This window comes from Pelophylax lessonae (genome assembly GCF_965119305.1).
Source record: "Pelophylax lessonae genome assembly, chromosome: 5".
Lineage (NCBI taxonomy): Eukaryota > Metazoa > Chordata > Amphibia > Anura > Ranidae > Pelophylax > Pelophylax lessonae.
Genome location: NC_138772.1, coordinates 523,907,200 through 524,195,557, shown reverse-complemented (window position 1 = coordinate 524,195,557; position 288,358 = coordinate 523,907,200). Strand labels below are relative to the sequence as shown.

Genomic DNA, 288,358 nt, shown 5'->3' with positions numbered 1-288,358 from the left:
CCAGTCTTAGTCTGTAGGGTTCAATATTGGCCGATCCTCTGCAGCAATAACAGCTTCAACTCTTCTGGGAAGGCTGTCCGCAAGGTTAAGGCTGGGTTCACACTTATGCGAATTGGATGCGACTTTCCCTGCATCCAATTCACTTGACAGGATAGTGTGACCAGCTCCCAATGAAGACGGTTCACACATCTCCGGGGCAGCCACAGTCCTCACTGTAAAAGGATCCTGTGTGTCTTTGGCTCAGTTTTAGGTCCGAATTCAGGCAAAAATATGGACCTGAGTCACACGTGAAACGTAGAACTGGGACGCACCCCACCCCCTGCTGTGAGCTGCAGCCACAGCCAGTGTAAACCCAGCCGTAGGAGTGTGTCTATGGGAATGTTTGATCATTCTTCCAGGAGTGCATTTGTGAGGTCAGGCACTGATGTTGGATGAGAAGTCCTGGCTCGCAGTCGCCACTGTGATTTATCCCAAAGGTTTTCAATCAGGATGAGATCAGGTCATTCAAGTTCCTCCACCCCAAACTCGCTCATCCATGTCTTTATGGACCTTGCTTTGTGCACTGGTGCGCAGTCATGTTGGAACAGGAAGGGGCCATCCCCAAACTGTTCCCACAAAGTTGGGAGCATGAAATTGTCCAAAATGTCTTGGTATGCTGACGCCTAAAGAGTTCCCTTCACTGGAACGAAGGGGCCAAACCCAACCCCTGAAAAACAACCCCACACCATAATCCCCCCTCCACCACATGATTTGGACCAGTGCACAAAGCAAGGTCCATAAAGACATGGATGAGCGAGTTTGGGGTGGAGGAACTTGACTGGCCTGCACAGAGTCCTGAACTCAACCCGATGGAACACCTTTGGAATGGTGGCTTCACCCATCCTGTATCCATAGGGGTTGGGTTCCTTTTGGTTACGTTTGTGTGTATACTGTCCTGTATGTGCTTTTATTGCCACAACCATTTTGTTTTTATTATGTATTCATATTACATGTATAATTATAATTGTGTATAATAAAATTGTTCATTTACAAAACTGATATATGGATTATTACAGTAGAGCCCCATAAAGTCCCATAGAGGGTCATCTCTTTTCTTTTTCTTCAATCATTATTGGGATGTAGGCTCAGAAGTTTTAGGTTCACACCTCTGGCTCCTTTCCATTATTTGGAATGAATAAGAGCGCAGACTGCGATCCAGGCCTTCTCGTCCAGCAGCAGTGCCTGAACTCACAAATGCGCTTCTGGAAGAATGGTCAAACATTCCCATAGACACACTCCTAAACCTTGTGGACATCGTTCCCAGAAGAGCTGAAGCTGTTATAGCTGCAAAGGGTGGGCCAACTTAATATTGAACCATATGAACTAAGACTAGGATGGCATTAAAGTTCATGTGCGTGTAAAGGCAGGCGTCCCAATACTTTTGGTAACATAGTGTATTAGCCATAACCCCGGTATAGTTTTTTGTCATGAAACCAGTCCGAGCGTATTATGAGCCGTTGGAATGCTTTCAGAAGCGGCAGCTCATGGGTATTTCTCGGGCTTGCGATTTTCACCAGTTCGCCCGAGAAACTATCTGACGGTGCAGCCGGCTAGTCCCAGAGGCGTTTAAAGAGTAGATCCTCTTTGATTGCCTATATGGCCTTGGAGGAGAGGAGCGACGTCATGACGTCACTTCCCGTCCAGGCTGAAAGTAAATCATGTTTTTTAAATTAAAAAGTAAAATCAATAAGAAAAAAAAAAAAAAAGTAAAGTGCCCCCATCCCTCCGTGAAGAAGTGAATGCAAATGTAAGTCACGCACGCATATGCAAACAGTATTTACACCACACACATGAGTTATTGCCATGAATGTTAGAGCGAGACCAATAGCACTAGACCTCCTCTGTAACTCTAAACAGATAACCTGTAAAGGCTTTTAAAGCATTGACATTTTTTCAGTATCTAACAAAAGTGAGTACACCCTCACATTTTTGTAAATATTTTATTATATCTTTTCAACACTGAAGAAATTACACTTTGCTACAATGAAAAGTAGAGAGTGTACAGCTTGTATAACAGTGTAAATTTGCTGTCCCCTCAAAATAACTCAACACACAGCCATTCATGTCTAAACTGCTGGCAGCAAAAGTGAGTATACCCCTAAGGGGAGCAGGTGTGTTACATTTGGTGTTATCGCTCTCACTCTCTCATACTAGTCGCTGGAAGTATAACATGGCACCTCATGGCAAAGAACTCTCCGAAGATCTGAAAAAAAGAATTGTTGCTCTACATAGAGATGGCCTAGGCTATAAGAAGATTGTCAAGACCCTGAAACTGAGCTGCAGCACAGTGGCCAAGACCATACAGTTTAACAGGACAGGTTCCACTCAGAACAGGCCTCGCCATGGTCAACCAAAGAAGTTGAGTAAACGTGCCCAGCATCATATCTAGAGGTTGTCTTTGGGAAATAGAGGTATAAATGTTGCCAGCATTGCTGCAGAGGTTGAAGGGGTGGGGGGTCAGCCTGTCAGTCCTCAGACCGCACACTGCATTAAATTGGTCTGCATGGCTGTTGTCCCAGAAGGAAGCCTCTTCTGAAGATGATGCACAAGAAAGCCCACAAACAGTTTTCTGGAGACAAGCAGACTAAGGACATGGATTACTGGAACCATGTCCTGTAGTCTGATGAGACCAAGATAAACTTATTTGATTCAGATGGTGTCAAGCGTGTGTGGCGGCAACCAGGTGAGGAGTACAAAGACAAGTGTGTCTTGCCTACAGTCAAGCACGGTGGTGAAAGTGTCATGGTCTGGGGCTGCATGAGACCTGAGGGAACCATGAATGCCAACATGTGCTGTGACATATTGAAGCAGAGCATAATCCCCTCCCTTCGGTGACTGCGCCGCAGGGCAGTATTTCAACATGATAACGACCCCAAACACACCTCCAAGACGACCACTGTCTTGCTAAAGAAGCTGAGGGTAAAGGTGATGGACTGGCCAAGCATGTCTCCAGACCTAGACCCTATTGAGCATCTGTGGGGCATCCTCAAATAGAAGGTGGAGGAGCGCAAGGTCTCTATCATCCACCAGCCCTGTGATGTCATCATGGAGGAGTGGAAGAGGACTCCAGTGGCAACCTGTGAAGCTCTGGGGAACTCTATGCCCAAGAGGGTTAAGGGGCAGAGCTGGAAAATAATGGTGGCCACACAAAATATTGACAATTTTGGCCCAATTTAGACATTTGCACTTAGGGGTGTACTCACTTTTGTTGCCAGCGGTTTAGACATTAATGGGTGTGTGTTGAGTTATTTTGAGGGGACAGCAAATTTACACTGTTATACAAGCTGTACACTCACTACTTTACATTGTAGCAAAGTGTCATTTCTTCAGTGTTGTCACATGAAAAGATATAATTAAATATTTACAAAAATGTGAGGGGTGCACTCACTTTTGTGAAATACTGTAAGTGCAGTATTTTTTTTCGCCATTCCATGAGCGTGAACACATTTTAGGTATCTATTAACTCGGCGTAACATCATCTTTCACATCGTACAAAAAATTTGGGTCTTGAAGTGGTAAAGCTTAACTTTAATTTGCTTATATGTTGCTCCTCTGCTCATCCCTCCCCCTTCTTTCATCAACTTGCTAATAATGTTTCTTTTAAATAAAACTAATTAAAACATTTTTTTTTTTTTTTTAATAAAACCAGTGATGTCCCTGCTGAATCTCTGTGTTTCTCTATGCAATGAAGGCAGATTATGACAGGTGGGAGGGGCTATACATAGCTTCCTGAAAACAGCGGACTTCCCTGGGTAACGCCCACATGTGATGGTGAGCCTTCATGATTGAAAGAACTGATATCCAATAAATTAAAGGGCAAGGTCAGGGACAGTCAGGCTGGAAAGGAAACTGCTAAAAGAGGCTGGATATCCTCCAATCAGAAAACTAGGTGGGTTCTTTCTGATTTAATACACATTGTGGGAAGCTTACAGTGTGCACTGAAACCAGGGTTAATAAATCTACCTTTAGTGAAAACTGCATGTCTAATCGGCTGATCCTGAGTTATAGGCAGCTGAGGTTATATAACCTTGTACTGTAAAATGGCCTAGCTATAATTCGCAGTGCCGCTCTAAGCTGAGACAAAGATCTCCCTGCCAGGTGCAGGGAAGAGAACAGGCGCCTATGTACCATTCAGGGGTGCAGAAGCATCAACAGAGAAAGGAAGGAACACCGCTCACCCACCCTTTGCATGAATTTGTGAATGAGTGTGGCCTTAGCTAAAATTGTATGTCAGGCTTGCGGTGCCATTAATTGTTAATGGCACCCAAAACGCAGCCAGCAGACACTTTTTTTAGTGCTTGGCAAAATGCACCAAATGTGTGGTTAAAAAAAATGTGCAACGTTCATCACCAAAAAGGCGCAGGAGCTTCTTTGGCCCATTTTTCACGTGTAGGGCATCCTATACAAATGAATAGGCTGAATGAAGAAAAAACCCAAAGTAGTTGGGATTATTATAGCGCTTGCTGTTGGGGACCCGAGTAAACAATTACCTGGATAAAATATGTGAGGTCAAATAAATATATAAAAACGTTGAATAAAATAAAATTGGGGACTAATGACTGAATAAATACCATATACTGGATGGTGGTGTATCACACAATAATACAGTGTAAAATCAATAGATAATCATACAATATCAAGTATCAAATCACATAAGTGCCATTAAAGTGCAAATAAGTGCCAAAATAAGTCCAATCAAAGTTCATATGTGACTTAAGTGCATAAGATAAACTTACGTGCCAAAAAGGGAGGAAAATGCAAGTGCTTGTGCTGGGTCCTCCAGTGGTCCAAATGCCGATACTTATGGAGTGACTTTAGGGAATAGTGGGGGTGTGAACTCACCAGATGTTGTGGGTCTTAATTACCTTGACGACTGCTGGGCTTTGTAGTTCCCTACGATCCGGGGTCCCCTTCCTGATTACACTGGATCCTCAGGGTCCTGCTTTGTACCACTGTGTAAAATAACGGTCCACAACAGAAGGAAAATCTTGAGATCCTTCAGCCATGTAAAGGCAAAAGACAATTCAGCAACAGTTCCTTTTCCCAAGTGTAAGCTTGCCTGTACTGGGAGTCACAGTGCACTCTTCCGTCCATACCACACGCAAAAGTAATCAGGAAGGGGACCCCGGATCGTAGGGGACTACAAAGCCCAGCAGTCGCCATTTCTTCCGGCCGAGGAGGCCACCAGGCTCTATAGGTCTTTTTACCATAAGATAATTAAGACCCACAACATCTGGTGAGTTCACACCCCCACTATTCCCTAAAGTCACTCCATAATTATTGGCAGTTGGACCACTGGAGGACCCAGGACAAGCACTTGCATTTTTCTCCCTTTTTGGCACGTAAGTTTATCTTATGCACTTAAGACACATATGAACTTTGATTGGACTTATTTTGGCACTTATTTGCACTTTAATGGCACTTATGTGATTTGATACTTGATATTGTATTATTATCTATTGATTTAACACTGTATTATTGTGTGATACACCACCATCCAGTATATGGTATTTATTCAGTCATTAATCACCAATTTTATTTTATTCAACGTTTTTATATATTTATTTGACCTTACATATTTTATCCAGGTAATTGTTTACTCTGGTCCCCAACAGCAAGCGCTATAATAATCCCAACTACTTTGGGGTTTTTCTTCATTCATTCTATACTTATTCTATAGCAGCTGCTATCACTACCCCCTCCATTATTTATTTATTTAATCACATCTACCACTCAACACCCCCCTCCTAGTAGGCCATCCATAGGCACGAAGAATATACACCTATTGGAGTATATATTTTCTAAAATGAATAGGCTGCCCGAAGCTTGGAATGCAAAAAATGGAAAAAAATGCGTGTTCACGTGTGAATGGGACCTTAGTGATAGTGAGTTGTTGCCAATGACTGAAACATTTATCTGAAATTGCAAACTTACCAACATCTTCATCCCAGTCCCGACACGGTCATCATAATCCATGGCCAACACTTCATACACCCATCTTCCAGGCAGTCCCACCCTGATCACGCTCACCTTCTAAGCAGTCTCACCATAATTATGTGGGAACTACCTAATCATGTCTACAATCCTCCGAGCTAATACATTTTTTTTGTTACTATGAAGGCTCAGTAACACACATAAGGTTGATATTGTGATCTCTGGACAAAACCGTAAACATTGTCACCCTAAGCCATGATCGAAAATTTCATACTAAAATCAGCGCTTGCAACCACTGACAAATGAATAAATAATGCAAAACAAAAAACAAGTCCAAATTAAAGCCCCATAAAAGTATCAGATATAAATCTGTGTGAGTGCTTCCTTAATATAATGCAATTGTGCTCCAAATCACTGTGCAAACACCAAAGAGAGATATTCCGCACTCACCAGTAAGATTTTGACCCCTTGTTAACACAAGAATGTCATAGCTTGTAGATACATTGTCACTTGTATCCAATCTGGATGGAAGCCTAAAGCCTTCTTGCGACCCCGAATGGTGTTTCCCTGGTGTTTCAAGCACTACTCCAAATAGCCCCCTCTTACCCTTTAATCTAGTCCTCTCCAAAAGCTTGAACCACTTGTGGCACTATTAAAATGAGAAGGAGAAGCCTTCCATAGTGTAAAATCGCTTTATTATATTTAAAACTTCCTAAAATTGCACTTACATTTACCAGTTGAAAATGTCATATACAATAATAGAACCCGGGAATGCTGCAGGCTCTCTAGCGTGCATTCCAGCTAACCGGAAAGTGATGCAACGGATGTCCTTCTCTACGCATTTCGTCATCAGTGTGCAACGTCCTCAAGAGCAGTTTTAAATATAATAAAACAGTTTAACACTCTCCTTTTCATTGTAACTGCCACAAGTGGTTCAAGCTTTTCAAGAGGACCCCATTAAAGGTGAAGAGGAGGCTACTTGGAGTAGAGTTTTATTCAAAATGTCATACTTCCCACCTTCCAGGTCTCACCCAGATCACACTCACTTTCTGGGCAGTTTTACCGTAATTAGGTGGAAACTGCCCAATCATGATCGCTCAACTAATACATTTTTTTAATTAATAAACATGCTCATTAGCTCAAATAAGGGTAATGCTGTGATCCTGGACACAACCCTGAAAGCAATATCATCAGTACAGAAGACAACAAATTTCCTCCTGGCAAATCCAAGAGAGTTGGCATCTATTAAATGGCCCTAACTTGTAATAGACGTCTCTTCCTCTTAGCCAGTTTTGTTCTTGATTTAAATTATTTTTTTTTTTCTGTTTGGTTTCTCCTTAGCTGGCCTGTAAATTGCTACATAATGAATTCACAATAAACTTGTGTCAGCAAAAAATGGTGAGACATGAAGTTGAGGACCAAATTAAAGTCACTCCTGTTTGGCAAATTGCTACTAGCTTACGAACCGTGATTGGTGGAGTCCTTTACTTCTAAGCATCAGTGTTCTTCTAGAAAAAAAAAAAAAACGTTTTGCTCCAGCTCATTGTACTGACTTTGGCTGAACTTTCCAAATTTTAACGGAGGGGGAACCCTTCCCCACAATTTATGTTGAAACTAATCCCTTTGATGTCACAGCTGTCTTAAGTAAAATCATTTCCTCTATCCACAATGAATGCCTGATGCAATTCTGGCAAAATTCCATTTTTTTTTTTTTTTAACATTGAGTGCAATGTTTAATGTGAAGGTTTGACTTGGCTCAGATCTGGTCAAGTCATCTGTAGGTTGTTCTGTTTAACAAACCATTTTTTTTGGACTAGTTCATTCCATGTGCATTTCTCTTTGTGCCTTTGTGTTCTACTCCACCCAATTCCTAAGTTACTAAGTCTTCCTCACTGCTTTGTCATGAACTCCGAGATCTTTCAGCATAATGAGGAGGTCTCTGTCTTTTCATTGTCCTGCCAAATTATGAAAAACCAAGGCAAATTATGCCTGTTCTAACTGAAGTCCACAATAATGCAGCATAGGCCAAATGGGAAGTGTGCCATTTGTGGGTGTTGCTTGGTTTCCAGTTTAGGACACAGAGGTCTTTTATTTTTAGGCAGAATAAGAAGGATGATTTTGGGGGTGCGAGAGGGATCTGTGATGAGGGAAGAGACATTTATGCTCAAAGGCACTTTTGATCAATTTTGTCACAGACCATGCTATGTGGGTAGTAACACAAAACCTTTAAAGTAATGTTCTGTTGCTTTGCCCATTGAGCCATCCTTGGCCCAACCAGCCTATCAAGGGATATCCTGTAGATTAGGGGTGTCCAAGCTTTTGACCTTCCTGGGTTTACATTGGAAGAAGAGGAATTGTCTTGGGCCACACATAAAATACACCTAATAATAAGTATAGCTGATGTGCAGAAAAGGTAAGGACAGATCACAAGGTAACCATCACTGATATAGATAATGTACCTATCTGAGTAATAAAACCTAATTTTTATGTACTATTTTTTATTATAAAAGTTAAAACGGGCAACATTACTCTAGGGAGATATTTTACACTATTTTTGATAAACTTAGGCATCAATATCTGGTTTGATGGATGGAGCAGCATTCTCCATTCTCAAAGGAAAAAATTCTTAATGAATTCTCAAGTTGCTCATCAGGTATTTTAGTTATAATTTTGCCCTTGGTGCAGTTCATCCCTGAAAATAGTTGCTCACAAATATAGGTGCTGCCGAAGACTGATGACATGACAGTCATGATTGTAAGAGCCCATTCACACAGGGGCGACATGACTTGCTGGGGCGACCTGTGAAGTCGCGTTGAACAGCGTGCACCGCGACCTCGGCGCGACATTCACGGACTTCATATAATTGAAGTCAATGCAAGTCGCCTCCAGGTTGCCCCAAAGTAGTACAGGACCCTTTTTCTAAGTCGGAGCGACTTGTGTCGCTCCTATTAGAACGGGTCCTGTGCTAATCAATGGCAGGTGACCGACCGCGACTTGTCAGGCGACCAAGTCGCCTGACAAGTCGCTCTAGTGTGAATGGGGTCTAAAGAGTTGGATATTTTTCTTTGGGAAGAAAAAACTTATAAAAGTCCAGTAAAGAGACACTGTCAAGTTTTTCTTTTGTCACATGTGTTTGCTAACTGTAAACGCATTTACAGAAAAGAAATTTCCAAAAAAAAAAAAAAAATTTTTAGATAAGTTTACGATTTTGAGTTGGGCCGCATTCATAGCTGTCTTGGGCCACATGCTGCCCGTGGGCCACAGGTTGGACACCTGTGCTGTAGGAGATGGCTGTCTGTAACTAAGGCTGGAGATAGCCTTGTGCCCTCATGCTGGTGCCTTGACAAGCACTTCTACTTTTGGTTTTTATATGCTAGATTTACTCATGGTTGTCCAGAGGTGGGCAAGTAATAAAATAATAGTTTTTTAACACTTCATGTCTAAAACAACCTATTGATCTTCAGGTATTGCTTTAGTTTATAACTCAAACACCCAAAAAACAACAACGTTTTCTTGATCAACACCTCATGAAGATCATCTTTCAAATAATACATCACTCTCGGCAAGATATCACTGACCATTTCTGATCTCAGAGTTTCTTCTATGTTTCCTATATGTCATGAAAACAGGCTCATCCAAGAACAGACAAAAATTAGGTACAAGGTCATTGTCGTCCTCCATGTAACCAATATAAGCATAAATTCAAAGAGAGCGCTGGATTCCCATAACAGTCTTTCACAGTACTTTATTTGGTAAAAGACAAGCAATCTGGGACATCCAAACAAACCAAGCAGAACGCTAATGCATTTCAGCTGAAGCCTTTGTCATAGCTATGCCTAAATCCATATAGGGCCAAGTGCAGCTAGAGACAGAAAGGATTAAACATAAAAGGACTGGCGCAACCGGACTGAAAAGTAACCTCAATGGGCTCCTAATAATCAAAGGAAAACTAAACGGACCTGAAAGATGTTATAAAAGAGTCCATGGAGTCCATACATGAAACCGGTCTGTGCTCTCCTGAAGGCAGCTTAATCTCAAGTGTAGAAGAAAAACTTGCAGGATGCTGGAAGAAAAAGAAAAGCGCCACTCTGAGTGCAGTAAACTCGGTACTTTATTAGCCATATACCATCATGGGTACTCACAAGATAAAAAATGTAAAAGCATGATGAATTCCTCAAATGATCGGTAGGTCCAAGGCCTCAGCGAGGGGGGGCTGTTGTGCTCCAGACAAATCCGTGACTGACTGCAAGAGTCAGCGATATGCGGACCTAGGGGACACCAGCAGCGCCTTCGGCGGCGGACTTCCGGGTTGGGCGTGGAACGTGGGGCGTGATGACGTAGGCGACGCGTTGTCGGAGCATGCGCTCCTTCCTCAGGCCTCTGAAGCCGCCATCTTAGAAAGGGGCATTATATAGGGAAGGGACAGTCTGCTGCCGCAGGGTCCTAAGAAGAGTCTATTACAACCAATACCTAGCTAAAGACACCTGAACGACACTGAGACCTAATAACTAATCATAGATGATGTTAAGTATCCCGCTAGTGGGTATGTTTCAGTGTCGGAAAAAACTTTGTCTGACATGTAAACATGTGACGCACGGGCAAAAAGAGTATAACATCAAAGGGCAAATTTATCCTATTAAAAAATTCTTTAACTGCTCCACAGAGTTCGTGGTGTACTGCTTAACATGCCCCTGTGGCTTGTTTTACGTAGGGAGGACTATTCGTACACTCAGGAAGAGGTTTGGGGAACACCGTAGGTTTGTCGAAGGAGGAGATGACAAGCACAGTGTCCCCCGCCACTTCCTGACTCACCACAATCACTCTTCTCTAGGGTTACGTGTCTGGATTCTGGAATCCATACCCGCTATGCCTTCAGTAGCCCAACGTTTCAAACAGCTGTGCCAAAGAGAAGCTTTTTGGATATATACATTAGATACTTTAGTACCTGGGGGCCTTAATGAGGAAGTAGAGACTAGATCCTTGGTGTAGGGCCTCTGTCCCATGGGGTTTAGATCAGCCATTTGTCTTGATAGGGTTACTCCCCGAGGGGAGAGAGAGAGAGGGATGTTTTTTCCGAATTAATATGTCATTGTATGTTTAATTGGGCCCTGAATTGGACACCACCTATTTATGATTTAAATTATCTTTTAAATTTAGGTCTTATGTCCATTCAACTATCACACTTATATATGTTTTTAGGTTAACCTGATAGTTTCTATCAATACTTCTATTATTATTTTTATTTATGTATTTTTAACATGCGTCAGTGTGGTTTTATTGTGTACTTTTAAACCAGGTTGCGAATGAAGGTTGCGAGACCATGTGCACAGAAGTGGATACGCACACAGCTCCCCTTCTTCATTTTTAGATAAGGTTGCGAGAGTGTACGGTATATGTACACTACTCCCCTTTTCTTCCTTTATTTAAATTTGCCACTCGTTCGATCCACTCCCATCAATTCCATCTAATTTTATATATATATGTATATTTATCAATCATATATATATATATTTATATATTTTTATTTTCATTTTTATATTTTATTTTATATTTTATTTTTTATTATTATTTTTATTTTTATCTATATTTATTTTTTATTTTTATTTTTAATTTTTAATTTATATATTTTCATTATTTCATTTCATTTCATATTCATTTTTATTTTTATTCTTATTTTTCCCAGGGTAACTTGTATTGTTTTTACTTTTATTCTTTGCTATCATTAGGATCGGTTCCAGATATTTTTCTTGATATATTTTTTCTGACATTTTCCTTTTTAGTAGTATCTCTTCAGTAGTAGGTCTCCATCAAACTTGTATGTAATTGAAATTGTATTATAATATATGACCACATCGATGTACATTCCCTTATATACTTAACATCATCTATGATTAGTTATTAGGTCTCAGTGTCGTTCAGGTGTCTTTAGATAGGTATTGGTTGTAATAGACTCTTCTTAGGACCCTGCGGCAGCAGACTGTCCCTTCCCTATATAATGCCCCTTTCTAAGATGGCGGCTTCAGAGGCCTGAGGAAGGAGCGCATGCTCCGACAACGCGCCGCCTACGTCATCACGCCCCACGTTCCACGCCCAACCCGGAAGTCCGCCGCCGAAGGCGCTGCTGGTGTCCCCTAGGTCCACATATCGCTGACTCTTGCAGTCAGTCACGGATTTGTCTGGAGCACAACAGCCCCCCCTCGCTGAGGCCTTGGACCTACCGATCATTTGAGGAATTCATCATGCTTTTACATTTTTTATCTTGTGAGTACCCATGATGGTATATGGCTAATAAAGTACCGAGTTTACTGCACTCAGAGTGGCGCTTTTCTTTTTCTTCCAGACAGAAAGGATTGTGTGTCCTTCTCCTGATCAATCTGGTGGCTTGTTTTTTAGACCTGTTTGTGGGGTTATTTGGAGGCACTGATTCAGAAAATTGGTTGAAATTATATAATTTTTTAGTCAGTATTTGAAAAGATCTTGCTGATCAACTTGTTCTTCTGTTACCTAGTTTATGTTTTTGCGTACAAGTTAAAAGATATAAAACAGGAAAAAAATCTGCCCTATGTTAAGTTAAAAGAACGAAAAGGTAAGCAGACACTAAACCAACTATGATACCAGCTGACTGTAAATGATCAATATAAATAATATTGATTGTTTAATATTGAAAAGGAATTTATTAGTGAAAGGACTTTTTTATGTTCACATAACACTGGATTTTGCACATTTTTCATTATATCACTTTCATATGTTTGATTTTTCTTCTACATATTTTTTTCAATTATATATTTTTGGCTCATAATTTATTCACTGCATGTTTAGTTATTTTCATGCCCCATTATTTACCATATGATTATCCATGATTGCACTATTAGGATTTAGTGCCGCTTTCTATTTACATTGAAGTTAGCAGATATAGTGAGAGTGTATACATACTTCCAACTGTCATTTTATATCAGAAACATTGGATTCTAAAGTGTAAGGTATTAAATGGGCAGCACAGTGGCTAAGTGGTTAGCACCTTCCCCCTAGCAGCACTAGGGTTGTTGGTTTTAATCCCAACCATGGCACTACCTGCTAGGAGTTTGCATGTTCTCCCTGTGCCTGCCTGGGTTTCCTTCCACACTACAAAGACATTCTGGTGGGTAAAATGGCCCTAGTATGTGTATGTATGAATGTGAGTTAGAAATCTTAGATTGTATGCCCCTTGATGGCAGTGACTAATGTGAATGTACAACATACATTATATGTAAATTGACAGGGCTATAGAAGTATGTGTGTAATAAGTGACTTAATTATAGTTATAATCGTATAGGAGGTGTGTGTATATTGCCACTCCTATTGTTTTATTTTTGCAGATGGAACACCATAGAGGTTATGGCAACTTCACAATGGTAAATCATCCTGACATATTTTGCTATATTCATATCCTAATTGCTGACGGACCACCGAGTGAAGAGTGTTATAAGGCATTTATGCTGTATCTCAAGAACTTCAGTTGATAGGGAAAAATTGGTGTTGGACTATTGCAACTATGCCCTAAATTGGTGTCTTTAAAGTGGAGTTCCACCCTAATTTTATACTTACCTCCATCTTCTCGCTCTGGGTCACCTGAAAAACAAATGGATAATCGCAATTTTTTTTTCTTTTTTTTTACTTACCTTGTAGAGAAAATATACTTACCTTACTTCCTTCTTCCTCCCCTCGGCGGCCGCGGCCCCTCGTCACTTCCTGGCATTTGCAATGATTCCTGGGAGCTGAACGTCATCGCTCCCAGGAATCATTGCGCCTGCACCGGCCCCGACGTCAGTTCCTGGCGCGCGCGCGTCATTCCCTTCTAAACAGCTTCTGGGCATGCCCAGAAGCTGTGGAGGGATGACGCGCGCGCACCGGAAGTGACGTCGGGGCCGGTGCAGTGCATCGTGGGACCGAAGAAGAAGGAAGAGGACGCCAAAGAGGATCGCGCTGGCTTCAAGCTGCCCACACCTGAGATGGCAGCGCTGGAGAATACTTTTTCAAGGTAAGTATTTCTTCTAAAAGGTAAGTGCAACCCGGGACAGATCAGAGGCTAGCCATTGTGGAATGTACTAGCCCTGACTGTCCCGGGGGTATTTTTAAAAAAAAAAATGTGCACTGGGTGGAACTCCGCTTTAAAGAAGAACTGTCACTATTTTTTACATTATTGTGTCCCCATGTGACAAAGTACATGTAGTATTTTGTCCTATCTCCTTAGGTGCTCTAAAATACTGCTGTGGTGTTGGACAGGGTGCCCCCGCTCTTGATAAACAGCTAGAAAAGAGTGATTATTCTTCTTTAACCTCCCTGGCGGTATTCCCGATTGTGGCTCAGGGTTAACTTTCAGTACCAAAAGCGGTAACCCCAAGCCACACTCGGGATTGCCCGAGAATGTTACTCACCTTCCCTGCGATCCCCCGTCGTCCTCCCTGACGTCCTCACAGTCTCTCCCCGCTCTGTGCATGGCCCATTGCCGGCACTTGCCTTCCGGTTCCCTTCCCTGTGAGCGTTGCAACGCATCTCATTTAGTGTATTTATATTTTTGAATTTGCCGCCGGTTCCACCCCCCTGCATTGCAACGCCGTCCTCCCCCGCCGTCCTCTCCCGATGTCCTCCCCCGCTGTCTTCCCCCGCTGTCCTCCCGCTGTGTGCTCAGCCGATGCTGGCTTCCGGTTCCCTTCCCTGTGAGCGTTGCAACGCAGGGGGGTGGAACCGGCGGCAAATTCAAAAATATAAATACACTAAATGAGATGATACAAAGCTGTGATCCTAACGGATTACACCGTATCATGCCATTTCACCACAGGATTTCACCTGGTGACTTTTCCAGTGCCCTACCTGTGCTTTTCCAGTGCTTTGTCCCTGGAAAATAGAGAATGACCATGGTGTCCAAAAAGCATTCTTTTTGCGCAAAAGCGCTTTTAGACGAGCTGGAAAACAGCGACAGCGAAACTGAGTTACTTGTAGAACTGATCGATAGCGATCCGTGGGAAAATTCATCATTAGGTACGGAAAGTGACGACAGCGACGATTCTGATGTCTCTTTCTGGCACATCGCTTGTGAAATTTGGGAAGTATATCAAATGATTTTTCAGAATTTCCAACGGAGCTATGTGCCAGAAAGAGACATCAGAATCGTCGCTGTCGTCACTTTCCGTACCTGATGACGAATTTTCCCACTAATCGCTATCTCTCAGTTCTTCAAGTAACTCCGTTTCGCTGTCGCTGTTTTCCAGTTCGTCTAAAAGCGCTTTTGCGCAAAAAGAACGCTTTTTGGACGCCATGGTCGTTCTCCATTTTTCAGGCACAAAGAACTGGAAAAGCACAGGCAGGGCAATGGAAAAGTCACCAGGTGAAATACTGTGGTGAAATGGGATGATACAGTGTAATCAGTTAGGATCACAGCTTTGTATCATCTCATTTGGTGTATTTACATTTTTGAAATTGCCGCCGGTTCCACCCCCCTGCGTCGCAACGCTCACAGGGAAGGGAACCGGAAGCCAGCATCGGCTGAGCATACAGCGGGAGGACAGTGGGAGGACAGCGGGGGAGGACAACGGGGGAGGACAGCGGGGGAGGACATAGGGAGAGGACGGCGGGGGAGGACGGCAGGGGAGGACGGCGGGGGATCGCAGGAGAAGGTGATTTTAAAAATGTAAAACAACAGATTTCCATGCAAAACAATGTACCACTTTTAGCAAAGAAATCTGGACATAATCAGACCGCCAGGGAGGTTAAACTGATAAAAGTTATACTTGTTAAACCAAACCTTCCTGCTAGAGTGTTATTTATCCGTTGATTGAGTATCTAAATCCTCCTTATGTAGCAGACTGATTGCCTTCATGTTTTATATCATACAGAAAGGGCGTTGTGTATTCTGTGTTTTATTAGTACAATATGTTGTTTAGTAACATTTGGTTACTAGATGTAACAGGGGGTCATGAACCGTAGTGTCAGCCTCTGCCAATGTCTTCCAGACCACAGCTATGCTTCAGCTACTGCTCTACCATTTGCTTTGAGTTTCTTTTTAAGTCAGAGGAGCACTTCAATCAAAACAAAAATTATCATTAAACGCATATAATATCGGGTCACGTCTATTTTATGTAAGTTTACTTTAGTAAAGTCACCTTTTTGACAGGGTGGCTTTAAGGTAAACCTGGTAAAAACCCAAGCTATTCAAATCAAAACATATGGCAAAACCAAGAACATTTATCAATGTGATCAATAAGTCAAATATAGGCCGCTGAAGTTATGTACTAATTTGAAAGTATCCAGTGGTCAGGGGAGGACTGGGCCAGGGGGCAGTGGGGCAATTGCCCCCTGGGCCACTCTGATGCCCCGTAAAAAGGCTGCCCTGCTTCTGCTACAGACATGCAAAAGGAAAGAAAAGGATTCCTGGTGAAGAGAAGTAAAAAGTCCCCACTGCTGACCTACTGAGTGCGGGATGAAGACAAGGACAGAGCGCAGCCCCCTAAGCATGGATGGTGTAAACTGTCTGAGCAGAGGCCGGTTCCATGTCCCACTGGAGACTCTCCTCCCCCAGCCAGCCCCAACAGAGCTTTTCCGATCTCCCCCCAACCGTCCCCTGCTGGCCAGGTTGGGAACCCGGATTCGGCCGGCGGGTAGAGAGTACCTGGAGCAGGACTTCAGCTTGGAATGGGGGTCAGGAGGAGGCAGGGAAGAGGGGGGAGTGGGAGGGGGTGCCGAGTCGCTGCACCATGCGCCTCTGGTTTGTACTTGCCCCCTGGGCCGAAAGTTGCCAGTCTGCCCCTGCCAGTGGTATCCAGAAATACAGGCAGCTGAAGTTTTTTTTTTTTAGTTTTGGATGCAGTAGGGAAGGGTTAATACCCTTGTCATTAAGTTTTTTTTCTCAAAGTTTCTACGGTAAGTTTGCCTTTTCAGGAAAAATGAAAAAATCCAATTATCCTGGTCACACCTCCAGGCCCCCTGATGAACATAACAGCTGTGATGCCCCATGTAGCCAATTCGTAGACCATAAACTGCTATGCACAGCCCCAGAGTGAGTATCCATCATATGAACGTGAATATACTCTTTAAACCAACAGAAGAAGTGCAAGACAAAAATGAGAAGAGTCCAAATAGCTTTAATAGTTAACAATAAAACAGCCAATGTATTTCAGGGGCCAAAGCTCTTCACCAGGGCTTAGAGTCTAGAAAAACTTAGGCTTAATGGAAGGAAAGATATTGTATTGCTCTGCATAGGTAAAATATCTACCTGAGTTATTGGCAGTGGCAAACGTTACCTTCGATCACTGGTGGCAATGTTAATGGCAACTTGGAACCATGGTTCTTACTAGTTCCTAAGCCCAGATGAAGGGGGGAGGGGGAGGTTTTCAGCCCCGGAAACATGATAGTTGTTTTATTGTGAACTATTGAAGCTTTTTGGACTCTTACTATTTTGGTCTGATATCAATGGAAAATAAATCTAATGGTAAAAAATACAGTGGATGACAGCAGCGACTAACCATGTGATATAACCACAGTAAATATAAAAAACAAAAAAAAGTCACGCTAATCTATATATAAACCATCAAAAAGTGAAATTACAAAAATAGATATGTTTAAAACAATAAATCAATATAGTGATCTATATATAATAATGAACCATATCAACATAAAAATGTCCTTGAATGGTTATTAGTTCTGAAAAAATGTGGTGAGAGAAAGTCAACGTGAATACTGAGTGCGTAGAAGACAAAGAGATGCTTCAAAAAATTCCATCACCAAGAACATAGGAATCCTCCTGTGACACCCACCACCTAGTAATGGGGACACTTACCAGATGTAGTGGACTATCTATTTCTAGAATGGTCGAGCACGCTTGTTAACGAACCTCTGCAGGGTGATGTAATAGGGTCTTCAGTCCACGCTGGACATGAGGGACCTCTTCCAATGAAGTCAAACTCCCGTTATGATGGATCCAGTCAGTCATAACCATGTGAGGTGGATATATATAAAGAAAGCTCCGCTAGTGTAATAACATATGCACTAGTTTATTAAAAAGCCTAAAAAACTACTTACAATACATAAAAAGTTTGTTTGCTGGCAAACAAATATGGGAACACCCGCATTTCCAACGCGCTGAGCCATCGCTATATATAGTGTAACAATAAAACCAAGCCTCGTCATCAATATATATAGCGATGGCTCAGCGCGTTGCCTGTGCCCTAGAAGAAGTCATGTATGACGAAACATTTCGGGCAGAGCTACACACTGACGTCATCACGTCCCACCTGACCACGGAAGTGCTGGTGTTCCCATATCTGTTTGCCGAAAACCAAACTTTTTTTTATCAAGGCTCACTTGTTTTTATGTATTGTAAGTAGTTTTTTGGCTTTTTAATAAACTAGTGCATATGTTATTACATTGTCTGAGCTTTCTTTATATATATATCCAGCTCACATGGTTATGGCTGACTGGATCATCATAACGGGAGTTTGACTTCATTGGAAGAGGTCCCTCATGTTCAGCGTGTTCTAGCCTGGATTGAAGACCCTATTACATCACCCTGCAGAGGTCTGTTAGCAAGCGTGCTTGACCATTCTAGAAATAGATGGTCCACTACATCTGGTAAGCGTCCCCATTACCAGGTGGTGGGTGTCACAGAAGGATTTCTATGTTCTTTGATGACAGAAATTTTTGAAGCATCTCTTTCTCTTCTACACACTCAATATTTACGTGGACTTTCTCTCACATTTTTTCAGAACTAATCACCATTCAAGGACATTTTCATGTTGATACGCTTCATTATTATAATCAGATCACTATATTGATGTATTGTTTTTAACATATCTATTTTTGTAATTTCACTTTTTGATGGTTTATATATAGATTAGTGTGACTTGTTTTATCAATGGGAATCCTAAACTTAGGATGATGCATACAACATCCTTGAATAAATTAATTTCACATCAGAGGTTCCCTCATCACATTAGAGATTCCCCCATCACATTCAAGGTCCCAAATCATATCGAAGGTCCCCCTTCATGTCAGAGACCCCACATCACATCAAAGGCTCTCTTTTTTTTTTTACTTGCAAAAAATTTTATTTTGTATGACATAAGTAGAATAATAACATACATTCTCAGGAAATGTTGCATAAGAAAGGTATACAATGTGGTATCTACGGAGCCCACTCGGTAAGGTAATTCGGGGCGATAACAATGGCAACAATGCAAAATGAGAAAGGCATGGTTACTAAAACAGTATTACTCAAACGTCCGCGGATCAGAACAGAGTCCCAGCCTGTAGGCAAAGCATAAAAAGACATAACCACTGATCCCCACGTAAGTTTCAAGCGCCCTCTGCAAACCAGGAAGGGGAGCCCCTCCCCCTCCTGAATCTTATGAACTGGGGTTGCATATAGTCACCTTCTGAAGATATAGGTCCTGAGAGAGGAAGATATCTGGTATGCCACAAGAAAGGAGGAAGTAGCTAAAATCCGAAGGGAAGAAAGGAAAGGAAAGAAGGAGGAGAGAAATAAGAAGAGATAGGGGATAGGAGAAAGGGTGGAGATGCTGGAGTGGATGCAGGAAGGGATCGGGTGGAGGAAAGCAAAACACAGACAATTAGGACGAGGGGGGTGCGATGTATAGATGCCAGGGTTCCCATACCGCTTCAAATTCCGCTTGCTTGTCACAGAAGATGCTGACCATCTTCTCCTGGGTCATGATCCATGAGATTTTGCGTTTGGTCGCCCCCATTGAGACCGAGGGGGATTTCCATGCCCGCGCCAGGGTAAGTTTCCCCCCCAACAACATGAAGTGCATGAGCTTCAAACTGGTTCTGGGTCCTTTTACAGCAGAGCCCAGAAGCAGCACTACCTCCGGGGTCTTGGGAGCCTGAAGCACAGTAACTTTGTGGATCAGACTAAACAATTTATTCCAAAAAGTAAGGAATACGCGGGCATTCCCACCAAATGTGAAGCAAGGAACCCTGATGTCCGCACTCGCGAAAGCATAAAGGATCAGTCCCCGGGTACATTCTGGCTAGACGGGTGGGAACAAGGTACCAACGAGTAATAATCTTAACATTAGCTTCTACTAGAGACATATTTAAGATACCTTTAAAAGCAAAGGCTCTCTTTTATGTGAGAGGCCTGTTATACATGAACGCCCGCCTTCACAGCCGAGTCTCGCCATCACATTTGAGTCTCCTCATCAAATCAGGGTCCCCTCATCACCAAACAGTCCCCTCCATCACAGAAATAATTCAAATCTGTAAAGAAAAGCGCACGCAACCTCGGGCAATAACGCTTTAATAAAGGACAATAACACAGTACATTGGAATTGCACTCACACTTTTTCTTTAAGACAATCGCTTTACAGCATTCCAATAGGAGCTACTCGCTCCTCCCGTCCCTCCAGATGGTGACTCTGCGGTCTCCTCATCCGCGGCTGCCGCCGCTGTATCCCCGCTCTCCTTCACTTCCTGTGTTGCCTGGTCACCGGATGCCGGTTCTAGTGCGCCTGCACACTATACCGACGATGGAAGTACACTTCCTCCAGACCAGGCCCACCTCCTGCCCTCTGCCGTGCTGCTGGAGCCAAAAGGTAGGGCTCTGATGTGAAGAGGGGACTGTGTGATGGGGGGCTCTGTGACTAGGGGGCTTTGTGATGAAGAAGATTCTGATGTGAAGAGGGGATTCTGTGATGGAGGGACAATCAAAAAGGACAAATCCTGCACATGCTGATATACAACAAGTGCAAAGAGGAGTACTTCACCAGCCCATGGCGCTGTCCATGTGTTCACCTCCTTTGTTTGTATGTTTTTTAGCTGAAATGTCCTGGTTGCTGCTGCTCCTCTTCCACTCCACTGGGGGGGGGGGGGGGGGATCAAAACAATTCAAACCTGTAAAGAAAAGCGCACGCAACCTCGGGCAATAACGCTTTAATAAAGGACAATAACACAGTACATTGGAATTGCACTCACACTTTTTCTTTAAGACAATCGCTTTACAGCATTCCAATAGGAGCTACTCGCTCCTCCCGTCCCTCCAGATGGTGACTCTGCGGTCTCCTCATTCGCGGCTGCCGCCGCTGTATCCCCACTCTCCTTTACTTCCTGTGTTGCCTGGTCACCGGATGCCGGTTCTAGTGCGCCTGCACACTATACCGACGTGATCTACGGCGCCTCAGGAGAGCCTCAGCCAAAGCCGGAGCCACAAGTTGTACGGAGCTGCGAGGTGGGGGATTCAAGGCACGGGTGCACTGCCTCTGCTGTTACTACGGACAACGCGTTTCGGAGGCTGAGCCTCCTTCCTCAGGTCCCACCTTGCTTCCTGCTAACGCCCATCCCTATATACCCGGGATACCATCGGCCCTAATTATTTCATTGTGTATTCTTAAAGGGGCCAGTAACCAATAATCCTTATCCACCTTGGCTGGGACGGGAGAAGCAAGGGGCTATCCACTTTTAAAAAACATATATTAAAAATACAATTTAAGATACAATATAAAATACAATTTAAAAACAGTACAATACCAGCGCAGATATTAACCAGAGCTATTATAGATACATGTTTGGATATCACATTCCCTACATAGCAATGGTTGTCTCCTGCTAAAAATACATAAACGTATCCTAAAAGTATATATGTATATAGGACTCTAAGCTACATCAGCATTTCCTAATACCAATAATCGACAGATCATATTAATTCCACATTATCTCTCATCGCACTTTAAGGAAACAGCAGGTAACTCTTATTTACATTGGAAGAGCTGCCATTTGCCCAAATGGAAAGAAAACATACCCTACAGTCAATTCTGTAGGCTGCGTAGAAATTGCACAGATACTGAGCAATATCTGTTGCAAGCTAAAATTTTAGAGAAAAAATTTATGGAGAAAGGGTATGCTGTGCAGCATATACAAAAAGCCAGAGATCGCTATATAGAAGGCTGTAGTAGCAAGGCAGCTGTGGAGAACGGCGCTCCCCGAGAGGTTATGTTTATTACAAAATTCAATGACCAACATTGGGCCATTAAGAGAGCTTTGCAGAAACATTGACCTATTCTGCAGCAGGATGCAGCCCTAGGTAAAGTGCTCCCTAAAAAACCCAAAGTGGTGTTTAGGCGGGCTAGCAATGTAAAGAGTCTGGTTGCTCCAAGCAAAATAAAAAGTATGAAATGCCATAATAGAGCATCCACTATCCCAGTTCTCTTTAATATGGTAGGCTCCTACAAATGCAAGCAGAGCAGATGTAAGGCTTGTGCATTTATGCAACATGGCAAAAGTAGCTTTACATCAGTTGCAGGGCGCTCCTATAATATCAAACAATTCATTAGCTGTGGTACACAGTTTGTGGTCTATGGCTTGAGGTGCCCATGTGGCTTAACTTATGTTGGCAGGACAGTTAGAGCAATGCGCACCAGGTTTGGCGAACATCGCCGATTTATTGAGCAGAAAAAAGACAAGCACAGCGTGCCAAGACACTTCTGTAAAGCGCATGGTGGGGATACTGCAGGCCTGGAACTATTTGGGATTGAAGCCATATCTATGACTCTCCCAGAAGGTGAAAGGTTTTCGATCCTGTGCAGGCAAGAAACATTCTGGATCTTTACGCTTGGGTCCATGTCGCCGGGTGGGCTCAATGAGGAGCTGGAAGTCAACACGATCATTTGACATATCAGCATGGGGGTGTGGGCATGGTAGAGTGGGTTCTAGCACATGCACATACACATGGTTACTAAGGGTAGGGAACATAGTCCCTGCCCGGCCATGTGTCTGTGAAGTGTGCACGGAGGTATATGCACATTCGTGTCCACACAACAATATCTGAGCAGCTGGGTATGAGAGTAGGTGTATATGTACAGATATATATTTGGGGATACTCAGGGTGTTACCACTGATGGGTATGTGTAGGTATATGTATATGTATTTCTCATGTGTGTACATATATATATATATATATATATATGAGAAATATAAACAACTGCCATTTGGTTGGCCTATATGGAGTAGTATCCTCATATACTTATTGATATTTGCACATGTGCCATATGGTATTGAATCTTATCTTATTGAATTTTAATGAGACTAGTATATAATTATTATGTGTAATATCCTGACTTATGTAATTATTCTGGTAAATGGATGAGAGATAATGTGGAATTAATATGATCTGTCGATTATTGGTATTAGGAAATGCTGATGTAGCTTAGAGTCCTATATACATATATACTTTTAGGATACGTTTATGTATTTTTAGCAGGAGACAACCATTGCTATGTAGGGAATGTGATATCCAAACATGTATCTATAATAGCTCTGGTTAATATCTGCGCTGGTATTGTACTGTTTTTAAATTGTATTTTATATTGTATCTTAAATTGTATTTTAATATATGTTTTTTAAAAGTGGATAGCCCTTTGCTTCTCCCGTCCCAGCCAAGGTGGATAAGGATTATTGGTTACTGGCCCCTTTAAGAATACACAATGAAATAATTAGGGCCGATGGTATCCCGGGTATATAGGGAGGGGCGTTAGCAGGAAGCAAGGTGGGACCTGAGGAAGGAGGCTCAGCCTCCGAAACGCGTTGTCCGTAGTAACAGCAGAGGCAGTGCACCCGTGCCTTGAATACCCCACCTCGCAGCTCCGTACAACTTGTGGCTCCGGCTTTGGCTAAGGCTCTCCTGAGGCGCCGTAGATCACGTCGGTATAGTGTGCAGGCGCACTAGAACCAGCATCCGGTAACCAGGCAACACAGGAAGTGAAGGAGAGCGGGGATACAGCGGCGGCAGCCGCGAATGAGGAGACCGCAGAGTCACCATCTGGAGGGACGGGAGGAGCGAGTAGCTCCTATTGGAATGCTGTAAAGCGATTGTCTTAAAGAAAAAGTGTGAGTGCAATTCCAATGTACTGTGTTATTGTCCTTTATTAAAGCGTTATTGCCCGAGGTTGCGTGCGCTTTTCTTTACAGATTTGAATTGTTTTGATCCGCCCCCATCCCCCCCCCCCCCCCCAGTGGAGTGGAAGAGGAGCAGCAGCAACCAGGACATTTCAGCTAAAAAACATACAAACAAAGGAGGTGAACACATGGACAGCGCCATGGGCTGGTGAAGTACTCCTCTTTGCACTTGTTGTATATCAGCATGTGCAGGATTTGTCCTTTTTGATTGTCCCTCCATCACAGAATCCCCTCTTCACATCAGAATCTTCTTCATCACAAAGCCCCCTAGTCACAGAGCCCCCCATCACACAGTCCCCTCTTCACATCAGAGCCCTACCTTTTGGCTCCAGCAGCACGGCAGAGGGCAGGAGGTGGGCCTGGTCTGGAGGAAGTGTACTTCCATCCTCTCCTGAATGCTGGAGATAGCTTTGCATGCCACCTGCTTTGGATGAGTGTCATGTCGCTGTGTGTCCAGGCCCTAGATCGTCATTGGTTGTTATGTCAATTCATGAAGTTGATCCAGCACAAATTGGGTCCTCTACTCGTGGCATCCCAAAGGAGCCTAAACAGCACCCCAGTAAAGAAATACTGCACTTCTCTATCCAAAAACAAAACACACAAAAAAGAACTTTGGACTTTCGTAGACGCAATGCTGTATCTTGGCCTAGGCCAACAAGGCCCAGGCCTAGGGCAGCACTTTGCAGGGGGGCAGCAAAAAAGCTGCACCCCGCACAAAAAAAAAACAGCCTTCTCCCGGCTCCCACATAAAAACGGTACCCACCAGCTTGTGCTATACTTTTAGTATAGGGCCAGTCAAATTAGGCTGGAGGGCAGGATCCAGGAGGAAAATCACTCTGGCACCCCCGTAAAACGGTCACACTGCTGCCTCCCAGTATGATAATACCGGCCGGTGAGGACATTCGGACAGACCACAGGCCACCAACCACACTTAATACAACTAGCCCGACGTCCGCCAATGCTAATAAGTGTGGCTGATGGTCAGTAATGAGACTGCACTGATGGGCACTGATAAGGCGGTACTGATGAGGCTACACTGGTGGTCACTGATAGACTGTGGTTGTGGTCTGTGGATTACAGATGACAGGATGGGTCATAAACAGGAAGGGGTGTGTCCTTTACAGGAAGAGGTGGGTCATATTTAAATTAGGGGGTGCACACGTTTACTCAGGCCTAGGGCAGCACAAAATCTAAATACACCACTGCGTAGACGTAGATATATCCTAATATAATAATAATTAATAATAAAATAATCAAATTATTTTATATCATATTATTAACAATAATTATTATTATACAGGATTTATATAGCGCCAACAGTTTGCGCAGCACTTTACAATAATAATAATAATGATAATAATAAAAAATAAATAATAATAATAATTATTATTATTATTATTTTAATGTTTAATAACATCTGCCTATGCATTGCATCTTCATATGCTAAATCTGATTTGCCCAATTTCCTTTAAATGTAAATATAGAATGTACTAAAAAAAAACATTACCATACACTTTAATCAGCAATTATATAAGAGAGTTGTGAAAGAGTTACTGGATATGTTGCCCTGTGGTTCAACCACCACATCAACCGCCCACACACGCTCACTCCTACAGTAAGAGGCCACAGCGGTTTAATAACCACAACATCTACTCCTCATATTGTACATACATTAACCAGACTTTATTCTGAACACTGAGATCCTAATGGTTTCCAGGCCGGTGTCAATGCAAACACCCAGCTGTAGTGGGTCAGTGGAGTTGGCATTTCATCAGTGGGCTGGCATGGAGCCAGAGGAAATGACACATTCATTCAATTTCTGCCGACGAGGGATCGTAATTCTTTGCAGAGGTGAGACTAACTGCTGGTTAGAGCCATAGCTCTGTTAAATAAAACTTTTTAAAAAATTTTACAAATGAATAAATAATATTACAATTAATATTAAATAATAATAACAATAACAACACAATAATAATAATAGTAATAACAGTGTGCAATTATTCTTAACATTTATTAAAATATACTTGTACTTTGACAATGATGCGACATATAGAAAAATAAATAATCATCTAAATTTCCACTGTATTTTTAGAGCAGTGCGGTAACACGTGTAAAAACTTTAAATGACACCCTAATGCACCTCCAAAATACAGCTGTATTACATTGCACGATGTGCGTTGTGATATACTGCACAAAATGTATCAAGGCCTAAATTTTCAGGTGTTGAGATGCATTGCAGCCAGTGTTGGGGTAGTTACTCAAAAAATGTAACTAGTTACTAGTTACTTCTGTAAATTGTAACGAGATTACTTTACTAGTTACTGCATTTGAAAAGTAACTTCACTACTTATTACTTTACCTTCCTCTTTCTTAATTCACCGTGTAGAAGACGATACATGACACTCTTTCTGCATAGAGTTTATTGCATAAACACAGGCTTTGGGAAACATGAGAACAAAACCTGAAAAAACAGAATAAAACATAAAGTGCAACAAAAAATCATAAACTTCATTCCTCTCTATTCTTCGAAATAACGATTGTATCGCACAGCTTGGGTAACACAGGAAAGCGCGTTCCTATAGCCTAGTAAAGTAGTGTAGTTACCTCCTATAGCCTAGTAAAGTAGTGTAGTTACCTCCTATAGCCTAGTAAAGTAGTGTAGTTACCAATATTAGTATTGTAACTAGTTACTTTACTTTGTTACCAAAAAAAGTAATGTAGTTACTCTAATCAGTTACTTTGTAACTAGTTACCCCTAACACTGATTGGTCCATTAGAGGGGAAAAAAATTAAAGAGAAATTCCAGTGGTTATTTTTTTAGTGAACATGTTTTTAACCACTTTACCACCGGAGGATTTTGCTGTCTTACGTCTGGGCCACTTTTTGCGATTCGGCACTGTGCGACTTTAACTGACAATTGCGCGGTCATGCAACGCCGTACCCAAAAGAAATTTACGTCCTTTTTTTCCCACAAACAGAGCTTTCTTTTGGTGGTATTTGATCACCTGTGCGATTTTTACTTTTTACGTTATAAACAAAAAAAGAGCGTAAATTTTGAAAAAATAATATTTTTCACATTTTTTTATATGAAATTCCCCCCAAAAAAATGTAAAAATCTAATTTTTTAAAAATTTTTGGCCAATTTGTTTTCTGCTACCTATGTCATGCCTAAAATAAATATTTATCTTTTGTAGTCTCATTCTCATTAAAATTCCACATAATCCATGTGTGTGTGTGTCTGTGTGTGTGTGTGTGTGTGTGGGGGGGGGGGGGGGGGGGTTGATTCTGTGACATTGAGTTGGGGCTTGAGCTATTGGGATCTGTAAATAACAAGCTGTTTTCCATAGCACAGCTACGAATAGACATGTGAAACCTGTAAATACTGTACATGAAAAGGTGTCTGCACCTCTGCCTGCTTGCTGTAAATGAAAGTGTGTATAATTCATAGGCTATATTTTGTTTACCATAAAATGGTACATTTTTCTGTAGTGCATTTTTTTTTTTTTTTTTAGCCCACAAAATAATGAATAAGAAAAAAAATATAGAACTATCCATTCCTTTTACTTTTGAAATGAAATATATTTTGTCTACAATGTACACATTTAATTTATGCTGATCCTTTTGCCAAAGTAAAACAGGCCCTGGACCAGGTATTATACAATGTATTTTCCCCGGATATAATGGAAAAAGGTGAAGAGAAACATCATAAGACTAATGGAAATGTATGATATTTTAGTGCAGGTCTGGGAGTTTTGCTGAAATGGCTTTTTATGAAATTAGGGCCAAAATCATGTTGGATTAATAATGTGGAATTCATACCCAGCTAGATTGTTGGTGATTCATACCTAGCAAGAGATGGTTTGAAACTTACACCAAGCTAGATTGCTAATGGTTTAAAAGAGAACATTGTTTTTTTTTTTTTAAAGAATCATACTTACCTAGATGGATGCAGCATCAGTCCGGCTCTAAGACTGAGAACCGAGTGATCAAACACCACTGATCGCTCAGTTCTCAGTGCTCCATAAGCAGAGACCAGCCTTCTTCTATACCCCACCCCATTCTCCCCCCTGCTCACTGAAGTATGGTCGCGATCTAGCCGAACCTGGATCGGCAAACAAGAAAGAGCTGGGGGGGGGGGGGGGGCACACCCTGCACACCCTGCACACCCTGCACACCCTGCACACCCTGCACACCCTGAACATGCATTTCTAAAGCTGGTGCAGCTATGAACCAAGCAACATGCATTTTTATAGAAAATAGCGCACACATGCAAAAGAAATGACTATCAAATATAAAGGCAATCAATAAATAAAAATGGGGATTTAGTCCCGCCATAAGCCTGGACCGGCTCTGTGATGTCAGCCGACAGCGGGCTTCAGCCCAGTGTCTGCTAAAAATAGATCACAGGAGTGCAGAACAAACTGTACTTCTGTGATCCACAGGAGATGTACAGCCAAATGAGCTTTGGCTTTACTTCTCCTTTAACCACTTTACCACTAGAGCATTTTGCTGTCTTACGTCTGGGCCACTTTTTGCGATTCGGCGCTGTGCGACTTTAACTGACAATTGCGCGGTCATGCGACGCCGTACCCAAACGAAATTTACGTCCTTTTTTTCCCACAAACAGAGCTTTCTTTTGGTGGTATTTGATCACCTGTGCGATTTTTACTTTTTGCGCTATAAACAAAAAAATAGCGTTTATTTTGAAAAAATAACAATATTTTTAACATTTTTTTATATGAAATTCCCCCCAAAAAAGATGTAAAAACCAATTTTTTTTTAAATTTTTGGCCAATTTGTTTTCTGCTACCTATGTTTGGTAAAGAAAATCGCAATAAGCGTATTTTGATTGGTTTGCGCAAAAGTTATTGCGTTTACTAACTAAGGGAAAGATTTATGTCATTTTTGGTGTTTTTTTTTTTTTAACGAGTAATGGCGGCGATCTGCGATTTTTTTTGCGGGACTGCGACATTGCGGCGGACAGATCGGACCCTTGACTGACATTTTTGACACTTTTGGGGGTACCAGTGACATTACTGCAGTAATCAGTGCTATATATATGCACTGTTACTGTAAAAATGACACTGGCAGGGAAGGGGTTAATTTTATTGGAGAGGGAGGGGTTAATGTATGCCTGGTGCTTACTGACGTGTGGGGGGGGGAGGTGACTGTGTGAGCCAGGGACAGATCGGATGTTCAGCTATGCTGAACACTCCGATCTGTCACTCCCTGTCACTTAGGAGATCCGCCCGCTCTGTTTACACAAGCAGGCGGATCTCCAAACTGGATTCCCCGACGTTCGGGGCAGAGCAGCGGCGATCGCCGCCGCTCCTCCCCTGGCCCGACTCCCGCTGTGAATGAAAACAGCGGGAGCGCGCCTCCGGCGGCGCGCGAGCGCCGCCTACAGGGGAGGAGTCTAGGTCTACGTCGCTAGACGATAACGAGCCACTGTGCCGCAGTAGCAGCACAGTGGCTAGTGGGGAAGTGGTTAAAATTCATACCCACCCTGTGATGGTTGATGGGTATTTGTGATGGTTATGAATAATATCTAGCAAGAGATGGTTTGAAACTTACACCCAGCTAGATCAGCAATGGTTTAAAATTCATACCCAGCCGGTGATGGTTCCTAACTCAGTTCCTATGTAGCCCAGAGATCATTCAATATTCATGCCCAGGAAGGCTGATAAGGACTCAAAACTCCTACTCAGCTACACTGGCAATGGTTCAAAATCCATACCAAGCTAGACCTGTAATGGCTCAGAATTTATACTCAGTTAGACTTGTGATGGTTCAGAACTAATATCTATTCAGACCGGAGATGGTTCAAAACTTCTACTAAGCTAGACCGTCGATGGCTCAAAACGTATACCCATTCAGGCTGGAGATGGTCCAGAACTCCTACCAACCTAGGCCATTGATGGTTCGGAACTCATACCCAACTAGACAGGTCATGGTTTGGAAATCATTTCTATCTAGACCAGGGATGAATGAAAAGTATATATTCGTGTAAATGGATAAGAACTTAGAACTCCTACTCAGCTAGACTGACAATGCTTTGAAATTCATACCCAGCTAGACCAGTGATGGTTCAGAATTCATACCCATTAGACTGGAGATTGTTCAGAACTCTTACCAAGCTAGGCTGTTGATGGTTATGAACTCCTACCTAGCTAGACTGCTGAGGGTTCATAATAGGCTACACTGGACATGCTGCAGATCTCCTACTTAGCTAGATCAGCGAGGGTTCATAACAAATATACAGTTGGAACTGTGATCACTTAGAAATCCTACCCAACTAGACTGCCAACAATGCAAGATTTTATACCCAGCTAGGCCAGTGATGGTATGGTGCTCATACCCAGCTCAACCAGGGATAAGTTGGAACTTACATCCAGCTAGACCAGTGATAGTTTGGAATTCATACCACTCATACCCAGTTTGGCTCCATGCACACTGGCTTAAAAATCGCTGCTACTACAGGAGTTTTGTGTTTTGCTTGTAGAAGCAGCTCAATGTTATCCATATGTGTCCATGAACATAAGGGCGATTACAGGAACATTTTGAGCTCAGCGTTTATAGGAAGGAAAAAACCCTTCTGGATTGCATTTTTGATTGGAGCTTTCTGGCAGAAAAAAAACGCAACTCTCCTAAGCTCGTCTAAACTGTGTACAAAAACACTCTATATTAACTTTTTTTTTTGCTAGGGGAGCCATCATTTTTTTTAAGCCCAGGATGGAGCCTAAAGCCTCGTACACACGCAACGATTATCGGCCGACCGATCGGCTGACTTTTGTCCAGTGTTGTTGAGTTGGTTGAAATGTGCTCTAGACTGCACACGAATTTTCTCGGCCAACAAAAACCAACTTCAGAAGTGATGTCATGTTCTGGTTTACTTTCCGTGTGTTTTTTCTTCACTGAGCATGCCCAGTCTTGCTCATCAGATCTTTGTCTGCCAAAATCTGTACTGACTGACGGAAAATCGGCCGTTGTGTTGACGGCCAACAAAAATTTTATAGCATGCACACCAGATTTTATTCGGCCGAAAAGTCGGAGTCGGTTGTCGAAAGCATCATACTAACAAGCCAAAAATCGGCCGATCGGACGTTGGCCGAAAATTCACGGCCAACTATCGATGCGTGTGTACGAGGCATTAGAATGATGATGATTTTTTAACTCATACCCAGCTGGACTAGGAACAGTTTGGAATTCCTGCCCAGCTTGTTCTGCACAGGGCTAGGTGCAAGTTGTTTGATAAATTTCTTCTAAATGTTTTATCTTTGTGAATTATGCCTTTAATTTCTTAGTGTGACACTGGGTAAATTTATGAGTATCAATGTAATAAATGAGTAGGACATTCATTCCATATGAGCTTGAAATTGCAAATGAAATGGAAGAAACGTCTTTTTTTTTTTTGCTAATGCTCATTGATTTGCTATGCCAATTGAACATGTGTCACTGACAGAAAGTGATGAAACATTTATCTAGTAATTGCGGTGGAAGATAATGGATTAAGTATCATTTTCATGTTCATAATTTTAGGATTACCTTAGTAATCCCATTTGCTCAGCTGTCTTCTCTTTTGTAGCAGCAATAAATTATTAGGGTTTAACTACACAAAACAAGCAAAAGGTTAGCAATGTGTGCCCATTTCTTTTCCAAAGTTATATCTTTTTCAATGAAGGGTTCTTATTCTTGAGGTGTATCTCCAGTCAATTATGTTTTTTTCTAAATTTGATAGAGTGGGAGAGAATTCCTGTTTAAAGTTTATCTAAAGCCAACATTTTCATGTTTTTTTTTAAATTACATTTTCTTTAACCACTTTTCCTGCTGTACGTCCAGGCCACTTTTTGCAACTTGGCACTGCGCGACTTTACCTGACAGTTGCGCGGTCATGCAACGCCGTACCCATAGAAATTTACGTCCTTTTTTTCCCACAAACAGAGCTTTCTTTTGGTGGTATTTGATCACCTCTGCGCTTTTCATTTTTTGCGATATTAATAAAAAAAGAGTGAAAATTTTGTGAAAAAATTTACATTTCTACTTTGACAGTTAAAAAATATCCAATATATTACATTTTTGTCATATATTTAGGCCAAAATGTATTTACCGTATTTTTCGCCGTATAAGACGCACCGTCATATAAGACGCACCCAATTTTAAAGGAGGAAAATCTAGAAAAAAAAGATTCTGAACCAAATACTGCAGTAAAATATTTTATATCAACAGGTGATGGTATAGGCATGGCATAGGCATGGTACAGGCATGGCACAGGTGTGGGTACAGGCATGGCACAGGTGAGGGTACAGGCATGGCACAGGTGAGGCTACAGGCATGGCACAGGTGAGGGTATAGGCATGGCACAGGTGAGGGTATAGGCATGGCACAGGTGGTGGTTTAGGCATGGCACAGGTGGTGGTTTAGGCATGGCACAGGTGGTGATTTAGGCATGGCACAGGTGGTGGTTTAGGCATTGCACAGGTGGTGGTTTAGGCATGGCACAGGTGGTGGTTTAAGCATGGCACAGGTGGTGGTTTAGGCATGGCACAGGTTATGGTTTAAGCATGGCACAGGTGGTGGTTTAGGCATGGCACAGGTGGTGGTTTAAGCATGGCACAGGTGGTGGTTTAAGCATGGCACAGGTGGTGGTACAGGCATGGCACAGGTCGGCTCACTTACCTGCTCTCCTGGGCTGCCTGCGCTGCTCCTCTCGTCCTCTTCTTCTGACGGCGGCGGGATTCCTGGAACCGTCCACGGCGCTGCTCCTCTCGTCCTCTTCTGTCTCGGCGTCCTCTCTTGGCGGCTCTTTCGGCGGCTCTCTCTGTCCGGCGGGAAGGAGATCGGGCGGTGACGGTGCGTGACTGACGCACGCACCGGCACCGCCCCCACAGGACTCAGCACAGGCAGCAGGAAAAATGTTCATTTGCCGTATAAGACGCACCAACTTTCCCCCCCCCCCCGTTTTGGGGAAGAAAAAGTGCGTCTTATACGGCGAAAAATACAGTAGCTACATGTCTTTGACAAAAAAATTATCAATTAGCGTATTTTTAAGCTCTTTAAGACCTGAAGATTTTACCCCATTCCTGACCAGGCTATATTTTGCGATTCGGCACTGCGCTACTTTAACGCACAATTGCGCGGCCGTGTGACGCTGTGCCCAAATTAAATTGATGTCCTTTTTTTCCTCACAAATAGAGCTTTCTTTTGGTGGTATTTGATCACCTCTGCTTTTTAATTTTTGAAAAAAAGAGTGACAATTTTGAAAAAAAAAACAATATTTTTTACATTCTGCTATATAACATTCCCCAAAAAAATTTAAAAATCAAAATTTTTTAACATTTTAGGCCAATTTGTTTTCTGCTACATGTTTTTGGTAAAAAAAAAATCACAATAAGCGTATTTTGATTGGTTTGCGCAAAAGTTATCGCGTTTACTAACTACGGGAAAGATTTGTCATTTTTATTGTTTATTTTTTTTTACTAGTAATGGCAGCGATCTGCGATTTTTTTTGTGGGTCTGCCACATTGCGGCGGACAGATCGGACCCCTAACTGACATTTTTGACACTTTTGGGGGTACCAGTGACATTACTACAGTAATCAGTGCTATAAATATGCACTGTTACTGTAATAATGACACTGGCAGGGAAGGGGTTAACTTTATTGGTGATCAAGGGGTTAAATGTATGCCTCATGCTTACTGACGTGTGTGGGGGGAGGGGATTGTGTGACACAGGCACAGATTGCAGGTTCAGCTATGCTGAATCCTGTAATCTGACCCTGTCTGTCACATAGGGGATCCGCCCGCTTTGTTTACACAAGCGGGCGGATCTCCTCACTTGATCCCCGACGATCAGGGAAGAGCGGCAGTGATCACCGCCTCTCCTCCCCTGGCCCGACTCCCGCTGTGTCTGAATACAGCAGGAGCGAGCTTACGGCGGCGCGCGCGCGCCGCCAAGATAGGGAGGGGTCCAGCGACGTAGGTCTACGTCACTGGACGATAACGAGCCACTTTGCCGCAATACCAGCTCAGTGAGCGGTCGGCAAGTGGTTAATTTTTTGATATTGTGAGGGGTTAGAAACCTTGCTAGATTGTTATGGATTTTTGTGTCCCTGATAGGGATTTTCACCCCCTTTTTCCTGATGGCCATGGCCACTGGAACTAAAAGTTAAAATATACAGTTGGTACTAGATCTGGAAAATAAGAAGAATTCTTCCAATGGGGACACTTTTTCCGGTGACAACTGACAGGAGAACACAATGAGACACAGATGGAAAAGAAAAAAAAAAAAAAACGTAATAGGGCTTTAAAAATGTCCTACTGCATTCAAAATTGAATTTCACTTTAAATAGACTCTGTCGCCAAATACAAAAAAAAAAAAAAAAAATCAGGTAAGAGCATGAAAAATTCAAGTGCTTTGAATGCTTACTTGCAGCATTTTTTCTTTTCATATATATATATTTTTTTTCACTTGCAATGTGCCCTTGAACTTGCCAGAAAATGTGACTACTCCAGTAAGAGTCAATTTCCTAGCTCCAGCCATCCTTGTACTTCATAGTCCTTTCCTCTTCTGGGAGTCTAAATATTGTCTGTGTTGGCCCAGCTCCTCCACCCCACCTACATACCCTTTTATACAGTTGTTAGGGAGGAGTGAAGGGGATTACCATAGAGTGTCACTTGAGTGACAGTTCTGAATCTCATGGAGCTGCTGAAATCACATCCAAGATGCCGGCCCCCAGCAGCCTCGGGGCTATTGGATGTCTACACAAAGGAGGTTTTTACTGATAAATAACATGCATAAATTACATTAAACGAACGTACTATAATTTTATGGCAAGGTTTTTTTAAATAAATGTCCAGAAAGCAATTCTCAGATTTTGAGGGCTTTTTATACCATGAGTTTTTTTAACATAATACACAAAGGTACAGCTCTACATCCAGGGCTGCTGTTAGAAATCACGGGGCCCCCTACAGCCTACCTAGCAGGGCCCCTCCCTAATATATCAAGACAATATTTTCACAAAAAATTACACTAAAATCATTATTAGCGAACACAAACATAACAGAGAACCTGTGTGAATTAGCCCTTTTTAATTGTTTTGAACATTTAATTTTACATTAAACAAAAATCATAATTTTTTTTTTTTAAATGTTGACATTTTTTTTACAATTTTAGTTTGCAATTTATTAAAATGATTCATTACAATGTTTAATTATAATTAAACATGAATTAAATTAATTATAATTTTTTTTTTAAATTTCAGATTTTTCTACAGGACAAGGAAGCCTGCAGCACTGTAGGGGAGGAGGGGGCCTTACAGTGAAAGGGGGGCACACTTTGGGGGGATCAGAAGCAGGCAAAACAGGGACAGGGATCGGTGTCAGAGAAGCAATTACAGGAATGATGCCCTGTGTCTGTGTCTCTCCCGGGAGCAGCTGAAAGCTGACAGGAGGGGGAGAAACCGTCTTTCAGCTGCTGCAGAGAGCCGCATAGGGCATCCTTCTGTAATTGCCCCTCTGCCTGACCGCACTGATTGCTGTTGGGGCCCCCCTGTGTGCCCGGGCCCCCTACAGGAGGACTGGTGGCCCCTCCCTACAGTGAAAGGGGGGGATTAGAAGCAGACAGAACAGGGGGGTGATCAGTGTCGGAGAAGCAATTAGAGGAACGATGACCGTTGTCTCTCCCTGCAGCAGCTGAAATCTGACAGGAAGGGGAGAAACTGTCTTTCAGCTGCTGCAGAGAGCTGAATAGGGCATCCTTCTGTTATTGCCCCTCCGCCTGATCGCACTGATCCCCTGTGTTGTTTGGGCCCCCCTGTGTGCCTGGGCCCCCTACAGGAGGACTGGTTGTCCCCCCCCTATCAGCGGCCCTGTCTACAGCCATATATCGTATTTACACTAGCCCTATAGTTACCTGGTAGTCCATGGCAAGTACGACACATGGGAGGTGAATAGATTTATGCTATTTTATTGTATTGTATTGTTTGAAGCTTCGTATAAATAAAGGGACTCTGTCACACTCAAGAAAGACTGTGGAACAGAATACCCCAATATATGAAACTTATTTCTTCAGTTCATCCAAAAAAAAATCACTTTTTTGACCATTTTTCCAAAGCAGAACTTGAACACTTTAGCGTTGCCATCCTTGTATCCAAAAGCAAAATTTGCTTGCTAATGGTTTTCTCAATCTTCACAATATCCTGGGAAACATAAGCAAAATTCCCTTGCAGATCTAATGATATCTGCACTTGAATGCTTGTAATGCCTTGTAACGGCACCTGTTCAGCCTCTTGTACATTACAACTCCCTAGAGGCAAGCAAACTTAGAAAGACTTGTTAAGAAGAATGTCAGCGCCGTATTTACGCCAGATGTGATGATATCTTATGACAACTGCTTCCCTCTGCTTTATGGTAGAAATCCATATTTTTCTGGGTTGATAAAGGTCCTCTACCTTGATGTTCAGATGTATGTTTTGCCCTACAACCATAGGAGCCGTTTAAGTTAACCAGTTCTGGCAAAGCAGCCAGGCATTCAACATTTTCTCTCTCTCTGGCTCACAGAGAAGTCTAGGGGGATGTCTTTTATGCTTTTTATTGCTGTAGAAGATTCAATGGGGCGAGGAGAAGGATGGGATACCCTAGGTGCTCTGAATAACAAGAGGATATTGCTCCTTCTCTAACACAGTCTCTGAACAACTATGGCAGGAAAAGTAACTGAAGTTAAGTTCCCACAGAGACCCCTCTTGACTGAACTATTTTATGGGGCCTTCTAAAGTAAGCAGAGATGTATAGTAACTAAGTAGAACTACTTCACTACTGTACTTAAGTACCGAAAGGCGGTATCTGTACTTTTCTAGAGTAGAATTTTTTTCTCCTACTTCCACTTTTACTTCACTACATTTTTTCAATGATTTCGATACTTCTACTCCGATATTTTTTTTTTGTGCTGCATAGTTACTCGTTACAATTATAAAAATTACCACTGCCAGAACAGTAGATGGCAGGTTTCATGAAGCTCAAAACATGTGTATTATCAGCGCATACGATAATAAAAGCTACTGTATGCTAGAGCTGCACGATTAATCGTATGAAAATCGCGATCTCGATTCACCCCTCCTGACGATCTAAACCTGACATTTGCTCGATTCTTTGCATAGCTGCATAGCAGAGAGAACAGCTGTGGAAAAAAAAAAAAAAAACGGCAAATGGCTATCAGCAAAGTCTCCCAGTAACTATAAACAAAAATGATTACATTGTATCTTTTCCTTCCCTCTGCCAGGGAGAAAGGAAGTTTAACCTCTTAAAGACTGGATCTTTTTCTGACATTTGTTGCTTGCAAGTTAAAATCAGTTTTTTTTGCTAGAAAAGTACTTAGAACCCCCAAACATTTTATATATTTTTTTTAGCAGAGACCCTACAGAATAAAATGGCGATTGTTGTAATATTTTATGTCACACTGTATTTGCGCAGCAGTCTTTCAAACGCAATTAATAGACTTTAATGAATAAAAAAAAAAACGTAACAGTAAAGTTATCCCAATTTTTTTTTGTTACACAGAGAATCGTGAGAGAATCGTGATCTTTATTCCAAGCTAAAAAATCGTGATTCTCATTTTGGCCTGAATCGTGCAGCTCTACTGTATGCATAAATAAAAGCTGCATTTGAAATAATAAAAAACAATATGATGTTCAAACTTTTGACTTCTTTCTTTAATAACTACATAACACAGTACTTGTTTTGGAAAACCAAAATAGCAAGTTCTACCAGGAGTACACATATTCTAAATTCCCTACTAGGGTTGTCTCTGCAACAAGTGGTTGAGGAGCCAACCCGGAGGGAGGCCATTTTGGATTTGGTATTCACAAATGGGGATTCGGTATATGATGTCATTGTAGGCGAAACCTTGGGATCTAGTGATCACCAGTCAGTGTGGTTTAATATAAGAACTGTGAAAGAGTCACACCACACAAAAACAAAAGTTTTAGATTTTAGAAAAACAGACTTTTCAAAAATGAAATTAGTCATAAATGAGTCCTTATCAGACTGGAACGGATTACATGAAGTCCAGGAGAAATGGGACTACTTAAAAGGTGCATTATTGAAGGCAACAGAAAATTGCATTAGACTTGTCAGTAAAAGCAAAAAAAGGAAGAGACCACTGTAGTACTCAGCAGAAGTGGCCCAAATCATTAAAAATAAAAAGCGAGCATTTTGTAATTATAAAAAAACCCAGAGCAATGAAGATAAGGAAATCTACAAGATTAGGCAGAAAGAGGCCAAGCAAGTTATAAGAACTTCTAAAGCGCAGGCAGAAGAAAAACTAGCTCAGTCTATGAAAAAGGGGGATAAGACATTCTTCAGATATATAAATGAAAATAGGAAATTAAAACAAGGAATAACTAAATTAAAAACAAAGGACGGAAGGTATGTAGAAGAGAATAAAGGGCTAGCCGACTGCCTTAATGAATACTTCTGTTCAGTTTTTACAGAAGAAAAAGAAGGAGAAGGACCTCCACTTGAAAGGATGACTAATGAATTGTTTGATGCATGTGTCTTTACAGAGGAAGACGTTCTAAGATTGCTGTCTAAAGTGAAGACAAATAAGTCATAGGGTCCTGATGAGATACACCCAAAATTATTAAAAGAGCTTAGTGGTGAGCTGGCAAAACCATTAACAGATTTATTTAACCAATCATTAGTAACAGGAGTCGTCCCTGAAGATTGGAAATTGGCAAATGTCGTGCCCATTCACAAGAAAGGTAGTAGGGAGGAATCGAGCAACTATAGACCAGTGAGTCTGACATCAATAGTAGGCAAATTAATGGAAACCCTATTAAAGGATAGGATTGTGGAACATCTTAAATCCCATGGATTGCAAGATGAAAATCAACATGGGTTTACTTCAGGGAGATCATGTCAAACAAATCTTATAGATTTTTTTGACTGGGTGTCTAAAATAATAGACGGTGGAGGTGCAGTAGACATTGCATATCTAGATTTTAGTAAGGCTTTTGACACTGTCCCACATAGAAGACTTATCAATAAACTGCAGTCATTGAACATGGACTCCCATATTGTTGAGTGGATTAGGCAGTGGCTGAGTGACAGACAACAGAGGGTTGTAGTCAATGGAGAACATTCAGAACAAGGTCATGTTACCAGTGGGGTACCTCAAGGATCTGTACTGGGACCAATTTTGTTTAATATCTTCATAAGTGATATTGCAAAAGGCCTCGATGGTAAGATTTGTCTTTTTGCTGGTGACACAAAGATATGTAACAGGGTTGATGTTCCTGGAGGGAAACGCCAAATGGAAAAGGATTTAGGAAAACTAGAAGAATGGTCAGAACTCTGGCAACTGAAAATCAATGTGGATAAGTGCAAGATAATGCACCTGGGGCGTAAAAATCCAAGGGCAGAATATAGAATATTTGACACAGTCCTGACCTCAGTATCTGAGGAAAGGGATTTAGGAGTAATTATTTCAGAAGACCTAAAGGTGGGAAGACAATGTAATAGAGCAGCACGAAATGCCAGCAGAATGCTTGGATGTATAGGGAGAGGTATAAGCAGTAGAAAGAGAGAAGTGCTTATGCCGCTGTACAGAACACTGGTGAGACCTCACTTGGAGTATTGTGCGCAGTACTGGAGGCCATATCTCCAGAAGGATATAGATACTCTAGAGAGAGTTCAGAGAAGAGCTACTAAACTAGTATATGGATTGCAGGAAAAAACTTACCAGGAAAGGTTAAAGGTTATAGCTTAGAAGAAAGAAGAGACAGAGGGGATATGATAGAAACTTTTAAATACATAAAGGGAATCAACTCGGTAAAGGAGGAGAGCATATTTAAAAGAAGAAAAACTACCACAAGAGGACACAGTTTTAAATTAGAGGGGCAAAGGTTTAAAAGTAATATGAGGAAGTATTACTTTACTGAGAGAGTAGTGGATGCATGGAATAACCTTCCTGCAGAAGTGGTAGCTGCAAATACAGTGAAGGAGTTTAAGCATGCATGGGATAGGCATAAGGCTATCCTTCATATAAGATAGGGCCAGGGACTATATATTGGGCAGACTAGATGGGCCAAATGGTTCTTATCTGCCGACACATTCTATGTTTCTATGTTTGTACTTTTACTTTCAGTACTTGAGTAGCAATTTTCTTTTCAAAACTACTGGTACTTTTACTTTCAGTACTTGAGTAGCAACATTTTTAAAAAAAACTACTTGCAATACTTAAGTACAAAAAATGTTGAATACTTCAGTACTTCTACTCAAGTCACTTTTTGATCGAGCACTTGTACTTTTACTCAAGTATGGGTTTCGAGTACTTTTTACAACTCTGAAAGTAAGGAGAAACTACACACAATCACTGGAGCTCTGCATTCAGGTTGGTACTCACAATGCCACATGATCACTAGCTGCCTCTTTCTGATAGCCAACAAGGCTTACAATACTATAGGAAAGCTGATTACCTCCCTCCAACTTCCACTGTGTATCCACCAGCGAGCTCCTCAAACAAGTACCGTGAACAAAACCCTTGAAATAGGCACCCAGCTGTGCCTCAGCTGGGACCTCCTTGAACATACAGCAGTGCTTCAGCAAACAGCCCTTAGAGGCAGAGCCTCCTCAGGCAGGGGACACCTCCTGCAGAACTGCACCCAGGACCAGCTCAACTGCTGCTCCAGGCGTCCAACCTACTGGGGACACTTCCCCAGGGATTTGCTGTTTCCTCAAAAATATTCAGTCTGCCCATCTGTCTTTCCTCTGACTGTGATTCCAGAACCCTCTAGAATGCAGAGGTAAATAATTAGACCCGCCTAATTGGACTGCCTGGGAAAGACTGAGTGGATATTCTGATCCCTTTCCTGATTGCAGATCCCCACCAGACTTACTATGACTTGACCCCAGAGTCAGCACGGGACTATAAACTGCTAAAGGTGGAAACACTAGCCATACTGGGAGTGACTGTTGCTTTTAAGGGGAGCCAAGTTCATGTCTGGTGCTTTGACAGGACTAAGCCTGCCCATGCGCAGCTGTACCATCTAATGCATCTGTTCCAGGATTGGCTGAAACCTGAGGAGAAGAACCCCACTCAGATAGCGGAGTGAGTTTCCCTGGTCCAGTTTCTGCATGGTCATCCCAGGTAGCTGCACCGGTGGGTGGTTCAGTCGGAGCCCCAGTCCCGGGATGAGATGCCTGCTGCCGCCTAAAGATACAGCTGTGCAGAAAGTCTCCATGCGGGTCCTTCTGCATCCAGACAGCTGGATCAGATCAAGGAGGTGTGTTCCAGTGGCAAGACGCCACCTGCTGACTGCATGGTGTCTGTTTGGGTGCATAACAACCCTGCCATGAGCACTCCAGCACCAAAACCCTCCTGGGAGCTGTCAGGGGGAAAGAGAACCCTGTGAGGTTCGCTGTTGGTCCTGCCACCAGCTGGGTCATATGGTGGCCCAGTGTCCAAAGCGGAAGGAGCCAATGGAATGTGACATGGGTGGATGTTTCTCTATGTATGATAATGCAGTATGTGCTGCAAACAAAGGCAAACAAGGTGGACACCGCTCCAAACAATCAATGGCTGCATGCACATCCACATATGCTGAGGATCCCCTGCATGCAAGCCCAGTACACAGCCGTGTTCAATGTACAGAAGCTGAGAGATGAAAATGGCAGCACTTCAAGATAGATGGGAATAAAAATGTCTATTACACACACACTCCCTGGACAGCCAGTAAATGCATTTCACACGTCAGTGCTTATTCATTACTGCAAACAGCCTGAATCGGCATGAGTGTGTGGTGCGGGTCAATGGACAGAAAGTTGTAGCGCTTCTTGACTCTGGGAGTGGGGTCACCCTGCTCAGTTTGGACAGGTTGTGGGGAAAGCTGATAGCAGAAGAAAAGGTTGGGATGGTCTCTCTGCATGGAGATGTCAAAGACTATTTAGTGGCCTATATAACCCTGTCCACATCAGCAGGAACTGCTACCTTAAAAGTTGGAGTGATCTCTGGGTTGCCTCCTGACTTGCTAATTGGGTGAAACTTCCCCATATTTTGGGACTTGTATGAACAAAAGCTCAAAGGTTCAGGGGTCTCCCCTAAAAAGGAGGAACCCTCAGATTAAGTATTTAATACTGGGCTTCAGTTTGTAAAAAATAATGATGTGTGTCAGGAGATATGTCAAGCTGCAGAATTGACCCAAGTGGCCTGGAGGTGTTTGCAGGATTGGAAGTTGAGTTTTTACTTTGAGCCAGACTTATTAGATCTCAGGGGTTGCTGGAATGGTTTTCTTAGTGCTCAGATGAGGGACTCCACTTTGATCCCTGACAGGGAACAGCTCACAGTGCTAATTGGAGAGCAACAGCAACCTGGGGCAGATAGGCAATTCCTCCAATCTGGTGCAGCTGTGCATGGTAGCCAATCAGCTTCTAACTTCAGATTGTTCAATTAGGCTTTGACAAAAAAAAACCTGGAAGCTGGTTGGTTTATATGCCGAGCTGTGTCAGATTTTGCACTCTCCAGTTTTAGTAAATCAACCCCAAAGTATTGTGTTTTCCCTCACCTGCAGTCTCAGTGACGATGGTCACTAGAACAGATGGTAAATCTCCCATATGGAGACAAAGAATAAAATAAAAACCCGACAAAGGTTGTAACCTCCAACACTCTATTCAAAATAAATAAAAAAAAGTTTTTGCTTTAGATACACTTTAAGCAGAAGTGATGACCGTTAAAGGGTGAACGTTCTCTGTTGCTCCATCTCTGTTTGTTCTGTAGGATCATATAAGGTTTTAAGTTAAACCAAACCCTTTTTACTTTGACATGTGGGACAAACTGATGAAATGCTTGGACTGTAACTGTACACATTAATCAGGAACCAATTCCCTATGCAACACCAGAGAACATACTTTCCTCTTTTCCTCCCAACGTTTGATTGCCACTTATTATGGGTCTATAGATGAGAGTCTGTTTAGTGGAAGCAAGCTGACCTATATTCCTGAGGTTATGCATAAAAAAAACCCATGTCTGTTATAATTCAGGCATGAACAGCATATATATCCCTGCGGGGCCGGAGACTGATCCATTTTCCAGTAAATTAACTTTAAATTTGGCCAGTAAACAAAGAATTCAGAAGCTTCTGTGCAGCAATCAACCAATCATTTCGGTTAACTCCAGGGATTGATGCTGTCAAAGAGTACTGTTAGATTACCTAAAATAACAATTAGTAAGATATGTGCCCGCAAAAGTATGTGCGCGGCCGATGAATAATATGCATTTAAAGTGCTATAATATAAACATTTAGAGACCTCAGTAAATTTCCCAATTCAGCTAAACAGTAATGACAAGCAATAAGGAATTGTTGTAGTTGCGCCGAGGCCAAAAAGTTAATTCATTTCACCACAATCTGATTCTTATGAAGTCAAGCGTGGTCTTATTTAGGTGGCTTATGGGTGGAACTTCAGTTTCTTGTCATATGTTTTTATAATGTGCCAACTGACTCATGCTTCTGTGTGTCCGTGCAAAGCTGAAGTGGGTTGAGGGAGCAGAAAACATACAAGAGAAGATCCAGATCAAAGGTCGAAGGAGTCCAAATTGTTTTAATTGTTCAGCATATGATCACATAAAGTAAGCAGTTTTATGTGGGCATATGATGAACCATTAAAACAATATGGACTTCATCACCATTAAGTTGGGTGCTTCTGTTATGCTTTGAACTTTTTGAGTTTCCAAAGAGGAACCTTGTTTTACATGAGCAATTCATTATTTGGTCTCTCCACCCTTCTTAACCATTATGTGTGAAAAAACAATCGCCTCTTGATGATACCTTTGTCGGTTGAGAAAGGGCCATGATGGATGCAAAGCATTCATCTACATACCTGAAGAAAAATGCACCAAACTCCAAAACAGAGCATTTGAAGGTATCTTCGTTGGATACAGTGACATAATCAAAGGTTACAGAATCCTTGATCCCAAAACAGACAAGGTTACCATTAGCAACAGCATAACTTTTGTTGAAGATTTCAGAGACAATATAATGACAACAGTAGAAGAAAGAATAGAAGAGAAAACTGACATTGACCAGCCTATCTCTGTAACTTCTGAACAAACAGTTGAAGTGAGTGCAGACTCTACCAGTACTGAAGAGCAGACACAAGAAGGCTCAGACACAAAACCGAGACGTTCAACAAGAGAAAATAAAGGTAAACCACCTGTACGTCTCTCATACAAAGCAAGTACTGCCAGTATCAAAGAACCTGCAACCTGGGAAGACATATCTCAGCTTATAGAACAAGAAGCAAGTAAATGGATAAAGGCTGCTGATGAAGAGATAAAATCCATGCATGACGCTAAAACATGGACACTTACAGGACTACCACCCGAAAGGAAAGCCATAGGCTGTAAATGGACTTTTAAAGTGAAATACAAAGAAGATGGGTTTAATAGACTAAGCCTTAGCTGTTGAGAAGGGGTGTTGGAGATACAACAGCTTTCAGCTTAGCAGATTAACTGCAGTTCACAAATAGGACACTAGATGTCGCTAATGCTCAGTGATATGCTATGCATTTCTATGATGTGTTGTAATTTCCTGTACACTCTACTGAACTTGTTGGTTATCTCTTCCTTTTCTGTTGTTCTTATTACAATGAGGTGACATCTTTGATTTCTGTGTTATGTTCCAATAAAGAAGCCAGTTCCTGTTACTCCACAATGTCTGATCTGAATAGACTCCGCTGCACCCAGTGATCACACTCTGCAACACCCGGTACTCATGGACACTGTTTTTCCCAAGGTTTCTCTGCCTCCAACTCCACTTGTCAGCTTCCTGGACCTCCTGGCTCAGCACCACACTCCTGGTCCACTAGGCCGACCTCCTGTGACCACCTTCCCCAACAGACAGGAGGGGAGACAGCCATCACCCTCCTCCTGGGACCTGGCTTCCTGCCCAAAGACACCCTGGCACATGTGCTCTTGGCTTTTATAATATATCCCAGGATGCACCACCGCTTGTGCCAACCCACTGGGATAGTTACAAAAGCCTGTGTGTAACTGGCTGGGTTTCCTCCACTGTCCAACATGCTCCCCTATTGGATACAGTGGGGACACTCCCTCAGACCAGGGGAATCATACCTGGACACATGTAACAGGCCTAACTATCGATCAGGCTCTCCTGATAAGCAGGCAGAGCAAAAACTATACTTTCCCTAGTACTTATCTAGGAGGGTGCTACACAAGCAAAATACAGCTCGTTAACGCTTTATTGATTGAGCTAGTTTGCCTTGTGTCTTTTTTTTAAACCAGACTAACTATGTAACTATGTAATGCTCTGCAATAATCCTCAAAGGTCTGAAGAGGGCCGTAAAGAGAACCTGTACTTAATTTTAAACTTTTAAAAGCAAAAAACCTGCCGAAAAACATACATCACAAACTGCAAGTTTAAAAAAGTAAAAACAACCAATATTTAGACATAGAATATGGCCTTTAGCATTTCAGCACAGATTGCTCATGTAAGAGGTTCATTATATGCTGAAAAGAGAAAGAATCGTTTTGTTGGAAAAAAACATATTTTGTTAATATTTACTGTAGCAATTAGAGCAACTTGAAAGGGTACAGCAATTGCTCATCTAAACTGGATACATTTTAAATGTTAAAGAAATTATTCAAGAACTAGTCAGCTAAATCTTTTGGCATGTGCAAATATAGAGCAGCCTTTCTTAATCAGGGTTCCTCCAGAGCAGCATTTCTCAACACTTTTCTCTTGCCAATCTTTAAAAGTATGCAAAATCCCAAGGCACCCCAGTGTGTATGAAAACATAAAGTTTACTTATCAATGGAAAACTTTAGCCTGGGATAATAATTGCAAGTGCCTTTAACCACTTCCCGACCACCCGCCGCCTTTTTACTGCGGCAGGGTGGCTCTCCTGCGCAAACCGACGTAGGTCTACATCGGTCGCGCCCAGGAAGCTAGGGGGCGAGCGCGCGCTGCCGGCGGTGCGCTCCCGCCCCAACTTGGCAGTGGGGAAGCCATAGGTGTGCGCAGCCTATTGCATTAGGGTGTGCACCCCAAAGATCAAAACACACATGCCTTTCTCTGCAGCCGAGCCACTTCTTGTTCATTCACTAACTGAAGCATAATAAAGACAGTTTTCTATGCTTCATTTATGAATGAACACAGTGAGTGAGCGGGATCACTGTGCTCAGAAAAGGAAGGCCCCACTCTCCATCTCCGTCCTGAAACATCCCCTGCAGCAGCTGGGTGGGGAGGGGGGGGGGGAGAGGAAAGGAGGGAAGCCAGACGCACTGCAGGGCTGGAGGGCCAAGGTGGGGGAAGCCCAGGCAGTAGGGGGAATCAGCACTGCACCTAGTCATTAGGGTGTGCCTAGGCCCACCTGGCACACCCCCTGCTTCGATTGCCGCCTGACACCCGCGATCGCTCCCAGCTAAGAGAGAAGGATGGTCGGCTGTTGCAAACACAGCTGACCGTTCTCCCTGAAATGATCATAGAGCTCATGTGAGCTACCACTCCTGCAGAAGTGGTAGCTGCAAATACAGTGAAGGAGTTTAAGCATGCATGGGATAGGCATAAGGCTATCCTTCATATAAGATAGGGCCAGGGACTATTCATAGGATTCAGATATATTGGGCAGACTAGATGGGCCAAATGGTTCTTATCTGCCGACACATTCTATGTTTCTATGTTTTTATGTGAGCCTTCTATATAGGATCACATGTCTCATGGTCATTTCAGAAGCCACGCCCCCTCACAGTTAGAGTCACTCCCCCAGGGTCACATTTAACCCCTTGATCACCTATACTGTTAACCCCTTCCCTGCCAGTGTCATTATTACAGTAACAGTGCATATGTTTAGGACTGATTACTGTAGTAATGTCACTGGTCCCCCCAAAAGTGTCAAAAATGTCAGTTAGGGGTCCGATCTGTCCGCCGCAATGTCGCAGTCCCGCTAAAAATCCCAAATCGCCGCTATTACTAGTAAAAAAAAACAAAAAAAACAATAAAAATATATAAATCGTTCCGGTAGTTAATACCTGGGTGTACTGGTGGACAACAGGCTTAGCTGTGGCATGCAATGCCAAGCCACTGCAAGCAAAGCCAACAGAATACTGGGATGTATAAAAAAGGGGATTCACTCCAGAAATAAAGAGATTATTCTCCCGCTCTACAAGACTCTGGTCCGGCCACATCTGGAGTATGCTGTCCAGTTCTGGGCACCGGTCCTCAGGAAGGATGTGCTGGAACTGGAGAAAGTCCAGAGAAGGGCAACAAAAATAATTAGGGGAATGGAGGACATCAGCTATGAAGAAAGACTACAAGCACTGAACCTATTCTCTCTGGAGAAGAGACGATTGAGAGGGGATATGATATCAATGTACAAATATTGTACTGGTGACCCGAGCATAAGAAACAAACTTTTCAAAGAAAGAGAATACAATAAGACACGTGGCCACTCACTAAAACTAGAGGAAAGGCGGTTTAACCTTAAAACACGTAGGGGGTTCTTTACTGTCAGAGCAGTGGGGATGTAGAATTCTCTTCCACAAGCAGTGGTATCAGCAGGGAGCATTGATAGTTTCAAAAAACTATTAGATGGGCACCTTAAAGACCACAACATACAGGGGTATACAATGTAAGGTTAACATCAAACACACACACACATCATAGGTTGAACTGGATGGACTGATGTCTTTTTTTGACCTCACAAACTATGTAACTATGTAACTGTAACGGGATGTATCTGAAAAAGCTCTTCTTTCAAAGTGCTGCTGCTGTTTGCGAGTCAATTTACATTCGACAAACCTTTGGCGAATTGAGCCATGGTAGATTTAATCATCCCTATTAAGGAGCACTACAAATTTTACTGTCTGCATTTTTTTCTTACCACTATTTTTATTTGTTTTGCTTTATTATAATTACTAAAAATAATATTGGCTAATAAGCTAAGTACAGCACATTCCTTATTATTTTATTTTTCTTAGATCTACAACTTACTGTTAATACTGTTTATGCCAAATTTCCCAAAGCTGTAGATACATTAAAAATATGAGCAGAGGTTTCCTGAGACCTTAAATTTATTTCAAATGTCCTTCCATGTTAAAAAGTGAAATTTTTTTGGCAAATTGTTTTTGTAAATAACGAGCTTCTGAAAAAACAGAAACCCTATTTGACGTAGAGAAAGGAAAAATCCCTTTTACAAGAATTGGTGCAATTTGCTTTAGCTGAATGGACTGCCAACTCACTGCAATGGAACAAAAACTGGACTTTTTTTCTGTTAACTCAGTGTTGCAAGGGCGGGTCAATTGGCACCCATTGTACTGCAAGTTTGGCTGCCATTCTAAATGAGCAGCAATACAATGCAAACGTGGGAAGGGGGCACATCTGTAGAATACATTTTGCATTGCCAATCCTCATTAAAGTTTCCATATTATCCAATCCACTGTATGTTCAGTTCTACAGTGGTCTCTGTCTATTCAGTTGCTCAGGAGGTCCCCATACTGATGCAGGCAGAGGCCTTAGATGGTGGCAGTCTCCTAGAAGACTGCATGGTTGGGAGCCACTGCAGCGTCAATAACACTATTCTAGAAGTTTTAGGTAGCAAATAGGGGCTGTTGTGGAGTTCCCCATTTATCGAATCCCCGTCCATAGCAGAACACATTTAATTTTATAATATTATCAGTTGAACACAGGGCTGGACTGGGAATAAAACCAGCCCTGGAAATAATTTCATACAAGCCCAATAGCATTATTATACCAGCCCAACAGCATAACGTCAATATTTTCTTGTTCATAAAAGGGAAAACCATGCATTTTAGAGCAAATTTGAAGAGTGTATTATATATAGATACGACAGATATGAAAGCACATAGGGCTTTATATATATAAGAGCAAACTCCTCTTCAGACTCCCCCTCATAGACTGCAGACATGATAAAAAGGCAAAAGATGATCAGAGGTTGCGGACATGTTACAAGAGATGGTTAGAGGCCACAGACATGGTACAGGAGATGGTCATAGGCTGTGCAAACATGGTACAGGATGTCAAAGGCTGCAGACATGGTACAGGAGATGTCAGAGGCTTTGCGGACATGGTACAGGAGATGTCAGAGGCTGTGCGGACATTGTACAGGAGGTGGTCATAGACTTTACGGACATGGTACAGGAGATGGTCATAGGCTATGCTGACATGGTACAGGAGATGGTCATAGGCTATGCCGACATGGTACAGGAAGTGGTCATAAACTGTGCAGACATGTTACAGGAGATGTCAGAGGCTGCGGACATGGTACAGGAGATGTCAGAGGCTGTGGACATGGTACAGGAGATGTCAAAGGCTGCGGACATTATACATGAGATGTCAGAGGCTTTGCGGACATGGTACAGGAGATGTTAGAGGCTGTGCGGACATGGTACAGGAGGTGGTCATAGGCTGTGCAGACATGGTACAGGAGGTGGTCATAGGCTATGCAGACATGGTATAGGAAGTGGTCATAGGCTGTGCAGACGTGGTACAGGAGATGTCAGAGGCTGTGCGGACATTGTATAGGAGGTGGTCATAGGCTGTGTGGACATGGTACAGGAGATGTCAGAGAGTGCGGACATGGTATAGGAGATATTAGAGGCTGTGCGGACATTGTATAGGAGATGGTCATAGGCTGTGTGGACATGGTACAGGAGATGTCAGAGGCTGTGTGGACATGGAACAGGAGGTGGTCATAGGCTTTGTGGACATGGTACAGGAGATGTCAGAGAGTGCGGACATGGTATAGGAGATATTAGAGGCTGTGCGGACATGGTACAGGAGGTGGTCATAGGCTGTGCAGACATGGTATAAGAGGTGGCCATAGGCAGTGCAGACATGGTACAGGAGGAGGTCACAGGCTGTGCGGACATGTTACAAGAGGTGATCATAGGCTGTGCGGACATGTTACAAGAGGTGATCATAGGCTGTGTGGACATGGTATAGAAGGTGATCATAGCAGAGCTGAAGAACTGAACACGATGTGTCCACCTGCTTAGGGTGGTCAGTTTTTGAAAGGAAAGCAGAGGGACTGGTAGGAACACCAGAGATTTCACACAAAGGAAGCAATACAAAGAGAACAGGATACTTTCTCCTACAAGTACATGGTACAGCAGGCACATATCAGCAATATGAAGTTTTGGGCAACAAATGCTTTAAAAAACTCACTGGTACATACTCATTAAAAAAATAACTTTGGCCTCCAAACCCAGTTAAAGGACTCCAGCTTGAGAAAAAATGATAAAATCCATTGTCCATCGTAGGTTAAAGATGAAAATGCAGCTCTCCTGCAGACTCACTCACTTACTCCAGCCCTGTTTATCTTCCTGTGAGTCCATGACATTAAGAGCTTGTCCCCCATCCTGGGATCACAGGAGATTTCTGCAGAAGGCAGCACTGCATCATGGTGCTGCTATCTTCAGTATTGAGGAGTAGGACCCCTTAGATTGGTTATTAGCAGAAGAAAGACCCCTTATACTAATGATCAATAAGGAAGGCACACCAAAAATTGGTACTTATTATGAGAAACATCACCCTGCATTGATGGTCAGTGGGTGAAGGGGGAGTCAGCTGGAAAAGGACCTTCTTAATTTTGTGGTCAATAGAGAAGGGTGCCAATAGATTGGTAGTCAGTGGGAAGAGCACCTCCTTATATTGGTGATCAGTAGAGAATGCTCCCCTAACATATTCAATGCGATAAGGACCCTTTTACACTGGTGGTCAGTAGAAGTGGGACTCTCTTAGTCTGGTAGTCAATGGGAGGAACCCATTACTTTGATGCTCAGTGAAGAAGGACCACCTTAAATCAGTGGTATGTGGGATAAGAATCCCTTTAAACTAATGTCCAGTAGACAAGATCCCATTACATTGGAGGTCAATAAAGAAGGGCCCCCTTACATCCAAAGTCAGTGAAGAAGGGCTCCTTACATAAGAGGTCAATGAAGAAGAACCCCTTACATTGGTGGTCATTGGAGAAGAACCCCTCTTACATTGGCAGTCAGTGGAGAAGGACCCTATTATATTGGCAGTCAAAAAAGAAGGGGTCCTCTACATTGGTGGTGTTATGGACCAAACTTACATTGGTACTGTGTGGTGGAAGGACCACCTTAGACTGGTAGAGAAGGAACTCCTTAGGTTGGTAGTCGGTGAGACAAGGACTTCCTTACACGGGTATTCAGTGGTGCATATTGTGGAACTATGTAGGCACCATCAGGTGGACGATCAATTCGCTAATGCAAATTGCTTAAAGAATCCCTAACAACCACTGGAAGAATCTGATGGTTCCACTTTACCCTAGTTGAGAAAAGTTGCACTAGATAGTGAAGCCAGCATAACGATGACAGCCCAAACCTTGCAGTTTGAAATGGCAACTTCAAGATTTATTTCTTTTAAACAGTTTTATTGAGGGTAGTAGGGTAGGTACGAATTGTGATACCATTGCAGACTAGAACAAATTTGCTGTGTAAGCAAAGACTCACTGACGTACATAGTGAAAAAAAGAGTCAACACAGCTGTCATAGACACGGTGTGTGGATACTGAAAAGTAGGGATGAGCGAACAGTTCAGCCCGAGCATGAGTTCGGGCCGAACATCGGGGCGTTCGACCGTTAGTTTGGCCTGCCGAATGACCACAATGCACTGCGCCACCACTGCATTGGAAGCTCTGATCGGCTAAAGCAATGAAAGCTTTGCCCAATCAGGGCACAGAGCACTGTCAGCACTGTCAGAGCCATGATTGCAGAAAGTAATGATGACTCTATCCAATCATGGCTCATTGCTCATTGCTCTTAGTCCCTCCCCACACTATAAAAGTATTCTTTTAATATTGGCCATTTGTAGTGTGATAGAGATGAAGACCTGGAGAGAGATAGAACAGGGCTCTGTTCAGTGCTACTAGAGAGTTAGAGTGCTATAGTGTTCTATTCTGATTCTATTGTCATTAGAATATCACTTTAGTGTGAATCTAGTGATAGTTCAGTCAGTGTGAGTATAGTGACCCGACCTTTCATTTTTACATTAGTGTCAGTTTGTTTTGCCAGGGCAGGTTTACTGCATTATAGTTCAGTGTGTTAGTGCACATTTAGCAAAGTATAATTCTGTGTGTTACTGCACATTTAACGCAGTTAATTTCTGTGCGTTATGTGCCATTTAACGCAGTATATTTCAGTGTGTTACGTGCTGTTTAATGGAGTATATTTCAGTGTGTTATGTGCTGTTTAACGCAGTATATTTCAGTGCATCACTGCATGTTTAGTGCAGCATATTTTTGTGCGTTAGTTCACATTTAACGCAGTATATTTTAGTCTGTTACATGCTGTTTAACACACTATTTCTGTGCACTAGTGAACATTTAACGCAGTATATTTCAGTGCATTACTGAATGTTTAACGCAGTACATTTCTGCACGTTTGACGCAGTATATCTCTGTGAGTTATTGCATATTTAACGTAGTATATTTCAGTGCGTTAGTGCACATTTAATGCAGTATATTTCAGTGCATTATGTGCCGTTTAATGCAGTATATTTCAGTGCGTTACGTGCCGTTTAACGCAGTATATTTCTGTGCGTTACTGCTTATTTAACGCAGTATATTTCTGTGTGTTAGTGCACATTTAACGCAGCATATTTCTGTGTGTTAGTGCAGTTTTACTGCAGTATATTGTAGTGTGTCAGTGGAGTGTGTCTGTGTAGTGAGTACTTAAAGTGCACCAAACACCACTTTTCATTGATTAAAGTGCATCCACGTACACATTTCCACATCTTTCTTACATTTTGTTAATAAGCACCTTCCGATCATGTCTGGGAGGACAACAAGGAGAGGCAGACATTCCCATGGCACAGTGAGGGGGCCAGCAGTGTATGTGTCCACAGGAAAAGGTGGATGTGGTCTGTCCTCAGGCAGGGCACCATTCCTTCTGTTTAGTGATGTTGCCAGTGCTATCCAGCCACAGCATGAAGCGGAGGTGGTGGACTGGCTTACTAAACCATTCTCATCCTCCTCATCCTCCGTCACCAAAGCAGAGACTAGTGCGCAGTCCACCGCAGCTGCCAGAGTGGCTAAATCTGCCTCCCTGTCCACAGGTATTCCAACCCCCGGCATCAGGCATGGAGGAGTCAACTGAGTTATTTGAATTTGCTCCTTGACGATGTTCAGGTATTACTTGATTCAGATGTTGGGTCTGAGATTGAGGAAGGTAGGAACATGAGCCTATAGAGAGGGGGAGAACACTGGTACACAAATTGGCAGTCATGTTCCCCCAGCTACAGCGTATTGCCAAGTTGTCTTATAGTACAGTTTTACACTCGTTACTTGTATCCACAGTTTGTAGAAGAAACACAAGAATTTATCTAAAAAATCTCCAGTCCTGTTCCCAGTGCTTTACATTGTGGCCTCATCATACAGACTGGCTCCCCAAGCCTTTGTTTACAAAATAAAGAAAGCTTGCAGGGAAAATGCAGTTGTTTTTGGCGCTTTATAAATGCAATTATTTCTGCAGCAGGTTCTATACACAGTACAGATGTGCCACTTTACAGGTAGACTAAGGGGACCCCCAGGCACTATATTGAAAGGAGTTTTTCATTTTGAGTTATTTCTCATTTTGATGCTTTTAATTTAAGCATCATAAAATCACTGCTCGTTTAAAAATGAATTTTTTTTACAAACTTTTTTTTCATTGATACATGTCCCCCAGAGCAGTGCCTGGACCCCCATAACCATTGTATGCCCAATTACTTGTATATAAACCTTCAAAATTGGCTCTTTTGATTTTTTCAGTTAAGGTCCCATAGACTTCACTTGGGTTGGTTATTCGGTTCAGAACTTTCAAAATGTTCGAAAGTTCTGGTGCGAACAAAACAGGGGGTCAATCGGCCCATCACTACTGAAAAGTATAAAATTATAAGGTCCCCTAAGCAGAGACATCTGAATGTCTGTTTAAAGTGACTATATACCGAATCCCCCCTTGTCTCCACCTCCTACCCACCTTCAAACACCGCCCCTTGGTTTCACCCCCTACCCACCTCTCAGTACCACCGCTTTTAAGAAATACAGAACCAAGTAATTTGTATGGAAGTAATTTGTATAGAATTTGACATTGATAACAAGAAAAGCAATAAAATAGATCCACTGCAGCCAACAACAATAGACCCCGACATCAACCATAAACCCCACCAGCATCAAAAGATCCACCCAACAACAATAGACTCCCCCCAGCAACAATAGAGCCGCCACAAAAAAACTACCCCCCACCCCAGCAGCAATATACCCTTCACTAGCAACAATAGATTGCACAGCAGCCAGCAACAATAGAGCCCCTCCCGCAACAGCAGATTCCTCCCAGCAACAATTGGATCCCCCTCCAGCAACAGTAGATCCTCCACTAGCAACAATAAACCTCCCAGGGAACACTAGAGCTTATAAAGAGTTAATTTGCCCCCCCCCACTCAGATGACGGCATTTGCACCAGCATTTACTAAGTCTTTCATTGGAGCAAAGAGCACTGTGGAAGTAAGTACTGGAGGTTGGGGGGGGGGGGGGAGGGAGGGAGGGAGGGAGGGGTGCTCTTTTAACCACTTGCCGACCAGTCACGTTGACTGTACTGCGGCAAAGTGGCTTGATTCCGTCCATCGACGTAGTACTACGTCGCTGGACTCCTCCCCTTCTGGGCGGCGCTCGTGCGCCGCCGGAGGCTCGCTCCCGCTGTTTTCAGTCACAGCGGGAGTCGGGCCAGGGGAGGAGCGGCGGTGATCACCGCCGCTCTTCCCCGTTCGTCGGGGAATCGAGTCTGGAGATTCGCCCGCTTGTGTAAACAAAGCGGGCAGATCTCCTAAGTGACAGGCAGGGTCAGATTGCAGGGTTCATCATAGCTGAACATGTGATCTGTCCCTGTGTCACTCAGTCACCTCCCCCCCACACACGTTAGTAAGCACCAGGCATACATTAACCCCTCCCTCTCCAATAAAATTAACCCCTTCCCTGCCTGTGTCATTTTTACAGTAACAGTGCATATTTATAGCACTAATTACTATAGAAATGTCACTAGTACCCCCAAAAGTGTCAAAAATGTCAGTCAAGGGTCCAATCTGTCCGCCGCAATGTCGCAGTACCGCAAAAAAAATCGCAGATCACGGCATTACTCGTTAAAAAAAAACTCCAAAAATGACATAAATCTTTCCCTTAGTTAGTAAACGCAATAACTTTTGCGCAAACCAATTAAAATACGCTTATTGTGATTTTTTTTTTTACCAAACATAGGTAGCAGAAAACAAATTGGCCAAAAATTTTTAAAAAATTAGATTTTTACATTTTTTTGGGGGGGAAATTCATATAAAAAAATGTAAAAAATATTGTTATTTTTTAAAAATTTACGCTCTTTTTTTGTTTATAGCCCAAAAAGTAAAAATTGCACAGGTGATCAAATACCACCAAAAGAAAGCTCTGTTTGTGGGGAAAAAAGGACGTAACTTTAGTTTGGGTACTGCGTCGCACGACCGCGCAATTGTCAGTTAAATTCGCACAGTGCTGAATCGCAAAAAGTGGCCTGGACGTAAGACAGCAAAATCCTCCGGTGGTAAAGTGGTTAAGAGAACCTGTCACCTCGCCCATAACTTCTTTTACTGACTTCTTTTATTGAGCCAGCAGACATCACAGAGCTACCAGCTGCCTTGTGAAAATACATGAAAAATTGCTGTTACAAATTGAGGCCTCTTCTCAGCGTGGTTATCTACATTTTTGAAGTGCTTATTGTAGTTAGCTATTTGTCTAAAGCTGGAATATTTTAAGGAAGAAAGTATGTGGGAGGCTGCTGTGCTTTTCTGCTAAATTTACAGTGAGCCAAAATCCTACAAAACCACTTCAAAACACTCTATAATGGGGCATAAGCAGAATCGCATGGGCTGCTTGCTGAGTCACTTGTGACTGCTTCACATTATTTCCCACTCTGAAACCATTCGCTATAAAAAAAACTCTGTTATCAAGGCAAGGTGTCAGAGCTTATGGTAATGGTTTTTAAGGCATGGTCTGTATTGCCTAGATTTTAAAGAAAACTGACTGCTTTGCCATTATAAAATAAATAAAAATAACTTGGATATAATAAAACAGAGCAAACCACTCAACTAAAGGTGATCCATTTCCCAGGGGCAGATTATCCTCTGTGGATCACCGCTATTGCATTTGTAACCCTTACCAGTTCATTTGCCCAAATTTGGCAAATGTGGGGAGTCATGACTCCCCACTACTCTATTTTCTGGTCATATTGGTATTGAGGGAGAGGTCTTTTGTTGCTGGCTGCTGGAGGGTCTACTGATGTAGGCTGCAGGGAGATTTGTTGTTGCCGCTGGAGGATCTTCTGTTGCAGGGGGTGGTATTTTGTTGTGGGTGGTCCATTGCTGCTGCTGTGTGTGTGTGTGGGGGGGGGGGTCTATTGTTATGTAGGGGAACTATTGTTGCTGGGGTGGGGTCTATTGTTGCTGGGGATACCTATGGATGCTGGGGGAGTCTATTGTTGTGTGGGGGATCTATTGTTGCTGGGGTGGGCAGTTCCATCTTAAGAGCATTAAAGGGCCTCGGGCAATGCAGTGCACTGGGGCCCCGCATACACAATCACCCACGAGAATAAAAATGCAAATTATCGATAAGGCTATACAGTATTTATTGGTACCGCAGTGCCAGGCTAATGACAGCTTCCATGTTCGGGGGCTGGGTCCGGTGAACACACACACACATGGATGGGAGTCAGACTCGACTGTCCTGTGTGTGCCTGTTCCCGTGGAGGCAGACAGGCATTCCTGCAGTTGTGGGCTCCCACTTCACGGCCCAAGTGGTCTGACAGCAGCGCAGGGCCGACAGGCGCTTGCCACCTGCTAAGTTTGGCAGCGGGATGCACACGGGAATCAGAACTAATGCTTGGTTGGGGCTGGGTCGCTGGGCAGGTGGGGCTGGTACCACGAGGCTGGTGCCAGGTCCATATCAAGTCTTTACACTGTTTGCATAAAAAAAAGATAATTTAATGATCCATTGAAGCAGAATCAAAGTGTTTCTAAATCTAGGAACTTGCACTATATTTGGTCTCCCACAGTACACAGAACATGGAAATGCCATTTTTTTTAGTAAATATAAACTGCTAAATACCTTTTCTCATCAGCAGTATATAGCAGTCTTGTGACTTCTATCAGTGACTGGTTAAAACTTGTAGGAGGAGTTTTCTCAGTTTTGTGACTTCTATCAGTGTATAGTTAAAGCTTGTAGGAGGAGTTTTCATTCTCCCCTGACTGGCTTATGAGGTTGCATGACCCCTGACCCTCTATCTGGACAGTTCTGATTGGCCCTGTGCTGATCACATGCACCCCCCGCAGAAAAAAAAGAAAACTCTCTTGCAATACACACCAAACTGAGCATGTGCAGAGTGCCCCCAAGGCTCTTTTCTATCAGTAGATGGATTGGGGACAGTAAAAGCAGAAGAGGATCAGAGAAGACAGGATCAAACACCCTTTTTACACAATGCAGAGGATTAACCCCTTAGGTTCCACAGCGAGTATCACAAGCATGCTTTACTGCATATACACACTGATTTTACTGTTGTGGGTTTAGTCGCACTTTAAATTTCAAGATACTTACCTCTGCTCCAGCGTTCTGACCCCTGGGAGGTCAGTCTTCAGCCATTTTGATTGGCTGGCATGGGCTAACGTAATTCCCGTGCAGGAGTTCAATCATGCTGGCATACAGGGACAGTGCTGGAATGTGTTCTCCCTGCACATTTCAAGAACATTCCTCCCAACTTTGTGAGATGGGAATGAGAGACCCCTATTAGCAAAAGCATGTAGGCATAAGACACACCCCCTGCCACGCCCCCTTAAAGGAGAATTGTACAATGATTACTTAAACCCACAAGTGCTTTTTTACCACTAATATTCCTTTATACTGGCTTTTGAAATTTACAAATGCAGTCATTTAGAATTTGTATGAAAGCAAGGCCCGAAGCGAAAGAAAAAAAAAAAAAAAAAATAGCGCAGGGCAGACATGACCATGTGAAGAGGGGAGACAGGGCAGGTGTGAGTTAAATTAAATTGTTTTGAGTTGGGGGGTATTCAGGGATTGGTGTATCAGGTTTGGGAGGGGTTGAGGTACAGTTAGGAGGGGTGGCCCCTCAGATTGGAGGTCAGTGGAAGTTCAACGGACGAAGGAAGAAGAAGCTTGGTCACCCACCTTTTTCACTGCAGAGCATCTCACCTCAGCTTCCCTGGTCTGTGATGGCGGATTTGGACGTTTTGCTGGAGCAAATTAAGGCCGCTGCCGCGGTGAAGGGGACTGAGTGGCTCCGGTCCCAGGTCTCCACGTTGATGGGGGTTCAGGACTCTGCACAGGATTCGGAGGGGCTTGCGGTCCCGCGGGCTCGGCGGTCACGGCCGCCGAAGCGTTTTTCACCGGACCCTTCCCCTCGAGCTCAGCGTCATCCTAGGAGCCCCGACAGGGACCCTTCAGGGCCGCCGGCTAAGCGTACTCCTGCTGCGGCCGTGCGCGCCTCTGGGAGGAATCCTCTGCATGGACGGAGCTCTGGGGGTAGTGGGGGGAGGCGGCCTTCGGTCTCTCCCCGTCCCTCTCGCCGGGGTGCTACTGGACTGGCGGGCTCCCCTACTGGCGATGCTCCGGTCGGAGGGGTGCCTCGGCGTGGGAGCGGCTTCATGGCGGCCGGTGGCAGCAGTGATCGGCGGGACTCGGAGTCGGCCTCGGCTGGGCGCAGAGAGATGACGCGGCGGGGCAAGTCACGTGGCCGGGTCATCGGAAGTTCGGCTGGTTCACAGAGGTCTCCGTCGGGCGGAGCTGGAGTACGGGGGCGTGGACGCCTGTCGCTCGGCTCTGCAGATGGCGGGAGTGCGACACCTGGTGGACGGATGTCGGCGGTGCCCGGGGACGATCGTTCGGAAGGCGAAGTGTCCGGATCGGATGTGGAAGAGGATGTCGGTGGTCGGTCGGCGACGAGGGAGGCTGGATCGGCGGCTGGGGGCGCCCCCCCTGGGCAGACAGGTGAGGTCACAATTCCTTCTCTGGCTTTGTCTGATTTGCGGGGCTTGTTTGATGTGGGGGGTGGGAGTGCTGGAGGGGCTCGGGGGGTGGGGGTGTCCCGGCCAGTGGGGGCGGGGACCCCGGAAGGGGGTGATAATGGGGGTTTGAGGGGCTTCCTCCTGGGTCTACGGGACCTCTTGGGGCGTTTGCCCCCGGGGGACGGGGGCCGCTTGTCTCCAGCGGCGGCTTGGGTGCCTCCGGCGGGGGGCTCGGGCACGGAGCCGGGGGGGGCCCCGGGGCTGGCGGGGCCGTCTTCCACGGGGCTAGTTGCGGGGGGGGCTGGGGCCCCTCCCCAGGTTGTTGGTGCTCCGGCAGTGGTGGCGGTGACGGCCGGGGCGACGGGGGACAAGACCGGGACGGCGAAGGAGGGGAAGGCGGACGCTGTTCGCCTGGACGATTCAGCGAAAGGTGAGGTATATGTTTGTTTTGAGGGCCCGTTGGGGGCACATTTGAAGCAGGAAGTCCGGGAGAAGATCTGGAAGGGTGAGTACGTGGAAATCTTCACGCTGTTGCCCCTCGAGAAGTTTCACCTGGACAGGGTTAAACCGGAGGAGCGCAAGAAGGAGGACGAGGAGGCGCGACGCTATCGGCTTATCCCTCGGACCTTCGCCAATTGGCTGCAGGCCTTTGCCATTCTGGCGGGCGTCATAGGGGAAAAGGCGCCGGAAAACTGCTCGGCCCTGTTCTGCTACATGGACGCTGTAGGGGAAGCCTATCGGGTTTACGGGGGGTCGGCCTGGCTGCGGTACGACGAACAGTTCCGGCAGCGGAAGGCGGTTAGGCCGTCCTTGCGGTGGGACCACAAGGACATCAGCCTGTGGATGCGGCTCATGTCGTCTGCGAAGGCTCCGAATCAGTTTTTTCCAGGGGGGGCCGGTGGTTCTGCGACCCCGGGACAGCCGGCCGCAAAGAGGAGGGGTTTCTGCTGGCAATTTAATGAGGGTTCCTGTAAGTTCGGTGGCACATGTCGCTTCAAACATGAATGCTCCGGTTGCGGAGGTTCCCATTCCTTGGCTCGGTGTTTTAAGTCCGGAAAAGGGCGGTCCGGAGAGCCTTCGCACAAAGGGGACGACGCCGGTGAGGGTGGAAAGGCTGCGGCCTTTTCTAGATAGGTACCCCGATAGGGCGGCTGCTCGACTTCTGTGGGAGGGTTTTGCGGTGGGTTTTCGTATCCCTTGCTCTTTGGCCTCGGTGCCGCCGGTGGCGAGGAATTTGCGTTCGGCATTGCGCCACCCTTTGGTGGTGTCGGATAAGTTGCACAAGGAAGTGGCTCTCGGTCGCATGGCGGGCCCGTTCTCGGAGGTGCCGGTGCGTGACTTGGTGGTTTCGCCGTTGGGGGTGGTTCCCAAGAAGGAACCCAACAAGTTTCGCCTCATTCACCACCTCTCCTTCCCGAAGGGTGGGTCTGTGAATGACGCCATCGACCCGGAGGCCTGTACGGTGTCTTACATTTCCTTTGACGCCGCGGTGGCCTGGGTGCGACATTATGGGCGGGGGGCCTTGATGGCCAAATCGGACATTGAGGCGGCGTTCAGGTTGCTCCCGGTTCACCCGGACAGTTTTCGATTGCTGGGCTGCCGGTGGCAGGGGGCGTATTATGTGGATCGCTGCCTTCCTATGGGCTGCTCCATATCATGCGCGCTGTTTGAGACCTTCAGTTCCTTTGTGGAGTGGGTGGTTCGGGAGGTTTCCGGTGTGAATTCGGTGATCCACTATTTGGACGACTTTCTGTGTGTGGGCCCGCCCGCTTCCAACGGGTGCGCGATCCTGCTTGCCACGTTGCAGCATGTGGCCGGGAGCTTCGGCATTCCGTTGGCCCCCGACAAGACGGAAGGCCCGACCGCGGTGCTCAGCTTCCTGGGCATTGTCGTGGATTCGGAGGCCATGGAGTGTCGCCTACCGGAGGATAAATTGGGGGCTTTGAGAGCTGAAATTGAAGGGGTGCTGGGTTTGCGCAAGATTCAGTTGCGCAGCTTGCAGTCGTTGCTGGGTAAATTGAATTTTGCCTGCCGCATTATGCCCATGGGCCGGGTCTTCTGCCGACGGCTGTCGGCGGCGACTTCGGGGGTGAAGTTGCCCACTCACTTCGTCAGGCTCAACAGGGAACACAGGGATGACTTGCGTCTGTGGCACGGTTTTTTGGCCACATACAATGGTAGATCCTTGTGGATGGCCGGGCCGATCAGCAACTTTGATTTGGAACTGTTTACCGATGCTGCTGGTTCGGCGGGGTACGGGGCTTTTCACCGGGGGGCGTGGAGCGCCGCCCCTTGGCCGGGGGCATGGCAGGTAGCGGGGCTGGTCAGCAACTTGGTGTTGCTGGAACTGTTCCCGGTGGTGGTGGCCCTGGAGATTTGGGGGGCGGAGTTCAGGAACCTGAAGGTTCGCCTCCATTGCGACAATCTCGGGGTGGTTCAGGTGATCAACCGCGCGTCGGCTTCGTCTCAGCCGGTGGTGCGCCTCCTCAGGTATTTGGTTTTGCGGTGTCTACGGTTGAATGTTTTCCTGTACGCTGTGCACATTCCGGGGGTTAAGAATGATATTGCTGACGCGCTGTCTCGTTTTCAGTGGGACAGGTTCCGGGAGTTGGCACCGGCAGCGGAGCAACGCGGAGTCACGTGTCCGGAGTGGCTATGGGGGATTGCCTTGGGGTCCTCGCTGGATGGATCAGGAAGTCGGTGAGCGAGTCCACGTGGTCGGCTTATTGCAAGGTATGGTTGGAGTGGCTCGAGGTGTTGCGGGTGGCATCGGTGGATCCTCTGGGTCCGGAGGTCAGGTGGGTGTTACTTTCTTTTGTCTCTGATCATTTTGAGAGGGGCGCGTCGGCTTCCGCTGTGGCTCGCAAGTTGTCCGGCCTGGCCTTTCTGTTTAAATTTCTGGGTTGTCAGGATTACACGAAGGACTTTGTGGTGAGACAAGCGTTACGGGGCTATTCCAGGGCTTATCGGAGGAGGGACACTAGGCGCCCGGTGTCCTTCGCTCTTTTGCAGGACGTCTGCCGGCAATTGGGGGAGCACTGCGCCTCGAGTTACGAGGTGGTGTTGTTTAAGGCGGCCTTTTCTCTCGCTTTCTTCGGGGCTTTCCGGATTGGGGAATTGGTCAGCTCCTCCCGGACGGTGCCGGGGGGCCTATTGGGTCAGGATGTCTCTGTCGGTCGGGAGGGGGTTACTATCCTCCTTCGACGGTCCAAAACGGACCAGAGTGGCAAGGGGGTCCGTGTCCGGTTGTTCGCGGTGCCGTCTTCACCGCTGTGCCCGGTAGGGGCGGTTCGGGATTACTGGGCACTCCGCCCTTCGCGGCCCGGTTCATTTTTAATGCATGCGGACGGGTCGTCGTTATCTCGTTTTCAATTTGTATCGGTGTTCAGAAGGTGTGTGGGCTCTTTGGGTTTGGATGCCAGTAGGTTTGCATCTCATTCCTTTCGGATCGGGGCGGCCACTGAGGCTGCACGCTGGGGATTGAATGACGATGCGGTCAAACGCATTGGGCGCTGGGAGTCTAGGAGGTTCTTGTTGTACGTTCGTCCACAGCTGTTGGTGTAGGGTATGTACGGGGGGTGGTTTTGTCGCTGGGGGGGTGTGGGCCCGGCTGGTTATCTGATTATTGGTTGGTTTTCTTTTCCTTTTGTCCCCTTTTCTTGTAGGTTTGGAACCCTGCCTTGTTTGGATCGTGGGACACTCGTATGTTTTCTGGGGGGCCCGGAGAGCTGATGTGCGTCCTAATGGTAGACAACTTGGTTTTTCTCGGCACGAGGCTTGTGTCAGGTGGCTGGGGGTGCCGGGGCTTACTTGGGGCAGGGTCCTTCCCGAAGTGCATCGTTTCGCCCGGTTGGACAGGCAGCCAGATGTTTTGGTGCTGCATGCCGGGGGCAACGATTTGGGGGCCAGGTCCGCGCGGGCCTTGATCAGGGACATAAAGTTGGATTTCCTTCGGCTGCGCACGGCTTTTCCGGCGCTGCTTGTAGTTTGGTCGGATATGGTGGCCCGCACGTCCTGGCGCATGGCCAGGTCGGTCGCGCGCCTTAATAAGGCTCGGATTAAGTTGAACAAGGAAGTGGGGCGCTTTGTGTGTCGGAATGGGGGGTTGGTGGTTCGCCACCTGGAGTTGGAAGTGGACACATGGCGGTATCTGCGGGATGATGGAGTCCACCTCAATGCGGTGGGTATAGATTTATGGGCCCTGGGATTACAGGATGGGATCCAGCGAGCCTTGAGGGTTTGGAGGGGCACGCAAGGGTAAGGTGTCACCCTTGGGTGCTGGTGGCGTTTTGTTGGTCTTTGCTGGCGGGGGAGGTGAACAGTTTAGGATAAGGGTATGGTTGGGACTCATCGTTGGTATGGGTCCCTATGGTGCATTCCATTTAATGTCAGTTTAAATGGAATTCAAAATGGTGGCACTGCGGGGAGTGGTTTGTCTCCGAGCCGGTGACGCGGCTGGAGGCCTATCAGGGCACAGGTCCCGCAGTGCAGGATTTGGAATTATTTGGAGGAGCCTCAAAGACCAACAGGCCTAATGACTGATTGTTTTATGTTTGTAAGGAATGTTTTTTCTCCTTATGTTAATTTTAAGGTAAAAGGGTTAATAAAATGGCTGCTGTGGCCAATTAACTCCAAGCACGGTGTGGTCTCAATTATTTAGGTAAAGGGAAAGGTTTATGGCATGGGGGTGGAGCCTTTGGCTTTAAGCAGCCTAAGAGTTTGGGGGTGACATCTATTCTACATTGGTCAAGGTTTAGCACAGGGAAATACTTCTTAATAGATAAAAAGTGCATTTTCTATACAACTATATAGATCAGAACAAAATGAGAGACAAATGAAGGGGGAAGACATTGGAGGAGATTTACTAAAGCTGGTGCGCTCAGAATCTGGTGCAGCTGTGCATGGTAGCCAATCAGCTTTTAACTTCAACTTGTTCAGTTAAGCCCCGTACACACGTACCGATTGTCGGCCGTAAATGTTCGGCCCACGTCCAATCGGCCGATTGTCGGCTTGTTAGTATGATGCATCCAGTGCCAGATTAACGTAGGGGCTATTGGAGCTGCAGCTCCAGGCCCCTACCTTTATATAGGCCCCGGGTTGGCCATATTCACTGTTACCGCTCTTCTGTCACTTGTAAACACAGAAGTCTGGCTTCTATGCTCGCTTCCCCAGGCAGCTCCCTCAGAACCTCCCCACACAGCGCGAAGGCCGGACAAGGAGGGACAGTTGCCGATGCATGGATGTGTTTATGGGCTTCAGAGACAGCATCCCATGTTGAATCAGGCATGCATGGCTGCACCCTTCCTCCTCTGGGTGCATGCCAAGGCACGGCCCTTAAGGCCCTTCAAAATCCTCAGCACCAAGCCCATGATGCTCTTAATCCGGCCCTGGATGCATCCGACAACCGACTGCGACTTTTCGGCCAAACAAAATCTGGTGTGCATGCTATAAAATTTTTGTTGGCCAACAACAGAACGGCCGCTTGTTCGTCAGTCAGTACAGATTTCGGCCGACAAACATCAGATGAGCAAGACTGGGCATGCTCAGAGAAGAAAAAACACACGAAAAGTAGACCAGCACATGACATCACTTCTGCAGTTGGTTGTTGTTGGCCGACAAAATTTGTGTGCAGTCTAGAGCACATTTCAACCAACACAACAACACTGGACAAAAGACGGACGATCGTTCGGCTGACAATCGGTGCGTGTGTATGGGGCTTTAAGCCCCGTACACACGCACAGATTGTTGGCCGTAAATTGTCGGCCAACGTCCGATCTGCCGATTGTAGGCTTGTTAGTATGATGCTTCCGACAACCAACTGCGAATTTTCGGCCGAAAAAAATCTGGTGTGCATGCTATAAAATTTTTGTTGGCCAACAAAGAACGGCCGATTGTTCCTCAGTCAGTACAGATTTCGGCAGACAAAAATCAGATGAGCAAGACTGGGCATGCTCAGAGAAGAAAACATACACGGAAAGTCAACCAGAACATGACATCACTTCTGAAGTTGGTTTTTGTTGGCCAACAAAAGTCCAGTGCAAGTCTAGAGCACATTTCAACCAACAAACAACACTGGACAAAAGACGGCCGATCGGTTGGCCAACAATCTGTGCATGTGTACGGGGCTTTAGGCTTTGACAATAAAATCTGGAAGCTGATTGGTTTCTCTGCAGAGCTGCACCAGATTTTGCACGCTCCAGTTTTAGTAAATACCCCCCCCCCCCCCCCCATTGTCTATTTCTTCTGCAATAAACAGCCTGCCTGCTTGCAAAAAAACAAACAAAAGAACTTCAGTTTGGTTTTATTGATTACAGAGCTGCATTCATTTGTGTCTTTTGTTTTTTTTTTATTTGTCTTAATGAAACCCTAACATGTAATTGGCTGATTCTTTGAAATCTTTACCAATCAGGTTGCAACCTCATAAAACTCATCATCGTATAGGAGTTTTTTTTTTAAATATTATCAGCCGAATTACTGAAAGTTAAAACAGAAAAAGACGTGAGATTGTCCTTTCATCTACTTCAAAAAATGAATCTCAGATTGGATTTCTTTTGATTTTTATTCTGGCACGTTCTCAAACATGTAACACGTCTTTGTGTTTAAATTTCAGCACTACAGACGCACACATTTCAAACAATGCATCCGGCACTTATGTGCTGAAAGCAACTTTTGGATCACACTAACCAACCTTTTAATATCCCTCGCAATTCAACGGTTTGGAGGCTTCTTTCTTTTCTGCACACTTTTCCTTCACTGTACAATTAGCTTTCATTCTAGGATGGGTGGGTGGGGGCTACCACTGCTTTCCTTTGACTTATTAAAGGAGTTGTAAAGTCAGAAAGTTTTTTTATCTTAATGCATTAAGATAAAAAGCCTTCTAGGTGTAGCCAGGGGAGGACTGGGCCAGGGGGCAGGGGGGCAATTGCCCCCTGGGCCGCTCTGATGCCCCATAAAAAGGCTGCACCGCTTCTGCTACAGACATGTCTAAATGATTCCTAGTGAAGAGAAGTAAAAAGTCCCCACTGCTGACCTACTAAGTGCGAGTTGAAGACAAGGACAGAGCGCAGGCCTCCCCTCCCCAGCATGGATGGTGTAAACTGTGTCCAAGCAGAGGCCAGTTCCATGCCCCACTGGAGACTCCTCACTTGGCCAGCCCCAACCGACCTGTCTCACCTCCCCCCAACTGCCCCCTGCTGGCCAGGTTGGGAACCTGAATTCAGCCGGGGAGTAGAGAGTACCTGGAGCAGGGCTTCAGCCTGCAATGGGGGTCAAGAGGAGGACGAGAAGAGGGAGAGTGGAAGGGGGGCCGAGTCGCTTCATCATGGGTTTCTGGTTTGTACTTGCCCCCTGGGCCGAAAGTTGCCAGTCTGCCCCTGTGTGTAGCAGCCTCCCCAGCACCCCCTAATACTTACCTGAGCAGTGCAGCATTGTTGCCACACCATCACAGGAGGCTTCATTAGGTGGACTTCTCTGACAGACTCGACTGGGATTTGAGGACCAAGAGAAAACTAAGAGAAAACTGTGCAGGCCAGTCAAGTTTCTCAACTCGCTCATCTATGTCTTTATGGACCTTGCTTTGTGCACTGGTCCAAATCATCAAGTGGAGGGGGGATTATGGTGTGGGGTTGTTTTTCAGGGGTTGGGCTTGGCCCCTTAGTTCCAGTGAAGGAAACTCTTAAGGCGTCAGCATACTAAGACATTTTGGACAATTTCATGCTCCCAACATTGTGAGAACAGTTTGGGGATGGCCCCTTCCTGTTTCAACATGACTGCACACCAGTGCACAAAAAAGGTCCATTAAGACATGGATGAGTGAGTTTGGGGTGGAGGAACTTGCCTGGCCTGCACAGAATCCTGACCTCAACCTGATAGAACACCTTTAGGATGATTTAGAGTGCAGACTGCGAGCCAGGCCTTCTCATCCATATCAGTGCCTAACCTCACAAATGTGCTTCTGGAAGAATGGTCAAACATTCCCATAGACACACTCCTAAACCTTGTGGACAGCCTTCCCGGAAGAGTTGAAGCTGTTATAGCTGCAAAGGGTGGGCCAACTCAATATTGAACCCTACGGACGAAGACTGGGATTCCATATTAATTATCTGCTTGTAAATGCAGGTGTCCAAATACTTTTGGTAATATAGTTTAGTTCTATTTTAAGTGGGATTATATGGGGGTGGAGAAAGAACTGTGGAATGCATTACATTGCACTTAATCAGTACCCTGAAAATTGTGTCTAAAATTCCTCCAGAAAAATAGCAGTGCACTTCCTGTGCCCAGGCACTCCTGTTCTGTAGTGTCATAGCTTTATATCTCTATTTTCAGATCAGGGCTTTTTTCAGCAGGAACATGGGGGAACGCAGTTCCGGCACCTCCAGCACTGAACATATGTAATAGCAAAGGGTGCTAGGGTGTGCTGGAGGGTCTATCGATGCTAGCATCTGGGAGATCTCTTGTCACTGACGGGGATCTGTTTTTGTGTGAGGGTCTATTGTTGCTGGTGGGGGATATATGGATCTTCTATTGAGGAAGAGGTCAATTGATGTGGGCTGGTGGAGGGTCTATTGATGCTGGCTGCAGTGGGGTATAATGTTGCTAGAGGAATCTTTTTTTTACCGGGGGTTGATATTTTGTTGTGGGTGGTCCATTGTTGCTGTGTGTGGAGTCTATTGTTGTGTAGGGGAACTATTGTTGCTGGGGGTGAATCTATTGTTGCTTAGGGGGACCTATTAATGTTGAGGTGGGGTCCATTGTTGCTGGGGGAGTCTATTGTTGTGTGGGGGATCTATTGTTTTCTTGGGAAATGTATTGTTACTGCTTTTTTTGTTACTAGACAAGTACAAATTCCATACAAAGGGCCGTCTTTAATATTGATTGGACCCTGGGCAAAAATTTTCTTGGGCCCTCTTGAATCCATTTATCAACTATTTGGGGGCTCAAGGGGAAGCTGCTTTGGCCCCATAACAATGACTGGACCCGGGGCAGCTGCCCCTTTTGCCCTGTGTTAAAGACAGCCCTGCATACAAATTATTTAGCACCCCAAAATGATACTTGGTGCAGTACTGGGAGGTGGGTAGGGGGTGGAACCAAGGAACGGTGCTCGGAGGTGGGTTAAGGTGGAAAGGGGGGGGGGGTATCAGAAGGGGGGAGTTCCTGCACCTATTCTCTAAGAAAAAAAGTCCTGTTTTAGATTATGGCAATTCTGCCTCTAAATGCTAGTCTCACCCAATTTTTAGTGAGATCTGGTTATGTCACTACTGTGCTACTCATTGTTCTCCCTGCTGGGGAAAAAGCTGCACCTGAGGACTTGCAGTGCAAGGATCTCCCTGTTTCTTCTTCATTCATTCTACAGCTCCGTGCTTCCTTCACTCCGTGCTTCCAGCTGCTTCTTGAGTATTCCTCCATCAAATCTCCACTCATCAGGGTGCTAGCTCTGACATGAGGAAGCAGAGCCCTGCTCCTCCACCAAGGTGGTCATCCCCACACAGAGACACAATGCAGAACAAGCCATGGTAAGATCAACTAGGGGGGAGCCTACACTCTACACCAGTGCTGTATTTTGGCCTAGGCCAACAAGGCCCAGGCCTAGGGCGGCACTTTGCAGGGGGGCAGCAAAATAGCCCCCACGCCTCCACCCGAGACTCTATTGGCCACTGGTTGCTAGAGCCGCCTGGCATCTAGCAACTAGTGACGTTACGTCACTTACCCACCCCCTTCTCTTACCCACCCCCTCTCACCCACCCCCTTCTCTCGCCCATCCCCTTCTCTCGCCCACTCCCTTCTCTCGCCCACCCCCTCCTCTCGCCCACCCCCTCTCATGAGATCTCAGGGGTTCTTGCTGGGACTCGTAGTCTTTTAATTGTGAAGGGGAGTCACATCCATTAAACAGGAAAGGGTGAGCAAATTTACATAGGAGGGGAATGGGGGCGCCAAATTTTAGTCTTGCCTGGGGCAGCACAAAACCAAAATACACCACTGCTCTACACTGGTCCTTTGCCCTTTGCTTGGCTTTTTTGGGACAGCTTCCACAGTTATGGACCTCTTTAACCACTTAAGCCCCGGAAGATTTTACCCCCTTCCTGACCAGGGTGATTTGGCACTGCGTGACTTTAACGGACAATTGCGCGGTCATGCGGTCATGCGACGCTGTACGTCCTTTTTTTCTTACAAACAGAGCTTTCTTTTGGTGGTATTTGATCACCAGTGCGATTTTTTGATCATGCGCATCATAAACAATAAAAGAGCGACAATTTTGCAAAAATAACAATATTTTTCACATTTTTTTATATGAAATTCCCCCCTCCCCCCAAAAAAATGTAAAAATCTAAATTTTTTTAACATTTTAGGCCAATTTTTTTTTTTTTTTACCATATGTTTGGTAAAAAATATCGCAAAAAGCGTATTTTGATTGGTTTGCGCAGAAGTTATTGCGTTTACTATCTAAGGGAAAGATTTTTGTCATTTTGATTGTTTTTTTTTTTACGAGTAATGGCGGCGATCTGCAATTTTTTTTGCGGGACTGCGACATTGCGGCGGACAGATCGGACTCTTGACTGACATTTTTGACACTTTTGGGGGGTACCAGTGACATTACTGCAGTAATCAGTGCTATACATATGCACTGTTACTGTAAAAATGACACTGGCAGTGAAGGGGTTAACTTTATTTGAGAGGGAGGGGTTAACTGTGTCCCTAGGGGCGCGATTCTTACTGTGATTGGATGTGGCTATGTGTGTAACAGCAGAGATCAACGGTCCTACATAGCAGGACCGTATGATCTGTGCTGTTACACGGGGGAGAATGACAGGCGGCTTTGTTTACATTAGCCGCCTGCCTTTCCCCCGCTGTACCGGAGGATCGCAAGTGAGCGGCGGACATCGGGTGTCACTCGCGCGGGGGGGTCCGAGTGCGCCTCCGGCGGTGCGCGCTCGCTCCCTAGAGCCTTACAGGCTAGTGACGTACCCATACCTGTGAGGGGCTGACTGCCGACGTATATAGTCGGGCGGCAGTCGGCAAGTGGTTAACTAAGTGAACATACTGTAATAGTATAATTCTCATGCTTGGATAGATGTGATAAACTTTCTTTTAGACTATTTTTGACTTTTAAATAATAGTTCTGATCAAAGTCAAATAGATTTTTTTTTTTTTTTTAAATCAAAGGCTCTCCTCTGCGGTACTTTGGATGGGGATCATAGTATGATTCAGCACAATTCATGTGGCAATGATTAATGGTTCTCCTGAAATTAAATTGAGCTTGTAAATATTTCATAGTTGTACAGTCTGTGCCTGAAGAAGTAAAATACATTAGAATGGCTTATAAGAACTATTGATGAATTTGTCACATTTTACCACTTGTTAAAATGAGTGGCTAAATAGTTGGTCCATCCAAAAGTGATGCTTTATTTATAGGTTGAACCTGGAGAACTGAGTCCACTTCTAGCTTCTTATTCCTCTTTGGTAATTGTGAGGCGGGATCATCTGTCTTTGCAACAGAGCTGCTCGGAGACTTCCTCACTATTATTCACAGTGCTTCTTGCCCCCATACAGCATCATCATCTTCTGTACATCAGACGTTCTCCTCATTAAAAATTAAAGCAGAGTGGTGAAACCACTGTCAGGTTTTTTATTGCTGAGGAAGAATGGAAAGCTAGCTAGTCAGACCCATAGGGTTATCTCACTAGTATTGCTATTTTTAAGTATTGATATTGATGTAAATGATCTGGTTCCTTCTACACCCCAGAGGATCTCCTTTTAACCACTTAAGCCCCGGAGGATTTGGCTGCTAAAAGACCAGGGGGTTTTTTGCAATTTTTTACTGCGTGATTTTAACGGACAATTGCGCGGTCGTGCGATGCCGTACCTAAACGAATTTGACGTCCTTTTTTTCCCCACAAACAGAGCTTTCTTTTGGTGGTATTTGATCACCTGTGCGATTTTTTGATCATGCGCTATAAACAAAAAAAGAGCGTCAATTTTGCAAAAATAACAATATTTTTCACATTTTTTTATATGAAATTCCCCCCAAAAAAATGTAAAAATCAAAATTTTTTAACATTTTCGGCCACATATGTTTGGTAAAAAAAAAATCGCAAAAAGCATATTTTGATTGGTTTGCGCAAAAGTTATCGCGTTTACTAACAAAGGGAAAGATTTTTGTCATTTTTGGTGTTTTTTTTTTTAACGCGTAATGGCGGCGATCTGCATTTTTTTTTCGGTACTGCGACATTGCGGCGGACAGATCGGACCCTTGACTGACATTTTTGACACTTTTGGGGGTACCAGTGACATTACTGCAGTAATCAGTGCTATATATATGCACTGTTACTGCAAAAATGACACTGGCAGGGAAGGGGTTAACTTTATTGGACAGGGAGGGGTTAAGTGTGTCCTAGGGGCGTGCTTCTAACTGTGCAGGGACATTGCTATTGGTGTAAAAACAAAGATCAACGGTTCTACATAGTAAAACCGTCTGATCTTAATTTTTACACAGGGAGAATGACGGGCGGCTTGTTTACATAAGCCGCTCCGCCTTTCTCCCTTCACAGGAGCGATCGTAGTGTGACCGGCGGACATCGAGTCCGCCGGTTACACGCACTGACTTGTCTGTGAACGAGCCGTGGCGGGCGCGCGCCGCGGCGGGCGTGCGCCCGCCCGCAATTGGCTCGCAAGTCAGTGACAGGCGAGTGACGTATCCATACGTCACTCTGCCTGGCCGGGGCTGACCGCCGCAGTATATAGTCGTGCGGCGGTCGGCAACCGGTTAATGTAGTGTAATGTAACAAACATGGAAATGGAAGCGCTACACCACTGATAAGAGGTCAAGAACTTTATTCTAATACAAGTCAGGAAGGACAATCCAAAAAGCACCAAATGCATTTCGGGGGTCCAAGAGCACCCCCCTCATCAGGGCTAGAAGAAAAACCATAAGGACATCTCCATATCAATACAATATCAATACAGTATCCCCTCCTCAGGATCATATTTAAAAACAAATACTCAATAGTTTATAGTATTGAAAGTCTAAAAATTTATGTCAGGTAACATCACTAGATAATCATATTTTATATATAAATAAACAACACTATATTGTCAAAAGTATTGGGACACCTGCCTTTACACGCACATGAACTTTAATGGCATCACAGTCTTGGTCCATGGGGCTATAACAGCTTCAACTCTTCTGGGAAGGCTGTCCACAAGGTTTAGGAGTATGTCCACCTGCCCAGGAACCAGAAGCGAATTTGTGAGGTCAGGCACTGACGCTGGATGAGAAGGTCTGTCTCACAGTCACCGCGCTAATTCATCCCAAAGGTGTTCTATCAGGTTAAAATCAGGGCTCTGTGTAGGCCAGTCAAGTTCCTCCACCCCAAATTCGCTCATTCATGTCTTTATAGACCTTGCTTTGTGCACTGGTTCAAATCATTTGGTGGAGGGGGGATTATGGTGTGGAGTTGTTTTTCATGGGTTGGACTTGGCCCCTTGGTTCCAGTGAAAAGAAACTCCTAAGGTATCAGCATACCAAGACAATTTGGACAATTTCATGCTCCCAACTTCGTGGGAACAGTTTGGTGATGGCCCCTGCCTGTTCCAACATGACTGTGCACCAGTGCACAAAGCAAGGTCCATAAAGACATAGATGAGCGAGTTTGGAGTGGAGGAACTTGACTGGCCTGCACAGAGTCCTGACCTCAACCCGATAGAACACCTTGGGGATGAATGAGAGCAGGGACTGTGAGCCTTCTTACCCAACATCAGTGCCTGACCTTACAGATGCGCTTCTGGAAGAATGGTCAAACATTCCCATAGACACACTCCTAAACCTTGTGGACAGCCTTCCCAGAAGAGTTGAAGCTGTTATAGCTGCAAAGGGTGGGCCAACTCAATATTGAACCCTACGGACTAAGACTGGGATGCCTTTAAAGTTAATGCGCATAAAGTACGTGTAAAGGCAAGTTTCCCAATACTTTTGAGAATATAGTGTGTGTGTATGTATATGTATGTACAGTATATATATATATATATATATATATATATATATATATATATATACACAGTATTTCATAAAAGTGAGTACACCCCTCACATTTTGTAAATATTTTATTATATCTTTTCATGTGACAACACTGAAGAAATGACACTTTGCTACAATGTAAAGTAGTGAGTGTACAGCTTGTATAACAGTGTAAAATTGCTGTTCTCTCAAAATAACTCAACACAGAGCCATAAATGTCTAAACTGCTGGCAACAAAAGTGAGTACACCCTTAAGTGGAAATGTCCAAATAGGGCCCAATTAGCCATTTTCCCTCCCCGGTGTCATTTGACTCGTTAGTGTTACAAGGTCTCAGGTGTGAATGGGGAGCAAGTGTTGTCAATTTGGTGCGATTGCTCTCACTCTCTCATACTGGTCACTAGAAATTCAACATGGCACCTCATGGCAAAAAACTCTCTGAGGATCTGAAAAAAATAATTATTGCTCTACATATAGATGGCCTAGGCTATAAGAAGATTGCCAAGATCATGAAACTGAGCTGCAGCATGGTGGCCAAGACCATACAGCGGTTTAACAGGACGGGTTCCATTCAGAACAGACCTCACCATGGTCGACCAAAGAAGATGAGTGCGCATGCTCAGCGTCATATCCAGAGGTTGTCTTTGGGAAATAGAGGTATGAGTGCTGCCAGCATTGCTGCAGAGGTTGAAGGGGTGGGGGGTCGGCCTGTCAGTGCTCAGACCATACGCCTCACACTGCTTTAAATTAGTCTGCATGGCTGTCGTCCCAGAAGGAAGCCTCTTCTAAAGTTAATGCACAAGAAAGCTTGCAAACAGTATGCTGAAGACAAGCAGACTAAGGGCATTGATTACTGGAACCATGTCCTGTGGTCTGGGGAGGCCAAGATAAACTTTTTTGGTTCAGATGGTGTCAAGTGTGTGTGACCGCCACCAGGTAAGGAGTACAAAGACAATTGTGTCTTGCCTACAGTCCAGCATGATGGTGGGAGTGTCATGGTCTGGGACAAAATGAGTCCTGCCAGCACTGGGGAGATACAGTTCATTGAGGGAGCCATGAATGCCAACATGTACTGTGACATACTGAAGCAGAGCATGATCCTCTCCCTTTGGAGACTGGGCCGCAGGGCAGTATTCCAACATGATGACGACCCCCAAACACATCTCCAAGATGACCACTGCCTTGCTAAAGAAGCTGAGGGTAAAGGTGATGGATTGGCCAAGCATGTCTCCAGACCTAAACCCTACTGAGCATTTGTGGGGCATCCTCAAATGGAAGGTGGAGGAGCGCAAGGTCTCTAACATCCACCAACTCTGTGATGTTGTCGTGGAGGAGTGGAAGAGGATTCCAATGGCAACCTGTGAAGCTCTGGTGAACTCCATGCCCAAGAGGGTTAAGGCAGTGCTGGAAAATAATGGTGGCCACACAAAATATTGACACTTTGAGCCCAATTTGGACATTTTGACTTAGGGGTGTACTCACTTTTGTTTCCAGCGGTTCAGACATTAATGGCTGTGTGTTGAGTTATTTTGAGGGGACAGTAAATTTACACTGTTATACATGCTGTACACTCACTACTTTACATTGTAGCAAAGTGTCATTTCTTCAGTGTTGTCACATGAAAAGATATAATAAAATATTAACAAAAATGTGAGGGGTGTACTCACTTTTGTGAGATACTGTGTGTATATATATATATATATATATATATATATATTTATTTATTTTTATTTTTTTTTATTGCTGTCTGTGGCTCCACAATGAAGAAATCACCTTTTTTTTTTTGTTTTTGTGATTGCTTTTACTGGGACAGAAAATGATGGGAAATACCAAGTTTTACTATCTTTACCAAAACCAGAGGTAAAGGAGGATCTTCCCGTGGGACCTCTTTTCTGTAACAGATTTTCAAAAGAGATTTCCTCTCACTTCCCTTTGTGCCTACAGAACAGGAAGTGAAAGGAAATCTCCCCAACCTGACACATATCAGAACGAATAAAAGTGAGTAGAATTGAATTTAATGAAAAATAACATCATTCTATATACCTATTTTTCAACTTTTAAAATGATTTTTTTTTGCCTACTTCCCACTGAGCTGATGTAGACCACCTTCCCCTCCAATGCACCATATTTACTTCTGGTACTCCATCCAGCTTCACCTTGCTTGTTTTACACCGCCTAGCTAGTCCTCTTCTTTCAGCCGGCTGCACACCTCCCAAATGATAGAAGAAATGATCTTGGAAGTCTATAGGATTTTGTTGTGCATGCATCAGGATGAAGGCTACATGATTGGACAGGATACAAGAACTAGCTAAATCTGGCCATACAATTGTAAATTTGTTTTCTTTAGCCGACAGATTTCTCAATCCACTATAAAAGCTTGGATAGACAAAGCTCTGTACTACTGTATTCTGACATTGGGTGCTGCTGGCTTGCAGAATATCCAAACGGTGCCTGCAACTGATAGGAAGCAGGAGTTGTTGGGCTGGCAATTTTCCATCTGGAAGCTTTGAAAAAGTCAATTGTTAAAATCAACTTTTGTTGAGCCGGATGATGCAGGCAGCAGCACCCATGACCCGAATTTTGGACAATTCAGCATGCAGCGGTCACAATTCAACCTGTGTATGGCAGGCTTAAAGTGAAGCTTCAGTCTGTAATAAAAAATAAAAGTCAGCAGCTACAAATACTGTTGCTGTTGACTTTTAATATAAGGACACTTACCTGTCCAGGAATCCCGCAATGTCGGCCCCCTGAGCCGATTTGTCAATCACCTTCGGATGCCGGCGCCGGCATTGTAATGGCGCTTTTCCACTGCATAGAACCGTACCGGCTCGGCACGCTTTTGTGCTTTTCCACTGCGGTACCGCATGGTATAGGGTCGGAACGGTTCGGTACGGTACGGTATAGGTTTGATTTTCCACTGCATGGAACCGAACGGTACGGTACGGTACGGCTCTGAAAAAACAGTACCTACTCGATTGTGGTTCCAACAGGTACCAAACTGGTACCATATCCCACAATCCTTTGCATGCAGTCACTACTAGCCACTGATTGGTCAGAGAATCACACCCACCCCATTGTTATCCCACCCACTTAACTTTAGTACTACTTTAGTGGAAAAGCAAACCTATACCGTACCGTACCGAACCGTTCCGACACTATACCATGCGGTACCACAGTGGAAAAGCAAACCGGGCCAAGCAGGGCCAAGTAGAGCCGAGCCGGTACTAGCCGGTACTTGCAGTGGAAAAGTGCCATAAGTAAGGGAAACCGGCAGTGAAGCCTTCAGGCTTCCCAGTCAGTTTCCTACTGCAGATGCACGAGTTATGATGGGCATTCTGATGGTCCTGCCATCTTCTGGGACCTGTGTGTGTCCCAGAAGGCAGCGGGGGGAAGGGAGAAGGGGTCAGAAATGTCATAAAATGCCCATCGGTGATCAAGTGGATACCTGTAAAAACCAGGTACCCACTCCCCCCCCCAAAAGGGACAAATGGACTGTATGGGGGGGGGGGGGGGTGCGAACAAGCGGAGCTCCCCCTTTTGGGTGGAGCTCCGCTTTAAGTTTGGCACTTTGGAACAGGAAAGTAGAGGGTGCTTTGGATTAGTTCCGTGGGATGGGGCAAAAAAATGTTTTCAAAAGTTTTATTGGTTGAGCCAGATGGACTTGTGTCTTTTTTCAACCTGACTAAAGCCTCGTACACACGCAACGAATTTCCGCCGACCGGTCGTCCATCTTTTGTCCAGAGTGGTGTCTGTTGGTTGGAATGTGCTCTAAACTGCACACAAATTTTCCTGCACTACAGAATTCTACTTCAGAAGTGATGTCATGTGTTGGATTGCTTTCTTTGTGTTCTTTCATCTCTGAGCATGTCTAGTCTTGCTCATAAGATTTTTCCCTTTCGAAATCTGTACTAATGAGACGAAAATCGGACGTGTTTTGATGGAGGACAAAAATTTTACACCAGGATTTTTTCAGCCGAAAAGTCGGAGTCGGTTGTCGGAAGCATCATACTAACAAGCCGAAAATCGGCAGATCGGTCGTCGGACGAAATTTCCCGGCCGAATTTCCACTCGTGTGTACGGGCCTTAACTATGTAACTATGTACTCTTCAGTGCAATCTTTTTATTTAATGGAATGTTGGATTCTCTGAAAAGAAAAGGGTCCATCAAGTATTGCTTAAAATAGAACTATGGCTTCCTAGAAAATAAATTGCTGAAGCACATATACTGTAAGTGCATCAAAACTTGAAGTTTTCTATTAGTTTCAATGAAAGTCCCACAAATACCAGTTGATTCTGCCAGCAAAGTCCACCTAAGGCTCCATGTACACGGGACGTTGTTAAAAGTCCCTTGGAATGCTGGAATTTTTAGGACGTTTGAAACGTCCGTTCGGTCGCGTTTGTACCCGCGTTTAGCGGGCGTTTGCGGGCGTTTGCGTTTAGAAGCGTTCCTAGAGGTCAAAAAAATGATTCCCCTTTAAAATGGAAAAATGCGAACGCTAAACGCGGGTCATCGCGTTTGGATGCGTTCGGACGCGTTCAGACGCGTTCGGACACGTTTGTGTGTTTGAAACGCCGGGAAACACACGTTCGAACGCAAATAATTGCGTTCTAAAAACAGTCCCTGAACGCAACTGCCTGCAAATGACTGTAAACGACCCTGTGTACATGGACAGATAAGATAAAATGTAGATGGGTTCAGGGGCTTCTGAAAAAAACGCCCAACTGCTCCTAAACGGCCATTTCCAGCGTCCCGTGTACATGGAGCCTAATGCAGCATCCTGTAATGGGGTGGCAACAATACTGCACTGCTCCAGAATTTAGAGCAGAATTACATAGTTAGTCAGGTTGAAAAAGGACACAAGTCCATCTGGCTCAACCAATACATCTGGCTCAACCAATAAAAATAATTGCCACTCTGATGTAGGATATGGCTGCTGCACTATACTGGGCTGATCGTATTTAGGCAATTGCCTAAAGTAGGTGAGCAATTGCTAAAGCATGAAACCTTTGGACCACTGTTGCTTAAAATATTTCCATTTCCATTGCACTTATTCCTGAGAGAAGACTGGACAAAGGGGGTGCTGTAACAATTGCTAGGCTGGTAAACCAAGATTTTTGGACTACTGTCTCCCCCAGGCAGGAATCCGCGGAATCTAAAGGTAAATCTAGCCGACAAGTAGAGAAAATTGATAAAGAAAGAAATGTGAGGCACCATGATGAGCCATCTTTCAAACAAGTGATATCTCTTGTCTCTGTCCCTTCAGTAACCTTGGTATAATGTATTTGGTCTCTTTTAAAGAACGGTGATCATTTTTTCATAGCCAGGTTTGGATCGTTATCAACATCCAGTCCAAGCCTTTGATTCAGGGCAGGTAAATTGTGCTCCATACCAGGGGTGTGGAAATACATTAATAAATTTGTTTCAGTGGCCTTTTGAGAACTTCTATTGTCTTCTCTCCAGGAGGTCCTGCATGTGTTTTTCATTTCCACTTTTCCACCAATAATTGGACACATTTCCTCTAAATTAGTGTTGTCTCTTGTAAGGAATAGATCTTAATTTCAAGAGATTGATTACCTTAGTTAAATTCAGTGTAAACACACAAATCTGAACTGGTCATTGATGGAGGTCATAGCATGGCTACCCATGGCCCATGAACAACCCATGGCTGTCATCTAAAAGAGATCAAATACATTTGGACCCCCTTGAAAGGATTCATAAAAGTTTAAAAGAAATTTCCGCTTTTATAAAAACAACTTGGTGATGTATTGGGAGGATATACCTGAGGGAGTAGATATGTGGAGCAGTGCCAGATCTTTCTGGATAAATATTATGGATTTCATGTTTGTCCTAATGCACGGTTTGTAGGAAAAGTTCTCTGTGACTACTTGACTTATAGAGAGGCCACCCCCAATAGTTACCTGAGCCTGATCTCAATCCAGCGATTTGCAGGAGAGCTGAGCCTCTACCAGCTCCCTCCCTTCTCATTGACTCAGAGACAGTAGTGGGAGCCATTGGACATATCACATCAACCAGTAAGGAGAGAGCAGGGCTGAGCTGTGCTCTGTGTGTCAATGGACGCACAGAACGGGACTCAGGAGCGAGCTTGCACGAGTGCCCCCATAGCAAGCAGCTTGTTATGGGGGAACTGTATCACCGGCAGGGACCCGAGAAGAGGAGGATCGGGCTGCTCTGTGCAAAACCATTGCGCAGAGCAGGTAAGTATAATAGTAATCGACTGGTATCGTTTTTTTATTGCTTATACCGATACCAATATTTTGGTAATCGCATATCAGTATCGGCTGATATTGGCCGATATTTTCGTACATTAAAAAAAAAAGTTTTTATTTACCGTATTTTCCGGCGTATAAGACGACTGGGCATATAAGATGACCCCACTATTGCATGATCTACCGGTAATACTTATACTTAGGTTACCTTGGAGATATTATACTCGGCGTATAAGACGACCTCCCATTTTTGGGGGATTTTTTTGAGTTTCAAAAGTAGTCTTATACGCCAGAAAATACAGTATTTATTTTTTTACAGGTACTCTTGTGGAGGGATCTGGGGATCTAAAAGAGCCCAGACCCCTCCTCTGTACTTAAAAGCATTAAAAACGCCAAGTTTGGCTGTCATTTTTTTGAATTTGGCGCCGAGTACCCGGAAGTGATGTTATGACATCACTTCCGGGTTTTTACATGCAGAATTGATCAGAGCCGAATGTGACTTTGATCGGGTCTTCTCTTCGGCGGCCGTGCAGGCTGGTTGCCCGGGTCTCCCGGTGGGACAGGAGACCCGGGCGAGCCGCGGAAGGCGGCGGGAGGGCGTCCCCTCCCGCTCCTTGTAATGACAGCCGAGCGGCTTCTCAGCCACATTGGTTGTCATTACAAGGACAGCCGACCGTCGGCTATGGACACCGGTACCGGGGTGATGCCTCTAGCTGCAGGCATCACTCTGGTATAAGCACTTTCCCCGAAATATCGGCAATATCGCTAACCTCAGGGGCCGATTCCGATATATCGGGGAAAGTGCAGATCGGCCCTTGATATATCAGCTTTGCCGATAATCGGTCAATCCCTAAAGTATAACATGTTTTTTATTAAAAAAAAAATATATATATATATATATTGTGTCTTAAGAGATTTCAACTTTTTTAAAGACCTCTTGGTGATGTATTGGGAGGATATACCTGAGGGAGTAGATATGTGGAGCAGTGCTGGATCTTTGTAGATAAAGATTATGGATTTCGTGCTTATCCTAATTCAAGGTTTGTAGGAAATGTTCCCAGTGACTACTTGACTTATGGAGAGCCTTTGGAGCGGTTCATTTCTCAATGGCTTTGCAAATGTGGTGATTAATGAGGAGCACTGCGGAATAATTGTCTGAAACTTTGTTTTGAAGACATCGTGGTTTTATTAGTAAAAGTGTCTGAATATAAAGCCAACGCGTTTCAGAATTGTCCCACTTCTTCAGGGCTTTATTAGCTTTATCAGATGTATGATTAAAGGGTCTGCCAAGAATTGGATGCCATTGGAGGTCTGTGCTGAGTGCAGCGGTGATACCCTTGTTCTTGTGGCTGCATACCTTTTGGCTGGTTTGGAAACCAAACATTTGCAAAAATAATGATGACCTTCATAATTCAACATGTTACAACTGAAAGTGGTTCTAAAAGCTGAAGATTTTTTACTTTTATGCATTATACAGGTGCATCTCAAAAATTCAATAAATGAAACTTATATATTATATAGATTCATTACATACAGAGTGATATATTTCAAGCTTTTTTTTTCTTTTAATTTTGATGATTTTGGCTTACGGCTAGTGAACACTCAAAATTCAGTATTTCAGAAAATTAGAATATTGTAAAAAAAAAGTTCAATATTGTAGACTGCAGTGGTGTCAAACTCTAATCAGCTAATTTACTCAAAGCACCTGTAAAGGTTTCCTGAGCCTCGGCTGGGTTCACATATGTGTGGTGCGAATTGAAGCTCCGTTTTCACAGCTAATTGACAATGTAGTTGTTCAGTGTTTCAGGTCGGTTTCTGATCAAGATCAGCTCAGGATTGCTTCAGTATCAGTTTAGGTTTACATCACAATCAGATCAGGATTTTATCCTGTTCACAACTGAATGACATTTGCGATTCAGTGTTCCCATAAAAGTCATTGGGCCTGAATTCCCACCTGACCTGGAACACACTGCTCAGAAAACTGACAGACTCTTTTTCAATTTGCCCTGAATGAATCCGAACACCGGCTGCACCAGACATATGTGAACAGGCACAATAGAAAGCAATATTCTTTCACATGTCGTGCAAATTGGATGTGGTGCAAAACGCATCAAATTCGCATATGTGTGAACCTAGCCTAAATGGTCTCTCAGTCTGGTTCAGTAGGTTACACAATCATGGGGAAGACTGCTGACTTGACAGTTGTCCAGAAGACAGTCATTGACACCCTCCACAAAGAGGGTAAGTCACAAAAGGTCATTGCTAACTAAGCTGGCAATTCACAGAGTGCTGTATCCAAGCATAATAATGAAAAGTTAAGTGAAAGGAAAATGTGTGGTAGAAAAAGGTGCACAAGCAACAGGGATAACCGCAGCCTTGAGAGGATTGTGAAGCAAAAGCAATTTAATTAAGAGGAGGGGAGATTCACAAGGAGTGGACTACGGCTGGTGTCAGTGCCTGAAGAGCCACCACACAGACGTATCCATGACATGGGCTACAACCATAGGTGTGCGCAGCCTAATGCATTAGGGTGTGCACACCAAAGCTCAAACACACACAACCGATCACTCACGCTGTTCATTCAGAAAGGGAGGGGGACGGAAAATTATATATTTACCGGCTCCTTTCCCTACTCATCCTAAAACATTCCCACAGCAACAGCCGGCTGGAGAGGAGAGGAGGGAAGCCGGAAAAGCTGTGGGGGTAAGAGAGAGGGGAGCCAGGGCAGTAGGGGGGGAATCTATGCTGCACAGGGCAATTAGGGTGTGCCTGGGCACACCTGGCACACCCTGTGTGCACACCTATGGCTACAACTGTCGCATTTCTTGTGTCAAGCCACTCCTGAACCAGTGACAACGTCAGAAGCATCTTACCTGGGCTAAGGAGAAAAAGGACTGGACTGTTGCTCAGTGGTCCAATGTTCTCTTTTTGGAATTTAAAGTAAATTTTACATTTCATTTGGAAATCAAGATCCCAGAGTCTGTGTTGTGTTGATGCCAAAGAGCTTAATTTTGGTCTCATCTGACCATAACACTTTCACCCAGTTCTCCTCTAAATCATTCAGATGTTCATTAGCAAACTTCAGACGGGCCTGTACATGAGCTTTCTTGAGCAGGGGGACCTTGTGGGTGCCGCAGGATTTCAGTCCTTCACGGTGTAGTGTGCTACCAATTGTTTTCTTGGTGACTTTGCTCCCAGCTGCCTTGAGATCATTGACAAGATTCTCCCGTGTAGTTCTGGGCTAATTCCTCACCATTTTTATGATCATTGAAACTCCAAGAGGTGAGATCTTGCATGGAGCCCCAGACCGACGGGAATTTACAGTTATTTTGTGTTTCTTCCATTTGCGAATAATCGCACCAAGTGTTGTCACCCTCTCACCAAGCTGCTTGGCGATGGTCTTGTAGCCCATTCCAGCCTTGTGTAGCTCTACAATCTTGTCCCTGATATTCTTGGGCAGCTCTTTGGTCTTGGCCCTGGTGGAAAGTTTGGAATTTGATTGATTGATTGATTGCTTCTGTGGACAGGTGTCTTTTAAACAGGTAACAATCTGAGATTAAGAGCACCCCCTCCTAATCTGAGCTCGTTACCTGTATAGAAGACACCTGGGAGCAGAAATCTATCTAAATGATAGTGGATCCAATACTTTTTCACTTATTAAAATGCAAATCAATTTATAACCTTTTTGGAATGCGTTTTTCTGGATTTTTTAGTTGTTATTCTGTCTTTCACTGTTAAAATAAACCTAACATTAAAATTATGGATTGATCATTTCTTTGTCATTGGGCAATTGTTCAAAATCAGCAGGGGAACAAATACTTTTTTCCCTCAGTGTAGGCCAACTGCAGCCTTGCCTGTACGGAAGGAAAACACAGGCGCCACTCTAAGTGCAGAATCTTGAGACTTATTGATAGAACCAAAGGAAAAGGTACTCACAAAGGTAATAATGTACAAAAAATCATAGACAATCACTCCGGTATTTGGATCAGGATGGCTTGAGCGGTTGCGGTGTACAGGCAGTAAACGGTGGCAGTACGCACTTCCTGGTCGCGGGGACACTCTGATGCCGATCCGTCGTCACTTCCGGGATGCGTGATTACGTCATGGCGTCGGCGACGCGTTCTCCCTGTGAAGTGACGTGACGTGATGTGAAGTCCCTGGTAATACTTCTTTCTCCCCGTTGTGCGCCAGTTGTTTTTTAGCCTTGCCTGTACACATAGGAATGTGAGAGGGAGGGTGCACCCTTGTCTGAAGTGGGTGCCACTGCCACCAAACGTGCTTGGGACTTGTTATCTCTCCCTCCACACATCACCAACAGGTATGTAAACCTCTATATGTTTAGATCCTCTATATGTATAGATTCTTCATATCACCAATATATCATCCAACACCATGCCACTTCTCCCTAGGGTCACCCCATCATGTGGGACCCCAATCTATTTGTTTCACTTTTTTGCTTAGTTTTCCTCCCTTTCACATGTTCACTTTTTTCCCGATATATGGTGGCATTGGTCAACTAACACTTTATTTACTCTTTCACCTTTTCAGCACTTATCACTTAGCAGAGGGTCAGACCTCCATTTATCACCACTTCAATCCCCCCATTTTTTCTGGGGGTCTATCACACCTTTTCTCTTGTCCATTGGTCATTGTTTTCTCATGGGTTGTTGTTGTCTTTCCCCAGTATTTTGGCAACTCTGCCCCCCCCCTCTTTTTCAATGAGATTTTCCAGTCATTGACCCCCCCCCCCCTTCTTACAACTCTTGGACAGGACGGGGTGGACTGGTTTGCATTTTCCCCACCATTTTTTATCTTTGTTGGGGTTGAGCCATCATTTTTACTGTTGGGATTATTATCCAGCATGTGCTGTTTTTGGATACCTTATAAGTACATCTATGAACCCCCCCCCCCTTTTTTTTCTCTCCATTTCTAATGACGTAGTTTCTCCTTGCAGAGATACTAATTCTCCTGAACAAGGGAGTGTTGTATCACGAAACGTGTCAAGAGATACTGTACAAGAATTCTATCCCTATGGATTATATGTTGTGGTGTAATTTATGTAACTATTTGTATTCCTAATTTGCATCCTTGCTGAGATGCTCAACATTTTAGATTTGTAATCTATTAGGATATGTATTTTGAAAAAACTGTAATTTTTGTTTTTGTCTTTCTCAACGTGTCTCCTAAAGTTCCTTGGACATTGATGTTTTGTATAGGAGGTTGCACAAAAGACTGCAATCACAGCTCTAATTAAAGCAGAGTTCCATTCAAAAGTGGAACTTCTGCTTTAAAATGTAACTCCACTTTTGTTGAGAAAAAAACATTCCCCTCTGGGTGATCTCTGTACATTGCAGGGATTTTAACAATCTTTGTTGCAGATTCCTACCTTTTGTTATTCTAGAGATATCCCTGTTTGTGCCTCTGTGCTAATTGGATCAAATGGGAGTGGTTTCATAATTATCTATCAGCTGTGGCAGCTGCAGGGCTCTAATGAGGAAAGCTGCTGGGCCTGCATCCCTTTAGACGTGTTCCTATTGGGAGTATCTCACCAAAAAGGACATTTTTGTTGCAGGGGATGCCAGAAATCTGACTTGTATCTTAGTGCAGATTTCTGGGAAAATTGGTGAGCCAATCACACAAGCAGGAAATGATGTTTCTGGGGGTGTGGTCAGTATACATTCTGTGTACAGAACCGCTCCTGGCGGCCATATTGCATTTTCAGAAAATGACAACAGCTGCAGATTGAAAAGTAAAGGTAATTTTTAATAACATTCAATTACAATATGATTTGTTGTCGCAGATGTATACACTATATTTTTTTTTTCTTTATTTGCTAATTTTTTTCCCCACGAAAGTGGAGTTACCCTTTAATTACTCCTGACCCCCTGATATGCCACATTTGGCATGTTATTTTTTTTTGTTGGGGGGAGGGGGAGCGGGTACCTAGTTTTGACAAGTACCCACTCCGACTTCCACTCCGGCCGCCTAGGCGGCTCGAGCGGAAGTTCTCCTCTCCCCCTCCCTCCCTGCAATCTTCTGGGACACGTCGCAGGTCCCAGAAGATTGCCTGGCCATTCAGGACGTGCAGTGCGACTCGTGCATGCGCAGTGTGCACCCAGCTGTGAAGCTGCAAGCTGTCACAGCCTGGTGCCCCTACCTCGTGAAAATTCCGTAACCTCGTCACTTCCTGTTGACATACGTACATGGAACAGCTGAGCAGCTTACCAGTACGCAAGCTCAGAGCTCCGGAGGGTAGGGAATTTTCACGGGTAGTGTTTTGTAACATTACACCGCATCAGCTGTTGCTGCGGGTACATTAAATCATCTCCGCTCCTACCCCTGTGACGTCCCTGATCTCGGCTACTAAATGTAAAAGCGGCGGCGGGTGTATGAAAATATAAATCACGGAGATGTCGGCTCTGTGATTTATATTTTCATAGACCCACCGCCGCTTTTACATTTATGAGCCGAGATCAGGGACGTCACAGGGGTAGGAGCGGACATGAGTTAATGTACCCCTGGCAACAGCTGATGCGGTGTAACATTACAAAACACTACCCGTGAAAATTCCCTACCCTCCGGAGCTCTGAGCATGCGCACTGGTAAGCTGCTCAGCTGTTCCATGACGTAGGTGCACCGAAAGTGACGAGGGTAGGGAATTTTCACGGGTAGGGTTTTTTCACGGAACACCGGCGCCGCCGAGAGGAGAGGGAGAGATGCGAGGCTTCAGGCGTCCGCATCGCTGGATCCTGGGACAGGTGACTGCGTGTTTATTAAAAGTCAGCAGCTACACTTTTTGTAGCTAATGATGTTAATAAACACAGAAACGGCTGAAACTCCACTTTGAAGGGTAAACAATATAGCGTATACAATTGTGGAACAAATCATATTATAATTGAATGTTATTAAAAACGACCTTTCCTTTTCAATCTGCAGCTGTTGTGATTTTCTGAAAATGCAATACAATATGGCCGCCTGGAGCGGTTCTGTACACAGAATGTATACTGACCACACCCCCAGAAACCTCATTTCCTGCTTGTGCGATTGGCTCACCAATTTTCCCAGAAGTCTGCACTAAGATACAAGTCAGATTTCTGGCATCCCCTGCAACAAAATTGTCATTTTTGGTGAGATACTCCTAATAGGAACACGTCTAAAGGGATGCAGGCCCAGCAGCTTTCCTCATTAGAGCCCTGCAGCTGCCACAGTTGATAGATAATTATGAAACCGCTACCATTAGACCCACTCAGCACAGAGGAGCAAACAATGATTTCTCAGAATAAGAAAAGGAAGGAATCTGCAACAAAGTTTGTTATAATCCCTGCAATGTACAGAGATCACCCAGAGGGGAATGTTCTTTTCTCAACAAAAGTGGAGTTACGCTTTAAGCCTGCTGACATATGGGGATTTCATAAAATTTAGATTGAGGTAAAACAAGTGGACTTTCTTTGCTGCAAAGTTTTCTCAATGGAGCTAGGAATTCATTGATTTATTTTCTGTGCCGAGATTTAATTTAGGCAGACGGGAACCTAATATTATCGCAGTATCTGACACTTCCGACCACATTGATCTCATCACTATTTATAAAAACGTGACTCATGTTATAGATCACTGCGATGCTTTGTAAAGATGTAAAAGACATCCCAAACACAAAATAATTTCCTGTGAAATTAGAAGGTTCCTTCATTAGTTTATGTTTCCTGTATGGGGTCATGTGCCCAAGCGACATCCACTTCCTCCTGCCTAGAGGATATTTGCCATGCGATTTGTCACGACCCTCCATGCGCTGTGCTGTTCACACACAGGCAATTAAAACAGTTTAAAAATACGACTTGGAACTAAAATAAATAGGACGGGTCGTTGTTTGCTGGAGAAGTATGAAGTCATCTGACACAGATCCCGTTCTCAAAAAGAATTCTCTTTGAAACAGCAAAGTATCTGGTAACATATGTTTGCCATCAGAATTGGAAGGGAAATGTAGACTTCAACAGTTTAAGATGAGCGAGAGAAGTTTAAAGTCGAACTCCAAGTGGATACAAGAGACACAGATTAACACAGCTCTGTATTCATTAAAAAAAAAAAAACCCTGCAGGACAATGGCATAATGTGCTAGTATGAATCGCATACTAGCACATTATGAAATACTTACCTTAGAACAAAGCCCCCATACGGTCGCCCGGACACCGCTGAGGGAGCTGACATTTTCCCTTGACGCGTCTTCTGGGTTTGGCGGATCCGGCGCTGTGAGTGGCCGGAGCCGCCATAACGTCACTCCTGCGTATGCGCGCGGGAATTCACTTTTCGGCAAGGAGCTCTGAAGGTCTGGCAAGATACGCCGGACTTTCAGAGCGCATGCGCCACTGATGTCAGCTACTGCATGCAGGGTGAATATCTCCTAAACTGTGCAGGTTTAGGAGATAATAATTTTACCTGCAAATAGGCCTTATTATAGGCTAAAATTAAAAAGCGGAGTATACTACCACTTTAATAAATTAATAAAGGGTAACTCCACTTTTGTGGGGGAAAAAAAATAGCAAATAAAGAAAAAAAAATATAGTGTATACAATTGTGACACAAATCATATTGTAATTGAATCTTATTAAAAATGACCTTTCCTTTTCAATCTGCAGCCGTTGTAATTTTCCCCTGAGTGTTTTTTTTTTTTTTTTTGCGCTATAAACAAAAAAAAAGCGACAATTCTGAAAATAAAAACAATATTTTTCACTTCCTGCTTTATAACATTCCCAATAAAAAAAAGAAATTAAAAATCAAATTTTGTTCATCATTTTAAGCCAAATTGTCTATTTAGTGAAAAAAAAAAAATCCCAATAAGTGTCTATTGATTGGTTTGCGCAAAAGTTATCACGTCTACAAACTAGGGGAAAGATTTATGTGATTTTTCTTTATATATATTTTTTTTACTAGTAATGGCAGCGATATGTGATTTTTAGCGGGAATGCATAGTTACATAGTTACATAGTAGGTGAGGTTGAATAAAGACAACAGTCCATCCAGTTCAACCTGTGTAGGTGTGTGTGGCTGTACTCATCTCACATACCCCTGAATGTTCTGATCCTTGAGATGTAAGTCTAAGAGTCTTTTGAAAGCCACCATACTTCCCGCAGAAACCACCTCTTGTGGTAGAGAATTCCACAATCTTGTAGCCCTAACAGTAAAGAACCCCCCACGTTGCCTGTGGTTAAAACGCTTCTCCTCTAATCGCATTGTATGCCCTCGAGTCCTCATGCAATCCCTTCGACTGAACAGCTTTTTTTCTAAGCTGGGATCCCCATTAAGATATTTATAAATTGCTATCATGTCCCCCCTCAGACGTCTCTTCTCCAGGGAGAATAAATCGAGCGATTGTAGACGCTCTTCATAGTCAAGGTCCTCCAATCCCCTAATTAGTTTAGTTGCCCTTCTCTGGACTCTCTCCAGCTCCAACACATCCCTCCTGAGGACCGGCGACCAGAACTGGACAGAATACTCCAGATGCGGTCGGACCAGAGTTTTATAAAGTGGAAGGATTATAGTCTTATCTCTGGAATACATCCCTTTCTTTATGCATGCTAATATTCTGCTGGCTTTGGCAGCTGCCGCTTGGCATTGCATGCTGTTGCCTAATCTATCATCAACTAAGACTCCCAGATCCTTCTCCATTTTTGATTCCCCCAAGGGTTCCCCTCCTAACGTGTATTGTGTTTTTATGTTTTTAGTCCCCAAGTGCAAAACCTTACACTTCTCCACGTTAAACCTCATTTGCCATGTCGTTGCCCACTCTGTAATTTTGTCCAGGTCATTCTGTAGGATATCTGCTTCATGCTGTGCAGTTATTGCCCTGGCCAATTTTGTGTCATCTGCAAAAACTGATAACGCACTACTGATCCCGTCCTCAATGCTGTTTATGAATAAATTGAACAAGGTTGGTCCCAGGACTGAGCCCTGGGGCACCCCGCTTACAACCTCAGACCAGTCTGAGTATGCGCTGTTTATTACCACCCTTTGGACACGCCCTTTTAGCCAGTTCCGTATCCAAGAGCAAACCCTGCGGTCGATGCCTGCAGACCTTATTTTATAAATTAAGCGCTTGTGGGGAACTGTATCAAACGCCTTAGCGAAATCCAAGTACACCACATCCACTGGTCTCCCCCTATCTAGCTCACAGCTCACCTCCTCGTAGAATGCTAAGAGATTGGTTTGACAAGAACGCCCATTTGTAAACCCGTGCTGATTACTGCTGATGATGTTGTTGTCTTTAGCAAATTCTACGATATAGTCCCTTATCATCCCCTCCAGAAGTTTACATACTACTGATGTCAAACTGACAGGCCTATAATTTCCCGGGATATGCCCCTGGCCCTTTTTGAATATCGGAATCACGTTAGCAACATTGCGAAGGACAGATGGGACCCCTAACTGACATTTTTGACACTTTTGGGGGTACAAGTGACATTACTACAGTAATCAGTGCTAAAAATATGCACTGTTACTGTAATAATGACACTGGCAGGAAAGGGTTAACCCAGGGGCGATGAAAGGGTTAAATGTGAGCCTAGGGGGTGTTTTCTAACTGTGTGGGGGATGGGCTTATGGAATCAACACAGAGACCTGTGATCCTAAATAGAAGAATCACAGGAGCTGGCAGAACAACAGTCTGCTGTGTTTACAACAGCAGACTGCCGTTCTCTCCCCACGGGGAGTGATCGCAGGTGTCTAGCGGTAATAGTGGCCCCTACTGGCGAATGGGTACGCGCGCGCTCCCCCAGGATCGCTCCCTCGTACTGCTGTACAGGTACGGCGAATTGCGGTAACCTGCCGACCCGCTGCTGTATATTTGCAGTGGCTGGTCGCCAAGAGTTTAAAGGCATTATAAACCTTCCTACCTGTACCTTGTGTTTTTAACCTGCAAATGATGTCCATTGATCTTGTAGTCTCATTGTGTCATTTGTTTCCCTCTATGCACAGCCTATAGTGCAGATAAAATATGCACTGTTACTGTACTAATGACACTGGCTGAGAAGGGGTTAACATCAGGGGTGATCAAAGGGTTACTGTGGGCCAAGCATGTGTTTTTGTACAGTGTGGGAGGTGCTTTTGCTAGGGGAAGACATTGATCCTTGCTCCTGCTTTGCAGAGACACAGGATCCATGCCTTCCCTCCTGTCAGAACGACAATCTGCCTTGTTCACACATGCAGCGAACGATCAGCAGGTGTCGGCAGACACCGAGTATATGGTACCCGCTGATCAGCTCCCGCTGTGTATATATTTGTGTATACCCCACGCTTGGTACTTGGAAGTGCAGAATCATGTATAAATACGTGATCCTGCGCACAGTGGCCGCCCTGTAGCAGCAAGTGGTTAAAAAACATAAATGATTAATAACATCCTCTTATGCGCATATGTATACAATGTAACAGCCTGGCACAGGCGCAAACCACTTCCGGGAATCGGGTTCATTTTGACTTCACATACGTCAGCTCCGTATGTGACGTCATCATGTTTTGTGTATTTGGATTAGGAATCGACCGATTATCGGCAAAGCCGATATATCGGGGGCCGATATGCACTTTCCCCGATATATCGGAATCGGCTCCTGAGGTTACCGATATTGCCGATATTTCGGGAAAGTGCTTTTACCGGAGTGATGCCTGCAGCTGGAGGCATCACCCCGATACCGGCATCCATAGCCGACGGTCGGCTGTCTTGTAATGACAACCGATGCGGCTGAGAAGCCGCTGGGCTGTCATTTCAAGGAGCGGGAAGGGACGTCTCTCCCCTCCCGCCACCTTCCGCGGCTCGCCCGGGTCTCCCATCCCACCGGGAGACCTGGGCATCCTACCTGCACGGCCGCTGAAGAGAAGACCCGTTTAAAGCCGCATTCGCCTCTTATCGGGTCTCCATGTAAAAAACCTGGAAGTGATGTCATGACATCAGTTCCGGGTACTCGGCGGCAATTTTAAAAAATGCGAGCATTCAAAACAGCCAAACTTGGCGTTTTGAATGCTTTTAAGTGCAGAGGAGGGGTTTGGGGTCTTTTAGACCCCCAGATTCCTCCACCAGAGTACCTGTGAAAAATAAAAATAAATTTTTTTTAAATGTCAGAAAATATCGGCCAATATCGGCTGATACCAATATCCGATGACCAAAATATCGGTATCAGCAATAAAAAAAACGATATCGGTCGATCACTAATTTTGGATAGTTAGCGCTGCACTGTAATATATATATACAAATTTCCTGCAATTGTATTTTTCTATTTTTTTTTGGCCTTGTGTGGGTGAGAGTTTTTTTTTTTTTTTTTTTTTAATTTAAGAAAAAAAAAAAAAAAAAAATTTGCAGTTCATTTCTGATGGATAGATGGGTGTTTTCATTGATTTTGGTTTTCTTGCTGTTAAAAAAAAACAAAAAAACGCACACACTCAAACTATGAATCAATGAAAAAGGCAATCTCACGAATGTACGAAATACAAAATTACAAAATGTGTTTCGAATACGAAAAAAGCAATCTCACGAACGTACAAATTACAAAATTACGAAATGTGTTCCGAATGAACAAAAAAAAAGGCAATCTCAGGAAAGTACAAATTCGGAGTCAAAGAAAAATTTGCCTTACGGAATTAGGAATCATTCCAATTCAACGAAAAATGACCCTTACGAATGAATGAATTATTCCGAATAGAAAAACTCACATCTTGCGAAATTACGAATCATTACGAATAGTGTTGAGCGAACACGGACTGTATTATTCGTGTTCGTACCGAATAATTGGATTTTTTTTACCCGAACACGGACACGGACACTTTACTGTATGTTCGGGTAAAAATCCGTGTTCGGTCGTTTTATTTCCGGGTTTTGCATGCTTTGGCGCTCTTTTCATGGCGGGCTTTCAACAGCCAATCAACAATCGTTTAACTGGTGTGCCTTAAGCCATCCCAGCCATGCCTGCAAATGTCTTAGTAGCTGTGATTGGCCGTCTGAAGCATGTGACCAAGTCTTTATAAGTTCGAGGCAGCCGCCGCAGCAGCGTCATTCTGCTGCTTAGCTAAGGGACAGAGCACACATCAATGTGCTGGCTGCTGATTAGGGAAAGATAGGCAGGAAAAAACCATTTGTGTCCGGATAGAATTGAGGGACAGGTCGGAGTGTTTAGGCAGGGCGAGTTGTAGGCATTTTAGGGATAGAGTCTGCTGAATTATAGGGTCAGTGTCTTCTACAAACTACAATCGATATTGCTGTGTGGGGGGTGCGGTGAATCTGCACTCAATCCTGATCTACGATCTCTTCTCAATCCTGTTAGGGACAGAGTCTGCTGAATTTTAGGGAAACTGTGTTCTACAAACTACAATCGATATTGCTGTGTGGTGTGGGATTGGAGATAGGCAGGTGTCAGTGATCCACATCCATTTTTCTGTGTGTGAGCTGCAGTGAACACAATCTTTTTGGGCTGCAGTGAACACAATCTTTTTGGGCTGCAGTGAACACAATCTTTTTGGGCTGCAGTGAACACAATCTTTTTGGGCTGCAGTGAACACAATCTTTTTGGGCTGCAGTGAACACAATCTTTTTGGGGTGCAGTGAACAAAATCTTTTTGGGGTGCAGTGAACACAATCCTTTTTGGTGTGCAGTGAACACAATCTTTGTGGGGTGCAGTGAACAAAATCCTTTGTGGGGTGCAGTGAACACAATCTTTTTGGGGTGCAGTGAACAAAATCCTTTTTGGGGTGCAGTGAACAACATCCTTTTTGGGGTGTAGTGAACACAATCTTTTTGGGGTGCAGTGAACAAAATCCTTTGTGGGGTGCAGTGAACACAATCTTTTTGGGGTGCAGTGAACACAATCTTTTTGGGGTGGAGTGAACAACATCCTTTTTGGGGTGCAGTGAACAAAATCCTTTTTGGGGTGCAGTGAACACAATCTTTTTGGGGTGCAGTGAACAAAATCATTTTTGGGGTGCAGTGAACACAATCTTTTTGGGGTGCAGTGAACACAATCTTTGTGGGGTGCAGTGAACACAATCTTTTTGGGGTGGAGTGAACAACATCCTTTTTGGGGTGCAGTGAACAACATCCTTTTTTGGGGTGCAGTGAACACAATCTTTTTGGGGTGCAGTGAACACAATCTTTGTGGGGTACAGTGAACAGAATCTTTGTGGGGTGCAGTGAACACAATCTTTGGGGGGTACAGTGAACACAATCTTTTTGGGGTGCAGTGAACACAATCTTTGTGGGGTGCAGTGAACACAATCTTTTTGGGGTGCAGTGAACACAATCTTTATGGGGTGCAGTGAACACAATCTTTGGGGGGGTACAGTGAACACAATCTTTTTGGGGTGGAGTGAACAAAATCATTTTTGGGGTGCAGTGAACAACATCCTTTTTGGGGTGCAGTGATCAAAATCCTTTTTGGGGTGCAGTGAACACAATCTTTTTGGGGTGCAGTGAACAAAATCCTTTGTGGGGTGCAGTGAACAGAATCTTTGTGGGGTGCAGTGAACACAATCTTTGGGGGGGTACAGTGAACACAATCTTTTTGGGGTGCAGTGAACACAATCTTTGTGGGGTACAGTGAACAGAATCTTTGTGGGGTGCAGTGAACACAATCTTTGGGGGGTACAGTGAACACAATCTTTTTGGGGTGCAGTGAACACAATCTTTGGGGGGTACAGTGAACACAATCTTTTTGGGGTGCAGTGAACACAATCTTTGTGGGGTGCAGTGAACACAATCTTTGGGGGGGGTACAGTGAACACAATCTTTTTGGGGTGCAGTGAACAACATCCTTTTAGGGTGCAGTGAACACAATCTTTGTGGGGTGCAGTGAACAACATCCTTTTAGGGTGCAGTGAACACAATCTTTGTGGGGTACAGTGAACAGAATCTTTGTGGGGTGCAGTGAACACAATCTTTGGGGGGTACAGTGAACACAATCTTTGTGAGGTGCAGTGAACACAATCTTTGTGGGGTGCAGTGAACACAATCATTGTGGGGTGCAGTGAACTCAATCTTTGTGGGGTACAGTGAACACAATCTCATACTTCTGAAGATTTGAGGGTGCTGCCTGTTCCATACTCCCCCTACTCCTCATCTAGCCTTTTAGGGGTACAAACAATAGTAATTGGGGCCTAGTGTGGTTGTGTACGTGTGATATACATACACTTTTTTTGGATCATATTTTCTATTCCGCTATTTAATCAAAAACCTTTGGGGATCAGTTAAATTGGGGGATAGTCTGTGTTGGTACGTGTGAGAGAGATCCACCTTTCCAAGTTGTTGGGGTTCATCTCATACTTCTGAAGGTTTGAGGGTGCTGCCTGTTCCATACCCCCCCTACTCCTCATCTAGCCTTTTAGGGGTACAAACAATAGTAATTGGGGCCTAGTGTGGTTGTGTACGTGTGATATACATACACTTTTTTTGGATCATATTTTCTATTCCGCTATTTAATCAAAAACCTTTGGGGATCAGTTAAATTGGGGGATAGTCTGTGTTGGTACGTGTGAGAGAGATCCACCTTTCCAAGTTGTTGGGGTTCATCTCATACTTCTGAAGGTTTGAGGGTGCTGCCTGTTCCATACTCCCCCTACTCCTCATCTAGCCTTTTAGGGGTACAAACAATAGTAATTGGGGCCTAGTGTGGTTGTGTACGTGTGATATACATACACTTTTTTTGGATCATATTTTCTATTCCGCTATTTAATCAAAAACCTTTGGGGATCAGTTAAATTGGGGGATAGTCTGTGTTGGTACGTGTGAGAGAGATCCACCTTTCCAAGTTGTTGGGGTTCATCTCATACTTCTGAAGGTTTGAGGGTGCTGCCTGTTCCATACTCCCCCTACTCCTCATCTAGCCTTTTAGGGGTACAAACAATAGTAATTGGGGCCCAGTGTGGTTGTGTACGTGTGATATACATACACTTTTTTTGGATCATATTTTCTATTCCGCTATTTAATCAAAAACCTTTGGGGATCAGTTAAATTGGGGGATAGTCTGTGTTGGTACGTGTGAGAGAGATCCACCTTTCCAAGTTGTTGGGGTTCATCTCATACTTCTGAAGGTTTGAGGGTGCTGCCTGTTCCATACCCCCCCTACTCCTCATCTAGCCTTTTAGGGGTACAAACAATAGTAATTGGGGCCTAGTGTGGTTGTGTACGTGTGATATACATACACTTTTTTTGGATCATATTTTCTATTCCGCTATTTAATCAAAAACCTTTGGGGATCAGTTAAATTGGGGGATAGTCTGTGTTGGTACGTGTGAGAGAGATCCACCTTTCCAAGTTGTTGGGGTTCATCTCATACTTCTGAAGGTTTGAGGGTGCTGTGCTGCCTGTTCCATACTCCCCCTACTCCTAGCCTTTTAGGGGTACAAACAATAGTAATTGGGGCCTAGTGTGGTTGTGTACGTGTGATATACATACACTTTTTTTGGATCATATTTTCTATTCCGCTATTTAATCAAAAACCTTTGGGGATCAGTTAAATTGGGGGATAGTCTGTGTTGGTACGTGTGAGAGAGATCCACCTTTCCAAGTTGTTGGGGTTCATCTCATACTTCTGAAGGTTTGAGGGTGCTGCCTGTTCCATACCCCCCCTACTCCTCATCTAGACTTTTAGGGGTACAAACAATAGTAATTGGGGCCTAGTGTGGTTGTGTACGTGTGATATACATACACTTTTTTTGGATCATATTTTCTATTCCGCTATTTAATCAAAAACCTTTGGGGATCAGTTAAATTGGGGGATAGTCTGTGTTGGTACGTGTGAGAGAGATCCACCTTTCCAAGTTGTTGGGGTTCATCTCATACTTCTGAAGGTTTGAGGGTGCTGCCTGTTCCATACTCCCCCTACTCCTCATCTAGCCTTTTAGGGGTACAAACAATAGTAATTGGGGCCCAGTGTGGTTGTGTACGTGTGATATACATACACTTTTTTTGGATCATATTTTCTATTCCGCTATTTAATCAAAAACCTTTGGGGATCAGTTAAATTGGGGGATAGTCTGTGTTGGTACGTGTGAGAGAGATCCACCTTTCCAAGTTGTTGGGGTTCATGTCATACTTCTGAAGGTTTGAGGGTGCTGCCTGTTCCATACCCCCCCCTACTCCTCATCTAGCCTTTTAGGGGTACAAACAATAGTAATTGGGGCCTAGTGTGGTTGTGTACGTGTGATATACATACACTTTTTTTGGATCATATTTTCTATTCCGCTATTTAATCAAAAACCTTTGGGGATCAGTTAAATTGGGGGATAGTCTGTGTTGGTACGTGTGAGAGAGATCCACCTTTCCAAGTTGTTGGGGTTCATCTCATACTTCTGAAGGTTTGAGGGTGCTGCCTGTTCCATACCCCCCCTACTCCTCATCTAGCCTTTTAGGGGTACAAACAATAGTAATTGGGGCCTAGTGTGGTTGTGTACGTGTGATATACATACACTTTTTTTGGATCATATTTTCTATTCCGCTATTTAATCAAAAACCTTTGGGGATCAGTTAAATTGGGGGATAGTCTGTGTTGGTACGTGTGAGAGAGATCCACCTTTCCAAGTTGTTGGGGTTCATCTCATACTTCTGAAGGTTTGAGGGTGCTGCCTGTTCCATACCCCCCCTACTCCTCATCTAGCCTTTTAGGGGTACAAACAATAGTAATTGGGGCCTAGTGTGGTTGTGTACGTGTGATATACATACACTTTTTTTGGATCATATTTTCTATTCCGCTATTTAATCAAAAACCTTTGGGGATCAGTTAAATTGGGGGATAGTCTGTGTTGGTACGTGTGAGAGAGATCCACCTTTCCAAGTTGTTGGGGTTCATCTCATACTTCTGAAGGTTTGAGGGTGCTGCCTGTTCCATACCCCCCCTACTCCTCATCTAGCCTTTTAGGGGTACAAACAATAGTAATTGGGGCCTAGTGTGGTTGTGTACGTGTGATATACATACACTTTTTTTGGATCATATTTTCTATTCCGCTATTTAATCAAAAACCTTTGGGGATCAGTTAAATTGGGGGATAGTCTGTGTTGGTACGTGTGAGAGAGATCCACCTTTCCAAGTTGTTGGGGTTCATCTCATACTTCTGAAGGTTTGAGGGTGCTGCCTGTTCCATACCCCCCCTACTCCTCATCTAGCCTTTTAGGGGTACAAACAATAGTAATTGGGGCCTAGTGTGGTTGTGTACGTGTGATATACATACACTTTTTTTGGATCATATTTTCTATTCCGCTATTTAATCAAAAACCTTTGGGGATCAGTTAAATTGGGGGATAGTCTGTGTTGGTACGTGTGAGAGAGATCCACCTTTCCAAGTTTTTGGGGTTCATCTCATACTTCTGAAGATTTGAGGGTGCTGCCTGTTCCATACCCCCCCTACTCCTCATCTAGCCTTTTAGGGGTACAAACAATAGTAATTGGGGCCTAGTGTGGTTGTGTACGTGTGATATACATACACTTTTTTTGGATCATATTTTCTATTCCGCTATTTAATCAAAAACCTTTGGGGATCAGTTAAATTGGGGGATAGTCTGTGTTGGTACGTGTGAGAGAGATCCACCTTTCCAAGTTGTTGGGGTTCATCTCATACTTCTGAAGGTTTGAGGGTGCTGCCTGTTCCATACCCCCCCTACTCCTCATCTAGCCTTTTAGGGGTACAAACAATAGTAATTGGGGCCTAGTGTGGTTGTGTACGTGTGATATACATACACTTTTTTTGGATCATATTTTCTATTCCGCTATTTAATCAAAAACCTTTGGGGATCAGTTAAATTGGGGGATAGTCTGTGTTGGTACGTGTGAGAGAGATCCACCTTTCCAAGTTGTTGGGGTTCATCTCATACTTCTGAAGGTTTGAGGGTGCTGCCTGTTCCATACCCCCCCCTACTCCTCATCTAGCCTTTTAGGGGTACAAACAATAGTAATTGGGGCCTAGTGTGGTTGTGTACGTGTGATATACATACACTTTTTTTGGATCATATTTTCTATTCCGCTATTTAATCAAAAACCTTTGGGGATCAGTTAAATTGGGGGATAGTCTGTGTTGGTACGTGTGAGAGAGATCCACCTTTCCAAGTTGTTGGGGTTCATCTCATACTTCTGAAGGTTTGAGGGTGCTGCCTGTTCCATACCCCCCCTACTCCTCATCTAGCCTTTTAGGGGTACAAACAATAGTAATTGGGGCCTAGTGTGGTTGTGTACGTGTGATATACATACACTTTTTTTGGATCATATTTTCTATTCCGCTATTTAATCAAAAACCTTTGGGGATCAGTTAAATTGGGGGATAGTCTGTGTTGGTACGTGTGAGAGAGATCCACCTTTCCAAGTTTTTGGGGTTCATCTCATACTTCTGAAGGTTTGAGGGTGCTGCCTGTTCCATACCCCCCCTACTCCTCATCTAGCCTTTTAGGGGTACAAACAATAGTAATTGGGGCCTAGTGTGGTTGTGTACGTGTGATATACATACACTTTTTTTGGATCATATTTTCTATTCCGCTATTTAATCAAAAACCTTTGGGGATCAGTTAAATTGGGGGATAGTCTGTGTTGGTACGTGTGAGAGAGATCCACCTTTCCAAGTTGTTGGGGTTCATCTCATACTTCTGAAGGTTTGAGGGTGCTGCCTGTTCCATACCCCCCCTACTCCTCATCTAGCCTTTTAGGGGTACAAACAATAGTAATTGGGGCCTAGTGTGGTTGTGTACGTGTGATATACATACACTTTTTTTGGATCATATTTTCTATTCCGCTATTTAATCAAAAACCTTTGGGGATCAGTTAAATTGGGGGATAGTCTGTGTTGGTACGTGTGAGAGAGATCCACCTTTCCAAGTTGTTGGGGTTCATCTCATACTTCTGAAGGTTTGAGGGTGCTGCCTGTTCCATACCCCCCCTACTCCTCATCTAGCCTTTTAGGGGTACAAACAATAGTAATTGGGGCCTAGTGTGGTTGTGTACGTGTGATATACATACACTTTTTTTGGATCATATTTTCTATTCCGCTATTTAATCAAAAACCTTTGGGGATCAGTTAAATTGGGGGATAGTCTGTGTTGGTACGTGTGAGAGAGATCCACCTTTCCAAGTTTTTGGGGTTCATCTCATACTTCTGAAGGTTTGAGGGTGCTGCCTGTTCCATACCCCCCCTACTCCTCATCTAGCCTTTTAGGGGTACAAACAATAGTAATTGGGGCCTAGTGTGGTTGTGTACGTGTGATATACATACACTTTTTTTGGATCATATTTTCTATTCCGCTATTTAATCAAAAACCTTTGGGGATCAGTTAAATTGGGGGATAGTCTGTGTTGGTACGTGTGAGAGAGATCCACCTTTCCAAGTTGTTGGGGTTCATCTCATACTTCTGAAGGTTTGAGGGTGCTGCCTGTTCCACACCCCCCCTACTCCTCATCTAGCCTTTTATGGGTACAAACAATAGTAATTGGGGCCTAGTGTGGTTGTGTACGTGTGATATACATACACTTTTTTTGGATCATATTTTCTATTCCGCTATTTAATCAAAAACCTTTGGGGATCAGTTAAATTGGGGGATAGTCTGTGTTGGTACGTGTGAGAGAGATCCACCTTTCCAAGTTTTTGGGGTTCATCTCATACTTCTGAAGATTTGAGGGTGCTGCCTGTTCCATACCCCCCCTACTCCTCATCTAGCCTTTTAGGGGTACAAACAATAGTAATTGGGGCCTAGTGTGGTTGTGTACGTGTGATATACATACACTTTTTTTGGATCATATTTTCTATTCCGCTATTTAATCAAAAACCTTTGGGGATCAGTTAAATTGGGGGATAGTCTGTGTTGGTACGTGTGAGAGAGATCCACCTTTCCAAGTTGTTGGGGTTCATCTCATACTTCTGAAGGTTTGAGGGTGCTGCCTGTTCCATACCCCCCCTACTCCTCATCTAGCCTTTTAGGGGTACAAACAATAGTAATTGGGGCCTAGTGTGGTTGTGTACGTGTGATATACATACACTTTTTTTGGATCATATTTTCTATTCCGCTATTTAATCAAAAACCTTTGGGGATCAGTTAAATTGGGGGATAGTCTGTGTTGGTACGTGTGAGAGAGATCCACCTTTCCAAGTTGTTGGGGTTCATCTCATACTTCTGAAGGTTTGAGGGTGCTGCCTGTTCCATACTCCCCCTACTCCTCATCTAGCCTTTTAGGGGTACAAACAATAGTAATTGGGGCCTAGTGTGGTTGTGTACGTGTGATATACATACACTTTTTTTGGATCATATTTTCTATTCCGCTATTTAATCAAAAACCTTTGGGGATCAGTTAAATTGGGGGATAGTCTGTGTTGGTACGTGTGAGAGAGATCCACCTTTCCAAGTTGTTGGGGTTCATCTCATACTTCTGAAGGTTTGAGGGTGCTGCCTGTTCCATACTCCCCCTACTCCTAGCCTTTTAGGGGTACAAACAATAGTAATTGGGGCCTAGTGTGGTTGTGTACGTGTGATATACATACACTTTTTTTGGATCATATTTTCTATTCCGCTATTTAATCAAAAACCTTTGGGGATCAGTTAAATTGGGGGATAGTCTGTGTTGGTACGTGTGAGAGAGATCCACCTTTCCAAGTTGTTGGGGTTCATCTCATACTTCTGAAGGTTTGAGGGTGCTGCCTGTTCCATACCCCCCCTACTCCTCATCTAGCCTTTTAGGGGTACAAACAATAGTAATTGGGGCCTAGTGTGGTTGTGTACGTGTGATATACATACACTTTTTTTGGATCATATTTTCTATTCCGCTATTTAATCAAAAACCTTTGGGGATCAGTTAAATTGGGGGATAGTCTGTGTTGGTACGTGTGAGAGAGATCCACCTTTCCAAGTTGTTGGGGTTCATCTCATACTTCTGAAGGTTTGAGGGTGCTGCCTGTTCCATACTCCCCCTACTCCTCATCTAGCCTTTTAGGGGTACAAACAATAGTAATTGGGGCCTAGTGTGGTTGTGTACGTGTGATATACATACACTTTTTTTGGATCATATTTTCTATTCCGCTATTTAATCAAAAACCTTTGGGGATCAGTTAAATTGGGGGATAGTCTGTGTTGGTACGTGTGAGAGAGATCCACCTTTCCAAGTTTTTGGGGTTCATCTCATACTTCTGAAGATTTGAGGGTGCTGCCTGTTCCATACCCCCCCTACTCCTCATCTAGCCTTTTAGGGGTACAAACAATAGTAATTGGGGCCTAGTGTGGTTGTGTACGTGTGATATACATACACTTTTTTTGGATCATATTTTCTATTCCGCTATTTAATCAAAAACCTTTGGGGATCAGTTAAATTGGGGGATAGTCTGTGTTGGTACGTGTGAGAGAGATCCACCTTTCCAAGTTGTTGGGGTTCATCTCATACTTCTGAAGGTTTGAGGGTGCTGCCTGTTCCATACTCCCCCTACTCCTCATCTAGCCTTTTAGGGGTACAAACAATAGTAATTGGGGCCCAGTGTGGTTGTGTACGTGTGATATACATACACTTTTTTTGGATCATATTTTCTATTCCGCTATTTAATCAAAAACCTTTGGGGATCAGTTAAATTGGGGGATAGTCTGTGTTGGTACGTGTGAGAGAGATCCACCTTTCCAAGTTGTTGGGGTTCATCTCATACTTCTGAAGGTTTGAGGGTGCTGCCTGTTCCATACCCCCCCTACTCCTCATCTAGCCTTTTAGGGGTACAAACAATAGTAATTGGGGCCTAGTGTGGTTGTGTACGTGTGATATACATACACTTTTTTTGGATCATATTTTCTATTCCGCTATTTAATCAAAAACCTTTGGGGATCAGTTAAATTGGGGGATAGTCTGTGTTGGTACGTGTGAGAGAGATCCACCTTTCCAAGTTTTTGGGGTTCATCTCATACTTCTGAAGATTTGAGGGTGCTGCCTGTTCCATACTCCTCCTCCTACTGCTCAACCATCCTTTTAGGGGTACAAACAATAGTAGTTGGGGCCTAGTGTGGTGGTGTACGTGCGAGATACATACACTTTCTTTTTGATCATATTTTCTATTCCGCTATTCAATTAAAACCTTTGGGGATCAATTCAATTGCGAGATAGTCTGTGTCGGTACGTGTGAGATCCACCTTTCCAAGTTGTTGGGGTTCATCTCATACTTCTGAAGATTTGAGGGTGCTGCCTGTTCCATACTCCTGCTCCTACTGCTCAACCATCCTTTTAGGGGTACAAACAATAGTAATTGGGGCCTAGTGTGGTTGTGTACGTGCGAGATACATACACTTTTTTTGATCATATTTCCTATTCCGCTATTCAATAAAAACCTTTGAGGATCAATTGAATTGCGGGATAGTCTGTGTCGGTACGTGTGAGATCCACCTTTCCAAGTTTTTGGGGTTCATCTCATACTTCTGAAGATTTGAGGGTGCTGCCTGTTCCATACTCCTCCTCCTACTCCTCATCCATCCTTTTAGGGGTACAAACAATAGTAATTGGGGCCTAGTGTGGTTGTGTACGTGCGAGATACATACACTTTTTTTGATCATATTTCCTATTCCGCTATTCAATAAAAACCTTTGAGGATCAATTGAATTGCGGGATAGTCTGTGTCGGTACGTGTGAGATCCACCTTTCCAAGTTTTTGGGGTTCATCTCATACTTCTGAAGATTTGAGGGTGCTGTCTGTTCCATACTCCTCCTACTCCTCATCCATCCTTTTAGGGGTAGAAACAATAGTAATTGGGGCCTAGTGTGGTTTTGTACGTGCGAGATACATACACTTTTTTGGATCATATTTCCTATTCCGCTATTCAATAAAAACCTTTCTAGGGCAAGATCTTAAATTACAGAAATATGAGGAGACCGTCAAATAAGGGCCGTGGCCTGGGTCGTGGTGCTGCTGGTAGAGCTCCTGTTGCAAGGAGAGGACGTGGTCGATCTGTGCCAGCTACACGCACAAGTGAAACACCTTCCTCAAGTGTGAGTAGGCGACAGAACCTGCATCAGTATTTGGTAGGGCATCAAACGCCCCTAGAAGTGATGAGGCCAGAACAAGTTGAGGCGATAGTAGATTGGTTTGCTGCTGACAGTGCCTCCAGTTCCTTCACATTGTCTCCCACCCAGTCTACTGCAGAAAGGTCAGAGTTGGCACCTGCAGCCAATGTCCAACCGTCTTTCACCTCACCCCCTTGCAAATCAGGCCAGCAGTCTGAGCCCCAAGCCATACAGCAGTCTCTTATTCTTTTTGAGGACTCTGTCAGCAGGGTTTCCCAGGGCCATCCACCTAGCCCTGCCCCAGAAGTGGAAGAGATTGAGTGCAGCGATGCCCAACCACTTATTTCTCAAGATGAGTACATGCAAGGATCATCGCAGCACGTCTCCGATGATGACGAAACGCAGGTGCCAACTGCTGCGGCGTTCAGCATTGTGGAGACCGACAAGGAGGGCAGGGGTGAAGACTGGGTGGAAGATGATGTGGAGGACGATGAGGTCCTCGACCCCACATGGAATGAACGTCATGCAGGTGACCTGAGTAGTTTGGAGGAAGAGGCGGTGGTCGCACAGAGCCACCAGCACAGCAGAAGAGGGAGCAGGGTGCAGAAGCGGAGCGGCCGTGCCCTAGACACTACGCCCGCTACTGCCCAACGCAGCAAGGGAACGAGCGCACCAAAGTCAGCTCAAAGGAGTTCTCTAGCGTGGAAGTTCTTTAGAAAATGTGCTGATGACAGGACACGAGTGGTTTGCACCCTGTGCAATCAGAGCTTGAAGCGAGGCATAAACCTTCTCAACCTGAGCACAACCTGCATGATCAGGCATCTAAGTGCAAAGCACGAGCTGCAGTGGAGTACACACCTTCAAAACCAAGAAACGTCTCTGGCTCATCCTGCTTCCTCTTCTGCTGCAGTCTCGGCCGCTCCAGCCACATCTGTAGTGATACCGGCACCTGCCACCCCGCAAACAGACGATCTGTCAGCAACACCACCACCTGGGTCACCAACAACCATCTCCACAATGTCCCGTGGAAGCGTTCAGCTTTCCATCTCCCAAACACTTGAGAGGAAGAGGAAGTACCCCCCTACCCACCCGCGATCCCTGGCCCTGAATGCCAGCATTTCAAAATTATTGGCCTTTGAAATGCTGTCATTCCGTCTGGTGGAGACGCACAGTTTTAAAAACCTTATGTCGGTGGCTGTCCCACAGTACGTCGTGCCCAGCCGCCACTACTTTTCCAGGCAAGCCATCCCTTCCCTGCACAACCAAGTGGGGGAAAATATCAGGTGTGCACTGCGCAACGCCATCTGTGCCAAGGTCCACCTAACTACGGATACGTGGACCAGTAAGCACGGTCAGGGGCGTTATATCTCCCTAACGGCACACTGGGTAAATGCAGTGGCGGATGGGCCTGAGGCGGATAGCAATTTGGCGCATGTCCTTCCACCACCGAGGATTGCAGGGCGCTTCAGTTTGCCTCCTGTTCCTAACTCCTCCTACTCCGCTTCCTCATCCTCTACCGCCTCCTCATCCGGACAGCGTAACACCTTCACCACCAACTTCAGCACGGCCAGGGGTAAACGACAGCAGGCAGTTTTACAACTTGCCTGTTTGGGGGACAAACCACACACCGCGCAGGAGTTGTGGAGGAGCATGGAACAGCAGACAAATGAGTGGTTGCTGCCAGCGAGCCTCAAGCCCGGCCTGGTGGTGTGCGATAACGGGCGAAATCTCATAGCAGCTCTGGGCCTAGCCGGTTTGACGCACATCCCTTGCCTGGCGCATGTGCTGAATTTGGTGGTGCAGAGGTTCCTTAAAAACTACCCCGATATGTCAGAGCTGCTGCAGAAAGTGCGGGCCGTTTGTGCGCACTTTCGGCGTTCTCACCCTGCTGCTGCTCGCCTGGCAGCGCTGCAGCGTAACTTCGGCCTTCCCGCTCACCGCCTCATATGTGACGTGCCCACAAGGTGGAACTCCACCTTGCACATGCTGGAAAGACTGTGCGAGCAGCAGCAGGCCATAGTGGAGTTTCAGCTGCAGCACGCACGCGTGAGTCGCTCTGCGGAACAGCACCACTTCACCACCAATAACTGGGCCTCCATGCGAGACCTGTGTGCCTTGTTGCGCTGTTTTGAGTACTCCACCAACATGGCCAGTGGCAATGACGCCGTTCTCAGCTTAACTATCCCACTTCTATGCCTCCTTGAAAAAACAATTCGGGCGATGATGGAAGAGGATGTGGCACAGGATGAGGAGGAGGAGGAGGATGAAGAGGTAACATTTCCAAGGCTTTCAGGGCAGTCATTCGCAAGGGGCTCCGAGGGTGGGTTCCTGCACACGCAAACGCCAGGGACGCAATTGTCCAGCAGGGGCACAGTTCTGGAGGATGAGGAGGATGAGGAGGAGGAGGAGCTGGAGGAGGAGATGGAACCATGTTCACAGCAGGGTGGCACCCAGGCCAGCTCATGGCCATCACTGGTGCGTGGCTGGGGGGATACAGAGGACACGGACGATACACCTCCCACAGAGGACAGCCTTTCGTTGCCTCTGGGCAGCCTGGCACACATGAGCGATTACATGCTGCAGTGTCTCCACAACGACCGCCGAGTTGCCCACATTCTAACTTGTGCTGATTACTGGGTGGCCACGCTGCTGGATCCCCGTTACAAGGACAACGTACCGTCCTTAATTCACTCACTGGAGTGCGATCGCAAGATGCGCGAGTACAAGCGCACGCTGGTAGACGCCATGCTGCTGGCATTCCCATCTGACAGCGGGGCCACAGTGGAAGCACAAGGCAGAGGAGGAGGAGGTCGCCAACGCAACCAGGGCACCGCCAGCACCTCAGAAGGCAGGGTTAGCATGGCCGAAATGTGGAAAAGCTTTGTCAGCACGCCACAACAAACAGCAGCACCAGCAGCTCAGATGGAACGTCTTAGCAGGAGGCAGCATTTTACCAACATGGTGGAGCAGTATGTGTGCACACGCCTACATGTAGTGAATGACGGGTCTGCCCCCTTCAACTTCTGGGTCTCCAAATTGGGCACATGGCCTGAGCTTGCCCTTTACGCCTTGGAGGTGCTGGCGTGCCCTGCAGCCAGTGTATTATCTGAACGGGTATTTAGCACGGCTGGGGGCGTTATAACAGACAAGCGCAGCCGCCTGTCCAGAGACAATGTGGACAAGCTCACGTTCATTAAAATGAACCAGGCATGGATCCCACGGGACTTTTCCGTACCTTATGCAGAATAGCAATGGATACCGACCTTACCCACCCATTGTTCCATTTTTGCTCTTTCTCACTCTTTTGGGGTGTACCCTCATTTAAAATTTTTGAAAAGAAGCAGTGTTGGCTACCTCGTCCTCCTCCTCAGGGCCAGATTAATGTAGGGGCTATTGGAGCTGCAGCTCCAGGCCCCTACCTTTTATATAGGCCCCGGGTTGGCCATATTCACTGTTACCGCTCTTCTGTCACTTGTAAACACAGAAGTCTGGCTTCTATGCTCGCTTCCCCAGGCAGCACCCTCAGAACCTCCCCACACAGCGTGAAGGCCGGACAAGGAGGGACAGTTGGCGATGCATGGATGTGTTTATGGGCTTCAGAGACAGCATCCCATGTTGAATTAGGCATGCATGGCTGCACCCTTCCTCCTCTGGGTGCATGGCAAGGCACGGCCCTTAAGGCCCTTCAAAATCCTCAGCAGTGTGAGTAGGCGACAGAACCTGCATCAGTATTTGGTAGGGCATCAAACGCCCCTAGAAGTGATGAGGCCAGAACAAGTTGAGGCGATAGTAGATTGGTTTGCTGCTGACAGTGCCTCCAGTTCCTTCACATTGTCTCCCACCCAGTCTACTGCAGAAAGGTCAGAGTTGGCACCTGCAGCCAATGTCCAACCGTCTTTCACCTCACCCCCTTGCAAATCAGGCCAGCAGTCTGAGCCCCAAGCCATACAGCAGTCTCTTATTCTTTTTGAGGACTCTGTCAGCAGGGTTTCCCAGGGCCATCCACCTAGCCCTGCCCCAGAAGTGGAAGAGATTGAGTGCAGCGATGCCCAACCACTTATTTCTCAAGATGAGTACATGCAAGGATCATCGCAGCACGTCTCCGATGATGACGAAACGCAGGTGCCAACTGCTGCGGCGTTCAGCATTGTGGAGACCGACAAGGAGGGCAGGGGTGAAGACTGGGTGGAAGATGATGTGGAGGACGATGAGGTCCTCGACCCCACATGGAATGAACGTCATGCAGGTGACCTGAGTAGTTTGGAGGAAGAGGCGGTGGTCGCACAGAGCCACCAGCACAGCAGAAGAGGGAGCAGGGTGCAGAAGCGGAGCGGCCGTGCCCTAGACACTACGCCCGCTACTGCCCAACGCAGCAAGGGAACGAGCGCACCAAAGTCAGCTCAAAGGAGTTCTCTAGCGTGGAAGTTCTTTAGAAAATGTGCTGATGACAGGACACGAGTGGTTTGCACCCTGTGCAATCAGAGCTTGAAGCGAGGCATAAACCTTCTCAACCTGAGCACAACCTGCATGATCAGGCATCTAAGTGCAAAGCACGAGCTGCAGTGGAGTACACACCTTCAAAACCAAGAAACGTCTCTGGCTCATCCTGCTTCCTCTTCTGCTGCAGTCTCGGCCGCTCCAGCCACATCTGTAGTGATACCGGCACCTGCCACCCCGCAAACAGACGATCTGTCAGCAACACCACCACCTGGGTCACCAACAACCATCTCCACAATGTCCCGTGGAAGCGTTCAGCTTTCCATCTCCCAAACACTTGAGAGGAAGAGGAAGTACCCCCCTACCCACCCGCGATCCCTGGCCCTGAATGCCAGCATTTCAAAATTATTGGCCTTTGAAATGCTGTCATTCCGTCTGGTGGAGACGCACAGTTTTAAAAACCTTATGTCGGTGGCTGTCCCACAGTACGTCGTGCCCAGCCGCCACTACTTTTCCAGGCAAGCCATCCCTTCCCTGCACAACCAAGTGGGGGAAAATATCAGGTGTGCACTGCGCAACGCCATCTGTGCCAAGGTCCACCTAACTACGGATACGTGGACCAGTAAGCACGGTCAGGGGCGTTATATCTCCCTAACGGCACACTGGGTAAATGCAGTGGCGGATGGGCCTGAGGCGGATAGCAATTTGGCGCATGTCCTTCCACCACCGAGGATTGCAGGGCGCTTCAGTTTGCCTCCAAGGCACGGCCCTTAAGGCCCTTCAAAATCCTCAGCACCAAGCCCATGATGCTGTTAATCCGGCCCTGGTCCTCCTCCACCGCCGCTTCCACCTACACCGCCCATAGGTGTGCGCAGCCTATTGCATTAAGGTGTGCACCCCAAAGTTGAAATACACATGCATGTGTTTGCCAGCAGGGAGAGTAATGTATCGGGGCCATGTACCTGTAGGCAAGGAGAAATAGAGCAGAGCAGGTCCCAGGGAGATCTTTCCCATCTCCTCACTGGCAATGCTATGTGCCCTAGGTGATTAGGGTGTGCCCAGGCACACCCAGCACACCCTGTGCGCACGCCTATGTCACCGCCACATCCACCACCACCTCAACCTCCCTCCTACTCCATATGGGCCTCGTCCTTCAGAGATGAAGAAGAACATTGTTTTATTTTTCTGTTTTTTTTTGTTGTTTTAAGTTATTTCCCTATCCACATTTGTTTGCAGAGCACTTGCCATGCTCTTAATTACGTTTTGCTGCCATTTGCAGCACTCTAGCCCTTTCCTTTGGTGTTTTAGAGCCATTTTAGTGCCTTAAAGTTCGGGTCCCCATTGACTTCAATGGGGTTCGGTGTCCGGGAAAAGTTCGGTAAAAGTCCGGGACACGGACCCGGACTTTTTTTTAAAGTTCGGCCGAACCCGTCGAACACGGACATCTAGGTGTCCGCTCAACCCTAATTACGAATCAATGGAAATTAAACGAAACAAATTTTCCCGCTGTGCACATGTCCAGTTCTCTCATCTCCTTCTGGATTATTTTCATGTTTCCGGTCATGCGTGGTCTTTGTCTATCGATTTTTAGCAGACTCATACTGTACTGATTAAATGATTGTCGTTAGCTAGGCAATCAGCAGAGAAAAGTTTTTGTGTTTGTCCCTTCGGATATTGTTGGACAAACTGTCATGATCGGTAGCTGAAAGCTGTGTACTAACGATCAGATTATCGTGTGATTATTTCTAAAGCGATTTTTATCATCCGATTATCTGATCGTGTGTGAATGCGGCGTAAGTCCCTGAATCTGTCTTGGTATCAGAGAACTGGCAGAGACCTGCACCCTGTTTGCGCATGTGCAAGGGATCTCAAATGATTTTGGCCCAGGCAAGATTTAGGCAGTACAAAAAATATTCTTATAAAAAAATTTACTTTTTAAAAAATGTTTATGCTAATTCGCAGGACCTTAAAAAAAAAAATGGGTTCCACTCTAAATATACTCCATACAAAAAACACCCTCTAAGGGAAAAAAAAAGCAGTTCAGGGAAAGATATTTAGTGTTTCCAGTATTTAGTTGATGACATTGGTAATTTCATGGAAAAACAAATGATAGCCTATTCACTTTGCACCAAAAAAAAAAAAAAAGAAATGATCAAAATCTCTAAATTTCAAGGCTGGGTGCTGCCCCTTTAACCCTGCTGCCCTAGGCACTGGCCCACAAATTCCATGATAGTAAATACAGTCATATATAGAAGTTAGATGTCCGATTCAGCGTAACAGGAATTGCGGAATATTATCCTGAATATGATCATGTGTTTACTATTCTCAAAAGAGCTCTTGTTTGGTGGGAAATCACTTATTTTCCCAGGAAAACTGGAAAAAAAAATCAGGCAGAAAAAAAAAAAGTAATTTTTGTTGCAGAGTCTGTGTGAATCTGTTGGGGAACACTGGGGATTTATGCAAATGAACTTCTGAATATTCTACAAATTAGTCAATCAAATGCTATGAAATTAACCGAGGAGATAAAAGGTAATGAGTCCTCATTAGGTAATTGTACTGAACGGGAGTGAAAAGCTTTTGGGTAATTGTCTGATGATTGCGGCACAAAGGAAAGGATAAAGGGGAATATTTAGTGAATTAATATGGATAACATTAAAATGCTATTATGTGCTTATAAAAGCTTCTTCTATCATGACTGCTAATTACGTCATATAAGCCTATAAGGAGGAGCAAAACGGAATAAGAGGTAGGGGCCATTGTGTGAAAACATACCAGCCTTGACCTTTGTCCTACTATACTTTTGTAATGTTTGGATTATACTCTGTTTTACATCCAGTTATCACCATTAGCAGGGAGTCAAAATAATTTTCATTGCGGGCCTCATCAGCAGTATGTTTGCCCTCAAAGGGCCAGTTGTGCTCTAGGAGTGCGCTATGTACACAGTGCAGGGTTTAGGGGTGTGCTACACCCAGAGTGCAAAGTTTAGGAGTGCATTACGTATAGAGTGCAGGGTTCAGGAGTGTGTCATATACAAAGTGCAAAGTTCAGGAGTGCGTTATATACAAAGTGCACGGTTCAGGAGTGTGTTATATACAAAGTGCAAAGTTCAGGAGTGCGTTATATACTCTAGGAGTGCGCTATGTACACAGTGCAGGGTTTAGGGGTGTGCTACACCCAGAGTGCAAAGTTTAGGAGTGCATTACGTATAGAGTGCAGGGTTCAGGAGTGTGTCATATACAAAGTGCAAAGTTCAGGAGTGTGTTATATACAAAGTGCACGGTTCAGGAGTGCGTTATATACTACAAACTGCAGAGTTCAGGAGTGTGTTATATACAAAGTGCAAAGTTCAGGAGTGCGTTATATACAAAGTGCACGGTTCAGTAGTGCGTTGTATACAAAGTGCAGAGTTCAGGAGGGCGTTATATACAAAGTGCAGAGTTCAGGAGTGCGTTATATATATAAAGTGCATAGTTCAGGAGTGCGTTATATACAAATTGCAGAGTTCAGAATTGCGTTATATACAAAGTGCAGACTTCAGGGGTGTGAAATGTACAGAGTGCAGAGTTCAGGGGTGCGCTAGTACAGAGTAGGGATAGACTGATATGGTTTTTTCAGGGCCGATACGATACCGATATTTTGATCACTAAGTATCGGTATCGGCCAATATTTTGTACATTTAAAGTTTTGAAAATTTAAAACTATTTTTGACACAAATCTGGTACTGCACATGTGGGGTAGGTCATTTAGCTGTAATGTGCGGTCTTCCTTTCCCTCCCTGCCTGCCAGGAATCCCGTGTGAACCTAGTTTAGTGTCATTGAAATCCTAGAATCCACTTTATTAGTGTTTTATATAATGTCCAGTGTGTGTTTTTGTAATAGAATAGTGGGGAATGCCTTCATTACATCGCTGCTCCGAGCTCTCCTCGCTAATCTCCCACTCTGCTGTTTTCTCCTCTCATAGCAGTCAGAGGAGGATCTCAGCCCCTCCCCTCTGCAGTGTACACAGAAGGGCCGGATATCAGATTACAATAATGTGAAATACCTTCGTTACATCTCCCGCTCTGCTGTCCTTCTCTCCTCCCCCACTGACAGCTGGGGGTCATGGAAGGGCCAAGCAGCGATGTAATAAAGGTATTTCACACTATTAAATTACAAAAACACACACTGGACATTATATAAAACACTAATAAGGTGGATGCTAAGATTTTACATACACTAATATTACATACAGTAATATCGGCAATATCGGTAACCTCCGGGGCTGATACCGATATATCGAGGAAAGTGCATATCAGCCTTGCCGATAATCGGTCAATCCCTAGTACAGAGTTCAGGGGTGCGCTACATACAGAGTGTAGAGTTCAGGGGTCTGCTACATACAATGTGCAGGGTTGAGGAGTGCTTCATGTACAGAATGCAGAGTTTAGGAGTGCATTACGTGCAAAGTGCAGAGTTCAGGAATGTGATACATACAGAGTGCAAAGTTCAGGGGTGTGCTACATACAGAGTACAGAGTTCAGGGATGCCATGTGTACAAAATGCAGGGTCAAGGAGTGCACTACATGCAGAGTGCAGGGTCTTCCTCAACACCTCCACAGCTCTCACCCTCCCCCTCCCCTTCCCCCCAAGCTTCCTCTCTACTCTCTCCTACCTGGCCAAGCTCTGTGTAGGTTGCTCTAGTACCAGTGTAGGCAGCTCCACCTTGCCTTGGAGGAAGTTCATGCTGTTTGTCAGATTCTGGAGATCTGTCCCTGCCATGAGTACCTGCAGGGATCTGTTAGTGCCACAAACCACCCAGGGCAAAGTTGTCCTTGTAAACACAGAAGGCTCCTGCCCCCAACCCTGTCTCCAAATATCACTCAAACCCTCCTCTCTGCTCATCCCAAGACCTCCTGCTCTCAAGCTCTCTTGTCTCCTCCTCCAATGCTAATTTCCAGGACTCCTCTTCCATCGTCTGGAACTCTCAACCTTAATCTGTCCAGCTATCACATCTCCAAGTAACTGAACTTTTATCACTTCCTTTAGTTTCAACCATTTCCTTTAGTAACAACCTTTTTACCACCTTCCCCACCCTATTAGATAGTAAGCTCTTATGAGAAGGGCCTTCTTAATTATCTTGTATTGTATTGTAACTGTACTGTCTCCCTTTAGATTGTAAAGTGCTGTGCAAACTGTTGGCACTATATAAATCCTGTATAATAATAATAACATATCAGCGTGGATGTCACCCCACTTTCTTAAACAAAATCTCTCTAAAACCCAGCTGATAATATTCCCACCCGTGCCCCCCCTCCATGACTTATCCATCAAGATCATAAATACATCCCTCCCCTCACACCAGGGTACTAGGTGTATTCCTAAACTCCTTTCAGCCCCAAGTCTTCCCTACACAAGTATGGTCTGCTGTTGTCACTATTAGGACATTCCCCTGAAAAGTTTCATGCAACCATTGCTGGAGTTCATGTAGACAAGATGAGGCAACAAGGAGGCTATTTGAGATGAGCAGCAATAAATTGAAACAACAGATGATTACAAAAAAAGGTAAAAAGAGCCATTAATTTAAAGAAGAATTCCAAATATGGATATTTTTACATAAAGTAGTTTAATTGAACCAGCTTTTACCAATGTGTGACGGGACCATCCAGCACCCAGCTTGGGTGCTTCCATCATGATATTGTTTCCTCCAGTCTGGACCCAGGAATCGGGTATTATTGATGAGCACCCAAGACTAGCCGACAATAGCTTAAATTCAAACTGGAACTGACTTTATTGTAAATTCACACAGTATATATATAGCACACCAGATCAGCTGAGCCTAATCACATTATTGTATGCAAAGGAAAATGTATAGAGGAATATTATTAACATAGCTAAGGAACAGCCTGCCTAAACAGTATGTTAATTTTCCTCTAGCAACTAATAGCTGATAGTGATCTAATTAACATGAACTAATTAACAACTAGCTACTTAAACCAGCCTAGGTGACCAGACCATCGGGCACCCAATCTACAACCCTGGATACACAGTACATTACACATTATTTTAAGCATAAACACATAACATCTCACAATGATCCTTTAACAAGTCGTCACAATATTAATTACATCTATAAGTACCGGGTCACACTTGTGCGATGCGGGAAGGCTGCGAATTCGCAGCCTTTTCCCGCATCGCAAACGCACATCTGGCAGTTCACACTGTCATATGCGATACGCTGAGGGTGTCAATGAAATGTTAACGACACCCCCAGTTTGATCGCATATCGCAGTGCGATCTGACAGTTCGCACAGGATCGGATCGCACAAGTGTGAACCACTGTGCGATCCGATCCTGATGCGGCTGAAAAAATGCCTCATGTGCGACTTTTGTGTGGGTGCAGTGCAAATTTAGCCATACATGTAATGAAGGAGCAGTGCGCTCCGATATTACATGTGATTGCCGCACACGCGGAAGTGTGAACCGGCACTAAGACATGATCAGACAGACAGAAACAATAGAAAAGTATAAGGACACGAGCCTGGCTGGAAATATCAGTACCACATCCCTATATAGACTGCAAAAAAAACAAGTATAAAGGTGGGACTTTATAAGTGCTGAAAACCCCCTCTCATAATTAATACCAATACATATGTAAAGATAAAAATAAAGATAAAAATCCTTCCTGATCTGATATGTGTTGTATTAAAACAATTGTTATAGATATGATATAAATATATGCTTGTATGGTATACACATAGGAAAGGCCCTCATTATTCAGAGGTGTACTGGTTGGAGTATAATGTGTGGATATAATTTCTTGATTTTAATATGATTACATCCCCCAATTAGCCTTTTTTAATATTCCATTTGTAATAAAATAAAATTATCTTTACACATGTATTGCTAATAATTCTGAGAAGGGATTTTCAGCACTTACAAAGTCCCACCTTAATGGGCCATACATACTATAAGATTTTCTGAAGACTTTTTCCTTTAGATTTACCAAAACCTTATAATATGAGGTCAAACCTAAACACTTTTAATTTGTATGCAATCTGGCAGGCCCTTGCACTACATAGAAAAGGTAAATCTGAAGGAAAAAGTCTTCAGAAAATCTTATAGTGTGTATGGCCCTTTAGACTTGTTTTTTATTGCAGACAGAAACAATAGGTAACTCAATTAACAATGGGAATCCACACCTAGGAGGCACACAATGAGAGAGACGTATTTTACAGAAAGACACATAACATCTTAATAAACAGACTATAGCAGGAGAACCAATATCAGGTTACTTTAGGATTATTATATTAGCATCTGCTCTGAGTATCAAAGTCTAAAGCAGTCATTGCTGGTATGGGCATAGAGACCCCAAATATGTATATGGGTCCTCCAGTTCCCAGACTCTGTGTGTTTTTGGGAAAAGTGGACTTCAATCTGAAGCAAGACCATTCCAAGGGTCCCCCGGGCACACACTTCCCAAAGAGTAGTGTTCCCTTAAAAGCCAGGGCCCATATTCAGTAGGCAAGAGGCCACTCTGCAGTCCCCTCCAAAAGCCCCTGTCCTGGTTGGGTCTGTCAAACTAAGTATGTATTTGGCAATCCTGTGGAACCCCGTGAAAGGTTGAAATCACTGTAGCAGGCTCCACTGCTCCACTGATCTTCACTGGCTTTCCATGCTGTGTGGCTGCCCAAGCAGCCGCTCGGCTTGCATGACATTCAAAGAATGTTTTGTATTTTCTTGTTAAATGAAAAGCATTCTCTAATTGGATAACGTGGAGATGCAGGCTGCTGACATCACACTTTAAAAAAACACAAGAAAAAAGGGGCAAATACTACAGTTCCCACAATCCTATAGATCAGTGATTGTGAACCTTTGGAACCCCAGATGTTTTGGAACTACATTTCCCATGATGCTCATGCACTCTGCAGTGTAGTTGAGCAACATGGAAAATGTAGTTCTAAAACATCTGGGGTGCCAAGGTTCACCATCTCTGCTATAGATGAAATCCATAAAAGTCCATGTAATATACAGTTTTAACTAAAGAGTCCAATCACTGAGGGCTGCCACCAACATTGGAATAGAAACCAGATTCCAGCGAGGCTGCAAGTAAACAAGAAGGAGAGGCACCTCTAAGTGTATGGATTGGATGACGTGGATTAAAAACAATTTAATAAGAACCATATGACTGGCAACTCACAGGTGGTCAGATAAAAACAGGCACATCTATAATGTGGATATCCCAAAAGGTAATCAGTAGGCGTGGAGTCGGTCCGCTTGTTGCACCATGGAGAGAGCTGGTTACCGTTAGTAGGAAGCTGGCCGTATGGTGGTTGAATTCTCAGACTGAGGCTTGAAGCACAGATAGTTGAGCGACGTAGGGAAATGATGTCTGAACATTAAATATTCCCCTTAGATTATAACTCCCCTCTCTTACAATAAATCATTTTTGTTCAATAACTTATTTTATTTTGTATTGTAAGGAATATAAACATCTACAAATGCAGGGACATAAAAGAAAAGGGATAATTACAAATGCTGCCTCCCAGGGCAAAAGGTATCCACATATATTGCAGTTGATACAAATTCTTGGACCACAGGAACATCAACAAATTATTTTCGATACCAAGCTAACCATAGTTGCCAAGCTCTTTCAAAGGTCTGCAGTGAGCCCAGTCTACTAGCTAGTAGTCTTTCAAATGCGTAGTGGGTCTAGATCATGGGTGTCCAACCTTTTGGCTTCTCTGGGCCACATTGAGTGTAGAGAAATTTTCTCGGGCCGCATATAAAATATATACAACAGTTAAGGTATTTTAGTAATAAAATGCCGCCGCGCCCTTCCTGCATGCCCATCCAATGCAGCTTCACCAGTGCGTGCCCATCCAATGCAGCCTCACAAGTGCATGCTCATCCAATGCAGCCTGATCAGTGCCCATCCAATGTAGCCTCACCAGTGCATGCCCATCCAATGCAGTCTGCAATGAAGAGAGAGGAGAGCTGCTGGATTACACAGAGCAGGGATCTCCCGCTTACCCAGTGACCTCTGTCATACGAAGTCCTGCCTCCTGGACCGGCTCCTATGATAGACATCACCAATGTGCTGTCTATCATTGACAGAGGCTCCGAGGCAGCCTCTGCCTACAGTTAGTTGGAAGCCGCTGTGGCCGTGCCGCCGGCTTGACTTCCTTCCTCCTCAGCAAAAAAAAAAGAATTGTCAGGGGGCAGTGGGCCGCATTGCCTGTGATTCTGGGCCACATGCGGCCCTCGGGCCGCAGGTTGGACATGCCTGGTCTAGATGGTTAGATGGTGGTTACGACCTCGGATAGGTTAGGCACCAAATCTCCTCTCCAGTGTCTCGTGATGGTTAGTCTGGCCCCTAAAAAAAAAAAAAAAAAAAGCTGGAGATTATCCTACGATAAAGAGGAACAATAAATCATTTTTGTATATTTTTCTAGTAGTAAATTGTTTTTTGCTTGAAATATTATTTATGCAGTCTGTAATTGCACCATGTACTTGAATTTTAGGAGTTTTAACTGTAAGAATAATGAGTTTGTGGGATGCCTATATCCTGCCCCATCAATAATCCGTATTAATAAATAGAAAAGAAGGTATAATATATTTATAATAAGTTATATTTATTTTTCTTGTTCTTAAAGAGAAACTGCAGTCTGCTCACATAATTTGTGATAAAAACATATTTGCCATTCTGAAGCTTCCCTCCAACCACTTTGCATATTATTTTATATGTACTGTGATTCTGTATAAGAATGGGATAAAGGATAAGTGGGACCTCAAACTCCCCAAATATAGAGGTTCTCACTGGATTTAGGGGAATGGAAATTGGGAAGAATTCTGGATTTTTGGGTACCAATACCTTAGCAATTTACATGAAAGAAAATATATTCCCATTCCTCTAACCCCAGTGAGAACCTCTATATTTGGGGAGTTTGAGGTCCCACTTATCCTTTATCCCATTCTTATACTCATATTTCTCTGGAAGTTGGTACCTATTTTTTTGTATATTATATCAGGCATTAACTACTTTACTGTGATTCTGTACTTGCCAAATACGCTGCAGAAATTTCCCTCCACTAGGTCTGGCTGAAGCCATTTTAACTGTGGGCAGCTGAAGCTGCTGCCTGCTCACTTCCTGGATTTAAACAGATACACAGAGGCACACAGACACAAACACACATACACATATATACAGACCCACACATGTACACATATATACAGACATACACATATATACAGACAGACACACACACCCACACCACTGCTTGCCTGCACATTTCTCCTCTCTTGATGAATACCCATGGATCATCAGCAGTCTCCTGTTATCTCCGCCCTCATCCAGCCCCCTCCAACTCTGCAGCTTTCATTGGCTCTCCTATGTCTCACCCCTCCTCCCTCTGGCCAACTCTCTCAAGAGTGAGTGAGAGAGCTGTGCATGATGTCATTAGCCTAGGCTTTTTACCAGACAAAAAAGAGGAAGTGGGCTGTAGAAGGTATTTACTGGAAGAAAAAAAAATGTTTTACTATTCAAAGTTAAGACAAGGGCAGAGGATTTAATAGATGGAAAGATGAAAAAATGACTGAAGGTCCGCTTTAACTTTTTTTTTTTTTTTTTTTTAAATTTCAACAGTTTTTTTTTTATTATTATACAGGATTTATATAGCGCCAACAGTTTGCGCAGCGCTTAACAAAATGAGGGCAGACATTACAGTTACACTACAATTTGGAACAAAAGGAATCAGAGGGCCCTGCTCGTTAGAGCTTACAATCTAAAAGGGAGGGTCAATTGATACAAAAGGCAATAGCTGTGGGGGATGCGCTGATGGAGCAAGAGAAACAGCGTTATTAGTTAGTAGCCGGGTAGGCTTCTTTAAAGAGAAGGGTTTTCAGGGATCGTCTAAAGATGGATAGATTAGGGGACAGTCGGACAGATTGGGGTAGAGAGTTCCAAAGAATGGGAGAAGCTCTGGAGAAATCCTGGAGGCGAGCATGGGAAGAGGTGACAAGGGAGCTAGAGAGCAGGAGGTCTTGGGAGGACCGAAGAGAGCGGCTAGGTTGATATTTTGAGATCAGGTTAGTGATGTAGCTGGGGGCAGAGTTGTGGATGGCTTTGTAAACTGTTGTTAGCACTTTGAATTTTATTCGTTGGGTGAGTGGAAGCCAATGAAGGGATTGGCAGAGAGGGTTGGAGGACACTGAACGGTTGGTAAGGTGGATAAGTCTTGCAGCTGCATTCATTATGGATTGAAGGGGGGATAATCTATGTAAGGGTAATCCAATGAGGAGGGAGTTGCAATAGTCGAGGCGAGAGATAACCAGGGCGTGAATTAAGAGCTTGGTGGTGTCATTGGTTAAAAAGGGCCGTATTCTAGCGATGTTGCGGAGGTTAAGGCGGCATGATTTGGACAGGGATTGGATGTGAGCCTGAAAGGACAGTGCAGAGTCCAGGGTTACCCCTAGCACCCTGGCATGTGTGGAAGGACTAATAGTTATTCCATTGATCTTGACAGAGAATTCTGGGGAAGAGGCACGTAGAGGAGGAAATATTATGAGCTCGGTTTTAGATAGATTCAGTTTGAGGAAGTGGTGAGACATCCAGGCTGATATGTCTGTTAGTAGATCAGTGATGCGGGAGGAGACTGATGGGGTGAGCTGAGGGGTAGAGAGGTAGATTTGGGTGTCATCAGCATAGAAATGGTAGTGGAAACCATGGGAGGCTATTAGCTGACCCAGGGAGGAGGTATAGATTGAGAATAGTAGTGGTCCAAGGACAGAACCTTGGGGGACCCCAACAGTAAGAGGAGTTGCAGAGGAGTAAGTGGAATTGTAAGTGACACTGAAGGTGCGGTGAGATAGGTAAGATTCGAACCAGTGGAGAGCACAGTCACGGAGACCGAGCAAACTGAGTTTTTTGAGAAGGAGGGGGTGGTCAACAGTATCAAAGGCAGCCGAGAGGTCCAAGAGTAAGAGTATCGAGTAGTGACCATTGGTTTTTGCTGTTAGTAAGTCATTTGTAAGTTTTAGGAGAGAAGTTTCTGTGGAGTGTTGCCGGCGAAATCCAGACTGAAGGGGATCAAGGAGGTTATTCTCAATGAGGTGCTTGCTCAGGCGGTTGTAGACTAAACGTTCAAGGAGCTTGGAAGCAAAAGGGAGTAAGGAGATGGGTCTTAAGTTATTAAGATTGGAGGGGTCTAGCGAGGCTTTCTTTGGTATGGGAGTTACTAGCGCATGTTTTAGAGAGCTGGGGAAGATCCCAGTGGAGAGGGAGAGGTTGAAGATATGAGTTAAAGAGTGTAGGATAGAGTCAGAGGGTGACCGTAGTATTTGAGAAGGAACAGGGTCCAGAGGGCAGGAAGTTAGGTGGGCATTAGAAAAAATTTTAGTAACTTCCTCTACAGTAGTTGGGTTAAACAAGGGAAGTATTGATTGTGCAGGAGGACAAGGTGTGTAAGGTGAGGGAGATATCTTTAGTGTAAAAATTTCTTCACGAATTGTATCGATCTTATTTTTGAAGTGATTGGCAATCTCTTGGGCAGTGAGTAAGTTAGTGGGTGGAGGCAATGGAGGACGAAGTAGAGCGTTGAAGGTAGAAAAGAGTTGACGGGGACTGTGTGAGAGGGTGTTAATGAGAGTGATAAAGTAGGTCTGTTTGGCAGTGTGTAGGCAGGAACTGTATTTTTGGAGGGCAGATTTATATTGACTGAAATCTTGCTGTGACTTAGTCTTACGCCACAGACGCTCAAGAGCACGACTACGTTTTTTGAGGCTTCTGGTATTGTCTGTCTGCCAGGGTTGAAGCGGTCGGGGCCTGATTCTGTGTGTAGTGAGGGGGGCCAAAGCATCCAGGGTAGATGACAGTGAACTGTTGTAGACAGAAGTGGCCATGTTGGGGCAGGAGAGGGATGAGATTGTGTTGAAGAGACCATCTGTAGCAGAAAAAAGAAGTGAAGGGTTCAGATGGCGAAGGTTTCTACGTGTAATTGTTCGGTAGTTGGAAGGTAAGGAGGAGGACAAGGAGAGACTGAAACTAATGAGGTGGTGATCAGAGAGAGGGAATGGAATGTTGGAGAGGTTGTGAGGGGTGCATAGGTAGGAGAACATGAGGTCAAGGCTGTTGCCATTAGAGTGAGTAGAAGCATGTGTCCATTGTTTTAGGTCAAAAGAGGAGGTTAAGCTCCAAAGTTTAGAAGTAGCAGGAGTGTTAAGATTAACAGGGATGTTGAAGTCTCCAAGAATGATTGTGGGAATTTCAGAAGAGAGAAAGTAGGGTAGCCAGGCAGAGAAGTCATCAAGGAAGCCTGATACCGGTCCAGGAGGCCGATAGATCACAGCAATTCTCAACGAAACTGGAGAAAATAGACGAATACAGTGAGCTTCAAATGAGGAGAGAGACAGAGAAGGCGGTGGATGAAGAACCTGAAAAGTGCTTTGAGGGGAAAGCAGAATTCCAACCCCACCTCCTTTACGTCCACTAGGCCTGGGAGAGTGAGTCCACAGGAGGCCACCATGGGAGAGGGCAGCAGGAGAAGGAGAGTCAGAGTCTTGAAGCCAGGTCTCAGTAATTGCAAGCAGGTTGAAGGAGTTTGTGATAAATAGGTCATGGACAGAGGTGAGTTTGTTGCAAACAGAGCGGGCATTCCAGAGGGCGCAGGAGAAGGGGAGGTTGGCTTGAGGCAGAAGAGGAATAGAAACCAGATTGTGTGGATTTCGGCTGGTGTCAGAGGATAGGGGGTGATGGGTATGTCTGCCAAAGGTAAATGATGGGGGTCCAGGATTTGGGGAAATATCTCCAGAGGTTAGGAGAAGCAAAAGGGTGAGGGAGGTGATATGGGAGTATGATTTATGAGGGGGGACACATCTCAGTGTCCTGTAGATATTATTGGTGTGTGGGTTCAGAATCAGCAGGAGTTGATGAGTGCAGTATAAAGGTGAAGATAGGAGTGAGGGTGATATATACAAGCTGTGGGGCGGAGATGAGGGGTGAAGGAGAGAAAGTTTTAGGAGAGAGGGTGCAAACATGAGAAGGAGAATTAGGGATTGCATAATACAGGGTGGTGAGATTGAGATGTAAACTGAATGTGAGATGGAAAAGCAGTATAGAGTCTCAGCTCACCTGTAGTCTGTCTGTTGGCTTGCAGTTGTATGCTTTGTGCATTCGCTGAAGTGCTGAGCAGAAGTGTAATACTTAATCCAATATTAATACTTTATCCAAGATAATAGTTGCCAATGCAATCCCAGCCTGTGTTGATTTCTCATTTCTGGCCTAGATTAACATGATGTCTTTTATCTGGAGGAGGGTCTTTCTCAGCTAAGCACACCCTCCCGTCTGCATGCCTGAGCTAAGGACAAATGGATTCTAGGAAGTAGATTTTACATGAGTCATCTGCCCTTACTCAAATGGTTGTGGCTAGAAAGTGATTTCTCAACAAAATAAAGCATGGAGACGTGGATGGATGGGGGAGCTTGCTTTGAATAATAAAAATGAATTGAATGTTGTTTTCAGTTTGTGGTGCTCAGATACAGTTTAGTTCCACTTTAAGATTGACCTTTTCTTTACTGACAGTCAGGGAAATGATACATAGGGACACTACAAGAGATAGAAAAATGGAATCTTTACATATTAAATCCAAGAGATTATGTTTTTATGTGGGGATAAGAATAAGGATTTGCTTTCATGGTAATAAAAGAAAACAATATATAAGTATTAACCACCCAGAGGAGTTAATATATTAGGATAATAAATAAAACACATAGATTTATATATGATCTACAAAAATTCCAAATGGATTAAAACTGACATTTATTCAGTATGTGAGTAATCACTTTACCCCACAAAAAAATGTATAGCGTCCTGGAGTATATGGTTTCTGCTTTCATATTATTGATGAATCTCCTGCTTCTTTTAAATTACTGCTAATGAAAGGATAACTTTCTATATGATTAATTAAGTTCAGAATGGTAAACGTACCCCAGACCAACTGATCTATACATAGGTATCATAAAATACATATTCCTCCGTTAAAATACAATGCAAGCATAAAATGGTTTCCAGTTGCAGTATACATGTATAAGCTATAAAGTTTATTCATAATTTTTTACAGTTTAAATACAGCAAACGCACCTTGCCTGTTTATTGAGCAAGTCGTGATTGGAAAGTAAGATAAACCCCAAAATTCAGACTTTTTAGGCAACTTGGACCACAACAAATTAAAAAAAAATCTATAATTTATTATACATAGAAAACATAAAAAAACTTTTCACATAGGTAGACAATTTAAAACATATATTCACGTCTGAACAGAGTTCAGCCCAACATGGCCAGTTACAGTGAATTTGCATATCATAGTGGTGAATTTCTTGTCTGGATGTGAGCATGTATGCATGCTCACATCCAGACAAGAAAGTGAGGCCTGTTTTATCCTGTGTTATATTTCTGTGTGTCCTGAGGAAGCAAATCTGTGAAACCCGTTAACGCACAGGGGCTCACTTTTTCACCAATATGATATGAAAATTCACAGTAACTGGCCATCTTGGACCGAACTCTGTTCTGTTTTTAATTGTCTCTAGTGACATTTTTTTTAATGTTTTCTATGTATATTAAAATATAGATTTTTTTTATATTTGTTGTAGTCCAAGTTGCCTATAAAATTCAAATTTTGGGGTATGTCTTGCTTTCTAATTGGAATATATGGATGTGGCAACGGAGGGGTTTCAACAAGTTTACAAGTCGTAATTGATTGCCTTGGGTCACATGAGCAAGGGCATTGTGTAAATGCAGGTTTGTATTAAAAATATTATTTTTCTAGTAGATTAGATCTAATTGGTGAATGTTCCCAGAGTCTTTCTATTATTTTTTATGTGGTTCTGTATATCAGTAGTGACTGGAAACGTTATATTATGGTGGTAACTAACGTAATAAGAAACTGTAGATCCTTTGTTCCTTTTAGATTTGCTTCTCTCTCCATACAAGTCCATGGGGATGCAAAGCCATTGAAGCAGGTCACATGATGGTCAACTTAAAGCGGTTGTAAACCTCAGACAAGAAATATGAACAAAGCATTTCACACAATAGTGTGTACTTGTCTTAATTAGGAGCACTAAGTGTCATTTCTGCCTGCTGCTTCCTTCCTATCAGCATGAACCCATTCTGATAAATTTTCCTGACACCAAGAGAAAGATAGTGACAGGGGAGGGATCTCCAGCTGATTGACAGCCTCAGCTCTGATCCTGTGTGCTGTGTGAAGGGGGCACTTCAATATATTATTGTGACATTCAGGGCCATCATCCGTGTTGTATATACGTGGAAACCAAGCAAAGAGATTTCAGACTGTACAGGCCACATAAGGAGTAAACAATTCATACTGTAAAATCATAATTGGTTTGATAACAAAGATAAAAAGAGTTCACACAAATATGTATGTCTCAAGTATTTAAAAACAATAATAGGGCTGATAGGATTCACTGTATATTTTTTATTCCCCAAGGAAGAATGCTGATGCAATTGGTCCTGATGTACCGACGTGTTTCACCAACTTTTACTTCATCAGGGCTCATGAAAACAACACAACACTCATCTAGGGAAAAACAGTAACATTTACATACTATCCATAGATTAACAGGTTATTCATCTATAGTAAAAACTTATATAGTCATGCATTCACTGCGTGGGACCCACCACAGCACAGAATAGCACCAGCACAGTAGCTTCCTGGGTGGGCGCTGGAGCATCAAAGGAAAGCCTCATCCAAAATGTGGAGTCAACCATGATAGATCACTGACTATGGAGAAAAACTTTAAAATAACACCAATTCTATTAATGTGTATCTGTAGGGGATATTATATAAATAAAGATGAAAAATATCTATCTATGTATCTCTTTCCTTAAATCAGTTTTCAGAGCTCTCCTTACTGAGCTCTGCAGAGTGTAACTTCAGCTCTCTGCCCCCTTTTTAGTAAAACTCGAAGACAGGCCTATAAATTCAGCACTTTGAATGAATGTAGAGAGGAGAAGACTGCAGATAAAAGAATACAACATATGTAGGAGGATTTGTTTCATCTCTGTGTATAAACTCAGGATAGTCCCTTCACTGGACATATGTAAGGGAACCACAAAAACACACTGCTTTTGTCCATTGACACAGGGCCTTATACAGTGGGGGAAAATAATTATGTGATCCCCTGATGATTTTGTATGTTTGCCCACTTACAAAGAAATGAAGGGTCTTAGTTTTATCATAGGTGTTTTTTAAATGAAAGAGACAGAATATCAGCCAAAAATCCAGAAAAAACACATGAAACAAATGCTATAAATTAAGTTGCCATTCAGGGAGTAAAATAAGTATTTGATCCACAAGCAAAACATGACTTAGTGGAGAAACTAGGCCGAGATATATCCCGGGTAACTATAGGCCGGTCAGCCTAACATCAGTAGTCTGCAAAATTTTGGAGGGGATGATAAGGGACCACATACAAGACTTTAGTAATGAAAACGGTATTATAAGTAGTAATCAGCATGGATTCATGAAAAATCGTTCGTGCCAAACCAATCTATTAACCTTCTACGATGAAGTGAGCTGCCACTTAGATAGATAAGGTAAGCCTGTGGATGTGGTGTATCTGGACTTTGCAAAGGCCTTTGACACCGTTCCCCACAAACGCTTACTGTACAAACTAAGGAAGGTAGGTATGGACCATAAGGTGAGTACCTGGATAGAGAACTGGCTCCAGGGGAGAGTACAGAGGGTGGTGATTAATGGGGAGTACTCGGATTGGGCGGGTGTGGAAAGTGGGGTCCCCCAGGGTTCTGTCCTGGGACCAATCCTGTTTAATTTATTCATAAATGATCTAGAGGAGGGGATATCTAGCACAATCTCAGTATTTGCAGATGATACTAAATTAGGCATGCCAATATCTTCTATGCAGGATGTGGAAATCTTGCAAGCAGACCTGAACAAAATAACGGGGTGGGCAACTACATGGCAGATGAGATTTAATGTAGAAAAATGTAAAGTAATGCACTTGGGGGCCAGAAAGCAAGCTACTCACTAGGGGGGGAACCTCTGGGTGAGTCTAGGATGGAAAAGGACCTGGGGGTACTGGTAGACAACAGGCTTAGCTGTGGCATGCAATGCCAAGCCGCCGCAAGCAAAGCCAACAGAATACTGAGATGTATAAAAAAGGGGATTCACTCCAGAAATAAAGAGATTATTCTTCCACTCTACAAGACTCTGGTCCGGCCACATCTGGAGTATGCTGTCCAGTTCTGGGCACCGGTCCTCAGGAAGGATGTGCTGGAACTGGAGAAAGTCCAGAGAAGGGCAACAAAGATAATTAGGGGAATGGAGGACATCAGCTATGAGGAAAGACTACAAGCACTGAACTTATTCTATCTGGAGAAGAGACGATTGAGGGGGGATATGATATCAATGTACAAATACTGTACTGGCGACCCTAGCATAAGGAACAAACTATTCAGAGAAAGGAGATACAATAAGACACGTGGCCACTCACTAAAACTTGAGGAAAGGCGGTTTAACCTTAAAGTGCGTAAGGGGTTCTTCACTGGAGGAGCGGTAAGGATGTGGAATTCTCTTCCACAAGCAGTCGTATCAGCAGGGAGCATTGATAGTTTCAAAAAACTATTGGATGGACACCTTAAAGACCACAACATACAGGGGTATACAATGTACGGTTAAAAGCAAACACACACACACATCATAGGTTGAACTGGATGGACTTATGTCTTTTTTCAACCTCACTAACTATGTAAGAAACCTTGTTGGCAAGCACAGAGGTAAGACGTTTCTTGTAGTTGGATACCAGGTTTGTACACATCTCAGGAGGGATTTTGGTCCACTCTTCTTTACAGATCTTCTCTAAATCCCTAAAGCTTCTTCGCTGTTGCTTGGCAACTTGGGGTTTCAGCTCCCTCAGCAAATTTTCTATAGAATTAAGATCTGTAGACTGGTTAGGCCACTACATGACCTTAATGTGCTTCTTCTTGAGCCACTTCTTTGTTGCCTTGGCGGCATGTTTTCGGTCATTGTCATGTTGGAGGACCCATTCACGACCCATCTTCAGTGTTCTGGCTGAGGGAACAAAGTTCTTATCCAAGATTTTACAATACTTGGCCCCATCCATTGGCCCCTCAATGTGGCAAAGTCAACCTGTACCATTAGCAGAGAAACAGACCCAAAGCATAATATTTTCACCCCCCTGCTTGACTGTAGGGATGGTGTTCTTAGGGTCATAGTCAGAACTTTTCCAATCAATATATTGCAGCTTACTAAACATTAGATGTGGTGGCTGCATTCGTTTCCTTTTCTTTTGCTTCTTTCCTCTGTTTTCACCTGGTGATCTGGCCAGTAATACACCCCTTGTATTGTCTTAGAGCTCCCCCACTCTGTATGATGGAGCACAGGGGGCACCTTTGGACAGTAGCATTGTCAATCTATTAGAGCTCCCCCACTCTGGATGATGGAGCACAGGGGGCACCTTAGGACAGCAGCATTGTCAGTCTAGGGGGAAAGGAATGTTAGATGAACTAGAAGATGGAAATACACTAACAAATTGAAGCCAAACTCTAGCTCCCACGTTATAATCAGTTACGGCAATCAGATTTTTCCTTTTGGGATAAAGGTTTTGCATGAATAAATAAAAGCTGATCATTTAAAGAACACCTGCCAGTGTTAAATGGTTTGCCTCATCCATGTAAACTAATACATTCTGCTGGAGAGCATGTGCTTTTGAAAAACAACAGACATGCTTGCTGGATCACCAGATTAAAATAAAGAAAACAAATGCAGCCATTGCATCTCAGAGTTGGTAATCTGCAATATTATAAATGTTTGCTTTTGGGTTTAATACTACTTAAACTCTGCAATGTTAGGTTTATTATACCTCAGCCCGAATGCCTATTTTAAGTAGCTGTGCAGCCATCCACATAAATCAGGATTTTGCAAATAGATAGGTGGCCTACTAGCTATAGTATTTTTTCAGTTTATATAGTTCGATATCACTACTAGGAATGAGCTCATGCGTGTTTGGTCAGAACCTGCCTGAGCTATCACGCTAGGAAGAAGAGAAAGCATACAGCCAATCATTGGTGGCAGAGGCATATAAGGGTGTATATACACGTGGCTGCCTCCCCGCCTATAATTGGCTGCTGGCTTTGGCAACTTCCTGGTGTACTAGCTCAGGCAGGGTCGGCCTGAACACGACTGAGCTCATCCCTTGTCCCTTCACCCCTATCTGCTGCCCTCTCCTAATCCCCATTACTTTATCAGGTCTTGTGTAGCCTAATAGACTATCTATTTAACTGCTTCCCATCCACCCACTGTACGTATATGGCCAGATACGACAAGCATTGTTCCAGGAGGCTGTACCCGTACGTCAGGAGCAAGCAGTGGCACGATTTGTACTGGTAATGTGATCACTGTGATCGGCCACAGCGATCAGATGGTACGGGACCAATCACATTGGCCTGTACCCCGATCTGTGCTAGGGGACACATCGGAACACAGATTAGGGTACAGGGCCAATGTGATTTGTCCTTTACCATGTGATCGCTGTGACGGATCACAGCGATCTCATTACCAGTAGTAAACAAAGACTGTCATTCAGACCACCGTTGTTTACTACTGTGATTGCAGGGGTTGGTCACAGTGATCACATGGTACAGGGCCAATCATAGTGGGCCTGTGCCATGTGATTGCTGTGACCAATCACATCAGCACGGTAGTAAACAGTAGCTGTATGAATGAAGCTGAACGCTGTTAGAAAGTAAAAAAAAAATAGGAATTCATGAGGCGGCAGTAGCACTTTGGAACACCTGTCAGCTGCTGCTTTACTTCAGTCAGTATTGCTAATGTAAAAGAAGCCCATGTCCTATATGCCACTGCAGCAGAGGGACTCAGTGGAACACAAGTATGGTGATGATGCATCTTAGTCTATTGCTTACTTCCTACAGCTTCATAACTGGAGGTGTGTACCTTTGCATGGACCAGGGGTTGAAGGAATAGTCCATAGGAGCCTGTGCATAGGGCCCATGCTGCATTGATCATGGTTGCAGTGCTTTGCAGGCTACAATGCATAAATTAATAATTTTCTATTTTGCAATATACCGTATTTTCGGGCGTATAAGACAACTGGGCGTATAAGACGACCCCCCTAATTTTCAAGTTAAAAATAGGTTTTGGGCCATACTCGCAGTATAAGACTACCCCCCTTCCGAAGCAAGGCAACACCATTGAAAAACATCATATTTCTCATAGATCTCCAAGGTACCCCAAGTACTGTAATACATGTAATCTCTCATAATATCTCCAAGGTAACCTAAGTATTACCAGTAGATGTAATCACAAGACGCTGGCTGTGCGGGAATCCTGTACCGGTATACCGTATGTACTGTAGCTTCCGCTACATACAGTATACCGTGCTGATCCATTCACAGTGAGCGATGTATTCTATTATTGAATGCAAAGCCTGCTCGGATTGGCAGAGTCAGAGAGGCGGGCTGATGTTACTCCGCCAATCCGAGCAGGCTTTGCATTTAATAATAGAATACATCGCTCTCCCTGATTGGCTCAGCACGGTACACTGTATATAGCCGAAGCTACGGTACATACGGTATACCGGCACAGGATTCCCACACAGCCAGCGTCTTGAGAGATTACATCTACCGGTAATACTTATACTTAGGTTACCTTGGAGATATTATACTTGGCGTATAAGACGACTCCCCATTTTTGGGGGATTTTTTTTGAGGTTCAAAAGTAGTCTTATACGCCAGAAAATACAGTAGGTGAACCTATTATTATTGTTTTTTTTTTTTTTTTAATAAAAAGTGAATTATGCCATTATCTGAGAATATGTAATCATGAATATGCTGGGATGAAGCAACCTGTCAGCGGTTACACAATTTGTTTGTAAAATTTAGGATTTGCCATCATTTTTTGTCTCAATGACAAAGGAAGGTGAATCTCCGAAGATGGGACACAGAAAGGAAAAAAATACCTAACAGAATTTCTATCCATTCCTCCCTCCCAAAAAAAAAAAAAATCAAGTTTTGGCCTTAAATACACATTAAATAATACATGTGACTAAAGAATCTCCTGAGTAAATAAATAACTGGTTTCCACACAGGCATTGGCTCGCTCTGAATAAATTCATCATCATCCACCTGATCCGCTCTGTGGTCTCTTTCATATTTAATTACAGGCGGAAATATGAAAAACCGTCACTGTCATTTCTCTGAACTCGGCTCCTCGATGTTTTATTTTATGGGAAGCTTTCCCTGGGTAAGCTTGACTGGAGAGTATTTTTCTCTTGGCATGAATCGCAGATTAGAGAGCGTGTTGTGCGTGTGCCAATGTGACTGCTGAACGAGTCTATTGCCGCTTCCTAGAAAGTCAGCTGGGGTGAATTGTATTTGCAGATCTGATGAGAATGCAGAAGAGGAAACATTACAAATGAAGGAGTGGAAAAAAAAAAAAGACGGATATAAAGGAAACTGGATAAAGATGTTTGTTTGGTGGAAAAACCAAAACTCGATCAAGCAAGCGTTAAACAATACCCCCATCCCACCCATAATTCTCCCATGACCCAAAGTCTATCAGAGACATGAGAAGACTCAGCAAAATGTTCTTAAATTGATTTTCCTTGTACTTAGCATTACTATTATTGGCCATAATACAGTACCTGCTTAGTAGAGGCCCATAGACCCATAGGCCTGTCTGTGGCTCTTTCTCCCAGCCAGGAGGTGCAGAAAGAAGAGCCTCATAGATTTATGTGTACAAAGGTGATCCAAGAAGCACTGTAACTTAAGGTGGATGTAAACCCTCACATATCTTTATCCCTATCTTCAGAGTTTAACTACTTGGCACCCCCTTTACTGTAACACTCTGAGTGAGCTGGCTCCTTGATCCCCTGACTGCTCTGGAGTGGTCCCCTCTTTTTGGAACAGACCCTTTGGCAGATCCCTCAGTACTCACGATACTGTTTTTCCCAAAGTCCTCTGCCCAACAGATCCACTAGTCAGCACACTGGATCCTCTGCAGCCCAGCTCCATTCCTGGTCCCTAGGCTGACCGCCTGGACCACCTTCCTTACTCTGCAGGAGTAGAGAAAGCCGTCCACCTCCTCCTGGGACATTGCTTCCGCCAAAAGACGCCCTGTCACATGCTCCCTCCGTATTTATGGGCAATCCCAGGATGCATTGCAGCAATGCCCTCCCACTGAAACTGCCATAAAACATGTCACTGGCTAGGCTTCCTCCACTGTCCAACAAGCTCCCTCATTGAACACAATGGGGACACTCCCCCAGACCCAGTGAATCACAAATAGAAACACATCACAGGCACAACTAACAGATCAGGCTCTCCTGATAAGCAGAAAGAGCCACTTGATGCTTTTACCTAGCACCTACCTAGGAGGGTGCTACATGTAAATCTGCTGTCTTCAGCTTGCTATATTTTTTAGAAAGTGAACATTGTGTTAGAATTTTTTTCTCCAGTTTCAGCACTAGGTGTGGAGTCTTGGCATACACTGTGTGACAGCTGATTGGAGGGAAGGCACCCCCCCCCCTCCACATAGGCAGAAAAAGGAAGAAACATGCAGAGCTGTGCTGTGAATAGATCATCTCTCTGATAATTTATTTATAACATCCACCCCGATACAAATTGTCAGCTTCTTTTATCTGCTGTGTCGGAGAACTTGTCAGAAGTTATCATGCTGATAACTGAAGAACGGAGCAGCAGAAAATCACGGGACTTGGTGCTTTGGAGAGATATAAGTAAACACTACAGATGTATGTGCCCAGGTCAAATTTCATGAATCGGGTTTACATCCACTTTAAAAGAGAAGTAAGGGATTTTTTTTTTTAATCATACTTACCTAGGTGGATTCAGCATCGGTCCGATGTTGCATCTGTCCTCCGAGGGCTCTAACGCAGAGAACCGAGCGATCAGATACTGCCAACTGCTCGGTTCTCACATCTCCTTGAGCAGAGAGCTGGTCAGTCACCGGCTCTGCCCCCCCCCCCCGCCCCACGCTCCTTGGAGTGCTGAGCTGTGGATAGGGCGGGGACAGGTGCAGGTACTGGCATGTGGGCAGATCCCGACCATATGGTCGCCAGCAGCAGGCTTTAGCCTGCTGTCTGCTAAAAACGGTTCACAGGAGTGCAAAACGAACTGCACTCCTGTGATCCACAATAGAAGTACAGCCAAATGAGCTTTGGCTGTACTTCTCCTTTAAGCCTAGTACATATGGCCTGAATGTAGAGTGGCATTGACTGGTTCAATAGAAACCAGCTGACGTTCAGCCCATGTGTACTGCAGCTGGGGCATGACCAATAAGGGTGTACAGGCTCCCAATTAATGCTTTCAGCCAATGGTCAGATTGTTGGCGGAACCCGCAGGGGAACCCTTCTGGTGTGCCCAAGGCAACTTCTATTACCCCTGTGTCTATCTATTACCAGGAGTGGCAGGCGGCACCTCCTGCAGTCCTCTGCAGTCTGGTAAGTCCAGTGTGGTTGCAATGTCTGGTGCTGGGATTGCCAGTGAACTTGGTGGTGAGCGTTGGGGGGCTGTGTTGACTGGGGGAGTTGTAGGTGCGGGGCCCCCGGGGGACAGTGCAGTGGGTTCACCGGCATTTAGGCCGCTGTTAGAATGGATGCACGGGGTATACGGCAGTATGGCCTAGTAGCGCTATGATTAGCAATTTCACCAGTGCAAGGCGGTTTGGCCTTCCTTGCTCTGAGATCACAAGGACATAGGTCTTTGGATAAAACTGATGACTGATGACTTTGATGTGCTCAGGCAGTACAACAAGGGCACCTGTAGATTGGGAACTTCTTGTCACTTTAAGCATGAGTGCATGAGAAAAGGCAAGGGACGACCTGGCGAGTCTGCTGGAAAATGGGACAACTCCGGTGAAGGTGGCAAGGATGTGCTCTTTTCTCGGTAGGTATCTGGATCGTCAGGTGGCGCAGTTATTTTAGCAGGGTTTTTGGATGTTTTCAGCTAAGCTGTCTGAGGAGGTTAGGTTGAGGCATATGACCGGCCCTTTCAGTAAACCCCTTGGGATGGCTTGGTGGTTTCTCTTTTGGGTGTGGTTCCTAAGAAGGAACCTACCAAATTCTGTTTAATTTCTCACTTATCCTACCCGAAGGGCGGATTGTTCAACAAGGCTATAGATCCGACTCTGTGTTCGGTTTCATACAACTTCATTTGATGCAGCGATTCGCTGGGTTCGTAAATATGGCCAAGTAGCCCTTTTAGCTAAGACGGGTGTAGAATCCGCTTTCCGTTTGTTGCCTGTTCATCCCCACAGTTTTTATCTTTTGGGTTGCCGTTGGCAAGGTCTTTACTTTGTGGGTCGTTGTTTGCCGATGGGGTGTTCGATATCCTGTTCCTTGTTTGAGAAGTTCAGCTCATTCTAAGAGTGGGTAGTGCGTGAGGTGTCTGGCCTTTGATCCATCATCCACTACTTGGATGATTTTTTATGCATTGGGCCGGCACATTCAAGCATTTGTGGTATCCTGCTAGCTACGGTTCAGGATGTGGCAGGGAATTTTGGGGTTCCTTTGGCCCCTGACAAGATTGGGGGACCTTCCCTGATGCTTAGTTTCTTAGGCATTTTGATTGATATGGAAGCCATGGAGTGCCGCTTCCCTGGGGCAAAGCTCATTGATTTGCGGATGGCTATACAGTCTGCCTGACAGGGTAACAAGCTCACCTTACGCCAGTTACAGTCTCTGCTGGGCAAGCTTAATTTTGCATGCAGGTTCATGCCCATGGGCAGGGTGTTTATTCCCCAGCTGGCGATGGCTACTGCAGGGTTGCGAGCTCCAGGCCATCATGTCCGGCTGACCCGGGAACACAGGGAGGACTTGCTTGCGTGGGAACTATTTTTGAATACCTATAATGGCAGGTCAGTGTGGATGAAGGGTGTGTCCAACTCTTGCGACGTGGAACTCTTCACGGACGCCGATGGATCAACAGGTTATCGTGCGGATTTCCAGTGTCATTGGAGTGCTGGTCCTTGGCCAGTTAAATGGTTAGAGGCCAGGTTTGCAAGGAATCTTGTCCTTCTGGAACTGTTTCCAATTGTGTTGGCGGTGGAACTGTGGGTTGAGTTTTTTCCGTAACAAGAGCATACATTTTAATTGTGATAATTTGGGCATCGTGGCGGCTATTAATAAAGTTTCAGCGTCTTCTCCACCTAAGATCAGTTTGCTTCATCATTTAATCCTTTCTTGCTTGCCGTTGAATGCTTTTATGTATGCGGTTCATGTTCCAGGTGGCACCAACTCATTAGCCGATTCTCTTTATCAGTTTCAGTGGGCCAGGATTTAATGGCAGTATCTGCGGGGTGATGGAGTGCACCTCAATGCAGTTGGAATCGACATGTTGTGCTTGGGTTTGCAGGATGGCATGCAGAGGGCCCTGCGGGTGTGGCAGGGCGCACAAACATAAGGTCCCATGTTTGTGCATTGTTGGCAGGGCATGAGGTCCATGGATGTGTTATGATTAGGTGAAAAAGGGTACATTTGTAGGGACCTATCTTGGGAACGGTTTCAATTATTCTGCCTGGTGTGATACTGGTTTGTCTCCGAGCCTGTGTTTCTATGGCTGGAGGCCTATAATGGTGGTTTTCGCAGGTACTTGAAGCCCCTGGGAATACTGTTTCTGTGTTCATATGTTAATACGTTAATATGTTTAATATGTTATTTATATTTGGTTAATAAAAGGCTGCTATGACCTTTAAAACTCCAGTCGGTGCCATGTCTGGTTAATCTATTATAGTGGTCAGTGGAGTGGTGGTCTAGGAGAAAACATCTTTTGTACCTAGTCATGGACTGCCCTAAACTTGACGCTCCAAAATGTGCAAAAATGTGCATGCACCAGCGCACCTGCATAGGTGTGAACGGAGCCTTAGAGAGTTGTTATAACTCAGGAGTACATGTGGAGGAAAGGGTACTAACCTACAGGGACATTGAAGAACAATGATACAATTAAGGAATGGCTTCACAGGAAATGCAAAGGAATTACAGGTTGACAATATCCATAGTAAATGCATCAAGTCTTTTTATCTTTTTTTTTTGACAGGCGTTCATCTTTAAGCATTTTTTTATTTATTTTTTAATAAAAATGTCACTATGTATCAGTCTGTCTAATCATCTTATTTCAGGTTCATTCAGTATTTATATGAGCTGTTCACAGTGAAAATAAATCTTTTTTTATGCAGAAATAGAAAGTAAAAGAACTCAGAGAAACGTAAAACTCAGAGCTCAGAGATAATGAGACCTTGCTGGATAATTGCAAAATCATTTTTGTTCCGTAAGTCTGGAATTATTAAAGTGTTAGCTGCTTGCCTAATTGTAGAATAATTGCAAGACTGATAATGAGGTAGAGGTAGGCAGGGATATTCGGAAGACCATTTTGGAAAATATAATTAATCACCATGCTGCCAAAATAGCAGCTTGGAGGAAATCTCCACATGGATCGGAATTCTGGATATTGAGGCTTGTGTAGAGCTTTAAAACTACTCTATCATGGAGATAAAAAATGCTGTGGGTTTAAAGAGTAGGAAACAGGAGGTGATTGTACACACGGCATACCTATCAACCGTCCCGGATTCGCTGGAACCGTCCCAGGATTTCAAGAAAATCCCTGTGTCCCCGAAATCTAAGTCCCCAGTAAGGTGCGCGCCGCATCGTGCATTGCCCTGTCCCCCACCTCTCAAACCCGCCCGCTAACTCACCCGCCACTCTACAGGCTGCGTAATGGGGGAGGGGATGGGCTAGGTCTGCTCCACCTCCTCCCCATGCCCCCCTTTGCCTGCCCACAACCCCTGGCATGCATCCAATCCTGTGGTTGTGAAGGGGTTGTGTAGGAGGGAATTTTAAAGCAGTAATCCTGCTGTCACTGCCCCAGGTTCTGGATAGCAGCCAGCCTTGGGTAAGTGAACTCATCCCTCTCTTTTTTCCTTCCATGTGCCATAGTAATCCCTCCCTGCTGCTTTCCATATGCCATAGTGATCCCTCCTTCCTGCTTTCCATGTGTCATAGTTATTCCTTCTTACTGACTTCAATGTACCATAGTGATCCTTCCTTCCTGCCTTCTATGTACCATAGTGATCCTTTCTAGAGTACATGTTCCAAGGCAATCCTTCCTGCCTTCCATGTGCCATAGTGATCCTTTCTGCATTCCATGTACCATAGTGATCCTTCCTGCCTTCCATATGCCATAGTGGTCCTTTCTGCATTCCATATACCATAGTGATCCTTCCTGCCTTCCATGTGTCATAGTGATCCTTCCTGTCTTCCGTGTGACATAGTGATTCTTCCTTCCTGCCTTCTATGTACCACAGTGATCGTTCCTGCCTTCCATGTGCCACAGTTATCCTTCCTGCCTTCCATTTGCCATAGTGATTCTTCCTTCCTGCCTTCCATGTACCATAGTAATCCTTCCCCCTTCCATGTACTATAGTGATCTTTCCTCCCTTTCTTTTTTCAATGTACCATAGTGACTCCTCCTTCCATGTACCATAGTGACCCCTCCTTTCTTTCTTCCATATACCATAGTGATCCTTCCTTTCTTCCACATACCATGGTGATATATCCTTTCTCCCATGTACCATAGTGATCCTTTCTTCCTGCCCTCCGTGTGCCATAGTGATCCTTCCTGCCTTCCATGTGCCATAGTGATCCTTCCATGTTACCATAGTGATCCTTCCTGTTTTCCATGTGCCATAGTGTACCTGCCTGCCTTTTATATACCATAGTGATCCTTCATGCCTTCCATGTGCTATAGTAATCATTCCTTCCTTCATTTGACTTAATGATCCTTTCTTCCTGCCTTCCATGTACCACAGTGATCCTTCCTTCCATGTGCCATAGTGATCCTTCCTGCCTTGTATGTACCGTAGTAATCTTCCCCCCTTCCATATATCATAGTGATCCTTCCTTCCTTCCTTCCTTTCTTTTATGTACCATAGTGACCTCTCCTTCCATGTACCATAGTGACCCCTCCTTTCTTTCTTCCTTATACCATAGTGATCCTTCCTTTTTTTCCATGTGCCACAGTGATACATCCTTTCTTCCATGTACCATAGTGATCCTTTCTTCCTGCCTTCCATGTACCATAGTGATCTCTCCTTCCTTTCTTCCATATACCATAGTGATCCTTCCCTCGCTCTCTCCCTAACGGTTGATTCACACTGGAACACAGTGCAGGAAAAGTGCGTTCCCTGTGCGTTTCCCACACTGCATGCAACCATGCTGCCCTTTGGAGATGCACGCGGATGCCATTAACCACTTAAGCCCCGGAAGAATTTACCCCCTTCCTGACGAGGGGGTATTTTGCGATTCGGCACTGCGTGACTTTAACGGAAAATTGCGCGGTCGTGCGACGCTGTACCTAAACGAATTTGACGTCCTTTTTTCAAACAGACAGAGCTTTCTTTTGGTGGTATTTGATCACCTGTGCGATTTTTTGATCATGCGCTATAAACAAAAAAAGAGCGTCAATTTTGCAAAAATAACAATATTTTTCACATTTTTTATATGAAATTCCCCCCAAAAAAATGTAAAAATCTAAATTTTTTAACATTTTCAGCCAATTTGTTTTATGCTACATATGTTTGGTAAAAAAAATCGCAAAAAGCGTATTTTGATTGGTTTGCGCAAAAGTTATCACGTTTAGTAACAAAGGGAAAGATTTTTATCATTTTTGTTGTTTTTTTTTTTTAACGCGTAATGGCGGCGATCTGCGATTTTTTCTGTGGTACTGCGACATTGCGGCAGACAGATTGGGTTACCAGTGACATTACTACAGTAATCTTTACAAAAAGTGCAGCGCTAAAGTAATTTGAATAATAATGTGGCAAGTGGAGAACCACAAAAAAAAACATATACAATATAAGCAAAATGGTGTCCAAAATACTGAATAAAGTCCCAAAACAGAAATGCAAATGAAAATGAATCCGCATGCAAGGTGTTGAGGAGAACAATCCTTTTCAGTGACACCCAGGGAAAAGTGAAGGATGGGGACACCTCTGTGCACAAGTATCACAAGCAGCTTACCAGAACTCCTTGGCTACTCAATTTAATGAGACAGCTTCTCCCAGCAAGATGTTATACCAATGTCACCAGCGGTTGTCAAGCTCCAATGCTTCATAATCACTCCATCATATAAGCATGAGTATATAAAAAGAATAAAAGCCCATAGCGTAATTCCGTAACATATAAAATCCAATTTATTAAAAGAATACTACTCACAGTGAGAAGGTAAAAAACAGGTACATAGAACAGTGCGGCGTCCCGCAATATTCCAAAACAGCATCAAGCAATGTAAAGCAGCCGGCTCCGTAAGGGGGCGTGTGGACTTTGCATCTGGAGTCGCCAACGTTTCGTCATCAAAAGACTTCGTCTTTTATATATATGCACTGTTACTGTAAAAATACACTGGTAGTGAAGGGGTTAACTTTTTTTGAGAGGGAGGGGTTATGTGTGTCCCTAGGGGTGTGATTCTAACTGTGATTGGCTGTGGCTTGAGCTGTAGGAACACTGATCAATGGTCCTACATAGTAGAACCGTATGATCACCATTCCTACACAGGGGAGAATGACAGGCGGCTTGTTTACACTAGCCGCCTGACTTTCTCCCTCTGCAGCGACGATCGCAGAGTGACCGGCGGACATCGGGTGACGCGCGCTCGCTCCCCAGAGCCTCACAGGCTAGTGAAGTTTATATACGTCACTTTGCCTGTGAGGGGCTGACCGCCGCAGTATATCTACTTGCGGCGGTCGGCAAGTGGTTAACTGTTAATAGCAGCGTGTTTCCGACCACCAAACCACATGGTACTGCAGTACTATGCAGTTTGGTGTAGTACGATTTGAAAAAGTAGTGCTTTGCAGAGCATCCCTTTTCACTTGAATGAGTTGTGGTGGGTACGCAGAAGTGCCTGCCAATGCATCAGGGGATATAACTCCTGCCACAGCCATGAAGGAAAGCATCGCAGCTGCAGCATACTGTTGTATGTACACCTCTGGCCGCTGCCTCTGCAGCTAAAGGGGGAGCACTTAGCGAGGTAGTAAAACTCTGTGGTTGAGCCACGGTTTTACCACTCCTATAAACACTAATGTGAATAAACCCTAAGTGTTGTTTTGCATGTTTTTGACATTTGAAATATTTCCTTCTGACGTTCATTTGCTCAAGCAACGCTGCACTGTATACAGCAACTAGGCTCAGCTTCTGTTTATTTATTTATTTATTGTATTTTTATCGATTTTGTTATTCAAGACCATATAGGACTCAAATATAAGAATCAGCAAAAGCATAACATATAGTAGAAGAACAGTATGGACTTCTATAAAAGTATTAAACATTCAAATATAACAGTTGGGAGAGTACATTATTGCAAATATTATAGAAAAACATAAAAAAAGAAGGGGAACTAAAAGGGGATAGAGGGATAAAGGAAACACCATGGAGCATGGGATTGAAAGGAGTATATATATAACAAATTGGATTCAGCTAATAGAAATCATGTCTACCTAAGGTTCAGAGAAAACCGCTTCAGGACAGTAAGTAGATTTATCCCAAACCTCCAAAATCTTATTAAACCTAGATAAAGAGTCATCGGTTAATGCAGTTAAATGTTCCATTCTGCGTATGTATGCTATAGTGGATACCAGTTGAGAACATGTTGGGGGGAGGTAGAAAGCCAACTTCATGGAATGACAAGTTTGGCTGTTAATAAAACAAATGTCATCAATTTCCTGGAAGGCTTGGAGATGCCCCGAAAAGGGAGACCCAATAGATAATGTATAGGATTTAAGGGAATATAAATATTTAAGAGACTGTGCAAGATATTTTGGACATAGGCCCAAAAAGGCTTAATGCTGGGACAGTCTCAAAAAATGTGGACCGATTGGAGGTCTGGTACCTGGTTAGTCTATCTTTGGGGGGGACGATATGTGATGGTAGTCACTGTCACTGGGAATGAAAGACAGAGAATATATGTGGGGCCCTTGGAATAATGTTACTTTGGATTCAATTCCATGTCTCCCCAAGACAGTCAGACTCATAGCAGATGCTAATATCATCAGCTCAACCACCTGTCTGCCACACATTGTTGATTATAGTGGTTCCATGTACTCCACCTAGGCTGGTTTAAGTGCTAAGTTAATTAGCATGTTAATGATATCCTTGTCAGCTAAAGTAGTTGTTAGAGGGGGATTAGCAATGAGCCAGCCCTACCTCATTATCTAAACTATTGTGTGATGCTTTGGATAAATATTCGGGTCATTGTTCATGTAGTGACTGACATACTTCTCAAGTGTATAAAAAGTTTGTAATCTTGTTCAATAAATAGGTTTCATAGTTTGCAGATAAAATGAGTGCTGTCTAGTTCTTGGTTGCAATAGGCGGCTAGAATCTCTGATATCTATGTTCAAGACTGGAGGAAGCCATATACTGAGGGGAGAATGCAAGCACATTGTGCGTCGGTCCCGTCACAGGTCCTATACCAGAAAAGGAAAATTTTGAAAGCAGTCTCTCTCTGCTCCACACAGAATGATACCCTAGAAGCGGAGTTCCATATTTTTCCCCAATCTGTTAGTGAGATAGACTGTTGAAGAATATGGGACCACTTACTCATGTAAGAATGAGTGGATTCAGTTAAGAGGTTAGCCTCGTGGGGAATTTTATAGATGGAAGATATTAAATGAGGCTCGTATGGACCCCTAAAATTAAAAAAGAATTATATTGGCGCAAACATACAATAAAACCAAGCTGCTGAACACCCAGGTACAAAAAAAAAAAACACCAGATAAAATACAATGGAAAAGTTTTTCCATCTTATGGACCCCTGGCACATAATATTTCAAAACCTGTTGGTTTGTCTAAGGATAAAGTAGAGGATTTGGAGGAGAAAAAGTGTTTAATCTGTAAATATGAATAAAAAAGTGGTTTCGGAATTTGATACTTAGATTGTATATCTGCAAAGGACAAAACTTTTCGGGACAATGGATGGACAAAATGTCGGGGTTGGAAAACCCCTGCTTGAATCCATGGGAGCATACGGCTGTAGGATAAGCAATCAGGTATATCTGGAATAAATAACACATTCAAAAGTGGAGGGCAGGGAGAAGAGAGAGGGTACTTTCCAGAACAACGCTTCCAGATCGTCGGGATGAATAACATAGGCTTCTCAGTTGAGAGAACATGGATGTACAGAGGACGTAATCCCCATTTCAATTAAAAAAAAAAAAAAAAAGAGATTTCCAGTCACAACTTACCAACCAGCCAGCGTCCAACTACGTCGCTTTGCCCAGGAGCGGCTGCTTGCTGCAGTAAAACTGCGGCGGGCGGTCGTTATGTGGTTAACATATGTGGAGAAATTATAGGGAGAAAGGTTTTATAATAAGAATACAGGGGACCCGGGGATTTGTGCAATGGCAGGTGTTGGATAACCTCTGCTATTTCTTCTGCAGTAATATTAAGTTTATAACAATTGGCTGAGGATAATTTAGGTAGTTTTAGAAATTCAAAGAAGTTGTGGAATTTCTCCTGTGAAAACTGGGAAAGTGGATCAGAGCTTAGACAAATATAAAGTTTATGATAAAAAGCACAAAAACTTTGGGCATGGTATGGGGACAATAGATAGGAGTGCCATTTGGTTGATGTAAGAAGTCAGGTATAGGTACGTGTGGAGGGGGTAGTTTGAAAAAGAGAATGTCTATCCTTGGCCGGGGACATGTAAATATTAAAATCCCCACCTATGATCATAAATGGCTGTGAAAAAGATTCTATTCTGTAAAAAACGTCTGTGAGAAACCCAATCTGCCCTGATTTGGATGTATATATGTTAACCAAAGTAAAGGTCGTATTCATGAGATCACAACTCAGGAGAACAAACCGACCGTGAGGATCAAGAATATTGGGCATGAGCGCTTAATTAAAATGGCTACGCCCACTTTTCCAGAATGATCTGAAGCTACAGAGGCAGTAGGGAAATATTTAGAGGCACATTTAAAGGATCCCCCTGCTCAAAAATGAGTCTCCTGAACCATGATCACATCTGTATTAGAAGACCTGAACTCCTTCAAAGCAAGCCATCTCTTATGAATGGAGTTCAAGCCCTTCACATTTCAAGAAATTATTTTTAGAGCCATATCTCAAAACATGTAGGTAATGCAAACCTTATCCAATTAATAGGGGTAAAAAGCAATGTACTGTATATAAACACTTGCGGAGTTGGAAACCGCAGCAATTGAAATGAGATTCAAAATCAAAAGCAGGTCAAAAAAGAACCTGAGAAAAAATAAAAAAAGGAGAAATAAGAACATTTTTGAGAGACCTAAGGAGAACATGACCCTTAGGAGTCATAGGCAGGTGCCTAGAACAGTGGAGAGGAACAAGGTGGCCTGCAAAGAACTAGTGGCAATTAGCCCCCGTCTCCTTCCAAAATTGCGGAGATAAATCAAAACAAGATGGAAACAACCAAACAGATTATTGTAATGCAGACGTTAGTGATATTCCCATAGGTAAGGAGATAACATCTTGGGACTAGAGTCTGCATCACACAGATGAAGGCAAATCATCCATGTAAAATGTAGAGCTGCACATTATTCAGGATGAAGGCGTCAGGTGGGGCATCTAGGATGAGTAGCACATTGAGGAGTGAAGGAAGCTTTCTGCGATCTCTGTCGAACAGGGGTCTAGATTTTTTAGGGGGTAGAAAGCGGTTGTGATGTTGGTAGTGGGAGTTGAAGGTCTTCTTCTGAGAGTGGTGGAAGGCCCAGATTGCGAATGAACACCTCACTTTCTTGAAGATCCCGCATAGAGTGCTTTATCCCATCTTTGAAGGCAGACAACTGGAAGGGGAAACCCCAGCGATAGGTTACTTGGTGATTTTGTAAATATGTAGTAATAGGGTGTAGACATGTTGTTTTGCCAGGGTGATAGGTGACAAATCACTAAAAATTTTAATCTTTGCGCCTTTAAAATCAATACGGGATTTGTTGTGTGTTGCTGAAGTGAGTGCCTCTTTACTCTCATAATAATGGAAATGGACAAAGATGTTTCTAGGATTTGCGCCTCGTGGTGGCTTGTGGGCTAAAGACCTGTGAGCCCGATCAATCTATGTCAGGAATATGAGGGGCTAAGGTGCAAAAAAGATCCAAGAGATAGGGGTGCAGTTCCTTATCATTTATGGATTCAGGAACTCCATGAATCCGCAGGTTTTGGCGGCGTTTCCTGTTCTTTAAGTCTTCTTGTTGCATTTGGATTTGTGTGACTGTTTAAGAGCAGCATTATCTTCTTCCAGAACATGTATGTATTGCACCAGTTCATCAAACATATTTTCCAGGGTATCAGTACGTTCCCCCAGTTGAGAGATTTCACCCCTAAGCTCGTGTGCAATTTTCCCCACTTCTTTGGTGATGTTGTGGGTTAAATCTTGTAACAGGGTGTGTAGCTTTAAATCTAGGACCTCTACAGTCACTGTCACATTGGGTTCTGGCAGTAGGGTTGGGGTCTTTTCTGTAGATGGCCCATCTGCAGATGAGATCAGGGAGCTCCGGCGTTTCCCCCTAATTACTTGAGGCCAGGGATTGCGGCCTAAGTAGGAAGCAATCCATGAGTGGAAGCGGCTGGGACTCGGTGCAGGGCTGGGAAATATGTTTTTGATACCCAATCTTACCCATGGGTTGCCTGGGTGTATCTGGAGATGGATATTGTGGCTCCTGTGGTGTGCTATACGCAGGGCTTTTTTTCTCAGAGAATAGGTTCAGGAACTCTTCTCTTTTAAGTCACCCTGCGCCTCTGCCCCTTACCCACCTCCAAGAACCGTTCCTTGGTTCCACCCCTTACCCACCTCCCAATACCGCCCCTTTTAGAGAATACAGACCCAAGTATTATTTTGTGGTGCTAAGTATTTTGTATAGAATTTGTTAATGATAACAAGAAAGACAGTAAAATAGATCTAGCAACAATGGACACTCCAACGACAATAGATCCACCCCAGCAACAATAGACTCCCAACAGCCAACATTAATAGACCTTTTAGCAGCCAGCAACAAAGACCCCTCCCTCAACAGTACATCCCTCCCAGCAACAATTGACCCCCTGCAACATAACATTCACCCCCAGCAACAATGGATCCCTTCCAGCAACAATAGACCACCCCCCTGCAAAAATAGATCTCTTCCAGCAACATAAGTTTCCTCAGTAGCCAGCATTAATAGACCCCTTCCTCTAAAGTACCTCCCTCTGGAGGTGCCGGAACTGCGTTCCCCCGCGTTGCCGCTGAAAAAAAGCCCTGGCTATACGTACTGCAGTACTTATTCTTTGGCTCCATTCCGGGTTCCTCAGGTCCTTCATGATCCTCTATTTTAGGCTCTCTGTCTATTTTCAATGTATACAAAACCAGATGTATTGGAAGTAATTTTACAAATGATTGTGTTGAGGTTTATATGAGACTCCAGCTTGTGGCACAGCAATCAAAGCATATTTTATGAGTAAAAGAAAGCCCAGGTTTTGTTTAACCACGACCCTTAAAACGATAGTAAACCGCACATTATGAAATACTTGCCTTGGAACAAAGCCCTCCAGCGACGCGCTGTCACCGCTGACAGGGCTTCCATGTTCACCCGGTCTTCCTTCTGGGTTTGCGTCCTTCGGCCGTCTGATTGGCCGTCCCACTATGATGTCACTCCCGGAGTCATGGACAGCGGCACGGAGCTCTGAAGGGACAGCACGGGTATGCTCTCCCTTCAGGGCGCATGTGCCAATGACCTCACCGGCTGCATGCAGTGTGTGCTTACCCGTAGGTACAAATAAAAAAAAAGGGTTTACTCCCACGTTAATCCCCTCCCATTATGCTTGACCACACCCACTTCATGGTGCTGCTATGCGTGCCGCAGGTCACTATCTCCCTTAAATGTCCCTCATTCTCAAGTTCAAAAGGCGGGCAGTATGTATGTATGTATGTGTAAACCTAGGCTTAAAGAGTAACTCCACTTTTGTTGAGAAAAAAACATTCCCCTCTGGGTGATCTCTGTATATTACAAGGATTTTAACAAACTTTGTTGCAGATTCCTACCTTTTGTTATTCTGAAGAAATCCCTGTTTGTTTCTTTGTGCCTCTGTGCTGAGTGAGTCTCGGAATTGGTTTCATAATTATCAATCAGCTGCAGCAGAATCAGAGCTCTAATGAGGCAAGTTGCAGTGTCTGCATCCCTTTAGACGCGATTTCCTATTAGGAGTATCTTACCAAAAATGACTTGAGTCTAAATGTAGACTTCTGGGAAAATCAGTGAGGCAATCACACAAGCAGGAAATTATGTTTCTCGAGGTTCGTTCCAAACACATTTTGTGTAGAGAACACCTCCAGGTAGCCATATTGCATTTTCAGATAATTACAGGGGTTGCAGAAAAGCAAAGGACAATTTTAATAACATTCAATTACAATATGACTTGTGTTGCAATTGTAAATGATATATATTTTTTTTATTTGCAATTTTTTTCCCTTGAAAGTGGAGTTACCCTTTAATCTAAACAATCTTGAAATTTGTAAACTTACTTTGTGAAGATCCCCAAACATTTACCTCCTTGAATTCTGTGACCCGTAGTCACTATGACCTGTGAGTATCACTGCTGTGTCACCCATTTCACAGAGCCTGACTTCTGACCTACAGAGGTGCTGAGAGGAGGAGTTTCAGCAGGCGGAGTTAGTACAGGAATCACTGCATGCAGGTAACAAGGTACCATGGGATATGTAGTCCTTAGAAAGTGAAAATGAACAGCAGAGGAAAAGCTGCAAAGCATGCAGGGAATCCAGGAAGTTTTGGAAAGAGATGGTCAGCAGATAGGAAAACATGAAAGGAGATTTTTACGTAAGCCTATCAAAGAATTATTGTTTCTATTGCTATTACAATTCTAAATTTAAAAAAATTAAAGTCTGTGACTGCAAAGCATTGTGGGCATGGGCTGTGTATTCCCCCATGCAGTTGTAAGGGGGCAGTTTGGGGTTCCTGTTTTTACAGACCCCCAACTACAAGTGTAAATGACCCCCAACTATGTAAAGTTTTGTTGCCCATATACCATATATTATTGAATTACCAGAATGATGAAAAGTGCTGCAGCGCTACCCCCGCAGGAGCCGCTTGAATTCTTGTTTGCCCAGGTCTCCCACTGTATAATCTGCAGCCACGCACAAGGTATTTTCTACACACAGTCAGGTGCACACACTCTTTCGATCTCTATCTCAATGACCAGTCTAGGGGATTTGTTTTTGATGTTTTATTTGGAGAACTTGGATAGGAGAAGGGATTTAGTAGGATACTCCAAATTACCTATTCACATGCGAGGACAACTTTCTCAGTAGAACTATGTAGCAGACTTTCAGTAGAACTGTGTAGTGAACTGTACAGAACAAAGCAAGTCCCTATGTCCCTATGTAGTAGGAAGAATTTAGTGGACTTTTGCTTCTTCAAGACACAAGCCAGTGTCCCCTTTAGCTTACACCCAGTAGTCTGACTTCTAGCACCAAGAGGGAGATTTAGCAACACCAGTCTCTAGGATCCCTTTAGGGGGTCTGTGCTCAAAAGCCCCTGGCCGCAGGTCACCTTCCTCCGCAATACCATGCAGAATCCTTGGCCATCCTCCCTCAGTCAGCTTTAAAGAGAACTCTGTGTTTCAGCTCCAATGTTTCAGGACCTCAGATCATCCACCTGAGGCCATATGGCAGCCTGTGCCTGAGGAGGGGTGGCAGGCCCCCTCCGCACCTGAACCCCTCTTTATAGAGGAAGAACCAGAGCCCACATGCTCATCAAAAATAAATACAGTCACCCAGCATGCATTGGGGCACATCCCCTTCTAATTTCCCAGGGCTGTATGGACTTCCCAGGGCTGTATGGACATTCATATTTTCATCTGCATGGTTTCCACCCACTGTCCAGTACATTCCATAGCTACTAAACCAGTGTGAAACTTCAAGACTGCATGAGCAGCACCAGAGCACACCGAGCAGACTCTGCTATACAATCACACCTCTCTGTTTAGCAGGCAGCACTTCAATTTGCCTACTGTCTCTATGTAGGGCAGAGAAACCAACAACTATGATACACTCATTCTAGCACCTACCTAGGAGGGCGCTACAGTGCCAAAATGTGCACCCCAACCAAATGATCTGCAATCAGTGACTGATCTGCATTGCTGCCTGGTGTTGCTTTTTAAAAGAGAAGTATGGGGTTTCCTTATTTCAACATTTATACTCATCTAGGTTGATGCAGCATCACTCCGATGCAGCATCTGTCCCCCGGCGCCTCTACACTGAGAACCGAGCGATTGAACACTGCCGATCGCTCAGTTCTGACAGCTCCCCATCAGAGAGCTTCCTACTGTCAGTCAGCAGCTCTCTGTTCTGCCTTCTCCTCGCCCATTGGAGCGCTGGGCTGTGGAGGGGCGGTGAGCAGCCTGCTCAGCCTCTCAGCGACTCGCTGAGAGGCTGAGCTGAGTGTGGTACAGGCACCTGGAGGATTCCGACTCCATGGTCATAATGACGCAGTGCCTGGACCGACATCTGTGATAGGTCACAGGAATGAACTGCACTCCTATGATCCATAGTAAATGTACAGCCAAACAAGCATTGGCTGTACATCTCCTTTAAAACAAGACGCACTGTGTGGTTGGTTGACACCTACGATATATGGAATGTATAATTACAGCATATGGAATGTATAATCTGCTAACTCAGTGTCTTGGAAACATCCAGTTCCCAGACCACAGGCCTTCCATGTACACACAAGCGTACGAGTATCTGAAGGCCAATTTGTGAGATACATACAGAAGAGGGGTTCGGCAGATCTCCTTGTAGGTTCCTGCTATAGTTAAAGTGTTCGAACCACTTTATATTTCCACATCAAAGGTCTCCTGGGTTCTGGCAGGCAGCAGGCAGCCAATTGCAAACCGCTGAGCGCAGAACTGCAGAGTTGCAATTTATTCTGCCATCCGATAGGAATGTGCGTGTGTGGGCCTCTAATTATGTTTTCCCACAAATACTAGAAAAGACAACAGAATTTTTTGTCATGAATTCTTCGCTCTTATTGTCTGCTATAAAGTTTCAGGATGGTAGAATGTTTGGCTGGGTGTTAAATATATAATGCAGCTGTCTGATGCTTGGATTTAATACCTCTGCTCTTGTTTCCAGTCCAAACAGGTATTCACCTAAAAACTAGGGTGAAGAATGTGTAGATAGTATAGGAACATTTACAAAGAATTACAAATGCTTCCAGCAGCTTGGTCTGGGATGGGTCAACGACACACAGATGTGGTACAAGTCTTTCAGGGCAATAATATGTTTATGTAATTTTTAGGGTTGTATTTATATAAAAAATTTGCATAGCTGTTAATCTGTAAATTGTATGGAGAGAAATGGTCTGTTTTTGAGTGAACTGGCACCGTCCCCTGGGGTAAATTGCAAAAAAAATAAGTAACCAGTATGGTAAGGGACTAATAGCGATGGGGAAGGGGAGAGAAATAGGGGGAGAAAATCTACCAAACTCTGGGTATGGGGATTTAAATGTGCCGATATATCAACAACCAGAACCAAAATAAAAAAATAATAATTTAGTTTTTTTATTGTTAAAAATAACATACCCTGAAATGTATATATTAGTCTAGAAGTCATATAAATATCACACTCCATATCTTTTATTTTATTTTAGATATGGATTGTGTTATTTATATGACTTCTAGACTAAACTAAATTATTATTTTTTTATTTTGGTTTTGGTTATTGATATATCGGCACATATAGTGGGTACGGAAAGTATTCAGACCCCCTTAAATTTTTCACTCTTTGTTATATTGCAGCCATTTGCTAAAATCATTTAAGTTCATTCTTCTTCCTCATGAATGTACACATAGCACCCCATACTGACAGAAAAACACAGAATTGTTGACATTGTTGCAGATTTATTAAAAAAGAAAAACTGAAATATCACATGGTCCTAAGTATTCAGACCCTTTGCTGTGACACTCATATATTTAACTCAGGTGCTTTCCATTTCTTCTGATCATCCTTGAGATGGTTCTACACCTTCATTTGAGTCCAGCTGTGTTTGATTATACTGATTGGACTTGATTAGGAAAGCCACACACCTGTCTATATAAGACCTTCCAGATCACAATGCATGTCAGAGCAAATGAGAATCATGAGGTCAAAGGAACTGTCTGAAGAGCTCAGAGACAGAATTGTGGCAAGGCACAGATCTGGCCATGGTTACAAAAAGATTTCTGCTGCACTTAAGGTTCCTAAGAGCACAGTGGCCTCCATAATCCTCAAATGGAAGACGTTTGGGACGACCAGAACCCTTCCTAGAGCTGGCCTTCCAGCAAAACTGAGCTATCGGGGGAGAAGAGCCTTGGTGAGAGAGATAAAGAAGAACCCAAAGATCACTGTGGCTGAGCTCCAGAGATGCAGTCAGGAGATGGGAGAAAGTTGAAGAAAGACAACCATCACTGCAGCCCTCCACCAGTCGGGCTTTATGGCAGAGTGGCCCGATGGAAGCCTCTCCTCAGTGTAAGACACATGAAAGCCCGCATGGAGTTTGCTAAAAAACACCTGAAGGACTCCAAGATGGTGAGAAATAAGATTCTCTGGTCTGATGAGACCAAAATATAACTTTTTGGCCTTAATTCTAAGCGGTATGTGTGGAGAAAACCAGGCACTGCTCATCACCTGTCCAATACAGTCCCAACAGTGAAGCATGGTGGTGGCAGCATCATGCTGTGGGGGTGTTTTTCAGCTGCAGGGACAGGACGACTGGTTGCAATCGAGGGAAAGATGAATGCGGCCAAGTACAGGGATATCCCGGACAAAAACCTTCTCCAGAGTGCTCTGGACCTCAGACTGGGCCGAAGGTTTACCTTCCAACAAGACAATGACACACAGCTAAAATAACGAAGGAGTGGCTTCACAACAACTCCGTGACTGTTCTTGAATGGCCCAGCCAGAGCCCTGACTTAAACCCAATTGAGCATCTCTGGAGAGACCTAAAAATGGCTGTCCACCAATGTTTACCATCCAACCTGACAGAACTGGAGAGGATCTGCAAGGAGGAATGGCAGAGGATCCCCAAATCCAGGTGTGAAAGACTTGTTGCATCTTTCCCAAAAAGACTCCTGGCTGTATTAGATCAAAAGGGGGCTTCTACTAAATACTGAGCAAAGAGTCTGAATACTTAGGACCATGTGATATTTCAGTTTTTCTTTTTTAATAAATCTGCAACAATGTCAACAATTCTGTGTTTTTCTGTCAGTATGGGGTGCTATGTGTACATTCATGAGGAAGAAGAATGAACTTAAATGATTTTAGCAAATGGCTGCAATATAACAAAGAGTGAAAAATTTAAGGGGGTCTGAATACTTTCCGTACCCACTGTATATCCAGAGTTTGGTAGATTTTCTCCCCCTATTTCTCTCCCCTTCCCCATCCCTATTAGTCGCCTACCAACCTGGTTACTTATTTTTTTTTTTTGCATAGCTGTTTATCTATCGAGAAAGAGAAAGTAAATGTAAAGTTATTCTGTGCGAATGTTCTCCGGCTATATTCTCTGCAATTCGAATATGAGAATACAGACATTACCAAATTATGGCCACTAGATGGCACTTATTATTATACAGGAGTTATATAGCTCCAACAATTTATGTAGCGCTTTACAAAATAAGGGCAGACAGTACAATTACAATACAGTTTAATACAGTAGAAATCAGAGAGCCCTGCTTGTTAGAACTAAAAATCTAAGAGGGAGGGTCAAGAGACTCGGGGCTGTGATAACTGTGGGGGATGGGCTGATGAAGAAAATAAATGTACAGTTGTTGGGGTGGGGGCAGGATAGGCCTCTCTGAAGAGATGAGTTTTCAGGGACCGTCTCAAAAATGGACAGAGTTGGAGATGGTTGGACAGATAGGGGTAGGGAGTTCCACAAGATGGGAGAGGCTCTGGAAAAGTCCTGAAGATGAGCTTGGGAGGAGGTGACAAGGGAGCTAGAGAGCAGGAGGTCTTGGGAGGAACGAAGAGAACAGTTTGGTTGGTATTTTGAAACAAGGTTAGTGATGTAGCTGGGGGCCGAGTTGTGGATGGCTTTGTAAGTTGTTTTTAGTATCTTAATTTGTTGGGTGAGTGAAAGCCAGTGGAGGGATTGGCAGAGAGGGTAGCAGACACTGAGTGGTTGGTAAGGTGGATAAGCCTGGCAGCAGCATTCATGATGGACTGAAAAGGGGATAGCCTATGTAAAGGAGGTAAGCCAATGAGAGAGAGTTACAGTAGTCGCGGCGGGAGATGACCAGAGAGTGAATTAGAATCTTAGTGGTGTCATTGGATATAAAGTGGCATATCTTGGAGATGTTGCGGAGGTTGAGGCAGCAAGCTTCAGAGCGCAGGATTACACCTAGAGCCTTGGCATGCGGATACAGGTTAATAGTTGAGCTGTTGATCTTGACAGAGAAGTCAGGGGAAGGAGCAAGTGAGGGAGGAAATATTATGAGCTCGGTTTTGGATAGATTGAGTTAAAGGATGTGGGGAGACATCCAGTCTGATATGTCTGTTATCAAATTAGTGATGTATGAGGTGACTGATGGAGTGAGCTGAGGGGTAAAGAGATCGATTTGGGTGTCATCAGCATGGAAATGCTATTGAAAGCCATGGGAGACTATCAGCTGACCCAAGGAGGAGGTGTAGAATGAGAATAGGCGAGGTCTAAGAACAGAACCTTTGGGAACCCCGATGGAGAAAGAAAGAGAAGAGGAAGTAAAATTGTAAGTGACACTGATTGCCAGTTCACATTGCAGCGACCCTACTTGGAGGTAGCAGCGCGCCGCGACCTCGGAGCGGCCGCCACGGACCTCATAACATTGAAGTCTATGGCGGTCGCCTCCGGGTCGCCCCAAAGAAGCTCCGGACCCTTTTTCTAGGTCGGAGCGACTTGTGTCGCTCCTATTAGAACGGGTCCGCAGCTTCCCTATGGGAGGCGACCTAGTGTGAACCGGCACTGAAAGTGCGGTGGGAGAGGTAGGAGAACCAACGAAGAGAAGAGTCGCGTAGACCAAAGGAGTGGAGTTTTTTGAGGTGGAGGGAGTAGTCCACTGTGTTAAAGGCAGCAGATAGATCCAGGAGTAGGGGTACAGAATAGTGTCCATTGGTTTTAGCCATTAGTAGATTGTATGTGAGTTTAAGGGGAGCAGTTTCTGTGGAGTGTTAAGGGCAAAATTCAGGCTAAAGAGGATCAAGAAGGTTGTTCTCAGTAAGATGGACTCTCAGTCGGTTGTAAACCAGATATTCAAGGAGTTTGGAAAAAAAGGGGAGTAAGGAGATAAGGTGTAGGTTGTTAAGATTGGTGGGGTTCAGTGAGGGAATTTTAAGTATGGGGAAGATGCCAGAAGAGAGGGAGAAATTGAAGATGTGTGTTAGAGATTTAAGATGAGAGTTGGAGAGTGTAGAATTGAGCCAGAGGGTGACCGTAGCATTTGCGAGATAACAGGGTCCAGGGGGCAGGTGAGGTGAGCGTTAGAAATGTTTTTCGCAACCTCGTCTAGCGGGGTTGAATGAGAGTAATGATTGTACCTATGGACATAAAGTGTTAGGTGTTAGGTGGGGGAGATATCTGCGCATCGGAGATCTCATCACAAATTGTATCAATCCTTTTTTTGAAGTGATTGGCAATCTGGGCAGTGAGTGGGTTAGTTGGTGGAGACAGTGGAGGACGAAGCAGAGACTTAAAGGTAGAGAAGATATGACAGGGACTGGATGAGAAGGCGTTAATGAGAGATAAAATAGGTCTTCTTGGCAGTGAGGAGGCAGGAATAGTATTTTTGGAGGGCAGATTTATATTGGTTGAAGCCTTTCTGGGACTTAGTCTTACGCCACAGGCGCTCAAGAGCTTGGCTACCTTTTTTGAGACTTCTTTTGTCATCTGTTTGCCAAGGTTGTAGGGGTCAGGGCCTGGAGGTGTGTGTAGTGAGGGGGTGCGCTTGTCTAGGGAGAATGACAATGAGCTGTTGTAGATAGAACTGGCTAGGTTGGGGGTCAGGACAGGGGTGAGATTTTGTCATAGAGGTGGTCAATAGCAGAGTAGAGAAGAGAAGAGAAGGATTGAGGTGGCAAAGTTTTCTACGGGTAACAATTAGGCGGTTAGAGGGAGAGGAGGAGGAAGAGAAGGACAGAGTGAAACTAATAAGGTGGTGATCAGAGAGTGGGAGAGGACTGTTGGAGAGTTTGCACGGAGTGCATAGATAGGAGAATACAAGGTCGAGGGTGTTGCCATCATGAGTGAGTAGGAGGATGTATCCATTGCTTCAGGTCAAAAGAGGAGGTTAGCGGGAGATAGGAATGACCGCTGAAGTGTAAGGGAAGCAGCGACAGCCTGTTCTTTGCTGTGGTCTGGGAAGTGCCTCAGACTGGGGCTACATATACTGTATACATAGCTCCAAACTATCCCTGATTTCGAGGGACTGTCCCTGATTTGGATCAAAGCCCCTCTGTCCCTCTTTCCTCCTCATGTGTCCCTCATTTTGGTCTAATTTATATAATTTTATATAAAATGCTTTTTATCTTTCAAAACGTGTTTCCCATTGCTAAAACTTTCGTCCAAATTCTAAATTGCTGCAATTGTAAATTTCAAAAGCCAATATAAAGGAATAGTAGTGTTTAAAAAAAAGCACTTGTGGGTTTAACTAATTTAACTAATCCTCTCTTCTATGCTCTTCTCTCATTTCATTTTCTTCTTTCCTTTCCCCTCCTCTTTCTTTGTCTCTTCTTATCTAATTTTTTTCTTCTGTCCTTTCCTGTCCTCTCCCCTTTTTTTTTTTCCTATTCATATCTATCCCCTACTCTTATCTAATCTTCTCTTCTCTCATTTCCTCTCCTCTTCTCTCCCCTTCTCCTGTCTCATTTCCTCTCCTCTCCTCTTCTCTTCTCTCATTTCCTCTTTTCTTCTCTCCCCTTCTCTTGTCTCATTTCCTCTCCTCTTCTCTCCTCTTCTCTTGTCTCATTTCCTCTCCTCTTCTCCCCCCTTTTCTTGTCTCATTTCCTCTTTTCTTCTCTCCCCTTATCTTGTCTCATTTCCTCTCCTCTTCTCTCCCCTTTTCTTGTCTAATTTCCTCACCCCTTCTTTCATCTAATTTCCTCTTTTCTTCTCTCCCCTTCTCTCATCTCATTTCCTCTCCTCTTCTCTCCCCTTCTCCTGTCTCATTTCCTCTTTTCTTCTCTCCCCTTCTCTCATCTCATTTCCTCTCCTCTTCTCTTGTCTCATGTCCTCTTTTCTTCTCTCCCCTTCTCTTGTCTCATTTCCTCTCCTCTTCTCTCCTCTTCTCTTGTCTCATTTCCTCTCCTCTTCTCCCCCCTTTTCTTGTCTCATTTCCTCTTTTCTTCTCTCCCCTTCTCTTGTCTCATTTCCTCTTTTCTTCTCTTCCCTTCTCTTGCCTTATTTCCTCTCCTCTTCTCTCCCCTTCTCCTGTCTCATTTCCTCTTTTCTTCTCTTCCCTTCTCCTGTCTCATTTCCTCTCCTCTTCTCTCCCCTTCTCCTGTCTCATTTCCTCTCCTCTTCTCTCCCCTTTTCTTGTCTCATTTCCTCTCCCCTTCTTTCACCTAATTTCCTCTTTTCTTCTCTCCCCTTCTTTTGTCTCATTTCCTCTCCTCTTCTCTGCCCTTCTCTTGTCTCATTTCCTCTTTTCTTCTCTCCCCTTCACTCATCTCATTTCCTCTCCTCTCCTCTTCTCTCGTCCCATTTCCTCTTTTCTTCTCTCCCCTTCACTCATCTCATTTCCTCTCCTCTTCTCTTATTTGCTCTCCTCCATCAAGAGCTCAAACTAGCAGTGTATACCCTGTGCTCACATATAACCAATTCATATGAAAATCCAGGCAAAATTCTGCTGAACAACACCCCGTCCTATTGAATGGGGTAATCATTTTCCATGAGATCTGCAATGACTGTGATAAATATTGGGGCACATCAAGGACGGCCTCTTGCAAAATGCTTTTCATAACACATTTGTTTTCCAACATTGGCAAGTGGAATCTATGAAGGACACGGAGGTTAATCGGTGAATCAACTCAGCACCATTGATTCCCTATCTGGCCCAAACAGCAAATCTATGCCTTGTGTCCCTTACCGTCACACAAGTCACCCTCCGTCAGCGGAAGGTAATTTCAGGAATGCGTGTGATATGTAAATAATGGGGCCGTGAGCGTGAATCACTCAGAGGCCCGGGTGATAAATTACTGTGTTGTCCAAACCATCAATACAGCTCACTGTGAATATAGTCCAGAAAGAAATGCCGCTAAGGTCCCTGCACAACGCTGAAAAGATCGACAGTCTGATAGACAACATAGTTTACCATTGTCTGCGCACTTACAGAAGAGCCGCTGAACTATGGGCCTACAATGATATGGTTACAATGAGGAATTTAAAGACCGATCACCCCTTTAACCCCTAATTGACCAGAGTTATTTGTAGCGCCGAGGCCTGGTGAAGTTTGGAATTTTTGCTACATGTTGTTTGATGTGAAGCTTAAATTTTATTGAAAAATAAAAGGAAATTCTCTTTTTGTTATTTAACCACTTAAGCCCCGGAAGATTTTACCCCCTTCCTGACCAGGGCCTTTTTTGTGATTCGGCACTGCGTGACTTTAACGGGTAATTGCGCGGTCGTGCAATGCTGTACCTAAACGAATATGACGTCCTTTTTTTTCCCACAAACAAAGCTTTCTTTTGGTGGTATTTGATCACCTGTGCGATTTTTACTTTTTGCGCTATAAACAAAAAAAGAGCGTCAATTTTGCAAAAATAACAACATTTTTCACATTTTTTTTTATATGAAATTCCCCCAAAAAATGTAAAAATCTAAATTTTTTAACATTTTTGGCCAATTTGTTTTCTGCTACATATGTTTGGTAAAAAAAATTGCAGAAAGCGTATTTTGATTGGTTTGCGCAAAAGTTATCGCGTTTACTAACAAAGGGAAAGATTTCTGTCTTTTTTGGTGTTTTTTTTAACGCGTAATGGCAGCGATCTGCGATTTTTTTGCGGGACTGCGACATTGCGGCGGACAGATCGGACCCTTGACTGACATTTTTGACACTTTTGGGGTTACCAGTGACATTACTGCAGTAATCAGTGCTATATATATGCACTGTTACTGCAAAATGACACTGGCAGGGAAGGGGTTAACTTTATTGGGGAAGGAGGGGTTAAGTGTGTCCCTAGGGGCGCGCTTCTAACTGTGATTGGACATGGCTACTAGTGTAGGAACAGTGATCAACGGTCCAACAAAGTAGAACCGTATGATCACCATTCCTACACAGGGGAGAATGACAGGCGGCTTGTTTACATCAGCCGCCTGCCTTTCTCCCTTCACGGAGGACGATCGGGTCCGCCGATCACATGCACGGAATTTCCCAGGGAACGAGCCGGGGCGGGCGCGCACCTCCGCGGGCGGGCGCTCGCCCGCTATTGGCTCACAAGCAACTGACAGGCTAGTGACGTATATATACGTCACTTTGCCTGGCCGGGGCTGACCGCTGCGGTATATGTACTTGCGGCGGTCGTCAACCGGTTAAATGCAGACAAATTGATCTGGGAATTATAAAAACAAATTTTCTAATTTCCATATCACTTTTTCCTGCATTAAAATAAACCTGCATTTATGAGTGTTTACATGCGTTTAGGCGCATTAGGAGTTTCTATTCTGCCCTTTTTAACCACTAGCGGATTTTTGCGATTCGGCACTGCGTTACATTAACGGACAATTGCGCATTGTGTGACGCTTTACCCAAACAAAATTGATGTATTCCCCCCCCCCCCCCCCCCAAATAGGGCTTTTGTTTGGTGGTATTTGATCACCTGTGCAATTTTTTATTTTTTGTGCTATAAACAAAAAACGAGCGACAGTTCTGAAAAAATTTTTTATATATTTTTCACATTCTGCTATATGACATTCCCAATAAAAAAAGTGTAAAACTAATTTTTCAATATTTTAGGCCAATTTGTATTCTGCTACATATTTTTGGTAAAAAAAAAATCCCAAATGGGACCAGAAGTAAGTAACACAAAAGGTTCAGGGGTCAGGAGTACGTATTGCACAGAGTGCAGGGACCAGAAGTGCATAGCACACAGAGTACAGGGGTTAGGAGTGAGAAATACACAAAGCACAGGGGTCAGGAGATTGTAATGTACTGAGTTTAAGTGTAAGGAGTGCATAGCTCACAGAATGCAGAGTTTAGAAGTAAGTAACACACAAAGTGCAGGGGTCAGGAGTGTGTAATGCACAGAGTGCAGAGATCAGCAGTAAGTATTGCTCACAGTGGAGAGGTCAAAAGTAAATGAAGCACAAAATGTCTCCCATAAATTTCCCACCCTACTGACCACATCACCTTTTAATGAGGGTGGGCTAGGGGAAAAGTGGGGGTGGGGCTAATAGTGGGATAGTGGGACATGTAGTGGGCTGCATTGAATGATGAATTTGGCAAATTGTGTTAACAGTGAGAGGGGCTTAGAGGGATATGGTAAAATAAATCCTGAGCCTATTCTGCTCCTATTCAATGCAGAGGTACCCACATAGTGAAGGGGTGAGAGAGCATAATGCACAAAGAGCAGGGGTCACGAGTGCATAATACCCAGAGTGCAGAGGTCAGAAGTAACACAAAAGTGCAGGGGTCAGGAGTACGTAATGTACAGAGTGCATGGATCAGGAGTGCATTACACACAAAGTGCAGGGATCAGGAGAGAGCAATATACAAAGCACAGGGGTCAGGTAATTGTAATGCACAGAGTGTAAGTGTCAGGAGTGCATAGCTCCGGAGTGCAAAGCTCCAGATTGCAGAGGTCAGAAGTAAGTAACACACAAAGTGCAGGGGTCAGAAGTAAGTAACACACAAAGTGCAGGGGTCAGAAGTAAGTAACACAAAGTGCAGGGGTCAGAAGTAATTAACATACAAAGTGCAGGGGTCAGAAGTAATTAACATACAAAGTGCAGGGGTCAGAAGTAATTAACATACAAAGTGCAGGGGTCAGAAGTAAGTAACACACAAAGTGCAGGGGTCGAAAGTAAATAACACACAAAGTGCAGGGGCCAGAAGTAAGTAACAAACATCACAGGGGTCAGAAGTAAGTAATACACAAAGTGCAGGGGTCAGAAGTAAGTATCACACAAAGTGCAGGGGTCAGACCTAAGTAACACACAAATTGCAGAGGTCAGAAGTAAGTAACACACAAAGTGCAGGGGTCAGAAGTAATTAACATACAAAGTGCAGGGGTCAGAAGTAATTAACATACAAAGTGCAGGGGTCAGAAGTAATTAACATACAAAGTGCAGGGGTCAGAAGTAAGTAACACACAAAGTGCAGGGGTCGAAAGTAAATAACACACAAAGTGCAGGGGCCAGAAGTAAGTAACAAACATCACAGGGGTCAGAAGTAAGTAATACACAAAGTGCAGGGGTCAGAAGTAAGTATCACACAAAGTGCAGGGGTCAGACCTAAGTAACACACAAATTGCAGAGGTCAAAAGTAAGTAACACACAAAGTGCAGGGGTCAGAAGTATGAAACACACAAAGTGCAGGGGTCAGGAGTGCATAAACTACAGAGTGCAGGGATCAGCAGTAAGTAATGCTCACAGTGCAGATGTGAAAAGTAAATACAGCACCTCCCCCAATACAACCCCCCCCCCCCCGTTTTTTTCTTAATACTTCACTTATTTTGCAATTGTTAGAATACATGGGCAACACGTGGGTGATCATGAAAATACGTGAGCAACAAACAGGCAACTGTGACAATTTACAGTCATACAAGGGAGATTTGGGGGTCCTGATGTCACATGCTGTGAATTCTGGGGGCTCACCATGGACAGGCTAGGTATAATGAGATAGGTGGACAGGTCACCTGTAAGGAGTAAAAGGAGGCAGGTCAGGTATAAGGAGGTAGATGGGCAGGTCAGGTAATTTTGGGTGTAATGGTGTAAGGGGAGAGACACATTTTACTCTCATATGTAATTGCCATTTTTAAGTGACAAAAACCAAAAATAGGTCACCTATAGTTATTCTGTTCTATTTGGGATAATGTGGATTTGTAACTTTTTACATTAAAAGCTTAGGGAACCAAAGAACGGTAATTATTTATTTTGCACACAGATAAACAGGGGTTTAATTCACCAGTGGCCACTGTGAAAAAGAAGAATACATATTTCCGATGAGAAATGTGGAGACCCTCTACTGTCCAGGGACTCATTGCACACTACTGTACTATATAAATATAATAGAGTGCTCTGATCCTCAGGACAGTAACGGGTCTCCACAATTCTCGATGTAAATGTTTATTCTACCTTGGCTTTCATACTAACCACTTATAAAATAAAGTAAAGCCCTTCCATTTATCACCCCTGTGTATTGTCCTAGCCTTGTCCTGGTGTGCACTGTGCTTCAGCATTTTCTCTATCTCTCTACTTTCCAGAAGGTTGGGTCAGGTGATAGTCTCAGGTGACATCATCATGAAACATGGATACATCTGGGAGCTTTAAAGCAGAACTCAAGCTTTCACCTTTAGGCCCCATTCACATGGCTCCGTTCCATCGATGGAGTCGTGCTGCTCAGCCGGGGATCGATTTGCTGATCAAACCCCCCCCCCCTGAGCAGGCAGATGACAGTTCCGTCTCCGCTTTGTGTACGGAGATGGAGCTGTCAGATCCCCGCTCTTTTCTATGGGGGAATCGAATGAGAACAGACTGCCTGTCCGTTCTCATCCGATCCCATTCGATCCACTGGACGGATGGAAAATAGGGTTTCCATCCGTCCGGATTTGACAGACAGGATCGGATCGGATGTCAGACATGTCTCTGCTGACATCCGATGCCACATAGGGATGCATGGGGGATCCGCTCAGATCCGCCTGAAAAACTGACAGGCGGATCTAAACGGTCCTCAAGTGTGAAAGGGGCCTTAGGCTCCATTCACACTTGTGCAACTTGTCATGCAACTTTGGACAAGTTGTTCCCCATGTTTTCCAATGATAAACAATCATAAATGTGCAACCTAAAGTGGCAACGACTTCAAAGTATTTCATGCAAAGTAGTTCTGACTTTCATGCAACTTGAGGGCCATAGTCTTTATTTTAACCCTCAAAAATTGCATGAAAGTCATATCTGAATGTTATACAATGTAACAGGTATGCAACACTTGTCCATTGTAAAACGACAAACAAACACAAGGGCGCACCAGCCTAGTGCATTATCTTTTGAGCAGGTTTATTAAAATAATGGATTAAAAATACTCACAAACGAGTTCTTGATAAAAGGCACATCGAACAAAGTATAAAATCCTCAGCATCGAGATCGGGATTGGATCGTCCCCCGAAGCTGTACAGGCTTACGCGTTTTGAGGCATAGCCTCTTCTTCAGAGCCTCTCTCAAAGTTTATTATTTTAATAAACCTGCTCAAAAGATAATGCACTAGGCTGGTGCGCATTTGTGTTTGTTTGTCGTTTTACAGTGCTCCCAGACCACCCTGGTCTAGTGAGGGGCTGCAAAGCTGAAGCATTAGAATGTTGCCGAGTTATCTGTTCTCATCTACAAGTTAAGCTGGATAGAGGATTGCACCAATCAGAGCGCAGGGAATGGGTGCTGTGCACCGACAGTGTACATATTTGCTTGTTTTTAACACTTGTCCATTATCACTGTTCAAAGCTAAAGTCGTATCCAAGTTGCACCCATCCGATGTTGTGTCAAAGTTGCACTCCAAAGTTGGTGCAAGTGTAAATAGAGCCTAGATCCAGATTTCCCCACAGTACCTTTTTTATGCCCCTAAATGTCCTCATTCTGATGGCCAGCATCATTCAACTCACTCCTCTGAGTCCTGGTCATCCTGGTCTCAACCCCCCCTCTAGCGACTGGACAGTGAAAGGAGAAGCAGCACAGTACCTACTATCAGCATGCTTTTGGACAGCAGATGAACTAATTTGCTTCTTGTGCTGCTTCATTCTTTCATACTCCAGCCCTGATGTATATAAATTGCAAGAGAATAATTCCAGATCAACTTCAAATATTTAAACTGCATGAATTTAAAAAAAATACATTTAATGATAAATTAACTCCTTGGCACTGGCTGCATGCAAATATGTGGCCTCCCGGCTGGTGAGCCTTGGCGCTGAGCAGCCGCATATTCGCATGCTTTAGTGTAATAGCTGTGCCCGGAGTGCGCACAGTTACTGGCGGCTAACTGAAAGCTCCCGATCGCTACTTGCCAATCACGGCGGTCAAATGATTATAAACCCTGCCCCACCTCCCGGCATCCTAAACCTCTTAAAGGGAGCTAGCTCCAAGGAGTTAACGATTACAACATTGTATAGATTTGTGTCTTTTATATCTGCCTAGGTTTCAGCTTTAAAGTGGAGTTACACTCCAAAGTGGAACTTCCGCTTATCTGTCTCCCCCCCCCCCACTCTCCAGTGCCACATTTGGCCCCTTTCAGGGGGGTGCGGGTACCTGTTTTTGACAAGTACCATGTCCCCACTTCCGTCGGACCTTGCCGCGGCGAGGTACGTCAGAAGTTTGGCCCCCAACTCCTCCCTCTGCTTCCAGGCTAGTAACCGAGCACAGCGCGCTTCGCGCATGCACAGTAGGGACCCGGCCATGAAGCCGCAAGGCTTCACTGCTGGGTTTTCTTACCGGCAATGGCGGCGGTAGCATCCGACAGCCGATGGAAGCATCAGCCGCGGTGTCGACATCGCTGGATTCCAGGACAGGTAAGTGCCCTAATATTTAAAGTCAGCAGCTACATTATGTGTAGCTGCTGACTTTTAATTTTTGGAGGGGGTGGGGGTGGGGGTGGGGGTAGGGAACACGCTTTAAGATTACCTGCATGGACTTATTAAATCTCCCGTGTATGAAACAAGTAGCTTTCCTCCTCTGTGGTATTGATTCTCAGGAGGAGGATAAGCTTGCGTGAATCATAAAGAAAGCCTTTCCTAGAACTATCCTCCTTCCCCAGTCTTTGTAATGATCATCTGATCAAAGTGTTAGAGAGGAGCCAGTCAACCAACAGAAAAGCATTTGTCTCTGGAGCACCACATTACCCCAGAGCTTGGTGACAGCCCATAAATCTCTATTTGCCATGACTGATGAACTCATTGGCTGCAAAACTAATAAAAAGATGAAAAGTAAATTTAATATGATTATTACATCATATGAGCAGCCAGTCAGAGTTTTCAGTAATAAAGCAGTTATATTTCTCTTGTGCTATAAATACATGGTGTCATAAAAGTTTTTTTTTTTTTCTTACCAATAGGTCATTCAATGAAACCTAATTGCCTAGTTCAAATTTAGCAGCGCCAGTATGCCTTCACATGGCTAATATTTATTTAAAACTCAAATACCAAATGTTCTTCCTTAAGGACTAGGTTTATTTGGTATACTGATTTAATAAATATGTAGCGCTACCCCCATAGGGGACACTGATGAATGTGGTCGTCTCCCACCCTGCACAGCAAGGCAAACAAATTTCCAATCATTCAGAGACAAGAAGCAGTCGTTGCAGCTTTTTTAATTTTTTTATTTATGGGGAATTCAGTTTGTATGGAGAAGGGTACATATGGGATGCCCATTTGATCAATGGCACTCTGTAGGGCATAGCTCCCTGATTTTGAGGGACTGTCCCTGATTTGGAACAAAGTCTTTCTGTCCCTCTTTCCTCCTCATTTTTCCCTCATCAGTGGTGGTTGGTGCTCCATGGGCCGTGGGAGGCGGCAGACGGACCGAACCATACACCCCCCCCCTGGACCACACAAGGCCGTACACCATACCCCCCCCCCCCCCCCAGGACCAAGGCAGGACCACAGCAGGACCCCCCGGCTCACTCACCCTTCCTGGACATGTGTAGCAGCAGCAAACGATGGCGGTGGCGGCTCCGGCTTCTTCCCCCTCAGTCTTCTGCGTCTCCTCCCTCCTCCATGCCCGATGGCATGGCTTCTCCTTTTCGGCCAATCGGGAAATGGGTCTCAGGACCCACTTCCTGATTGGCCAGGAGGAGGATCTGTGTGACAATAGCAAATATTCATTCGCTATTGTCGCACAACTGGGTGGGCTTTTTTTAGCCTATTAGAGCCTCTGGCTCTAATCACATGGTTAAAAAAAAGCCCCATTGAACTCCAATGCGTCCGGCGCCCTGCATGTAGATTAGGGGGCCGGACGCATGGATAGGGGGGGCAGTGCCCCTGCGCCCCCAATGCACCAGCCACCACTGTCCCTCATGTTGGTCTGATCTATATAGTTGTATAAAAAATGCACTTTTTATCTTTTTTATAGGTATTTCCCAGTGCTAAACGTTTTATCCAATTTCTAAATTGTTGCGTTTGCACATTTTGAAAGCCAATATATAGGAACAGTAGTGGTAAAAAGAAAGCATTGTGTGTTTAACAATTTTTTTTTTTTGTATAATTCTCATTTAAGGGGGTGTGGCAGGGTATGTCCCTCATATTGTTGATTTCGCTCCTCACTACCTATCACCCTTTTGGAGGCCATGAATTGCCAAGACAGCACAAAACCCCCAAAATGACCCCTTTTCGGAAAGTAGACACCCTAAGCTATTTGCTGAGAGGCATTTTGAGTATTTTGCAGATCTCGCTTTTTGTCACAAAGTTTTGAAATGTGAAAAAATAAAAATAAAATACATTTTCCTTTTCTTTCTTCATTTTCTAAAACAAATGAGAGCTGCCAAATTCTCACCATGCCTCTAAGCAAATACCTTGGTGTGTCTACTTTCTGAAACGGGGTAATTTGGGGGGTGTTTGTGCAGTCTTGGCATTTCAGAGCCTCTGAAACTGTGATAGGTAGTGAGGAGTGAAATCAACAATTTACGCCCTTTGAAAGTCTGAAGGCGGTGATTGGTTTTCGGAGTCCTGTACGTGGCTAGACTAGTGTTGCCAACATCCCGCAGCATTTTTTACTGACAAAACATGTAAAAATTACTGGCGGATCACATTTTTTGAAAAAAGGGGGGAAACAATTGCGCTAATCCAAAAATAAAATAAAAGCAGCAACCTCAAGTGAGACTAGCACCCAAAAAATGTCCAATATAAAATAAGTTGCGCTGTGGATGATGTATACAAGTTGATTGTATGGTGAAATAGTGAAGAATCCGAATAATGTCCAGAATATGGAAACAAAAACGGGTAACTTGTGCAGGTACCGCTTACCGGAAATAAGATAAACAAAGGCCCATCAGTATGTTCAAAATACGTCCTAGGGATGAGGTCCAGGTGGACTACCAGGTTCCAACGCGGATCCCTCAATGGAGTGGTAACATGTGTGATACAAAAAAATATACCGCCATAGCGTAAAACCAAAAAATATGTGTAAAGAAAGGACACCCAAAGTGCATTGAGAACACCACTGCTCCCGTAGTGAAATAAATGTGATAAAGGATGCCACAGAACCCCAATAGGTACTCCTTACCAAAATATAGATGAAAAATAGCAGATACACCAAAAAGGGGGAGAAGGGGGATCACCCCAATAGGACAGCAGCTTACCACAAGGATGAATATGGAGAGCTTATATAAAACTGGATAGGTGTGGTCTGAACATGCAAGCAAGTGGGGGGAACACCTCTGATGGATAAAACACCCTTACCGACTCCCGATGATAAGGAGGCAGGAGGGATATGTATGGAACCGATCCGTTGTGTCTCCTCACTCAGATAGGGAACTCAGATGGACGGTATTGGATCAAGCATAGATGATACAAAATATGGAAAACGCCATAGTGTAAAACCCACGGATGTATTTATTATTAAAACTAGTAATGCACTTATAGACAATCAGAAGATCTAATGCAGAGAGAAAAGAAAGCCGCCGGCCGGACGGCTCCGCTCGCCCGTCCCTCGTGGACAGCAACGTGTAGGTGACGTCAGCACGCCGTGACCTTTTTTACTGACAGTCTGAAAAAATGACAGAACTATTAAAAATGAAGACAACTGATATTTAAACAGTATAAACACAATATGGAAACACTGACAATACCTCTAACAAGTAATTTGCTGGGTTTACATTTTAAAAAGTCAACACAACATGACAAATTATCAGCCTCTGATATTTACAGACAGTTGTAAAAAATCACAGATTTTTACAAACTGCCAGTAAATCTGCAGGCATCATTCTGGTATGACCACTCAAAATCCAGTGACATACCAGTACATTGCTGGACCTTGTTGGGCATATATTGTAAGGTTCTTTTTTTTTCATGCAGCCCATGGGCTGAACGAAAAAAGAGAACCTAACAGATTCCTCCATTCATATCGATCGATGTGGGTGAAGAAATCTTTGCCAAAAAGTGTGTGCTATGACCACCATTAGACCTCCCAGCATCCACCCACTTCCAATGATGGGCATACATGCAATGTTCTTTTTTTTTTATTTTTGTTCAGCCTACAGACTGAACGAAAAAAAAAAGAACATAGTAGATTCCTCTATTCTCATAGATCGATGTGGATGAAGAAATCTCTGGCAAGAAAAGTGTTAAAAAATATATGGCGAAGCATAGGGAGAACCTCCCTCTGGGTCCACCCCATCCCCTAAGCTTCGCCATATATGCTCTTTTTTTTTCAACTGCGGTGGTAAAATCACCCCCTAAAGCGCTGCAATCATTGATTTAAGTATATGCTGAGAGCAAATGCTGTTGCTGTCAGAATAAAGAAATCAGTGCTGCAGCTGATGGGCGTTCCTGCAAAGCAAACAATGGTTAACAATAAAACACAGTAACAATAAAACATTACAACAAAATAGTATACAGAGCAGCAAAACAGTAGAATGGTGGTATCTGCAAAGGAAACTATTTTTAACAATAAAAAATACAGAAACAATAAAACATTACATTATAATAGCATGCAGTACAGTAGAATGGTGGTATCTGCAAAGCAAACTATGGTTAACAATGCAAAACAGTAACAATAAACTGTTAAAAGTAGAAGTCCACCTTATTACTAAAATCCCTGCATCTACAGATATCCACTATCTAACACTAACCTATCTAGACCTGTAAAGAGGAAATCAGTATACATACCTTGTGTGAAGCCGATCTGACCCGATCCCACGCTGAGCTTTCAGTCCCGACTTCGCTCTGGAGGTGGGTGTAGAGGACACATCTGACATTGGAAGCCCCATAGTAACTCTTTGGGTGATGTCACTTCCCATTAATTTCACAGCCGTTGTCGGCTGTGTCCTCTGCAGAACTTCTGCCGCTGGAGACTGGATTGGATCGGCTTCAAAAAAGGTATGTATACTGATTTCTTCTTTACAGGGCTAGATATGTTAGTGTTAGATTGTGGATGTCCATAGATGCAGGGATTTTAGTGTTAGGGTGGACTTACACTTTAAAGCTGAACTCCGGGTATGGCTTTTTTTATATTGTTCCCTTGGTACAGCTTCGACCTATCTAAGCATTTTTGTGCCATGCTTGGCCGATGCTCCTGGAAGCTGGAAATTACTCAAGGAACACTTTACATTTTCTCAATGAAAACAAAAGGTTCAATGATTAAAGAAGATGGAGAGGCAAGGTGGGGGATCTCCTCGTCCAAGCAGAGAATACTTTGCATTTATTGCGATAACCCAAAGTGTTCTCTGAATGGCACCTGTGCCAAGTGGGTGACCTCCTGTATTCTCAATGCAACAGGACAGCCACTTTTCACGGGACCCGGAAGCTAGTGGAGATCACTGGTGTAATTGTGTCTACTGCAGGGATTTCCAGCCATCCTGGAGATCCTACTGGTATGACACATACATAATTACTTTGGTCCAGGATAGACCAACTGAACCATGCAAAAAAAGCCATACTTGGAATTCAGCTGGTATTGGTTAAAGTATCACATGTGAACATGATCGACTGAAAATTATTTATCCAATTGATGGCTGGTTATGTTATAAAATCTAGTTTATATGCATAGTTTGCTAGTTATAAATAATTCATAGTTATAGTGTAGCAGTCATTTTTATTTCTTACACAGGCAGACTGTGTGTTGCTTAGCAGTGCAGGACAGCTATTTTTTTATTTTTTTTCCCATTCTATACAGTGTATGTATCTACGTCTGCTCAGGCTGAATAACAACAATACACATTCTGCGCAGCCCCTGGTGCCCAACCTACGTCCTGGGGGATCAATGTGGCCCTTTTGTTGCTTTTTGTACAGCCCTCAATGTCTTTCAAACACTCATCTGTGTTTTCCTATTTCATGGGTCTCCAAACTACGCCTGTGGGTGGGCAACATCTGGCCCACTACAAGATTTTATTCAAGGTGAGTGGTGTATCCAAAGGATCAATGCACCTGCTAAGTAACCAGATCAGTTGGTTTCTGCTTCTGATGGGAACTCTGATGTGATGGGGGGAGTGGCTTCTGATGGAAAGTTTGAAAAAGGAACTCCGATGTGATGGGGGCTTCTGATGTGAAAGAGGGTAGCCTGATGTAAAAAATGGGCTTCTGATGTGAAAGGGTAACTTCTTTTGTGATGGGGGGTATCTTTTGTAATGGGGGGTATTCTGATGTGATGGGGGGATTCTGATGAGAAAGTGTGAAAGAGGAACTCCGATGTTATGGGGGCTTCTGATGTGAAAGAGGGTAGTCTGATGTAAAAAGGGGGGTTCTGATGTGAAAAAATGACTTCCTGTATGATGGGGTGGGGTTCTGATGTGATGTGGGGATTCTGATGTCAAAGTGTGAAAGAGGAACTCCGATGTGATGGGGGCTTCTGATGTGAAAGAGTGACTTTGATGTGATGGGGCTGTCAAGTGATGGGGGGGGCTTCTGATGTAAAAAAAGGTGGACGTCTGATGCGATGGGGGAGGGTTCTGATGTGAAAGGGGAACTCTGGAGTGATGGTGGCTTCTGATGTGAAAGAGTGATTCCGATGTGATGGGGGCTTTTGATGTGAGAGGGGGCTTCTGATGTGAAAGGGTGACACCAATGTGATGGGGGCTTCCAATGTGAAAGAGGGACTCTGATTGATGGGGGCGCTTCTAATGTGAGAGGGGGGCTTCTGATGTGAAAAGGGGACTGGGATATGATGGGGGGGGGACCTCTGATGTGATGAGGGGGCTTCTGATGTGAGGATGACATAGTGGTCCCGATGTGTATACATTTTTATTTTTTAGTAGATTTTCATCACATTTAAAGATTTATATGAAATAATTACATACTTTTTGTGGTTTTAGGAAATCGTTGTTTACTTTTTTGCACCTGCACTTTTTTACACAGTGTATATTACGCTTAAGTTTTTTTTATTTTTTATTTATCATGATGCTTATGTATATATGATAGTGATCTACCGATATCGGTTTTTAGTTGCCGATACCGATATTTTGGCCATTGCATATCGGTATTGGCCGATATTGGCCGATATTTTCGTACATTTAAAAAAACATTTTTTTTTTATTTTTTTTACTTGACAGGTACTGTTGTGGAGGGATATAGGGATCTAAAAGACCCCAAACCCCTCCTCTGCACTTAAAAGCATTGATAACGCCAAGTTCGGCTGTTTTGAATGCTGTCATTTTTTTAAATCTGGCGCCGAGTACCCGGAAGTGATGTCATGACATCACTTCCAGGTTTTTACATGGAGACCCGATCAGAGCTGAATGCGGCTTTGATCGGGTCTTCGGCAGCCGTACAGGTGGGATGGGAGACCCAGGCGAGCTGTGGAAGGCGGTGGGAGGGGGGGACGTCCCCTCCCGCTCCCTGTAATGACAGCGGAGCGGCTTCACAGCCGCATCGGTTGTCATTACAAGACAGTCGACCGTCGGCTATGGACGCCGGCACCGGGGTGATGCCTCTAGCTGCAGGCATCACTCCGGTACATGCTCTTTCCCGAAATATTGGTAGCCTCCGGGGCCGATTCCAATATATATCAGGAAAAGTCCATATCGGCCCTCGATATATCGGCTTTGCCGATAATCGGTCGATCACTAACAAATTAATTGAGATTTTGTAATTGTAGAAATTTTGATTGATCTATATTGTTTATTCAACTTTAGAGGGATACAAACGTGCGCTGATTAATCATGATTTTTCAAAACCTGGAAGCTGATTGGTTTCTCTGCAGAGTTGCACAATATTTTGCACTCTCTGGCTTTCGTAAATATCTCTAATGTTTGTTCAAATCTCTGAAATGTACATTGATCACCCAGAGGGGTTTTTTTTTTACACTTTAGATAGCCTTGAGTGTATAAAGCCATATAAAAACAAAAACAACGTATTTTATACACTCCATTAACTGACTGAACATCTATTAACCACTTGCCGACCAGTCACATTGACTGTACTGCGGCAAAGTGGTTCGTTATCGTCGCAGTGTCGCAAAAAAATCGCAGATCGCCGCCATTACTCGTTAAATAAAAAACACCAAAAATGACAGAAAGTAGTACTTAGTTAGTAAACGCAATAACTTTTGCTCAAACCAATAAAAATATGCTAATTGTGATTTTTTTTACCAAACATAGGTAGCAGAAAACAAATTGGCCAAAAATTTTAAAAAAATTTGATTTTTACATTTTTTTGGGGGGAATTTCATATAAAAAAATGTTAGAAATATTGTTATTTTTTCAAAATAAACGCTCTTTTTTTGTTTATAGCGCAAAAAGTAAAAAACGCACAGGTGATCAAATACCACCAAAAGAAAGCTCTGTTTGTGGGAAAAAAAGGACTTAAATTTCGTTTGGGTACGGCATCGCACGACCGCGCAATTGTCAGTTAAAGTCGCACAGCGCCGAATCGCAAAAAGTGACCCAGACGTAAGACAGCAAAATCCTCCAGTGGTAAAGTGGTTAAAAAAAACTTTCTTGAGAAAGTCCTAAAAATTTTGCTCACTAATGATGCTGTAATTTGAGTTGAATAATATTAATTCCCAGATCACTAAGCTTTGATCCCAGCTTCATGGGTCAAAGAAGTGTCCTTTCCGATGACAACGCAAATATAATGTGCTTTTATTGTCCAATCAGTAACAATCAATTATGCTCCAAGGCTCGGTGACATGTGAAGACTTCGGCGGCATGTTCGGAAGCGCGTATGTTTTGGATTGTCTCTCTAAATTTTATCTGTGTCATTCAGTGAAGCCAACAACACGCCAACAGAAAAATGAATGTAAAAGTGATTACAATGTAGCGAGAGACAGATCACTCGCTGTTCATCCATGGTCACTGCTTGCAGCGTGGAGCACAACATCTCAACGACCTTGACTACTCAGCCATGCTTTTAAAATCACCAATTCACACTTTGAGTCATTCAATTAATAATTTCATAGACTTACATACCGATAAACTTGTATTTGAGGGCGCTTTGGTGTGAGGTAAAGCGTTAATAAACCCCAAAATGAAAATAGTAAAACCTTGGTTTGACAGTAACTTGGTTTGAGAGCGCTTTGCAAGACAAACAAATTTTTTAAATACATTTTGACTTTATATACAAGTAGTGTAATGTCACAACTGAGTATAAAAGAGAAGAGAGGCGCCTCTAAGTGTAGCAATATGGTTACATTTAATGAAGGATCAACATTTAGCTACTTACATGGTTGATGATAAAAACAGGCACATCTAAGTATGCAGGCATCTGGGGTAAAGCTGTCCACATAGACCATCCTCCTCACCGCCATCAATGTCATCCCTTCCACACTGCACTCCTTGAGCGCTTCAAGCTTCGCTTTCAGATCGCTCTACTGCAGGGGAGTCTTCCCGGTCACTATTACAGACTGACAGCGGTGAGAGCTGGCGGTGAGGAGGACGATCTATGTGGACAGCTTTACCCCGGTTGCCTGCATACTTAGGTGTGCCTCTTTTAATGATCAAACATGTGAGTTGCTAAATGTTGATCCTTCATTAAATGTAACCATATTGCTACACTTAGAGGCGCCCTCTCTTCTCTTTTATACTCTGTAGCTACTGCTGGATTTTGCTTCTAATCCCTTTGTGGAGGCACCATTTGTGGAGGGACATTTTATGATTACACAACCTATCACATTGCTATAATCTTTTTATATAGACTAAAAACTGAAAGACTTATGAATAGATGGTTGTGGAACGAATCATCTGAGTTTCTGTTATTTCTTATGGGGAAATTTGCTTTGATAGAAGAGTGCTTTGGATTACAAGCATGTTTCCAGAACGAATTATGATCGCAATCCAAGGTTCTACTGCATTATATATTACTGCTTACCAATTCTTAGAAGTGGTGGCTGCATTTGTTTTCTTTTTTTATAACTTTCTTTCCTTTGTTTTCACTTGGTGATCCTACCAGTAAGGCCATTCATTTTCCTTTAACACAGCGGTCCCCAGCCTTTTTGGCTACAGGGACTGGTCTCATGGCAGACATTTTTCTAGGGACTGGTGGTCTGGTGGAGTATGATGGTTGTGGTGGGTAGGTCAGGGGATGGGATATTCAAGAAGTCTGTCCTCAGTCCCATTCACACCACAACCCCCTTTTTACAACACAGTCCCCCCTTTTATAGCAGTTCCATAGTGTCCTCAGTTCCCTTTCACTTTACAGCCCCCCTTTACATTACAGTGCCCCTTTAAAGTGCAGTCCCCTTTATATTCATGTAATGGGGACTGCTCTGTAAAGGGGGCACTGTAAGGAAAAGGGGGGCTGTGATGTAAAGGGAACTGCACTGTAAAGGGGGCACTGAGATATAAAGGAAACTGCACTGTAATGTAAAGGGGGGATGTGATGTAAAGAGTGTTGTGGAAATTTTATTGGGATTATTGTGGACATTTTTCAGCATGAGTTTTACCGTATATACTTGAGTATAAGCCGACCCGAGTATAAGCCGAGGCCCCTAATTTTACCACAAAAAAAATGGGAAAAATGATTGACTCGAGTATAAGCCTAGGGTGAGAATGCAGGGCTGCAGGCATGGTACAGGACAATGCAGGGCTACGGGCATGGTACAGGACAATGCAGGACTGCGGGCATGGTAAAGGACAATGCAGGGCTGCGGGCATGGTACAGGACAATGCAGGGCTGCGGGAATGGTATAGGACAATGCAGGGCTGTGGGCATGGTACAGGACAATGCAGGGCTGCGGGCATGGTACAGGACAATGCAGGGCTGCGGGAATGGTATAGGACAATGCAGGGCTGCAGGCATGGTACAGGACAATGCAGGGCTGTGGGAATGCTACAGGACAATGCAGGGCTGCAGGCATGGTACAGGACAATGCAGGGCTGCAGGCATGGTACAGGACAATGCAGGGCTGCGGGCATGGTAAAGGACAATGCAGGGCTGCGGGCATGGTACAGGACAATGCAGGGCTGCGGGAATGGTATAGGACAATGCAGGGCTGTGGGCATGGTACAGGACAATGCAGGGCTGCGGGCATGGTACAGGACAATGCAGGGCTGCGGGAATGGTATAGGACAATGCAGGGCTGCAGGCATGGTACAGGACAATGCAGGGCTGTGGGAATGCTACAGGACAATGCAGGGCTGCAGGCATGGTACAGGACAATGCAGGGCTGCAGGCATGGTACAGGACAATGCAGGGCTGCGGGCTTGGTACAGGACAATGCAGGGCTGCGGGCATGGTACAGGACAATGCTGTGGACATAGTACAAGAGAATGCGGGGCTGCGGGCATACTACAGGAGATGCAGTGCTGCGGCATGGTACAGGTGTACCATGCCCGCAGCACTGCATCCCTTGTAGTATGTCCGCAGCCCCGCATAATGGCAGGTAGTGCGGCTGTGTTTCACTTAACTGTGAAGCGCTTTAAATTTAAAAATGGCGCCGCCCGGTGCCGATGCGTCATTACGCATGGGCTGCCGCTCGGGAAAGCTCATATACGTTCCACTATTCCCGGGAATGGCCGAACGTGTACGGCCTGTCCCGAGCGGCGGCGGGGCATGTGCGGTGACACATTGGCGCTGGGTGGTGCCATTTTCAAATGTAAAGCACGTTGGCCCGGCCGGGGACATTTCTTTTTTTGTTGACTCGAGTATAAGCCGATGGGGACATTTTCAGCACAAAAAAATGTGCTGAAAAACTCGGCTTATACTCGAGTATATACGGTATTTAGATTGTCATTATGGCTCCTGTTGTCTTTAGAGACTATTTTGGCAAATCAGCATTAAGTAAAGACTATTGGCAGTGAAAACCTTCCCATAGATGTGTAGACTCGTTCGCTCTACATAGACATCTCCGCCAGCGAACACTCCCTGCGCAGGTCTGTTTGCTGGTAGAGATCTATGTGATAAGCACACTGTTCTGTTTATTCACGTCTGTGTACTTCCTGTTATATACAGTATCTCTCAAAAATGACTACACCCCTCACATTTTTGTAAATATTTTATTATATCTTTTCATGTGACAACACTGAAGATATGACACTTTGCTACAATGTAAAGTAGTGAGTGTACAGCTTCTTGTATAACAGTGTAAATTTGCTGTCCCCTCAAATAACTCACCACACAGCCATTAATGTCTAAACCGCTGGCAACAAAAGTGAGCACACCCCTAAGTGGAAATGTCCAACTTGGGCCCAAATAGCCATTTTCCCTCCCCAGTGTCATGTAACTCGATAGTGTTACAAGGTCTCAGGTGTGAATGGGGAGCAGGTGTGTTAAATTTGGTGTTATCGCTCTCATTCTCTCATACTGGTTACTGGAAGTTCAACATGGCGCCTCATGGCAAAAAACTCTCTAAGGATCTGAAAAAAAGAATCGTTGCTCTACATAAAGATGGCCTAGACTATAAGATGATTGCCAAGACCCTGAAACTGAGCTGCAGCACGGTGGCCAAGACCATACAGCGGTTTAACAGGACAGGTTCCACTCAGAACAAGCATCGGATCCAGAGGTTGTCTTTGAGAAATAGTATAAGTGCTGCAGGGGTTGAAGGGGTGGGGGGTCAGCCTGTCAGTGCTCAGACCATACATCGCGCACTGCATCAAATTGGTCTGCATGGCTGTCATCCCAGAAGGAAGCCTCTTCTAAAAATGATGCACAAGAAAGCCCACAAACAGTTTGCTGAAGACAAACAGACTAAGGACATGGATTACTGGAACCATGTCCTGTGGTCTGATGAGACCAAGATAAACGTATTTGGTTCAGATGGTGTCAAGCGTGGGTTGCGGCAACTAGGTGAGGAGTACAAAGACAAGTGTGTTTTGCCTACAGTCATGGTGGTGGGAGTGTCATGGTCTGGGGCTGCATGAGTGCTGCCGGCACTGGGGAGCTACAGTTCATTGAGGGAACCATGAATGCCAACATGTACTGTGACATACTGAAGCAGAGCATGATCCCCTCCCTTCGGAGACTGGGCTGCAGGGCAGTATTCCAACATGATAATGACCCCAAACACACCTCCAAGATGACCACTGCCTTGCTAAATAAAGTGAGGGTAAAGGTGATGGATTGGCCAAGCATATCTCTAGACCGAAATCCTATTGAGCATCTGTGGGGCATCCTCAAATGGAAGGTGGAGGAGCGCAAGGTCTCTAACATCCACCAGCTTCGTGATGTTGTCATGGAGGAGTGGAAGAGAACTCCAGTGGAAACCTGTGAAGCTCTGGTGATCTCCATGCCCAAGAGGATTAAGGCAATGTTGGGAAATAATGGTGGCCACACATAATATCGACACTTTGGGCTCATTTTGGACATTTTCACTAAGGGGTGTACTCACTTTTGTTGCCAGCAGTCTAGACATTAATGGCTGCGTGTTGAGTTATTTTGAGGGGACAGCAAATTTACACTGTTATACAAGCTGTACACTCACTACTTTACATTGTAGCAAAGTGTCATTTCTTCAGTGTTGTCACATGAAAAGATATAATAAAATATTTACAAAAAATGTGAGGTGTGTACTCACTTTTGTGAGATACTGTATATTTGAATGTATACAAGCGTGTCATTGGTTCATTCTATGTGAGTAACTTATGTCATGTGACTGTACATCTGGAACTGATTGGCTGATGTGGTGTAGCCATCACTTCCTGTCTCTGTTCTTTTGTTGACCTATAAGTAAATGAAGCCCATTGTTCAACAGGGGAGGACAACTTGGAAGCATCCAAACTGAAACAGCCTGTGTGTGTCTTTGGGGCTGGTGAGCGCGCTTGTATTTCTTTATACAAAAGAGCTGTACACTGTACTTCTCAGTACAAGAGATTAATGGCACTTAGCGCGTATAAATATACGTAAGTGCGCTTTTCAGCGCAGCAAAGTTTTCAGCGCATCAAGCAAATTTCTATGCTCCAAACCCCATTCATTTCCATAACAAGGGGGCACTGCAATATAAAGGGGCTGCACTGTAAAGGGGCACTGTAATGTAAAGGGGGGCTGTGATGTAAAGGGGACTGCACTGTAATGTAAAGGGGGCTGTGATGTAAAGGGGCACTGTAATATAAAGGGGGCTGCACTGTAAAGGGGCACTGTACTGTAAAAGGGGGCTGTGATGTAAAGGGGACTGCACTGTAATGTAAAGGGGGCTGTGATATAATGGGGCACTGCAATATAAAGGGGGCTGTGATATAACAGGGCACTGCAATATAAAGGGGGCTGTACTGTAAAGGGCACTGTAATATAAAGGGGGGCTGTGATGTAAAGGGAACTTCACTGTAATGTAAAGGGGGCACTGTAATGTAAAGGGGGCTGCACTGTAAAGGGGCACTGTAATGTAAAATGGGGCTATGATGTGAAGGGGAACTGAAGACACTTTGGGACTGTTTTAAAGGGGGGCTGTGACCCCCTTTATATTACAATGCCCCATTTACATCACAGCCCCCCTTTACATTTCAGTGCAACTGCAGTCTGCCCCCTCCCCTCCTTTCCTCTCTTCCTCCCCTGCTCAGGACTCCTACCTGCAGGGCAGAGGCTGTTAACAGTCCTTGTATCCTCTCCCAAATCCTCTGCCTGCCAACCCAGTCGACGCAATCCTATCAGCAGGGGAGGTTTTGGGAGGAGCTCTCCATTCTGATCTGCATCTCCTCCCACTCCCTGCCCTGCTGGTAGGATGACATTGTCGGCCAGGCAGGAGGAGGAGTTGGGAGAGGACACACGGCATGGCCGCACAGCAGGAGATGAGCGGTAACCACGGTCTGTGATAGCTTTGTGCGGAGCGTGGTCACTGCTCATCTCCTGCCGTGTGGCCCGGTCAGAAACAGGCCACAGACTGGCATTGGTCCGCGACCTGGGAGTTGGGGTCACTCTGTTGCTCGTTTAAGAAGGCATCCTCCTTAAAATCCTTCCAGGAAGGCAAATTATTTCATTTTCTTCCTGGTAGGATCTTAAGCTAGGGGTGTGCAGCTTAGTTGGGGGGAAAGGCTGCTGGCTTATGGGAAGACCAGAGCCAAGAACGAGAGATGGGTTAGAGATTCAAAACTTTTGTTCTTGCTACCCCAGGGAAGTGAGTTAGCCTTGTGTTTTTCTTACTCCTTTTTGCTCACTTGAGGAAAATATCTCAGTCATAGAGCTATTGTTTACATCTTCAGTCCTGTAGGACAGACGGGCATGTATTAAAGGGATACTGTACTGTGTTTGCTGTATTACCTAGCTTATCAATAACTTCAGTTAACTCTATTCTTTGCATACTATACTATCTGTTGATCTTAATACAATGTAATTATTTATATTTTACAAGTGTGTTCATATTTTTATTTTTTTGTATGGTGGCAGGGAGACTCCTTGGCCAAGGTACTTTGGTGGTGTCAACAGGCATGGTTCTGGGGCCAGGGCTAAGTGACGAACAGAGAATCCAAGTATTCTTGCGGCTCCTGCGGGGGTAGTGCTACACTTGTACAATGGACTCTGGAATGTTAATTTTGCACTTTTCTCAAGTGAAGAATTGAAACATTGTCCTTGCCTGGTCTGAAGTTACTTAAGGGGTTGTACTGCTAGAAACTGACACATGTAGTTTACAGAGTGGGTCTTAAAACACTGGGGTATGAAGACATTGGTGGGTAGCGGAGTAGTGTGAAGAGACATGTGGTTACCTAGAGTAACGGAAGTGTAACAAGCAGCCTGACAGTAGTGTGTACCTGGTATAGGTGGCATAGCCTCTAGCAGTGAGGGAGATGTTGTCGGCACTCCTTCCGCCAATGGTCTGTCTCCCAGAGCAATGAGAGGGGATGGCACCACAGAGGTTCCTATCCTGTACAAAGGGACGAAGGTTAAAAAGTTAGGTTGAGCACACGTGTGGAGCCCGCACAGAGTGCATGGTGGGGCTCACTCTGCTACTGGGGAGTAGTAGTGGAAAACGGTGGACAGGTGGATGTGGACAGAGCTCAGCATGTCCCTCCTATAGGCAGATTACAGAGAAGGTGTACATTATCACGGGAACCAAGCGTTACCTTGAGGACAGTTGCAGTGCCAGTGTACATGGTGTACGTTCATCTCTAAGAGCAGAGGCCTGCCTTAAGGTCAAATTTTCCCAGACAGCAGCTTCAGCCGTGTCCCAGGGCATTGATGAAGACAACCTAAAGAAAAGGCACTCCATGTGTAGTAAAGTGACCCTGTACAAGGAGCCACCCTCCCTGGTATAGGCCTGTCATGTGACCCTTGCTTGGCGCCCAATGGGGAGGAAAACATAGAGGAAGTGTCACTCGCCTACCCTTAAACTCTAGACAGGAGGTGTGTTACCTGCTGGATCACCAGGTAAAAATAAGGAGGAAAAAAAACTAAGAAAAATGGAAATTAATGCAGCCAACACATTTACCGATTGTAAGCTATAATATTTGACATTTTTGTTTTTGGGTTTCATACTGCTTTACCTGTTGTAGTTGGTCAGGTTGAAAAAAGAGAGAGTTCCATCTAGTTCAACCAATAAAAAATGTACAAATAGAAAGCCTCCATATAAAGAATCTTATGCCCACAGGCGATTCAGAGGAAGGCAAAAAAAAACCAAAACAATAAAGCATGGTCCAATTTGCTCCAGCGGGGGGAAATAAAGAGTGTTTTCAGAACATGTACATTTTTGGTTGCTGGCCTAAAAATTAAAATCCACATTTTTACATTAGATGCTAGAAATTAGGTGAGAGGAACTTCTGGTCCAGTGACAACTGTCCCTAATTTGGAAAAATTTCCTCTCACTTCCTGTTGGGTTTGCAAGACACAAAAAGAAGAGAAATCTCCCCAATGAGTCAAAGACAGCAATGATGAATTATTGGCTTTCAACCATTCCCTACTTAAAAACAAGGAAAAACTGTTAATGCCCTACATATAGTATTCAAGTACAGCGCCACATTGATGTTAAAAGTACAAATGAATGAACAGAGTCCATGTAGTCCGTCAGAAACAGATGCTGAGGTGCAGAAAAAAATACAAATAAATTCCAACACTGTGAGTGGAAAAACACAATCCTGACGATCACCACGTGCATGAATAAGGTAATACCCTTACCGGAACTTCAGACCTCCAGTTACGGAAGGTCCATCAAGCATAGGAGGTAAAGCAATCACCAGGGAAGGGTCCACTCCAGGTTCAGCACCAAGTCCACTGGGACATTCATATGGAACAGTACAACTTCATATACTCCAAAAGACCCCAAATGTTGGATAATGATGTTCCTCCAAAAACAAATGAGGCTCACATGGTAAAGTATGTACGTTTATTGAAATAAAAACAAGGTAAAACACTCACATGTCAGCTGTATGATTCAGGCATGTAGTAAGAAATTGCTGCGGCTAAAAGCGTATCTGCATGGGGGCTGGTGTGCCTGACGCGTTTCGTCCTCCGTAGGCGCTATCAAAGGCAAAGCCCCCCTGTTGCAGCACGCTCTTTTGTCCCCTTAATGGAAGATGTGATAACGCACTTCCGCTTCCCGTGCACGATGACGCACTTCCGGCCGCGGCAAGCGGTGACGCACTTCCGCTTCCGGTGCGCGATGACGCACTTCCGGTCGCGGCATGCGTGATGATGCACTTCCGGTTTTCAGCAGGGAGAGCTAAGAAGCACTTCCGCCCACACTAGAAGGCAGTCGGGATGCTTGGGATAAGCACCACAGCGGGCACATCCACACCATCACCTTCAGAAGGGCAAAACAGAAGACAAAATTGCCCACTGCATACTATGCCCTAAACTAGAAGGAGTGCCAATCATCCAGCGTGCTTGGGAAAAGCACCACAGCGGGCACATCCACACCATCACCTTCAGAAGGGCAAAACAGAAGACAAAATTGCCCACTGCATACTATGCCCTAAACTAGAAGGAGTGCCAATCATCCAGCGTGCCGCCACTTCTTTTTCTCTCAAACAATTAGAAACATTGCCCTAATAGGCTTTAAAAATTGATCTAACTAAATGATGAATCCATATTGGCTCACACATCATACACTAAAGGCACAAAAACATGTATAAAAAACGCCCCCAGTGTGATATATGGATTACAAGCCAACATAGAACTATATTACATATAAAACAGTGATAAAAAAAAATGTAATATATATACAATCATTTGCATAAAATACTATAATAATGTAATAATAGAATAATGTAATAAACCTTTTTGAATTGGTAAAATATTAAAATGTCCATAATAGTAAACAATGATAATAAACTAGAAAATAATCATTAATCCAAATCGGTCACAAGCAGTAATGATTATAAATATGCCCAAAGAGAAGTGGGACGTCAACATACCCCTCAACTATTGTTTATAAAACAGTTGACGTCCCAGTCCACGTTGAGACCATGAGGGGTATAGCACTTGAGGTCAAATATCCATCGGGTCTCCAATCGGGAGATTTCTCTCCTCATATTGCTACCCCTCCAGTGAGCAGTAAATCTATCAATGGCAATGATTTTATTGCCAGCTGATTTTTTATGATGACATTCTAGGTAATGCCTAGAGACGCTATGCTTTGGGAAGCCACGGCGAATGTTGCCAAGATGCTCGTTCACTCTAACCCGCATAGCTCTAGTGGTCCTGCCCACATACTGATACCCACACGGCATTCCAACATGTAAACCACATTTTGTGTAGAGCATGTGATGAACTTGTCTATGGGGTAGCTCTTATGTGTTGTCTTAGAACAAAAAGAAGTGACCATGAGAACTAGAGGGAACCCTGTGGAAGACTGACTGATGTGCCCATGATGAGATAGGTGATGAATTCCAGGCACCAAACTCCCACATGATTTAAGCAGCCATCCTTGACACAGAGATGCAATCAATAGCATGCCTGTTCTGCAATGTAGGTAGTTTAAGGTAGGGACAGATCATTTGTGAAGGACACATGGGCACAGTGGCAAGGACAGGTTCCAAGCAAGAAGGGACAGTTTAGTAATTCCAGTAGATACCTCTTGTGATAAGGTCTACCTTGAAAAGGGGTTTCAGACCAGTAATCCGGTAGCCTGGACTGGTGCCAGAGCCAAATCAGAACTAGAGCTCTCTAATTAGCAAGGGACATGTCAGACCTCAGCGCCGTAGTCCTCAAATTAAGCAACAAATGTATTTTCATGTATCTTTTTTTGTTGTTTTTGGATGTACCACAGGGACTAGTTGAAGCATCTTCTAATGATGCAAGACGCATCATTTTAAAATTGCTTTGTCAAAGCCTACTCTTTGCTATAGGGCTTCCTCCTGCTATTGCAGCATTAGGAGGTTAGGTTGGCGAAATCAGGTTAAAGAAATCGCAGCGTCTCTGTATTTAAAAAAAAAAAACAAGCAAGCTGGTGAGAAATACAACACAAGGATAGTTACATGACGTTTCTACATCACTTAATTTTAATTGTAGAGGTGCTAATTAGGAGTCTTAGCCCTAACACCTCGGATTAGTACATTGGTCAAGCACATTCCGCACTCTAAACAGCTGTCAGCTCCTGCAGCTAATTCAGTTTTGTATGCATTCTATATCTATAATAAACTCATTCTCAGAACCCAGCCATGCTAAACATCCCAACAAGTGTCTTATACTTCTTTCTCAACAGACATATGTCATACAGAAATGTGTGCGAAATTGTGCATGGTCAACACGTTAGTGAAACCTGTCACAAATTCCATTGTGGCGCTTTGAACAAGCTGGTTCCATGTGTAGGCTTTGGAAAGCCAGATCTCAGTTTCATACCCCCCAAGTGCCTCTGATCTTTGTTTCTGCACATATTCAATAAATATGTATTTTACGTAAAAAAATATGAATATGATTTCTATTCATCTTCTCAGACTTCCATAAGCAAGAAATGTTTTTGGCAATTGCATTTTTTTAAGTTTTTTTGCACACATGTTTAAAAAAAAAAGATCAGTTAAAACATTATATATTTTCTGCCATTGTGTCCATGGAGGGAGACATGATTGTCCCTCTAGGCTGCTCTGCTGATATGAACTACAAACATGTCTGTATCTCCTAATGGTGTTCTTCTGATAAGGAAGAAGAGTATTTCCTTAGAAGGAGAAGGGCATCCCATGTCACACAGCTATTGAAAAGACCTTTCCACAGAATGGACCAGTCCACCGGGTGGAGAAAACTAAGATCTGCAGTGGATAACTACCCACCGTGGGTTGACCTGTTACAAAATCTAGTGGTAACTCGTTGATTTATAAGGTATTAATGACTTCTGAACCGGAAGGATTTGCCACCTTAATGACCAGGCCATTTTTTTGCGATTCGGCACTGCCTTACTTTAATGGACAATTGCACGGTCGTGTGATGCTGTACCCAAATACAATTGATGTCCTTTTTTTCCCCCAAATAGAGCTTTCTTTTGGTGGTATTTGATCACCTTTGTGATTTTTATTTTTTGCGCTATAAACAACAAAAGCGCGACAATTCTGAAAAATGAAAAAACTATATTTTTTACATTTTGCTATATAACATTCCCAAAAAAAAAAATTTGAAAATCAAATTTTTTTTAACATTTTAGGCCAATTTGTTTTCTGCTACATATTTTAGGTAAAAAAATTGCAATAAGGGTATTTTGATTGGTTTGAGCAAAAGTTATCGCGTCTACAAACTACGGGAAAGATTTATCTCATTTTTATTGTTTTATTTATTTCAGGTACTTATATAGCGCTGTCAATTTACGCAGCGCTTTACATATACATTGCACATTCACATCAGTCCCTGCCCTCAAGTAGCTTACAATTTAAGGTCTCTAACTCACATACATACACAGTAGGGACAATTTTTTTATACAGGATCCAATCAACCTACCAGCATGTCTTTGGAGTGTGGGAGGAAACCGGAGTACCCGGAGGAAACCCACGCAGGCACAGGAAGAACATGCAAACTGCAGGCAGGTAGTGTCTTGGTTGGGATTTGAACCAGTGACCCTCTTGCTGCTAGGTGAAGGTGCTAACCCCTACACCACTGTGCCGCCCACAATGTATATTGTTTTGTTTTTTTACTAGTAATGGCGGCGATCTGCGATTTTTAGCGGGACTGTGACATTGCGGTGGACAGATCGGACCCCTAACTGATGTTTTCGACACTTTTGGGGGGGCCAGTAACATTACTACAGTAATCAGTGCTACAAATATGCACTGTTACTGTTATAATGACACTGGCAGGGAAGGGTTTAACACAGTGGGTGATCAAGGGGTTAAATGTAAGCCTAGGGGAGTGTTTCTAGCTGCATGGGGGTTGGGCTTTTGAAATGATCACAGAGACCTGTGATCCTATATAGAAGGATCACAGGCACTCTGTGATCATTCCAGAGAGAAGAACGGTCAGCTGTGTTTACAACAGCTGACCGTCATTCTCTGTCAGCGGGGAACGATCGCGGGTGTCAGGCGGCAATCGGAGCCACCGGCCTCCGTGCAACGGAGTCAATGCTGCCGAGTGGGGGCGGGAGCACGCTGCCGGCGGTGCGCTCCCGCCCCCTAGCTGCAGGCACATTACGCTACGCCGGTTCGTGCAGGAGGGCCAGCCTGCTGAAGTAGATCTGCAGCGGGCAGTCCTTAAGTGGTTAAGTTCCATGGTCTTTCGTGACTATTATAAAGGGACTCCACGCTGAATATTTTCATTTATTTTTTACTATGGAAAATATAACAGAGTGTGATGAAACACCCAAAGGCGAGTGGGAACACTCAAAAATCCTAGATAGATTGGAAGAGTTGGAAGTCACTGCACAAAGATCTCACTAATGGAGAATCCAAGACATACATTATATTACCAAAAGTATTGGTTCTCCTGCCTTTACATGCACATTAACTTTAATGGCATCCCAGTCTTAGTCCGTAGGGTTCAATATTAAGTTGAAAAGAAGAAACTTCCAACAAGGTAGTAAAAAAAACAAGGTGGTAAGAAAATCATAAAAATTTCTTCACAAACACCACTGTGCATATATCCCACCACCGGCTAGATTGGTCTCTCACCCCAGCCACAGACCCATAAAGGGTCAAAGATCGCATATATCAGCTGTAGCAACCTGGGGATTATCCTCTCCTAGCTCTCTCGGACAGCCCAACATAGATCACTCAGGTGGGGATGGATGAACTCCAATCAAACTCAGAAAACGGTGTATATATAAAACAAAGGGGAGATATATAGTGCTCTCCGTCTGAATACCAATGTCTTTATTAGGTATAGTAAAAGGTACTCACATTTAGCGGCACTCAGCGGTTCAACTTCTTCAGTAGGGGTCGAAGGCTATTGGTTAGCTCTGACGTAACGCGTATAGGGGGCGGAGCCTGCGTACCTAACGTCGTACTTTCCCTTTGTCCCAGCTGCATGTGTATCTGTCTGCATTACGTGCACCGTTGAGTGCCGCCAAATTTGAGTACCTTTTACTATACCTAATAAAGACATTGGTATTCAGACGGAGAGCACTATATACAGTATGTCCCCTTTGTTTTATATATACACCGATTTCTGAGTTTGATTGGAGTTCATCCATCCCCACCTGAGTGATTTATGTTGGGCTGTCCGAGAGAGCTAGGAGAGGATAATCTCCAGGTTGCTACAGCTGATATATGCGATCTTTGACCCTTTATGGATCTGTGGCTGAGGTGAGAGACCAATCTAGCCGGTGGTGGGATATATGCACAGCGGTGTTTGTGAAGAAATTTTTATGATTTTCTTACCACCTTGGTTTTTTTGCTACCTTGTTGGAAGTTTCTTCTTTTCACCTTTATTTGGACACTTATGGACTTTATTTTAGACTCTTTTGATATTTATTACACCATCAATATCACCTGTTTATATATTGATTAAGTATTTCTGGCGCAGCACTTTTATAGGTATTTGCATATTATTTGTGAGGTGTTACACAATTTGTGTTTGCAGCCGGATTATTGCACTGATATTTGTATACTTATTTGCACTAGTATTAATTTGCTGTTTCAATTGTTTATACCATCTTTGGTTTTTTCACTAGTTGGTTGCGCTGATAATTTATTGATTATTATTCAATATTAAGTTGGTCCACCCTTTGCAGCTATAACAACTTAAATTCATTTTGGAAGGTTGTCCACAAGGTTTAGGAGTGTGTCTATGGGAATTGTTGCCATATGGGGTTTAGGCGTAATTTCTCTTACCGTGTTGTGAGGATGAGGGGTTTATGTATAAAACTCCATCAGTAATTGTAAATATATATATTAATGAAAGTAGTAAAGGTACCCATTTTTGATTGCAAACTCATACTTGGGAATTTTAGTGTAGATAGATTTGCGTGAGCCAGACGGACTGGTTTTTAGTAATTAATTAATCCAGGGTAACACATTCCTTTGAAAGGCCAGCTGGCTATTTACATATAAATACCTACGCATAGTATCAACCCGTGTTTACATCCTGGAAGTGAGACTTTCTGGAGCCAGGACACATCTTGCATATCTTAAGTAGCCATTTCAGAGTTACTCCACAGTGAGGAGTAAACACACCCCCCCCCCCCACACACAGAAAAAGGAGTGGTTAGAAAGAGGCGTAACTATGGGAGGGGGAAATGGTCCAATCTGGGAAGAGATACACCCACAGGAAGTGACAAGCAAGATAGCTGAACCAATGAGAATGGCCCTATACAAGGCTATGGGATATGGGTCTATATTAGGTTCGGTGAGACAGGGTGACTTCCTGTTTGGCATGGGAGAGCGAGAGCCAGCACTAGAGGTAATTATGGAGTAAGGATTAAGGGTACATTGTATATTTTATTTGTGTCGGTCATAGTGTGTGTATATGAGTCTATACTCTATATATTGTATTTGTTCAGTTAAACTAGGGATATTTTACATTGTGTAGTATGTACAATAGTTATTATTGTTGTAAATTACGTAGGCTGTGCAAACCTTATACGAATAAATAATTGTTGTGTTAAAGTTTTCACACAGTCATAGAACTCTCATTATTAACCCAAATATTGTCTGAGATAAATTAACTCTCATAGATTTTTGGTAACAGGAATGTTTGACCATTCTTCCAGAACTGCATTTGTGAGATTAGGCACTAATGTGTACGAGAAGGCCTGGCTCGCAGTCTGCGCTCTAATTCATCCCAAAGATGTTCTATTGGGTTGAGGTCAGGACTTTGTGCAGGCCAGTCACAAATGCGCTTCTGGAGGAATGGTCAAACATTCCCATAGACACACTCCTAAACCTTGTGGACAGCCTTCCCAGAAGAGTTGAAGCTGTTATAGCTGCAAAGGGTGAGCCAACTCAATATTGAACCCTACAGACTAAGACTGGGATGCCATTAAAGTTCATGTGCGTGTAAAGGATAGGCGTCCCAATACTTTTGGTAATATAATGTATAAGGCTGTCTCAGCTCCACCTCTCACTAAATTATAACTTCTGGATAGACTGTTCTTTTAAAGCCTAATTAGAGTCCAGACGGTGATGGGGGAAGGGTTGGAACCCCCATTAATTTTACTTTTGCTTCTGTAGCTACTAGGGAATTCTTCTTGTAGTTCATGTGTGGTCAAGACAGGAAGTGGTATACACCAAGGTGGTACAGACAGTTAAAAAAAGGTTAAGCCAAACTCCGAACACTTAACCCTCCCCAGTCACCGCCACCTTCCCCCACCCCTCAAACCCTTCTCCCCTGGTAACTTTTATTTAACCTCTATACCCCCGCTCACATTGCTGCTACTGCGGCACAGTGACCCGTTCCCGTCCAGCGACGTAGACCTACGTCAATGGACTCCTCCCCTTGTGGGCGGCGCTCGCACGCTGCCGGAGGCTCACTTCCGCTGTATTCAGTCACAGCGGGAGTCGAGCCAGGGGAGGAGCAGCGGCAATCGCCACTGCTCTTCCCCGATCGTCGGGGAATCGAGTTTGGAGATCCGCCCGTGACAGACAGTGACAGACAGTGACAGATTGCAGTGCGATCTTTCCCTGTGTGTCACTCAGTCACCTCCCCCCACACATGTCAGTAAGCACCAGGCATACATTAACCCCTCCCTCTCCAATAAAATTAACCCCTTCCCTGCCAGTGTCATTTTTACAGTAACAGTGCATATGTATAGCACTGATTACTGTAGTAATGTCACTGGTACCCCCAAAAGTGTCAAAAATGTCAGTCAAGGGTCCGATCTGTCCGCCGCAATGTCGCAGACCCGCAAAAAAAATCGCAGATCGCTGCCATTACTCGTTAAAAAAACCCATCAAAAATGACAGAAATCTTTCCCTTAGTTAGTAAACGCAATAACGTTTGCGCAAACCAATCAAAATACGCTTATTGTGATTTTTTTTACCAAACATAGGTAGCAGAAAACAAATTGGCCAAAAATTTTAAAAAATTTAGAATTTTACATTTTTTTGGGGGGGGAATTTCATATAAAAAAATGTGAAAAATATTGTTATTTTTTCAAAATTTAAGCTCTTTTTTTGTTTATAGCGCAAAAAGTAAAAATCGCACAGCTGATCAAATACCACCAAAAGAAAGCTCTGTTTGTGGGAAAAAAAGAACGTAAATTTCGTTTGGGTACGGCATCGCACGACCGCGCAATTATCAGTTAAAGTCACTCAGTGCCGAATCGCAAAAAGTGGCCTGGAGGTAAGACAGCAAAATCCTCCAGTGGTAAAGTGGTTAAAAACGAAAAAACCCTTTACATACCTTCTCCTGGTGACAGCTACTTCTGATAAGGGGCAGGTAGGACCGATCATCGCTCAAATCTGGAGTACTGTGAGCGCAGCCGGCACAATATTAGGAAATGGGCAGAATGAAATGGCTATTGTTCTGCCCACATTGGACTGCCGGTGGTAAATTGAGGAAGAAGCTGGAGACAGCGCTGGAAAGGGCAAATCGAACATGGGAACTTTTCAGGAGAAAGGATGAATTTTAAAACAGAATTAGAAATTGGAATTCCTCTTTTAGAGTGGGAAAGGGTAATAACCCCACTGTCAGGTTTTTATTCCTTTGACTAATCATCAGCAGAACAGGAAATGGAGTAAACCTTCCCTAGCAATAGATAGCAATGAAAAGAATATCACCCACCCTCAGTCTAAGCAAAAAAAATAAATAAATGGAGTTTGGCTTCAAGTTCATAAATAGTTATTTTAATCCAAAAATAAAACTAAAAAACATTCAGTTAGTCCAATGACTTAGTCAATAAACTCTTCTGTATATTGTTAAGCAGAGTTTGGCAAAATTCAATTTTATTCCAACAGTGATTTGTAATCTTAAACATGCCAATTTTTTATTTATTTTTTTGTTCCCTGGCAAAACAAGAAAGGTTGTGATCAGTCAATATAATCTCTTCCATTCTTTATTTAAATGGCAGAAACCGTCAATCAACTCAAAAATATTTATCTGCCTAGAGGCATTTAGGGAGATTTAATTTAAGGGCATTATGCAGCAGAAATTACACATGTTTATGATACCATTCTGGCACCACTTAAATGGGAATCACTCCGTAACCTCTAAGGGAGAGTGAGGGGTCAGGGAGTAGTTAGGGGTTTACAGCGAAGCAATTGCCTTCATCAGGATCCTGCTGCCGGCCGGCTTGAATGATATTCAGTGTTTGTAGTAAGAATGGGATTTAGTGATGGAATCAATTTTCACTTCGCGGACAAGGAATATTTGTTCTGCCCTAACAAAGTCTCTTTTGATCCAAACATTAGACAGTCATTTCAAGAACTCACAGAACCAGTAATGATAATGTCTGGATTTCTGCATTAGCAATATGATAAAGCCTTATTAGTTGAGTACATTATCTATCTATCTATCTATCTATCTATCTATCTATCTATCTATCTATCTATCTATCTATCTATCTATCTATCTATCTATCTATCTATCTATCTATCTATCTATCTATCTATCTATCTATCTATCTATCTATCGTGCCTTGCGAAAGTATTCGGACCCCTTGAACTTTGCGACCTTTTGCCACATTTCAGGCTTCAAACATAAAGGTATAAATCTGTAATCTTTTGTGAAGAATCAACAAGTGGGACACAATCATAAAGTGGAACGAAATTTATTGGATATTTCAAACTTTTTTAACAAATAAAAAACTGAAAAATTGGGCGTGCAAAATTATTCAGCCCCCTTAAGTTAATACTTTGTAGCGCCACCTTTTGCTGCGATTACAGCTGTAAGTCGCTTGGGGTATGTCTCTATCAGTTTTGCACATCGAGAGACTGAAATTTTTGCCCATTCCTCCTTGCAAAACAGCTCGAGCTCAGTGAGGTTGGATGGAGAGTGTTTGTGAACAGCAGTTTTCAGTTCTTTCCACAGATTCTCGATTGGATTCAGGTCTGGACTTTGACTTGGCCATTCTAACACCTGGATATGTTTATTTGTGAACCATTCCATTGTAGATTTGGCTTTATGTTTTGGATCATTGTCTTGTTGGAAGACAAATCTCCGTCCCAGTCTCAGACTCTATCTATCTATCTATCTATCTATCTATCTATCTATCTATCTATCTATCTATCTATCTATCTATCTATCTATCTATCTATCTATCTATCTTATCATATCTATCAATCTTATCTATCTATCTATCTATCTATCTATCTATCTATCTATCTATCTATCTATCTATCTATCTATCTATCTATCTATCTATCTATCTCACAAAAGTCAGTACACCCCCTCACATTTTTGTAAATATCTTATTATATCCTTTCATGTGACAACACTGAAGAAATGACACTTTATTACAATGTAAAGTAGTGAGTATACAGCTTGTATAACAGTGTAAATTTGCTGTCCCCTCAAAATAACTCAACACACAGCCATTGATGTCTAAACCGCTGGCAACAAAAGTGAGTACACCCCTAAGTGAAAATGTCCAAATTAGGCCCAATATTTTGTGTGGCCACCATTATTTTCCAGCACTGCCTTAACCCTCTTAGGCATGGAGTTCACCAGAGCTTCACAGGTTGCCACTGGATTCCTTTTCAACTCCTCCATGATGACATCACAGAGCTGGTGGATGTTAGAGACCTTGCGCTCCTCCACCTTCCGTTTGAGGATGCCCCACAGATGCTCAATGGGGTTTAGGTCTGGAGACATGCTTGGCCAGTCCATCACCTTTACCCTCAGCTTCTTTAGCAAGGCAGTGGTCATCTTGGAGGAGTGTTTGGGGTCGTTATCATGTTGGAATACTGCACTGCGGCCCAGTCTCTGAAGGGAGAGGATCATGCTCTGCTTCAGTATGTCACAGCACATGTTGGCATTCATGGTTCCCTCAATGAACTGTAGCTCCCCAGTGCCGGCAGCACTCATGCAGCCCCAGACCATGACACTCCCACCATCATGCTTGACTATAGGCAAGACACACTTGTCTTTGTACTCCTCACCTGGTTGCCGCCACACACGCTTGACACCATCTGAACCAAACAATTTTATCTTGGTCTCATCAGACCACAGGACATGGTTTCAGTAATCCATGTCCTTAGTCTACTTGTCTTCAGCAAGCTGTTTGCGGGCTTTGCGATTGTCTCTCATGTTTTTATTTTTTTTGTTAGGTTACTAGACCATAAAAATAGCAAGAAGTGTAGCAATATGGCTCTGCTTCTGATGACATCTTTGTGATGAAATGCGTAAGGAGGAGATACCAGTGTCATTGCGTCACTTCTGTTACAGTCCGTGGAACGCACCGCTACCCGGATTTCCTGTATTCTCTCATGCTGTGTACAATGCCGACTTGCTGTAAATGTGTTAGTATGTATTTTTCATGAAGGAACCATACAATTTTGCACTATGGGCGATTGTTTCTTGTGTTTTTACATGTAAAACGACGCAAAAGGAAAAAGATTTACCAACGCATGTGAACCTTAGGCCTGCCGCTCCAGCCACTGGTTGTCATTCGAATGGGGATCCCAGGCCTGCTGTCCCAAATAATGATTGCTGTAGATGCTGGTTACCCCCAAGAGGGGCAAGCTCTCTGGTGAGAGAGATACAAGAGGGGGAGAACGTTTGTGGAACACCAGCAACCAGCACTTATCTAAAAAAATAGATGGAGCACTTTAAAGAACACCTGTCACTTTACCAGTGTATAATGAACTTTTAAAGGAGCAGTTTTTTCATGCTTTATATTTTTATTTTTTCATTTTTGTACACATTTTTTCTACTAGCAGTCTTTTGTGTAAAAGCACAGTTGTGAAGCACTTAAAAGAGCAGTAGTCATTTTTTTGATCACTGTTTTGATCACGGGAATATTTATTTCAATGATACTAAATTGCTGTTGGTTTTTTGCTTTTACTCGCATTCACCTTTAGCAAACACTGGTTATGCACCTATAGAACCTTATTAAATTGAGCATTAAGCACTTCATTGTACACAATTATAACCCTTCCAGAGGCATATTTACATTGCTAAGCAGTGCCGACCCACTATATACTTTTACATAACAAAGAAAAAAACCCCTTGTAGGGAACGGGACTTTAAGGGCCAAAAGTAACACCACAATTGTTAATTAAAATATAATTTTAATAAATCTCAAAAAAAACAACATAGTAATAAAGGTAAATACATATAACAAAATAATGAAATGTAAAAACTTGTCATGGTTCGACAAAAAAGGTGATGAAGCATTGATTTCCAGTAGGCACCCGACACCCTACGCGTTTCGGGAATACCCTTCATCAGGGGTGTGAGCAAAGGAACTCAATATGCATAAATATACTCATTTCCTGAATAGAATAGCTGACCATGTTGAGGTGGAATAGGAATCCAAAAAGGTAGGTGGATGGAGAGGCAGATCAGAGGGGTACGTCAAGAGTGGAGGTAAGAAGATGGCCCAAGAAATGTCTCCAACACAGGTCCCTGTATAGGGAAATTTTTTGCTTGGTTACTATGGAGACTCCATATAAGCTTGTGAATAGAGTTGAGCGAACACCTAGATGTCCGGGTTCGGCGGGTTCGGCCGAACTTGAAAAAAAAAGTCTGGGTTCACGACCCGAACTTAACCTGAACTTTACCCCGATCCCGAACCCCATTGAAATCAATGGTGACCCGAACTTTTGAGCACTAATATGGCTCTAAAAAAAAACATGGAAAGGGCTAGAGGGCTGCAAATGGCAGCAAAATCTTCTTAAGAGCATGGCAAGTGCTCTGCAAACAAATGTGGCTAGGGAAATAATTAAAAAACATAAAAATAAAAATGAATCATCTTGATCTAGGAGGATGAGTAAAGTGTGAATGAAAAACTGAAAAATAATTTTGCCCTTAAATTGGTGCTTTTTGAATAGCAGATTAGAACAGCAGTGTCTAAACACTGTAAGTCACAGTAAAATGTGAAGGAAAAAACATTTTTTTATATCCAGATTAAGCAGACACATATGCACTGAGCTTGCATTACATGACCGCTACACGCCGCACATCTAACAGACTGATAGAAGTTTTTTTTTCTCCCTCCTCCTCACTGGGCTCAGGTCAGGGCAAAAAGATTGTGCACTGCACCCCCACACAATAAAATCGATGTAGATCGCTGTCTGATTAAAGAAGATTCTTCCTATTCTTTCCCTGAAAGCAATCTCCAGCCTGTGCCTACAATAATCTCCTATCTCTCCCTCAGCAGCATCAGGAACCTGTCCCTACAGTAGTTAGAGCAGAGTGACGTGCGGCGCTACGTGACTCCAGCTTATATAGAGGCTGGGTCACATGCTGCACTGGCCAATCACAGCCATTCCATTAGTAGGCATGGCTGTGATGGCTTCTAAGGGCACACTAGTTAAATGCTTGTTGATTGACTGCCCTGTAGCTGTTGAAACCGCGCCATTAAAACCGCACCAAAACATTAAATAAATTACCGAACAACAGATTGTATCCCGAACATACAGTAAAATGTTTGGGTCCGTGTACCGAACACCAAAAAATCCGATACGTTCCCAAACAATACAGTCCGGGTTCGCTCAACCCCTCTTGTGAATAAATCTTCATATAACGTCCTTACAGAAGCCCGTGTATACAAGGCACTGATGAATCATAACATTGATCAACTAATAAAGAAAGCAGTCTAAGCCTGAAAGCCTTAGGTACAGATGAACTTATAGATTCTTGATACTAGATGACCGCCGTCTGGGTTCTTTGTTATTTCAATTTGGGATGTTGGCCTTTTAACACCTCGCTCTACCTAGATGAGTGCCTTTTCTACTTTTACATTATAGAGAGCATGGCAGAGGCTGTTTTCTTTGAGGCTCTCTCCGTCTTATTGAAACTTTCAGAGGAAGCTGTCTGTAGAGAGAAAAGAGGAAAGGAAGAGAGGAATAGTCACTTCTCTGATTTACTGCCCTTGAACTCAGTAAACAAGCGATAATAATAATAAATTCAAGTTGGATATTCAATAATGCATCAATTATCAATAGACCTAATGGTACGACATACGGCCTTTATAAGTTGCAGAAGTTTTGACAGTTTGCCCATTCTTATACAAAAACAACTCTCAATATTGTTTTTTATTCTGTTCTTGCACCATTTAGGTAAAAAGTTCTGTCCACAAAACACATTTTTTTAAAATGTAAATGTATCTAAAGTAATTTTTTATAAAATATGGAAGTGTGAAAACTTCTGCCAGGATTGTATCGCTATCTGTGCTACCCCTAGGGATTCACCTTCTTTGTTTGTTCTGTGTAACCGGTAAAACAAAATCATAGGGAATCCAAATTTTTACAGCTGTCACTGGAACAGGTGTCCCCACAACTGCCTAAGATGGGATTAGTTTTAGTAGAGATTTTTAAGTAGAGATCTTAGTTTGTAGAGATTTTATCTATTGTCTATTATCTTTCTATTGTATTTATAGGACACAAAGTGAAAGGAAATCTTTCCTGATGGGGGTTTTAACCATCTCCTATGATATCCAAAACTCAAACAAAAAAAGGCTTTCGATATACACTATTTTGCCAAAAGTATTGGGACGCCTGACTTTACATTCACATGAAATTTAATGGCATCCCAGTCTTAGTCCGTAGGGTTCAATATTGAGTTGGCCCACCTTTTGCTGCTATAACAGCTTCAAGTCTTCTGGGAAGGCTGTCCACAAGGTTTAGGAGTGTGTCTATGGGAAAGTTTGACCATTCTTCCAGAAGCGCATTTGTGAGGTCAGGTACTGATGTGGATGAGAAGGCCTGGCTCGCAGTTCATCTCAAAGGTGTTCTGTCAGGTTGAGGTCAAACTCGCTCATCCATGTCTTTATGGATCTTGCTTTGTGCACTGGTCCAAATCATTTGGTGGAGGGGCGATATGGTGTGGGGTTGTTTTTCAGGGGTTGGGTTTAGCCCCTTAGTTCCAGTGAAGGGAACTCTTAGGGTGTCAGCATACCAAGACATTTTGGACAATTTCATGCTCCCAACTTTGTGGGAACAGTTTGAGGATGGTGCATTCCTGTTCTAACATGACTGTACTCCAGTGCACAAAGAAAGGCCCATAAAGACATTAATGAGCGTGTTTGAGGTGGGGGAACTTGACTGGTCTGCACAAAGTCCTGACACCAACCCGATAGAACATCTTTGGGATGAACTAGAGCGGAGACTACAAGCCAGGCCTTCTCATACAACATCAGTGCCTGACCTCACAAATGCTCTTCTGGAAGAATGGTCAAACATTCCCATAGACACACTCCTAAACCTTGTGGACAGCCTTCCCAGAGGCGCTGAAGCTGTTATAGCTGCAAAGGGATGGCCAAATCAATATTGAACCCTACGGACTAGGACTGGGATGCCAATAAAGTTCATGTGTGTGTAAAGGCAGGCGTCCCAATACTTTTGGCAATATAGTGTACTTTAAATGGCTACTCAAAAATGTGTACAAAAAGTGTCCAAATTGAAAATAAATGGCAATGTACCACATACATACTAATACACACTAATGCTAAAGTGGATAAAACTAAGTTTTAAATTTACTTAATTAGATTAAGTCTGTTGGAAAATTGCCAACCAGCTGCAGTCACTGTTTGTGTATTCTGACAGCCACTGGTGCCAGCTGTCAGAATACAATAGCATAGGAGGGGAGATTTGTGCATTCGTGTTGTTAGCGTGGATGGAAGATTTCATTTTTTACTTCAGCCTGCAACCTAAATGAAAGGAATCTAATAGTGTATGGCTAGCTTAAGAGGTGATTTCCATTAACCTTGGAGAGATTGCCATTCAACTTCCTGTTGTGCATCCTAGAGAGAAACTGAGAGGAATTATCTCAATAGGACACAAACATTGCTAATATGTGCCTTTAAAAAATTAATGTGTTTGTATGTATTTTTTTATCTTTTACGTTTCAAGGCTAAAAAAACGTATTTATCCATAAAAAAAATAGTTTTCCATTTTTAAATGGGTAAAATTCAAATGTTATAGGTAAAAAAAACTCTTTACAAACAGCTATTTTCACTGTAACCATCAAACATCAGCAATCTTCTGTGATATCCAAAACTCCTAAAAAAATGGGATATATTAGAATTTGTACAGATTTGCTTGAATTGAAAAAAAAAAAAAATTACAATATACCTAATACGCATTAGGTACAATTTTTTAAATGTTATGTTATATAAATATTAAAGTGGATTAAAGTAATATTTAACCACTTTAGCCCCACTCACTTTGCCTCTACTGCGGCACAGTGGCTCGTTCCCATCCAGCGACGTAGACCTATGTCGTTAGACTCCTCCCCTTGTGGGCCGCTGCTCTTCTCCGATCGTCGGGGAATCGAGTTTGGGGATTCGCCCACTTGTGTAAACAAAGCGAGCGGATCTCCTAAGTGACAGACAGTGACAGATTGCAGGGTTCAGCATAGCTGAACCTGCGATCTGTGCCTGTGTCACTCAGTCACCTCCCCCCACACACGTCAGTAAGCACCAGGCATACATTAACCCCTCCCTCTCCAATAAAATTAACCCCTTCCCTGCCAGTGTCATTTTTACAGTAACAGTGCATATTTATAGCACTGATTACTGTAGTAATGTCACTGGTACCCCCAAAAGTGTCAAAAATGTCAGTCAAGGGTCCGATCTGTCCGCCGCAATGTCACAGTCCCGCAAAAAAAATCGCAGATCGCCGCCATTACGCGGTAAAAAAAAAAAAACACCAAAAATGACAGAAATCTTTCCCTTAGTTAGTAAACGCAATAACTTTTGCGCAAACCAATCAAAATACGCTTATTGTGATTTTTTTTACCAAACATAGGTAGCAGAAAACAAATTGGCCAAAAATTTAAAAAAATTTTGATTTTTACATTTTTTTGGGGGAATTTCATATAAAAAAATGTGAAAAATATTATTTTTTCAAAATTTACGATATATTTTTGTTTATAGCGCAAAAAGTAAAAATCGCACAGGTGATCAAATGCCACCAAAAGAAAGCTCTGTTTGTGGGAAAAAAAAGGACGTAAATTTCGTTTGGGTACGGCATCGCACGACCGCGCAATTGTCAGTTAAATTCGCACAGTGCCGAATCGCAAAAAGTGGCCTGGTCGTAAGACAGCAAAATCCTCCGGTGGTAAAGTGGTTAAAATTAATTATTTAAAACATATTTAAACATCTTGAACTTTACAATTCTTTAATATAGAGATAGATAGATAGATAGATAGATAGATAGATAGATAGATAGATAGATAGATAGATAGATAGATAGATAGATAGATAGATAGATAGATAGATAGATAGATAGATAGATAGATAGATAGATAGATAGATAGATAGATAGATAGATAGATAGATAGATCAATTTGATGCAATGTGCCGTGTATGGTCTGAGCACTGACAGGCTGACCTCCCACCCCTTCAACCTCTGCAGCAATGCCGGCAGCACTCATACGTCTATTTCCCAAAGACAACCTCTGGATATGATGCTGAGCACGTGCACTCAACCTCTTTGGTCGACCATGGTGAGGCCTGATCTGATTGGAAAACCTGTTCTATTAAACCGCTGTATGGTCTTGGCCACCGTGCTGCAGCTCAGTTTCAGGGTCTTGGCAATCTTTTTATAGCCTAGTCCATCTTTATGTAGAGCAACAATAATTTTTTTCAAATCTTCAGAGAGTTCTTTGCCATGAGATGCCATGTTGAACTTCCAGTGACCAGCATGGGAGAGTGAGAGAGATAACACCAAATTTAACACACCTGCTCCCCATTCACACCTGAGGCACTGTAACACTAACAAGTCACAGGACACCGGGGAGGGAAAATGGCTAATTTGGCCCAATTTGGACATTTCCACTTAGGGGTGTACTCACTTTTGTTGCCAGTGGTTAAGACATTAATGGCTGTGTGTTGAGTTATTTTGGGGGGAAAGCAAATTTACACTGTTATACAAGCTGTACACTCACTACTTTACATTGTAGCAAAGTGTCATTTCTTCAGTGTTGTCACAGGAAAAGATATAATAAAATATTTACAAAAATGTGAGGGGTGTACTCACTTTTGTGAGATACTGTATGTCACATGTGTGCAATTGCAGGAGATCATTTCTTTATTTTATATTCCTTGCCGGTAACTGTGGATTAACAATATTCATACGTCTTTTTTGTTTCTGGCTGCTTCTGCATACCACTGATACCAGGCATCTTTGGCACCTGAAGAAACCTTTCAGGTCGGGAAATATATTGATTTCCTTAGGAGGATCTACCACATTATGGACAAGTTAATTTCTCTAGTTGGGTGCTCTCCTATAAATAAACCTCAGTCCTTGTGGTAAGATTTTCTTAAGTATTTTGTCTGATTTTGGAATAAGCCAATGTTTCTTCACAATTTTCTCCAAAGCTTTATACTGTCTACTGAAGCCAGTGAGAAAGGCCACTTCCATCTTATTGTTACCATTTACCTTCCTTTTCTCTATTGGAAGTGAATCCCTTTCCATCGTCTTGATCTTTTCTTTCAAATTGACTAACTCTTTCTTCTTGTAGCCCCTTTCATATAACCTTTGCATCAGATATGGGTATATCCCTCTTAGGATATACCCATATATATCCTATATAGGTTTAACACATATCCACCTTCCTCCACTTATACAGTAAGTTTTAAATTATATTATTATTATTATATTACAGGATGTACTTTATGGCCCTTTCCATCTGGATTAATGCTACATGTACTGTTGTTTATGGGGCTGGGTGACCACATGACACCCCCGAGACCATAATGATGAAACGAGTCAAGGATGTAAAATATTAGGTATCTGATCTCCTTCACATATTTTCATCATGTGATATACATTGCCCTTTTTCTTCATCTTAGATTGCAGGATATATCATTATTTTTGTCTGCACTTCAGGGGCTTTTAACACCACAAAGTAATTCCTATTGCCATTATGTTTCAAATATGACTGCTGATCATGTGTCTTGGGGTTGTCAGGTTACTAATAGAAAATAGAGCCTAAGTAACTTTCATTGGCATTACATACTATTTCAAATATGGCCGCCGATCTTGTGACTCGGGGTTGCCAGGTTACTAACAAAAAACAGATCCTAAGTAACTTTCATTGGCATTACGTGCTGTCTCAAATATGGCCACCGATCATGTGACTCGGGGTTGCTAGGTCACTAGACCATAAAAATACCAAGACGTGTAGCAATATTGCGCAGCTCCTAATGACGTCATTGTGACAAAACGCGTAGGGCGGAGATACCAGTGTCATGGCGTCACTTCCGCTAGAGTCCGCGGAACCCACCGCTACCCGGACTTCCTGTATTCTCTCATGCTGTGTACATGCCAGCTTGTTGTAAGTGCATTAGTATGTATTTTTAATAAAGGAAACATACACTTTTGCACTATGAGTGATTGTTTCTCATGTTTTTACATATAAAACGAGACAAAAGGAAAAAGACCTACCACCGCATGTGAACCTTAGGTCTGCCATTCCAGCCACTGGTTGTTATTCGAATGGGGATCCCAGGTCTGCTGTCCCAAATATTGACTGCTCTAGATGCTGGTTACCCCTAAGAGGGGTGAGCTCTCTGATGAGTGAGGCACAAGAGGGGGAACCTCTAAAAGGGGTGAGCTCTCTGATGAGTGAGGCACAAGAGGGGGAGCACGTTTGTGGAACACCAGCAACCAGCACTAAAAAATAGTTGGAGCACTTTAAAGAGCACCTGTCACTTTACGAGTGTATGATGAACTTTCAAAGGAACTGTTTTTTCATGCTTTATTTTTTCATTTTCATACACATTTTTTCTACTAGCATTCTTTTGTGTATAAAACACAGTTGTGAAGCACTTTAACCACTTCCCGCCCGCCCACCGTCAAATGACGGCTGAGCTGTGCGGCTATTGTTCTGGGATGCCGTCATATGACGGCGCACCAAAACAGCCTCTATCATGCGCCCACAGGGGCGCTCAGTGCAGCAATTGTTGCCATGCCGTATTGACTTGGCTCTTTACCAATGTGATTGGCTGTGTCCACTCACAGCCAGTCACATGTAAATGAGGAAGTGCCGTTTACCGGCTCTCCTCGCCTCACACTGTCAGAGTGTGTGGCGAGGAGAGCCGATCAGCGACTCCTCCTCAAAGGGGAACCTAGAAAAGGTAATCAGGGCACTGAACATTAGTGCCCTGATTACAGAAAAACAGTGCTCACAGTGCCCACCATCAGTGCCTGCAGTGCCCATCATCAGTGCCCATAGTGTTGCCAGTTAATGCCTGCTCATCTGTGCTGCCCATCAGTGTCCATCAGTGCCACCCATCAGTGCCCATTAGTGCCGCCTGTCAGTGCTCATCAGTGCTGCCCGTCAGTGCCCATCAGCACCACACATCAGTGCCGCCTATCAGTGCCCATCAGTGCTCCCTCTCAGTGCCGCCTATCAGTGCTCATCAGTGCCGCCTATCAGTGCTCATCAGTGCTGCCTATCAGGGCCACCTATCAGTGCCAATCAGTGTGGCATATTAGTACCTCCTCATCAGTGCCACCTCATCAGTACCCATAAGTGCCACCTCCTCAGTGCCCATAAGTGCCACCTCATCAGTGCACATCAGTGAAGGAGAAAAATTAATTATTTTCAAAATTTACTCACAGAAAATAAGAAAAAAAAAATTTTTTTTCAAAATTTTCTGTATTTTTTCTTTTTTTTTTTTTGTAAGAAATAAAAACCCCAGCAGTGATTTAAAAAAAACACAAAAAGAAAGCTCTATTTGTGTAAAAAAATAAATAAAAATGTCATATGGGTACAGTGTAGCCTGACCGCGCAATTGTCATTCAAAGGGTGACAGCACTGAAAGCTGAAAATTGGCCTAGCAGGAAGGGGGTAAATGTGCACTGTATTGAAGTAGTTAAAGAGCACTAGTCACTGTTTTGATCACGGGAATATTTATTTCAATGATACTAAATTGCTGTTGGTTTTTTGCTTTTACTTGCATTCACCTTTACCAAACACTGGTTATGCACCTATAGCACATTATTTATTTGAGCATTAAGCACTTTATAGTACACAATTATAACCCTTCCAGAGGCATATTTACATTGCTAAATAGCGCCCACCCACTATACACTTTTTTCATTATCAAAACATTCCCCTTTCTCAGGGGTGTTTTTTAGGGGGGCAGCAGATTTTAAGGTTGACCCAACACATTGCATGGAAGTAGCTTTAAGCATTTTTTGATTCAACTATAATACTTGCAGTACTAGAAGATCTGCAGCAATGGAGATTATTAAATAAATGAATAATCGAGCTGTTAATTTAGAGGAAGTATTTAATCAAGAACAGGTAGTTAATAAACAAGATATGGATAGCCTGTTCAAAGAACTGAAACATAACATGGAAAAACAATTAAGGGTGTGTTGGGATATCGCCACGCTCAAGATGTACATTTCTGGAAAAATCACTCCCAGGAGATTGAGGTGAGATGACCCTAATGATGGGATTAATGACAAAGGGCTCATGGAGGAGTGGTATAAATTCTTCAATCATAGCGAGACTGAACTTTTGCAGCTAATTGTCAAGAGGAGATAGCACAAACTAAAAAAGATGGAAACAGTGATAAAATAAACTTCTACGGCATTTCGTTCACTGGGAGCTGGAGTTATCACAGTGTGGATTATCTCGACATTCAAATCTACAAAACCAACAACCTATTGGGGACCAGGATGTTTTTTAAACAAACAGATCAAAATGGATATATACCCACCAGTAGTTGCCATCACCCTAAATGGACAGGGAATATACCCACGGGTCAATTCCTAAGGATACATCCAATATTCTGATGGAAAGGTTCAAGGAAAGGGGCTATAAGAAGAAAGAGTTAGTAAATTTGAAAGAAACTATCAAGAGGTTGGAAAGGGATTCACTTCTAAAATAGAAAAGGAAGGTAAATGGTAACAAAGGATGGAAGTGGCCTTTCTCACTGGCTTCAGTAGAAAGTATAAAGCTTTGGAGAAAATTGTGAAGAAACATTGGCCTATTCTAAAATCAGACAAAATATTTAACAAAATCTTACCACAAGGCCGGAGGTTTATTTATAGGAGAGCACCAAACTTGAGAAATTGACTTGTCCATAATGTGGTAGATCCTCCTAAGGAAATCAATATTTCCTGACCTGAAAGGTTTCTTCAGGTGCCAAAGATGCCTGGTTGGCAGAAGCAGCCAGAAACAAAGAAGACATATGAATATTGTTAGATCCACAGTTACCGGCAAGGAATAAAAAAATTAAAGAAATAATCTCCTGCAATAGCACACATGTGACATACATCTTAGAATGCCCATGCCAGCTCCAGTATGTAGGTAGGACAACAAGACCACTACATGTCAGAATACAGGAACACATCGATAAAATCAAAAAAGGATTTATGAAACATAGTGTATCCAGGCATTTTAGGGAAGTACATCAACGTAACCCTTCAGTCATGACTTTCTTTGGAATAGACAGCGCAAAGGAACACTGGAGTGGGGACAAAAAGAGAATAAAAATCTCACAGAATGAAACCAAATTGATTTTCCTGTTGAATACCCTCCAGCCAGATGGTTTGAACATAGACATAGATCTCAACTGTTTCCTTAACAATTTTTAATTTTTAATATGTCAATCTCTAGTATACCATGTAAGATCAGTGATTTCCCTTTTATAGATCATGGCTTGATAGTACCAATATTTCTGCACGTTCATCTGGAAATCAGTCTCAGGGTGTCTCTAATAGGTTTTTCCATACCCTTAATTTGCTATTACAAACCCTCGTCTCCTTTTTAACTTAACCTCCTTTTTAACTTAATCCCCTTTTCTAACATACATCCTTTTAGGATATACCCATATATATCCTATATAGGTTTAACACATATTCACATTCCTCCACATATACGTTTTTACATTTTTAATTTTAATTTTTTTTTTTTTTTATTTGTTATTTAGTTATATTGAGTTTGATTCCCATTGTTTTATATGATTGTATATATATATATATATATATATATATATATATGTTGCTAGCATTAAGCGTATATTACAGAATGTACTTTATGGAAAGTCAGGGGTGTTTTTTAGGGGGGCAGCAGCTTTTCAGGTTGACCCAACACCACACATTGCGTGGAACTAACTTTTAGCATTTTTCATGCTCTCTATAGAAAACCCATAGAATCCTGCGACCCATCCATGTCCAGATAGATATGTATTTAATTATTTATTTTTAACAAAGATGTATTATTAATAGTATATATTGTAAATTATCAACCTTTCTCAAACTTTTTAACGTGGAGGAGCCCTTGGAATAATTTTCTGGTCTCAGGGAACACCTTCTAGTAATTACTATATCTACAGCTCATGGTACGTTAGTGGTCTGGTCACTTGGAAGAATGCTCCTTACATTTTTGGTGATTGGAAAGAATTCCCCTTTACAGATAACTGAAAGATCAATGTTGTCAGTGGTTACCGTATTTTTCGGACCATAAGGTGCACTTAAAATCCTTAAATTTTCTCACAAATCGAAAGTGCGCCTTAAAATGCGGTGCGCCTAATGTATGGCTGTGTTTTCTGACCAAAAAACTCCAGCCACTAGATATTGGTGTCAACAGGTCGTTTAAAGTTAAATTGCGAGCTGCGTGGGAGCATTGGATGACAGAAGGCGAACACACATTCACCAAGACAGGGAGGCAACGCCGAACGAGTTATGCCACTATCTGCCAGTGGATCGTGGATGCCTGGGCGAAGGTATCAGTCTCCAGTGACATCCGAGCTTTCAGGAAGGCCGGAATTATCACTGAACAGCTAAGTAATCGGATACTGAACAATGTTGAGAGTTATTGTGAAAGACCATTTTATGGTTATTGTGAAAGAGTTGAATTAAGAGTTGAATAAAATTTGACTTATCAGAGTTTTGTTTCATTTAATGGGCCTTAAAACCCGGTGCGCTTTATGTATGAAAATAAACCCGTTAGCAGTCGATCATTGATATTGCGCCTTATAACCCGGTGCGTCTTATGGTCCAAAAAAGGCAGAAATTGTTCATTGCTTAACGAACCCCTTGGAACCTTTGGAGGAATGAACCCTAGTTAAAAAATACTGGTCTAAAATATAGTTGGTCTAAGACCATTTAAAATTGAATTTATACTCATACAACGAATCTACGCTTTTCAATGTAAATACTTTATTGTTTGTAAAAAAAATAAAAAAGTTTCATTTTGGATGCCGTTTTTTTTAGCCTGCTGGAGAAGTGTGGATTCCAGTGGCTGCAAATTGTTATTCCAACTAATGAATGATGCAAAGGCCTCCAAGCATAAAAAGTCACAAACTGGCAAATGGACATGAAAGGTCCAGAGAAGGTCAATGTGTGCTTGCAGGAAGTCCAGGAATGTCCTTTGTAATTAGTCTAACACTACCACCCCCCCTCTTCACTCCCCACATACAAACACCACCACCGATGTGTCCCTCCCCAGTGCCATTAATGGCTACACAGCTGCTGTGTTCTTACTGCTGACAACCTCTGACACTTGTAATTGAGGCACACTGAGGGCTCCTGACTGACTGCTGACAGTAGAAGAACTTGATTCTCTTCAAACCGGTAACTCAAAGGCCCTGAATGAAACTGTTTATGTAATGAGTGAATTGGCGTAATCTATCATGTACTCCACTGTGCCTTGCTCCATGATGCTGCTCACAGATTCCATGAAAAATACAAAGCATTAATGAGGCCTCAGCTGCTGGGGCTTTGTGAATGTTGGCAATGGAGAGTAAGCCGTTAAATGGAAATAATACTAATAATTATGATAGTAAGCATAAAATATATAAAGTGAAACTCGAAATAAAGAGCTAAAAACATGATTGAAAAACTTACAAGATTTATAGTTTTGGCCACCATCCTGATATCCCCCTGCCTGTCAAGGTAATGACTCTTGCTGCTTCTTAGTTTAGCATTGTTGTGTCTTGAATCAACTCCCTGCCCACTGAACATGGGTGATAGATACTCATGGCAGCCGATAGAAGGGCACAGCCAGCCCAGGGGTCTGAGGGGGACTTTTTGTTTTCTGTGAGGTACAGGCAGAGTAGCACTACAAGTGGTGTCTCCTAGCAATTATGCGTAAGTTTCCTGGGCTCCAATAGTTTAGGAAGAGAGCCTGGGCAGAAGGGGGGGGGGGGGTACTTTTTTTGCTTTTTGTAGCAGGTGAAGTATTATTATTGCTTTTGGGAGCAGGTGGAGTAAAATTAAGAAGGCAGAGTATTATTAAGTGACTTAGTGTAATGTTCTGGTACCTCTGGTACCCTTATTCCACTTTCCCATTCAGTGTATGCGTCCCACCATTCTATTCTGGTAGGTGCGCATACACCTTTAAAACCGATGCTGTCATCACTGAGCGCCGCAGAGCGGCTATTTCAACCGCCGGCGTTCTCACTCACATGTTCGTTCAACCTGCCTTGAAGCTCATATGCTTACAAGCGTACCTCGCTGTCGGAACCTCGCTGCTGATCCCTGTATCCCGCTACCGGATCACTCGCTCATACCCAACCTCTCTACTACTGCTTGCTATTAGTGATAAGTACCCCGCAGGGGAATCCTCCATAACCTTCCTACTAAGCTTACACTATCTAGCTCTGCATATTAAGGACTGTAACTATCATCTGCACTGTTGTTTTAGATTGCTAGCTCTTGAGCCTACTAACATCTATCCTTGCACTGGGTTAGTCTCTCTTGTATGTCATCTGCTGTCCTACCACCTACTACCATACATGATTGCTAACCTATCTGCATCCTACCTGTTACCATCTATACTCTCATGATCATGAACATTTCTCTCAAGTGCTGTTCACCTATTTGTCACTGTTCATACCTGTCTCTTCAACTCATCACCACTATACTGCTATATACATCTATCACTCCAGGAACATCTTATTGAGTGTGTATATTTGTATGCTGAATCAGACAGACCACAGTGATGAGTCTTGGGAGTTGGAATTGGTATTTCAACGTATCTCTACATGACTACTGAGTGGAGTTTTTCTGCAGCTGCAAATCCATCTTGTTTCAGAAAACGCAGGAGCGTTACAGATTGAACGAACCTAAAATGGATTCAGCAGATTTACCCACTCAAGTGACACAATTAAAACAACAAGTGACCGCGTTAATACACGCACTTACTGAATTGAAAGAAGACAATCAGGCTCTGAAGCAGCAGGTAACCCGTCTATCACAACTTGCCGCTGCTCAGCCCCCTGAACCCAAAATAAATCCTCCTCTAGTGTTTACAGGTGATCGCAAAAAATTTTGTGAATTCAAAAACGCCTGTCAGTTACTTTTCTTGCTAAAACCTTGTACCTACCTTACCGATCATATCAAAGTCTGTACTATTATTTCATACCTAACAGGTGATCCACGGGCCTGGGCAGACTCTCTTTTTGAGAAAAATGATCAGCTTCTCAACTCCTATGCTTTATTCCTAGCGGAACTCGCTAGCCTATATGATGACCCCAATAGGCAGAGTACTGCCGATATTCAATTGAGGTCCTTGAAACAAGGTAGGAGACCTGTAGAAGACTTTGTAGCAGAGTTCAAAAGATGGACCCTTGATTCAGGGTGGAATGATACATCTCTGAGAACTCAATTTAGACTCGGCCTATCAGAAGCCGTTAAAGACGAGCTCGCCCGAGCGGATTTACCGGACACCCTGGATGCTTTGATACAACTCAGTATCAACATAGATAGGTGGCTGCGAGAAAGAAAGGCTGAAAAAATGGGAATGCCATTGTCCAGTCCTTCTCGGATTTCGGCCGTTGACCCTACTCCTATGGAGGTAGGAACCATACGCCCACCTTTATCAACTGCTGAAAGAGCCAGGAGACGATCCAGTAATCTTTGCTTGTACTGCGCATCCCCGGATCACATGATAAGCGTCTGTCCCCTTGTCCGCAAAAAAGTGGGTGAGTGTTCACATGTCCTCCTAGGGGGATTGACAACTTCATTTACTAACCCTTATCTTTTTGTTCGTTTGCCATTGCAGTGGGACCAGTCTAGGATTACCACTAAGGCCATGATCGACACAGGATCTTGCGGAAATTATATCGATATACGTTTTGCTACTTTAAATAAAGTACCTATTATTTCAAAACCTAAGCCTGTCTCTGTGAGTCTTATTAACGGTATTCCGTTATCTTCTGGCCCAATCACTAATCAGACACAAGCACTCTTAGTCACCACTAACGAGTCTCATACGGAGACCACTACCTTCGACCTATTGTCTTCGCCCCACTTTCCCATTGTTTTGGGACTTCCCTGGTTACACACACATCAACCAACCATAGATTGGAAGAAACGGACCCTAACCTCCCGTCTTATGGAAAGATCCTGTCTGTGGTGTCAGATGAGATTGCACCACTATGCTATCAGGATCTGTCCGAAGTTTTTCTTGAGAAAAATGCTCAAATACTGCCTCCCCATAGGGATTATGATTGCACTATTGATCTACTCCCTAATTCTAAATTGCCTTTCGGTCATGTTTATCCTCTTTCGCAGGTTGAACTTTCCCATCTCAAGGAATACTTGGATGAGAATTTGACAAAAGGTTTTATTAGACCTTCCACTTCTTCCACAGCTGCAGGACTTTTTTTTGTCCGCAATAAAGACTCAAGTCTCAGGCCTATTATCGACTATAGGCAATTGAACGCCATTACAGTAAAAGATAGTTATCCTTTGCCGCTTATCCCTGAACTCATTGAACAAGTGCGTGGAGCTACCTACTTTTCAAAATTGGACCTGAAAGGGGCATACAATCTAATCCGAATCCGTGATGGAGATGAGTGGAAGACAGCATTCAGAACCAGATACGGATTGTTCGAATATCTTGTAATGCCATTTGGGCTATGTAACGCTCCCGCAGCTTTTCAACGATTCATAAACGATATCCTTAGAGACTTACTTGATGTCTGTGTTGTGGTATATCTGGACGATATACTTATTTATTCACGATCCTTGTCTGAACATATAAAACATGTAAGACTTGTGTTATCCAGATTACTCACACACAATCTATACGTGAAACTAAAAAAATGCTTATTTCATAAAGAAGAAGTATTATTCCTAGGATACATCATATCCAAAACAGGAATCAAGATGGATATGAGTAAGATATCCTGTATTCAGGATTGGCCTATACCAACCACCCGCAAAGCACTACAGCGATTCCTTGGATTTTCAAACTTCTATAGGAAGTTCATCAAGAACTTCTCTGCCATTGTGAGACCTCTCACACAACTCACAAGTATTAAGAAACCATTTAAATGGTCAGATGAAGCAAATGAAGCTTTTCGCTTGTTAAAAACAAGCTTTACCTCTGCTCCCATACTACGCCATCCAGACCCATCCCTCCAATACATTCTGGAAGTAGATGCGTCAAATATGGCAGTAAGAGCAGTACTCTCCCAACGACCAACAAATACTTCACCACTCCATCCAGTCACCTTCTTCTCTAAATCTCTAAGCAGCCCAGAGGTGAATTACCCAGTGGGTGAAAAGGAACTGCTTGCTATAAAACTGGCTCTGGAGAATTGGCGACATCTACTTGAAGGCACCCGATTACCAATACTCATATATACAGACCATAAAAATCTTCAATATCTTCAGACTAACAAAACCCTCTCCCACCGGCAGGTACGATGGTCACTATTCTTCCTAAGATTTAACTTCCTAGTGACCTACACACCTGCAGACAAGAATAAAAAAGCGGATGCGCTATCACGATTAACTGAAGATAATTGCTCCGAAATCCCTTCCGTTCCTATAATACCCTACAAGCGTATTATTGGGGTTGTCCGTTCCTTGAAGGAAGAGATTCTGCACAGTATAGGTTTGGATTCACCTCCACCACAACTAACTGCTGATGCAGAAGGCTTCCTCTACTACAACGACAAACTCTACATACCCCCTACTATGCGCACCAAGATCTTGGAATTGTCACATGATGTGCCTATGGCAGGACATATGGGTATGACAAAGACCCTTAATTTGCTTACCAGGCAGTTTTGGTGGCCTGATATGAAGACATCTATACAAAAATTTGTCTCTTCATGCAACGTCTGTGCCAGGTCCAAAATTGACACTACAAAACCATCCGGTCTACTATGCAGTCTACCAATACCCCAGACTCCATGGGAAGTTGTGTCCTTGGACTTTATAGTAGAACTACCACCTTCCAAAGGATTTAATACCATTTTAGTGTCAGTGGACCATCTGACAAAGATGGCACATTTCGTTGCTATTCGCAGACTACCTTCGTCCAAACAAACAGCGGAACTACTGATGAAACATGTCTTTAAGTTACATGGTATTCCAAAAACTCTTTTGTCTGACCGTGGATCACAATTCATCTCCAAGTTTTGGCAAGAACTATGCCACATACTACGAATTGAGCGAAAGCTCACTTCTCCCTACCATCCTCAGACCAACGGACAGACTGAAAGAGTCAACCAGTGCATCGAGCAATATTTACGTTGCTATACATCATACCTACAGGATGATTGGGTGGATCTCCTCCCTCTGGCAGAATTTGCCTACAACAACGCAACCCACAGTACGACCAAACAGAGTCCGTTCTACTTGAACTATGGGTTTCATCCCACTATTCTTCCACCACGCATCCTTCCATCAAGTAACCCAGTAGCCTCAGACTATCTTACCCAAATAAAAGACTCTCTGGGTTTACTTAATACTACCATCTCACACGCTCATAGTCAACAAAAAAAGTACTATGACCTTCGTAGAAGACCTTCTCCTCAGTATGCTATTGGGGACCTCAACAAAAAACTTAAGATTAAAGATCCCTAGCAAAAAGCTTGGGCCTCTATTCTTGGGACCCTTCCCAATCAGGAAACTTATTGGAAAAGCTGCAGTACAGCTCACATTACCAACAGACCTCAAGATACATCCCATCTTCCATGTGTCGCTACTGAAGCCCCATGTTCCTGACCAAGGAATAAGGCCTACTATCCCACCTCCTCCTCCTGTACAAGTTGAAGGCGGAGAAGAATATGAGATAAAGGAGATTCTGGATTCTCGTATCCACAGAAGAAGACTCCAATATCTAGTACGATGGAAGAACTATGGGCCCCAAGACGACACCTGGCTGGATACCTCTGATATACATGCCCCTAGGCTGATTCACAATTTTCACGCAAAATACCCGGAAAAAACAGTTCTAGAGGCCTTCCGGAGCCGGCCTTAAGGGGGGGGTACTGTAATGTTCTGGTACCTCTGGTACCCTTATTCCACTTTCCCATTCAGTGTATGCGTCCCACCATTCTCTTCTGGTAGGTGCGCATACACCTTTAAGACCGATGCTGTCATCACTGAGCGCCGCAGAGCGGCTATTTCAACCGCCGGCGTTCTCACTCACATGTTCGTTCAACCTGCCTTGAAGCTCATATGCTTACAAGCGTACCTCGCTGTCGGAACCTCGCTGCTGATCCCTGTATCCCGCTACCGGATCACTCGCTCATACCCAACCTCTCTACTACTGCTTGCTATTAGTGATAAGTACCCCGCAGGGGAATCCTCCATAACCTTCCTACTAAGCTTACACTATCTAGCTCTGCATATTAAGGACTGTAACTATCATCTGCACTGTTGTTTTAGATTGCTAGCTCTTGAGCCTACTAACATCTATCCTTGCACTGGGTTAGTCTCTCCTGTATGTCATCTGCTGTCCTACCACCTACTACCATACATGATTGCTAACCTATCTGCATCCTACCTGTTACCATCTAAACTCTCATGAACATTTCTCTCAAGTGCTGTTCACCTATTTGTCACTGTTCATACCTGTCTCTTCAACTCATCACCACTATACTGCTATATACATCTATCACTCCAGGAACATCTTATAGAGTGTGTATATTTGTATGCTGAATCAGACAGACCACAGTGATGAGTCTTGGGAGTTGGAATTGGTATTTCAACGTATCTCTACATGACTAATGAGTGGAGTTTTTCTGCAGCTGCAAATCCATCTTGTTTCAGAAAACGCAGGAGCGTTACACTTAGCTCCCGACAGTCACTAAAATGTATGTTACATACTCCTGAACCTGCACTCCGTACAATACATGTTCCAGAACCTGCACCCTGTATGTTACATACTGCTGAACCTGCACTCTGTATAATACATGCTCCAGAACCTGCACCATGTATGTTATATACTCCTGAACCTGCATTCTGTACAATACATGCTCCAGAACCTGCACCCTGTATGTTACATACTGCTGAACCTGCACTCTGTATAATACATGCTCCAGAACCTGCACCCTGTATGTTACATACTCCTGAACCTGCACTCTGTACAATACATTTCCAGAACCTGCCCCCTGTATGTTACATACTCCTGAACCTGCACTCTGTATAATACATGCTCCAGAACCTGCACCCTGTATGTTACATATGCTGAACCTGCAGTCTGTACGAAACATACTCCTGAACCTGCACTCAATATACAATACATGCTCCTGAACCTGAAGCTTATATACAATACATGCTCCTGACATTTTCATCCTGTATAATACATACTTCTGAGCCTGCAATCTGTAAGTTACTTACTCCTGACACCTGCACTCTATACAACAGATGCTCCTGAACCTGTGGCCTGTACATCTCCTACTCCTGAACCTACACTCTGTACAATATGTACTCCCTACACCTTCACCCTGTATGTTACATACTCCTAAATCTTCACTGTAAGATACATGCTCCTGACACCTGCACTCTGTACAGTACATACTCCTGAACCTGCACCCTGTAGCTCACCTACTCCTAAACCTGCACTCTGCACAATACATACCCCTGACACCTTCACTCTGCATGTTACATACTCCTGGCACCTTCACCCTGGAAGTTTCATACTTCTGAACCTGCACTCTTTACCAGAGGCGTAACTAGAACCTTCAGGGCCCCAGTGTAAGAAACCATGAAGGGCCCCCCAGACCCCTGACTATATCTACGTGACTTCGTGCACGCGATTTCGGCGGCGAGCGCACGCCCCCCAGAGCTGCGATCCCGCTGTGTCTAGACACAGCGGGAGGCGGGCCAAGGGAGGAGCGGCGGCGATCGCCGCCAGCCTCCCGCAATGGTCAGAGAAACTGACAGTAGACCCGCCTGCTTATGTAGACAAAGCAGGCGAGTCTTCTGTCACACAGGCAGAGAGAGATCAGGAGTTTCAGCTAAGCTGAAACTCCGATCTCTCCGGGACTGTAACAGAGCCCTTCCCCCACAGTCAGTAAGCATTGTTAGGTATACATTAACCCCTTTGATCATCCCCAGTGTTAACCCCTTCCCTGCCATTGTCATTTATACAGTAACAGTGCATAATTTTTAGCACTGATTACTGTAGTAGTGTTACTGGTCCCCATAAAGTGCCAAAAATGTCAGTTAGGGGTCTGATCTGTCCGCCGCAATGTCGCAGTCCTGCTAAAAATTGCAGATCTCCACCATTACTAACAAAAAATAAATAAATAAAAAGTCCAAAAATATATCCGGTAGTTTGTAAACGCTATAACCTTTGCACAAACCAATTAAAATATGCTTTTTGGGATTTTTTTTTTACCAAAAATATGTAGCAGAATACAAATTGGCCTAAAGTGATCAAAAAAATTTGATTTTTAAAAACATTTTTATTGGGAATGCTTTATAGCAGAAAGTAAAAAATATTGTGCTTTTTTTCAAAATTGTTGCCTTTTTTTGTTTATAGCACATAATCAAAAGACCGCAGAGGTGATCAAAAGAAAGCTCTGTTTGTGGGGAAAAAAAGGACATCAATTTATTTCGGTACAGCGTCGCACGACCGCGCAGATGTCAGTTAAAGTAACGCAGTGCCGAATCGCAAAAAACGGCCTGATCATTAAGGGAGCAAATCCTTCCGGTCCAGAAGTGGTTAAAGAGTCCACCTGCACTATCGCTATGCTAATAGGGGGCTTACCTCCCCCCCCCCCCCCCCACCTTATGAAGGCAGCAAAGTTAAGTAAAAATAAATAAATAAATAAATAAAAATGAAATTTAACAATTTGACCTCCAAAAGATATACCCCCCCCCCCCCCTCCTCATGACCAGGCCATTTTATGCTATACGGCACTGTGTTACCTTTCCTGCAATTGCACGGTCATGCAACACTGTACCCAAAGAAATGCATGTCATTTTTTTCCCCACAAATAGAGCTTTCTTTTGGTGGTATTTGTTCACCACTGAGTTTTTAATTTTTGTGCGCTATAAAAAAAAAACAACCGTTAAATAAAAATAAAAATTATTCAAAAAAAAATATTTTTGCTATAAAATATATTCAATAAAAAATCGAATTTCTTCATAAATGTAGGCCAATATGAATTTTGCTACATATTTTTGGTAAAACCCCCCCAGAAAAAAGCATATATTGATTGGTTTGCGCAAAAGTTACAGTGTCTACAAACTTTGATATATACAGGCAGTCCTCGTGTTACAAACAAGAAAAGGTCTGTAGGTTTGTTCTTAAAAGAGATGTATGGTATTTTTTTTTTTTTTTTTCCCCGTTTATACTCACCTAAGTGGATGCAGCATTGGTCCGATGCTGCATCTGTCCCCCGGCGCCTCTACACTGAGAACCGAGCGATCGAATGAATTTGTTTGTAAGTCGGGACAGGTACATTTTTTAAGTGTAGCTCCAGCCAAAAAAAAAAAAAAATGTTTACGTTTTTTGGATAGCATAGGGAAGGGTTAGCACCCCTGTAACGTTTGTTTTGCTGTCTGTGCCACTGTTCAGAAGATTTCACCTCACTTTCTTTCCCTATGACAATTGGATTTTAAAAAATTTTGGGTTGTTGTAGAAACAAGGATTGGTGATAAAGCTTCAGTGGAGACACCTTTTTCCCATGAGAACTCTTACAGGAGTGAAATTCCCTTCCTAGGGGGAGATTGGGGGCTTTTTATTACTCTTCAGACCTAAAATTGTGCATTTTATCATGTGTGCAAAAATGAAAAATTGGCTTCGGCATTAAAAGGGTATTCAATTCAAATCTACCAGTCAGGTGACTTAGGCTTCCAAAACTTTAGTTCTGGTGAAGAAGCTTCGGAACATAGTTTTTTTTTTTTTTAAATTGCAAGACGGAGGTACATTGGTACTGAAACTGCCATAATTAGGATATATGCTTTACTGCTTTATGTGTAGTGTAAATAATAATAATGCTAAAAATAATTATAATTATTATTTATTATTGAATTTTTCAATTTTTAAGTTTTTTATATGCTCAGTGTTTAAAAAAATTCTCTGCTGGAAAATTTATGAATTGAAAGTACCACTGTTGCTAATACTATTTATTATTATTATTATTATTATTAATATTATTATTATTATTATTGAACTACTACTACTACTACTGCTACTACTACTCCCACTGCTACTACTAATAATAATAATGTTGTTGTGATTATTATTGTCATTCTTGTTCTTTTTTTTTTTTAGGTTTTAGGAGGTTTTTTTATTTTTTATTGTTATGCTTTTCCTTATTGTTTCAAAGGTTTCTCTGCTGGGGTACTTACTGCCTGAAAATAATAATAATAACAATAATAATAATAATATTATTATTATTATTATTATTATTAATAATAATTATTATTAATAATAATGATATTAATAATAATAATACTACTACTAATAATAATATTATTATTATTATTATTATTACTATTATTATTATTATTATTATTATTATTATTATTATTATTATTAATAATTATTATTATTAATAATAATGATATTAATAATAATGATACTACTACTAATAATAATAATAATAATAATATTAATAATATCAATAACAACAACAGTAATATTAATAAATATAAATAACAATATGAATAAAAATATGTAAATATTATGATGAATTTATTATTATTATCAGGGCTTTTTTTTTATCAGGTAATAGATGCAGGTACTCCCTCCTTTCGAATCACCCATTGTCTCCGCCCCCCTACCCACCTCTGAGCACTGTCCCTTGGTTCCTCTCCCCTACCCACCTTCCAGTACCATCCCTTTTAGAGAATAAAGAAAGAAGTAATTTGTATGGAATTTGATACTGTTAACAAAAAAGCAATGCAATAGATCCCCTGTAGCCAACAACAGTAGACACACCCTATGAATAATAGACCCTCAGCAACAATAGATTTGCCCAGCAACAACAGATGCCCCCAGCAGCAATAGAGCTGCCACAGAAAATACCCCCACCACAGCAACAATAGACCCCACTAGCAACAATAGATCTCCCAACAGCAGGCAACAATAGACCACTCCCTCAACAGTAGATCCCTCCCAGCAATAAATAACACCCCTCCGGCAACAATAGGTCCTCCACCAGCAACAATAAACCTCCACAGCAACACTAAACCCCCCACAACAATAGAACCCCCATTGACCATAGATCCCCCTTGCAGCCAGCATCATTAGACCCTCCGGCACACTCTAGTACCCCTTGCCATTACATGCGTTCTGTGCTGGAGGTGCCAGTTGCATTTCCCTGCATTCCCACTGGATAAAAGCCTTGAATATTATTATTATTAAAAGAAGAACAACTACCACAAGAGGACACCGTTTTAAATTACAGGGGCAAAGGTTTAAAAGTAATATGAGGAAGTATTACTTTACTGAGAGAGTAGTGGATGCATGGAATAACCTTCCTGCAGAAGTGGTAGCTGCAAATACAGTGAAGGAGTTTAAGCATGCATGGGATAGGCATAAGGCTATCCTTCATATAAGATAGGGCCAGGGACTATTCATAGGATTCAGATATATTGGGCAGACTAGATGGGCCAAATGGTTCTTATCTGCCGACACATTCTATGTTTCTATGTTATTATTAATATTATTATTATTGTGCTATTATTATTATTCAATCTTTATGAAGTTGAAGTTTTCTTCAGTGTTTAAAAGTGTTCCTTGTTGGGGCATTTGCTGTTTAAAAATAAAAAAAACTAAATAAATAACACAAATAATAATAACAATAATAATTGTATACTACTACTAATAATAATAAAAAATATATTTTTGAGGTTTTTTTTCTTTAAATATGCCTCTTTAGTGTTTTAAAGTTTGCATCTCTGGGGGATTTACTGTCCGAAACTTCAGACTCATTAATTACTGCTATATTTGTATTACATTATTTTTATTTATTCTACATTTCCCTGTACTCAGCGGTTTCCAGCTCGGGAGGTTAATGTGTGAATAAACTGTTTAGTGGAATATTTCTTCTAAAAAATGCATGTTCTCTGGAATTAGTCTGGGTGACTTAAGGCTAATTTAATAAAATGAAAATGAGGATATTAAAAATATGTAATGTAGTAGGTTTGGTGCCAAAATCTCCAACTACTAAAGTCAAAACCAATAAATCTGAGAATAGCGCGTGTTAAGGTTATGCTTATGCAATTACTCATGGAAAATCGTTACATGAATTCACAAAAATGAGTATTGGTAATGAAAGAGTGAATCTACATGAAGTTTTCTACATTTTGGGTGGACTGTGAAAGAGTTTCGCCACCTAAAGTTTCCTGTCCATGTCCTAGATCAGTGATGGTGAACCTTGGCACCCCAGATGTTGTGGAACTACATTTCCCATGATGCTCACCTACACAGTAGAATGCATGAGCATCATGGGAAATGTAGTTCCACAATATCTGGTGTGCCAAGGTTCACCATCACTGTCCTAGGTGAAGACATTTTCCCCAACTATTTGGCAGACAGTCAGTTTTACATATATCCCTTTGGACAGTGGTTCTCAATCTTTTTGAGATCAGGGCCCCATTAAACTCCCCCAAAGCCTTCCATGCCTCAACAGTAAAGAGTACATTTTATACCCACACAATAAAAGTATGGGAATGCAAAACATGTATTTAAAGCCAAACTCCAGCTTTTGATACACTTTATATTCATTACCCTGCCTCCCGCCCACGGTAAAGACAAATGATGGTGGGCAGGATCACCTCTTGTTCTGGGCCGACATCATATGACATAGCCCAGATCGCATGCCAATTTGTGCCCAGTGAGGCCAATGTGTGCCCATCAGTGATACCAATCAGGGCTGCCTTTCAGTGCCCATCAGTACCACCCATCAGTGCCCATCAATGCCGCCTATTAGTGCCCATAATTGCCGCTTATCATTGCCGCCTATCTGTGCCTATCATTGCCGCCTATCTGTGCCACATAAAATTGCCCACAAGTGCCGCCTATCAGTGCCCATCAGTACCACCCATCAGTGCCCATCAATGCTGTCTATCAGTGCCCATCATTGCTGCTTATCAGTGCCGCCTATCTGTGCCTATCATTGCCGCCTATCTGTGCCACATAAAATTGCCCACAAGTGCCGCCTATCAGTGCCCATCAGTACCACCCATCAGTGCCCATCAATGCTGTCTATCAGTGCCCATCATTGCTGCTTATCAGTGCCGCCTATCTGTGCCTATCATTGCAGATTATCAGTGCTGCCTATCTGTGCCATAAAATTGCCCATAAGTGCCACCTATCAGTGCCCATCAGTGCTGCCTATCAGTGCCACCTATCAGTGCTGCCTATCAGTGCCAATCAGTGCTGCATATTAGTGCCATCCCATCAGTGCCCTTCAGTGCCGCCTCATCAGTGGCCATCAGTGTCCATCAGTGCTGCCTATCAGTGCAGCCTATCAGTGCCCATCAGTGCAGCCTCATCAGTGCACATTAGTTAGTTACAAAATTTTCTGACAGAAACAAAAAAAACTTTTCTTTTTCAAGATTTTCAGTTTTTTTTCATTTTTTATAGCAAAAAATAAAAAACCCATCAGTGAGTAGATGCAACCAAAAGAAAGCTCTGTTTATGGGAAGAAAATAAAAAAAAATTCATATGGGTACAGCTTTGTCATTCAAAGTGTGACATCGCTGAAAGCTGAAAATTGGAATGAGCAGGAAGGGGGTGAAAGGGCCCGGTATTGAGGTAGGTAGTTAAGGCCAAGCTGGCCCGAACAAACTTTGTCCCTCACTAACCTGTGAGGCCGCTGGATATGCGGTATAATTTGTATGTAGCTGAGGCCGCATACAGCATACGGAACTGTGTTCCGGGTTCAAGCTGAGACTTCCTGTCTCATACTCGGAACACGAGAGGGTCTATCAGATCAGTGGTCAGCCACTCAAAGAAAGCAATGTATTTCAGCAATGGATACAAAGCTTCCTCTGATTGGCTGAGTCAGAGAGGCGGGCTTATGAACAAAGAAAACCCAATACAATGCCATGATATCTATGATTTATGGGAATGAATTATAGCAATTAAAGTGTCACTAAACCCACATCATAAAAATGATGTATTACACGCTGATCATACTCAGTCACTATGAGATTTTTTTTCTGTATTCTGCAAAAAACCTGGTTGATCCTTCTGTTTTCTATCTCCTCCTTTTATTCATGTCCCCAATCAAGTCAGCTAGGGATTTTGCAGCTGTGGTGGCAATTCTGCACATGCTCAGTTTTTAGTGAGTTTTTATGTTGAGCATTTCCTCCCTATCACATCTGAGCAGCTCATGTGACTATAAAGTCACACTTGCAGGTGTATACATGGTGGTAAATGACAGCCTCCTTCCTCCTCCATGTCCACTAACCAGCTAAACACAATGGGGGTGGGATATTACATGTAGATTAATGGAGGCTTCACCTCCCTCTTAGCCTACAACACAGGCTGGAGGAGCGTGACACAGCCTGTGACTGGCTGAAATCTGCCCACACCATGGTATTGCCAAAAATGTATTAAGATTTAATTTAATTTATATATTTGTATGCCAATTGAAAACAGTTTATTGCTATCAATTATTTATTTTTTCTCCGTATTCCAAAGGCTTTTTTTTGTAACATGTGACCAGCATTAGAGGACTGGAAGTTCCTCCTGCTTAGTGTTTCCCTGCAGACAGGCTGGGAGAGATCTGGGTCATCACACAGCTGTATATCCATTAGGAAAAAGGAACTTCATTTTTTTTTTTTTTATTAAAATGATTACAGTAAATCCTTGGATTGAGATTAACTTGGTTTCAGAGTGTTTTGCAAGACAAGCAATTTTTAAAAAATATATTTTGACTTGATAAATGAGCGATGTCTTGATAAACAAGTAGCGTCATGTCACCACTTAGGATAAAAGATAAAAGAGGCGCCTCTAAGTGTAGCAATATTGTTACATTTAATGAAGGTACAACATTTAGCAACTAAAATCGTTGATAATTAAAACAGGCACATCTAAGTATGCAGGCATCCGGGGCAAAGCTGTCCACATAGACCATCCTCCTCACCGCCATCATTATCAAAGTGATTTCTTCCACACTGCGCTCCATGAGTGCTTCAAGCCTCACTTTCAGATCGCTCTACTGCAGGGTAGTCTTCCCGGTCAACAACTGCAGACTGACGGCGGTGAGAGCTGGCGGTGCGGAGGGCGGTCTATCTGGACAGCTTTACCCTGGATGCCTGCATACTTAGATGTGCCTCTTTTAATCATCAACCATGTGAGTTGCTCAATGTTGTACCTTCAATAAATGTAAATACAAAAACATAAGTTGCGCTAAAAATGAAATACAAAAAATTTACAAAAATGACAGATATTGCACAAATAGTGATGAAAATGAAAAAATAACCATAAAAAGTCCATGAAAAATTTAATAACGTGAAAAAATTACTAAATAAAGAAATTTTAATCTTGAAAGTCCAAATAAAGTGAATAATTAATTGTGAGGAAGTGTTTGGAATCCAACCATGAATTAAATAAATTGGTAAAGTGAACTTCCGCCAAAACTCGTGTCCACCACCACAAGAAAAACCTGCTTACCAGAAAGAAGGGACCCCAAAGGGTCAACAACACTGGGATAAGGTAATGATGTGGTAGCAAACGGACCTCTCCTCCGCAACCCTCCAGATGGTACACGGCTTAGCACTGGACAGGGGCGTAACTACAGGGGTTGCAATTGCAACCGGACCCCATGCTCCAGGGACCTGTGCGGCTCCCCTGTACACCTGGATAGGAGGGGCGGCGGGGGCCAGGGGCGTAACTACAGGGGTTGCAGGGGTTGCGATTGCTACCGGGCCCCATGCTCCAGGGGGCCCAGTAGCAAACCAGTGGGTGAACTTCCAGGATTGCAAAAGTCACACTTGCGACCGGGCCCTGGCATTGCACCACTGTGGGGAGGCCCCAAGATTGCAGGAAGGGAGCCCACTGCAGAACTTGTGAAAGGATCCTGCTGCGGGACCGTAATAAAAGGCCATGCAACGAGAATAAAGAGCCCCAGGATTAGTGGGAAGAGCCCTGGGCTTGAAGGGAAGGGCCCCGGCCAGGGATCTGGGGGGGCCCTTCATGGTTTCTTGCATCGGGGCCCTGAAGGCTCTAGTTACGCCTCTGGCGGGGGCAGCATGTAGAGAAATCACTGTCCTCCTTTTTCCTCCTGTAGCTGCAGTAGGAAAATGGAGGAGATTGGTTCCTCTGTATGCTGCCCCCGCCACTCCTCCAATCCAGTTCACTTGTGTTCTGCTGTCTCTGGGCCCCTGTGTGCTCCCCCACCCCCCACTGTGCTCCCTTCCCTCTCCTGCCGGCTGCTGCAGGAGATGTGTCACACACTAGAGAACCAGGAAGGGGTCAGTAAATATGTAATTTACCAGCTCCTTCCTTTTCTGAATGGACAGAGTCATAGTCAGTGATATTGTTAAAAAAATAAATAAAATGATAAAAAATAATACAATTAAAATACCAAAAAATAAAAACTACTGACACCAGTGGGTGAACTTCCAGGATTGCGAAGGTCACACTTGTGACCGGGCCCTGGCATTCCACCACCGTAGGGAGGCTCCAAGATGGCAGGAAGGGGGCCCACTGCAGAACTTGTGAAAGGGTCCCGCTGCGGGATTGTAATAAAGGGCCCCGCAACGAGAGTAAAGGGCCCCAGGATCAGTGGGAAGAGCTCCAGGCTTGAAGGGAAGGGCCAGGGGTCCGGGGGGCCCCTAAAGGTTTCTTGCACCGGGGTCCTGAAGGTTCTAGTTACGCCTCTGGCACTTGATATTGATCACATCATCCTTCTGATCCTCTCGGTGGTTTTCTGGCAGAGGATGTGAACACCTGACGGATGGTTGACTCCTCTGCTGGTAATAATGACAAAAAAAAAAAAATAATTAATAAATAATGACAATATAAATGTAACCATATTGCTACACTTAGAGGCGCCTCTCTACTCTTTTATACTCTGTAGCTCCTGCTGGATTTTACTTCTAATCCCCTTGTGGAGGCGTGATTTGTAGATGGAGATTTTATGGTTACACAACCAATCACATTGCTATAATCTTTTTATATGGACTATAAACTGAAGGATTTATGAATAAATGGTTGTGGAACGAATCATCTGAGTTTCTATTATTTCTTATGGGGAAATTTGCTTTGATATTAGCGTGCTTTGGATTACAAGCATGTTTCCGGAACAAATTATTCTCGCAATCCAAGGTTTTACTGTACAGTGCCATTATTCATGTACAGAAATAGAAGGGACAATGTAAATGAATCAGTGTGTGTTTTGTATCAGTTTAATGATATAATAATGATTACAGAACAGCAATAACTTGTGTCTTTTATATCTTCCTGGATTTCAGTTTTTAACCACTTTACCCCCGCTCACTGGAGCTCTACTGTGGCACAGTGGCTCGTTCCCGTCCAGCGACGTAGACCTACGTCGCTGGACTTCTCCCCTTGTGGGCGGCGCTCCCGTGCCGCCGGAGGCTCGCTCCCACTGTATTCAGTCACAGCGGGAGTCGGGCCAGGGGAGAAGCAGCGGCGATCGCCGCTGCTCTTCCCCGATCGTCGGGGAATCGAGTTTGGAGATCCGCCCGCTTGTGTAAACAGAGCGGGCGGATCTCCTAAGTGACAGACAGGGTCAGATTGCAGGGTTCAGCATAGCTGAACCTGCGATCTGTCCCTGTGTCACTTAGTCACCTCCCCCCACACACGTCAGTAAGCACCAGCCATACATTAACCCCTCCCTCTCCAATAAAATTAACCCCTTCCCTGCCAGTGTCATCATTTTTACAGTAACAGTACATATATATAGCACTGATTACTGTAGTAATGTCACTGGTATCCCCAAAAGTGTCAAAAATGTCAGTCAAGGGTCCGATCTGTCCGCCGCAATGTTGCAGTCCCGCAAAAAAAATCGCAGATCGCCGCCATTACTCGTTAAAAAAAAAAAACACCAAAAATTACAGAAATCTTTCCCATAAGGGTCATACACACTATAAGATTTTTTGAAGACTTTTTGCTTCAGATTTACCTTTTCTATGTAGTGCAAGGGCCTGCCAGATTGCATACAAATTGAAAGTGTTTAGGTTTGACCTCATATTATATGGTTTTGGTAAGTCTAAAGGAAAAAGTCTTCAGAAAATCTTATAGTGTGTATGGCCCATTAGTTAGTAAACGCAATAACTTTTACGCAAACCAATCAAAATACACTTATTGTGATTTTTTTTACCAAACATAGGTAGCAGAAAACAAATTGGCCAAAAATTTAAAAAAATTTTGATTTTTACATTTTTTTTGGGGGGAATTTCATATTAAAAAATGTGAAAAATATTGTTATTTTTTCAAAATTGATGCTATTTTTTTGTTTATAGCGCAAAAAGTAAAAATTGCACAGGTGATCAAATACCACCAAAAGAAAGCTCTGTTTGTGGGGAAAAAAGGACGTAAATTTAGTTTGGGTACGGCGTTGCATGACCGCGCAATTGTCAGTTAAAGCCTCACAGTGCCGAATCGCAAAAAGTGGCCTGGACGTAAGACAGCGAAATCCTCCGGTGGTAAAGTGGTTAAGGTGACACCCCTCTCTCTAGTACAGGCGTACCCCCATTTTAAATACACAATGGGACCAGAGCATGTATTTAAAAAGAAAATGTACTTAAAGTGAAACAATACCTTTTTTCCCCTTCTAAATGCATGTAAATACACTAGCTTTAACCTCCTTAGCGGTAATCCCGAGCGTGACTCGGGGTGGATTTTTCATTGCAGGAGCGGTAACCCCGAGTCACGCTCGGGGTGGATTGCAGAGAGCGCAGCGGTGTTCTCTTACCTTATCCTGGCGATCCAGCGATGATCTCTAATTGCTGTGACCGCCAGCCGAGAGTCCCGCCGCTCCTCCGTCGGTCTCCGTCGCTCTGATCACTTCCTAGTTCCGTTCCCTGCAGCAACAATGCTGCATGGGAGCGGAACTAGGGAGGGAAATTCAAAAAAAAAAAAAAAAAAAAAACGTTGCACAAAACACAAAACACATTTTATATTATATATATATATATATATATATATATGCATATATATATATATATATATATATATATATATATATATATATATATATATATGCATATATATATATGTACATATATATATGCATGCATATATATATATATATATATATATATATATATATATATATATATACACACCGGTATATATATATATGTATGCATATATATATATATATATATATATATATATATATATATATATATGTATATATATATATATGCACACACACATATATCTATATATAATATATAATGCATGAATTATAATCTAATCAATAATATAATTTTATTATATATATTACATATTAAATAATAAAATAATATTATTGATTCGATTATAATTCACGTGTTTGTGTTTCAAATTTATCACATCTGGGATGTCTACTAGACTCTTGTTTTGGTCAGGTTTAAGTCAGTAATTACTAAGAATTGTAGGCCTATAATACATAACGCCAAATTTCCATGAAAAGAATTGTACCGCTTTTGGTATGTAATTCCTGACATAATCATACCGCCAGGGAGGCTAGGGGAAATCTTAGTCAGCTTGATGTGGCACTGCTCCCAGTTTTTAACATTTAACATTGGCGTCTGCGTCAAATCTTGGTCAAATTGACATGCCACTGCTCCCGAACCATAGGTGACAGGGACACCAAACTTGGGGAGCACATTAGGGGACCTAGGACTACGACAGATTACCTACACAAGCTGGCCAACTCCAAAATTAGATATGTTATAGTCCAGGGTCCCCTCTCGGTGATCCCCAAGTTTGGGGTCCCTGTCACTTATGGTTCGGGCGCAGTGCCATATACAGCTGACCACGAATTCCCATAGATGCCAATGTTAAAGACAGGGAGTAGTGCTCTGTCAAGCTAACCAAGATTTGCCATAGACACCAATGTTTAAAAACCTGGAGCAGTGCCATGTCAAGCTGGCAAAAGATTTCCCATAGACGCCAATATGTCCGTACCTGCGAGTGTACGTAAAGTGAGGGTACGTAAAGCGGGGTATGCCTGTACAAGCAATGGCTCTTCATTACAGGGGCCTTATATTAGGTGGAAGAGAGTTTACTAAAGAGCAAACTGTTTACAACAGAGAGGAATAATTTACCAGTCTTAGAGAAAATAGCAAACGGAGATTAGCTGCTATTTGAACGAGCGTATTTATTACATAGGAATAGAAATGTGGACTGTGCCTGCCTATCCTACCCGCCTCCTTTTATTGCATCTCATTTTCTCCCGAGTTACAATGTGCTAAAATCTAAAAATAAATTAGCATTGTAAAGAAAATTGTAAACCTGGATTGCCAGCTATTTCAACAATGGAATCACGTAAAAAAAAAAAAAAGAAAAAGAAAAAGAATGAACGCTGCAACATTTCTCACTCCGCTAGTAAAATAGAAATGTAATATGATTATCTCTGCAGTTTACTGTAATGGACCAGCCTGGCCGATGCATATGCTGCAATAGCCATGCAATCTGTTTGCGCATTAATGAAATCCAAAAAGAATGAGAGAATTAGCTATAAATAAATGTACTTAGATCTCCCACTCCTTTCTCTCTTGCCTCTCATGCTTGCTAAGCTCCCCATCTGAGGATATGTGCTTTCTGGCACGCTTATTGAATTATATTCCATTACTGTAATGTCACTGGCAGTGTCTGCTTGTCATTAATTCGGAGTTGAACAGCACAATCCTTCCTTGATGATAGAATTATAGACTAGACGCCGAACATGACAGTGCTGATATAGCAAATATGGCTGCCGCAGAGTACATTCATTCTTTGGATGCCGGACCGAATTTTTGATTCAGAGCCACCAAAAAATCTAAAAATCTTAGGGGGGAGGGGGGGGGGTAATTGTCTACCTGGAGCTTTAGGGGTGAGGATTGTCCATCTGGAGCTTTGGGGGGGGGGGAATTGTCCACCTGGAGCTTTAGGAGGGTGGGGATTGTCCACCTGGAGCTTTAGGGGGGGGGGGTTGTCCACATGGAGCTTTAGGGGGGTGGAGATTGTCCACCTGGAGCTTTAGGGGGGTGGGGATTGCCCACCTGGAGCTTTAGGGGTGGGGATTGTCCACCTGGAGCTTTAGGGGTGGGAATTGTCCACCTGGAGCTTTAGGGGTGGGGATTGTCCACCTGGAGCTTTAGGGGGGGATTGTCCACCTGGAGCTTTAGGGGTGGGGATTGTCCACTTGGAGCTTTAGGGAGGGGGATTGTCCACCTGGAGCTTTAGGGGGTGGAGATTGTCCACCTGGAGCTTTAGGGGGTGGAGATTGTCCACCTGGAGCTTTAGGGGGTGGGGATTGGCCACATGGAGCTTTAGGGGGGTGGGGATTGTCCACCTGGAGCTTTAGGGGGGTGGGGATTGTCCACCTGGAGCTTTTGCACCTGTATATTCCTCTATTTTTTTTTTTTTTTATTATAGGTATTTATATAGCACTGACCCCCCTTTGACAAAGTCGGATATGACTGCTTGTCTGCTTGTCATTAATTCAGAGTTGAACAGCACAATCCTTCCTTGATGATAGAATTATAGACTAGACGCCGAACATGACAGTGCTGATATAGCAAATATGGCTGCCGCAGAGTACGTTCATTTTTTGGATGCCGGACAGAATTTTTAATTCAGAGCCACCAAAAAATCTTAGGGGGGGGGGGGGGATTGTCTACCTGGAACTTTAGGGGTGGGGATTGTCCACCTGGAGCTTTAGGGGGGGTGGAGATTGTCCACCTGGAGCTTCAGGGGGTGGAGATTGTGCACCTGGAGCTTTAGGGGGGTGGGGATTGTCCACTTGGAGCTTTAGGGGGTGGGAGATTGTCCACCTGGAGCTTTAGGGGGGGTGGAGATTGTCCACCTGGAGCTTTAGGGGGGTGGGGATTGTCCACCTGAAGCTTAAGGGGGTGGAGATTGTCCACCTGGAGCTTTAGGGGGTGGGGATTGTCCACCTGGAGCTTTAGGGGGTGGGGATTGTCCACCTGGAGCTTTAGGGGGGTGGGGATTGTCCACCTGGAGCTTTTGCACCTATATACTCCTTTTTTTATTTTTTTTTTTATTATAGGTATCTATATAGCACTGACCCCCCCCCCCCCCCTTTGACAAAGTCGGATATGACGAAACACGTCAGACCGTTGCTACACCGAAGAAGTGATCGGCTGAGCGGCGTCTGTTCCTTTATGTCCGGTTTACCAGCGTGGAGGTGGTGAGGATGCGGGAAACGCCCCAGACCCCTTTGTTTTACATGCGCTAAATGTTTTTAAGTTCTGTGAGTGCAATTATGTTGGGTTTATTGTTAATAAATATCTAAGTATAAACCGTATTGCACTAGTGGGATTCCTTTTTTTTTTTTCTTCCTGTATGTACATGGGAGCGGAGAAGCCTGGCTTTAGTGAGCAACCCAAGGAGGACCCCTGAGTATAACGGTGATTTAACAGCGCTTGTAGCCCTGACCATGAAAAGTGAAAAGGTGAGTTGCCAGCTGATGGGAGTGGAATCACGGAGGTGGTGGATTTAAGTGGTGATCAATTATTCAGCACGGAACTCTATTATCACCAGTCACTAATTGAGCACATTGGATTTAATATGGACTTTATATTGCACTTTTGTGTTTTTTGAACACGATTGAATTAAAACTCGTTCATTAACTGTCACTTTTAGTGATTTTGCTGATATATTTATACAGTTATTATATTAATTTATCACTTATTTATTCACCTATTCATTTAAGGGTGTTTTGTGCAGCTTGTGGGAATATATTTCCACTTTTGGACATTTGATTTATAATTTTAAGCTGCAGCACACATTTGTGTATTTTGTTTATCACATTTTACAGAATTTATTGAATTATTGAAATATTTCAAGCGCGAGAGCTTTTCTGTTATTATATTTATATAGCACTGACAATTTACATGGCTCTTTGCATAATGTACATTCACATCAGTCCCTGCCCATAAGGAGCTTACAATTCAAGGTCATTATCTGACATATGTTATATTGTCAAAAGTATTGGGACGCCTGCCTTTACACACACGTGATGGCATACCAGTCTTAATCCCTAGGGTTCAATATTGTGTTGCCCCTCCCTTCCATCCTCCCCCCCTCCCCCTTTGCAGCTATAACAGCTTCAACTCTTCTGGGAAGGCTGTCCACAAGGTTTAGTAGTGTGTCTATGGGAATGTTTGACCATTCTTCCAGAAGCACATTTGACCAGTTGAAGCTGTTATAGCTGCGAAGGGTGGGCCAACTCAGTCATGTTGGAACATGAAGGGGCCAGCCTCAAACTGTTCCCATAAAGTTGGGAGCATGAAATTGTCCAAAATGTCTTGGTATGCTGACGCCTTAAGAGTTCCCTTCACTGGAACTAAGGGGCCAAGCCCAACCCCTGAAAAACATCCACATACCATAATCCCCCCTCCACCAAATGATTTGCACCAGTGCACAAAGCAAGGTTCATAAAGACATAGATGAGCGAAGTGCCACATGTGAGGGGTGTACTCACTTTTGTGAGATACTGTGTGTGTGTGTATATATATATATATATATATATATATATATATATATTTTTTTTTTTTGTTTTTTGTTTTATTTAATTACATTTTCTTTTCTTTTTTATTACATTTTCTTTTCCTTTTTTGCATTTTTTTTTTTTTAACGCACAGTGACCAGAGCAATATACTCTGGGGAAGTGGTCAGGATTTTTTTTTTTTACACATTGTGATTGCTTATAGCAATAAATTATTCTGCTATAGGCAAGCATTTTAGACCATTTGGGCCAGGGCTAATCACATGGTACAGATGGGCTGTGATTTTGCCTGTCTGTACCATGTGATCACATTGACCAATCACAGCTAGCAACACAATTGTACACACTGGATTGCATGAAAGGAAGCCATCCATTGTTTACAATTGTCATGTGATCTGCTGTGATTGGTCACAGCAGTCACATGGTATCCACAGAGAGGTGGTACACTGATCAGCCTTTAGGTGTCAGATCGCACCTCAGCCCAGCCCGGGGGGACATCATTTGACATCCACCCAGATCAAGGAAAGTCCCGCCTGGCCGTCATTTTGCTATAAGCTGGGCAGGAACCTTTTAAAATCCATCTCTCATAAGATTGGAACATTTCCCTGTCCCTCCCATTTATTTTAGATGTAGCATCCTCCTAGTGTAGGGTGCTAGGCAAATTCATTTTTTGGCTCCTTCTGCAGTCAAGGGAGCAGCAATTGTTTGTTCAGGTCTGTTCAATATTTCACAGGCTGGGTGTTTGATTGCTTCCCCCTGCCCTTGGAAGAAGCTTCCAGTACATAGGAAGGGAGATTCAAATGACCACCCTGAATATTTATCATGGGCTGGCCAATCTCTGGAGAGCAGGATCTAAAAGGTGGCTGGGGAGAGATTGTTCTTTCTCCCCAGCAGGGTTCCAAGCCTTGGTGGAGGGGTCACTGCCCCTCTTAGGTAGTCTTTGTGTAGCTGTTCATGAGGCCTCAGCAGTGTCAGGGCTGAGAGTCTGGACTCTGGAGTAAACTTTCTGAGGAGCTGGCTGTGGGACTTCACTGTAGAGATCAGTTCTGGGGAAGGCTTGTCTCCCTAACTAGAACTTGTCTGGAGGAAGCTGGATGGTTTGCAGCTGTCCCTGAGGACCTATGAGTAATGACCCTAAATTGATTCCCGGTGACTGTGTGTGCCTTTGGGGTATAAGTGCCAGAGGTAGGTTGGACTGACATAGCTCTCATGGGGTCTCAGAGATCTTGCCCTGTCCTCAGCAAAATCCTGGAGTGTGAGCCTAGAGAAAATGGTCCTCCTGTTTGCTGTGCAGCGTTTTGGAGTATCCCTTGCCCTAACCCTTTTCCTGTTTAAAGTTCTTCAAGCAATACATTCCCTATGCTGAGGTATTGGAGCCAGAGAGTATAGACTGCTGTTGGTAGTCAGCCTATGTTCTGTTATGTTATATTATATTATATAATTATATAGGAAAAACAGCTATAAACTTACTTGAATCCACTATACATGACCCGTTGAGGTGCCTCTTCTGAGATTAAAGATTTATGATTGTTTACCACAGTTTGATCATGTGACATCACCCACCTGCCCTGGAGTCTTTAGCACTTGTGAAGACCTTGTCCATTGACACAATGGGAAGAGTCCACCCCACCAGGCTGCAACATCGGCACCAGAAGAAAAACCCCCTACTCTGGAGTCAGGGGAGGGCTGGGAAGGGGGGCAGGGTGGCCATTGCCCCCCAGGCTGCTCTGATGCAAAAAGGCCACCCTCGGGGCTGGATTAATGTAGGGGCCAGACGGTGTATACAGCTGCTGGTCGCCGCTACACAATGTTATATTTGTAGAGCTGCAGCGGAGCGGTATGAGTGTGCAGAGTACGCTCCTGCACCCGGCTGGCACAATACTAACACAGTCACTTCCCTGTCAGGCAGAGTGATCTCCACCCGACAGGAGCTTCCTAGGCCCCGCCTGGCTTGATGTCTTGTATTGCTGTTAAACCTCCTTTGCTGCTATTAACATTTAATTATGTTACCACATTGCATCATGTTTGTCTTGCTTCATAACATCAATATCCGTTATAAAACCAGGTGGGCATGGATGGCGAGCTGATTCGATAGTTCAACGAGCCACTTGACTGGACTTGCCCCCCAGGCCTAAGGTTGCCAGCCCTCCCCTGTCTGGAGTCCAGAAGAATATAGACCTGGGATCTAGCATGTCACATGACCAGGTGGTTCAGGTGAGTATTTGGAAAAGTTAGATTATATTTTTTCGTTTTATTTATTGTAGGGGTTAGCTAGAGGAGGGTGGGAGGTATTGTGAGCAGGATGTTTTTTCTGAGCAGACTTCATCTTTAAGGGCCTTTGTTGGTGGCTTTTGTTCAAGTCAAATGGGTTTTGTATACTCATACAAGTCTATGGGGATGCAAACCCCACTTGAAGCTGTTCAAAAGTAGGTAAAAAAGGTTAAATGGTCAACTACAGATCTATTACACATGTCAATGATTACTAAATGATCTCAGAAGCATCTTAAACTGATGTCAAAATGTTGCCATCGACACAAGCCCAAAAGCCATCAACACAGGGCGTATTTCAAATTTCACATGTTGGTAGAGTAACTCTTCCTCTATAGTAACTCTTCTTCTTCTTTTTCATTGCAGGTAAATAATGGATTCCAAGCATAAGCAATGTGCCATCATTGCGTTCTTGATGAAGGAAGGGTGCAGGCTTTCCGACATCCATGGAAGACTACAGAATGTTTATGGAGATTTCACCATTGACAAAAGCAATGTGCACAGATGGATGAAGGAGTTTAAAGAAAAGACGAGCATTGAAGACAAACCACTTAATGGGAGACCATCAACTGGGACCACTGACACTAATCATCATCAAATTAGCTCAATGACTGTACATTGCTTCCGCTTGGAATCCATTATTTACCTGCAACAAAAAACAAGGAGACTTACTACAGAGGAAGAGTTAAGGCCCGTACACACAATAAGAAAATCATACAAAAATGTCCATATGAGGAACACTCAATAAACAAGCAAAAAATTGGGGGAGCAAACCCTGAACATGTATATCTAAAGCCGGTGCAGCTATGGACCAAGCAACATGTATATTAAAAAAGAATAGCGCAACCATGCAAAAGAAATGACTATTAAATATGGAGACAATCCATAAATAAAAATGGGGGTTTAGTCCCACCATATGGCCATATCGTGCTCAAGCCCACCACTGCGTCAAAGTACCCCATTGTCAGTGGGTCCTACACTATCCATAGAAAAGGGGTGAATCCAGCCTCTCCACCCTTGGAGACAACACTCCTTGCTGGGATGGATGTGCTAATGCACTACAAAGGACTCCTCCTGTATCTACTTGATGGTGGACTCTGAGGAACACTCAGCCCACTATCTGATCGTAAGTATAGTGCTTTTGACAGCCATTCCTGACTGTTCAGATGATAAAAACTGAAGGTGCAGGCTAAACAATGTATATCGTACCTGAACACAACATCTAATTTTCGCTTATTTAGAACAGTTTTAGTCCGAAAAAAAAAAAAATCAGAAGAGGAAGACTAGGCTTGGAAATGAAAGGATACATTACAATACAATTCAGTACATTACATCACTTCTGAAGTTGCATTCTTTCGTAAGTTGAGTAACTTCTTCATTTTCCATATGAGACTAGCATGCAACAAAAAATTGGACGATCATTCCTCTGATATTCTCATTGTGTGTATGAGACTTTACTCTACCAATATGTGAAATTTGAACGACCTATGTAGGTTGCTTGTGAAAAAATAGGTTGCAGCGCTAAAACATAAAATTAGTGAAAATATAGTGCATATGATCAAAAATAATGAACTCAGTCCATAAAACTGCAAAAAAAGTCCATATGGATAATCAGTGTCAGTGTAAAGAAGGCCAATCCTCCACCAGTGGTCCTTCACCCAAAAACAGAAATGCGCACTCACCAGACCATGTTGCTGTCTTATTAGGACAGCTAATGCATTTTTGTATATTATACAGCAGGTCTTGAGCCAGAAAGCAAATCAGAAGAGAGGATGAAACCGGAGAAAATTCCTTCAAGTACTTCAACCAACAGGAAGTTATATCAATAGATATGCAAGAGAGAAAATGCTTTCCATAGTGTAGTATTTATTAAAAGACAACTAAAAACAAGAAAAAGCCAAACACAAAGGTCCAATCTTCAGAACATCACTTACATGAACAGCCACCAGAACCCACAATAGCACTGGTGTCTAGGACCTCTGGCATGTAATGTATGTGGTTACTATAAACATTGTGCCCATTTTTGCATTACTTTAGGTAGAGCCCTTATGTATCCTTGCCCAAGAACAAAATGAAATACTGTATATTGCAGTTTACCAGTCCTTAGATGGGATGTATATTTCCTTCAAGTACAGAACAATGCCCAATCCTGCTAGAAAACATTTACTCTTATACCTTTCTAATCTCAAGCAATTTTTATCTGCTTTCCAAGCTATCGTCAGTGAACTACAAAGCACCCCATCTCTATGCAATAGCAATGTGGTGAAGAGTAGGTGTTTATGGTACAAATCAGGAGAGCAACTTATAGTTACAAAGCTCCTCCTCCACAAGTACAGTACAACGAGTGAGCTTTGTCACTATAGGACATGAAGTATGTTATTGGCAGAATCACCAGGTAAACTAAAGGGATAAAAGAAGACTAATGCAGCCACCACATCTAAGGGCTGGTAAGCTGACATAGAAATATATTACATTTTTTACTTTGGGTTTAACCACCTCCGGACCACCCGTCGCCTTTTTACTGGCAGGGTGGCACGGACAGGCAAAGTGACGTAGGTCTACGTCACTCTCCTGAAGGCCGCTAGGGGGCGCACGCACGCCGCTGCTGGCGCATGTGCGTCCCCGATCATTAGCGGGGAAGCCGATGTGGATGTCAGGTGGCTCCGATTGCCGCCTGACACCCACGATCGTTCCCCGCTGAGAGAGAAGAACAGTCGGCTGTTGTAAACACATCTGACCGTCCTTCTCCCTGCAATGATCACAGAGCTCATGTGATCCTGCTATATAGGATCGCATGTCTCTGTGATCATTTCACAAGCCCAACCCCCCCCCCCCCGACCCAGTTAGAATCACTCCCCTAGGGTCACATATAACCCCTTGATCACATATACTGCTAACCATTATTGTCATTATTACAGTAACAGTGCATATTTTTGGCACTGTAGTAATGTCACTGGTCCCCCCAAAAGTGTCAAAAATGTGAGTTAGGGGTCCAATCTGTCCGCCACAATGTTTCATTCCCGGAAAAAATCGCAGATTGCCGCCATTACTAGTAAAAAAAAAAAAAACATTAAAAATGACATAAATCTTTCTTTCTTGCGCAAACCAATCAAAATACGCTTATTGTGATTTTTTTTCACCAAAAATATGTAGCAGAAAACAATTTGGCCTAAAATATTAAAAAATATTTAATAGTTACATTTTTTTTTTTTTTTGAGAACGTCATATAGCAGAATGTGAAAAATATATTTTTTTTTCTCAAAATTGTCGCTCTTTTTTTGTTTATAGCGCAACAAATAAAAATCGCAGAGGTGATCAAATACCACCAAAAGAAAGCTCTATTTGTGGGAAAAAAAGGACATAAATTTAGTTTCAGTACAGCGTCGCACGACCGTGCAATTGTCCGTTAAAGTAACAGAGTGCCGAATCACAAAATAGGGCCTGGTCATTAAGGGGGCAAATTTTCCGGTCCAGAACTGGTTAAATATGCTTTAAAGGGGTTGTAAAGTCAGAAGGTTTTTTTTATCTGGATGCATTCTATGCATTAGGATAAGGGGGGCCGGATTTAAAGAAACTGCAGCTTCAAACCTCTATGACGTGTTTCAGTTTCGCCGCGTTCAAATCAATTAACTGGCGCTGCGGCGAATTGGCGAGTAAAACAGCAATAATGAATTCCGCCGTCAGCGGGATTCACTTACGATCGCGGCTTCGCCAATTCGCAAACTTATGTCTTCGTGCTTATAGCAGTTTCACATAGCGATGTGGGCTAGTGGATTAGTGCACACATCACATGTCTGTAATTCATCTCCCTCTGCTGTAGGTTTGAGGCTTACCATCTCCACCTACTTTTTTTATTTTCTTTTTTTGTTTATATTGCTAAAATGTAACGGATTACATCATATATATTGCTAAATAATGTTACACTCAGAAGCGCTTGCAAGCTTACACCATTTTAAGTGTTTTTTTGATCTTGTCTGTGTGTCGAATCGATCTTATGAAGGAAAGTACCAAAGGCAAGTGACCAAACCCCTACCCTACTTCAGGGCAAGATGAAACCTCACAATTTTACCATGGTCTTCTTCCCACATTCCATACAATGTTTAGTTCTTTAGCTATATGTGCTTTTTAGCCTTAACACACTCCATTTTTTCCACCATACAGCTTTATTCTGCACAATAGCTAAGTGCTTTGCAACTTCACTGCAGTTCACAACGTCATGGGTTCAAATCACATCACTACACTTGGGATCTCTTTTCACTCTCATTTTTTTAAACAGTTTTTTTAAACTATCTTGAATTTGGGGGGGGAGGGGGGTGTCCTACCCAAATTTCAAGCACATCAATGGAAACAACACAATTTTGATTTTATGAGTGTGGTCCTAGTTTTATCGAGATGCAATTCTTTACATATTTACCATGGTTCTTACAATTTCTTGACCAATAAACATAGGTGTCTGATATTGGACTCTCTCCATATTTCAACAACACAGGCCCTCATAGTCCAACACTACATTTGCCTCACACCTCAACACAACACTGTCACATCCCTACTCTACATTACAACCCCTCACATCACCAGTACAAGCAGCATGCAAAGTGCAAAACTCCGGCCTTGGCAGCTTAATGGGCCATACACTAACAATTTGTCTAGACTTTTTCCTGTAGACTTAACCAAACCATATAATAGAAGCTCAAACCTCAACACTTTCAATTTGGATGCAATCAGGCAGGCCCTTGCACTACATAGAAAATGTCAATCGGAAGGATAAAGTCTTCTCTAAATCTTACAGTGTGGATGGCCCTTTTGTCTGTAGGCACCCACACAAAACAAAAAAACACATGTTCAATTCTAATGTATTTATTTATTTGAGAATGACAGCAGAAGGAGGGATGCAGCAAAAGAATATTGTCACTCTCCAGTCCGTGTGCCTTTACAGCGCCAGACCACGATCTTTGCTCCATGGCTACGGGATTCTGATGTCTTCCACAACTTCCGGCAGAGTTCAGAATCCATTCTGCACCTCTACCAGCTCATAGGGGACAGGCATGGCAAGGTTGCTGGGCAGCTTCCAAGCCACTTTCGAAGTTCCAGGGTGTTCATGTTGGTCATTGGCCATGTGCCTTACCAAATATCCACTGACCACAAAAGAAAATGAGTGGAGTCCATCAAGGTGGGTTTCTACCACCTACACCCGCAAGCAGTACCACTCCTGGAAAAATAAAACAAAGGATAAGACATTTCATTATGAAAATCACATCTTAATGCCTGTTTGCTTCATTCTTCATTTAATTTTCGACATCACGAGTGAAATAACACATTTTATGCCAACTTACACAAACCAGAAATCATTAATGTAAACATTTGAATACACACCTGTGACGCCAGACAGCCCATCACCACAGGCTTCCCATGGTACGTGCCATGATTCCAAGATGTTGATGTTCTGGAAAATTACAACACCATAAGATACCAAGCAGCCGTTCATGTTATCAATAACTACACAGGTGGCATAGACACAAATAAACACCTGCCAGCTCTTCTCAGCCCTTTACACTATTCACAATACCAACATGTTTATGGTTAGAGGTGCATGTTTTTGCTCAAGTAACACAATTTTACCAATGTTGACTACACTTTATCTACAATGGCAAGTGTCATTGGCAGATGATAATCACCCTCTGTCTCCCTGTGAGTGGCACCTCTGCTAACTAGCTAATTAATACACATGCCCTATCTTGACCGGTTACAGTACTTACATGTAAAGTGGCTAGCAACCAGGGTATTCCGGGTGGCCATACCGGCAGCGGTGCTCCGCCGCCTGGGGGCCGCCGGCTGACGGACCTCTGGCTCCCTCTCCTCCGTCAGCTCCCAAGAATCATCCCGGGCAACGCACATGTTGTGCAACACGCAGCACGCCAGGATGATCTTGGAAGCCTTTGTAGGAGAGTACAGGAGTTCACCCCCAGGCCGGGCCAAGCAGAGAAACCGGGACTTGAGAAGACCTATGGTCAACTCAATGATACTCCGGCTTCTCCGCAAGGCCCTGTTGTAATTCCTCTCTGCTGGGCCCTGGGGGTACCTGATTGGAGCCATCAGCCACGTCAGCTGCGGGTAACCAGCATCCCCTGAAAAATAAGAAAAATATACATTAGTTCTTCCTATCATGTGACTTTAGATGACTCCTCAAAATGGGAGACAATTAGGCATTTTACTAAACAACCTGCTCGTCTGTTTGCAAAAAATCATATGAAACATCTCAACTCTGTCTAACTGCCTAAATCACTAATACAAATGGGAAAAAGGACACACAAAGTGGTGGGTTTCTCTTGCAAGTTCCAACTTGGCCCCTATTTTGTTCCTATTACATTAGCCTAGGTCTTACTTCTGGAATATATCTGCAACTAGAGTGAGGAAACCAATATTGACTCACTTATGCAAAGTACTTTGGGGATATGGCAATACCATTGGAATCATTTGTAGGTTTTCTTTGGGTGGCTAGAGGACACCATTTACACATTGGTTAACCACCTTCATTGGACTCAAAGACAACTTTGCAAATCTTTCTTTTGTGAGCTGCTAAGCTGCTGATCTGGTTGTGTGTGAACAGCCTGACAACTAATAACACATCCATTTTAGGTAGGCTTTGCTTAAATCAGGGTGTACACCGATGTAGCTTATTCCTATGTCTATGTAATCTTACAGTTTATGTTGTTAAGACAAAATACTTTACCAATAAGCCACCCTTCGGGCATTTGTCCACTTTCAAACACCTCGTACAGAGTACTTGTTCTTAACATACTGGAATCATGGCACGACCCTGGGTGACCAGTGTTGACACTCATGATGCGCTGTTTGGCGTCACACACTAATTGGACGTTCACAGAGTGGTACTGCTTGCGGTTCCGGTATTCACTTTCGTGGCTCCTTGGGGGCCTAATGGCTATGTGGGTGCCATCGATTGCCCCTAGGATTTGCGGCATGTGTGCCCGCCGGTAGAAACCCAACTTGACTTCATTCCACTCATTTTCATTCTGTGGCCAGTGGATAAAATTGGGCACTATATCCACTATGGCATTAATGACCAACATGAACACCCTTGAAACTGTGGGCTGGCTAATGCCCATGATACTTCCCGAAGTGGCTTGGAAGCTGCCACGCCCTAAAATATACAAAGTGGCCAGCAATCTGGCCATGCCGGGCACCGCATGGCCGCGCTGTGTGTCCGGGTCAATTTTCTCTGCTATGAGCTGGTAGAGGTGTAGAATAGTTCCTCGCTCGAGCCGGAACTTCCTCCTGACATCAGAATCCCGCAGCTTGTCCAAATAGATCCTTGGAGCAAAAATGCGTGGCTGGCGAGGTAAGGGCACACGGACTGGAGGTGCCGCTGCTGGAGGTGCTGCTGCTGCTGCTGCTGCAGCTTCCCCACCTTCTGCTGCCTCCTGTGCCAGGGCCTCCTCAAACAAGGCACCAATAAATGCCAGCATTGCACCATCTAATGCGTCTGGGATATCGTCCTCCATTTTGAACGCGCAAATTCGCGAATGCGCAGATATATATAGAAACGGCCGCTAATTATCACACCTGTGAGCCAGCTATAAAAGGAGCACATGGCCAATATGGCTGCTGGATGTTATAGATCAATGTTTCTTATGTGCTAGCAAGACCCTGTGACCCACAACCTACATTATCTGGAGGTAAGACAATTGTATCTCTCTCTCCCAAAAAAAAGGAAGGAGACAATTTGTACTTATCTTGGGTGTGCTTAAGTTGTCTATGGTGAATCCCCTCCAACCCACAATAGCTTGGGAACCCCTCAAGTGTCTTTTAATCATTGGCAGTTGGCCCCATGTGCATGTGGTTTGGACATGTGTTTTCTCATGTTTGTTAAAGGTGTGCAGTCTAGATTTGGCATCTAAACCTGCCCCCTTACCTTCCCAGCTTCCAAAGACACCATTTTTGCTTTCCTGATAACTGTAATTTATTATGTGCACGTATGTAGGTCATGCGATTTCTCATGTATGTTTAATGTTTGCAGCCTCCTTTTGCCTATAAAGGATTACACCACCACCACCACCACCACTGTGTTTGTGCCATTAGGTAAGTGTTTGGAGGGCCTCGTGTGATTTGTACCCCTATGCGTTTTCTTATGTGTTTTTTTTTTACATTTCTTTGCAGCCTCTTCTGCTCTTTGCCACCACCACCACCACCACCACCACCACCACCACTGTGTTTGTGCCATTAGGTAAGTGTTTGGAGGGCCTCGTGTGATTTGTACCCCTATGAGTTTTCTTATGTGTTTTTTTTTTCCATTTCTTTGCAGCCTCTTCTGCTCTTTGCCACCACCACCACCACCACCACCACCACCACCACTGTGTTTGTGCCATTAGGTAAGTGTTTGGAGGGCCTCGTGTGATTTGTACCCCTATGCGTTTTCTTATGTGTTTTTTTTTTACATTTCTTTGCAGCCTCTTCTGCTCTTTGCCACCACCACCACCACCACCACCACTGTGTTTGTGCCATTAGGTAAGTGTTTGGAGGGCCTCGTGTGATTTGTACCCCTATGCGTTTTCTTATGTGTTTTTTTTTTACATTTCTTTGCAGCCTCTTCTGCTCTTTGCCACCACCACCACCACCACCACCACCACCACCACCACTGTGTTTGTGCCATTAGGTAAGTGTTTGGAGGGCCTCGTGTGATTTGTACCCCTATGAGTTTTCTTATGTGTTTTTTTTTTTCCATTTCTTTGCAGCCTCTTCTGCTCTTTGCCACCACCACCACCACCACCACTGTGTTTGTGCCATTAGGTAAGTGTTTGGAGGGCCTCGTGTGATTTGTACCCCTATGAGTTTTCTTATGTGTTTTTTTTTTCCATTTCTTTGCAGCCTCTTCTGCTCTTTGCCACCACCACCACCACCACCACCACCACCACCACTGTGTTTGTGCCATTAGGTAAGTGTTTGGAGGGCCTCGTGTGATTTGTACCCCTATGCGTTTTCTTATGTGTTTTTTTTTTACATTTCTTTGCAACCTCTTCTGCTTTTTTTGCCACCACCACCACCACCACTGTGTTTGTGCCATTAGGTAAGTGTTTGGAGGGCCTCGTGTGATTTGTACCCCTATGCGTTTTCTTATGTGTTTTTTTTTTACATTTCTTTGCAACCTCTTCTGCTTTTTTTGCCACCACCACCACCACCACCGTGTTTGTGCCATTAGGTAAGTGTTTGGAGGGCCTCGTGTGATTTGTACCCATATGCGTTTTCTTATGTTTTTTTTTTTTTCCTTTTCTTTGCAGCCTCTTCTGCTCTTTGCCCACTACTACCACCACCACCACGACCAAGTCTGTTTGTGCCATTAGGTAAGTGTGTTCTGTAACTGTTCACTAATTATACTGTATATGAAGAGCAATCTGCAAATCCTGTTTTTTCTGTTTTCTCTTTTGTCATTTCAGATTTAGGAGTTTGGGGCTCTTTGCTGCTGCTGGACAGCCAGATTCTCTGCCCACCTCGTGCTCCCATGGCCCCACCCACTGGAAGGATGAGAAGGGGCAGGGTGGCCAGGGGGGCCAGGGGGGCCAGGGGGGGCAGGGGGGGCAGGGGGGGCAGGGTGGGCAGATCGTCTGGCTCTGGTGTGAGGGAGGCTCCAGCTGTATCCATGAGGGAGTCCACCATCCCCATCCCGGAGGAGGAAGCCGGGGGAGGTGTTAACACACCAAGTGGACAAGCTGGCTCTTCTGACAGTAGTCCTGGAGCGGGTCCGTCCACCAGAGTCAGCTTGTCCACATTACCCCGGCTTCCCCGTTTCACCCACAATCAGTGCTGTGCCCTGGTCCACGCCTATATGGCCAGATATCAGGCGATACATGGGACCAGGGCCGCGTCTTACTCAGTAACAGAGAAGAACAGATTGTGGGATGAAATCCGGGATGCTGTAAATGCACTGGGTGAAGCACCTCGCCACCGTGACAGTGTGCGGAAGAAGGTCAACGACATCTGTGGGTCCGTTCGGAAGAAGCTAATTGCATGGGCTGCGGAGGGTCTTTATGACCGTCAAGGTCGGCTGGATGAACGTGCACGAAGTTCTCTCTGGGATTATCAATTACCTTTCTTGAACATCATAGGACCCGATACCATCTTTCCCAGAGAGGACTTAGATTCGGATGCTTTGCACCGAGGTAGGATATTATCTTGGATGTCAATTGTGTGAGTTGTTTGGAAAAGATTAACTACTATCCTATGTGTGACATTAAGAGAATGTGATACTTGCCCTTCCAATTGTCCTTTTTTTGTTTTCCCCAACCTGCAATTTGTTCATCTGTAGCACGGATCTCAGCCCCTCCACAGCCCATGCAGCTTGGCGAACCAGACGGACTCACAGGTGTTGACATCAGTGCTGACCCTCCTCCTGGTAGGTCCAATATCATACTGTGCCAAACAATGTAGATGTTTTTTTTTTGCCAAGATAGCTCATATTGCTATGTCCTTTACAGAAGATCCGCAGCAGGGAACACACCCAGTGCAGCTAGGCCTGGAGGAAGGTGTTGGTATGTCTAGTCAAATAATGTTTTTTTGAATCTTATTAACCCCATTAACACACATGTTTTTTCTTAGGAAAGAGTGTTGCCTTTTAGATGTTTACCCTGCAAAACACAGTTGACAGCATTAATGGGTGCCGTCATTAGTAGGCAGACCAAGCCTTCTTAACCTTTGGGAGGGTTTAGCAAGTGTCCTATGAGCCCAGGAAAGCACTTTTGAATGTTTGGCCTCAATGCTTCATTCATGAAGCTAGGAGGGCAATCTGGCCATAATCATTACTGACTAAGGTTATGTACTAAACATGTTTTTTTTTTTTTGTTTTTAAAAGAACATCAGGCCCCTCTTGACGTTGCAGCTGGAGTTGGATCAGGAGCTGGCGACGATTCTGCATCCAGTGCTGTGGTATGTGATATAAGGGAACAAGGTGCACATGTAACATTTCAATGGTAGCATTGATTTTGGACTAGATGTGGCTTACATTGTGTGTGTTAAATTAGTGCTATGACATTCTGACGATGCACCAGCACAACAAGAGTTCTATCTTGAACATCAGGGAATTATGTTATAATTTGGTGTGCCACTAATGTTCCAAAAACATCCAGGATCTTTAAAGTCCGGCCCGTCTTTGATTTTCCAGGTCCAAATTCATGGGTATCGTTTGGTTGGGTTGTCCTGTAGCCGATTGATGGCAAGATTTTAGACAACATACGTAGATGTATAAAGTCATTGGTGTAGTAACAGATTTACCAAAAGCATAAACAACCTACCACACCAGGGTTAATTGGGAACACCTTCATGTTGAATCTTTTTTGCCTTTGTCATATTAGTCACACCAATATAATATGTACCCATTATCAGAAGTGTTGCTAGCTTGGATAATCTTACAATGAACAAGTACTCATTAGAAGCACATCAAACTTTTCAACGTTCTGCTTGGGGTGTTAAGTTGTCAAACTAATCTGAAATATTTAGTCATGATGTTTGATAATGATTTGGTCTATTTCTTCTGCTTTCAGGTAGCCTTAGATGCAGAGGGATTGTCACCTACCCAACTTCGTCCATCTATGCTGGATGTAGCCGAGAGGCTGCTTGATGAGTATCAGGTCCAAAATGAGTTAAGGAGGCGTACTCAGCAATCTACTGAGGCAGTACGTCTGCTCGGGCTCATACAGGAATCTGTAGCAACAATGGTACAGGTTCACCAGGATATGTTACAGGTTCAACAGGATATGCGTAACAGCTTGGTAAGTTTAGCAGACCAGCATCAACGGGATCGGCAAAGTGTTGACACTCAGGTGCTGGCCACACGCCAATGCCTGTTTGGATCTGAAGATGCCCCATTGGCAGAGCCCTCCCAAACATCTCACTCACCTGCCACTGCAGGTTGTGGTAGTGGGAGGGTAATGCCAGTGTTGGCCACTTGTCAGGCAGCTGGGGATGGGACAATTCCTCCTGTAGCCACTCCTAGCACTTCACACTCCGTTCGGACTCCCACACCCCTCAATGAGCAATCCTCCTGCACAACCTCAATGCGCACTGGTTCCACAGTACCCCTTCCACCTGACTACATTCCCTCCACACCTTTATCACTTCACTCCTCCCCAGGCCGTTCTTCTTTTTTGTCACCAATGCGACATGTCGTTTGCCCCCGCACCGTGGACCACAACAAACAATCAACCACCACTCCCCACACATCTTCACAACCCTTGCACCACCAGCAGCATCAAATAGCCTTGGAGCAGCAACGATCCCATCTCATGGTAATGGCACACGTTGCCCAAATGCTTAGGCTGACCCCAGAGCAGATGACACTATTGGCCGAACATCTTCTGTCTGGGACATTTCCAACGTTCAACACCCTGCATCATCAGCAGCCTCAGACAGAAGATATGATCCTAATGGGCCACTTGAGCACAACTCTACAGTTAACCCCAGACCAGATGGAACTCTTGGCACACCATTTGATGGCAGGAAACTTAACAATGCTCACCACACTGCTTCAGGCACGACCACCAACTTGATTTTTTGTTTTTTTGTTTAATTTGGTTTAGTTTTGTTAATGATTTACATTGGCCAATTTTTTGGGCCATTTTTTTTTTTAATTTGAGGGTGGCACAATATGATTTATTATAGTGCTTCTTTTGGGGATGAAATAAAATTTTATGCAAAATGATTAGTTTGTGTTTGCTCTTTGGTTTTTTAGGAGTGTTGGTGGCCAAGTAATGGCCCTGGTTAATGTAGGCATTTATACACACGTGCTTCTCTATCTCCAAACATATGATTTCATGTAAATTTAGATAACTCAATGTTCACATAACGACCCAAGAAAAGGTCTCCCTTCAAATGTAGCTTCAAAACAAGTCTCAAGGCTAACATAAACCAAAGCCAACATACTAACAATTACAGACCACACCACTCAAGTAAACAAATACAACACAAAAGACATTCGATGTGTACACCAAAAAGAAAACTTGGGTAATAAAATAAATGTTTTAATAACACATGTGGGTGTCTACCAACTGTAGCGTACAAAAAATATATTACAATATATAATAGAATGAACTAAATTGCCAATGTAACATTTGTGTTGCAAAGAGCAACATACTTAAATTTAATTTAGATAAACATTTTAAACATTTTTTATGTTTTGACATAATTTTTTGGAAGGTTTTCACAAAAACAATTCTTTTTTGTAAACATTTTTGGTTTTTTCCGTTGCCATAAAAACAACAAGGCTTATTTGTAAACATTTTTGGTTTTGTCGGTTGCCATAAAAACAACAAGGCTTATTTGTAAACATTTGTGGTTTTGTCCGTTGCCATAAAAACAACAAGGCTTTTTTGTAAACATTTGTGGTTTTGTCCGTTGCCATAAAAACAACAAGGCTTTTTTGTAAACATTTGTGGTTTAGTTTGTTACCAAAAACAACAAGGCTTTTTTGTAAACATTTTTGGTTTTTTCCGTTGCCATAAAAACAACAAGGCTTATTTGTAAACATTTTTGGTTTTGTCGGTTGCCATAAAAACAACAAGGCTTATTTGTAAACATTTGTGGTTTTGTCCGTTGCCATAAAAACAACAAGGCTTTTTTGTAAACATTTGTGGTTTTGTCCGTTGCCATAAAAACAACAAGGCTTTTTTGTAAACATTTGTGGTTTAGTTTGTTACCAAAAACAACAAGGCTTTTTTGTAAACATTTTTGGTTTTTTCCGTTGCCATAAAAACAACAAGGCTTATTTGTAAACATTTTTGGTTTTGTCGGTTGCCATAAAAACAACAAGGCTTATTTGTAAACATTTGTGGTTTTGTCCGTTGCCATAAAAACAACAAGGCTTTTTTGTAAACATTTGTGGTTTTGTCCGTTGCCATAAAAACAACAAGGCTTTTTTGTAAACATTTGTGGTTTAGTTTGTTACCAAAAACAACAAGGCTTTTTTGTAAACATTTTTGGTTTTGTCGGTTGCCATAAAAACAACAAGGCTTATTTGTAAACATTTGTGGTTTTGTCGGTTGCCATAAAAACAACAAGGCTTTTTTGTAAACATTTGTGGTTTTGTCGGTTGCCATAAAAACAACAAGGCTTTTTTGTAAACATTTTTGGTTTAGTTTGTTACCAAAAACAACAAGGCTTTTTTGTAAACATTTTTGGTTTTGTCGGTTGCCATAAAAACAACAAGGCTTTTTTGTAAACATTTTTTTTTTGGTTGCCAAAAACAAGGCTTTTTTTGTTTTTTTTGGTTTTTTTGGTTCCCAAAAAAAGGGTTTTTTATAAATTTTTATATTTTTTTTGGTTGCCAAAAACAAGGCTTTTTTTGTTTTTTTTGTTTTTTTGGGTCCCAAAAAAAGGGTTTTTTTTAAATTTTTATATTTTTTTTGGTTGCCAAAAACAAGGCTTTTTTTGTTTTTTTTGGTTTTTTTGGTTCCCAAAAAAAGGGTTTTTTATAAATTTTTATATTTTTTTTGGTTGCCAAAAACAAGGCTTTTTTTGTTTTTTTTGTTTTTTTGGGTCCCAAAAAAAGGGTTTTTTTTAAATTTTTATATTTTTTTTGGTTGCCAAAAACAAGGCTTTTTTTGTTTTTTTTGTTTTTTTGGGTCCCAAAAAAAGGGTTTTTTTTAAATTTTTATATTTTTTTGGTTGCCAAAAACAAGGCTTTTTTTGTTTTTTTTGGTTTTTTTGGTTCCCAAAAAAAGGGTTTTTTATAAATTTTTATATTTTTTTTGGTTGCCAAAAACAAGGCTTTTTTTGTTTTTTTTGGTTTTTTTGGTTCCCAAAAAAAGGGTTTTTTTTAAATTTTTATATTTTTTTTGGTTGCCAAAAACAAGGCTTTTTTTGTTTTTTTTTTTTTTTGGGTCCCAAAAAAAGGGTTTTTTTTTAAACTGTTTTTGATTTTTTTGTTAGATTTTTGTTTATAATGGGCAACAATTACAAATGTGACATTTCTTTGTGTTGCAACGTGCAACATAAGTAAACAAACAACAAAAAAAAAATACTAGGATCTTTTTAAAGGTGTGACATTCCTAACGAATGGCTCCTTAGGGTCTGGATCCATGCCACAAAGGTGTTCCAAATAGAGAATTCGGTCTCCGCACCACCTCATATAATCCAGGAGGACCTCGTAGGTGAGGTGGGTGTGCCCTGGGTAGAAAAAAACATGACAATTAGTTTTAGGCAAAATGATCCAAACAAGGATTGTAATTAATGTGCCTCAACAAATATGCTTAGGAGTCTATTGGTTGGCTTTTATCAACACTCTGAAGCAAATATGCTAAATTGCTGTTGTAAACCTTAAACTCAAACTTTCACAGCAAATTGTTCAAAAGGTTACATAAGATGGCTTGGAATGTTAGTAGCAGTTCCACCAAAGCTAAGTAAAATGCTTTTCTGCATGTAAACACAAGCAATCATTTTGAAGAATGTAAGGTGTTTTGGGTTCAATTGGTCAACACGATACATGTGCACACATTTATCTCTATCACCATTGGAATCTGTGGAGCGTTCTCTCTCACTCTTACTGTCTATAGATTGAACCTGACACATAGTAGAGACTCACCCTTAGGAATTTTGAGGGCCAGTTCTGGACGGAGCAGATGTGTCTGCTCCCCTGATCTCCTTTCCGCCATCCCAGCTGTGTTAAGAGAGAAGAAAAAGTTTATCAACAAATGGACTCACGCTAACTGTAGGTTACGCAGTCATGAAAACGCTCTAACACCCACTCATTACCCCTCCACATTTCCCTGAAAGTTTTATTTAGACATTGATATGGTGGTGATGCAGATTTGTACAGTGCAAGCGTCATTCTTCTGGGTGAAGCTTGTAGCGTTAAGGATACGTACTCCCTGCTTTTGTGCTGATTGTGTTTTTCTGATGTTTTTGGTGCCTCAGCCCTGCCTGTTCTAAGTGTTGGAAACATATCATTTTGGGAGGGCTGCGGAAAACTAATCAGGTTAGACTTACACTCTCTAGGTTTTTGGGGACAAGAGAAATAACAATCCTCCTTTTTACATGGCCCCTGTACACACCTCTAGGCACCTCCCTCCTGTTGTTTGACCCCACAGCAGGCAGCTTGCTATGGAGGCACATGAGATGAAGCCAAGCACCCTGTGCCTGTTCAGGCACTAGGCTGTGAGCCAGCCTTGCCCCCCTCCCTTCCAATGGTCTCAATGATTAGGAGTGACAGCATCAGGAGGCAATATTGGCATGCTGTCACCTCAGTTAAGGAGGAGGGGGAGTCTGTTCCAGACAAGTATTAGTGCAAAAATTTGGACCGTAAAAAATGGTCCCAGTAAGTCTTAGGGGGAATATGCACACCTATCACTTGGAATACTAATGCATAGAATGCATTCACATAAAGAACCCGCTGCCTTTAGAACAACTTGAAGCCTGAGCGGGGACATACACAGTTAGCATTTCTCCACTTACTAAGTAGACACATTACTGGAAAAGCACACAACTTACCATCATCAGGTTTTTTTGGGGCCCCTGAAGTGGATGGCGTGGCTGGCTCTGGAGAAACTGCACAAAAAGAACACAAATTGTGAACTGGAATGTGGTACATTACCGAGGAAGAGTATTTATGAAAGATTGACAAACACACATTTTCAGTGTTGACTAAATCAGGACATGATTAAATTACAATGTCCCCTAAAAATTTACAAGTACAAAGCACACCATTTCCAATGTAGAGAAACTAACACCAATTTAGAATAGGGTGGCTTGAGATAACTTACAAAAGATAACATGTCCTGTAAAGCTCCCCAAAACCACCTTTCAAACATGAAGGTTAAGCAAGAGTGTTTCATGACCAACCTTCCTGTCACATATAGCAAAACTACACTTGCTTTGACTCCAACTTAGATTATCCTAGATACACATCATCCTAGCACACACAATTCATGTGAGAATCTAATTTTAGGTACTTACAGACTAGTTCAGGGGAGCCTGGAGTGGGGGAGGATGGGGGAGACCCTACATGGGGGGATGGTGTCCCTTCATGGGGGGATGGCGTTGTATCTCCTAGAAACACAAAGACACAAATACAATCCTTGAACAAAAGCTATTTGATAAAGGCACACAGAAAGTAGTCTGGAAACATTGAAGGTAGTAGTTACAGTGGACTGGGTAAGCAGTGGCCCCTCTTCCCCAGTCCTCCACAACAAACATCCTCAATGTCAGCTGCTACAAAACCCCAATGTCAAAATATATATATTACAGCCCTTATATTTACCAGGACACATTGAACACACAAACACATGTAGAATACTTACTTCCCCTTTGAGGAGAGCCCAGGTCCTCATCCGAGTCGGACCAATTGGCCTCTTCTTGGCCAACAGTTTGTTCCTGGCCCGGATCCAGGCGACTTGGCCCTGCCTGAGGCTCCTCTCTTGCTGAAGTTACATCAACCACAAAAGAAAACAAAACAAACAATCATTCCTCCAAGTTCGACCTAATACACAACACACCAGCACATCCACATTACTTACAGGGGGCCTGAGAAGGCTGAGCCTCCACATCCTGATCACTGGTTTCTAAAATAAAAGAAAAACATTATATATTATTTATGGACACAAATAGGCAGTAACCTCTCATCATGCTAGCACCATACTCAATGCCCCTACAATTCAGAACATAGAAGTGCACTTACACCAATGAGATGCATTGACCATGTTTTAAAACAGGAGGGCACCATGCAAATTAAGCGGGCGCCTAAGGCCTCGCACCTACAGGGGCCTTGCGGCCAGTGGCGGAGCACCAACATTTCGAAGGGCGCAGTCAGGGAAATCTCCCAAGTAAAAGATTGCTTTCAATCCTCGGATCAAAAAGTTGCAGCAGTGTGCTGCAGTCCCTTCACTGCGTCTGCCAGGTGTCTGTTGTCCGCTGACACTTACTCCTCCTTCTCTGCCTGGGGATTGGCCGTCTGATCATGTTATCCTAAGATGTGGAGGAATCGGTAGGTGTGTACCTGCACCAGTAGGAAGTGACTGGCCGGTCAACTCACTCTGCTATCATCAGTTGTTGCTCTGGGAGGAGAGCTCCGCCCTGGACCCGGAACATACAGGTAACCAGGCCCAGACTTGATATTTTGCAGGCTGGTCATAGATTTGTTGTGTCCACTATGCAAAGTGGTTGAGTAGCCCCAGGGAAGTTGGAAGAGTCTGAAAATGGTTGGTGGAGGAGGAGGAGAAGAAGGCCCTGGGTGGCTGGGGGACAAGGAGAGGGCCCCTGGGGGTTTTCTAGAGGAGGAAAGATCCACAATGACGCCAGAGTCAATTGCCAAGGAAGAGAGTGGAGCTGAGCAAGTCCTGCCTATCTGACATGAAAGCCAAACATGGTGTAGATGGAGCCCTTTGCCCTACACAATGACAGCACCAGAGGTGGAAGGTGAGTGGTAGCGGGTCTTTGACATTATAGAGCATATGGACTCTGTCCATTATTGGTAGTTTTGTTTGGAGTTGTCCTTTAGATGTTTAACTGTGTTGTTTTTGACCCGAGCTGTGAGGGACTGAGGTATGACAGCCCACTATGCTGAGACTTATAGTGCCCTAGAATGTTGAGGACTGAGGAATCCTTAGTCCCTAACAGAGGGCACTACAAGTCTTAGCATAGCAGGCAGTATTTCCTCATTCCCCTACAGAGAGGATTACAAGTCCAAGCAGGTAGCCTTCTGCAGTGGGACTTGTTGTGCCCTTGACTGTGGTGGACTGAGGAAGGGAAGTGTAAGAGGGTCTCTGTAAGCTCAGATGTATGGGGGAGCTTTGGGGAACACAGAGTTCCCTTTTACACCAGAGTCCCCAGCTTCCCCCCTCAAATAATGGTTCCCAAACTCTCCTTATATCAGAGTCTTCACACTTCCCTCTTACAGTGTAGTAAGTCTGGAGACTCCGATGTAAAGGGGGCTCTGTAAAATGTGATTAGAGATTAGAAATTTCTAACATTTTTATTTTCTACTTACGATCCACAATTTTCAGCTGCTCAAATGGCTCGCTGCCTCTGACTGCATATTGGAGTGTGGCCGTCCTCCTCCTCCCCTTCTTCACCAAAAGCACAAGAGGGTGCCGTCCGTCCGCTTTGGCTAGAAGCAGAAGAAAAAAAAAAAACATAAAAAATACGAATGTACATAGTAGTATTAAAGGTTGTGAAGAGACACTTGATGGAGGTAGGAAAGGTAGGAGCGAGAGGGAGGGGGGGGGGGGGGGTGTTGGTATTAGTGTTGTTGCATAGCTAAACACATGTCCACCTACCCAAAAAATTGTAACCTATCTGGTCACATGTAATGTATATTTTTACTTACCGGAGATTTGCTCCACAGCCTTTAGCAGGAGCTTGGGTGAGCGCCTTTTGGCATCACTCCAGGCCCGCTGCAGATCCACTATCTCAGGCAGAAACTGAAATCTCCGCTGCAGCCTCATCCGGAGACGACACATCATCTTGTGCTTTTGGTGAAGATGCGTATAAACTTTATCATACCCCCAGAGGAGGAGGAGCTGTGGAAAGAGCAGTGTATGTTTGAGTCCAAGTATGTCCAAAATAGTACAGTCTTCAAATAACATGCTAGGTCGTCTTTGAGATATTGTAGAACAAAGAATTCCATTTCTGGTGATACATATACATCGATGTCCAAATCTACCTCCATGACATAGGTTGCCCCACACTGGTGATTTCCTCTACATGATATAGCCATTTTCTCAATTGGCCTTTCATGACACACCCAGGGCCGCCATCAGGGGGGGACAGGCAGTCACTGTATTTACAACCTTATTGCTGTCCATTTAGCAGGGTGCAAGTAACTTTACACACATGTAGCATAGGTATCAACTTTTGTCACCATGTTAAAAGGACAGCAGTATGGGTAGCATTACAGTGACTGTTATTAGTCCAGGCTCACTAAACTAGCCAATGCTTGGAAAAGCAAGCCATGCAGATTGCTTTTCAGGTCCCTTTTAACACGAGCTGTCTGATTGGGTGTGGCTGTTAATTTTTGACGCAGACCTGATAAGCCCCTCAATTCTCCTTTATGGAGTGTTATATGTAAATGGGATTGCTTCATTTGAGATGCAGATTTAAACTGTGTATGGCCAGGCTGAAGGTACCCAAGTTGATTGGTCGATCACCTGGAGGACAACGTACAACCAGTCTGTCAGATTTTACACACACTTATCGCTAGCATCTCTTGTAGCCACTAGCAATAATCACTGTGTTTTCCTGGCAGGGGCAGCACCAGGAGAACACAATGGCTCCGCAGGAGGGTTTCCCCTGTCTGTGTTGATGGTGGAATCAAGGCAAAATGTTTTTCCTGCAAGCCACGGGACAAACAAAGATAGTTTTTTAATGAATCCATGATTTTGCCAAAATGGAAAAAAAAAGATGTTTGCTTTGTATATTCTTAAGTTTGCTACATAACTAGAACATGTAACAGTGTTATATCATTGCAGGAGATTTCCCTTCACTTCCTGTCTTGGTGTCACCAGGACAGGAAGTGAGGGAATCTCCCGTGGGGATACAGCCAGCAATTCTTTCCTTTTATATATACTATGGACATTATAAGGCAACAATTGCAAGCTATTTCCCCACAGTGATATTCCCCTCACTTCCTGTCTTGGTGACACTAAGACAGGAAGTGAGGGAAAATCTCATGCAATGATATCACCCTACTAGAAATTGTAGTTCCGTCTAAAAAGTATACATAAAGTAAGCACTTGGTTTCCAAAGTGGCAAAATTATGGAGGAGTTAAAACCCCATAGTGTGATCGGGTAATCTGACGGTGTGTTCCTACACTCCTCAATGTGTCTGTTCATTAAGCTGTGCTGAATTATCCTTGATTCACAATTCCTGCAAGAGTTGCACATGGTATGTGGGAGATGCAAATTTAAGGTGGCATAATTATCCACACAATCACACATAATCCTTTTTAAAGGTCCCCAGCAGAATTTGATGGCATAGTGGTTCACAGCAGTGCCATCATATTCCAGTTAGATCTGTAAATTAACAAAGCAATGTGATCTGGGGGTGTATTTAACTTGCAATGGACACCCCCATTCATTATCATATGGCAGTGTGAGATGGGTGTGTTGGGAATGTGATCCATTGAGACAAGTGATTATACACTCATGTGTTTCTTTTAGAGGTGATTTGTTCAAGGCAATCCTTTGAAGACATGACCATTCCAGATTTTTGTGATCACTGATTCCATCTCAGGTGAACCAATTAGCTGCTGTGTGCAGATCCAGCTTATGATGGTAAGAGTGTCAGACAAGACAAACGGGGCCGAGCTTGCAGTGTGTATGGATGTATGTAAGGCAATAATTTTTGGCATTATGCATTTAGGGAATATAATGTTTCTAATCTTGCATATATGAAAAGGGTCAATACATGTCTTTATCTAGATAGATTCCAAAGCGTCAGAGCAATCTGTCACAGATAATTGGGTTTCATTTTGTGTAAAAGTTGAAACGAATCAAATCTATCTATATACAGGCATAGCCCACTTTAAGTACACAATGGGACCAGGGCATGTATGGAAACTGAAAATGTACTTAAAGTGAAGCAATCCCTTTTTTCTTTTCTCGATGCATGAAAATACACCAGCTCCATTGTAAATTTTGGCCACATTGACATAGCCTTACTCCCAAACCATGTGGGAGCATGTTAAGGGGATCCAGGACTATGACATGATAGATTACCTAGGCAAGCTGGCCAGCCACAAAATGGATATGGTGTAGTCCTGGGTACCTGGGTACCCTGTCGTTGCTCCCTAAGTTTGTTATCCCTGTCACTTATGGTTTGTGAGCAGTGTCATGGCAAGCTGAACAAGTTGTGTCCTTACTCACGATTGTATATAAAGTGAGTGTACTTAAAGCAGGGTATGCCTATCTATATCTATATAGAAAGTTCAGAGATGTGAACCTGTTCCCTATTATATACACTAATATATGGTATATAACATATTCTATTATGTATCTAATGTATATATATTGTATATAATATATACATAGTATATATATTGTGTAATATATATATTTTGTATAATATATATTTTTTAGATACACATACATACATATATATATATATAATATAATATATATAATATATATACATATAATATATATATATATATATATATATATATATATATATATATATATATATATATATATACATATAATATATATATATATATATACATATAATATATATATATATATACATATATATATACATATAATATATATATATATACATATAATATATATATATATATACATATATATATACATATAATATATATATATATACATATATATATACATATAATATATATATATATATATATATATATACATATAATATATATATATATATACATATAATATATATATATATATACATATAATATATATATATATATATATATACATATAATATATATATATATATATATATATATACATATAATATATATATATATATATATATATACATATAATATATATATATATATATATATATATACATATAATATATATATATATATATATATATATATACATATAATATATATATATATATATATATATATATACATATAATATATATATATATATATATATATATATATATATATATATATATACATATATATATATATATATATATATACATATAATATATATATATATATATATATATATATATATATATATACATATAATATATATATATATATATATATATACATATAATATATATATATATATATATATATATATATACATATAATATATATATATATACATATAATATATATATATATACATATAATATATATATATATACATATAATATATATATATATACATATAATATATATATATATACATATAATATATATATATATACATATAATATATATATATATACATATAATATATATATATATATATACATATAATATATATATACATATAATATATATACATATAATATATATATATATACATATAATATATATATACATACATATAATATATATATACATATAATATATATATACATACATATAATATATATATATATATATATATATATATATATACATATAATATATATATATATATATATATATATATATATATACATATATACACATATATATATATATATACACACATACATATATATATATATATATATATAGGGAACAGGTTCACATCTAGGAAGTTTCTATAACAGGAAGCTTCTAGATCACGTCTAATAGGCAGAAAGTGCATGCGCAGATCAGCAGACCAAAAGTTTCTTGCACACCCGCTAGATAAGCGACCCACCCAGCCACCATCCCCCATCCCCCATCCCGCACCCTGCACATTCACACCCCCTCCTTACCTTACACACAAATGCCACTATTTCGGCTGTAAACAGTGCAGGAGCCATGATGCACACTTACGACAGGGCCTGGACAATTTCCGGAAAAGTGTGCACGCACCAAAAGTTTCGTTTCCGGTTTCATGTATAAATGTGAGAACGCGGTTTTGTATATTCGCGAATTCGCGAATAGTGAACATACACAACCATTAAGCAGATTTAACTTAGAAAAAGAAATACAAATACATACATTTGTGGACACCAGAAAACTTTATTTAGACACATGAAGACATTTTAAAAAAAAAATTGGAAACATGCTGTTTATTACATTTGTATTTTTCAAACCAAAACAACCTTTGTACAACATTTAGACCATATACATCGACAAAGAGCCCATAATCAACAGATGCATGTGCAGATTGACAGAATTATGTTAACAGCAATAAATACTTACAGAGAGTCAACACACAACACAGCCAAATCTCACCTCCATAAATAACAAAGGGCCAAAAATGTTACCCATAAAACATGTGACACACAAATATATTGGACCTCTTCGTAGGTCAAATCTTTCCTGATGTCTGAGTGAGCTATATATAATCCAAGCAAACACACCCAGAATGGTAACGCCCAGTCCAAAAATTAACTGTGTGTATCCTGTGTGTTTTGGAGCATGCTCAGTTGCCAAAACAAGGGAAATAGAAATGAGGAATAGAAATGTATGTAGGTGTGTATAGTATATGTGAATTGAAAAAATTCTCTCTTGAAGTTTGCTAGTCATTATTTAGAATGTTTAGATACAGGAATACATACATATATATACAATTACGTGAGAGAGAGAGAAATATATATTTAGGGAAACAATTGAAACACACCTTTTGGGATTTGAGAAGTGAGATTGTGACGATTGAACAGATATGTAAGCCAACAATCTGACTCATCACTCATGAACATCCCTAAATTTGGCGTGGCAATTATATCAGGCGTTCTTATGTGCATTTTGGCTGGCGTTTTCACAGGCGTTTTGACATGCATTTTTTGGGCAGGCATTGTTATATGAAATCACCTACAAAAGCCCCAAAAACAGACCACAAACACGTACATGTGAACGTAGCCCGTTTGGGGGCGTTTGAGGGGGATTTGTCCAGCTCAAGGATCAGCTCCCAAAACAGGCAAAAAATCCAATCCTATTCAGTTCAATGGCCCCTGTTCCCATGTGAGCTTTTTGACGGCATGAGGAAAACACCCAACGCTCACTGAGAAATAGCACAATGATTAGGGAGTCTGCCTTCCTGCTGTAGGTTTGTAAGTTCGAATCCGGAAGGTGCCCTCTGTATGGGCAACACTTGGATATCTCCAATCCTCCAAATGTTGACATCATTAATTTTGTTCATGTTTGAAAAAGGCATGTGTATCAGCAAACTTTTAATCCAAAGACATGAACAAAATACAAAAGATGCCCCATAAAGTCAATATGTAGCAATATTGTGAGCTAAAGCTCTATTTGTTTGTTGGGCATACTTTGCTAATTAGCCAAGTATAAGGGATATATATATATATACCTTCAGTTAAATGTGTAGTAAAATGGTAACACTTGGCCATACCCATATGGAAGAAAAGGTAGTATTTGCAATATATTTCTAAAAACATTCTTTGGAAACACATAAAATATTGTCAAAATTGTGACATTTCCTTGATATGTGTGAAATGCTAATAATCTTTCTTTGAAATATGTTTTACATCTATTTTTTTTCTATCTGACGACCAATTCCCCAATGTAATATTTTGTGGGTTTTTTCAGAGAATGTGGAGGTTCTATATAAACACTGTAGATTTGACTGCTATGATTTCGGAGTTAGCAGGAAAGGTGTATGGAATGTGATGGTGTTTACTAAAGGATCCCTTGTTGGAAGTGTGCATGTTTTTCCAATTCCGCCGGTTTTTGCCATTTTCTATGGGCGAGACAGCGGATTTGCAAGCGGTATTCAAAAAAAAATTGACCCAAAATCGCGCTGGCGAAATTTTTTGAGCCAATTTGGCGTTGCGCATGCGCACATTCGCGAGTTCGCAGCTCGCGGCTGGAGGAGCTGTTTAACCTTTCCACACTTTCGCAGATATCTCTCTTTCTAAGTCAGTTTTTGAGATTTTTTAAACGCAAGTCATCTCCAAATTGACTTCCACACCTTCCACAGTGATTTGGGATTTTTGGGGGTACAGGGGAAAATTTGGCTAAACTTTAGTCGAGCTTTTAGCTGGCGTGGTTTTAAGTCGCGCTCTGACCATATTGCATCTTAATGAATCTCACACTAGGCGCTATTTTCCGCCCGCCGTTCTTTGAATGCCAATTTCAGACTTAAATAATCGCCGCTTCGCAAAATCACGCCGAAACGCCAATTCGCCGTACTATGAATCAGGCCCACAGTCTTCTGTGTGCAGCAGCCCCCCCTAACACTTACCTGGGCCCCTTCTCTGTCCAGCGATGTCCATGAGTGTCTCAGCCATCCGAGAGTCTCCCTCCTGATTGGCTGATACATATCAATCAAAGTCAGCTAGCCAATCAGGAGAGAGGGGGGGGGGCTCAGTGTCTTAATGGACACAGGGAGCTTTGACTCGGCTTGGGTGCCCCCATAGCAAGCTGCTTGCTGTGGGGGCACTGAACAGGAGGGAGAGGCCAGGATCAAAGAAGAGGGACCTGAGAAGAGGAGGATCCGGGCTGCTCTGTGCAAAACCAACTGCACAGAGGAGGTAAGTATAACATGTTTGTTATTTTTATAGGAAAATTAACAAGACTTTACAACCGCTTTAAGCTTTGAAAATCATGCTCCCAGTGAGTTTAATTTTTAAAAGCATCTGGGGGGAACAAGAACATTCTCTGTATTACATTTTTCTGTGCAAAATAACACAGAGAACATTTCATTTCCATGTGCAAAATCCCCCTTTCCGCTTCATGACCACTTCTGTTATTACACAAGTTCCTTACATTTTCGGTACTTGCCAACTTTTTATGCTGTACATTGAGCTATGTATTTTTGCTGGAAGTGCCTGGAAATGTGTGTTTTTTGGAGCTCCCCTCCTTCCAAATTGGGCAAATTTACCACATCAGCTAAAAAGAATTCCTTTTTTTGTATGAAGAAACCTTGCTAAATACTTCCTTGCTTATATTCATATGTCAAAAGGAAAAAGTGAAATTTTAAGTCTGGGGTCATTTGGTATAAGCTAAGGACAAGCGAAGGCTGTATGGAATCCTCTATTCTTCAAGAGACAGGGAGGGCCGAACATACCATTACCATGATTCCCATCATGTGTTTTACATTTGCAGGTATTAAGGTCCAATGTCAAATGAATCCTCTATGTAGATTACCCTAGATGTTTCCCAATATTGCATTGACACCATGAATTATTCACCACTAAATATGAACTGATTCCATAATGTCACATCAGCCACTCGCCCGTTTTTCATTTTACAACAACTACATCATAGCCGGAGCTACAGACCTTCCGCACATCTGGAATATAGTGATACTCGGCTCACGGAAATACCTTAAATTCCTTTTCAATCCATTAAGTTATTGTAGAGACGTTTCACAGTATATCCATACAAAGTGGAACATATAATACCAAAAAATGCCAGAACCATAATATGATGGTCGGTGCAATGGATTCTCTTGGGGGCCTCTGGGAAATTTCAGAGTTACATTAAAAATGGTCCCATAAGGAAAACTTCAGTGAGAAAAGGCCATAAAATTATAGTTCTCTGCGAGAATGGGGGTCATAAATATTTAATATTAAATCATTTTATGGAGGGTTGTAATTCAAAGCCTTGGAAAGCTTGCTTTAGCGATATTACAGCAAGGAGGACTTTCTACTCTTGGAGGAATTGTTCATGGACAAAAAAAAAAGTAAAAATTGTGATAATGGAATTATCCTTGAGCCAGTTTAGCTAGGGCAAATATGGCAGGATGAACTTAAAGAGAATGTATACTGATCTTATAATATATTTTTTTTACTCGTTATGGAAAGGACTTAAAGTGCACCTATGGCTGTAGGCATTCAATTAATTATATAAAGACAGGTTGAACTGGATGAACTAGTGTCTTTATTCAACCTTACCAACTATGTAACATAATGTGAACAAGCAATAAAAGAGTTTAAAAAAACAAGCGCTAACTGACTTCTGTAGCTGCGGGTACTCTGAAGCAATTCATCTTCACACATCATAACTAATGTTGAGCGAACACGGACTGTATTATTCGGGTCCGTATCGGATAATTGGATTTTTGTTACCCGGACACGGACCCGAAAACTTTACTGTATGTTCGGGTTTAAAATCCGTGTTCGGTAATTTTATTTCCTGTTTTGTATGTAATGGCGCGCTTTTAATGGCGGGCTTTCAACAGCCAATCAACAAGCGTTTAACTGGTGTGCGCCATCACAGCCATGCCTACTAATGTATTAGTAGCTGTGATTGGCCAGCTGAAGCATGTGACCCAGGTCTTTATAAGCTTGAGAGACACAGCGCGGTGCGTCAGTCTGCTGTAGTGTAGGGAGAGAGCACACATCATACGTGCTGGCTGCTGCTGATTAGGGACAGACAGGGAAAAACAACATTGTGCTGAAAAGAATGCAGGGACAGGTCGGAGTGTAGGCAGGGAAAGATATTTGAGCATTTTAGGGACAGGCTGGAGAGATTAGGCAGGGAGAGATGAGGAGACACAGGACAGAACAATCGTCCATTAGCGATCTACATCGATTTTGCTGTGTGGGGGGTGGTGCAGTGAACAATCTTTTTGCCCTCACTTGAGCCCACTGAGGAGGAGGAGGAGGGAGAAAAAAATATATTTTTATCAGTCTGTTGTGTGCAGCGTTCAACTATATTTTACTACAGAGTGCTGTTCTAATCTGCTATTTAAAAATTACAAATTTAAAGGGGAATTTTTTTTAAGAGCTCTTGCCATGCTCTTAAAGCGGAGTTCCGGGCACAGAAGTCATTTTTCAATAAACATACCCCCGGGACAGTCAGGGCTAGCACAATCCACAATGGCTAGCCTCTGATCTGTCCCGGTTCGCACTTACCTTTTAGAAGAAATACTCACTTATAAAATTTCTTCCACAGCATTTCCATCTCTCTTGTGGGCAGCTGAAGCCGGCGCGGTCCTCTTCGGCGTCTTCTTCCGCGTCTTCTTCTCCCAGAATGCGCCTGCACCTGCCCCTCTCGTCACTTCCGGTGCGCCGCCGCATTCCTCCACAGCTTCTGGGCATGCCCAGAAGCTGTTTAGCAGGGGAATGCGGCGGTGCCCGGAAGTGACGAGCGGGGCCGGTGCCGTCGCATTGATTCCTGGGAGCGATGACGTTCAGCTCCCAGGAATCAGTGCAAGCCCGGAAGAGACGACTGAGCCTCGGCACAGAGGGAGGAAGTGAAGACTAGGTGAGTATCTTCGATCTTCAATTACAAGGTGAGTAAATAAAAAAAAAAAAAAACCTAACTATCCAATTCCTTTTCAGGTGAAGGTGTAGAAGCGGACGGGCACAAAAAAAAATATTGATTTTGTGCCCGGAACTCCGCTTTAACTACATTTTGCTGCCATTTGCAGCACTCTAGCCCTTTCCATTGGTTTTTTAGAGCCATTTTAGTGCCTGAAAGTTCGGGTCCCCATTGACTTCAATGGGGTTCGGTGTCCGGGTAAAGTTCGAAAAAAGTCCGGGACACGGACCAAGACTTTTTTTTCAAGTTCCGCCGAACCCGCCGAACACGGACATCCAGGTGTCCGCTCAACTCTAATCATAACAGGTGTGTGTTCAGTAGGTTTTTGACAGCTTACATAACCATCTCTTTGTTTACATTGAAAAGCTGATAGGATCTGTGGTTTTAGTACTCGTGTTGTGAATTTGAATCATTTTCTCCACAATGCCTATAGCTACCGAGGTCAGTCAGGGCTTGTGTTAAAGTTCAGAATGTAGTTATTTTAATGTGCATAGTTTAGCACAGAGGTGCACTTTAAAAATTAGACTCAAAAGATTTTTTCTTTCTTTGCTTCTCTGATTGATTGGTCCTATTTTGCATTTACTATTTCCCCTTCAAGTACATATAATTACATAGTTACATAGTCAGTAAGGTTGAAAAAAGAGTCCATGCAGCTCAACCTGTGGTGTGTGAGTGTGTATGTTTTTATGTCAATAGTACATTGCATATCCCTGTATGTTGGGATCGTTAAGATGCCCATCTAATCTGTGCAGTTGGTTTTGCACAGAGCAGCCCGAATCCTCGTCTTCTTGGGTCCCTCATTGCTGCTCCTGGCCCCTCCCTCCTATCAAGTGCCCCCACAACAAGCAGCTTGCTATGAGGGCACCCGAGCCAAGCTTCAGCTCTGTGTGTCCATTCAGACACAGAGCTGCTGTTCGGCCCTGCCCCCTCCCTCTCCTGATTGGATCACTGACTTTGATTGACAGCCACAGGAGCCAATGGCATCACGGCTGTGTCACAGCCAATCAGGAGAGAGAGTCCCAGGCCAGCTGAGGGACTCGTGGACATCACTGAACAGAGAGGGGGCACAGGTAACTATTAGAGGTACTGGGGGGGGGGCTGCTAAACACAGAAGGCTTTTTATCTTAATGCATAGAATGCATTGGAATGCATTAAGATAAAAAAAACCTTCCTGACTTTACAACTCCTTTTAAGTTAAACAGCTTATTTTCCAATTTCTGTGAATGCCTGTGTTTTTTTAAACTCCCCTTCACTGAAAAGTTTGTTCCCTATGCTAGGGTCACCAGTACGGTATTTGTATATCGCTATCTCAAGTGTCTCCTCTCCAGAGGGAATAAGTTCAATGCTTGTAGTCTTTCCAAATAGCTGAGATCCTCCATTCCCTTTATTAGCTGTGTTGCCCTTCTCTGGACTCTCTCCAGTTCCAGCACATCCTTCCTGAGGACCAGTGCCCAGAACTGGACAGCATACTCCAGATGCGGCCGGACCAGAGTCTTGTAGAGTGGGAAACAAACAAAACTGGACATGGCAGATCTGAAGAAAAAGCAGAAGCTTTGAAACGCGTCTTCTGACACGTCCTGATGTCACATCTGGCATTGCTATGAGTGCGTTCCACGCTGGTTCTCACTGTGCAGCAGGGACCTGGTCGGCACTTTGGCGCCCCTTTGTTGTCCTTCATTTGTAGAATGGGAAATTTATAATTTTATCTCTGGAGTAAGATCCCTTTTTGATGCATGCTAATATTCTTTTGGTTTTACTTGCAGCAGCTTGGCATTGCATGCCATTGCTGAGCCTGTCATCTACTAGAACCCCCAGGTTCTTTTCCATCCTACATTCCCCCCAGAGGTTCTCCCGCTAGGGAGTTACCTGTGTTCGTATTTTTAGTACCCAAATGAATTACCTTACATTTTTCAACATTAAACCTCATTTGCCAAGTAGGGCTTTAGGCTGCTTCTCACATGACTTCAGGCAAATCACATCTGCCTTTGCTGGAACAAGCGTGTTGATCATGTGTGCAAGTCAATAAATCACACACATAATCAGAACAAGAGTCACCTCCTTTCTTGCTTTATGCAAATTGCTCTGGTCTAACTTTAAACTGACATTTATAATCCATTTTTAATGTGCAGAAATCTACGAATTGTAGAAAATGTATTTAATAAACCTGTGGATATTTTGTATACCCTTTTTTTTTATATATTGGCTTAATATATTAATATATTGGCTTAACTGTGTATATATGTTTTTACTGGTCTTAGCCCTGATGAAGGGGGCCTGATCTCTGAAATGCGCTGGCTTTATGTTTGGAACATATCATTTTATTTTGAAAAAGTTTATACTTGGACTCTTACTATGACACTCCATTGTTGACCTTTCAGTCCCAATCCAAAGTTTTTCTTTCAGAACCTTCAGTACGGACGAGCTGCCTGCCTAGTGCGTAAAGCATATTAATATATCTGATTGCACACAAATGCATGGGAGCATAGTTTCAGTTTGAGATCCAGGTTCGATTTAGACCACCAACTCTCCACTTTTGTATAAGGTTTTAATCGGACAGTCTGACAAGAAATATCCTCTACTGTCTTCTCTCTTTTGAAAGCCCATAATGCTTTGTAAACCCCTTGTCATAGGTAGACTATGATTTAAAGCCCAACTGCAACAGCCTGTGGATGCCATACAATAAACAACTTCACTACATGGAGAGGCTGTCAGGCAGGAGCGCACGTTTTATACGTGTTTGTTCCAAGCAGTTTCCCAAGTGTCCTCTCTACATTAATACTGCGGTCTGGTTTGTTTTTGTATGACATCCACATTGATAAATTGGAGATCTGCCATTTGCAACCCCAATTGAGAGTTACTGCAAATGCAGGCGGGTTTGGTATATGTGTTTCTCTCCAGACAGCTCAACCCTGTGCTCCTGATAACGTCAGACAGATAAAACGTGTTGGGCTGTTTTTTGCAGAGATCTTGGAGAGAGTTCCTAGCGTGCATAGCAGGAATCATTGCTACTTGGGTTTTTAAAGTGATACAGGTACATGCAGTTTGTCTTCATTTCCTCTTAATATAGAGGATTACGGTGAGCACTATGTCTATTCTCTCTTTGTTTTAAGCACTAGTGGCACTTATACTTAACATCTGAGTTACCTGGACTGTTGAACTGGTTACATAGAAGACTTGTGGATGTTGGTGATGTCCTTGTGAGCAGTCATTAAGATCAGCCTGTGAAGTGATCCACACAAATACGCATATATGACCTTTGTTGTTAGGGTCATATCCATAAGGTGAGAGTTTACCCAAAGGGCAATCAAGGTGGGGGTTTTCTGCTGTTACACACTTCTGCACTGGATTCATTATTGAGTGTGAATTGTTGCATGAACTTGCACTTTATTTCTATTCACATTTAGGCCTCATGCACACAGGACAAACTCCCTGAAAAGCCTTTCTCCTGGCAGCAGTATTTTGGCAAAAAAAAAAGAAAAAACGTCTGATACTTGTAAAAGAGTGTAACGAGTTTAGCCACTTTTACCTGTATCAAGCATCTGGGCGTTAATGTATAATTTAATTTATAAATAAGGTATTCTGGCCATTGAAATTAATTAAAGGAGTTGTAAAGTTAGAAGGGTTTTTTTTTATCTTAATGCATTCTATGCATTAAGATAAAAAGCCTTCTGTGTGTAGCAGCTGCCCCAGCAACCCCTAATACTTACCTAAGCCCCCTCTCTATCCAGAGATGTCCACGAGTCCCTTGGCCATCTCCCCCCTGATTCTGAGACACAGCATAAGACAAGGTAAGATCTGAGGAGCCATTCCACTATATCAGTAGTCACAGCGGGAGCATGCCCATTCAGGAGCCTGAGTAATATGTATATGTAATAGAAATGTAATGATCTATAGAGCATATATTGGGGTTCAGGGGGCATTTTATTGTGCAAGCGCCCATGGGGAAACCCCTATAACCAGAAGAACAATGTCACATTAGATACCCACCACCTACTTCTTAGTAGAATGGCTCCTCAGATGTTATCTTTTCCATCTTATATGATTCGGTACATACATACATGGTGATAAGCGCCAACACATGATCTATTAGGCCCCGTTCACATAGGGGCGATGCTACTTCGCACCGCGACCTCGGAGTGGCCGCCACGGACTTCATAACATTGAAGTCTATGGCGGTCGCCTCCTTGTCGCCCCAAAGAAGCCCCCGGACCCTTTTTCTAGGTCGGAGCGACTTGTGTCGCTCCTATTAGAACGGGTCTGCAGCTTCCCTATGGGAGGCGACCTACGGCGACCTGTGAGGCGACCAGGTCGCCTCACAGGTCGCCTCAGTGTGAACCGGGACTAAAAATAGGGTGTTTTTTGTGTTTTATGTAAATATTATAGGTTTGTTTCCTCAATAATGTCTATGTATTTGGGTAATTATTTGATTGTATTGAATTGCATTTAAATTGTAATGTTTCTTTTCAATTAGAGAAACACTTTGTACAGTGCCTCATGAGACACCTGAAGAAGCCATATATCTGGTAAAACATGTCGAGCGGAAACCACTGTACTTACATTGTGACTGCAAGGAAAATATGTTGTTGATTTTTAAAATGTTTTTTTTTTTTTTTTCAACAATATGTTTTATTAATTTTTTACAAGGATACTCATATACAAAATGTACATAAGGTAAGACAATGAGTAATCTCTTAACCACTTGCCGACCGCCGCACGACTATCTACGGCGGCGGTCAGCCCCTCACAGGCAAAGTGACGTAGGGCTACGTCACTAGCTTGTGAGGGTCTAGGGAGCGAGCGCGCGCCACCGGAGGCGCGCTCCCGCTCCCGCGTGGTCACGGACCCCCCCGCGCGTGTGACCGGCGGACCCGATGTCCGCCGGCCACTCTGCGATCGGCGGGGGAGAGGGAGAAAGTCAGGCAGCTTGTGTAAACAAGCTGCCTGTCATTCTCCCCTCTGTATGAGAGATGATCATATGGATCTACTATGTAGATCCGTTGATCACTCTGCATACAGCTGAAGCCACAGCAAATCACAGTAAGAATCACGCCCCTAGGGACACACACAGCCCCTCCCTCTCAAATAGAGTTAACCCCTTCACTACCAGTGTATTTTTACAGTAACAGTGCATATATATAGCACTGATTACTGTAGAAATGTCACTGGTAACCCCAAAAGTGTCAAAAATGTCAGTCAAGGGTCCGATCTGTCCGCCACAATGTCGCAGTACCGCGAAAAAAATCGCAGATCGCCGCCATTACGCGTTTAAAAATAAACAACAAAAATTACAAAAATCTTTCCCTTAGTTAGTAAACGCAATAACTTTTGCGCAAACCAATCAAAATACGCTTTTTGTGATTTTTTTTTACCAAACATAGGTAGCATAAAACAAATTGGCCGAAAATGTTAAAAAATTTTGATTTTTACATTTTTTTTGGGGGAATTTCATATAAAAAAAAGGGAAAAATATTGCTATTTTTGCAAAATTTACGCTCTTTTTTTGTTTATAGCGCGTGATCAAAAAATCGCACAGGTGATCAAATACCGCCAAAAGAAAGCTCTGTTTGTGGGAAAAAAAGGACGCCAAATTCGTTTAGGTACAGCGTCGCAAGACCGCGCAATTGTCTGTTAAAGTCACGCAGTGCCGAATCGCAAAATACCCCCTGGTCAGGAAGGGGGTAAAATCTTCCGGGGCTTAAGTGGTTAAAGATATAGTAACAAGCTATAAAAACAGTAAAAGGCACAACTTGGTTTCATCAGAGTCTAAGAGTCAGATTATCCTGTGCAAAGAACAAGGGTAACAAAAAGAGTGGTAAATTGGATAACAGTTGTAGGTCAAAAACCTATAGTATTATAGGGTTTCCATCCGTCCAGATTTGACAGATCGAATCGGAACGGATGTCAGTGGGCATGTCTCCGTTGACATCTGATGCCCCATAGGGATGCATAAGGGGACCGTTCAGATCCGCCAAAAAAACGGACAGGCGGATCTGAACAGGCCTGTGTGAAAAAGCCCTTAACCGGTTGCCGACTGCGCACAGTATATTTACTGCGGCAGTCAGCCCCGGCCAGGCAGAGTGACGTAGGTCTACGTCGCTCGCCTGTCACTCCTTTTAGAGCCAATAGCGCGCGCCCGCCTCGGCTCGTTCACAGAGGAGTGCGGGCGTGTGACCGGCGGACCCGATGTCTGCCGGTCACACTACGATCGCCGGTACAGCGGGAGAAAGACAGAGCGGCTTATGTAAACAAGCCGCCTGTCATTCTCCCCTGTGTAAAAATGAAGATCAGACGGTTCTACCACGTAGAACCGTTGATCTTTGTTTTTACACTAGGAGACATGTCCCACTACAGTAAGAATCACGCCCCTAGGACACACTTAACCCCTCCCTGTCCAATACAGTTAACCCCTTTCCTGCCAGTGTCATTTTTGCAGTAACAGTGCATATATATAGCACTGATTACTGCAGTAATGTCACTGGTACCCCCAAAAGTGTCAAAAATGTCAGTCAAGGGTCCGATCTGTCCGCTGCAATGTCGCAGTACCGCAAAAAAAATCGCAGATCGCCGCCATTACTCGTTAAAAAAAAAAACACCAAAAATGACAAAAATCTTTCCCTTTGTTAGTAAACGCGATAACTTTTGCGCAAACCAATCAAAATACGCTTTTTGCGTTTTTTTTTACAAAACATATGTAGCGTAAAACAATTTGGCCGAAAATGTTAAAAAATTTTGATTTTTACATTTTTTTGGGGGGGAATTTCATATAAAAAAAAGTGAAAAATATTGTTATTTTTGCAAAAATTACGCTTTTTTTTTGTTTATAGCGCATGATCAAAAAATCGCACAGGTGATCAAATACCACCAAAAGAAAGCTCTGTTTGTGGGAAAAAAAGGACGTGAAATTCGTTTAGGTACAGTGTCGCATGACCGCGCAATTGTCCGTTAAAGTCACGCAGTAAAAAATCGCAAAAAACCCCCTGGTCAGGAAGGGGGTAAAATCTTCCGGGGCTTAAGGGGTTAAAGATATGCAGTGCATCTGTTCTCAAAACTCCAGCTAAATATCTTATACTACACAGCACACATATTTGTTTTGGGATAAACACTCATTCCCTTTTTTATCTTGCAGCTTTATGTTGTAACTGGTGAGAAAAAATGATCTTTCTATACATTTTGTGAAAGCAGACTGTTTCCTAATGTGGGTTTGTGCATCACAAGTGTGAAACAGAGTCTAGTGAACATAGTATGTATATATATATATATATAGTACATAGTATATATTTATTTATAACTCCGTGGTACAGGCATTGGTGGCTAGGCTAACGTGATTGGCATCAAAGTTAAGACAACAGATAACATTTTTACAAAAAACTTTTGAGCTGATTGCCAACTAGTCTCTTAAACTAGATGCACATGTGGTTTGCCGACTTGTGTTTTAGGTTGGCTTTTTTATTTTTGCGTGTGTGCATTGTTGTTTCGTACTGTGTATATGCAACATAACACAAGTAGCCTCCTGTTTGTGGTCTCTGGTTCTTCTTTGTAGTCTGTTGTTGAAAGAAAATACCACATCATTGCAGTACAAAGAAATGACACACCTGATGCAGATAGTTGTGTTTATGGTTTCCTGCCTCTGGGTGTTGACTTTGACAGCAAGGATCCGGACTAGTGTTCTAAATTGTGTTATAACTTAAATCTGAGATCCAGGCAGCTGAAAAATCATATGTTTAAAATGGTTATGCAGTCATAATAATATTTATTTTATTTATTTATTACAGGTACTTATATAGTGCTCTGGAGTATGTATCAAAGATTTAATGTCATAAATAGCACATTACAATATATACATATCAATGATAAAACATTACATGTGAAATTGAATAAATAATTCAAATTTATATATATATATATATATATACACATATCACATATACACATATCACTGATACCTCACTGTACAGTGGGTATCGAAAGTTTGGGCACCCCAGGTAAAGATTTGTATTAATGTGCATAAAGAAGCCAAGGAAAGATGGAAAAATCTCCAAAAGGCATCAAATTACAGATTAGACATTGAATAAAAATATATTTTATGATTCCTGGATCATACCGGACTTGACATTCCCTCCTCTGGGATCGGCACTGGTTTGCTCCTTGAGCTATGAGCCCCTTCATCTTGGCTCCCTGTGGTCATGTGAGGTGTCACATGCATGGCCAGTAACCGGAATTCGTGGCTGTTCAGTACCATCATCTATTACTATCTGTATATTGTCTACCTGGGACACTACGTGGTCTTGGAAACAGCCTGAGGGCGAAACGCGTCAGTACGTCCCTTCTTTGGTTCAGACTACTATGGATGTTTTGTATATTGTACTATGAGATTTATTCTCTTTTAAATCTTTTTTATATTTTCAATAAACTTATATATATTTTTTCATTATGTGGTTAATTATTTGAATTTGTGCTCACCTATCAGGAGCCCTCCTCAACAATCCCTTTCCTTTATTTAGAGGAACCAGCTTTCTCGCTAATTGGCGTTTAAACCTGTATCCTCTATATTTTTATTCATTGTATATTAGGATTGGGGGCCTCCTGATTAAATTCAACACATCCAACAATATACCCTTTCTCTGCTTTCCATACAGATTAGACATTCTTATAATATGTCAGCAAAAGTAAGATTTTATTGCCATCATTTACACTTTCAAAATGACAGAAAACAAAAAAATGGCGTCCCTGCAAACAAAAAAGTTTGGGCACCCTGCAGAATTTATAGCATGCACTGCCCCCTTTGCAAGGCTGAGACCTTCCAGTATCATGGATTGTTCTCAATCATCGTCTGGGAAGACCAGGTGATGTCATTCTCAAAGGTTTTAAATGCCCAGACTCATCTGACCTTACCCCAACAATCAGCACCATGGGATCTTCTAAGCAGTTGTCTAGAAAACTGAAACTGAAAATAGTTGATGCTCACAAAGCTGGAGAAGGCTATAAGAAGATAGCAAAGCGTTTTCAGATGTCAATATCCTCTGTTCGAAATGTAATTAAGAAATGGCAGTCATCAGGAACAGTGGAAGTTAAAGGAAGATCTGGAAGACCAAGAAAAACATCAGACAGAACAGCTCGCAGGATTGTGGGAAAAACAATTCAAAACCCACGTTTGACTGCACCATCCCTCCAGAAAGATCTGGCAGACACTGGAGGTGTAGTACACTATTCCACTATAAAGAGATACTTGTAAAAATATGGTCTTCATGGAAGAGTCATCAGAAGAAAACCTTTTCTACGTCCTCACCACAAAAATCAGCGTTTGAACTCTGCAATATATAGACAAGCCTGATGCATTTTGGAAACAAGTTCTGTGGACCGATTGAGGTTAAAATTGAACTTTTTGGCCGGAATGAGCAAAGGTACGTTTGGAGAAGAAGGGGCACAGAATTTAATGAAAAGTACCTCTGTCCAACTGTTAAGCATGGGGGTGGATCAATCATGCTTTGGGGTTGTATTGCAGCCAGGGGCACAGGGAACATCTCACGAGTAGAAGGAAAAATGGATTCAATAAAATTTCAGCAAATTTTGGATGGTAACTTGATGCCATCTGTAAAAAAGCTGAAGTTAAAGAGAGGATGGCTTCTACAAATGGATAATGATCCTAAACACACCTCAAAATCCACAGGGGATTACATCAAGAGGCGTAAACAAGGTTTTGCCATGGCCTTCACAATCTCCTGACCTTAACATAATTGAAAATCTATGGATAGACCTTAAAAGAGCAGTGCATGACAGACAGTCCAGAAATCTCAAAGAACTGGAAGACTTTTGTAAGGAAGAATGGGCAAAGATACCTCAAACAGGAATTGAAAGACTCTTGGCTGGCTACAAAAAGCGTTTACAAGCTGTGATACTTGCCAAAGAGGGCAGTACAAGATATTAACTCTGCAGGGTGCCAAAACTTTTGCAGACACCATTTTTTTTGTTTTCTGTTATTTTGAAAGTGTAAATGATGGAAATAAAATCTAACTTTTGTTGACATATTATAAGAATGTCTAATCTGCAATTTGATGCCTTTTGGAGATTTTTCCACCTTTCCTTGGCTTCTTTATGCACATTAATACAAATTTTTACCTGGGGTGCCCAAACCTTCGATCCCCACTGTATCATTAGATTTATTTATATGTTCATCTTTCTATAGATATTGAGCAGCATCATCTCCTGAAAAAGTGACTCAGATCACGAAATGCGTCAAGATATACACGATGCTGCCTTACCTTATTGAGATTTAGCCACACTTCTCCAGACATGGGAGTAAGTCACACATGTGCAAGTCTCAAGCAAGTCCCAAGTTACTGTGGCGAAAAGCAAGCAAGTCAAGTCGAGACCCTGCTAGAAGTCAAGCAAGTCAAGTCAAGTCATTTATTTTGGTCAAGTCACAAATCAAGTCAAAATACTGATCTACCCCAATTTTCACCTTTATATCAGTTAAAAGTCAGTGGTCAGGAAAGGTTTTGTTTTATTTTCAACATTAACAAAACTGCTTAGTGCTTTTTCCTTGGAGTATTAAAGAAACACTTTGAATGCCCAAACAGCTCAAAATCCTTCCTCCGGTCATGTTTCAACACCACAGTCACCAAACACATGTTAAACCGGAGTTCCACCCTAAATTTATACTTACCTCCATCTTCTCGCTCCGAGTCACCTGAAAAACAAATGGATTATCGCTATTTTTTATTTTTTTTTTTTACTTACCTTGTAGAGAATATATACTTACCTTACTTCCTTCTTCCTCCCCTCGGCGGCCACGGCGATTCGTCACTTCCTGGCTTTTGCAATGATTCCTGGGAGCTGAACGTCATCGCTCCCAGGAATCAATGCGCCTGCACCGGCCCCGACGTCAGTTCCGGTGCACGCGCATCATTCCCTTCTAAACAGCTTCTGGGCATTTTTTTTTTTTCTTGGGAGGGTGCATGTGATCAGCACAGGGCCAATCAGCACTGTCCAGACAGAGAGTCAGGAGTCATACAGCCACATGGGACAGTTAGAGAAGAATGAAAACTCCTCCTACAAGCTTTAACCAGACACCGATAGAAGTAACAAGACTGCTATATACTGCTAATGAGAAAAGGTATTTAGCAGTTCATATTTACTAAAATAATTGCATTTCCATGTCCTGTGTTCTGTGGGAGATATAGTGAATGCAGGCTCCTGGGTTTAGTAAGACTTTAAAGCAGGGGTCTCAAACTGGCCCATCATTCCTCTGCCTATGGGAGTCATGCTTGTAACTGTCAGCCTTGCAATGCATCATGGGAATTGTAGTTCTGCAACAGCTGGAGGGCCACCAGTTTGAGACCCCTGCTTTAAAGGCTTAGTCCAACTTTAAGATCAGAGAAGAAGTAGAACAATACAAAAATGTTGTAAGAATGTTACAATTTCTGGAGGAAAGCTGAATCTCCAAGATACACAAGCTGGGCCTCAAACCCAGGCATATGCCCAGCCACATGGTCACTGTCTAAAACAGCAGGCTCAAGAAGATTCAGATAAAGTGCTATTGATTGGAGCAGTGTGCAGTGGGATGCATGCTGCATGTTAAAGCAGCGTTCCAACACTCCAAGGGGCTGCCAGAACTTTTTATTTTAACCCTTTGCAACAGCACCAAGGAAATAAAAAAATAACTAAAAGAGCAGTGTATTTATATACTGTATATGCAGTCTAACCGCATTTCATTCCCAAATACAAAAGCTTCAATTAGGGTGCATATGAAGGCTCATCATTAATCTTGGTGAATGGTCTTCCTCAAAAATATATTGAATGTTTTTGATTATTTAAAGGATAAGTTCACCTTTTAACAAAAAATAATAAATGCACATTTTTTTGCAGCTAAATACCCTGGAAGATGTCTGGTGCGACGAAACACATAGGGCAGAGCCTGCTGTGACATCATCGTGCTACCGGATGTTTACGTGCCGCCATTTTGCTTACTGGCTGGAATTGATGTATTGAATGCCAAACTATTGGCGTGAGTGCCTTTCTTTTACTATTAAAATTTGTTTTATTGGTACACACTATGTGCCACTTTTTCTTTTGATATGTATGCATATGATCCCACGATTGAGAGTGTCCAGAGGTACTTTATATGATGAGTGACACCATCCTAATACCCAGAGGATCCAGGCCTAAAGACTGACATAAGCCTTGGGGCAGATGCGCTGTTTGACCTTCTCATCATAAGGAGGCCACGGATATCTAGTAAGCCTCTCTGGTTGCTTTTTGGTGGAAGAGTTTGTGCCATCTTCTTTCAAAGGACTGTTTTCAGCTAATCATCAACACAGGGGATATTGTCCATTTCTTGGATCACCTTGCACTTTTCTCCTTTCAACATGATTTTTTTTCACATTGGACTTATGAACTGTTTATCACTATAATACTTTTTATGATGTTTTTCAATTCATTTTGGGGTTAGCACAACATGTGATTGTTACCAGGTAAAAAAATGTGCATGTATTATTTTTTCTTTCTGGAGCCCCTAAAGCAGGGATACTCAAACTACAGCTGTTGCGGAACTACATATCCCATGAGGCATTGGAAAACTCTGACATTCACAGAAATGACTAGACATGATGGGAATTGTAGTTCCTGAACAACTGGAGGGCCATAGTTTAAAGACCCCCTGCTATAAAGCATGGCACCAGCTATCAGAAGATCGCTGGTGCCATGCAGGTCTCCTGCAGACCTGTCAGTGTATCTGTGTGCTTGTACAGCGAACGGGTATGCACATACAATCTGGCAGGAAGCATAAATGAGCTACCACAGTGCTCCACAGCGCCATGATAGTTCATTGAAAATTACAAGCCGACAGCCGCAAAAGGCAGCCGGGACTTGTAGTTTTCCATTCACAGAGGACTGTGAATGAGTGACGTGGTCGGGTGGGCAGAGCGCTGCTGGGCCACATTTTTTTTTAACCACTTTACCACCTGAGGATTTTCCACTTTTTGCGGTTCGGCACTGCGCGACTTTAACTGACAATTGCGTGGTCATGCAACACCGTACCCAAATGAAATTTACGTCCTTTTTTCCCCATAAACAGAGCTTTCTTTTGGTGGTATTTGATCACCTCTGCGCTTTGAATTTTTTGCGATATTAATAAAAAAATGCGACAATTTTGAAAAAATAACAATATTTTTCTACTTTGACAGAAAAGTGTATTTTTAACCGCTTTAAGACCAGAAGATTTTACCCCATTCCTGACCAGGCCATATTTTGCGATTCGGCACTGCGTTAACGGACAATTGCGCGGTCGTGCAACGCTGTACCCAAATTAAATTTATGTCCTTTTTTTCCCCACAAATAGAGCTTTCTTTTGGCGGTATTTGATCACCTGTGCAATTGTTACTTTTTGCGCTATAAACAAAAAAAGAGCGACAATTTTGAAAAAAATAACAATATTTTTAACATTTTTTTGTATGAAATTCCCCCCCCAAAAAATGTAAAAATCTAAATTTTTTAACAATTTAGGCCAATTTGTTTTCTGCCACATATTTTTGGTAGAAAAAAAATCGCAATAAACGTATTTTGATTGGTTTGCGCAAAAGTTATCGCAGCTACTAACTACGGGAAATGTATGTCTTTTTTATTGTTTTTTTTTTTAACTAGTAATGGTGGCGATCTGCAATTTTTTTTGTGGGACTGCAACATTGCGGCAGACAGATCGGACCCCTAACTGACATTTTTGACACTTTTGGGGGAACCAGTGACATTACTAGAGTAATCAGTGCTATAAATATGCACTGTTACTGTAAAAATGACACTGGCAGGGAAGGGGTTAACTTTTATTGGTGATCAAGGGGTTAATATATGCCTGGTGCTTACTGACTTGTGTGGGGGGAGGGGACTGAGTGACACAGGCACAGATCGCAGGTTCAGCTATGCTGAATCCTGTAATCTGTCCCTGCCTGTCACTTAGGAGATCCACCCGCTTTGTTTACACAAGCGGGCGGATCTCCTCACTCGATCCCCGACGATCGGGGAAGAGCGGCGGTGATCACCGCCGCTCCTCCCCTGGCCCGACTCCCGCTGTGTCTGAATACAGCCCACAAGGGGAGGAGTCCAGCCACGTAGGTCTACGTCGCTGGACTATAACAAACCACTTTGCCGCAGTACCAGTGGCAGCTAGTGGGGGAGGGGGGAGATCCCCACTAGCTGTCAGAGTAAGGGATCGGGGGAGCGGGGGTGTAACATTTACCATGTTACGAAAGGTGAACTTATCCTTAAGGCCCCTTTCACATGTTCGGACTTGATCGGGTCTGCCTGTCCAGTTTTCAGGCTGACCTGATCAGTCCACCCATTCTACTCTATGGGGAGATGGATGTCCGCTGACACCCGTCTGGCATCCGATCTGACAAGATCCACTGAAAACAGACGGATGATGAGACGTTCGCCACCTGTCCAGCAGGTCGGATCTGACTGGCATCCTATCTGACAAGATCTGCTAAAAACAGATGGATGACGATACGTTCACCACCTGTCCAATGGGTCGGATCAGATGGGATCGGATGAAAACGGACAGCCTGTCTCCTCATAGAGGATAGCAGGACTCTGACAGGTCCGTCTCTGCACAGTAAGCACAGACGGACCTGTCATCCACCTGCTCAGCGGGTATCAACAGAACGATCCCCCTAGTGGAGTCCGCGAAAAGGGGCCTTAATGTATTTCAACTGGTTTAAGGGTAAGTTTTTAACAATGGGTCTATACAGTGTCACAGTTACGACACATACCTCTCAGGATCTATTATTACATCATACCCGCCTTCCTATGCTGACAAAACAGATAATATATTTACCATCTGTTCTCTCTGAAATAAACTCTAACTTAACTTTCCTCTACAGTTCTGAGGAAGTGGAAATGTTCTAGAGACCGCAAAGCCACAACTTCCAACAGAGCAGTGAGCGCACAAAAATGTTCCTGCCACAGGAGTAAATTTAACTTCTTTACAACAAGCATCCTTCTTATGATGAAGAGTATGAGGCAATTCAGACTACCTGCATGGTAAAATGCAGTCCAGCTGTGGTGCAAAGAAATGCAGACAGAAACCAAGCTACGGGTGAGCTGCAGTGTGGAATGGAAATAGGCAGACATGTTGTAGGTTTCTGCACTACATGCTGCTCATCTGATAGTTGTGTTACGTTTGGCTTTAATTTTATTTTTTTTTTCCAGGCAGGGGGTGCTTTCTCACTTGATCCTTCCAAAGGAAAACCTACTGAAACCTTGTTCCGACTTTTACTTCCTCTAGATCAGGGGTGTCAAACTCAATTTCAAATTTCATAAGCAGTATGATTGCCCTCAAAGGGCCAGTTGTATCTAGGGTGCGCTACATACAGAGTGCAGAGTTCAGGAGTGCATTAGGTACAGAGTGTAGGGTTTAGGGGTGCACAGTGTGCAACCCAACCCTCCCAAAGCTTTATTGCATCTCTCTCTTCTACCTGGCCTGGCTCTTGTACCTACCTGTGAAAGGCGAGGCAGAGCCGCATACAAAGAGGTCATTCTCTCTCTCAGCTTCTGGAGATCTGTCTCTGCCATTAGTGTGTGTGGTTACCTGTTACTTCCGGGAAAACTGCTGTGTTTGCATGTGACAGCGGTAAGCAGAGGGCCAGAGCGGGGGGTGGAAGAATGGAGTTTCACCATGTTCTGGCTGCAGAACTGGATGCGAGGGCCACTTGATAAGGCCAGGAGGGCCGGATTCGGCCCGCGGGCCGTGTGTTTGACATGTGTGCTCTAGATGGTCAGGTTAGATGGTCTTCTCAGTGCTCTGCCAGGGCTGTCGCTAACCCCAATGGGGCTGATCCGAGGACCTCATTAACCATCTGATCTGTAGTAGCGAAGGGCAGGGACTTAGTCAACGCGAGCTTATGAATTGCCCTTACTGGGAATTCCTTGTTCATGGGAAATAATTGCAATCCCCAATCCCTATCATGAACGTGGTCCCGCGGGCTACCCGCGCTTGTCAGCAAAGGGTAAACACACACTGGTCCCTTCAGTGTAGCGCGCATGCTGCCCGGACATCTAAGGGCATCACAGACCTGTTATTGATTGATCTTGTGTGGCTAAACGCCACTTGTTCATCCAAGAAGCTGGACGCAGATCACTAGCTAGCATGGAGGAGTTTTGTTCAGTTTGGGAATTAACCAGACAAATCGCTCTACCAACTAAGAATGGCCATGCACCACTGCCCACAATTCTTTCCGTGTCCGGTGAGGTTTTCCGTGTTGAGTGAAATTAGGCCACAGGCTCCACTCCCGGTTGTGCCCTTCCATGAGGCACATAAAAAACAATTCTATTCTTTGTGCCCCTGCAGAGATTGGAATTTTTCTGCTGCAGAGAACCGTCAATCTACGCACAAGTGTGAAGAGGCCCTACAACTTTACTGAAACCTTTAGGCGGGTTGTGTTGACACCTGGTCCAGGTCAATTACCTACAAGGTCTTCAAAGATTATGCTCCAATTTTCCCATCTTCCTCTATCATTTTATAGCCCAACTCCAGACTGCTGTTAAATTTACTCATCACCCACAGTCATAGGTTTAATGCTTGCTTGGCTGGGGGGGAAGAGATAAGTACAAATACTTACCTTATTGCTTGCCCATTGGGCTTCCTCCTCTCTGTGCAACCAGTCCTCAAAAGCTGTTTCACTTTGCTACCCAGCTGGTTACATTTCTCTGATGTCATTATGTACAATACAGAATCAGCAGTCCTACATTGTGCATGAGGGTGGCAGAGGTCTGCCCACATCTCCTGCCAGAGTAATGAGGTATAAGGTAAGTGTTTGTACTTATTACCCCCCATCATAGCTTATCAAGCAGTTGAGGAGTGGGAGGTATATAATTTACCATTAGCCTCGTCTGGGGCTTTAAAGTAGACCTATAGACAAAACTTTTTTCATTTTGGAAAGAGTAAGTGAGGGTTATAACCCCTGTCAGTTTTTTTTTTTCGCCAGCTGAGTCCCATTGCTGAATATTCCCTTCACTTCCTGTCCCATAGCCAAACAGGAAGTAAGAGGAAATCACTGCAAATTTAAGAAAATTCCTTGGGGATCCCAAGGGTCCCATTGCAAGATTTCCCCTTTATTACTTTTATGGGGACAACCCAAAATTTGGGACTTTCTTTTACTTTCCTTTTTAATGATAATGGTAAACAGGACAAATAGAGAGGGTGAATCTCCCCAATGGGGGCACAGGCAGCAAAAAAAAAAAACCTGTCAAGCATTCTAATTTTGCCTTTAAAAGGGGGAGGGGGGGGGGTTTGGGACTTTAAATGAGGAAATGACGGGGTAGGGTCATATTCCTTCATCCCTATGCATAAATAAAACAAAAAGGAAGTTGGAACTTTAAATTAAACATGTGGCTGCAATCAGGGGAAATATAAATTAATGTATCAGTGGGCTGACATGGGTATTGCATATGTGTACATGAAATCCATAACAACATAGATATATGTCACATTTAATTGATAGGTGCACATGTTAACATCACAACATGATAAAAATGGTACATCATTAATGGTTAATAACATAAATAAATACATCAAAATCATAATATCATGTGGGTAATAAATATATATATACATGTTACATCAAACCAAAATGACATTAGTGCATCATTACTGGTAGATGACATTAAGAAATGCATAAGGGTCAGCCCATTGCAAGCATAGTACGATTGTACATAATGATGTCAATGGTGTCCAATTGGATATTGTGAATTAGCACCAGCATATATAGTTATATATAATTTACTCATTTTTGGAAAGTAGACAACCCATGGAATTTCCTGAGAGGTATGTTGAGCCCATTGAATATTTAATTTTTTTGTCACAGGTGTTTGAAATGTAAAAAAGAAAAAAAATATATATATTTTTACACAAAGTTGTCATTGAAATAATGTATTGCTCACGCATGCTATGGGTATATGTGGAATTACACCCCAGAATACATTCTGCCGCTTCTCCTGAGTATGGGAATACCACATGTGTGAGCCTTTTTTGGCAGTCTAGTCGTGTACAGGACCCCGAAAACCAATCACGCCTTCAGGCTTTCTATGGGCGTAAATTTGTGATTTCTTTTCTCACTACCTATCACAGTTTCGGAGGCCATGAAATGCCAAGATAGCACAAAACCCCCCAAATTACCCCTATCAAATAGAATTTAAATATCCCCTATGATAGCAATAAGTAGTGACAGGTACTTATTATGCTTTTAGCTTCTGGTATCTTAGGCTATAGAGATAATTGGAGCCATTCTGGTGTCCAATCAGCTCTATGGACAGCTGACAGAACCACCGGCTGTAGTCTTGGGTTACCCGGTGGGACAGGAGAGCCAGAAAAAAACATGGAAGGGGAGGGTGGGGGGTAGTCGCCTCTCACTGCTTGTAAAAGCAGTCTAGCAGCTAATTACCAGCTAGGATTGCTTTTACATGAAAGTAGACCCCTAGCTTTAAAAAACAATACCAAGATGATGCCTAAATCTGCAGGCATCATCCTTGTATGACCACTCAAAGTCCAGCGATTTACCAGTACATTGCTGGTCCTTGTTGAGCATATATTGTAAGGTTCTTTTTTTTTCATGCAGCCTATTGGCTGAACGAAAAAAGAGAACCTAACAGATTCCGCCATTTACATCGATCACTGCGGATGAAGAAATCTCTGCCAGAATGGTAAGAGGGCACAAGTAATAGGTGCCCTCGCACATGGGACAGGGGATGTTTAAAAAAAAAAATGTGTCAGAATTTATTTAATTTATAGGACACTGCCCCTTTAAATGTAATGAGCATGGTTTTGGCGGGCTGCACAGCAGCGCGCGCCCCTCTAGAAGGTTCTGACCCAAGGCTTTATTAAGGGGTCTCTGAGGTAAGCCCCTCAGTTAGGAAGTGACTGCCTGGCGAGCTCCCCTCCCCCCCACCCGTCGCTGGCACTTTATGTGGTAGAGTCACCCTTGGATCTAAGGGGGGACTTTGGTGGTTTTAAATATGTTTATTTTCGCTCGAGTTCTGGGACTGAGCGATACAGATTTATGTTTTATAATTTTGTTGGAATTGAAAATTATTTGATGGAATTTTGAATAAATAATTATTTAATTTATTTATAACCAATAAAGTGCCGCGGCCATTTATTTATGCCAAAAAATTAATTTGTGTTTGTTTTTATTTATAGTATTAGTTTAGTTATATTATAGGCCATCCTCCTGGCCCAAGTGTGTGGTATGCTCACCATTAGACCTCCCAGCATCCACCCACTTCTAATTAAGGACAAACATGCAATGTTCTCTGACAAGAAAAATGTTAGAAAATATATGGTGAAGCATAGGGGAGATCCGCCCTCTGTGTCCACCCCATGCCCTATGCTTCGCCATATATGCTCTTTTCTTTTAACTGCGGTGGTGAAATCACATCCTACAGCGCTGCAATCATGATTTACGAAAATGCTGAGAGCAAATGTTGTTGCTGTCAGAATCAACAAATCAGTGCTGCAGCTGATGGGCGTACCTGAAAAGCAAACAATGGTTAACAATAAAACATTACAATATAATAGCATACAGTGCAGTAAAACAGTAGAATGGTGGTATCTGCAAAGAAAACTATGGTTAACAATGAAAAACAGTAACAATAAAACATTACAGTATAGCAGTATATTATAAAGTACAGTTAAAGAGTAAGAACAGAAAATAAACTCAATAAAACGACTATTTTTGGCTTTTTTATTTATTTATTTTTTTTAAATTCTTTTTTACTGTTTTTACACTTTTTTTGAAACTGTAAAAAAACTTTAAACGTTCCAGGCTAGGGTCTCTCAAAATGCGATAGCCATCTAACATCTTTCGAGACCCTGTGTGAAAGTGTGCCCTAGACTGTGCCATGCTGTACCCTATACTAATACTCTACTAGTGTGTGGTAGGGATGGAAACAGTCCCAGATGCAGAGACCAGGTTGGCCAAGACAGGAGGAACAAAAATAGCGGGGTGTCACATCTATATCCGTGTTTTCTACAGACACACCTTCTTTTGGGTGCTCTTTGGGTAGGGGTACCAGGGAGGAAATTCAGAAAATGCCTCTCATGCAGCCGGCTCACTGCATCTGGATTGTGAATTTGAGCCACAGCACCTTCTAGATACAGTAGGGCTGTGATCATCTCTTCCTGGAATTTTAGGAAGGATCCACTTCTTCCTGACGCTTTGTATAAGCGTTCAGCAGAGCCAATAGAAATAAATAGACAGACACTTTTTTGTACCAGCGTCTGGTCTTACAGGCAATTAAGTATGGCCCCATCATACTGTCGTTGAAGTCCACCCCTCCCATGTTAAGGTTGTATTCCTGGACACAGAGGGGCTTCTCAACAACACCAGTCACCGTTGCAATTTTGACTGTCATATCTGTGTAAATAGAGGACAGAAGGAAAACATTCAGTGTGTCCCTCTATTTCACTGCAAGCAATTTATTACACTTCAAGCAGGACCTCCCCCCTGTCTAAGTCGGGAATCTACAAGTCGTTGGGGGAAGCCCCGGCAATTAGGTCACACGGTGCCACATGCGCCAATTCCAGAATCAAAAAGATGACTAAAAAGTGGCACTCTTGTATAGAAGTTGTCCACGTATACTGTAAATGGTACCTCTTTCCAAATAAGGATGCCACCAAGTCCCAAACAATCTTGCCACTGCTCCCCATGTAGTCTGGGCAGTTGGGGGGCTCCACATTGCTATCTTTTCCCTTGTAAATCCAGAAACTACATGTATAGCCTGTTGCCCTGTCATACATCTTGACCCCATATCTGGCACGCTTGCTGGGGAGAAACTGTTTGAAAGCAAGGCGGCCAAAAAACTGAACCAGGGACTCATCCACGCAGACAGCTTGTTGGGGCATTTACAAGGCTGTAAACTTCTGGTTGAAGTGATTTACGAGAGGCGGAATTTCGTAAAGCCAGTCATATCCAGGGTCACTCTGAGGATGAGTTCATTGTCTCTAAAGTGCATGAACTGCAAGATTTGCTTGTATCTAGTCCTTGCCATGGCAGCAGAGAACACGGACATATGATGAATTGGGTCAGTGGACCAAAATGACCCCCCATGAGGAGGGATAGGCCCAGAAAGGTTTTAAATTCAGAAAAAGAAAGTGATACGTTTCCATGCAAATTCTCTGGCAAAGGTCATATTTGGATTTGCTGTGATTAATTGATCAGAATATAAATTGCGTTGGTCCACAATAGATCTCTACAGATGTTCTGTTCGGACATTTTAGCCAATAAATTTATAGGTACCTAGTGTGACTCACAGGTAAAAAAGCACCTGGTTGTCAAGACTGTTTGTACCGCTACCACAAAATGTAACTGCTAGTGCTAGCAAAGATCAGGCCTGACTCTGCTAACGCTGCAGTTTTGTGTGCTGTGTATTGGAAGTAGGGCTGCGCATCTTCACTTACCTCATGATTCGATGCGATTACGATTATTAGGGTCGCGATTCGATACGATTCGATTCCGCGATGCATCACGATTACTGCCCAATGCCCATGCCCAGCCCACTGCCCAATGGTTTTCAAAACTTTATAAAAAAAAAACAAACAATCAAGCAGTCACAAATAAAAGAATCCTTTTTATTTTCATTTGCTTCAAAGGACACTTTCCTGGACCCTGTCATGGCCTGCAATCCCTGCATACTTTAGTGCACTTGCACTGCAAACATATAGGAAGGTCTGAAAATGCAAACAGCATAGCAGAGACAGACAACAACACTAGTATTTTACTAGAAGTAACAGTAAAATTTGTAAAAAAACTGTCGTAGTGCAGTTTACTGCTTCATAAAAGAAAATATTAATATAAGCCAGGTCTACCACCATTTAAAGTACAACTAAAGGCAAAACTTTTTTGATTTTGGATAAAGTTTTGCCTATAGTTGTACTTTAAAGGCAAGCCAAGATAGAAGAAGCCAGCCAGCCAAGCTAATATTCTTGTGAAAATGGTCATCATAAATTCCCACAAAACATTATATATAAATCCTTTTATGTGAATATGCATTGCAATAAATTCCAGGTGTGCCATAACCTGTCCTCTACAAAACAGAGCACTTCCTGACTAGTAGCAAACATCAAGGGTGAACCTGGCAATAGTGCACTGCTGCATAACTTCCATGTTCACCATAATGTTTGTTTCCCTCTGCAACTGCCAGTCAACTCAAGTGAGTTGATGGATTGGCTGCTAGAGGAGAGTTACAAATATAAGCTTTAAGCTTATCAATTCACTTATGCCACTTTTATGTCACTTACTTTACAGAAAACGTTACCTGTCCTGCAGACAGTCTCTGTCTCTACCACGATTAAACCCAACTGAAGCCAAGCCAAAGCCACCATTAGAGGAAGGAAAACCCTTGACAGAGTAAATCATCAACTGAAGCTTAAACCTTGAGTAAATCTTCATGGATCACAAAAAAAACACACAACACGATTGTCTGCATCAGAATCATGAGAACTGAAGAAAGCTTTGGCATTGGCACACTGGTACAACTCAAGGCATATAGGTTAGGTCAGGTTTGTGTGTATTTGTGATCCAGTAAAGATTTAATCAAGGTTTTACGCTTCAATGTATGATTGATTTAATCTTTCAAGGATGTCCTTTCCTGTACCGTGGCTGCCTGGCTTGCCTTCAGTTGTCTAGATACACTTTTACCTTTAGTATTTGTTTGGTTGAGGGAACCCCCTACACTTGCTATTGCTACAGAGTACAACAGACCAGCAGACAGACATGCGTTGCAATAAATTCCAGGTGTGTGCCATAACCTGTCCTCTACAAAACAGAGCACTTCCTGACTAGTAGCAAATATCAAAGGTGAACCTGGCAATAGTGCACTGCTGCATAACTTCCATGTTCACCGTGATGTTTGTTTCCCCCTGCAACTGCCAGTCAACTCAAGTGAAGTGAGTTGATGGCTGCTAGAGGGGAGTTATACAAATATAAGCTTAAGCTTAAATAATTATCAATTCACTTATGTGAATGGACCATTTTTGAAAACAAGCCATTCTCCATCTCTCCAGTGCCAGAAAAGCTGTAAAAAATATAAAATGTTCCAGGTTCACTGCGATTGTGTTTGCCCCTGCCATTGCCAGTCAACTAAACACAGTGTGTGTGTGTGTGTGTCGTGACTCGTGACAACTCAAAAGCTTATACGCAGCCTCAGCATCAACTCAACACACACACACACTATGTGTGTGTGTGTGTTGAGTTAATGCTAGAGCTGCGTTATAAGCTCTTGAGTTGTCACGACAGTCAGTCACGTTACAGAAAGAAAACTTTACCTGCACTGCACTGAGCAGCACTCTACCATGTCGATTACATCTCTAACTGAAGCCAAGCTAGCCAACAAGCCACCATTAGAGGAAGGAAAATCCTTGAGAGAATACATTGTAAACTGAAGCTTAACCTTGAGGAAATCCTATGGGGGTCACATTCACAAACTCACAAATATAGTATATTACACAAGAATCCACAATTGGTGTATTTATTTGTGATCCAATAAGATAAGATTTACTCGAGGTTAAGCTTCAAATGTACAAGTTATTTCTCTCAATGATTTTCCTTCCTATAATGCTGCACCGTGGCTGGCTTGGTGTCAGTCAGTTGTCTAGAAGAAAATACACTTTAATATTATTTATTTGGTTGAGGGTTAAATGAACCCCTGCCTACTTGCCTAGACACTTTTAGTGTGAAGCAACGGAACGGATTATGGATTGAAAATGGACACATTGGACAGGACAATCTTCAAAAACAAACCATCAGTGCTATAAAGCTATAAAACAAGACTGGTGATGTGACTGACTGGTGACTGGCGGCAGATTGAATTAGTAATTACTAATTCATTAAAAACATGAATTAGTAATTATTTCAGTGCTTAGCATTTGGGAACATGTAGGTTTTTCTGTAAGAACACTAGATAATCCACATGCTAAGGTTTCAGACTGCTTCTTTTCGCTGTTATAACATCTCCTGCAGTAGAGAAAACCCGCTCTGCAGATACACTTGTACCTGGGATACACAAGTATTGCTTTGACAGCTGAGAGAGGAGGGGGGAATATGACCTCATGCTCACGCCACCATTTCAAAGGGTCCTCAGTGAGAGGCAGAGGTGGGGCTTTACAATATTTTTCCATTTCGTCTTCTGCCTTGGCATAGGGGGTCTTAGGTTCTATTGCACCATCAGTGAAATACTGCCCCAGCAAAGTCATGAGCAGCGATGTTGTGGCCTTTTTTTTGGGAGGAGAATGGCTGTCCTCAATGGGTGTTGTTTCTTCTTCCACAGTTGCTTTTTCCCTAGGCACTTCATCCACATTTGTCCTTCTATTAGATGTAATCTGTGTGTTTGAACAAAAGATAATAGTATAAGAAGAGCTGAACTGACTAAGAGTGTGATTCATTGATGAGGTGTGGGAAACTGCACTGTAATCCATACCATACAGTTCCACTTCCCACACCGCATCAGTGAATCAGGGCATGTTATTACTCAACACAATGTAGCTGAGCTTCTAGCTGTCTGGGAGGAAACATGATGAAATTCTAATTACCTCCAAAGATGCAGCCTCCTCAGTCACTCCTCTGTATATCTCCGATTTCTCCTCCTCTGTGAGAATAAAAGGCAGTCCTTTAAAGCGAGGATCCAGTGCAGAGGCTGTATGAAGGATCTTCTTCTCTGCCTCACTGCTGTACCTCTTCAGGAGATCTGTTTTGATGGCATTCTTGATCTCATGGGTCATGGGTGTGTCTCCCATGGTGTCTGTCATGCTCTGGAGCAGTTGTGCATTTAGAGGGGCAATGAGAGACACTGTTGGGTTGCGCTCTTCTGACATCAGCAAGGTTGCATCCTTCATTGGCTTTAATGCACTCACAGCGTCCTCTGCATTTGACACATCTGTTTCATTGAGAGTGCAGAGATCAGACTCTCCTTTTCTGACTTCTGGAGACAGCAAGGTGGCACAAACTGCAGGTTGTTGTTCTAAGAACCTCTCGACCATGTCATATGCGCTGTTCCATCTTGTTGGCACATCAGTTATTAGCTTATGATTCTTCAGGCCCAGACATTTCTGTTTCTATTTTAGACAGTGGCTTGCTCTAGTGCTGCGATGGAAGAATGTGGATATTCGTCGCACTCTGGCGAGAAGCCTGGAGAGCGTGGCCCCTTTCAGTGCCCGCTGACATGCAAGATTGAGTGCATGGGCAAAACATTTAACATGAGGAAATTTACCAACTTGAGCTGCAACTATCATGTTCGCCGCGTTGTCGGTCACAAGCACTACAGATTTATCAGACAGCTGCCATTCTTCCACGACATGAGACAGTAGCTCTGCCAGATGAGCACCTGTGTGAGGCTCTTGTTTGCAACACATGTGACAAGACCTGCCAGTCCTTAGTAACGTAATGTGCTGTTATTGTAAAATAGGACTCCGTTGTGACTGAAGTCCATGAATCACATGTTATTGCGACTCGACTGGCTTGGTTCATTGACGCAAGTACCTGAGCTTTGGTGTCGTGGTAGAGTGCAGGTATAACGTTTTCTGTAAAGTGACTGCGTGATGGGATCTTATAACGTGGCTCTAGCGTCTTCACAAGGTAGCGAAACCTGGCGTTGTCCACAACTGAGTAAGGCCGTAGGTCCTTGGCGATGAAAGCTGCCACAGCTTTGGTTAGTTTCTTCCCTTTTTCTGAGTTGGGCGGATAAGTTGACAGTATGGCATCAATTCTTGGCTGATCTGGGTCTAGCAGTCTTTCCTTGGCAGTGGTGACACTGCTGGTGGCGACAGGTGTTACTAACTCAGAGTGAAAACGGCTAACATGGTTTCTCAAGTTCGTAGTATTCCCTAGGTATTTAATTTTTGTGTGACAGGCTTTACATACGGCATGTGTCTTGTCCAACTCACGCTTCCCTGTGTGTTCGTAAAATCCGAAATGTGCCCAGATGTTTGCTCTTAAAACGCTAGGTGCATTTTTTATCTCTCGATCTTTTTCTCCTTCTGCCATTACCACCATACTACCACGTATGTGACGGAGACAGATGACGTAAGTTGCCAAACTCTGTCAGTGTTTAAAAAAAAAATAAAACAATACCACTTGTAAACTAAGCCGCAACAAGTCAACCAAGCAACATCTTTCATAAAATATGACTGTCTGTCTGTCTGTCAGACTCCCTCTTATGCATGCACTGAGCCAAAACCCCCGGGGCCCCCCCTTACCCCACAGCTGCCTGTGACAGTGACAGTGACACTGACAGAGACCCCCCTCACCCCACAGCTGAGCTGACAGCCGGACACACTGACAGAGACCTGGATGTCCCACTGTCCCACACCTTCCCCAATCCCCCACAGCACTGACAAACACTGAGAGTGAGTCCCCCCCTTGCCCAGACCCCCACAGCTGACAGTGACACTGACAGAGACCTGGATGTCCCACTGTCCCACACCTTCCCCAATCCCCCACAGCACTGACAAACACTGAGTGAGTTCCCCCCTTGCCCAGACCCCCACATCTGACACTGACAGAGACCCCCAGGCCCCCACTGACACTCAGAGAGAGCCCCCCTGGCTGCCAGACTGCCACAGCAGAACAGTACCCCCGGGCCTCGACCGACCGTCCCCTGTCCCAGCCCCCCCATCAGACATCCCCCAGAGATACAGACGAGACCCCCATGAATGTCATGATTATACAATTATTTGTTCGGACTAGTACATACCTGCTGCTGTGTGACTGTGTGGGTTGTTGTGCACTGCATTGCAGAGGAGGACAGGTGCTGTGCTGCTCTGTGGCGGGCGGCTGGTGTCACTGGCAGTGGCGGCGTGGCGGCGACTGGGCCTGGGACGGTCGGCTATGGTGAGGCTGGCGGCGCTGGCTGGCTGCGATGGGGACGCACTTGGGGCTCCTCGCTCCTGTGCTGTGGAGTGTGGACTGGCTTCTGGCTTGTGGCTTGGCTGGCTGGCTGGCTTCTTGGCTGCAAGGCCGCAGGTGGGACGCCGATACACGCGGGGGATGTCTTGCTGCGCCTCGGCCCGGGTCAAAGAGACGGAAGGGGAGGGGCGGAGCCTTTTTATTAAGCTCCCGCCACTAACCCACCAATCCGCTGCCGATCTTGTGACTTTTTCTCCCTTGCGCGATAGGGCGTGGCCGCGGCTGATGACGTCATTTCCTAATCGATTATGCCGGCAACCCGCATCGATGCAGAATCGCGAAGGGTCGAATCGCGATGCATCGATCTTTCGATTATATTCAGCAGCCCTAATTGGAAGTGACAGTAATCTGCTGATACTGCACTTCTTGGGGGATGGGTGGAGGGGCTAAACGCAGGTACTGGCAGGTGTCGGGGCTAATCCTGCTAATGCTGCATTTTGGGAACACTATACTAAACAATTGGGGACGCTAGTTCTGATCAGATCAAAGATATTGATCCGTTAAGACACTATACTAGTAATAGAGGTGTTTAGTGTGTGTGTGTATGTGTGTGTGTTACTGGCAATCAAAGAGTTAAAATGTATTACTAAATATGCAGCGGGCAATCTGACGCTGTCCTGGATTGATGCTAACTAACGCTAACTGATGTCACCTGTGACACTAATACAGTGATCAGAAAAAAGATTTGTACACTATAATAGTGACACTGTGACAGGGCAATGAAGGGGTTAACTGGGGGTGATCGGGGGGTTAAATCTTTATTAGGGGATGTATGGCGGGTACCCTAAACCTATCTGGGACTTTCTCTAACTACCACTAACTGTCTCTCACACTAACTGAAGTCACAGTGACGCTAACACAGTGATCAGTAAATTATCTGTATACTGTATATAGTGCACACTGTGACAGGGAGTGAAAGGGTTAACTGGGGGGGGGGTGATCAGAGGGTTAAATGTGTGCCTATGTGTATTGGTGTTGTCAGTGTAGTGCTTGTGTACTCACTGTCTGATGCTCTCTTCTCTCGCGCTGGAACTGAAAAGGGCTCCAGGAGAGAAGATTGCATAATTTCCTGTATGTACATTACACAGGCACAGGACGCTCTGCAAATGGTCAGAACCGATCCCAGGCCTGTACCTTATGACTGATCAGTTTTGAACTGAATCAGCAAATCGCGGGGACTGGGGAATGCTCGCGCCCCCCCCAGCCTGCGCGTGACTGATGTACAGTTACATCGGTTTGCGCAGCCGAGCCACCTTGCTGCAGTAAATCTGCGTCGGGTGGTCAGCAACTGGTTAAACAATAGTGCAATTTCCTATTTCGGCCATGAACTGGATACTGAGAAGAGTAAAATATGCCAGCTATAAAGGAATTTTCCTGGGCAGGCTGCCCGCCCGCAACTCCTCTTTAGCCATTTGCTGCATCAGGTTTGATTTATTTAAGCGGCGGAGATAACACTTTGTCTGCATTGTTTTCTGGCCCTATCTCTGCGTTACATCAACTGAGGCAACAGAAACAATGCAATAAAGGAGAAATACACTGAAAGCAATCCGTGCTCAGCAATAGCCGCAATTTGTAAGAACAAATCCCATCATTCCACTGCAGAGCTCAGAGCAGATCAGTGGATGGAGGAGCTGAAATCTCCTTTTTACTTGGAATAAAATGGTTCTGTTAAACATTACATTCTACGGCAAATTATTGAATCTGTTATAGTAATGGTACAACATGGCTTGGTGCAGCTCATTTTGTGCCATCACAATATTTACTCTCTTTCCTCCTGAATCTTTCTTTCTCTTTTTTTTCTCTCTCTCTTTTTTTCACTCACTCTCTATCTCTGTCTTTTCCTATCGCTCTCTTTCGCTCTCTCTTTCTCTCTCTGTTTCTCACTCACTCTCTCTCTGTGTCTTTTCCTATCTCTCTCTTTCTCTCTCTCTCTTTCTCTCTCTGTTTCTCTCTCACTCTCTCTTTCTGTCTTTTCCTATCGCTCTCTTTCTCTCTCTCTTTCTCTCTCTGTTTCTCACTCACTCTCTCTCTCTGTCTTTTGCTATCGTTCTCTTTCTCTCTCTCTTTCTCTCTCTCTTTCTCTCTCACTCTCTCTTTCTGTCTTTTCCTATCTCTCTCTTTCTCACTCACTCTCTCTCTCTGTCTTTTCCTATCTTTCCCTTGCTCTCTCTCTCTCTTTCTCTCTCTGTTTCTCTCTCACTCTCTCTTTCTGTCTTTTCCTATCTCTATCTTTCTCTCTCTCTCTCTTTCTCACTCACTCTCTCTCTCTGTCTTTTCCTATCTCTCTCTCTCTCTCTCTCTCTCTCTCGCTTTCTCACTCACTCTCTGTCTTTTCCTATCTCTCTCTTTCTCTCTCTCTCGCTTTCTCACTCACTCTCTGTCTTTTCCTATCTCTCTCTTTCTCTCTCTCTCGCTTTCTCACTCACTCTCTGTCTTTTCCTATCACTCTCTTTCTCTCTCTCTCTCGCTTTCTCACTCACTCTGTCTTTTCCTATCTCTCTCTTTCTCTCTCACTCTCTCTCTCTCTCTCTCTGTCTATTCCGATCTCTCTTTTTCTCACTCTCTCTCTCTCTCTATCTTTTCCTATCTCTCTCTTTTTCTCTCTCTGTTTCTCACTCACTCTCTCTCTCTCACTCTCTCTTTCTGTCTTTTCCTATCTCTCTCTTTCTCTCTCTCTCTTTCTCACTCACTCTCTCTCTGTATTTTCCTATCTCTCTCTTTCTCTCTCGCGCGTTCTCACGCACTCTCTGTCTTTTCCTATCTCTCTCTTTCTCACTCACTCTCTCTCTCTCTATCTTTTCCTATCTCTCTCTTTCTCTCTCTCTCTCTCTCTGTCTTTCCTATCTCTCTATTTCTCTCTCTTTTTCTCATTCTCTCTCTCTCTCTCTTTTCTTATCTCTCTATTTCTCTCTCTCTGTCCTTTCCTATCTCTCTCTTTCTCTATGTTTCTCTCTCTTTTTATCACTCTCTCTCTCTGTCTTTTCCTATCACTTTCTTTCTCTCTCTCTTTCTCTCTCTGTCCTTTCCTATCTCTCTCTTTTTCTCACTCTCTCTCTCTGTCTTTTCCTATCTCTTTCTTTCTTTCTTTCTTTCTTTCTTTCTTTCTTTCTTTCTTTCTTTCTTTCTTTCTTTCTTTCTTTCTTTCTTTCTTTCTTTCTTTCTTTCTTTCTTTCTTTCTTTCTTTCTTTCTTTCTTTCTTTCTTTCTTTCTTTCTTTCCCCATTCTCTAACACTGCTCTGTCATCAGTCTGATCATTGCTTGCTAGGAGGTCTTTGCTCCTTACAGACCTTCTTCACTTCTCAGCACCCAACCAAGGATTTTTGATGTGGACACCTCTCTGGAGACTGGGGTGAAGATGTGGGGGAGAAGTGGAGACCATCGGCAGCCTTTGCTGATCTAACCCTTCCCTACACTACTAAAAAAGTTGTTTCTGCCTAAAACTTTTCCCCTTACTTCCTCTCCCAGGGCATCTCAGTCACAAGAACTGGAAAAGCTGAGAACTCTTCTGAACAAGAAGACAAAAAGTGGTAAACTCCCTTTCCTCTCCTTTTCTTATCCAAAATGTCATATAGCTTTTTTTCAGCTCCCCCCACATTGTTCCACCTGGTAACACACTTCCTGTTCTAGGGTGGCTAACGCTTACTCACTCAACTGTCTCTATGGAGGGAACCATAGTTGTCGCCTTAGGCTGCTCTCTTTATTTGGACTACTAACTCTTCATCTTCTTGGCATAGGGAGACATTGTTTTGCAGTTAGGCCCCTTTCACACGGGCTTTCTGATCAGGTCCGACTGTTAGTTTTTTCAGGCAGACCTGATCGGATGCTCCATGCACCTCTATGGAGCAGCGGATGTCAGCGGTGACATCTCCGCTGACACACGCTGCTCTCCGATCCAATGTGGTCTGTGAAATCCAGACGGATGGAAACCCTATTTTCCATCTGTCTGGAGGATCAGATCGGATCAAAACCGACAGGTGGTCCGTTTTCATCTGATCTCCCATAGAGGAGAGCGGGGATCTGACAGCTCCGTCTCTGCAAAGTAGGCTGAGACGGAGCTGCCATCCGCCTGCTTAGCGGGGATCGGCGAATCATCCGTGTGAAAGGATCCTTAG

General features: G+C 43.2%; 1 protein-coding gene across 1 annotated transcript; it reads right to left on the bottom strand.

Moving 5' to 3' along the window:
• Positions 1-115,170: 115,170 nt before the first annotated feature.
• LOC309555652 (uncharacterized protein) lies at positions 115,171-274,009 on the bottom strand (the record flags this gene model as incomplete). Its single annotated transcript, XM_082257685.1, has 3 exons — positions 115,171-115,389; positions 120,816-121,470; positions 273,912-274,009. 3 exons carry the CDS (start codon positions 274,007-274,009, stop codon positions 115,171-115,173), a joined length of 972 nt encoding a protein of 323 aa, XP_082113811.1.
• Between the last annotated feature and the right edge of the window lie 14,349 nt (positions 274,010-288,358).